Source organism: Anomalospiza imberbis, chromosome 1 (assembly GCF_031753505.1).
Source record: "Anomalospiza imberbis isolate Cuckoo-Finch-1a 21T00152 chromosome 1, ASM3175350v1, whole genome shotgun sequence".
In the NCBI taxonomy this organism is placed as follows: Eukaryota; Metazoa; Chordata; class Aves; order Passeriformes; family Viduidae; genus Anomalospiza; species Anomalospiza imberbis.
Window position 1 is genome coordinate 103022236 of NC_089681.1, and position 227877 is coordinate 103250112.

The following is a 227877-nucleotide window of genomic DNA, read 5'->3' on the forward strand; positions in this document are numbered from 1 at the left end:
CAAGGATGGGAACTCAATGAGTCTTTTCAAGGTTAGTTGTTCCTCTTACATGTCTCTGTAACGACAGACTTGTAACAAGCATCCTCACAGATGTAAAGGGCTGCACGTGTCCCACTGATTGCTGTTGTATATTTTTAATAATTATTTTTATTTCAGTGACTGTAGGAAAATAATATATATCCTGGTATCCAGTTTGCTCCATAAACCAGTAAAACTGTAAAATAATTGACTCTGTCTTTAGCCCTAGATTTTGGTAAAGGAGTTAAATGCATGCAGACCATCTATTTGGAAGCTCCATTTCCATCTGCACTGATTATTCTCAAGAAGAGAACTACACATCCCACAAAACACTTTCACAACCTTTCCTTGGGGTTTACATGAGCTTCCCATATGGAGGGCAGCCATGTTTTGTTCTGTGATTTGTGTTTCTGTCAAATGGAAAGGGTAATACCACAGATTCCCTTTCACTCGAAGAACTCTACCACAAAATGGCTCTCACCTCTCTATGCATATCCCACAGAGCTCACGTGGCTTTAAATTGCCCAACACTTTCCCCCCGCCCCAAACCAGCCTGTTGCTTTTGACAGATACTCATTTGTCAGAATGCAAATGAGAAGGAACACTGCAGTTTTGATGAGTCTTTTTTTGTGAAGTCCAAGGAGAACTTGGGAGAAAAAGTATTTGAGATCTGTTTTTTATCTTTAGCATAGACTTGGTTCCTAGCCCTTTTACAATTAATTTTGATATTTTAAGGTAACATAAACACCATATATCAGGGTTGCAGATTTGTTCTTAATATCAAGACACACAATTTGCTGTCACTGATAATAACCACCCCAGGGGAGCCCAGGCAAGCAGCCCATTTAGCTACTGGTCTGGGATCAGCCCATGTATTCTGAATGCAGATAATGAGCAAGAGCTTTAGTTATTTGATTTCAGTTCTCTGTCATTAGCTTGCCCAGCTGTTACCAGAGCTTTGACTCTCCTGACCACAACAGAAGACTGTAATGAAACACAGGAGTATCACAGCAAATGTGCCCATTCAGTCTCTTAACTTCATTTGATTCTTCAAATACTACCTTTATATGGACAAGTGAGTCATTGACAATATCAAAAAAACTACTGCCTCGAAGAGATGGGGTGTTTGTAGGGAGGGTGAAATAATGGCAGTTTTCCTGATCTAAGTACCTGTTTCTTACAAAAGGTAGAAGTCCCAAGGCCTGTGTGACAGGTGTCCCTCACAGTATGCAAACTATTTCATATTTGACAGAATGTGACCACAGAAGCTGCTGCAACAAACCATCCTATCCCACCGTGACCACTGTCCCTGATGGTGTAACAGAACCAAAGCACAACCAGGTCTTGTGGACATCTATGCGAAAGCACTGTGAAAGAGGAAGTTTTGCCTTTTTTTTCCCCTCCAAGGGTTGACAAGATGATTATCAATCAGAGATGCTTTGAGTTCCTTGTAAGGAATATAGTAGACAGAACATGTAGAAAAAAGTTATTATTCTAGCTAATTATTATGCAAAATAATCCAGTGTTTCTTTTCTTTTTCCTATTCAGAGTCTTGTGTTTTGACTGATCTCTTGTTGTGAACAGTATATAGGTACAGCTTCAAGTACACTGTAACTCGGTTTTTAAAATCAGGATAAACTTCCCAAGTTACGTCTAAATCTGCTATTTTGCCTTGTGAAACACTGTATATTCCCCACACCCACACCTGCTGCCCTTGACTAACCTCTAGACATAAAGGTATGTGGTTACATGGTCCTTCAAGTTTGGGGACAAATAAGGTGAGTTTTTTACCTTGTACTGTTTATTGTTAAGGGGCTATTTTTTATCTTGCTTTATGATCTGCCCAGTAAGCACACAGATCTCAGCAAAGGAGCACTGTATACACAAACAACAACACATTATTTATTTAAAACATCTCTTGCTCTAAGGCTTGTGTATGGCATACAAAGTCCAACCTGAAATTTAAGGTGGGGAGGCTCATGTTTTGCTAATGGGTGGATATGCACTGAAGTTAAGTACTTTAGCATATAGTACCTGATAACTTTATTGGATTTTTTTTTCCCATGAGCTGCATTCAAAATGATGAAGTCTCCTAAGGCATCACTCAACTTGCTGATCTTTTTTATAGTGATCAGACTCCTCATATAATTTTTCTGAGAACTACAAGTGACCTTAAATACTGGCATTATAACTGGTTATATATGAGCAAATGTCATCTTTGCTCTTTGCTTTCACCAAGTAAAAACTTAATCAGGCACAATATAAGACATTGTGAATTCAGTATCTATTCTGAAAATTTTGTTTAGTGGAAGTTTTTGCTGTCCAGTGATTTTTATTGTGTTTAAAATACTAGTTTTTCAGTTTAAAGTAAGAAGAAAGTTTTATATTTATGCAGAAGCAATTCCTACATATTTCATGCCCAAAACAGAGTTAAGGAAAGTATTCTTATTTTGATGCATCCTATTTGGTCTTTGGATTCTTTTTGGTTGTACAGCAGTTGTTGCCTAATGCAGCGTGACTTTGGATAACAGTGAGCTAGTTATCCATGTCTAGATGATACACCTGGCTTGGATGGGCTATGAATCTATCAGACATCTCTCTAAAAGGTGCTTATCTTTCTAGCCCCTCTATTTTTGAGTACACAACTTCTCTGTCTCTCCTATGCACCTTGTTAGTGGGAATGTAGTCCCTCCTACTGCAGTGAACTTAAAAAATGCTGGGTCACAGCCACAAGCAGGAATAACTTCTCCATGTGATCCATCACTGCAATGACCTGCAGTCTTCCACACATCTCCTGACACATTAAGGGCTGACCCAGCCCAGTCCTTTTGCTGTGTCTGGTCATCTGAAGGTGGCAGAAGTGCAGGGTTACTGCTAACAGCCTGAGAACAGCAATGCACTGTGTCCGTGGAGTGCAGCAGAGGGTGAGCAGCAATGCCCTCACACGCTCTCCATGTCCACTTGTCAAATTTAATCTGGATTCTTAGATGATTTTAGGTGTTGTAATTTGGGCCGGTTGAATGCTGAAGCACTGCAGGGACTGCTGCACTTACCAGCCCTTCTTCTATGATACAGAAGTCTTGAGAAGCAGGTCTGCCAACAAAAATAACAGGAAAGTGGGAAAACCCACAACAAAAATTTTTAGTAGACTCCTTAGTTCCAGTAGAAGTCTTAGGACACTGCCAGCATAGAGACAAGGCAACACATCACAGGATATCTGACCAGAACTCTGCTTGATGCATAACACTGCCAAGCGTGCTAAATGTTTCAACAGCTCCTTCTGATCATTTTGATCAAATATATCAGACATGTAGCAGACCTTGTGCTTGGACTTGCTTCAGTGTCTCCTTGGTATGAGTGAGGCACTTGGAGAAGTAACTTCATATGTAAAGGAGAAATATGGATTGCTTCCAATGCTCAAGTGTTGGGTTACAAAAACCATAGATTTGGCTGCTTCTGAAAAATGCAGCAGGATATGCTCCATTCCTCATGGGGTCTGTTCCCTTTTAAGAAAGTCTCGATTGCAAGGAATTCCTGGTCTGTAGTTTATTCCTCCTTAGTCATATTCCTAACACTATCTTCTTCTCAATCTCAGGGTGCAGTAAGTTGCTGAGGTATGAACTGAGGAATAAATGCCTTACTGACTTCACACCTTACAAGATGGAGCATGGCAAGTATTACCTTTGCTTTGTTCTGTTTCATCTCCCGCCTTTTAAGGAAGACCATGGCCTACAAAGAAACCTATGACATGGAGATCATTTGTAGGCACTGAGATTTCAACAGCATCACTGACCAGATAATATTTTGATTTAACCCATTACATCATACCTGAATCTAAACTTAAGCTAGCAGGTTTTTATAACGGTGGCAAAAGGTGGAGTCCATTTTACTTTTAGATGACTCAGAAGTCTGTAAAGGTGGACAAGTTCAAGTAGTTGTTATTCGGCTATTCTCTGCTTGGTAGCCTAAAAATCAGTATTTGGACTCCCAGACTGCTGTGGCAATGTAGGCTGCCTGACACAGAAAACAGAGCTTGGTTATTTCTCACTCCTAATGGACTGACTTCCTTTCACTTGAGGCTCTGAGGCAACTTTGGTACCCCAGGTCTAACATCATCTAGCAGCGGGATGGCTTGGGTTTGTAAATAAAGTCCTCCAACAACAGTATTTCCTCTCAGTTCCCAAAGCAGAAAGCAAGACATTGTGTATTCCAAGAAAATTCCCTTCCTAAAAACTTTACAAATCAAAAAGGGGCTTTAAGGTTTTTCAGAACATTAGCTGCAACATACAAGGGCTTAAATTAAGTATATACACCATGTCTTTCTCCTCTTATTTTCCAGTAACCATGCATTTTTCACCTCCTAACAGTGCAAAAATCTTACATGGCTCAAACAGTGGCCAATTAATAGATTTCTGAGAAAAGGCAGCCTCTGACAGTACCAGCTCTTCAAGTGAGGTTTTAAAAAGCTTAAGCTGGCACTTTCTGAACAATCAGGTAATATCCAATTTAGATTTCTTCCCTAGGGCAGGTATAGGCTACATAAATGGTGATGCATGAAAATTCCTTAGGGAAAGCAGGTAATTTTGTCTTGGAAAAATATTTCAATTGATTAGTTGGCCAGTATGGTTGTAGCTGTCATCACAAAGATCGAAACCAACATCAAAACCTCAGAAATTCTGTAGGTGAGATACAACCATCTGTAAAGATATTTACTATAGTGTAAAAATGTTTTATCTGCATCAGTTTAAGTTGTGCTGAAAGAACACAAAGTAGAAGGCCAGAAGTTACTATTCCCAGATTAGAGGCTTTTTGTAGTCATACACCGTTAGGTACATTTCAACTGTATTATTTCTGACTAGCATATAAATTAATTAAGGGTTTTAAAACATGCTGATCTGAAATTTTAAATGGAACACACATCCATTCCCCTACAGGCTTGCACTTGAGCTGTTTATCTAAGCTGCAATCAAGAGTTTCTTCATCTTCCCTGGTATTTTCCCTGAGCTGTATGTGCTCAGGTTAAACACACTGTGCTAAGAAACAAGTGGGTTTTCTTGTATTTCCTCCCCTACTACCGCCCCCCACACAGATGGACCCTCTCAGCCCAGGACAGACATTCGTTCATTCTCTGGCACAGGTTTGTGAGCCCTTGGTGTTGCTGGAGGACCAGTCTGAGATTATTCCAGACGAATCAGACTGGAGGACCAGTCTGAGATTATTCCAGACAAATCAGACTGGGACAAATCAGACTACAGAAGCTCCCAAAGGTATTCTGTTGGCTCTGCCACAGGCAGAGATGAATAGATGGTGAGGGAATACCTAAACCAGTCCCGCTGACTTTTGAGAATATCTGTCTACTGCATAGCTTAAATCCACATATTTATTTTTAACTGCTACAGGTGTTCCTTGGACAGACAGGCACTGCTTTTGAATTTATCCACACATAAGTTTATCAGAACCATCTCCAGTACTGGCTGTAATATGAGTTTACACAGGTCCAAAGATCAACATTGGTGGACAATATCATGACCTAGGTAAGAAAGGATACTGAAAACTTGTAAAACTGTGATGCCAAAGATCAAGTTCAGTTACCTTTTCACCTCCTATTTGATATCAATAGAAGTGGATGTCAAACATTTACATGCACATATGTTCCTTTTTCAACCAAAGAAGTATTTTCCATGTTTCACCATCCCTAAGTTTTTCCATCTTACTCCCTCAAAGTACTTCCACTAGGATCACTTATATCTATCTAAAATACATCAAAAGCGACAGTATTTTTGAATTAAACAGAAATCACATAGTATTCAGAACTGCTTGCATATTTCTTAGTAAATACACTTACTATCCTAAAATCCCATCAGCAAATGAAGAAACTTCTTTAACTGGGATAATCCAAGCTGCACAGCTTGGAAACTCTGAGCTCTTAAAGTACACTAAAACATAGAAACATAAAGAACACATAGAAAAGGAGTAAGTGAAGTTTGATTTTTTTTGTCAGACCAGCACAGTTAATTCTTCAAACTTTCCACATTTTTGAAAATCTTCTGTGTTTTAAAAAAAAAAAGAAAAAAAAGAAAACATATATAAATTATGAAGCAAATCTTTAAAGTACGTACATTTAATGATTTGGAAAACTAATGTGGGGGAGAATTTAAAGATGTTTTCTTAAGTGAGCTCAATGTAAGTATTGACTTTTATCTTACCTGGAAGCAGACTGTAATTGCAAAACTTATCAGTTTAGTCTTTTAATTGGGAGAAAACATATTTTGTTCTCCAGATAATCCTCCAGTTCCAAACTGCTTACACCTCCCCATCACATTTATGTTTATTGTTTCTCTGTGTTTGTGAAGTCCCAACCTAACACAGTGCAAGTTACCACAGCCAGTGGAACCATTCTCACTTGCCTCCCATGGGGAGTAACTGTAGCGTAATTCAATAGATTTATTTCTCAAAATTATTTTCTCTTTTAAGATTGTTTTCAAAGGGACAATGGCACATTCAGCATTTGAATTCCTTTGCCGAAAATTCAAACTGTGCGCAGTTTAGGCCTGCATTCTCAATAGAATTTTGTTTGTGACTTTAATGTTTATACACTGGTAGAAACCATTAAGAATATGTAAGTGTTTCAGGATCCAGATGTTTGTTCCTTTTGCTCTGTGACTCAGACCGCAAAGAATAAACACAACTCAATCTGTTCCAACCTTTATCTTCAAAAACAAACAAGCAAGCCAACTCAGGAAAATTTACATGACCAGCTCTCCTTTCAATTTACATTTATTATCCCAACTTCCTTGCTAAGACTTCATCTGAACATAATGTGTTACTCAAATTTCTTTAAAGCAAATGACATCCAAGTCTGAGACATCCACAATATTCAATTCCCATCCTGATTCTGCATGTAGCTTTTCTTCTCCTTCCTCTTTTTTAAAGCCCAAACCCAAACTTAACAATTACATTTCAGTATTCAAATGACTGCAATGACCTATCTTCACAGGATATTAAAAGGAACATACAGAAACTCTGTCTGAAAGAACAGCAACTTATAACTGTCCTATTCTTGCTATCTTTATGCTAATCCATTAAAGAAACCACCTCCAGCAGGAACATAAGGCATGACTAATCATTGCTTGAATTTAACTGAGCTATTATCTACTTATAATATAGGATATGAAGGCAAAAAGCAATGCAGTGAATCTGATCAACTGGCTGCTGTGGAAATAATTTTCTTTTGAAATTCTTACATTCTGATGGGTTCATGTAATATAAATAGATTCTACCTGTTTACAAAGATAGCAAACCAATCTCTGCTAGAAACAAAACTAGTCATAAGTAAAATATTCATTTAAATATATTGCATTGAGATTTTTAATACATGGGATATCTTCACTTAAAACTTTTAAAGACTGCTTAAAAGCAAAACTGATGAACAAACTTTGGGAAAATCTCTTCCTCCCCCCTACCTGGAGCAAAATTTTTCAGTCATATAGGGGATAAAAACCGTATCTTTTGTTTACATTTAAAAAAACTAGGTTCCATCCAGAATATACACTGTATGTTTCAATAACTTATATTTTCAGTATGAAATAGCATCTTCAAAAAGATGACAAGTAACAGCCATCTTGCAATGGTTCTCTGAAAATAAATATTACCTATACAAAATGCAGGAATAACATACAGGGCTATTAGGCTTAGAATTCATGCAATTTTTTTGAAGTGACCTTTTGTATAATTAAAATGTAAAAACTACAAGACTGAAGACTGAAAAATATTTTTAAATATTAAAAAAATAAAATGTAAATTATGTATAATGTACAAATAAATGAAATAATAAGCAAAAAATCTGCCTAGATGAAGGAAACTGTGTTCATAAAGATTCTATTCATTTTTTTAAAAATTTATCTAATATACCTATATTCACAGCATGTTCTCAGATGCCAAGTCAGATTTAGTAACAAAACTATATAAAGAAACATCATTTGGAGGCACAAAACATAAAGATTAAGATAAATCTTTTTAAACCAATGTTGTATGAATCACATTTATATTTTTTCTTATAGCATGTGATCAAATAAAACAGAAAAACCAGAATGTATACATTGCTAATCTTTTAAGTAATGTTATGTACATTTTATTGCCAGTATATGCACAATGGTAAGCATAGAACTATAAATACACAATGTAATTAAACAGTAGAAAACAACAAGGATGTTACACGTAACAAAGAAAGAAGGAGGAGATACTATTTTCTTCATGTAGCTGCTAAAAAGGGCTAGCAACGAGTTATGACAGATTTGGGTTTAAGTCTTTACATATATTTCTACAACTTTTCCTCCAAATAAATCTCTGCAATGACATTGCTTCTTTAATAACCACATCTTAGCTCTTTCTATTGTATTCACTTCAAACTAAAGTAAAAACAACCTTTCATGTTAACTACAAGCATCTGACTTAATAGTTTATTCAGTTTTGTTTTCCAGGGTTCTTAGCAGGTAAAGTGTGTAAGTAGTTTCTTATGATATTTGGCTGCAATGCTGAAGAATAGAGTTTTGAATACACATTAAGTGATAATTTGGAAAAAAAATAAAGATTTTTCTCTAGATAGTTCTTCTAATGGGTGCTATATGCAGCAGCTCAGTCAAAAACATTAGTCACCCTGAAGAGGTAGAGAGAACTTCAGCCTAGCACAGATCATCATCCTTGGCACCACTATTTTCTCTCTTATCAGGATACACTTCCTACAACTAGACAAAATCACAGTCAAAAGGAAAATAACATCAGGAAAAGAAAAGTTCCACTATTCCTGGGAAGGGCACTGCTTCATCCCATTTCTCAATTAGCTTGCTGCTTATATATATTAAAAAAAAAAAAGATAAAAAAGGAAAAAAAGGAAAAAACAACATTTAGGGACACATTTACTTATCTTTGTTCTCTTTCCATTATCAACTTCATAAATACAAAGAACCATTTATTCACAATATACTAACTCTTTTTCAAAAATGGAAAAACAAACCCTTGAAACATTTCCACACCTTAATCCAGATGGGTCTTGAGGATGCTATTAAAGAAAACCATGCAAATAATTTGGTGCAGCTTTTCCTACTCATCCAAAATATATATTTTTCTTTAAATTAAAAGGTGGCGAGATCCATAGCATTTGTGACTATTCCCCCCTCCCCCCATTTAAATTCAATGCAGAAAATCTTGGTGCTTTTCAGAAGGTAAGGAATAAACAGTTTTCTGCACTGTTGTCTTAAGATCCCATGTGAGTTACAATACAAGACTACTTGTTCCAGCAATTAGGTTGAGAGGAAACATTCTAGTGATAAAGATAAATACATACTGAGCATGCTTGGGCAGAGCACTCCATTCTGAAGCATCCTGCTTGAAGAACGAAAGGTGACAAGGATGGTTCACGTCCATCAAGTGACCATGAACTCTGCTGCTCACCAGCAGGCTGCCACACTGTCACCAGCTCGGCAGTGCTGCCCTGGCAGGGCTGTCTCCCACATTAAGAGGTACTGGTTGTACCAGTCCTCTGCTGCGCACACTAAATTCTTATTTATGCAACAAACATACAACCAATGAACAATATCACTGTGACAGAACTGGATCAATCCAGCTTTCTTTTTATAGGCATATTTCTGAATCTCCAGAATATCCCAAACAAGCTGTAAATAAGATGATGAACCACCAGCACAGTGAACGAGTCTCACTGCAGTTCAGACTAGTTCAGCCTTGTTTCACATCACTTCTTGTTTCTAGCGAAGGACATGATATTCAAACTAAACAGCAATAAAAAAGTAATGTTATCTGCAGCTGAAGAAAAGCAACAGAATTTATATTTTAACTTCTGAAGCTTAAAGCATACCTTTTTAATTAGCATTAAAAAATATTTTTTTTAATACAGTAACACTGGCAAAAGTTAATGGGAAGACACAGAGGATTATGAACAGGGTAACTGATGGATAAGATTATTTTAAAATTTTATTCTGCTTTGATCAACTGATGTTAATACTGTTTTTCCTTAGATTTGGAGTAATTCTATTGCAACAGTCTCATGCAGGCTGAGGACAGCCATTGGTTAAAGAAAAAAAACATAAACAAAACCCCAAACAAAAGAAAAATAACAAAAGAAAGGGAAAAAAAAAAAAAACAAAACAAGAAAAAAGTTCCAGAAGTTGCATGTAAGGATTTTCCTTTCACTGAAGAGGCCTTGCCCTTGCTTAGGAGACCTGTTTAACTCTTGTCAGCTTCATTAGCTTTGTCCAGACATATCTGCTGCTGTATCCCCTGCTCCAGAGCCTGTTTGTGCACGTTTGATGTAAAGGTTCAATAATTTCATCTGCAAATTTAAGCCAGAAATTAATTCTGATTAGTATTTGCAAACTTTACAGTCTGACTACAGGAATGGTACAATGAAATAGACATTAATCCTTTTTTCTTTTCCCTAAAAGCAAAATTGTACTTTACACATTTATTCAAAAGGAACATACATGCCAATGAAAACATCAAACACAAGTAAAATTTGTCAGTAAAAACTGCCCAAGCTTCTCTAAGGATGCAAAGAATATGATATAAAGTAGCTAGATTAAGATAGATGGAATATTTTCCTCCAAAGATAATGCTTTTCTAAATATAGTAGTGGTTTGGGTTTCTTTATCTTTCAAGTTACTGCTGAGGTTTAAGCCTTTAGTCAGAGTTGCTGATGCTGGTATTTACTGAAGATTCCAATATTGTCTAGAGTCACTTTAAATACAATCACTCCCAGAGACTATTTTAAAGATAGACCTGTCTTATTCACAGGCACAAAATTAATTGTCCTGTTTTACTCCCAAAGACAAAGATATTCACAACTAACATATAGCTGTTTACATGCAAAAAGCTGCATGAAAAAGATGTGAATGAAGTCATCAATATCCTGAAACAAAAAGGACCACAGATTGCTTCTGATTATTTCAAATTAGAGGTACCGGAAAGACTGGTGAAAGCAAAATAACAAGGAGGAAGAATAAATGAAACTGCTGTATGTAACATGGACATACTATGTTCCTTGTTTATCAATCAGGACTTGCATGAAAACAAAGACAAGAAACAATGATAGGAAAACCCTGCTGAATACAGCCATTATCACTGCTACCAGCATACAAGGAACTGACTGCATTAAAAAGTTGTAAGAAACATAGTTTAGTAATTATGTTTATGAAAAAGTTTGCACACTTCCATAAAAAAGACCTGTGGACTCTCAGTTTTGAGTATTTTACAGCAAAGCTGTGTTAATACAACTGACAGTCTCTTTCAAGCATACACTTCTTTGAAACTTTCTGGCAACAGCAACCAAAATGCAAACTCATAGATGCAATTATGAGCCAAGATTTCTTTAAACGTTATCTTCTACTTACTTTACTGCCAGTGAGTTGACTGAGATGTGGTTTTAGTTCATCACCAATTACTGCATGAATGGCTACAAGGCAGAAAACACATGCCTTACGAACGCTGCTCTCTGAATTATCATAACCCTAGAAAGCAATAAAATTAACCTTAATACCTTATCAGTTAATGATTAAAAGCCCCTGAAAGCTATTTACTGTAATAAATACATCGAAGTCTATGGTAAATCAATGCCAATGTAGCCCAACAAAGCATTCCAACAAAAAACCAAACACACAAATACAGAGCATGAAGTTAAAAAGCAGGCTGCGTATTAATAACCATTGATAATCATTTTCCAGGTTGAATTTAAAACCCACACAGTCCTGTTCATAAGTTACACTGAAAACAGAGCTGCTGCCATGCAACAGGTGAGCACATCAGAGAACTTTTCCAGATTATACAGGTATTTACTTAAAGCAAAAGACCCTTCATAATTTAGAGCTTTCTGACTCTGAATGAAGAACTCTCTTAACAGCTAAAGACACTTTTGTAAACCCCCATCTCATTCTTCAATGAGTTTTGGGTTTTTTGCCATTTTTCTATCACTCCATGCCTGGCTGTCTCAGTCAGAGTCCCTTCCCAGAGGGCCCCTTCTCTGCTTCTATTTTCCTGCAGATGTTTGACTGGATCACACACATTAAAGACAGAAATCTGCAGACTGCAGCTGCCAACTCTAAAGAGTCTTGATCAATGAAGGAAATCAATGTATTTTGGCTCTTGATATGATAAAAACATGGTAAAAATTTCAGTTTTAAAGACAAAGGAAGAGAAAACTTGGGATACTCTTCTCATTTTATTTAACTTTAAAAAACGGCTTCTTTCTTCTTGCCTTCCAAAAGCCCCAGCTGATAAAACCCTAGAATTATACACAAATAAAACACGGACAATTTCACATCAAGTTATGTAACTTGGAAAAAGGTACAAACATCAAAGAACTATCTTAGAACTGAAGTATCTACCAAGCTTACCGATAACCAGGACTTTATAGACTACTGAGGTTTCCTGAGACCTAATAATGGTTATAATTTAGCTCCCTGCTAATCAAAGAGATTGTTCCCACTATTGAAAGTATTTTGGGTAAAGACAGCCATCAACTATCAGACAAGTGAAATCCTTCATATGAACCAAGTGGTACTATTTTTATAAAGTCTCTGCAATTCCTATGTATACAGTTTCTTTTTATTAGTCCGTTTTGTTTTTTCTTTCTTCTCTCCTTACCTGTATTAAACCTGGCACAATCTCTGGTAAAAGCTGAGTAAGGGTTTCTTTAGATACTCTTTCTATAACTTTTGTCTGCATTTTGATTGCAGCCAAATTAATGGGGTAATCTGCAGTTTGGATAATTGGACAGAGAACTTTGATGCACTGATCTGGGCTAATGGAAGTGGCGAGCATGGAAGCAGCTTCTTCAGCAGATCTTACCACCTATTGAAAGAAAAAGACACAGAAAAGTGATTTATATTAGACTCTTACTCTGTGGTCTGCTTTCTGGCAGTAATGGTCTTGAGCATAAGAATTTTTTATTTCAAGACCTCTGCAATATTATAGAAATATGTAAAAAGCCCAGCTGTTGGACATTATTTCCTGAAAACACAATTCTTCCCTATATTCTGTGGCTACTATGCCCTTGGCAATACATGTATCAGTTTTTCAAACCTGCTTGTTTAATAGGATCTGAAATTTCTGTATTCTGCATACCCTCCAACTACATATTGAAATATCACCACCTTTGTAAACCTGTAATTTCTTGCATTGTCATTTGTTATTGCTTGTTAGGTCAGAGATCACTGATAAAACATGCTTTCACATTAATTTCAAAGGTGTGTTTAATGACATGCCTAGATTGCTAATTGTAGAAGCCAATCAAGCTGTTTTTCTTCCCCTATAATTTTGAAAGAATCTGCAAGAAGAGAGTGCTTTAATCCTGAAGAATATGCAGAACAAGCAGAATAAGAATAATTAGGTAGGACTTCAACATGCACACAAGCCCAAAACACAATGGCACCACAGAGAAAATTAACATCTGATCTTCACATTGATGCTGTGGTGGCATCTGCCATCTAAGAAGGGGAGCCACTCTACAGAATGAATGGTACACAGTGATGTACAAAAACCTCCAAAATTTTCTCTCCATCCTTTACTCTCTCACTCCTAACACATGAAATGATAAGAGGGAAAAAAACACAATAAAAGAAAAATGGGGAAATGACACTGTAATAAATACAGTGTATGAAACAAATCCACAGAGCACAGGGAAAAGAGAAATGACTATCAAATGAATGATAAAGTCATGGGATGGGAGGATTTGCAGTCGACTTCAAAGCCTGAAACTCCACAGTAAATTCCACAAAGTGTCCTTGCGTGGGCAAGATGTACTCATTTAGTAATAAACATGGATTCCTTCCACATCATCAGTGACACTGATGTCAGAAACTGAATATTGGGTTTGTTATTGTATCTGTGTTTCCTATATTTACATGCATTGTCCTTTATTGTGTATACAGGCATAAAAATAAGTCTGAGCAAGGTTACATTTACCGTTCTCCTGAATCCTCTCACTACCCCTTGCACAAGCACCTCCCCCCACTGACATATTCCTGTGCATTTTCTCTTAACATCATTCAAAGCCACGCTCTCAAATGGAGCAGAATGGAAAGGGTTGACAATTCCTTGTCTTGTTTAGTCTCATCTCTCAACCATAAATCTCACTGAAATCCAAAAGCTTGTTTTAGATCTCTAGGAGACTTAGCTAGGAGACTTTGGCTTAAGATGCCAAACAAAGAAAATGCACCTTTCAGTTATTCCTTGAAGAGCCATGATGACACACTGTTGGTTACACGGTTCTGTGGGATGGCACCCAAGGCAATTGTTGTTAGGGATGATATTAGCCATTCAAGAGCTTTTAGAACTGCGGGTTTTTTTTTTCTTGCATATCCATGTTAACTAATAACATTATTGTTATTGAGCATATAATAGTATGCTCGTTACTAAAAAAAAAACTTCCTCAGCAAGAACTGATTATTTCACATTTTCTGGACAGCTCTTTCATTTTGTAATAATTTTATAATAACCGAACCTTAAACAAAATAACGTATTACTGACCTCCTTATGAGGATCCTTATGTGCTTCTAAAGTCTTCATGATTGTGAGCTCTGCATAATTCTTAAACCTTGCTGGCTGGTTTCTTAGAATTTCTCTTAGAACTTTCAGTGCCAAAGCTCTAATTGCATGCTAAAAATTCAATATTAAAATAAATTAGTTATGCATCTTTAAACAGACATATGCTTTTAACATTTGTTCAGCTGCTGGAAAAGTCTTTAATAATGGAAAAAATATCTGATTATGCTTTGCACACATATACAGTCTCAATCTAGTGTTAACAAATAAAAGTAAGAAAAAAATCTCTTCAATCTCTCTTTTTGCAGAAAATTCAGGTGACGTATCATAAGCACAATACTGAATTATTTTGACTTATGTACGCTACCCAGAAGTTAAGTTGCAAACACAAGGGCTGATAAAACCATCATGGAAATACAATTTTACTTTTTCTTTATACAATTCTTTTAAAAATCAAACACAAGTTCTAGTGTCTTTTTGATCCTCAGTAATTTCAGAAACATGGCCTTTGTAGAGAACTATTACATAGAATTCAGTCTCCTCACAACAACCATTACTGTATTTTAGAAATAAATTTTTAAATGCTTTGCCACACATGATGTTTTGATATTACAGATTCATTCGGGAGCTATAAACAAATAAGCTTTGAATCTCAGTGCAAAAATGTTTCATTCAATCTAACATGTCAGAATCCACAAATAGGAATCCTGGAGAAGTTAAGTATCACTGATGCTCTTTTCACCATCAGAGGAATTGGACTTCATGGCATTTTTGTATTTCCATGTTTCTTTTGATTTTCCACCGCTAACTGGAATTTGTGCCCTTTCTACAACTCATACAAATGTCAAAGGTACTGAAATTAAGCCATGTACTTTGTTAGCATTCTTAACTGGATGTTTCTGAATTTACCTCTTTATCTCCAAGCGTTTCAAGCAGCAGAAGTAGTATTGTTTTGAAGTGCTCATCCCAAACACCAAAAGACTCTTCCTGAGTTAACTTCATGAGCTCATACAGGGCAGCCTTTCTTTCTTCAACTCTCTCATTGTGGTTTGATAACTCTTTCAGCAGCTCTGCAACCAGATCAGAATGGTCCATGGGAGGCTCTGTCAAAAGGGAATACACAAACACAGTTACTGCAAATAATAACAGTGACTTTTGTACAACTGAAGGATATTTTCTAGTATGACTTGCTCATTTTTTAGCATGCTTGTGCTTTTTCCCCCACATTTACCTGCAAGAATTGCAGTTTGGCTACTACACTTTCAGTGCAGTCAACATTGCTGAACAAACTTACAATCCCTCCCAAACCCCTACAATGACACAGCAAAAGCTCCCTTGCAGGCTAGTCTACTGTAGGAGCTTTTAGGCTTGCATTACCCACTAAGTACTGTGCATCCTTTTAAATCTCATCTATACAAGAAGGGCCATCTTTCCCATATGACCCTTCCATTCAAGATGAAAAAATTTCTTTTCTCTGTTAGTATTGTTTAGACTTTTGTACGCCATGATTTCACAATAGCTAGGTTGCTAAAACAAACAGGGAAAAAAAAGTAAAACAATAGCTCTTGGTACAAAAGAGCTGAAATAAAGGCAAACCAGGGCTATTAGTCCCATAGATCCCAAATCAATTCATTAAGAGATGGCTCTGGATTTTAGTTTTGATTAGAGATGACTCCATGATAATGGAAAAATACATTATTAATATAACCTGTATTTGTAAACACTGGACTACAAACAGATTCATCTGCAAACAGTCAAGAAACCAAATTATGGTCTTAATGGAAACTTGAGTATCTTTATTCCATTATCAAGACCCATTTAGCCTTTAAGAAAGGGATGTATATAGCTTCCATCTTTGCACTGAAATATTTGGATAAATTATCAGAAATATGCCTTTTCCTAAGGCAAAAATTTGGAAGTTCTGGCATACAATGCAAATGCTTTGCACTTTTCCTGAAATGATTGCATGTATTAACTAACACATTAAATACATCCTCCATAACAAATTAATTATACCATACACTAAGAAACCACAGCCCTTGAACATCTTGTATTACTATATTCAATACTGTAACTTACAAATGCTGTACAAAGCACTTGTACAAAGAAAACAGTAAAAGCTGAACACCACAGAATTAAATAACTTAATATCACACATCAGCTACTGTAAAAATCATGCTGGTTTTGAAACCCACATTCCTATTTGCATTCTGTTTTGCATGAAGAAACAGGAGCAGCAGCACCTGAAAGCAAACTACAAACACTTCTGCTGCCTCTGTATTAATGGATGATTAATGTTTGATTAAAGGGCAGACTGAAATTGCATTAGGTGAGTTATTATGTAAAGCAGATGAGCAGAAAGGACAGTCATTTTTATAGAAACAAGATTATTACTTTTACTGACAGCACTATTATACTTGTTCTACCAAACTGTAAGGATTATAGCTATAGCAAATCCAATTTCAGGGCATGCATATTGGCACTTCATTAGCAAAACTACTCATATCTGTTTAAATTGCAGTGTCATCTTAAATGTATGGACAGAAGGGTTAAAGATAGGGGAAGGTGACAGCTATGTCCATGCAGGAATAAAGGGAGGAAAGAAGCTCCAGTAGTGCACTACATAACTGAAAAACATGAAGGTAACCAAGAGGGATGTGCCTTTTCAGCTTGCCTTTTCCATTCCTTTGTATGACTTAGCACTCAGTATTTAATTTCCAAACATTCTCCAGATAAGACTTCAGAAGCATAAAAGAAGTCATGTTTGAAGTCTAATCTCAAAATTTCTTTTTCAGAAAGGAAAGAAAACAAAAATGAAGAGGAGCAGACACAACTCCTTCATCTGAATGAATTAAAATATGCATTAGAGAGATAAATAATTGATTAAGAATAGCTCTTCTCAAACCAATCAAATAATACCCTTTTGACAGGATAAAGAGTGTAGGGGTTAAAAGGGAACATGTAGTTATGTCCTGAATTTAGGAAAGATTTTCCTACTGCCAGTCACAGCATCTTAACATAAAAGCTATGCAAACGTGATGGCCAAAAAAGCAAACAAAGCAAGTGCAAAACTTAATGAATCACTTGCAGGGTGACTGGATTATAAATGGCTTTCTATTAATCCAGGAGGATATGAGTGATGTCCTTGCTTGGATGTGTGTAGAGCCTGGCTCTGCTGGATGGATTTGTTAGTGCTAGCAAAGGAACGTGGAGCCGATTTAGAAAATCTGAAGATGACATCACTTTAGGAGCAATTACAAACATTCTGAAGAACAGGGTAAGAACTGAAAATTATATTACATCAAAGGAGTGGTCTGAAAGAAAAAAGATGCCAAATGTAAGGTGAAACACAGAAGCAGAAATCTTAAACCCATATACAAAGTGGGAGGTAAAAAGGAAGATGTTTGGAAAGTGCAATCCATGGAAGTAAGTTGAAATAAATAAGCTGCTTTGGAGAAGAACACTATTTTTCAAACAGAGACTGTGATACTTTTATGTCTGGAAGTGACTTGGAAAGCCAGGTTTCCCTATGTTTCAGATAAAGAGCATTTCCCTTGGGGAAAAAAACAAAGTGCAAGTGTGGTTGGAAGATTTAGGCTGTTACTCTGAAAACCTTTTTACGTAAGAAAAGCAAAACACTCAAATATGAGTCATGCAATGCACACTGTGGCATCTCCTCCACTGAAAATTTTTAACTTGACAGACAACCAGACAAACCATCTGTAGAATACACATTCCTGCCCCAGTGATGTTGACAGGAATGTATGAGCAGCTAAGGTTTTCCCAGGCAGCCTTGTATTTCCACATCTTTCTATCAGTAATGCATGACAGGACAGCTGGGAATCCAGTACTAAAGTAATTTTGTGTCAGGAACAAGCAGCAATTCTGTGGAGCTTCTAAAAACTGGTAACTAACGTCAAACTAGCCCTTCAGGTTTAAGGAAAAGCATGTAACTCGTAACAGAGGAGTTGTAGGCACAAGGTATTTTGCCAAGTGTATCTTTTCTCTTGCAGAGTTTTTGTATATAATTCAAGATGAGATTCTAAAAGTAACACACAAATGACAGAATGTACATGATACAACTAAATACTAATGGCAAACAACACAGGAATGAAAGCAAGTACTTCATCAAGACCCATTAAAGAGCTGAGCTAAATAATGCATTGCACTACTATTCCAACCAGGACAGACTTATACTGGATAGGGATGCCTCACTTCAGCCAGTCATGAGCTGTTACAAAACTGGATCATGCTGGCACAGCACAGTCTGCATCTGGTTTAATGCAATACCCAAAAATCAGTTGTCAGAAGGCAGGAGGCTTCAACCCATGTAAAACAAGATCCCCTAATATAGAATCTCGAATATAACCTGGCTCTGTATGTGGATGGCAAAGCTATTTAATTATTAATATGTACATGACATGATTTGTAAAACTGTCCTTTCCCCTCCATCATCTTCAGAAGACAGTATTTGGCTACATTATATGCTTCTTCAGGATATGTAACAAAAACAAAGAAAAATGCACCATACTTGGATTTGGTTTTGATTTAATGCAAACTTAAAGCCAACTTATAGAATAGGTGAATGAAACACCATGTCAAAAAAAAACTTTGTTTTTCAACAGTTTCTATAATACATCTTTTGCAGAATGACAAAAGCAAAACAGGCAGAAGGGAGGTAATTAGTTTGTCCCTTGTTATTAAAAAGTGTGTACTTAAAAACTTGATCTATAGCTGAACGACAGTGAATAGGAGACTATGAGAACCACTGACTTTATTAAAATAATGGTAGTAGTGGTACTTTGGAACCTTCTTAACATAGAGATATAAAAATTACCTAAAGGTATATGGAGAAATTTCATAAATAAGCTCTGGAAGCCTACAAAACAGCAACCCATGTTCATACATTTACATGGGCTAGATGAACCACCTTCCCGGTAAAAAGTTGGTTTGTTTTCTTACACTTAAAAATGTTTAGTCAATAGAAAATGCCAATGCCATGTTTCAAATACAAATATATTACCAACAAATACTTAATCTTTCACCTAATTCCCAAACCCGTTTGATCCAGTTTTACTTCCTTTGCTGTAAATCTTTTCTCCACCCTCCTGGCTTCAAATTTCTATCATAAAACAATCTGATAAGTAAATTTATACTGGCAATACTGATAGAGGATGTGCTACCAGAAGTATACAACATAGTTCAGCATTTCCTTCATTTTTACCCTTAGTCTCTACAAATACCAGGTAATCCAACAATGTAACTCAAAGAGACGACTAACAAATAAACTAATTCAAAATACAGCATTTGTAAAAACCTCTCAAAGAAATTATACATATATTCCTAAAAATAACTTCAGAAACTGAGCTCCAAGATAGAAAATCTCATAATTTTTCTTCTAGCACAGAATGTAATCTGGATCTTACCATCAGGAAACTGCTCTGCATCATCATCAAACATGGCTTCTTTCAAAGCAGATTTATTAAATGCACTGATACCATCAGAATAATTGTATGGGTTGTAATCTCGTGAGCGTGGTGAGGAGTGGGGAGGCATTGTGTTGAGTAATGAAGTTTTGTTATCCAGAGCTGTCCGACCTGTATCGCTCACACCACTTCCTGCTCGCATGTCCACTATTCCCGAAGCACTGCAAATCTGCAGGAGAGGAAGTGTCACGTGATCATGCGAAATACACTCTTACACCTTTCCATTAACTACACCACTAATTCATTTATGTAGCAAAAACTTACAAATTTCAAAATGCTTGGAATTTCCAAACTAGCCTTCAAATAAGAAGTCTTAGCTCCCTAAATGTTGCTTTCCTCAAAAAATCCCAAAACAAACAAGCAAAAAAAAAAGCCAGAAAAAAAGGAAAAGTGTATGTTGTCCAAAAAAAATCATAAACCAGAAATAGTTGTATTTTATCTTACACGTCTGATGCAGAGTAATTAAAGATGTGTTTAAGCATATATATGTGTGTCAAGTTCAACAAATGTTACAGCCAAAGTTCCACAGAAGCAGAAACCTTAAATACCGCATCTTAACAGCCCACAGGTTGTGTACAAAATAAAACAAAACATTCAGAAACACATGTATTAGGATACAAACTTCTCAAAAAAATAATTTCAGCTGTTTTGCAAGATCACTGATTTCCAAACTGCTAACACATTAAGCACAGTCATTGCTATGTAAAATCAGCATTTATGTTTTCAAAATGCGGTTCAAGACTAGGAAGATATTTTTCTAAAGCTCTTAAGTAATTCAGGAAAAATGTCCAATTTAAGAAGAATATAAACCTCCTGAAACAGATGCTTTCTTATCTGTAATCAATCAGACACTAGCTTAGTTTGCCGATACCAGCATGGACTAAGTTTAAATACTCACTGAATCACCATCATCTTTTTTAGCATCTCGTTTTACAGGCTCATTCATATCTTCCTGACTACGAAAACTGAAATTCTGAATGGCTTCAGTGACTCCACGAAGAGAGCTGTAAATATCTTCAGAATTCATGTTTTCAGTGTCGTAGTCAAATGCACTGTGGGCCACGGAGAAGGACATAGGAAATAAGATGGATTTATTTTGTGATCTGTACTTTTAAGTCACATTAGCAGGCAACTACAGAGACTCAGGAAATATTACTAAAATTATTTCTTTCCTTGAAATACATTAGGAAAATTGTCTCTTCACAATACAAAATTGTATTATGGTATGCCTTAGTAAGTGTACTACCACTGACACAGAAAGCACTGAAAGTAGATAAGGGAAAGGCTACATTAGGTAACAGCATCTGCCTGAAGAAAAACTTATTTTGTTCTGTTTTACTCTGCTGAATGTGAAACAACTGGAATTTTTACACCATCCTCTTACTCTGAAAAAAGTCCTAAAGTAAGGAGCACTGATAAAACTCAACAGCAAGTTGATCGGTAAAAGCAAAATTACAAAGTCCACTTTGCTGAACACATCATTACTATAAAAAACTTGTAAACTATACTTCTTTAGTGTCCCCAGTATTAAATCTGGTTTGATGAACCAGTGTGTTGGTTTTGGCTGGGACAGACTTAACTTTCCTCACAGTAGCTGGCTGGGGGTCTATGCTTTGGATTTGTGCTGGAAAAGGGGTTGTTAACATAGGGCTGTTCTTGTAACAGCTGAGCAGTGCTTACACAGAGCCAAGGCCTATTCTGCTCCTCACACAGCAGTGAGTGGCCATGGGGTACACAAGGAGCTGGAAGGGGACATGGCTGGGACAGCTGACCCCACTGACCAAATGGATATTCCACACCATATGGCATCACAATCTAAGCATGTATTGCTGAGGAAGGAGGAAGGGAGGGATGTTTAGAGTCATGGCACTTGAGTTCCCAGGTCACTCCCACAAGTGATAGGGCCCTGCTCTCCTGGGGACAGCTGAACACCTGACCCCGACACAAGAAGTAGCAAATTCGCTGTCTGTTGCTTGCACATGCAGCTTTTGCTCTACCTAATTAATTGTCTTTATCTCAGTTTTCTCTTTTATATTCTGATTGTCCCCATATCCCACCGCGGGGATACTGAGTGGATGTATGATGCTTAGTTGTTAACTAGGGTTAAACTATGACATCAGATGACATATTTTAACACCTATTAGAGAAGCACACTTTGATTTGTTTTCTTGCTAATCTATTTGCATTCCAGGATGGACAGCCCTTTCCCACCTCAGGCCAGCATGTCAGACCCCTCTGGGAGGCTGAGCAGTTTCATTCTATGGAGCAAGAGGGATTATTTCTGAGCATCTGTCATTTTGTGCAAAATTTTGCCCATGCTTTCATTGCTGGGGTTACATCTTTGGACAATGTATTTTAAGCCTTAGATGTGGAATTGTAACACCACCAGCCTAGCTTACCTTGGTGACAAAGTGTTCTGTGATGTATTGGTTGGGGAAGTGAGAGGACTTGACCAACTTGCTGGGGAGCGTGGAGTAGGTCTTGTCAAAGGACTTCCCATGGATCCCTGGAGGAGAAGAGGTGAGAAAAGATAATCTGGTAAGACTAAAAGCTTCCCTTTTAACTTATTATATTTATTATTATATTTATTTTTCTGGTGTCCAGAAACATTTAAAGAGCTTCAGCTAAATTCCTGTAGTGTCCAACCCATTACTAGTAATTTCCATCCTGTGTAACGCTAAAATTAGAAAGTATAAGACAAATTACTCTTAAGAAGCACATCCAAACCTATCAAGTCCCTTGGAAGTGACATGGACTTAGAAACTGTAACTGTAGACAGAAAAGAAGACATTACATAGAGAGCTACAAAGTAGGCTTCTACATAGTAACTTCAGAAAGAAGAGTAACAGAAGTGGATACCTGACCACTGTTGCCTGTATTCCGGAGATGATTATGGAGCAGCTTTGTGGCTCCATCCTGAAATGTTTTTGGTAAAGCACCCAACAGCATTGTAAACTCTGGAGTGTTGAGTTCAAAAAGGGAAATCAGCACTGACTGTGCAGCCTACAAGAAGAAAACACAAACTGAAGACATTAGAGTTTCTAAGTAATTTTATCAGCAAAAGATGCTATAATGAGTGGTAATCACAAAATGTGATATAAGTCTTGATCAAGCTTGAATAAAAATGTTAATAGATGTGAACAAAAGCAATTCATATTTGCTGGCAAGCTGGAAGTTCTGATTTTGATAAATTCAGGCACACAACTAATCATTGTAAAAAGCAGTCTCTCAGAAATATGCTTTTCAACCCCCCTACCCCCACATCCTTACTGAGGTAAAAAAAAAAAAAAAAAAAAAAGAAAGATTTTGCAAAATGGGTTTCAGAGTTTGGGAAGCTGAAAAAATTTAGGGAGAGAAATGAAAACACTTCAGGCAGGAGCAAGCATGTAATCCTTTCTACTGAGTTCTGCAAGTGGTAATTAGAGATGGTAACACACTTGCCTAAAAAGGAACAGTTAGCATTGTAGAAATTATAATAAACCCAACCAAACAAGATACCCTAATGTGGAATGCGACAGTAGTGATCACAGCACTTGATACTCCTCCTCATAACTTACCAAGCTAGTTATTTAACCTTGCCTCTGCTTCCTTTAACCTTTCTAAGAGGTAGGCAAATATAATGGGCAATGAAATTTAACTGACTAAATATTCTGAAGATGAAAACTGTGGAGTAGTTTGTACTGGATGTCACCTCCCATACTCTCAGTTTCATCAATTCATCTTTACCATCACATTCATCCTACAGCACGTTTTACATATGCTAGCTGGGTTTTTTTGACTTGAATAAAAAAATCAGCACTCTCTACTGACGAAGCAACACAGTAAATTACACAACAGTTGGATTCCCTCTAGTACAGGAACTGTTGACTGAAAGAATTAAGAAATGTTTGTACAGTTTGATTAAGATTCATTGGATAGTATAACAAACCTGTCTACATAGTAACTAAACTAACAAGTGCAAAGGACAGGTGGAGGAAGCTGTCAAGAATTACTTCTTTGTAGCAGAAGACTGTGGTTGTAAGATTAACCAACTATGTGCAGTTTATACAGCTCACCATCAAGATCTGCCATGCACTGGAGAGAACCAGTGCCTTATGCTAGACAGACTGATAGGTAGCTTGCTTAACTACCAATATACTCCAAGCAAGTAGTTTAGACAATTATTTTAGACATTTATTTGCCTCCTTTTGCTTCCAGAGCAATGAACTGTAGCATTTTTTAATTAAAAGCAGAGAGCCAAAGAATGAGCACACATACCTGCACACATCTCAGTATTAAGTTAAACAACAAAAATCCCAGCATGTCAGATTGCCACAAATTATCTTTGCATACTCGTGACTGGTTGTTTTCTTTAACATTTATTTCCTTGTCCCTTTGATAGCCTTCCCTTCAAATGATCACCCTGAATGTCCTCTGCAATCTGTCTGATGTTTCTCTTGCTCTTGTCCTTGTCATTTTTAATGGTCAGTTTTTTAATCAAAATTGATACAGAGCAAAACCAAGACAAATTCAGCAGCTGAGCAGAGGTTTGGGAATCACCACTTTCAGTTTTCTGTCTAGTAAAGCCAGTCTCTGCTCCTTAATACTGCATCTATTTAAGCTGCTATTAAGAGAACACAATAGCCAGTCCAGGATTGTATCAGGATAGAAACTGATACCACCAAGTCTGCCCAAAATGAAGCTCGGCCTATAATATCAAAATTGATACTGACTTGCAGAAGGTTTTCAATAAAATTATGTATTTTCTCTCTTTCTTCCTTGCCAAAGAAACCCTGCATTTTAGAGTATTTAGAGGTTTCTCTTCTCCCCAGCATTAGGTCTCTGCTGAGATTTAAATTCACTCACACAGAGATCATCTTTAAAGAGTGAAATAAGGATTAGAAATATTTCTTTGGTTTTGCTTTCTTCTTAGAAGATTTCTAAAAATAGATTCAAACTCTTTCCAGAAGCATCCTAATCTTAGAAGAAATCTAAGTTCTGAAACAGAATTTTACCTTCCAGAAAGAAGTCCCATGTCACCAAACTATACTAAGAGTGCCCAATGTGAGACTAATAAACTAAGATTTTTCATAATACTTCGCACTGGAACTGTTTTTGCTAAGGAAAAAACCAAACCCATTAATTACACAGAAATTACTTAGAAAAGGCTTTTAAATTAAAGAAATTACACTAAGTTCTATAAAGCTTATTAAATGAAATGAAATAAAAAAGCCTGTGATAGCAGGTTGAGAAGACTGTTAAGAGAATTAAGCATTTTATACTATCAGAATAACTCTTTCGACTTCTTACTGGTAAAATTTTATTTTCCAGAGTTAAAGGATTTTTGCAGTTTGTTGCCTCAAAGAGCTGTGTTATGGAAAGAAAAAATGAAATCTGGAAACTTACATAATTAAGTTGCTTCAAATGATTAAACTCACTGGTAATTCTTTCCATGATTCAGTTACTTATTGACATAAAAATGCTTATTAGAGTTACGAACCATCAGATAAGACAGCTCGCCACGTGTCTCAGTACTAAAACTTCACTGATTCAGAAGATAGTGCTGCTTCAATTCTCCTCCTGTTTTATGATCTTTTATATGTTACTAGAACATGATACCGAGGCAAGAAAAGTCAATTGCATGTAATCTATTACTGTTTTCTCAAACTCATGAAGTTATACAAGAAGTGAATGACTAAAACATTACCTCCAATATAAAAACTCTCTGGTGGTTTTCTATTATGTATTACAAACATTCTAGAAATCAAAAAGTCTTATAAGTTATTTTTATTTTTGTTTTCTTCACATTACAGTTTGTAAGCTCCTACTGTTCTTTCCTACATCCCTCCTAAGCAAAGGAAGTTGCTCTTTTCAGAAAAGATGAAGCTGCCAAAACTCAATTGTAAGTAGCAAAACAAATCTCAACAAATTTTCAAACTGCAGAAATAGACAGAAAAAGAGAGAGAAGAGTTAGCTCTCTGTGTCATAGACACTTGCACTGAGGAACCATAAAAGGTACAACATTTTTGTAATGTTGACATGTTAGAAATGGCAGCCACACAGCATGACCTGTAACCATCAGAACAACAAAACTATTCCATCAAACCGCAAATAAAATTAAAAGATTTTTTGCTTTCTACAAATTGAAGTACTGTTTAGAAACCCTTTCCAAAGACAGCACTAGTACATTTCTTACGGTTATTTAGTATCCCTGCTGTATCTATGTAGCTTACAAATGTTAATTTTCCCTTCACATCAGTATGTGGAAAAGGAAGGTTTGCACTGGAAGCGCAGCATTACAGGAATAAGCCTATGACAATAAGCCTATAACCTTACCAAAGCACTTTCTTTGTCCAAGGTTCAACAGCTATCTACCTACTTTGTTGTTAAAAATAAAAGACTCTAGAAAATCCAACAGAGATTAGACTGACTTTGCTACCAAATTTACCACTCACTCCCATTACAAATGTGTTACTTAGTATCACAGGAGGTGGTCTCTGAAGTAATATTAAAACTGTACAAAAAATGGCCACTAAAGAGATTTTAGTACTAGATAGTACTTGCAATGAAGAATGATAAATTATAAACAGAATCTCAACATACTAACTTATATAAAAATACAACCGTAACGGAGAGTTTCAAGATGTTAATTTAAATTTTTTACTTAAATATTTTTTAATTACCTGGAATGCTTTGCAATTCTAAGGACAGGTTAACAAACATACCTTCCTAACATCTGAGCTTTTAGGTTCCGTGGTCCAGGTGATGATTCGAGACACTGCTAATCTAGTTTCACTTGAATTTACAAAATCTCCTGGATCCATCTGTTGCGCAAGAGTTTCTATGTATTTCAGGATTGCAACTTTGACCTGCAAGGAGAAACAGAGTCAGGTGGATAATAAAAATGGTGGGCTGCAAAAACAACTGAGCTTACAGAGTGTTCATTCCCTAAAATAAAGATTTTTTTTTCTAATTAAACTACATGTTTTCAGCATTAATATAATTTTTTTGCAATAAAACAATCTACAAATGGATTTAACTTTGAAGAAGAAAGTTATTCCACAGACATTCAAATACTCATAGAAAGCTTACATTTCACTGATAGCAACTAGAAGACATAAATCATTGCATATGCAGAAGCTTACATTTGAAAAAAGGAAACGAAGAAAAGATTCACTCAGAATTTTAAAGAAAGTTTTTCAAGTGGTAAAATGAAAAATGAACATCATCTGACGAACCAGTGATCACTTCTTACTAGCTCCTACCTGGTAGTTAACACTCATTTTGTTTCACAAAACATCAGGTTGAACATTCATAGTCTCTAGAAACAAGCCACAGGAATCTTCCCACTAAATACTAAAAATGTATGGAATAGAATTTCTAGGAAAGACTTAAGATGGGTCACATGCACACTCTGAATATATTCAGATGATGGAGACATGGATTTACCAGGAGGACAGAAAACCTCCTGAGCTCCCTCATTTATCTGATCATTTTCTTACTCCGCAAACTTGTTTTACTCCTGTTTTGTACATCCCAGACTACAGCCCCTCTTTGCTTTCTCCAATACTGCACCACTGTACAGTTTTGGGCAAAGGTCTATTACGCCTGTGTATGTCTAAAATATTTACTTCCACAGCTCTTTCTACCTCAGAAATTTGTCACCCAATCCGTCAATGAAAGTTGTGGACATTTATTTAGATCATCTATCAGGTTTAGCTGCTTTTATTTCCACTAGTAATGACAGTGAACCAAAAATACCTACCAGGAGAGAGACCTATGTCCATCATAACCAGAGAGAAAAAGTTCTGGGTGTATTTCTGGTTGCTCATGGCTTGTAGCACAACTGTTCTGAGCAAAGCTATTTAGAAATTTCTCTTGATCATGAAACTTGCAAGTGATTAAAAACTCAAGATACACTGGCACACACAAATGAGGATTACTAATGAATACTTCATTTTCAAAGCAGCTGTTAAAGCTCAACTTCTCTGAAGTTATACCAAGCAGCAGCTGAAGGCTTTCATCTTATGCAGATCAATATCTACAAATGCACACTATTTGCTAGCGATTTTCCAAGGAAAAAAACAAACCATGAACATCTCTGCAGCAAAAAACCTTAGGCCACATGGCTTTCCAAATTCAAAGCAATAGCTGACACTTCTAGATTACATAGGGAAACCATTGTGACACCACTACATTCGACTGTTGAGGATTTAAATAAATCTAATGTAAGACTTGATAAGGTTGCTATTAAGGACTGTAACACTTAGAACACCCCGAGGTATTTCTCCCAATGTAGAGACTCTGAAGTACTGCATCTGAGAGAGCAGGATTATTTAGTGTTTGAACTGCTTCCTGAGGAACTTGCACAGATTTATGGGGGCTCTCAGACAGAACAGCACCGAACAGAAAATGAATGCAGGGAGTTCTTACCAATAGAGCTTTTTACAGTGAGACAGACTCCCAAAGCTAAATTTGATAGCTGTTTTGAAAAAAGGCAATTTTTACTAATTGCTTTTGAGATAATAAATTCTTGAAGAACTACACCTTTCTGTGGTCAGATATAATGAGCCAGTATTATTGCAGATTAAAAACCCCAGGCTGAAGTAAAACTCCATAAAAGCAGCAAATCTACTTTAGAAGTATCTTTGCCAATATTTCCAGTAACTATGTACAGAGATGAAATGTAGAAATAAAAAGGCTAACATCTTCAACAATCCATTTAATCCTTCTGAGAGAAAAATTTCTGGACTGCAATTAAAGCATCTCCAGAATTCTGAGAATGAATATTTGCTGTTAAATTGAAACCACTCTCTATGAAGCTGTTCAATACTGTAACTTTCAGACTGCAACATCCCAGGTCTCTGTCTCTAACTCACTGAATACTTAGGATTGATTGCCCGTGCCATTATATAACGAGATTACTAAAATACACACTAAAGATAAATTGCTGTGAATCTGTGTTACTCAGGGTTTTTTTAATCCAGAAATATTAATGCTGACTTAAGGTTAAAAAAAAATAAATCTTCTGATCAACTGTGGCAAAAACCTTTGTCAACAAATCAGCATTTTCAAAGTAAAGAAGGATTCAGAAACTTGAACTTTGGTCACAATGCTTAAATCAACTCCTCACTGAGGCTGAGATGATATGAAACCCAAGAAAAATGAAGTGGTGATTGGAAGTGTATTTCAGGACAATATCCATCCTTTGGAAACTGTATGTTTTGCACCTGCAAAAATAAGCTAAATAGGTTATACCCCACCTAGGACATTTGATTCCTATACCCACCCAAACATATGACCAACACAGACACATACATCTGGCACCTCTAAACTCTGTTTCAGTAATTCACCACACCTAAGTGTAAAATGACTGCAGAAGTATGATAGATACAGCACAGTACACTAAGGTGCATCCTTCATGGATTAGGTCAATAGAATTCTATCTTCTCTATGGTTCATCTTTTTATTGCCCAGCTATCCAAATCCACCTCTATGGCCCCTCTAAAAGCTCAAGTTTTGCTGTCTGAGACTTAGCTGTCTTTCTAAGTGTAAGAATGACAGTGACAGTTTACTCCAAAGGATGATGATTATTTACTAGTATCACGTGAAAACCAGACAATAAAGTAATTTGTAGAAGGGAATTGTTACACGGCTCAAATTTCTGATCTACCATCCCCTCTTTCTATCTGACCATCTTTAGGGATGCTGAAAATCCCCTTCTCTGACTCTCTGACAGCAAATGCTGTTTCTCAATATTCCTAGAAGAAATACAATGAGATAATCATTTATCAAAGAACAAAAGCTCAAGACTTCAAGAACTGGAGTACTGCTCTAGGATTATTAATTATTTTGTGGGTTTTCATCACATCAATTCTTTAATTGATTATATCAATTATTCTATCTGGGTGCACTGAAGATGGGATTTAGGCAAAATACTCAATAATATGGATATTAAATAGATTCTTCTGATCTGTGGGGAATAAATAACTTTACTGTCTGAATCCTGAAGTAGTAGTTACCACATAAAAAGGAAGTAGGGGGCAGATTCCACTTTTTTCTGGGAAGAAAGCTTACCTTCTCTAAAATAGTTATATAGTTTACTGTCCTAAAAATTCATTCTAAATATTCTTGATTTTGCTTCAAACTATACTATAGTATAGTATAGAACTATAGGTGTTCTTCTATGGAGGTAACTTTTATCGGCATCTTGATTACAGAACTCTCTCTCAAAATTAGTTTCAGAATGTCTTCCCATCAAGTGTTGTATATTTCCGAATTCCTTCCGGGCCATTTAGGGAATAATCTTGAACTCAGTCCCAAATCAACCTAGTAGGAGTCCATGTCTCGTTCCAAATCTACACTCTCAGCTTTGAAATGTGCTTTATACACCTTTAACAGCTATACACTACTGTATGGATAAAGGAACATCTCAACCATCAAATTCACCTTCCTGGGGAGGAAAACCAAGCAAAATAAAACCAATCTCAATTTGTTCCAAGGATTCATTTAAACAACAAACTGATTTTTACTACCTCATTTGCTGTCTTCAATAAATGACAGCAGTCCCTTTTTAACACAGCTCTACGAAGCAACAGTGGTCAACGTATCAACTGTCCTCAAAAGCTTAAAAATGTAAGCTTTACTGTATTGTAGACAAAAAAGGCATATTCATGTGACTTTAGGTTCAACATAACTCCAGAAAAGTCATACTCTTGTGCAGTATCAAACTGAGTAAAAATATTTCGTGCAGGATAGAGCAGAAGATGCCAGTTATCATATGCTTGTTATTTCCCCATTCCCATCACTTATAAATCTTCTTTGGATTTGATGCATTTGTTCTAAAATCAACACTCTTTCCAACTGCAAATGTACTACAGAATACATTTTTACTTTTCAGATATGCTGTCAGGTCTGTGGACTACAGATTCTTAGGTAAAAATGTGCATAATTATAATGCTACACACCACTTTCAGAAAAGTAGAGTGTACCACAGAAGTAGCTGATTTTTAATATAGTAACTAAAGTTAACATTAATATTAGAATAATTTAAAATAACTCAAGGCCTATCAGGCTGAACACAGGAAAATATATATATGAACTAGGGAAAAAAGTACGGGAAATCACAAACATAAAATTAGAAAAGACTTGATAGAGTGAGTTTGCATAACCAGCTTGATGTTAGGCAGCCATATTTTTGTTGCTCATTTTTACTGTACTGTGTTTTTATTAGATCTCTCTTGCAGCAAACATTTTCATACCAGTGTCATGTTTAAAACTGAGCATCTGCATGCTTAAAGTTTCTCACAAAGGTTAGTAGCAGCATACAATGCATTCAAATAAAAATTATTGGTAACACTGTAAGAGTTTCACGTAGGGTTAAGAATAAAAACAGTAATTCAGACAAAAACCTTTGAGCTCCAAAAAGAGCGAAGCTGGTCCTGCAGTGCTGGCTTGACTGTCTGAAAGTTTATAAAAACAAAATCCACTAATTGAAAACCTTTCCTTTTTCTTTGTTTTTACACAAAGCAAAAATAACAATCCAAATTCAAAAATTAAGATGAGTACATTTCTATTAATGATGATTTCTGCTTGCAAAGCAAGCCTAAAAAGTCTTACCTTCAGACTAGGTGTCTGGGTCTGGTCAACAGTAAATCTCATTAAAATACTGAACTGGAGGTCATTTGGAAAAGATTCCCTGTAAACAAACAAAATAATGTTAAGTTACGTTAGATTTTCTTTTACTAACTGTTGAGAGGTACCAAATAAGCCCTCACCTTCTCAGTAAAGCTGAAACTGCTACCACTTGCTACTATGTTTGACCTTTCAGAAACATTTACCCAGCATGTTAAGGACAAGATTTAAGCAATTCCTGCTATGAAGCAATTATAGCTAGAACAGATAATACAAGTAATGTGGAATGATATAATTATGATATGCTAAGAATTCTGATTCTAAATCAGGCTATTAGTGAAGTCTGGGGAGAAGGAAGGGAAGAAAGAAAGCAAATCCATTACTACCATAACTTCTTAAAAGTTAATGCTGATACAGAGATGAATACTCTAGTGAAACTTTCACAGCAAAATAAAGAAGTGTAAACACAATTTCTGCATCACTGAATACAAGGTGAGACAACAAACATAAACGGCTCAAATGCACATTCTGGAATCAAGTAAGTAGTATCATATTAATTGTTCAGAACTGAGGACTCAAACCCTTACTATCAAGAGTCATTTCATGAAACCAAAATGCTGAAGCAACAAGTTTTACTAAAGTTTCAAGATCTGCCATGAGCTGTGCATTTTTCCAGAAATCAAACAGCACAAAAAAAAAAAAAAACAACCAAAAAAACCAAAAAAAAACCCCAAAAAATCCAAATCAAAACAAAACAAAAAAAACCCCTTGAAAATAGCTAACAGCTATTTTATTATTACTTTTTAAAGGGCTCATTACACATTACCTTGTGACATCAAGTGCCTTCTGAACTTTTGCTTGTACAGACCCAAGCAAATCAGCACCCATTTTTTTCAATAGCTGTGTCAGCAATACAAACAGCCAGTCCTGCAGATCTTCTTTATGGACCTGGATGAAGTCGACCAGTGTCTCCAAAAACATACTGAACACCTAAAGGGCAGAAGAAGATGGAAAGAGGGTAGGATGGGGCAAAAGAGGAAACGACACTGACGTATGCCGAACTTACAAACGAAGAAAGCAGTAAGGGAATCAGAGGCAGAGAAAGGCAGTGTTTTGCAGCCAAGCGGGAAAAAAAGAAAAAAAGAAAGGAAAAGAAAGAAATCTGCCTTGTTTTTTCATTGGATTTTGATATAATAGTACATTGGAAATGTTAGCCGACTTCTGTAGAAGTTTGACAATTAGGTATTCCATGCAGTTTCGTCAAGGAAAGGAATGCTTACTGTGATGGCTGGCGCAACCTCAATTTTTCCAGTAAAACTTAAGTTTTTACCCTCTCAAGCTCTATCATTAAGTTGATTTTGTCATATTCCTCAGAGACTACAAAAACACTTTCTCTTTAAAACCAAAAAAGCTGCTAGAATTCTTTAGCAAAATATTAATTGTAAATATCTGCATTATTAAATACTGCAAAATCATGACAGCTGGCCAATTCCTTTACAGAAAATACTTGTCGAACAGAACAAGCTGCTTCTACTATTGCAGGTATCCCAACACAAAATTATTAACCACAGTAGGGAAGAAAAGCCACAATAGATTTCATATTGGCAGGTGTTTAAAATACAGAAGTACTTTCATTTTTTTTAAAACATAATATCCATTGTCTTCTTTTCAACAAATAATGTTGAAAAGACTGCATTAGGTAAAAAAAAAACAAAACCAAAACAACAAAAGCGTAAGAACCAAAACCATGTATTTTTTTATTGGACTCACATCAGGAAGAAGGACTTTTTTTGGAGGGAAGGGGTCAAGGAGGGCGTGACATATAGGTAACTTTGTTTAAAGTGCTCTTTTAATATATCTCACTCGTATTAAGTTTTTTCCAGATCGAAAAGTGAAATCAGGATGTATATACTCTCGACCTGCGTGGCCCATGGGTTTCCTGTTTCTCTGACAAAAAAAATGGGTGTTTGAGCTGAAAAGGTTCCTTCACAACACACGCTCCAGCACAGAGCTGGGTACAGAAGCATTGCTGTGGTGCAAAGAGGGTTGGGCAGATATTGCCTCCTGAGTATTTATGACATGGGTGCAAGGCTAGAAGTGGCGGGGGCAGAGCAAGGGCTGGAACCCCACATCCTCCTGCAGCTGACCTGCCTTGTCATTAGGCCAAATTCAGCTGCTTCTGTGAGAGTGGAAAACCCCAAATTGTGATCACACCTCACACAGCTGCACACACTAGGCCATGGAAGCAGACTTTCTTCTACAGCACTGATGCAAGTAAGGAGGAGCTGGCATATGCTGCTGCATGCCTTCTTCATTGAGGAAATTCGATTGCTTTTCATGTTGATCATCAAGTCAGGGAAAACAAATTCACGTCATAAAGTGGAAAAAAATCCATACAAGTATCTCTTAAAGAAGTGCCTCCAAATTTACACTAGAAATAAAAAATAAATTCAGATTCATTTTATCAGGAAAGGTTGGACCAGACCATCCTTGAGGTTCTCTTTCAACTAGGTATTTTATGACTCTTTCAGGATCTACTGGAGACTTGGGGAAATTTTTTAATAGATATCCTAAATACTGAAAATACAAAACAATACAAATCCCTACTCAATATAAAGCCCATCAGGAATAGATACTTTAATTATTTCCCTTTTGGGACAAATTGCATTAAAAATTGAGAAAATTGCCAACTTCTGGGCTGTCTATGTAGATGTATTTTCAAGTCTGAGGTTTCAAAATTATCCTGCCAGTAGTGGGACAAGACTTTTATGTGCAGGACTGGAAACAACCTGTCTCAGGCTAACTTGAAACAATACATCATTCTGTGGATTCACAAGCAGTAGCCACAGTTATAAGACAGAGGCAAAACCAAACCAATATGTATTTTCTCTATTGTAGTATGAAGTCTTTGGCTTTCACAGCCCTAAAGCAAGGGGAAAATATACTTAGGCAAACAAACAAATTCTGGTGCTATAAAGATTACATTTTATGTGTGTGGGGGGGGTGTCTCATAAAATCCTTCAAATTGAACTACACAGCTCAGCAGAATTTAAACCTGCACCTGCTTCTTTGAGTTTGCAGACACTGACACACATGGCTTTTCCATTAAAACATGGTAGGCCAAACAAACTGGTTACAAGCTCTGACTTGATGGAGTAATATGGACTTCTTATGACACTTCAAACATGTAAAGTGGCTTAAACTGAAATCATTATAAAGTGAATTATGATTCACTATGGCAAAAGTACTCTGAAGATCCTGTGCTGATGTTTTAGCTGTTAATAATACACATAATTGAGGACTCAGCTTTGTTTTCAAGCTTTGTTTCATTTTAGATTTACCACAGAGAATGTCTAGAGAAAAATAAGTCAAGTAATTTTGTTGCATTTAAAAAAATACTTAACATATCACTTTGTCTCAGCATGAAGAATTTAAGAAGGCTGAAAGAGCATTTAAGGTAAAGTATGAATTTGGAATGGAAAATGGAACTCAACCACCTATATGTTGAAGAATGTATGTGGATACTGCAAAAATCGCAGTTTACGTTTTTATGATGCAAACTGAAATTCTGAAATCAACCATCTAAAGTTGAAATTCATATTAATTTGACAGTGGAAAAAAACAAACAGATATGGAAATAATTACAAGTAATCTACCTCTAAAGTGAATTATTTCAGATGTGCCAACCACCACAATATAAAGCAGGAATGCATAACCAAACGATGTCAGTTAATTAGTAGATAAAGCACATCTCGAAAATTTACCACACATTTGACTACTTATTTATAGCATTTTATGATTGCAAAAGGCTTGACACTGCATGAACTCTTTGGGGAAGAAAAATAGAGAAAAGGGGTTAATTGCACATTCATGCAAGTAAGGTTAGGCTTCCAACAAATATTGAACCAACTTACTCTCTAAAGAGAGTTCCAACACAGGGGACAGCATGCAAAACGAAACAAAAACAGAACAGAACAAAACAAAACAACAAAAAAGGGAAAAAGATAAAAACACACAAATTAGTGGCCATCAATACGAAGTTCCTGTAGGGAATATAAACCAAAATAAAACAAAAAAGGTACTTCAAAACTTTTATGACAAATTTAAGTAATTTTATTGGGATACCCAATGTAATTTTAAAATAAGCACTTGGCATGTTCTTTAAGTCATTCTCCCATTTTCTCCTCCAAATATTATTACTCTCTAATTCTATGCAATTCCCTCCATCCAGATATCATGTTAAAGTAAACCTTATAAAATCCCACAAAAGTGATGACAGAATAATTCCTACAGACACTTGAGTAGAGTCTAAGATGAGATTTATGTAGGCGTATGTGTGTGATTAAAAAAAAAAATCACTGCTCATGAACTCTTAATACTTAAAGGGTTCTCCTGACAACATATTGATAACTTATAATAGTTTTGCAACATCAAAAAGCAGGCAAGGTTTCAGTGACTAGAACAGCTGTACCACAGGTTACAACACAGGCCAAAGTTTCTTGAAGCTACATTATTTCATATCACAATGGCCAGTAAACAGAACAATCAACTAGAATAAGTCAATATAACATTTTAAAAGGCTTATTTAAAAGGTAAAATGCTCTTCTGACATATACAACTAAAGCTTGGAACATTTTCATTATCCTTCCCTGGCTCCCATGCTACACAAAAATCTCCACAGTAGCTCTGACATATGCATTGCTGAAATATTAATTACCACAGAACAAGCAGAATTAAACCAAGCTGCTATTAACAACTTGGTCATTACTTCATTTAAAAAGTAAATATTCCAGCAATATTTAATATTCTTTCCTCTGCTTTGACTTTTTAATGTAATGTTTCCTTCTTTTTAACTGCTTGGTTTAGTTTTTTCTTCTGGATTACTGCAGTATGTGATCAACTTTAATACCTCGTTGCTGTTATTTCCAAAGTTATTTCCAAGTGCAAGTTATTTCCAAAATACATCGTGTCAGAGATAGCAGCTGTCGCATTTTCCAACAGGAAAAATAAAGAGGACAGATGAACACTAAAGTTAACCTGTCAAGACCTCTCATCACTCTGAATTTAATTTTCCATTGCAGCAATAAGGACGACTTAAAAATATGTAAAATGTGTTGCATAATCAAAGTAGTTTTTCAGGATTCTTCTGGGAAAAGTCAATACTTCTGAAGTAATACCCTATTACGCTTTTATTGTTATAATTGTATCAATTCCAAAATACGGATACAAAGTGGGACATGTTATACTCAACATAAAAGATACCACTTCTTCCAAACAAGCCTATAATTAAAATATAAAGTTATGTGTTTTTTTTTACATTACTACATTTATTAAGCTCCTTCCTTACCTGCATTCCTTCTGCCATAAGAAACTGCAATGTTTAATCAAGCTGTACTAGTAGCCCACCTCCCACAAAAACTAAAAATACTATCATGCAAAGTAACTCACTTTAAGAGATTTTAAAGGTCTTAGAAAACAGAAGCATTATTTTCCTTGTTACATCATCCGTACTGAGTCATTACCTAAGTAAAACTGAATAAAACATCACATTTTCTTTTATAATAAAGTATAGTCTCCTTACGGAATATTAAAAAATGATGTAAATATTATTCACCAGTCTCAACTGCCAGCCCTGTCTATGAAATTCATAGAAGACATAATAAGCTATGATAATACAAAATGTCCTGGAAAATAAATAAGTACACATTTGGCATAGGTTATCTGATTATGCATGATTTAGTCAGACAACTTTATTTGTAACTTAAATTACTGCAGAGCCGTTTGTTCTAACTGAGAGAAAATCTATACTTGTGTTGAAGTGGCCTCTGTAAACAACAACTTCCTAAAAACACAGATTTTGATCACAAAACGCTGAACTACTTCAATGCATTTTGTATGACATTAACCTTCACTTTAGTTCCATGATCCTGCGGAAACAGGGGGAAAATGATCTTGTTCAAAACTCTAAATTAAATTGAAATCTGATACCAGTAACTGCTTTTGCTTGTGAAATTTCACATATACAAATATCACTGATGTAATTTACCATAACTTTCTTTTAATTTATGTTTTCAGACACTTATTGAAAATAAGAAAAACCTACACATACCTTACTGTGAGGATCAGCAAACATTCTTGTGAAGATCTCACACAATCTTTTCAACTCAACACGACTGTCAAAACGACAACAATACATTAGTCAACTCCCTTGCTAGTTCTGCTAGAACACTAATGCATAGCAATCAGTGAAATCAAGGGTAAATATTGAATCAAATAATCTAGTAAATTAAGTAGAAGAAACCATTTTGTTCGAGACATGGGTAAAAATGTAATCGCTTTCATCTAAAAGACACACCCTTGCCTTCCCTCCCCCCTGCCTCCCACCAACATTGAAACAAGATGTTTCTCTACTGAGATGTCATCCTACCTTAGAGTTCTCTGGTTCTTCAGTAGGTTCTGCAGGCCTAGAAGGCCTTCTTTCCTCTCTGACCAGTTGGTGCTGGCACAGCGGTTCAGGACTTCAGCCACGTCTTCTGTCTGCCTCATGTAGGTCGGTATGCTCCCGTTTCTGGAGCTATAGGACCTTTCCGAACAGGCACTTGATGCATCGCTGTTGGCATCATCATCTGAGTACATCCCGTATGATTCGTATCTTCTTCGCACGGGCTTCTTCTGTTGTACAGAGACACCCCAGATGAGCACTTGTTCTCAAAGGGGTAATACAACATACCCATAATGGGTCGAGAGACCAACAGTTTCAATAACTGGGGTGACCCCTACTCCCTGCAGTGCCAAATGGCTCCAACCATTCAGCAGGTCAAACCAAGTTAATGAAAATATTTTGAAGTATGGCTTATGTAGTATTCCAAACATAAACCCAAAGCAAATGGAGAGAAGACATATGTTTGATGAAACATTTAACTTTAGGTCTTTTTCAAGAACCCATAGAATTTCATAATAGGGTGACAGAAGACTGTTGCAAGTTAGTTATTTCATTTCATTTCTTATCTTTATATGTATTACAGAATTTAAGAATCAGAGGTCTACACATATTTTGATATTTTAACTCATTTTGTATCAAACATGTTAATAGCAAAATATTAAACTATTAAAGAAGAAAAATAGTTTCTATACCTTAGTCCGTATGTCTCCTAAGAGCTGTTAGCAGTAAATTATTGAAAAGAAACAGAAATTGAGAACAGGAAGGTAAGGCATAGCAGCACTGTGAGTAATAAACTTCCTGCCACTGGACAACATACAGTCTTACTGTAAATTTTGTTCTTAGCTCTCTGTGTCTGATTAGCGTATCACACATAGTCAAGAAGTAGTTTGCTAAGCTTCCATTTCCAGTAAAATATTACATATCATGGGTGGGTTGGTCACAAAGACTTCTCTGTCAAAATCTTTGTGTCTTATGCAGTGATATTTGAGCAGGAACACATTAACACATGCAGTCAATTGTTACTTAAGTACAAAACCTTGATTTGAACTATTTGTTTAACTTTAATATCTAAATTTTGTCATTGCAATAATTACAGTCAATGTTCTACAAAAAAACTGATTACATAATGCAAAATTCTAAATCTCCTAAAACAAAAAACAAGCCAACAAAACAAAACACAACATACCAAAGGTCAGAGGAGAATAAAAAAGCTATTTATCCTAAAATGAGAAAAAAGCCACACACCTCTGCAAAGCAGCTCTTGCCATTCAAACTTTGGAGGTGAAGTTAGCATTTAAAAACTCAGTTCCGTTACATACTAAAAGAAGTGGCAGTAAAAGTGATCACTTTCCCCGTTTTTAACCATGGAATAACTTAAAGGATATCACAATATTAATCACAAACTAATCAATACAACAGGTAACAAGGAGGCTTACTGTCAACAGAATGAGCATACATACATACATACATGTGTAAGAGAATAACTGAAGGGAAAAACCACAGAGATATTAAGTGTTTTGGAAAAGAGACACCATAAGGAAAAAAAGGATTTTTCAGTAAATGAATCTGAAATGCCAAGGATGGTACTAAAGTAAAAGACAAAAAAACGGAAAGATTTCCATTATTGCTGCATTTTATACAGCAATATTCAAGACAGATCTTAGGCAGAAGACTGACACCTCTTTGGCTTCACCACCACTAAAACTGGCAAAGTGTTTTTCATAAAATAAAAAAAAAGTAACACAATCTGGAATATTTTTGTATTTTTATTAGGTAAGTCAGGACTCTACAATCTACCTTTTAAAAATACCATTATGAATGTGGATCTTCAGTCTATCAGAAAACAATAAGGGTGTTTATCACCAGATTTCCATCTACATGGAGCCATTTGTACAGGACAACCTGTACCATTTAGAGCAAGGCAAAGAATGAGGCAAGTACTATAATAATAAAATGTTGCAGTTCTTGATCCTTCTGTGTAATGTCAGACTCTAGTTAAAATATACAAACCAATTTTCCTCTAACATTTCTAGCAGCATCATGGTATTTTGGATCCAGGTAATGCAATCCAGTTTCTCTGAAGAAGCTTCAATTGCTTCAACAAAGCAGGACATCTTTAAGCCTCAAGAGCAGTCATTAGAAACAAGACTTTCGCCTCAACTTCTATTCTTATTACATAATTTGCCCAGGAAATTTGAAAACTAAGAGGCTGCTAAAAGTACTGAAGATACTCTTTGTGATGCATCTGTGTGGAGAGTACCACAGCACAGGCTTCCCAGCTATAGCCAGAAAATTTCCATGTCACATGGACTGTTTTTCTATTGTTCCCTATTCAAAAATCCAGACTGACTTCCAGTTTACAAACCAGCATTAACCATTAATGCTGAAAACTTTCAGCAAGTTTGTAATAAGAGAAAGGGGAAAATGCACGTAACTTCACCATGACCTCTTATTGAAGATTTCCCAGATATTCTGATCTCTATGCCAGTGAAGGCACACAAATTTTAAACTAATATGTCAAGAAGAAAGTATTAACCAAGAAATCAATAAATAGTCATACTAAGAATATGACAGAGTTCTTCAGATTTTGAAATTTTGTTTCTCTCTATTCAGTTATATCTGACTGTAATTTAGCGTCTAATTTGTAGCTTTTTACTAACTTTCGAAATAACTTTTTCTTAAACCACAGAAATAACCATTTCTTTAAAGCATTCTGGTAACTAGAAAACAGATACTTACATGTATTTAATGATATGCAAGTAGCATATAATAATTGATAAAAATGTACCTGATTCACAGCATCAGTATTTTAAATTAACCTAGGATTTCAGCTTGCTGATGTAAATTTCAGAAAGCAAAATACATCATGTGTTCAGTTTGGCTTACAGGGGCAGGAAGGCAGAGGAGCCAAACCTACCCTTTTAAAGAACAGTATAGCTTAAGAAGGAGAACAACCAGTTTTAACTTAGTGTAACATTTTGAAAATAAAGGAAAACAAAAACTAAAGTTATGAGATGTTACCTGCTGTGCTGGTTTTGACTGAGCTAGAATTAATTTTCCTCACAGTGACTGGCGTGGGGCTGTGTTTTGGATTTGGGCTGAACAGAATTGATAACATAGAGAGGTTTTGTTATTGCTGAGCAGGGCTCACACAGAGCTGAGATCTTTTCTGATTTTCCTACTGCCACGTTGGACAGGAAGCTGGGGGTGCATGGGAGAGTGGGAGGAGACACAGCCAGGACAGGTGACCCAAACTGACCAAAGGGACATTCCAGACCATGTGACATGCTCAGTATATACAGTGGAGGGAAGAAGGAGGAAGAGGGGAATGTGTGGAGTGGTGGTGTTTGTCTTCTCAAGTCACTTCTGTGTGTGATGGGGCCCTGCTCTGCTGGAGATGGCTGAACACCTGCCTGTCCATGGGAAGCACTGAATCAATTCCTTGTTTGGCTCTGCCTGGGTGCATGGCTTTTGCTTTCCATATTAAACTATCTTTACCTCAACCCACAAGTTTTCTGGCTTTTACCCTCCTGATTCTCTCTCTCAGTGGTGGGGGAGAGAGAGTGGCTGTGTGGGGCTTGGCTGCCCAGCCAGCATTTTCTCTCTTCACATTGATCTCACCTGCTGTCAGACAGAAAAACTTTAAATGGCACCCAAACTTCTGGTAAGCAAATGTCTTTAGCTGTCATCATTCTCAGCTGTAACAAGCCTTCAGCCTATCCTGAAGTTGTTCTGGCTGTTGTGAGACACTGCTGGTTAGTTCTACCTGCCCAAGTGGCTCCTTGGGCCACTCCAACACAACAGTCCAAGACTGTTTCCTGTCTGCCATTAAAAAAAGCATGCTTCTCAAAAGTTAAAACTCTTGTGGGAAATGAAAATTCCAATATTGCAGCCCCACCAACTCAGTTTCTTTTCTTTTTTTTTTCTGAGAAGCCAATAAAACAATAGATGACAAGTTCTTCTGCATGCTATCGTACAGGAACCAAACACTTAAAAGAGTCTATAACCTACACAAGGTAAGTGTGTGATTCTTACCAAAGCATCTGCTACTGCTTCTTCCACATCAGAACCTGTGTTCAGAACTCGCATAGCACTGACTGATGATGACAATCTACTCGACTGACTAATTCCAAAGCCAGTACCTGTTACAACAACAAAAATAAATACACAGAATTCAATCAGAATAAAAAGATGGGATGTAAATATCACACTCACTTATAAAAACCCAAGTAGAAGAAAAGCATTTGCTTAGCATTTTTAATAAATTATGCAGTGGATAACTGTTTTCATTCTGAAGTCTTTAGTGGTACAGACAAAAGTAAGAATTCAAGTAAAAAGCCAGTCACCTACAAATGTTCGGTTCCAACATCCCATGGAAAAATCCCTATAGAACAATGGCTTTATTTGAAAGAAGTTTTGCTTTTTAAAAAAATTCATGTCTTCTTCATTTTGGGTTTTTGTTTTCATTTAGAAACATACAATAGGAAGGCTATTGAGACTGTGGATTAGAAAACTACATGCATAAAGAATGCTCTACAAATACTAAAAAAAATGGAAAACTAAAAATAGTTCTTCTGCAAGTAAAAAAATGTTGTTAAGGAAAAAAAAAGGATTAACACTGGAGGATGAGGGTGGAGACAAAATCTAGCAACATAAACACATCTATCTGGATTATTAAAACCACAAAATTCAAATTAATATAAATAATGCCTTCTAAAACTGAACTATGAGAATAACCAAGTGGTGGGGAAAAAAAATCCAGGATGACTGCACAGATGACAGCAAAGGGTACTCATCCTTCACCTGCGGCCCCATAAGCATCAGGAGCGTAGAGGGCACCAGTAGATCTGGAGTGATGTCTGGAAGCTGCAATAACAGGATTAAATAAACCCTATCTATGACCATGGAATCAAAGTGCTGCAATAGCTGCTCAGACAAACAAGAGACTATTTATCAAAAAGATTCAGCTTAAGCACAAGAAACTGAGTATTAAACAGAAGCAAAAATCTTCAGAGTAGTTCTTTGATTATACCAAATATGATTATATAGGTTTATGTACACTGGACATTTCATGCATAATTTTTTTTTAAATTTACAAGATTAAGAGCAGGGTAAAAGCAAGTATGTTTCAGTTCAAAGAAGAAAAGGTGCACAGACACACATGCACACACTCACACACAAACAGAATGATCAGAAATATCTAAAAAGTTATCAGTCCACAGACACTGGTCTTGCATTATGGACTTAACTAATTTCTGCGTGCTCCAGTCAGAGCCAGAGCTCACATATCAAACATTATCTGCAAAAAGTGCTTCCTGCATGGACTTGCTGTGTTGACAGCTGACAATTTGTACACACTTGAATTCTTGCCTATGTTGCAGACAAATCAACCTCAGTAAAAACTCACCACTACATAAATGAAGTTAAAATTATCCAATTATAATTAAAAGTTAACATAAGCCAGCTAATGCAATTAATAATTCACATACTTACTATTTTATTTAAATAAATAAAATGTGAAGTTGAAACACATGCTAGTTACTACAGCTCATTAAGATTCTTTAAAGTTATGGAAACTGGAAACTGGAGATCCTTAAGGATTTCTGAATAAAACTGAGTACCCCACTCCTTCTGGCACTTGTATGAAACTGTTTTTTTAGTGGTTCTGAAGAAGTTGACTCACCATTTATAGTATTTTCTGTCTTAAAACAAACAATTTTTAAATTAAATGTGTTTTTAAACAATTCAACTTTTTTCTTCACTTCACTTAAGTTAGAAATTTATCACCACATAAATGACAATTTAAACTGGAACCCAAATGTCCACCCACAGTGGCGAAACCCCCAGATAAAATCTTACGATTTAACAAGTAACTGTAAATGCAAGTATTTTACTCCTTCTGGTTATATAAAGTAGCATGAAAACAAATCAAATTAATCATCCTTTTCTTTGATCAACAAAGACAATTCAAGAGTCTGATCTGAATCATGTACAGGTGAACCATGGACCAAATGACATCTTGGGAAAAACCTCTTCATCTGAATGCACTTCCACAATGATCCTAAGTCCTGTAAAGATCCCAGAAAAAACACTATGTCTTTCCACATTAAGTTCTCCACTCCTTATATAAGGTACTTTATTTCTAACTAATCCTACATGAAGATGTTTGGCTAGGTCATTTTAGTTTGGAATTAATGCTACATGGAATGCTTGGTTCTTTAGAAAGTGTGTCTCAGCATGGAAAAGGAGACAGGACTGAGCATGTCACAACACAGACATCACAGCTGACAGCTCTTTAAATACAATCAATAATGGGATAAACCTTCCCCTTACTTTCCATCAATGAGTCCTGAAAATTAAAGTTTCAACTGAAAACTAAAAATTCAAACTTTAGGCAAGCAACTTGAAATGACTCCTGCCCCTACATACATTTAAAATATGCTGGAAAAGTTTTTAAGACAGTGAGAAAAAGCACTATATATTGGGTGAAACATACCTCATTCCAAGACATATTTTAAAGAATATTCTTTGTACCCCTCAAACTGCAGAAATTGTCAAGTATTTATTTTTGCTGTTGCATTTTTTAAAGGATTAATCAAAATAAGACTTTAAATGGACTCACACCAAGATGATTTCTTAGCTAAAATATGGACATTATACTAGTCTGATATCTAATACTGACTATATTTAACGAAAGTAGACATTTCCATATAAATTCCAAATCACTTGCTTCTTAATGGCTCTTATCTCCCAGTTTATAACACTATACTGAGACATGAAATTACATAAACACTTCATACCAATGTATGCAGTGAAGTAATTATGTAGCATTTAGGTATAAAATAAATTTTCATTTGTGTTCAAAAGTAAAAATTTCTGTGCTGACAATGAGAGGCAATACAAGTTACATTCCCCTATTCATCCCAATGTCAAACTGCCTCTAGCTACACAAAGCTGCATTTGCCTTATTTCATCTTTCACTTGTACCAACATATTACTGAATGACATTTTAAATAATCCAAACAAAAAGTCACACTAAATGGAATCTTCATTTATTCTCAGTATAATTTCCTTTTTTTTTCTTTTAAACCAACGCTGGATTCTTATACATGTTACTTTGCATTCTCTGTGCTACCAGACAATTCCACCTATTTCACTAGTATGGGTACTTGTTTTGGTATCTGAATTACAAAACTGAACTACATAAATAAGAATAAAACCTCCTGTGGCATCTATCCCAGCAACACATCTCATGGTATTGCCTAAAACAGACTTAAGATAGCAAGCATTCAACCAATTACAAAAATGTAAATCTGATCTTGGATGCTTGTAATTCAAATCAAGCTGTAATGCAGCAAAAGAAGCACAAAGAGTTCTGCAAAACACCCTTGTTTTTGAAAGAACAGAAGGTACATGCCTACTTCAACACAATCTCCCAGCTATGTTTGAGAAAAAAAGATACAGGTTTCCTAATGGATCCTGCGTAACATCTACTTTTAGTATCATTCCCCAATTAAACAGCACCTGGGCAAACTAGCCTTAGCTACTGAAACAGCTTTCATTCAATTACTCTGTACTCTCCCAATAAAGCCATGGCTGGCAGCAAGCCCTAGCAGGCCAAAACATATGTCCAGTGCTAATTAGAGATACAGCAGGGTGCCGCAATTTGAGATAGAAACCAGAGATTTACTATTTTGAGACAAACAGCTTTTCAGTTTAACTGCTAGTATTATGAAGTCCTTGACTGTAAGCTACACTGAACAAAGCAATTAAGAATGATACACACTGAATACTATTTGAGACAAAGGTAACACCAAAAAGAGATCCGTTTCAGATTCAATTGCACAGAGTTTAGTATTACCAAACAAGCAAAACAAAAACCCTAATCCACAAACCCAACATGTAAAAGCACTTTAAGCAAAATTTACTATTAATTTTGTAGGAACCTTGACAAAGATATGTAGAGATGAAAATCTTCCCTAATCCTTAACCAACATGTTAAGGTAATTATAAAGTAATATCCTTATGCCTCATTGACATCTCAGAAACAGACCGATAATCTTGCAAAACCTTGCCATTTGTGTCAGACCAAAAAGCTGTTGACCATATAGCTAAGGGGACATAATAAAGTGTATTTTCTTTTTACACACTAAAATAATTCATTGACTAGGTAAAAATTTTGAACACCACCTGATCCTGCACTCAAGTACCCAAGCAATGAGTGCTGCAATGGAAAGAGAAACACATGATTTCAAAAAATATCAAAACACAGGAGTGCCTTTTCAAAATGGCATCTAGACACTGCGCGTCACACACCTTTCTAGACTTGGCACTTCAGACTAAACCTAGCAAAGCCTGTATTTTTCCTGTGTGCAGCCCATTCACACATTGGTCAATCCTCCACAGGGGTAAGTGGGGGGAAAGCCAAAGGAAGGGAGAACACGGTGGCCAGCTACAAGCTAAATGAAGGAGGCATGGATTCGTTAGGCGCACGTAAGGAAGGGCAGGGACAGCCATGCACGACAAGGCTCCGAGTACTTACCCAGGGGCGGGAAAGAGCGGACAGGGCTCGTGTCCCTGCTACTTTCACGGCTGGCCTCCCTGCTGCAGCCCTGACTCACACTAGGCCGAGGAATGCGGCTGCCTCGCGCTAGTATGATTCAGGGTGCAGACAAACAGCGGCACAAAGGGAGAAGACATAAGAAAAGTTGCAGTTTTAATGCAATTCTGTTCCGCAGTAAGATCAAAGACGCATTTCTAAGAAAAGACATTGATGATTATGTAGCATTTAAAGTCATAGCCTTCTTTACAGACTTTCTTGATTGTGCTGGATTAGTCTAAGTGTAGGCAGTTCAATGAAATTATTTTTTTTGCACAGCTTAAAATGGAAATTTAACTCTTTACAGAATGGTTGAAAGACCCTTTGGAAAGGATGGAGAAAAAAAACAAGCAACATTGAGTAATGATTCAGAATTTGTGCTCAAGACCAAGTTAATCAACAGCAGCACCAATGGAAAACCCCAGAGCTTAATAAAGAAGGAAAATAAAATTATGTGGCTAAGATAAAAATCAGAAATACAAAGGAAGAACAGCATCAATACCATTAAAATCAACAGATGTTTTTCAGTAACATTGTTTGTAATAAAGTGTAATCAAATTATACTGTGAGGCTGAAGACATGTAACCTTCATTTCAGCATCATAGCATTTACACATATGCGCACACATACATGGAAGACATGAAGTAATGAAGAACATATTTTCAAAATGGTATCACACTTTCATTCAAAGGATATAGGTATTTTGGGTGTGAAGTGGAAAAAAGAGAAGGAAGAAAGGGAGATGAGGAAAAGAACAACTACAACATTCTGACAAGAAAACCCTCAAATTTCAGCTTCAGTTTAAAACTGTCTTGTGTATCAAAAACTAGTCTCACAAAACAGCTACGTTCCAGGATGTATTCAATTTTTCCATCCACCTATAACTAAATAGCAGCTGTAGATATCCAGCACTTAAAGTAAGAAGGGCTATAAAGAAACCAAGTTATTTGGTGACTCTTACCTACTGATAACCTAGAAGGACTAGCTTCTCTACTGCATCCCTGACTTCGTGGGATTTTGCTCCGTTTTTGTGCAGTTGCAGGATTCACCAACACTCTCTGAACTCCTGTGTTCATAGTGGAAAGTGTGGTTGTTGTCAAAACTCTTCCAGGAGACCCAGATCTACTGCCAGCTGAAGGTAGAATGAATAAATATTAGCAGCAGCACAGTGGACAAACAATCATGGTTAAAAAGAAAATAATACCTGAAGTTATTAGGAAGGTGGTGGCAGACTGAAATGATCAGGAAAAACTTACACGGTAAAAACATGAAATAGAATGCCTTGGTACAAGTTCTTACAGTACTGCATACCAGGTAGTTAAAATTATCGATGCAAGGAAGCACTTGACATGGTATTTAGCACTACATAAGCTCAAAAAACCACAATTATTATTTCTGGACTTTGTCAAGAGTTCCACGGACTCTAAAATAAACATGTCCTTTTTTTTTTAAGCTATATGGTCTCACTAACCACATTTTCAACTAATAAAGAAAAGCAAACAAACAAACCTGTTAGAAAGCTAAAGGGAGAAATTTTAAACAAGGACTTCATAATGATCCCAGCTCTTCCATTGCAACCAGTGTTAGAATTAATTAATGTGATTTTCCTAACATTTGAAATCTTTTCCCTTGCTTTTAAATGCATGGGGTCTTCAAGGACTATTCTGACATTAAATAAAATGTGACAGAAGACAGAGTACTCATGTACATTTCTGTGGATATTACCCCACAAATTACAGAAAATATTCAATTAGTTTTAAACAAGCTAAAAAATTCACTAGGATATATTTAAGTGTCTTAAATTTCTTTTAATTAAAACTATATAGTACAAAGTACTACATATGTTCAAGGTACAGTATCACTACCAGAAACTGTGGTCACTTATCTTTAATTTTGATATTTCAGTTACAGAATATTTAAGTTCTAAGGTCTTAACAAAGAATTCATTCTTCTCTAGCTGTAACTAATTTATATCACCAGCTGATATTAACATATTGTTTCTAGCTGTACAATTCAAGAAATATGACCAAATAAAAAGCAAAACTGAATTTAAAACAAAGACTAATTACATACAGATCTGAACCCTTCAATAATCTTTAAAATGCAATCAGGTAACTGTATGACCACAGTGATGCTATCAGATTTACAGACAACATGCAACTTTTCAAGTGAATTTCATGGGTTACTTCTTATGAGACATGTTGAAAAAAAGATACAAGTTGACTAAAGCTTGACTATATGGGAAAAGAAACAAAATCCCAAACAAAGTAAAACATATGCTGGGTGGAAGAGAGAAATCTAAAAAAATGTACCATGCATATTCTTTCAGATTCATTGTTTGAATTCAAACTTGAAATGATTATTTAGCAAAATCCCTTTTCCAAACAATGGGCCTATTCAGCAGAAATGATAAATAAAGTATTATGCAGCCTGGAAAAAAACAAGCACAACTTCTATAGCAACAGAAGAATAAGCAAACCTATAAAACTGCTGTTATGTGCAAAAATTAAGGTTTTGACAGTTTCTTCATATCAGGGTATTTCAACTTAGACCTGATATTACTACGCTTTCTTCCTGTTTTGTATCTCTTTAAAACAGTAAAAATATTGTTGCAGGTTTCACTATGCTGCAGACTTGTACATTTTCTTCAATAGGTCAGAAATCTAAAAAAACTTACTCTTCTCAGAATATTCAGAAGAAATGCAACCTCTTGTTCTAATACTTTATTTAATCTTTCTATAGTCTGACCTGCAAAGTGCACCACTGCAGCATAAATTAACGGAATGCATCTACATAGCCTGAAAATACTATGCTAGTAACAGCATTGGCATACTCTTGTCAGTATCACCACTACCAGCAAATCTAAGTGAGCTGAATGATGGAAGAAAGATTACTAAGACGCTACTCCAAAATGACAAACCCTTCCCATCTCTCCTGCTTTCTGCATAAGGACTGCACCCAATTAAATTACATGCAGCATGTGGAAAAAAGCCAGCCAGAATTTCTGCTGAATAGGTTCCTTAAATGAGGTATGTCAAACAGGTGATCAAACAATGATGTGTACACAAATTCTGTAGACTCTTACCACCAATGGGGTTAGCAGACTGTGATCCTGAACAAGTGTAAAGGCAGGATTAGGGTAGGGATTTATAATCCATGAAGAGGGAGGGAGCAGAGCAGATTAAAAAATGAATGGCAAATGGAAATAAGAAAGCTTTAGTCATTTCACACAGGAAAAAAAGCCACAAGGGGGTTATGCTAAAGCAGTGCTATTAAGTAGCTTCCACAACTGAAGAAGTAAACTCAGATGCTATGTACAAAGCAGATGAAGCAAAGCTGCACAAGCAAATTACAATTCTTCAGCTTTCTAATCAACAACTCAACACTGAAGAATTAAATATCAATTAAGCATGAAACTGTAGCCTGGATATTACTTGAAAAGAATATTACATTGCCAAAAGGCTCAAGAAGTTCAACAGCTGAACAAAAATTACACACAAGATCAAAACTTTGTTTTTTGAGACACAACAGAAAAGGAACTGAGCTGCAGGTGTGGTGGATGACCAAAACAAAAAAACCAAATTCACAATGGCATAACTGAAAAGACTTGCATAGAATTGTTCATTTTCCTCTTTAAAAGTAATCTTGAGTATAAAAGGAAGAACTTGTTTCCATTCAGAAATTCTCTGAATGTTGACTCCAATGAAATTTTAGCAGACCCTGTCGTATTACCTGACAACCAAACTAGAAAGAAGTGGAAAAAAATGAAACCATTTTTTTCCATAGGTAAGAATAAAATAATGAGGCATTTACTTTGTTAATTTAAAAACAGAAGAATAAAGGGCTTTTAAAACCCTAAAAAAAATCTTTTTTGTAAAAGCATTCAAATTTGCAAGTCTTTCATAAAATGATTTTTGAACAAAAGATAGCTGTAACCCAAAAATTAACAAAAGCATCTGTGCTAGAGTGGTTTCTAAAAAAAATTAGCTTAAATGTAATATGAAGCTATTCTCTCATTATATGAGCCGGGGAACTAAAACAATCCCTTGTATGGAAACATTAAGCATCACGCTTCACACAATGCTGTGAAAATTTTCAGTCACATAAAGAAGCATCACCCAAATAGCTGGCATACAGTGCCTGAGAATTCTCCTTCACCTGTCCATTTGTATTTGCTCTGTTTATCTGCCTTAAAACATCTCAGAATTCTTGTTCTCCCCCACTGACAGGTTATAATGAGCTATTTGAAGCAATCAATTCTGAACAGAAGTAGTAATAAAAGGCTGTAAAGATGCATCCATGCATTTAATTTTCACACATCATCACATGTAGTCAGATCTAGTTATCTCAATATCAACTTATCTCTTTAGACATTAGTACTGTGTAAAAATTAAAAAAAATATCCCTGTCATTATTAGTAAAAAAGCTGGAAAGGCTTAATTTTGCTTCTCTGGATATACAGTTATTTAATGTTATACAACAGTGATCATCACTAAAGTATTATATTGCTACCTAAATTTACCCCCTCCCCCAGACATTTATCAAACATCTTCACTTTCTAAGAGTTTACCAAAACTATTCAAAGTACAAAAGTATTTTCAAAAAGCTTAATTCCAAACTTTCCTAATACTAATGAAAAAATTGTTACAGACACTGCTTATAGCTTTTCATAGAAGGGAAAAAGGGATTAGAAGGAACTTTACCTTCCCTCCCTCTCAAATTATTCACATATTCTTTGCTTATGGTACAGTGCAGCAATCTGTAAAACAAGTTTTCCAGAACTTTTGTCCCAGCCAGTAACGACTCATGTTCAGGCTCTCTTTCACAAGCACTTCTGGGATTAGAGCATTGTCTAAGCCCTTAAGGGAACTTCTACTGAATTTTAGTATGCTACATTTATCTGTTCACATTGTTTGAAAGCTGTATTTCAGAAAACCTGCAAAGACTAGATCAGGTTTGATCCAACTGTACTTGTTGGGAAATTGTATTATGCAAAGCTGAACAGCAAATACTCTAACAGGAAAAAAACAGCTACTACCTGCTTTTTTAACTTCTAAAATCATTCTATTTACAACAGATGCAGTCATTGCTATGAAGTCAAATGCTTCTGCCATTAAACACATTATTAAGGGGTTTTATTAAAGAAAGTGGATATGGTTAGTGATAGAAAAAGAACTGTACTGAAAATTTTAAACCTGGTAAAATTTACTGGTTTAGAACATTAGATCTGACAATTTATACAGGTGGGAAGTTATTTTAAATTTTATTGTGCATTTGTCTTCTTTTCATTAATTTAGTTGCATTTCACTTAATTAGACAAAGATAAGAATCTGAAAATGTTACAGAGCTTAGTCAGAAAATGTCTGTTGGAGACATCAGATGTGTGGACGATCTGCTGTAGGTCAGCCAGTGCCAACAGTATGAGGTAATCAGGTCTTTTTAATTAATGACTGAGTGCTTGGCTAGATCTGCTTTGGTTACTAAACACACACAAAAAATTACTGTGGATTAGCTGACACACATTAAATTGCTTGTTTTAACCCTTTGACTCAACACCAGTTCAGTAACTGATTATAAAGTGAGGGGTTAGTATTTTTCAATTGAAGCTTGAAGTGAAAATGAGTATTTCTGGCTAAAAGAAGACTTTTTTAAAAATGGAAAATTAGGTCTCCGGTAACAATGAGGACACCATTCAGCCTACCCATTCTTCTCTATTACTAGCCCATGTTTACTGGCCTTTCATGTTGGGGAAGTCAGAAAAGGGGGGAAAAGAATGTTGAGAAGTTATAATTGAAAACAGAATTTAACTACAGATTTCACTCCCTGCTACATTATCTAATTTAATTGGCAAACTAAGACCTAACCTAGTATTTTGTCCAGAGAAAAACAACATGAATCAGAAAAGCATGCAAATACCACTGACCCAAAACACTGAAAAAAATACCTTCATTTTGGTCTGGCGATGATGAACCTAAGGCACAGAACAACAACTCAGTATGTAGCTTTTTTTAAAAAAAATAACTTTGACTGTAGCCATTGGTCAATGAATATATGCTTAAGCATTTGGCCTCTTTATCAGGTATAACTGATAAACAGAAATACATACGCTGAGATTGTGACACCACTTTGGTTCTACTCCGTCCTCTGGAATCTGTTTTAGAATTTCCAATACCAACAGAAGGGGTCGATAGCTTTGATCGTATACGGCCTAGAAAAGAAAAATGGTATTAAATCAATTTTTAACAGTCAGGTAGGAAGCAGAGCATCAGTAGTTTTTACTAATATTTTCTAAAGTTTCTGCATATAAAAGAAGTGCAATGTAACTCAACTGGTGACAATTTGCTTGGGATAATTAGTAGAAATTTGAACACATTGAGGAATTCAATAGCTGAGGAAGAAAGATACTTCTCCTCTGATACTACATGTTTCAGCAAACAATTTGCACATTACACCTTCAACACCCTGGACTGGCTAGCTAGTTCTTCCTTCCAAGATAAATATATCTACTACATTACAAAAAGGAGACATTTACTCAATACAATGCAATGCAAACACTATTGCTGCTGTATCAGGTACAGTCTTCTCATGATTACTTGAGCTTGTAATTCTACTTTTGCTGTCATAGAACTACAGAATAGGATTCTGAGCTTTCTTCTTAACTTCACTCCTCTTTTTAGAAATCTAAATACTAGCTTTTTTATTACTGAAGGTTCTACTGTTTTCCTGGCCCTAGTCATACAGGTTTCTACAGGATTTCCCAAACCTTATAGAGCATTTTGCCAATATTAAATACATTTAAGCACTTCTCATGATAACGTGATATAAAGAAATACTACTCTCCCCCATAGACAGAAAAGCCAAGCAAGAGGCAAATTCAACTAAGTATCTACAAATAAAACAAGAGATTCACTTTTCTCTAGAATGCCAAATGGCAAATTCTCTTGGGTTTGGTCAAACCTTTCTGCATTTCTAGCCATGTTCCTTGTAACATCCAGCATATACACAGAAATTACAAAAGAAAGGAACACCCCAGTTGTCTGAATTATAGCTAACTGAAAGATCATTCATAAAACAAAACAGTGGTGTTGTATACTGAATTTCCGAAGTCAACCTCTCAAACAACAGAAAAACGAAATCAAAACCAAACTCATGCTAACCATAATTCTTCTAAGTTGCAAGAACAAACCCCAGAAAGTCTGTACAGTGGGATCTAGGGTGGATCTAGCTCAACAAGCTCAACACTTTCAAACACAGCATAATTAAAATATTTTCTAGACATGCTGAGTCAATATTTGACCTAAAAGAATTAGGTACACAGACTGTTATTTAGTTCTAGCCTCTTTAGGCTTTCCACAGCAGGATCTGGAGATCAACCAAGTTAATATTATTCATCCAAGTAGGGGGAATAGCCATAGATGAGAGTCTATAAGAAGAGATCAGGATAAAGGAGGTTATTCACTAAACTATTAGAAAACAATAGGCTTAGCAAGAATGGTTAGATTAACTAGTCCAAACTCTACTAGTTATCCCCGTGCAATGGCAACTGAGAGCTGTGAGACTGCAAGGCACGTAACTGCATTCAGAATTTGGCCCAAAACCTAGGAATACAGAGTGCCACTATTTCAATACTACATTAAAGTATCACCTGGAACCTGTTTCAGTTTTATCAATGTAAAATTAACCAGTTTGTGTCTGTGAGTTAAATCAACTGTTAACTCATTTGGAGCCTCTTCATCCATTCACTAATGGCAGGTTTAAATGTTAATAACAGATCGAAAATTAGCTTCCAAGTCTCACAGAGATGAGTAATAGTAGCACCTGCTTCCCAGAGCACGAACACATTTGATGAAATATTCTGTGACAAGATTTGCTCCAAAAAATGAACGCAAAATTATAAAGCTCCTGTATTTTCACAGTAGAAATGTTAAGCAATGGTACTTAAGACTGCAGATGAGTAACTAAGAATTAAAATAAAAGAAAAAGAATTTTAAAAATAGCACATGACAACCAAGTATTAAGATGCATAAGCTGTTAGCCCATAAGCCCATATCTGTTATGAACCTCCACAAAGCCCGAGAAACACCAAGTTCTACTTTTAAAGCTTCATTTGTATCAATGAAAATACAAAGCTGAAAATATTAGCTAGTCTAACGAAGTAGTTTCTTACCATCTTCAGAAGCTGTTCCTAAACAGAAAAAATAATAAAATACATGATATTCCAAACAATACTATGTCTTTCAAATTTCTTTTTGAGATTAATCTTTGGAATCTTGACTAGTTTTATCAAGTCAAGAGAGCTAAAGCTTTTATGGTCCAACTCCATATCTGAACTGAAGTAAAATAATCAGGAAAATATCCATACTATACTGAGAGCAATTTATAAGAAGAAAATGTACATCCTTTCAAACCACAAAAAGTTCAATAAAAGAAAATTACAGCTATGAGATCAGTCAAAAAATTACATATACAGATCAAAACAGACAATAAAAATACTGTAATGCAAGCTCTTCTGGAAATATGACACATACTGTTATACATAACCTCAGAGAAAAACACAGAGACAGTGTTTCCCACACTGGACAGTGATAATTTGATAGGAACTGCCAGCAAGGAGGATTTCTCTGAATTAAGCCTGTGATTACTCTGAAGATACACATGCACAAGACCAAGTCTTGCTCAGAGACATGGAAGGAATATGAGCTTGCTGAAATCAGATCACACTTGGACAAGTATGCTGAGCTTAACAAGGCTTGATTTTTGATAACGTGAGAGTCAGACAAGCCTTTCTTCCATCAGTATCAAGGAACTGATGGGACCCTGCTTCATCAGCAGTCTTTCCTCTTAAGTTTCTCTGAAACAGATCTTATTACAGAATAAAATGCATACTAGTAATGATAAAAATGTTAAATGCCCCTAAAAAAACAAAAACAAAAACAAAGGGTACTTCCATTTTATTTTCACCCTCTACCATTTCTGCCTTGCAAGAGAACTACAATGATGAAAACATCTATTAGTGTCTTTGGCTAGCCTGAACTTGTTCAGTGTGTATTTCAATGCTTCTTCACAAAAATTGGTTACAGTAATATGTGTGTGGCAGTGCCTTGAAGTTTTTCAGATCAAATTTGCCAGTTTGCAAAAACTGAAAACCAAACAAAAAAACACCCCCCACCTCACCACTAAACCCTGAGCTACCTCTCCAAATCCAACAGTCTTGCAGGAATGGATCTTGGAAAGCAGATTCTATGCAACACATAAGACAGGCTAACAGACTCCTAAAAGCTCCTAAGAGGGGTGGTTCTGTTTCTCGTTCCTCTCAGGCTTGTGCTATCACCTGGTCTGGACGGGTAAAGGCTCAATGGCATCTCCAAAAGCTAAATAACAGGGTATTAGTCACTTCTATGAAATCAGTTTTATGGAGGTTGTTCACCTACAGTAATCAATAATGGAATATCACAAGGTGCTAACAAAAGAAGAGATAAAAAATATGTGGACGAGGTTAGTGGGCAAAGGAAAAATTACTAGTTCCTCCTGGTGGTGGTTAGATCAGAACAGCTGTATCATAGAACTACAGCTGGACAGCTAATTTGTTTTCATCCCATCTTGCAGATCATATCTAGAGATAGCTTCTAGAACAAAACCCCACCCTGTTGTTCTGATCAGTTGTATAGTACTTCTCTTGCTGTTTTAAACAGAAATGTGCTACATATCATCAGTTGTGACTTCTCGACAGAACAAAGAAAAAGCCTACATGGCTCTAAGAACCTTTATTTCTGGTGACAATATCCAAAACTCAAGACTTGCTATAAATAACAGCTATAAACAAAAAGCTATAAATAAAGCCTACTACATGTAGCCTAAGGAAATGTAACGTGGAAATAAGCAATACTATCTACTATCCTATAAAAACACTCCTCATTTTATTAAACTACTCTTGACATCTTCAGTGCTCAAAACCAGCTCCAATTCTTTCAAGAAGCATCTGTGTTTTGAAATTATTCAGGATTCTGGTTTAGAGATCTACCTTAGTCTTTTCATTTCTATGAGATACATTTGCTTCCAGTAAGCTACTAATTCTTCCAAACATGCACAGTTAATAAATATGTGACACAAAATATTAAGTAAGCAGCAAACTTGTTAAGTGCTTGTTAAGTACTCTCAAGCAATAAATTAGAACTACAATCACCAAGCAGCAGGCTGAGACTGTCACTTTATTATAGGTGAAGCATTATTTGCACACACCTGAAACAGAGAATTGCTAGGAGAAGCCTGATGCTCAACTGCTTTGCAGTCCCTCAGTGTGTTTGTAACAGAGTGAATTAAGAAAAAGAGCTAAAACTTCGGTGGAATACTTGATAAGCTATTTTAACAGGTAGGTCTTCTTCACAAATGATTCTTTAATAGAATTACATTTTACTACAGAATTTACAGGCACTTAAAATTATGTAGTAAGCCTAGATTTTGTATGAGGTGATTTTTTTGGTTTTTGCTTTTTTTCATACTTAAGTGGTCAAGCATGTTCTGCTCTACCACTGCTGTTCTGCTAAGTCAAAAAAATTGACTTCACATGTAAAACTATGGAATCAACTGGAACTAGATTAATTTCAAAAGCATGTATTTAACTAGTTACAATCAGCATGTAATGATTACAAACTGCCCTGTAATTAACAGAGCTTCTTTTAAAAAAGAGGGGTAATGTCAGATTTCTGATAATGTTTCTGTTGTTGATACAGACATTCACGAAATTGACAAATACAGTAATAACACATAAGACATCAAGATTACACAGGAGGTAAAGGAAACAGCATAGTAATTTGTTAATGAAAAGACAAAATATATTAAACATCAATACTTTTACATAAAAGACACTTTATTAGATATTTAATAGAATTAGAGGACAGACTAAATAATTTCTTACCATCCATCTTGTCAGAAGTATCCTCTTTGTTGAAAAAGCAGGCAAAGAAACATGGAAAACTTAGTGTGTTAGAATAAAGGTGTTCACAGCAGAGTCATAAAACATTAACTGAGGAAAATACATTAATATTAAATACAGCAGACATGTTTATCTAATTAATGCATGTATAAGCTACCTTAAGCAAAGTTGGTTTTGCTCAGTGCAAGGTACAAAATTACAAAAAAGAGTACAAGTGCCCTGCACAGGGATATTGATTTCCCAAATTTGAGAAAACCCTTACAGTAAAACAATTATAAATAGTTTCATTCTTGGTGTAAACAGTTACTGAAGCATCAGTACATATTGATATCATTACTGAACCCCGTATTTATATTTCTTATGAAATTTGCTTCTGAGCATGAAGCCCCACCCGGGGTAAGGGACAGGAGGGAAACAAAGAGCACAATTAAGACAGAGGACAAATGAGAAAAAGTTTCACTCTTTTTTAAAAGCATTAAATATTTACCAGTTCAGCTGGAAGGTAGTGCATAAATATTCTGACAGTAACAATCAAAATTAAAATATTTAGCACAAGACATATATAATTACAGGTCAAGCCTCCTCAACAAGGACATTAATACTTCAGGATGTCAAAGATAGTCAACATTTAAAATAACTAGAGAGTATCCTCCTGCTTCTAGCATAGTTTTTAATAAATCATAAATAAGCAAGATTTCTTGTATTAATAATGAAATGGAAAGAGATGGGTGAACACAATTATGGATTACTATGCTTAGAAGCTTCTGGTCTTCTGGTTTTAAATTTGGTAGCTATGTAAGCAAAAGGTGGATGTTTCTCTGCAAGCCAGGCTGAAAATAAATTCAAGCTCCAGGACACAATGTCATTTAGTTTGGTATTGACTGCAACACCTAAAGGAAGTGGAAAGCATTACGGAAATAAAGTAACATTGCCTAGGCCTTTTCAGACCATGGTCAGCATTAGTTTGATAGTTCTGTCATTTAAATGTTCATATTTGGGTTACTATAAATAAATCCCTTAAAATGAACAGAAGAAAGAACTTCACAAATCAACTCATTTTCTGAAACATGGCACTTGCTTGGATTTGCACTCATTTCAAGGTTACCTTTTGAAAATGAAGAGTAAACATTATTTTGAGGCTTATCCACAACAAACAACAGTCACACTGTCTACATGGTATGTATCCTTCAAATTACCTTACCACAGTCAAAAAACAATTAGAAGACTGAGCCAAGATCAGTCAAGCAGTACTGTGTTTATGTGACTGCAAACAAACCTTGGTCTCCTTGACTATCACTGCCCTTTCACTGTCTGCACTAGGATTTGATTTTCACGGTACTTTGCCAGTATTGTTATTTTGCCATTTCAAATGACCATCACACTGTTCTCCACAAGTGACTGAATCTGCTAGCAAGGTAAAGCTCTCCAGAAACTCAAATCCTTCAAACGAACAGGACATGGATTTATTGCCTTTTATTCGTCTCCCCCAATCCTTACTCATTCAATCAATAAATTACAAAGAGAACAAGCTATTTCTGTTACTTTCCTGCTAAATCCACCACTGTTTACTTCACTGGAAACCTCTGTGCCCTTCTCAACTCCTGCTTACAAAATTCTTGGCATGAATCAGATATTGCTTTAAAAGCTGTAAAAACAAACCAATACTCCAACCAAGAGATAATTTTCTGTGAAAGTCGTAAGACAATATAGTCTCATCACTTGAGCAGCATAAAGAAGACATTAACAGAGCAGGATCTCTCCCTTTGTTTTCCATTTAACTTTTCCCTCTGTCACCATACTCTGCACCACTTTTACTTCTCTGAATGCCAGCTTTGTCAGAGGTTCAAAATATGTTTTGTTGCACATCAAAACACACCAGGCAAGACTCTCATCTTGGAAAATAATCATCCCACATATTTCAGGCTTTTAGGCATTAAGTTAGGAGGAACTGACAGTTCCAGAATTATAGAACAGTTTGAGTTGGAAGGGACCTTAAAGATCACCAAGTTCCAACCCCCTTACTGTGGACAGGAACACCTTCCACTGGAGTGGCTTGCTCCAAGCCTAGTGTTGAACACTGTCAGGGATGGGGCATCCATAATTTCCCTGAGGAACCACTGGTGTATCCCCTCCACCAAGCAGCCTCATGTCAGTTTCCACCTGCCACCCAGCAGTTCTGCTGCCCCCTCTGTGGGCACCAGAGGGAGCCCACATCCAAAACTGCTATTCCAAGTACCAAGTATTCCTTTTAGTTCTGGATTGCTCACTCTTTAAAATAACACTAAAATCAATACTGTTCACAGCACTTCAAGCAGGCCCGGATGACAAAAAGAATCAACTAATTTTAGATGGCTTTTAACTTAAGTTTTGATTTTAAAAAGCCCAACCAAAACCTTCGCAACCACAGCCTACGTGTATCCTAACATCTATGCAAACACAATGCAAATCAGAAGAACTATACAGTTTCTTTGTCTCCTGTGATCACCTACGGCCATACTAACATTAGAACATGTCTCTCCTTAGTGGTCTACCTGGTACAGAAGCTGAGAAGAAAAAATCAGTTTTGTGTACACTGTACTCTCTTTCCCCACTGTTATTCCTACAGCACAGATAAGCTAAAAATTTAGAACAAAAATATGTTCACAGTCCTTTACCATTGCCACTAAGTGGATGTTCTAGCACATACACCACCATCACCACTATCAAATACTTTTCTGCACTCTTACCACTTGTAGCACTTTCTATCTCTAACAGCAAATAGCAATGGAGACCATCAGCTAGGTAAAGCATACCCTTAGGAATAAATTATAAACTCAATGTAGTAAGTCATTGTGTAAAATACTTCTCTATTTCATTAAGAAGACACCTCTTACTGCCAGGGTATCTCTTTAGCATTCTTGTAAAATACCTGAAGAGCTGAGAAAAATGGAAAATCAAGAGCTCTCACACTCATTTCCCTGTTACTTTTATAAACAAAAAAAGGCATGATCACCACTGTTAAGTAAAGGTACCACTCCTTCCAACACTTAATATTAATTCTAGATTAACACATTCAGAGAGCATAGGATGGACATACTCTTTGCATTGGCATTCTTCCAGCACAAGAAAAATAAAGCAGGTAGGAAAGTTTGCGACTTACTTCAGAACACCTGCTCTTCTGCCACACTCCAGTGTTACTAACAATGCTGGCTGCTTTTCAAATACAGGAGCATTGCACTGTAACTTTTTGAGCAAGAAAATCACAAAGACCTCTCAGAGCAGCGCAGAGGTGCTCCCCTTACCTAGGGAGGCGTAGGACCCCGGGGGCAGCCCGGCTGCCGAGAGGCGCCCAGCTCCAGCTGTCTGTCCAGCAGCATGGCGGGCCTTGGCACCTGCCGCAGCGTTCACGTCGATGTCACTGCGAGACCTCTGCAGGGTGCCTGGGCTTGGGACACCCTTGCTGCTGCCTGGAACTACCAGAAAAGGGAAAAAAAAAAAAAAAAAGAAAGGAATTGATATTTAATAAAATGAATTATATTTAAGAGGGTAAAATCTTCTACTACTGCACCATGCTTGTAAGAAAGCACGAAAAACTATGTAAAAAAGGTTAAACCAGTATTAAACCAAGAATTACTGAGATTAAAAAGCCAACTAGACCTGGTGTTGCCATGAATTGCATATAGAAACAGTTTTTGTAACAGTAGTATTTATCTTCATTCAGCATGAAATTTTAGCATTATTTAATGCAAACTGTCTGTTCCCACCCTAGCACAAATGACATAATTCTGAACCTTCACGTGATTTATTACATTATTGAATAATTCGCAAATGTAAGAAAATTCACATCCTTCCTTGAGATACTGAAGGAAGAATATTCCCACACTTCAGCTAAGGTGAGATGAAAGTGTACTCTGAAATGTTTTAGGGTCTAATCCTTAGTATTTTTGTATTCACTTCCTATTATTAACTGAGTTTTAACTATTTGCTTAATTATAACCAGTTTTAGGTCTTCTAAACTTGACTCCCCTTATCAGTTTCAGTATCCATTCTTAATTACAGTCCATTTGTAAAAAGCAGCTCAATGATTTATTCTCAAAAGTTACAAAGACATTATGAGAAAAGACATTGAAGTTATTAAATTCCAAAAACTAAACACGTAATTAAACTCTTTGAATTACAAATATGCCGTCTGGCTGTTGTTCTTTATTTATTTAGAAAGAGCAACAGCTACATGGGAACAGATGAAAGAGACAGTGAGTCTTTAATTTCTAATTGCCATAAGCCTAACCATGAACAGACCAAAGAATAATGTTTTGTTTCTTTGAGAGTGACTGTTCCACGACAAAACTCCAGAACAGATGATCAATTCATACTGAATTATGTCTTATACTTGAAATAACTTAAACTACATAAAATGTGAAGTGAGTGTGAGGCAATCTGAGCTCCAGGTACAATTTGTAGTGACACATACAATTATTTATCTTGGAAACAGGGTAAATGCTGATACAGTCAATTTTTAAGCTGCATTTAGAACTTTTAATTCAAAGAACATGAAGAACAATAACTATGCACTGCACTACATGACTACCACCTTACCTCTGCCTGCAAGACTTGCTGGGCTGGCTGCAGACCATTTAGATGACAGAGGCCGACTGAAAAATGTCAATAAATCCAGTAAGTCTCATGTATCAGTTGCAAAAGTCAAACATAAAAGAGAGGAAAAAAAAAATTCTGTTCTTTTCTCCCCTTCAACCTTCTCAGCATATTTTATAGAGAAATACTTTAAATAGAAAATGGTAAGAAAACCAGAATTATCTTATCCCTTGTATTTTATAAAATTACATCCTTATCACAAAACACTAATCCTCCAGCTACTGACAGGCATACTTTGCTAACAAAGTTCAGGCATTCTAGACTAGGTCACAGAAACATTTAAGGTGGTCAGTACAAGGTTTAACCACAGGCTGATCTCATATATCAGCCATCAAACAAGAGCAGTGGGAGCTACCCAAAAAGCTTTATTTGTGAAAAACATTATGTGAAGTGGTGTCTGCAGTAACAAGAAAAACAGGTGTCCAACTCATAAGCCTCCTCCAGTCCCAGATGTCTCAAGAATTAAGTTATAAATTAAAAAAGGAAATGCTGATGCTTCCAAGCAGCTAAACTCCATTTCCCCTGTTGGAACGTAGAGGCTCCCACAACTTATAAGAGGAGAAAAGTCCCATGTCTTTATGCTTTGTCTTCATTTCCTTCCCACTGCAAAAACAAGTAGTTACTGAAACACAATCTTTCAGTCTAGTGAAGTTTAACTGTGAGCCCATCCTTTGGCCTGGTTTGGAAGGGTAAAATGCAGGCAGAGAGACCAGGGAAATGAAAGGACTGGTCAAAGAAAACATACTAGCATATTCAGTGTTTAAATACCTGACAGGGAAAGTTTGTATTTGATTAAATAGTTGAGTATTTAATCAAAAGTCAAATTTCAAGCCGAGTCAGTGTCTCAGCTTTAGTAAAAATAATTCCTTTCATTTTAGACCTAAAAGCAGAGAGAAAAGAGAAGCCTTATACTGTGTATTTACCCCAGTTATTAGTTCAGGCACTCAGCAGTAATATAGAGGTAAGCACCATTACCTAAATCCTCACAAAAGAATACTTTTGCAGCTTGTTCTGAATAAACCTGGTTTTCTGACATGACTAACTAGTGTTTTGAAGGTACTGTGCCTCAAGTAAGGTGAGGAGGCTGAGGTAGAGTTCCTGACCTTACAACTTGCTCCAAACAGAAGTCCCAGATGACTGCCACAATCTATTGCAATTGACATTTTATGTAAGCAGTTTCATACAGGTAAGCAGAAATCACTACATTTCTCTCTCATTCCTCCACCTTCTCTAAAACAATTTTTGATTAATGATCTGTATGAGATTTAAGTTCAGAAGGTCAAAAACCACAGAGGATCTGACTTCTAGGAAATCAAACCCATATTTCCTGATTTAGCCTATACAAGGGGAATTCAGCACCTATATTAAAAGCCAGAAATAAAATTTTGGGTAACAAACATCCATCTGAATGCAAAGTTAGTAAGAAATTAATTAAAATCTCATTGATTTCCAATATCTTCACCTCTTCTGTTCATTTCTTATTTTACCCCTCACTTTCTGTACTGCAGCACTTATGCATCTTGCAACATGGAAGCAACATTTGAAGATTTAAGAGAATTTTAAGATTCTAATTTCCCTGTAATTTAGTTTTTAACAGTATATTACCAGTAACTCATTAACAGCACTTTTATTTTCAGATGGGGAACACAGATTAATTTAAACAAGAATATTTATCTTTGAATAAACATTTGTGGAAAATGAAGTGTTGGCAATTACTTGCATCACAGACAATTATTTTTTAAACAATTTTTTATAATTGCAAGTATCATAGGAAATATAAGGTAAACCTCTGGTATTTAAGGCGTTAGCCAAAAAAAAAAAAAAAAGGGAATTCCAATATGTGAGAAGCAGTCTTTGCTTTCAAGTAACAAGTGAGGAGACAAGCTCTCTGGTTTTGATAATGAAGATCTGAAATATTAAAATGCTGAAATACTTTGAGGAAGCTTTTTAGCATTTAAAGGCACAAATCACCACATACTACTCTTACTATTACTTCACATTTCTGCTAAAAAGCCAGTAGATTTCTTTTACTATTGGTATCTAAGAAAACTTTGATTTATTAAGCTCAAGATTGTCTATGCATTTTAATACATCACTGACTGCAGCACAGACCCATCGTACAGTAAGTGGCAGAGCTATGAAATACGGCTAATACATATTCAGTACGGTGAAGACAGGGAAAAAATCCCCAAACCAATCTCCAATGAATCGCATTGCTGATGTTCCTTTTTCATGCTTGCCAGTGAAAAGAGATGAAAAAGGAATTACACCACTATAGTTTCCTAGACCTATTCAGCACATCAGAATGCTGGACATCAATATGAACCTTGAAGATATTTTGGTGTTTAAAGCAGCTGTTGAGGAATGAATGTATGAATACAGCATCCTAAAATCCAGTTAAAGATTGCCCGTACTTTTCACTTTGCTGGTATAACACTGTCATATAGCAAAACACCACAGAAGAAATTTTTATTTAAAAAATTAGAAGTCACAAAATAAAACTGCAGCGTTTCTGTACTCAACAGTAATCTGGATAATTTGCTTTTGAGAAACTGCATTTGTTTCTTGGCTCAGAAACAGTGAAGTGACCCTTACTTGAGGCTCTCCTGTGAGCTTGAGGATGACCTGTCTGATTGAGGGAGAGATGCTATACTGCCAGAATTCTTCAAGTAGGTCTGAAGGCTTCTTTGATAGGGTGGCTCCAGAGAATTGTACAGAGTCTCAGCTTCACTAGGAAAGTGATTTCTAAGACCCAGATAAGCCCTGCAAAAAAATAATAACCACATGTAAATGCTCAGTATTTTCTTTAAAGGGTGGAGTCAGGAAGTAAAGATTACAGAATTAACCACGGATGGGAGTGAAAGGAACTGAGAGTATGCAAAGCACACAGCAATGCTCATCAAGTCAGCTACATGGACTGAATTAATCCTTTCAAAAAAACTTAAATCTATCCTCTGAATGTCCCACATTCACTTACCAGTTGTGCAGAGAAGCAAAAGGAATTGTTTTCTGGCCTTCTCACTAGTCAAAATGCTGCAGTTGTTCAAAGACTTAATTAAGGGGAGCAGAATGATTATGCAGCAATTTCAACCATTCTAACTCTTCCTTCAGTGGAATCATCAAATGCTGCACAACTGCATTGACTGACTCGGCTTTGAGAACCTCTTTTGCAAAAGAAACGCATGTAGCAATTCAGGACAAAAACATCAGTTTTCAAGCAAATTTGTTTGTCTCCTCTTCAGCCATGGAGAGCAGCTCACCTTGGATTAGAGCCTTCTATCACTCATTTAGCTCATGCAATTTTTCAGAGCAAAATTAATCAAAACTCACTTTCTTGCCTCCACTCTTGCTTCTGCATCAGCATCGTGAATGCCCTTCTTGATTGTTTCAACCAAGACAGCTGCATGCCTAGAAGAAAGACATTCTTCATGCTATTTCGCTACTCTAAATTCTAAGCAGTAGCTTTACACTTTAATTAACTTTTCACCAAGTAAAAAACAGCTGCAATGCCAGTTCTTTCCAAAATATGCAGTAAACAAACTTAAGCATGCTGATGACATAACTGTACCTTCCGTAAAGGTTTAGGTCAGCTTACTCCTTCAATCTAAAAGGATTTTAATCTACTTTTCTGACATACGCCCACCTATCACACTTAAAAAGTTACTTAGAAATATCTTTTTTAAGACACCTGCCTTTCTGAAATGAAAAAACTATTTCCACTGTTATATTAATAGTAAGAAAAGGGGAAAAATTAAGACCATGAGTTTTCTTTCAGCTCTGAAAGCTTTCAGCATACAAGTTCTAAAACCTGAATACAAGTTCAACAAACAGCAAAGTACCCATGAGAACACAAACTTGTGAAGATAAACAAGTTTTAAGTAAAGGAAAGTTTTCGGTGGGAGGCTTGTTATTTGGGGGGTGGGGGATAGGTGGTAAGTTTTGTGGGTTTTTTTAGACACTTTGGCATAAATGATTTCCCCATTACTCCCTTTCACAGGAGTACCCTGTGAGGACAGAAATGTGACTGGAATGAGCTGGATAAATTCTTCAGAGCCTTTTCTAGATGCCCTTTAGTCTCTGTGCTCTTACCCCGTGTTCACAGTGACCATCCTGCAGAACTGATGCCATGTACTGTTTTCCCATCTATCTGGAGAAGCCACAATGTGCCCTTACTAATCAGCACATAAAGTTCTCCAGCCTAAGCCCACTTGCCCTCTTTCATAGCAAACACACAGATTTCCTCCTGCCAGGAGAAAAGACATAGGCTTACCTGTATATGCATTGCTCACATGCAGGATAGCAGAGGCAGAGGGTAAGGAGAGGAGGCCACAGGAAGCCAAGGCTGGAACATACAGCTCTCCTTCCCTCTGGCACCTGAATGAGCCACATGACCTGCTGTGCTACAAAGGCTGTCTATGCCAGAAAGGCTGGCCAACACTGAACAACATAATCCAATTAAAGGATTCAACGGCAATATTTCTGTCCTAAAATTACATTAGTAGTTTATTTTAGGGGAAAATGTGTACTGGCCCATACCTTTCCAGTGAATGTGTTTGCCACTCTTGTAATAACAGGTCTAAAAATTCAAAGGAGCGCCTAAAAACACAGAACCAAAGTCATAATTAAATACTCATTTCTCTAATGTGCTTGTGGAATAAACACTAACTTAACCCTTTCCCCCTGAGGGAAATAAATGAAATAAAAGTACCTTTATCTGCCAAATAAGGGCACTGGTCACCCTATTGGAAAGTTAAAACATTCTTTATATTAAGCAAACATGCAGGGCTAACTAATCTTAAACTTCAAAATAATAGATGCAGTTCAATTAACAATGTGCTGTTCAAGTCATGTTATTACACATACCCTATGTAAACTGTATTAGTCCCAAAATAACAGACATAAATTAATGAAGTTGAAAAAACTGTATGGAGTGTAAAATCCTAATATAAAAAATAAATGTTAAAGACACAATATAGGATTTTTATGGCAGTATATTTATGTCCCAAACACTATTTCCATCCTTCCATCTGTCACTACTGATTATGTAGCATAAAGGAAAACATGAGACCATTAGCAGAGGGCTCTGCATATAAAAAGCACTACAGAACATTTTCTTGTACTGTACTAATGAAGATATGTAACTATATTCATTATTAATTTGGGAATCTTGACAATTTAGCAAACTGCCATTATCAAAAGGCATAGTTTTAAAAACTATGTCTGAAGCTAGATCCTGATGAAAAATCAAACTGACACAGATTAGGGAAGTGTAGATAACAGTTTTCAAATATGTAGTAAAACTGACAGCCTGAAACTCTCTCTTTTTCTGGTTATTCAGCATTTTTGACCTGTTTTGAAGGAACACATTTGGCTTTTTTTCCTGCCCAAATCCTTTGGACATCAGCAAGGCATGGCAAGAAACTCTGAAACACTTTTACTATTACAACTGATCTAGTGTTTTGTTGTCTTTTTGAGAGAATGAAAGCAGTATGGAAACAATGCCTTCACTGATGCTCATGGGATTGTGAACTGCAGTACCAAAGCCACACAGAGTCCAATGTTCCTGAGTAAAGGCACAGCATGTGGAGGCACTGAAGCCCTGAGAATTGTTTAGCAGTCAAACTGGAAGCTGTGGCAGGTCAGTACAATCTGGGTTGAGGTAACACTTGCTTTGGATGCAAATGCAGCTTAGGCTCCAAGAAAGTAATTCACATGCTCAAGTTGTCTCCTGCGTACACACAGTGACATCACTTTTAGGACTAGAGTCGGTCCAGAAACAGCATTAACTGCTTTTGTGTGATTCGGTGCAGGAAATGACACTCTGTCAAATACCAATTAATTTTCTCAAGAGTTAATCCAAGTGTTCAAGCATCATGTTCTCAAGAGAAAACAACATGCTGGAGATGCAGCTGAGCTGTTGAACACCACAACACATGGATGGCTCTATGTCCTAGCACAGCTGCCACTGTCTGAAGGTTGAAATTTATTTTTGTATTTCACAGTTTAGCGGGTAACAGTTTTGTGTGTTCAGAGTTTATGGCCACTAATCTTCTAATTTGTTAATTTTCAACATATGATAATCATATTTTAAAAAGCAACAGCTTTGATAATTTTAATTCATAATGTACTCACCTTCTAACTGCAACTGATTTTGAGGTACAGTTGCTTGTTATTAAAGGTATGAGTCGTGGCACATGAGTATGCTGACAAAAAAAGGACAAAACAGTTAATGAGAAAAGCATTCCTGAATCCTGAATTTGTACTGTACTTATTAATTCCAACAGAATTAACAGCACAATAAAAACTGCAATAATTTAAAATGCTTACCAAAACTATATCACAGAATACCATTAAATGAAAGAACACTGTTAGCATGTCAATTGATTAAAGCTATTTTCTTCCAAAAGGTCAAGCAAAAACCACTTCCAGTGACATCAACAATCACATCATGATATGCAATACTTTGCTGTCAAAAGTAATATAAGAAGTTCAAATGTAGCTGTCTCCTCAAAGGAGTTGAAAGCTGATGCTATTTTAGTTTTGCCACAGGAAAAAAAAAATTAATAGACACAGCTGTCTTAAAAGTCAGGGCTATAGAGCAAAAAGTGAATTAATGAATATGAAAATATGGGCATTCTTACAAGGATCAGTATGATTACTGCAACAAGGATCAAATTTCCTGTAATGCAAAATATGTCAATAAAGTAATAAAAGCACTGACATATAAGCAAGCTTATATATATATAAAATCTATATGGAAAAACCTGATGGGAGAAGAAAACTAATAAACTACATTAAATCCAAAGGCATTACAGAATTCAGAATTAAAGCTGCCTTACTTCAGCTTTTCTAAACTAATTGTAGACACTTTAATTTCAAGTAGGAGTAATGTGGTTCAACAAATCTTTCAGTTAACTTCTTTAGTCCTTTCCTGGTTAAACACCTACAGTAAACAGTCTCCAATACAGTGTGAAACCAAGATCTTAAGAAGTACAATACTGAAGAATTCTTACTCTCTCATGTATCACAGCTGCAGGATATAAACATACAAATCACAGAAAAAGCAGAGATAATCATCAGCTCACAGAGTACTGCCAATTTCAGGATTCGGAACGAATTAATCAAAAATTCTGGAAGAGCCTAACAGTTACATTTGTTTGTCCTGATATACTTTCAAACACAGTTTTAGGGGGTCCGTTTATATTTTGTATAGGTTGCAAATTGAAAAGAGGCATATGACTTCCAGAAAGGGACAACAGGTAAATCAGGGATAAAAATAAATTTTTTTACATATGGAGAAACCTGTACATTCAAAGTCTTTGAAGCTATCGATGTTGTAATTTCTAGACAGTACTTTGCAAAGGAATCAAAGCCTCAGGCTTGCTTTCGTTCAGTTTTTAACATGTCATACTTCATCTGCTCCTCCTTTGAGGATGTAATGGTATGTGCTTCCTTGCAAACCACCTTGAAGATCAGCTGACTATTGGTTTCTGGGCCCCACATTGGGCCCCTCCCTAGCGGTTCCCCACTTGCGGGGAAACCCTCTTGGAGTGGTTCTGTGTCAGGAAAAGGAGACGCACAGGACTTTTTCAGTCTTCAGCTGCTTGTTTATTGTTATCTTATCTAAAGTTTCGCACGCTGTCCACTACAGGCTCAGTGTGCTGGAAAAGCACTGCAAAACGGCTAACAATCTCTTGTTAAAGGGTCTTTTAAGACTAAACTATCCAATTAAGAAACGACACCTAGATTATTTTCCCTTTTAACCCAGTAACTGATCCCTTGAAACCTACAATGCAGACTTTTCTGTCCAATTACAAGACATCACCCAAACCCATGAAGAAGATGAGGGAAGAAGCAGCTCGGGACAATACTCTATGCCCTCCATCTTGTTCCCATCTACAGCATACTAAAAATTCCAGAACCTAAATTTGTCACCCAAGTTACAAGCTATACTACTCTCTATAATCTATTTCACACCTTTGTGGATTCTAGTCTATCTTGAAGTCTTGGAAGCTTTTCTCCATGAATGAGGGTCAAAGTCAGTGCTTCTCTGGGGGTCAGTACCCCTCAGAGCAGACAGAGAAATATTCCCTGTGCCCTGGGTTCCCACAATTGACAAACCCGAATCCCACCTCCTTCTGAAAGAGATTTCTGCCACCATGCCATCTCTCCATGATTCCCTCCCTGCCCTCCTACTTTTTTTTTTAATTGGCTTCCTGATGTACTAAGAGTCAAGAAAGAGAAATCAGACTGCAGTGTAAGAACTTCCCGGAGAAGAAATATAAAACCCAATGAAGGCACAAAGATGAGATGAAGGTCTTCAAGATCACTGGTATAATACAGCCTCTCCCTGTTTTTATGCAAACTCACTCTACAGCAATTACACAGTAAGGCACCAGGAACTGAACTGGCTGTCACTGGATGCTGCTGGGAGTTTTTGAGTAAAACACTGACTCCAAAAACTGCAGCAGTTTGGGTTCTAAATATTCAATTGATCAAAGACACCCTGACCAATACTCATCTAGTCCATAGGACAGAAGTCCAAAGGGGCATGGGGCTGAACTTCTTTTTGATATTTAACCCTGAAATCTGAATTTTCTGCTTAAAAACCTCACATATGCCATTTACTGGTTGGGTATTTGAACATTGTGGATAGGATTTTCTTGTTTTCAAGCTTCAAATCCACTATGTTAAGTCATAGCTAAGAAGAAAAGAAATTTACACAAAATCAGGGCAACTACAGCTGATGTGCAAGACTGTCTTCAAATCAACGGAACCAATAAAGCCAATTTAATATAATTGGTGAATGCTTATCATTTTTTACATGCCTGAGCTTGTCTTACACTACTGCAAATGGTATTGTTCTCTAACAACTTTAATTAGCCTGTATAACCTTCCCTCACTCTCAAGTCTGTGCCATCCCACAGTGGACTGTAAGAGTGTGGGGAAAAACTACCAAGGGATTTTGTCTTAGCCCAAGTGCTGATGCAAAGATCATGCATGCAGAGGTCTCAGAGCACATTCTCAGAGACAAACAGAGCAAGCATACATTCCAAACCATACTGAAGATGGCAACAAAAGGTGTAAGTGATGAAACCTCTGAGGTTTTCCAACAACTTACAAAATTAAAACCACTGATGAGATCATAGTAAAATACAGTAAGTGCCTGGCATTAAGAACACCACAACTTCTAATGTAGAAACTACAGGCAATCTCCTACTTTATATGAAACACAAAAGCAGCAGTACAAGTCCCAAACTCTAAATATGTTGCCTGAGACACCAGTCAGTACATGCTTAAAGAACATTCAATAGAAAACAGCTAGGATAGAACACTCCTCTGTTCCATATGATATAGCTTTGGGGATTCAGCTTATAAAGTTCTTGAATTTAAAAATTCAAGTTTCTATTGGACTTTTCCTTCATGAACCTGTGTTTTCTGAACTGATCCAGATATGTGTAGCCTCTTCAACATTTTATCATTACCTCCATGGTTCCAAATTTTTTTTGGGGGGGAGTGTATATGTAAAAAGAAATACCTTTGTTTTGTTGTTTGCACTATTTAAATTCTTGCTAGTTTCTTAGCTACTAGCTTGACTTTGTCTTTTCCAAGAAGGCAGTTAAAAAGCAGTTACCCTTTGAAACACACTTGGTCTTTTTTCAATTAATACATTAAAAAAAACCCAAACATAAAACCATGAAAACAGACTTACTTTTCATACCTGTTCTTCCATCTTTACTATGACAATGCTGCCAACTGGTTTCAATGATATGTAGTACTTGTCCACCCATGAGAAACACTACTCCTTCGTTGTTAAAGAATGATTTAAAAACCCGTATTTCAGTATAGTTGTTATCTCTGCCAAGAGCCACTACCTGAAAATTCCTAGCAGGCAAAGTGAGATTGGAACACCTACCCGAATGATGAACCTGATGGCTGCGCACCCAGAGGTGGCCATCACTTTGGCGCTGTTGGGAACCAGGTTAAAAAGAGTAGGCACAATTGCTTCAGCGCCGTGGTCAAACTTGTTTCCCAGAACAGTTGAAAGGTGGCTGTTTAGAGAAAACATAAAGTAATTTCTTAGTCTTAAAATAACAAAGTTTACTGTGGGTTTTAAAGATTCATCTTTCAAACGAAAGATTTTCTCAATTTCACGATTTCCAGGCACACTGAGAAACCAAATGCAAATTACTTTATTTCATAATGAAACACAAATACTACAATTGGAAAGCTGAAATTTTCATGTCCACATAAGTATCACTGTATTTCTGCTTTTTAACACACTTTGAGATGTATAAATCTAAAATTTGTAATAAATTATTGAGGTTTTTTTTCCTTTTGAATGCAGGCAAAACTACTGAACTCACCACAATCAGCCAACCATAAAATTTGACTCCCTGGCCTGTTAAAGGTTACATTTTCAGTTTTAACAAATATAAAAACACATGCTACACACAGTAATTTAACTGTCCATTGGTGACAACAAATGCTTTTTTCATACAGAAAGACCATATAAAAAGAATTTGTAGCCAGCAGCAAATGACACATCAGATATATCAAAGTTTTAGGGATCAAGGAAAATTCCAGGTTGTTAGGCCTGGATGAGAACACTTGCAGAGTACTTTTACACTCCTCCTGACTTCATGTTAGGAAACGTTACTATTATTTTCTCAAAGTCTCTATTTCCTGGGAAAGGGCAGTTGTATGCTTCAACATTTCACCTCAGTCTGTTCAAACAGGAGACCAGAAAAGCAAGGATGAACTCTGTGGTGTTCCTGTTTCAGATGGCCACTGAAAACCGGTGGTTACACAAATGTCTTTCCAGAGGATAAAAAAAGTCATGGAAAACACAGAAATGGAAAGTCTACTCTGGTTTTCCCCTCTGTCCTTGAATTTAAAGGAGTCCACGAGATGCTAATGGTGAAAACTTTATTTTACTTTAGCCACAACTTCTAAAATTATCATGGTAATCTGTCTCTTGCCCAGAGAGACAACCCTTGAAGTGTTCAAGGCTAGGCTGGATGGAGATTTGAACAATCTGGTCCTGTGCAAGGTGTCCCTGCATTGCCAGCGGGGTTGGAACTAGATGATCTTTAAGGTCCCTCCAACCCAAACCCACTCCATGATTCCACGAGAGGTATTACTTCAGAAAACCACTCTATGTTCAAACCACTACAGTGCTATTCACGTTGTCTTTGCAAGCAGTGCCAGTGAAGTACTGTGCCAACCACCCAAGCATAAACGATCCTAAAATAAGTCCCCAGTATCATTCACAGCAGTTTGTATTAACCTGCACTAATGATGACTTGGCAATGATGGTAACTGGTTATTCACATACAATTTGTTACAGGATTATCAACTATGTGTATCCCCGCAGAGGACAATTTCCTTTAAGCATTTCTTTTCCTCTGTGGCTTCAGATCCAGACTTGACCCTTTATCAGTCACAGTGTACAGCAGTCCAACAAGAGACTCTCTCCTTGGACACTGAGAAAGCACCCCTAAGCCAACCCCACAGTAACATCTAGCAAGGTGCACAAAGGCACACGAACTGTACTTACGCTACAGTAATGCAGGCTTCTCTAACCACCTGGGATCTGAGATCCTTGGCTGACAGCTTGAAAGCACCATCCAACAGCCGTAAATGCTGGAAAAACCCATCGTACTGTGCAGCTCCAGCAACGAGCAAGGACCGAACTTTCTTCAGCTGAAAAAACCAATGCGTTTGGGTTAGGACACTGCCAATATGCATTTCAAAACAGAAGAAAAAGGAACCGCTTCACTATGCAAAAACACATGTTGGCATGTCCTTAAAGCAAAACTTTCAAAATATATAGCAGTAATTTAAAAAAACTGTCAAAAATTTATATTAAGCACTACAGCTAAAAAAAAAAAAAATCTGAGTCCAGAATATAAATACATGACAAACCCATAATTCTGTTCACATACCTGTTTATAAAAAATTAAGATGCCATAAACCTGATTAAAAAATATAAATGGTACATACACACAAACATTTTAACATTTCAAGTGTAACTTTTCATGGCTGTACACAAGAGATATTAATGCTAGCAGTTAACCTGTAGAACGTGTAACTTTGCATAAATGCCAAACTTAAACATATATGACAGCTTCTAGAAAAGCTTCCCTTTAAATGTCAGCAAAAATGCATTTTAGACTTAAAAAATACTCAAACATAATTGGTATACAAAAATTCAAGGTGCAAAAATTAAAATGAAAATTTCTTTCATTACCTGGAGTGTAATGACTTAAAGAAAAAAAACCACTTTAAAATATATGGGTCTCTCTGCTTTATGAAATACACCCACCCAAGCCTGAAATCAGATGAAAAGTTTACCGCATTAGTTCGCTGATCCCAGTCATGTTTGTCATCTGAGAGAATTTCCCTGATTTTGTTCAACGTTTCTTCAAGTTCTCGACTAGAATAGATCTGAAGAATTAAAAATAAAAAAAAACAAACCAGAAGTTTGTATTGTTAATATCCCAGGTAATGTGATGAAGAAAAATATCTTGAGAAGAGTGAAAATACAATTCTAATCCCACAAATCTTACTCCCAAAGTTCCAGAGACCTGTGAAGGAGTTATAAATGGGCATTTTAACACCCAATCTGTAAGGATATCACTGAATAATGAATATTCACGAAAAAAAATGGCTGAAGAAGCAACATTTTCCTTCCAGAATTTTCCTTTCCTTTAAACTCAAAGATTTTACCGTTCACCTTTGTGATGAGCTAACCATACCCACAATTTCATTAACTCCACTTAAAAAAATAAATAATTCAATAGGAGCAGAGATTTTAGATAATGTGCTGCAGTACTACTGAAACTCAATTTCAATTTTCATACTCTTAGAATGAAACTCAACCAACATTTTAACTCATTGCAACTCTTTTGGAACTGGGACTCTGAGGAACTAACTGGGCTGTGAGAACACTAAAATTAGAATTTGTCTCAACAATTAAATTAAAAGGATTCCATAGCTTTTCTATGTATTGCTACTTGAAGACTATCATTTATTAACTTATACAATCAGTAAATAAATATAAGGAGCCACCTCTAGACAGAATTCTTACTATACAGGAAGACCACCAATACTGAAGCCTGAACAATCTAATCATGCAAGTCACTATTTGTTTATAAATTAACTATAGAATGAATTATACAGTCTTTATTGAACTGTATGTGTATAAGAACAGATTTTTAAAGAAGAAAGTAATAAAAAGCCTACTCATGAAAAAATATTATTTTCAAATTAATTTATTTCCCTTCTGTTTTCCTGGACATAACTCAAAGGATGCTTTTTTCTGCTTCCACTGCATACACAAAATTTAAAGATTTTTTTCCCTTCAGACTGAGAAAAACTTAAAGAGAATATGAAGCAGATTAGTAAGCAGAAACTTAATCTGGCCAGGGTTTTGTTTTGTTTGCTTTTTTTAAAGTATTTTCAGCTAAACATTTCCAGTTCTTTGGATCAGAAGTTTTTTTACGTAATCACATTGGGCAAAACTCACCGGCCCGTACACAAGCACCTGACGACACCTGAGACACCATTTAATGTATTTGTGTATACTGGTAGCCTATTAATAGTTGTTAAACAGCCCTAGTTTATTCTAACACTAATTCTGTAAGTATAAGTATTGTGTGTGTCTCAGTAAGCTTTTTTATCAAAATTAATTTCCATTCTGAAAGAAAATTTGTATTTTTCTTTGAAAGTGTAAAGGACTAGTCACTGGTTAACTCAAGATGCAGTTTTATATTACAGTTGCACTTCATGACATCGGAATTCACGGCATGATTCAACCTCAGAATCTCCCTTTACCATAACCCCCTTAGACCTGTCTCCTGCTCAGTTCAAACCTTTAATACACAGAAGGCTCATCCTACAAGAGAACAGGTGAAAATTTCTTTGCAAACTCAGCATTTCTCTGTGCATTTATCATAAGCAAGGTGCAAGAAGAAGGGAAGCAGGATGATGCCTTTTGCTGGTGTCTAACTGAGGACTGTTCAATGCACACTCAAATCTCGGAAGTCCTGGTCAAGGCACAAAAACTTTTTGCAAGCTGTTTCATTAAGTCCTAAAAATATAACTTTTTTGTTGTCAGCCTCTGTGTCATAAGAGACCATGTTGTACAGTATAGTTACTGCTGCAAGACTAAAACAAGCTGAGCACCAGGCAAACACAGAAGCAACCTCTACAACGGGTTAATGTCTACCTTATTAGCATTTCCAGGCAAATAACTGATATTTTTCTTTAATTACTTCTCACAAATAGAACTGGACTTAGGAATATTCAAATTGGCATTGCAGTGTAGAATTTAATAAATGGTATAATTTTATTTTGTCATGAAATGAAAACCATAATTCCACTGAAAAATCCTGTATTTTCAAGACTGTACATACCTGCCTTAATTTCACAGGACGAAAAGGCAGAATTTTAATAATTTCTTTTCTCCCTGGCCTCAGTTAATTATACTTTTAGCAGGCCAAGATGAAATTATATGTTCAGCCAATGACATAATGCATTTTTTGCTCACAAGTTCCCACATCAGACTTTATAAAAGACCTGAACTTGTTTTCAAACAAATTTTAGGTATTAATGGGAGTTACTCCTAATAACCCAAACACAGATTTTTCTTCTGTTTCAGCAAAGGTTTAAGTTGTAAAAACAGTATGGTTGTAATTTTGAATATGAAGGTACAATCCTGTTACTACGGTACTTTTTGGCACACATATCCATCAGACTACATCTAAAAATCAGCCATCTTCTTCATAAACTGCTGCTATCCATTAGAGGGCAACATAAACACACCTCATTAAAGGCAACTGTAACATCAAAGACAGAAAAATTAAAAGTTCCAACACAAGTAAGGATAATAACCATACTGATGGCAAGTATTTTCAGTATGGGGATTAAAAACTGGGTACAAGTACACAATATGACATTCCTAAAAAAATACGAGCAGTCATATGAACAACTTACCGGAAAGTCAGATCTACCACTGGAGACTTTTAAGGATGACTTAAAACATATCCACACTGTAAGTAATCTCAATTTATTTGATTAATTCAAAAGCAGTTAATCTTGATCCAGAATTGAATCTGGTTTTCCATATAGTTTCCTTTCTTAATTTCATTGAAGCCACTACTCAAACCCATAAATGCAGTGAAAACAGAAGAGACACAGGAATGGGCCCAGTAACAAACAACTCTCTCTCCTCATGCTGTCCTTTGCTTTTAGGGTAATTTGTTAAACTACAGTTCATAAACATTCTTTCTTCTCAAGTCTAACAGAGAAATATCCCACTTCCTTAGTAATTAACATGGTCACAGAATGTGAAATCTGCTTTGGTTTTCTTTTTCTGAAAGATCAGAGACTGTCCACAACCAGAAGCATGAAGTTGGCCAGGAAGTTATTATTCCTAAGGACATGGAAAAAACATAATGTTTTTATCTTGCATGCTCATCCATGAGCCAAATAAGTAATTTTGGAGTCAGCTACACTTTTCTCTCCTGCCTACTCACCTCAGCTTGAGGGAGATTAGTAAAGACAAATGTCTTTCTCCTCTATCTCCTGCAGCTTAGAGAATGGCCTACCTTCCTAGGCCATTCAACAGTCAGACAGAAAATAACATGTGTTGGTCCATGTCCTGTGGTCACCCCAGCTTTGTTCCTGCAGTGTTACCAACCAGCTTGAATAATTAGAGAACTCTGTGTGGGACTGTGCTTGAGACTGCACACACTAAGGCACTGAACTACAGTGAACTACACTGAACTATTCTCTCTTCTGTGGAACATGGCTCTGTTCAACATACCAGGAATAAACAATATTAAGAGTTGCATGTTTTTATCCTCCAAAGAATTCTTAACACAGTCTGAAGAGGCAAAGATACATAAAGCTCTTACAGTGTTAGACAAAGACTTCCTTGATGTGACAGGGATCATGGAGATTGAGTACTCCTTCATGAAAACAGACAGTATCGCTGCCTGCAGAAGCAGATCTAACAAGTAACTATGCTTGGGAAATAGAAATAGAACAAAAGTACATATCAAGACAGGGAAGTCTTACAAAATCCTTCTGTCATTTGGGAACTATGGTTTACTGAGATTTTGGTTGTGTTCCACACCACGGCTGCTCAAGGAAAACTCATTCAAAATAGCCCTCGTACGCTACACGCATATTAAATGACTCAACTATGTGAAAGTATCAAATACATGCAATTCCCACACTAAAAGAATAGAAATTCAAATCTGATCTTTTAATTAAGAACTCAGAACCCAACAACTTCATTAGTATGAAAATAAGGCAGTAGATTAAATTTTTTTAAGCATTACTAGAATAAGGACAGGTATACCAGACACACATCATTATAATTCAGGCAAATTTGAAAATACCATTCTTGCTGTTTAAATTATTTGCCTGTATTATTATTACTTGATTATGCCTTGAAATTGTAGCCCTAAACTTCCCCAACATCATATTAATCTTTTTCTTATTAAAACATCCAATTATTTTCACTAGTTCCCTGAAAAAGTTTGAGAAAAGCAATAAGGCATTTTAGCCAAAACACAATGTGGTAATAATTAGCAGGACAGTAAAGAAAAGGTGGCACTTTTTTTGGTAACTCCTGGGAAAATATAAAGAGCTCTCCATGGAGACTCTAAGGTCAGAAAGAGGGAAAAGTAATGATGCTTGCTTAAAACAATGTAAAATTATGTAAATTTTAAAAGCAGTTTAACCCATTATTACAAATAACATATTTCTGAAGACAAACATGAATATACACAGCATCTCACCTGTACAGTAGGAACATCTGTAAATGCCTTAATAAAATCATCCTCATCCACAGCTCCAGCTCCTCCTTCTTTAGAGGAACCTAAATAAACATAAAATACTGCTAAAAAGGATCTAACATACATCAAGGTTTCTAATCTCTTACAACCATCTTTCACCATACCCACTTTCAAACATTTAATATATCTTACAAAAATGCTGCATTTTTGTGTAGAATTGTACATAATGTGTAGAATCACAAGACCTTGAACTCTGACTTCACCATAAGAAAAAAAAATTACCGTTTTTTTAACCCAAAATTAACAATTCCAAGCAATTTTCAATTTGACAAACTTAATGGTGTCATAATTTTTATTTTTGTGTCTAATTGGAAACATGTTTCATATAACAATCCTCTAGCAGCTGTTTGCATTCAATTCTGAGACCTGCACCCTGACAACAAAAATGTTCTAAAATAAAGCCCCAAATTTAAAATTATTTACCAGAGCAAGAGCTATTCATCACTAAACTGAATTCCTCAGGATGAATTTTCGTCTTAACATATGTGCCTTAATAATCAACCCTGAAAGTCTGGGGGTTGATTTTTGTGTTTTCCAGTATTCTCACATGAATCTAAGAAGCGTGAGGTACATTTCTTAGTCTTAAAGTTACAAGAACTTCAACAACAAAAGAAAAGACATAGTGAGGAGAATTTGCACTGGAGCAAAATCTGAACTTCAGTGACCTTGTTTTCTGACCACTCACGATGGAACTGTTCTCACATGACAGCCAAAGATGCCCAGCAGAAGGACCAGGGAAGAACACTGACAGGTAACCACTTGCTGGTTTCACACTGGTATACCTTGCAAATTTCATTAACATCTTGTCTTAGAAGCTAAGACAACTCTAAGCAAGAAAACTATTTGAAAACAATGTCTGGATTTTGCTTTCCTGCAAAAACTTAGGTTATCAAGAAAGACCCCTTTTTAAAAGAAATCAGCTCAAGTCTACTATCAAATCAAAGAACAAGGTCATCAAGTCCAGGCTATGCTACAAGTCTAGAACTCCAAGCACAAGGTGAAGCTTGGCAGAATCCTTAATTATCTTCAATAATTGCATCAGGAAGGTAATACGACAAAACATATTAACCACATGGAATCAGTCCAGTTGAACATTTCCCTTTTGAAAGGAAAAATATAATCTGTCATAGCAAATGAGTATTTGGGAACAAATGCCTCTTTCAGAGTGAGGCCTACAGGATAGATGGAAGAATGTCCTCCCTAACTTGCAGAATGAAATGGAGGCATCACACAGAGAAGACACATATTTTACTAACTACAGAACAAATGAAAAACATCAAGAAAAAGCATTTAAGAGGCTGAGTGGTCAACCAGAACAAAAAGCTAGGAATTCTTGATGAATCATATTTTTGGTGGCTGCACTCTAAGAATCATGTTTTACAGTCCCTGATCTCTTAATTATAGTGAAGGAAATTATGTCTGCTATGTTTGTATACACGTGCAGTTTGGAAGTACGAGGGTGCACTACTACAAATTTGGTGGCAAACTTACTAGATCTCAACACTGCTGTGCAGAACAAGATCTCTCACATACCTTTGTGGCTCATTAGTGTAAAACCACAGAATCTGGACACAGTACCTGCAGTATGATATAGGAACATGTAATACATTTTGAGGCCTTAGCTCTCAAAGGATGCTGTAAAGAGATGCTGTACACAACACATTTCAACATGTGTATCTCCAACACCATCTGTTACAATTGCCAGTGGCAGCCAGAAGAGAAAAAAGATATTTTAACCACCTATTTCTTCTCCTTCCAGAGAGTAGAGGGAACAAACTCTTCCATAAAGTTAATGACTATTTGAGCAGCTAAAAAAAATGAAGAGGGAAAGAACACATCCTTCTGTACACAAACTTGTACAGCTCTTCAAAGGGAGAACACGCTTGTCAGAGCAGAATTTTGTGGAAAGACATCTAGAAAGAAGTAATTTGGCCCAGTGTAAAAGTAGGTGGTACAAACACATTAAAGTGGGTGGTACAAACAGCTACGTACATGCTCAGATCATAACCTCATTTGTTTGTTCACAAATACTCTGACAGTTAAGAAAGTCTCATAGAAACAAAACAATCAGAGTCAATATACAATACCTACTCAGGAAAAGTAAATAGAAAAGTAAGGTTACAAAAGCTTTGTATTATTATTCAGTTACATAAATACACAAATACCTATGCTAACACAGGGAAAAAAGTACTTTGAATTTCCATCCTTTACTTATGAATTTTTTTAGGGAATAAACTACAGAAACGTTACACACTGACACATATAGGCCACGAACACAAAAATATAGAAAAATGTTTGGATTTCAAGTATTTCTAGTTCACTGCTATACATCATAAAGAAAAAAGATTAAAAGGAGATGAAGTTGCCCTTGCTAAGTAAGCAGATGCTGTCACCTTCAGTCTGCCCTAAAGTATCACTTTTAAAATTAGGAAACAGCAAGCGTTACATGACAGATATTTCTAGCACCTAAACATCATCTAGTAATGAATCCTGAGCAGTAAGGGAAAATCCTTTATCCAAGGAATGACAATTTTTTACTTCAAAAAGAGAAAGAGGAGGGACAGACTACTATTTAAAATTCATTTGACATAGTCCCGACACAGAGAACTTTCCATCTTCCTGAGTTTCAACAACTAGCTCACATCTACAAAACAATTTTCTTTTAAATTAATACTCTCCAAAAGTTGTTTTATTAGCTGGTAAAAAAAAAAAATTATGTGGTTCAAAGTAATCTGTAAACCACACTTCACTTCTATTTCACTGATCTTTCTCCTCAACTGCACGATGGCATATGCATACCAGAACAAAGTATGAAGTAACTTCTCTTCATATAGTATAGAAGTCAGAAGTCCACACTTCCTAAAGAGGAAACATACTGTTAAATTTTTCCCTTCCCTTTCCAATCTCTAAGTATTTTTACCAATTCTGTTTACCAAGTCACTGTTTCTGTAGAGACAATAAAAAAATGACAGAACTCCACCTGCTGTTTCCCAATTTAGGAGAAAGTATTTTACTGTGCTAACAAGGTACATAACAGTCATGCACATACAGATGCCTTCAAAGGATCTCTCAGGCTTTTGTAAGGCTTGACTCTCCTCCACAAAAGCAACACCAGAGTTTTACTAAATTCTCAATTCAGACAGTGCTGCCTCCAGACCCCAAACTGATGTATCTGACAGAGCACATATATAAGCTGTTTCACCGCTTACCTTCTCAGACCAAGCTTGTGATTACTCATTTCTTATATCTCTCTCTAGTATTAATTCCTTCCACTGAAAAGTGCATGTTCAAGGCTCCTCATGGAACACACAGTCCTTTGACCAATTACGGACAAGTTCAGCTACTGCATTCCTAAAGGCAAGAACACTATAAACAATTCTAGGGGGCTTTAACCCCACTGCATTTTTAACATCTTTAAGTGCTCAGCACACAGCTAAAATCCAGAGCCTCATCAGCTGGATAATTATATTACCCTGTCTTTGGACTTGAATCCAACTGAGCTTTTATTCAGCTGAGACCCAGAAGAAAAAATTCTCTCATGGAGAGGAATAAAAATTCATTCAAGACATTTATGCACACTGTTTGTTAGTTTTCATTCCTAACCTTTACTTTTTCTTATCCTTCAAGCCTTCTAGTTTGACAGACTCTCAGAGAGCCCTGGAAGCCTCAGCTCCACTTCAAGAAGCTGGTGAAAATACATCAAACATAACAGACAGACTTGAAATGGAAGCATATCATGATAGCTGAAGCCTCTCTCAGTTTTACAGTGGAGTGGTGGGGGGTTTTGATAGGTTTCTCTTTTTTGTGTGTGCGTCTTCAGGTTTGTTTTCTTTTTTAAACTGAAGCTCAGTGAGTTTGGAAAGAGAGGCAAAAAAAAATCCCTCACTTCCTGCAGACTGCTGACAGAGATGACACTTTCATGAGTTAAACATAAAGGTTTCTAACACTTTGAAAGGCCCTAGGAGTCTTTTTTTGGAAGAAGGTTTATTCCAGTCATAAAGCTGAGTTCAGCACTCAGAATAACTCAACACCAGAAAGGGTACTGTATGCAAGCAAGGGAATTACCCAGCCTTTTGTGACATCATTTTTTTCACCCAGGAGTTAATTCCTGTGGTTGAGTTCTTCCCCTCTTCAGACTAAAACACTTGAAATACTTCCAATATATCACAACTTTGGAATGTTCACTTGCTCTACTGCCTTGATGCTCTCCCCAGTATTAATGGCAAACTTGTACATCATGGGATGAGTAAACAATGGGACAACACTATATGGATAAAGAAAGATGCTGAATGTGATTTTGGACTTGTATTACTGTTTTGAAAAAGAGAATGCTTATTCAAAGCATGCCTAACTGTTAAATAAAGTACACAAGTGCTGGCCTAAAAGTACAAAAAATTTGCTCAATTTGGTAGCAGGCCTTTACTAGTCAAATTCATTTTTTTTCTACTTTCATATGTCTTTTGACAAAAATTTCACAACAAAAAATTTCACTGTGAAAAAAGGGAATTTCAGGGTATAGAAACTTAGGAGTCTAACAAATACTCAAAAACTCTGTTTCACTTTTTGTTCCTAAATACTTTTCTCAAAATGTTTCCCTAAAAAAATTTAACTATTTTCTGATACAACATGCATCACAATTTAACATTAGTAAACTCTGAAAGGGAGACTGTTTCTCAGATGTCTTTTATCCTTCAGAAATCTCTAACTGTAGGCAATAACTATCTTACTTAAGAACACACCTACAGTAAAATCATGGGGACTACAATTTTTTTTTTGGAAAGACAACAAAATGTTACACCTTTGTCTCAGCTAATTCAAAAGCTTCATTTCTTATCTATCAGAGACTGAAGCAAAACATGCAGTTCATTCTGGACTGAAAGAAAAAAACTACTGTTACACTTTTGGCTTTGTAGGTTAATAAACAATCAGCTGTAAATTAGGAACAGACAGCAGCTTCAGCTTCAGCTCCGCGTGGGATAAAAGGCAGGATAAGCTCAAGTACTTACTCAGCTTTTCATATAATAGGTTAACTGGCAACTCCCACTCACTCCTACTGACCTCTTTCATTCTAGCACTGGTACAGATGAGCACTAAGTCACAAAGGGAGGGGCTATACCGAGAATAAACTAAACTGGCCAAGATGAATAGTTTCACTGAGCAAGTTCCCTAGTCTGCCTCACTGTGGTGCCATACAAACACCAAGGCAGCACAATCCAGTGGCTGACTCAGGATACAGATGATTTAGAGAAAACAGGGAAGGAAATTAGCCCAGACAGCTTAAAAAAGTACAGCTGCTGAAAGACTAAGTATAGGCTATGGGGAATAGAGCAATACTTAAACAAAATGCACTCAAGGAAGGATAAGTGCAGAAGCTACATGGTGAAATGGACAGCCTCTCTCACAAGACCCGAGTGGAGTGGATCTAAGGAAAGTGCTGATACCAAACAAAACCAACCAAAGAAACAAGCCAATGCACACACAACCTATAAATAATAGATCACAACAATCCTATCAATGATGAAGACACAAAACCTAATTGTTTCTTCAGCATGGTACTTGCAATAATAACCACATTCTGTTCCCAGCCATAGTGGGCAGATGTTGCAAAGGTCATATTTAATTCTTTGAATGTACATTCTGCTGTCTGTTAGTCTCTGTAACTGGGATTTTTCCTGAATCTTCTGTAGCTCTCAGTCTTTGCAAAATCTACTTGTTCATCCTTGGGTCAGGCCTCATTATTTACTATTAAAGTGGATCTGTTGGGGGCCAGGGAAGGAAATTTCCAGTGCTTAATGATCTGAATTACAACCCCTGAGAAGGAAAGGGTGACTTAAGGCAAATTACTCTGATACTACCCTCCTGTACAGACTGATCTCAATCTCAGTAAGGACTCTATTTATCTTTCCAGGTATCATGGGATTACAAAAATAGTCTAGAATAGCATCTTTTCCTAAGTCTGGTTCTGTAAAACAGGAACCAAATGTTTGGAAATTGGCTGGAGACTGAGAAGTTTTGATAATTCCCTTCAGGTTTTAAACTACTGAGTTATCTGAAGCTATTTGATATACTATGCATAGAAACCTTGATGTATTAACAGATTTTAACATTCTAAATGTTCTTATTCCCATGTTTGAAAAACTGATCCATTAACTTCAACTGACGTACTTGAATAAAACCTCCCATAAAACTAGCAAATAAGTATTCTTCAGTCTCAGGTATCTGTATGAAGCACAAAGGCGTTCTTTCATCTTTGGGTGATTGAGAATCACTCGGTATAGATGCTTTCAACTTGCCTGCTTAAGTTAGGAAAACATTTAAGAGCAACAAAGAAGCAGCAGTTGCTCAAGTAAAAACCACTTGGATTAACATTAGACAAGATTTTTTTTAGACAAGACCCATAGTTTCAGATAATTACACCGGTAAATCCTATAGGATGGATATAATTAGACCAACTTAGATAAAATTAAGTAGTAAGATAAAATTAAGTAACTTGTACTGTCAGCATCACTTACTGGCTTTGCTATACAAGTTAAGAAACAGATCATGCTGCTAACTGACACAACTCCGCCAATAAAACTGTGAGGAAGACCAAACCATTAAGAACTGCAGAGATTCTAGCTTAGATAAGTTTTCATCAACTGAATTTCAGCTGCCTTGTGTCCATTTCCTGAGAAAACAGCAACTGCATCTGCAAACAAGTAACTCCCCATTCTCCAAAGCCTCTCTGTCATCATAGACTTTTGCAAGCACACACCTTGTCTACCAGAGAAACCTCACAAACAGAAGTTCATTGGGAGATTAACTTATTGGGTTGCTCAACACATTTGTCTTATGGTAGTTATTACCTGCATATAGGGAAACAGGAGAGAGAGAGAACAACAAAAGGAACCTGTACCAGTCTCATGGGCCACTGTAGTTGCATTTGACAAAGACACCCAAGACAGGCAACTAGTATCAGCAAACCTGTTCAGTTGTTCCAACACAAGTCAGCAGAGTTTTCGAAATGAATTTCAGAAAAATGTTTTTAATACTAAACCCAAATGAACCTTTTTTTTATCCTCCCCAGCATCTCCACTGGCAAAGCCTTCCTGTTGTTTTTAACCAGCTTAGAAAACAATTCAAGTGACCAAGCAGAATAGAAAAGCATTCACCAGAAAGCCCACTTTAAGGAAACTGACAGATGAATTCTGTCATGTTCAGCCCCAGTGACTGACATTCACTCTGAACTGACTTGTCCACCCCACTTCTTCCAATGCCAAAAGTCATCATCCCTGCGGCACCCAGAAAGTCATTCAAACTGAAACAGCAGCATAAACTGAACAAAACAGCACAGTATCTTGAAATACCCTTACAATACCTTGTATCCCTTACTTTATCTGCCTATTTTAGAAATTTGGCAGACACAGTTAGAGAACTTCCCAAGACAGCCCACCTGTACTGCGCCTGTTCCATTAAAACATTCCTCCTACATGCCAGGGATATTGCTCATGAACAGAAGTTTCCACCCAACAAGTGAGTGTGCTGTCTCTGAGGGCTGAGATGCTAAGCAGGTCTCTCCGTACAATTATACAGCCCATGAGAGAACAGGAGCAGGAGGGACAAGCAGAAATTAGGAGTGAGTGCACTTACACGGAAGAAAGTGGTGCCAGGTTTTCAACTATTAGGATAGCACATCTCAAGCCTTGAGGTGTAACATGTTTATCAGTTACAAATAAAGGACTCCTGTACTAAGAGGAAGCACAAAATAATTCTTAGGTGGACTGAAGATGACAGCACCAGCACACATGTAGTAAAAATTCGAAGCTGCTCTTGAGCATGCAAATTCCTTTGGAATTATGTATTGAATATTACATGCTTCAAGAAATGTAGGCAGTAATGTCTGAAGCTGATTCTTAACACTGAATGCATAGTTTCAGCAAGTTTAGCCTCAATTCCTTTGTACACAGTTTCACAGGTATAAAAGATTAATAATACTAGCTCTTCACGACATGCTGTGGTGATCAATTCAATTAATAAACATTTACCAAACACACAGTAAATAAGAAAATTACAAATCAAGGAAAATAACAATGTTATTCTTAGTACAATGTTTGGATAGCATACATTAGGTAGTACCAAAGCCTGGATGTGGAAGAAGCCAAGCAGTTCCACAAGCAGCGAGAACAGAGATGCCTGATTTTTTAGGCTTATCTCAAATTGATTAATGTTGGTTTCTACTCAACTGGAAGCTCATGCAGTCATCTTTCAACTCATGCACAATGTTCACGCTCCCATGGTAATCTTTCAAAGCACTCATGTATTACTTTTCTCTCCTGGCACTCAGTTTTCATAAATAATTAAAAGGACATACATTTGCGACTCTGGCCCATTTGTTCAGTTTCAACAGGTGAGTTTGGAAGTTACGCTAATTTTATGAACATGATAGCATTAGTCTTATTTTCAGTTTTTAATTATAACTTCCTAATAGCCTATTTACATTTTACTTTAATTTGATCCTAGTTTTAACACTTGAAGGGGGAAAATTGCACTAATTATTTTACATTACAGAAATTACTGAGAACAAGCAGGAACACAAACAATTGATTTGTACCATCTGTAATTCTGATGCCAAAACAGAATGATTTGAGATACTGTGACGTAATAGTTTCAGTAATATAGAATTTTCATTACTGTTGTCACTGCCCATTTGTGTATTCCATTTTGGAACAATTTAAACAGACACTTTACTAACAACAATTCACACCACCTGTCACCACAAACTACACAATTAGCATTTCTACATCTTCTAGATAATACATTTTTATCTTTTACTTCTAGAAGTTCAGTAGGGTAAGACAGCAGGTCGAAGTAGCTTGACTTTGAAATGTTGTTTTTTCTATTTTAAAAAACATTTAATTTATACATTCCAAAAAATAACTTCCAACACAGGTACAAATACTTATATTACAAAAATAATTTCCATTCCCTGTTTCTCTGTCTGAAAGCATATACCATTGTCAAAAGAAATGAAACAGGTTTATTACGATTCTTCTCCCACACACCAACACACCACCCTATGAAGAGGAATCACACCTGCTACTCCACAAAGCAGCAATGCGGGAACATTTTGGAATGGTTGTCTTTGCTTACTCTTCAACACAGTCACAGTCCATAAGGACTCCAAGTGGCAGGGTCAGCTGATTTTAGTCCATCTTCCTTCTCCCTCCTCCGTCTTTTTCCTTCTAGTTTAACCCCCATGAAAATACAAACAAATTGCTTCCCCTTCCTACTGCTTCAAATAATCAGTACTCAGTGTCAGCAGCTAAACAAGGGCTGGGTTGTCTTCCTTATTCTCTTCACTGTCTGGTACTCCCACGGTTGCCAGTAAGATGTCTGGGACCAGAACCCCAGGCAGAAATGTCACAAGCAGGCTGGGCTACATCTTGCGGTGTGCTTTTATCTCCAGACCTCTTCATTTGTGCTCCACTGGTACTCTCTCCTTGTTTTATCCATTTATAAACTAACTTCCAGACTATCAGCCTTTTGAGAAAAGACTATCTGATATAATATCATGCTTATAGCAACATAATGAATCCTACAATTTAACTGAAACTTCTAGAAATTTAGTGAAAAACAGGGTAGGATGAACTATCACCTGGGTGACATATAGACAACACAGAGACCAATGAACAGTGTTAGGGACACATACACATATTTTCTGAAGGTATATGTATAGGTGTAAAAATATAGATATACATATATATATATATATATTCAAAATTTATCATGTATGTTTGTTTTCATTCAGATTCCTTATTAAGGTGGATTTTTCAATCCCTCTGCTGAATAGAGTTGCAAAGGAAGGTATTTACTACACAAATAGAAACCCCAGTGATTGCACAACCCTTTATAATGGTGCTAGGAGAACAGAGCACTGATTGTACGGAAGGGAACCCTAACATCAAGTGTCATTCAGGGGAATAAACAACAACAAAATCCAGTAACTCTCAGAGGACACGGAAAGTTGAAAGTCCTTCTACCTCCCTGAACTCTGGATTAGACTAAAACAGCTGCAAGTTCATGACAACAGGATTGCAACCCAGCAATATCATGGGCAAGGATCTTTTGGGATGGAAGTGAATTGACATTAACTGTGGGGAAAAGGAAGCAAACAGGCATTCTGCAACAAATTCTCTGATTCAGACTCTGATACCCAAGGCTAATCTCTAAGGCTGCTCAAAATGACTTTTGAGCTGGGAGGGTGAAGAAAAATCCTTGAATTTCACCGCCACCTTTTTGATTTTTTTGAAAATCAAAAAGGAAACTAAGTGCCACAGAATGTCAGGGGTGCTTTGCTGACTAATATTACCTCAGTGCAAGTATACATCATACCAAGGACCAGGGTAGAATAAAGAAAACCAAAAAATCCTGGTTTATTTTACACAACAAATCTTTGGAAATCACTTAATGAGGGATAACAAGAATAATAAGAATAACAGAGAAGACATTAATGAACTTACTTTCTGCAGAATTCAAATTTTTTTTAAAAAAACCTTGTGGGCATTAATTGTTATGAATTCTTTTTTCTTTTTTGTACAAGTGAACATAGAACTCTCTTGAGTCTGGAGACAATCGATACAGTGAGCATGAATCTATCTTGTTTCAAGTCCATTCACTAACCATGTGTGTTTACAGTTCCACAATTACTGAAGCCCTTTTAACACTAATGTTTTTTAACTACAGCACGTAGTTTTAATGAGGTTGACTTCAACTAGCTGAGGATTCACCTATCTTTCAGTCTCAAATTTGTTTTACACAGGGCCTTTTCATTTAAATTTTGTCCTACTAAAGCCTCTAAAGGCTTCCAAATGTCTTCTGCTAGGAAATCGAGCCAAATAAAGCAAATATGCACCATTTTAATACTTTTTAACAAAGACCTGTATGTGTTATTGAGAAGGGGAAAAAAAGCATAATGACACATACAAAAACCTAACTTCAAATTTGCTAAAGCTGGGAACAGCTTCCTACAGTTCCTTCATGTGTGGTGTAACTATAGTTCTCACAGCCTTCTACTGCTAAACTGTTCACCTGGTTCAACCAGGTCTTCCAGTTAACTGATTTCTACAGATACATTAGATACTTCAAAAAGTGTAACAATATTGCCAGTGTAAAACAATAACCAATACATAATATTGCCAGCCCGCCAATGTACTAAAGAGTAAAAAAAACTCCAATGAAATACAGATAAAAATACACAATGCAGTATCTTCCTGCTGAAAATGCTGCAAAAAGTATGAAGTTCACCTTGTTTCAAATTACAACACTAAGACTAATGCTCCAGCCCCACAGAGGTTTCTGTAAAAAAATTCAAAAGCAAGTTAACAGAAACTTCTGTCATGACTGTATTTCATCAGCAAGCATTTCTTCCAAATGCCACATGGCTCTCTTGAAGAATCACCATTTCTACATTCAATCCATTTTGAAGACTATACTGACCTAAACTGACATTTTGGGAAAAGAGAGGATGCCAGACTTCTTGTTAAGGCAGCCTGAGGTTTCCTACTAACACTTAGATTACATAAAGCTTCCAAATGGTATACAAGCAGGCAATTCCCTAGAAGACTTGGAACAGGGCTTTCACATTTGCAAGAGAACTTGCCAAAGACCTATAAGAGATCTTGAACAGCACAGGGACAGGAATACAGCTCATTTGGCTGACATACTCAAGTCCTTTTCTACTGTAAATTATGGTGTCCCTTACGATTAAAAAGCTGTTTGAGCCATACTGCCAAAAGAAAGCCCCTGAGTATCCATTTCTGCAAGGGCAGAAAACTGAGTGCACACCCTCAGTGAGAAGACTTTAGAGCAAAGAGGTATTTCCAGAGGCTCCACCACCTGAATGAAGAGCTGAGATCAAGTGTATCAGAAGTAAGTAGATCAGCTGTGTGCTTGCTGGCAAAGGTCTAACTTGGCAAAGTGTATTGACCATGGAATAAGAAATATGCCAAACAAAGCACTGTCCCATTAAGTGGAAGACCTGTCACTTCTCATTCATCACTAACAAGAAGCTCAGTGTCTGAACATCTCCAAGCAGAAAAGCCAGAGGAGTAACAGCCTGCTGGATTCTTTACTCCCAGGGCAGGAAACCACTGTGGCTGCCTGATGTGGTACGTTTTTGGCAAGCTGTCTTCAGTAGGCTTGATCATGCCTGTCAGCAAATCCACAAGTTCCACAAGCCTTCCCATCCTGACTGCCAATAGGAAAATATCTGGCACAGTCATTCCAGCACAAGGAGAGAGAATTTCAGGCTGAGCAGGACATTGCTATTGCTCATATAAATACTGTTTCACCTGCCTTCCTGGATGATGATGTTGCACTTCCAAAGCCACCAAAGCACATTTCCTACATTTAATGGAAAATGCTCAAAACTGAGAAATTCTTTTTCTGAGTATCAGATGAGTCCTTTCACTTGAATAGCATATCTGGGCAGTGGCACAATTACCCATTTCATCCTTAAGAACCATCTCCATGACATATATAATGAAAAGCTAAACACACAGGCATCTGAGCTATAGTTCAGCAGGTGTCAGCAGGTAAGAAAGCCAGCAGCATGGCTAAGGAGTTCAATTTTCTTGGATCAAGACAGAGAAGCCTCAAATCCTTTCTGGACCCAGGAAAAAACCTGTACTTTGCCACCTATAGCTAATAGGAAAATACACCTTTGTCAAGCAACATTCTATGAAAAGGATCTCTGGGATCCTTTAAAACATAAAAGGCAGTTTAAGTGAGTGGAACTTGCAGTAATCTCAGACTTTGCACAACACAATTTCTATCTGCACTAAATTCTGCCTGGTCACAGAAGACTGAAGAGGAGAAACTGCAGTAAAAACTTGCTTCAAATGCAGGTCACTTACATGACTTTGGAGATTTTTGTGGAAGGGAAATAAAAAGCAACACAGTTAAAGGAACTGCTGCTAGCTCTTCCTCCAAGGCTGAACTGCAACTTCTGAATATGGATTAATGGATATTTGAGAGTCAGAGAAAAGGGACAAGCAGGACCAACAAGTGGCAGAAGCACGAGGTGAGCAGTGAAAGCCTGAAATACCCATCCAGTGCTTATGAGGAAAAGGCAAGAAATGGCACGCCTACTGACTACTGACTTGGAATGCAGTGGTGAGCACAAGGATTTGGGACTGTAGGCTACAGCAGATTCTTACTACATCAGCAAGAGCAAACAACTTCCAGAACTATAAATTTACTCCATGGAGATGGCAATTTTGAGGCTGGAAAAAAAATCTCAGATGTCTTTTAGGCATCTGCAAAGTAGATCCTACAGAAACTGGATGTGAAAGAGCATCAAGGTTTTGTTGTAGTCATAAAGATCCAGGAAGTCTCTAGGATAAACAGAATAGGATGCCCTAACCAAAGACCATGGTTGTCTGTGGAATAAAGCTTTCTAAAACCAGCATTCTGTCCCATAATGACAGTGTGCCTCTAGACACTTTTCCTGTTCTTGAACGTGTCTCTAGCAGTTGTTTCTGACCACTGTCAGATGGGACAGTGGACTGCCCAGGCCTCTTGACTAACCTAGTGTCATTGTTCATATAAAGATTATTACAGGAAATTCCTCACTTCTGGAAGAGGCTATGACCTTATTGTTTAAGAATTGCATTTGGCATCTACACTAATGTTCTTGATTTGGCTAGGAGATGCAGGATTTGTAAATACTGTATTAAAATACTGACTACAGACACCCTACAGAATAAAAAAAGAAGAGAAATAGACAGGTATGTAAACACACCCCAATATTTTCCACAGTTGAAAGGAGATGGTATAAAGCAAGGAATGACTGAAGTACTCTGGTTTTGGCATGCTTAATTTTAATTAAGTTTGGCAATATAGGAAAAAGAGAAAAAACAATGTACTAATTTTTGGGGTTTTAATCTGCTTTACTACTGTATTTTTAGATAGACTGAAAAATCAGGAAGTGGTTATTTTGTTCTTATCTCCCTTCACTTTGTATCTCCATGTTTTTACTGCGGAGCATGTAAAGTGAAAGCCTACATATAAAAAAAATTACATTAAAACCTATCTATATTTAGTAAAATATTATTAAAAGCCCATATTGAAAGCCCATCCTAAGCATTCAGTTCTGGTACTATGTATGTTAGTCTTGCATGCAAAAACCACCATGCTTCAGGTTAAAGAAGATTACATTATAATTAGTTATTTATATTTACTTATTTATAACACTTTCTATGTGCAATAATAACAACAATAATAAATATCAATGAGATAATTTCCTTTATGGAGTCTTTTAGGTGGTATTTTCTGACACTATTCTGATATATATTCCTATCAATTCTCAGTTACACTATGACAGTGCTGATCCAGCCCTATGGAAATCTTTTCAATTTATTAGGAATTCTTAAGATCATTACTGAAAACCAATAAATTTTCAAAACACTAGCAGTATCTTACTAATATAAAAATATTTAAGGTTTGCCATGTATATCTTCTTCCAAATTTTCTATTTGCTTTGCAGATCACATATGAGATTGCATGAATAGGAACATGGAAAAATGACTCTTACAAAAACCCCTTACTAAAAGAATTACTTATCCATAAAAACCCTGTACCTGAAGTATGGTGTATTTCCACAGAATTATGTATTTTTTTTCTGAATGTGTACGTGAACCATCAAAAAAGCAGCCACTTCTTTAACAGTAAACAGTTGCTTTTGTTAGACGACCCCCGCCCTAAAAAAATGCGGATTTCCCTGTTCTAAGATCATAATTACTAAGCATTCCTCATTACACTGCTTTAAAGCCATACCATGCAGAAAAATCCTGCCAAGGCTTTTGGCCTTAATTTTTTATCTTTCACAACCAATTTCACAATACTGACAGTTAGAATAATAATAATAAAAGTCATCCAGATGTATCATACACCTCTGATGAGGGCTCTGGGTGATGGCTAACCCTTTCGAGCCACTTGAAACAGTGCAGACCTACAGTAAAAATTTAATCTACACAGACCTTGTCCAGAATTTCACAGGATATTTATATATACAATAAATGCAGTGTGGGTTCCAGCAGAGACACACACACACACACACACACATATATATATATATACATACATATATATTTATTTCACCAACATAAATGCTATCTCCAGACATTAATTTTATTTGTGAGAGACCTTTATAAGCTCAGTGTACACTCACAAAAACAGACAGACATTCATACACCTTTACAGATGAATAATTACATAAAACAGGGTCCCTTAATGTTCTCAGCTCTGCAAAAATACTGCAGTCATGAATTAAACATCACCTTCCAAAGTTCTCTGTTTTGTGCCTGCTCTGCCAAGGTTTCTGGGAACACTGATTAGAATCTGAATAGCTTTACATTACCTCCAACCTTAGGCCCACCAGCTGATCCTGGCTTTCTTGCACTGTTTGAAGGATTTCCTGGCTTTTTAGGTGCTGGAACCTTGAAGGCTGAAGCAGCTGATGATGGCCTATTTCCATCCACTGACTCTTCATCATCAAAGCTTTTGTCTAGAAAAAGATATGTTAAATAAAAATAGAGCTATTAGAATGGGTGTATTTTCATTTCCTAACAAACTATTTTCCTTCACATTGCACAGAAACTCACAAAATGCATAAATAAAAACAAGTATTTACCAGTTTGTCCTGTCTCTGATGTAGGAATAAAATGACAATGGGAGATAAAGAGCATTTTCCACATTTCAAGTTCTTATAAAATAGTATTTTGCCTTCATAATTAACCACAGTAGAACTGAGCATAAAAAACGGATCCTACACATCCACTCCCACAAAGGAAAAATATCTTTGCACAGACTGAATTTTTTTAACAATTTCTTAATATTTTCCCAAAATGAAAGCCCTTAATATAATTTTTATCATTCCAGTCTACCGAGGAAAAATGCTTCTCCTTTTCCTTCTTTCACTCATGCATGCATTTTCTGCTACACATCCTCCCACAATGTGTCTAACTAGCACTCCCTGTCTCCTTCCTTCCACCCAGATTTTTCAACTTACAATCACAGATCCTCTTGCAGATCAGTCGCCTCATTCCTCTGATAGCTCTTCAATCCCCTCACCCTAGGACGCACCCAGCACCTCACATGGCCACATGCAGTAAATTCTTAATACTAATCAAAGATTCTATCAAAATCTGCTCGCAAACACCCTAGATCCACCACTGAGATTTGTGCCGGCATCTTTCTCTCCCTTCCCTGCACTAGGTGCTGCACAACCAATGAGCTGCAAGGTGACATCATCTTCTGGGAGCCAACGCCAGAGGAAAAGGTGAAAATTCTCCATGCAAATAAATTCATTCCCACACATGGTATTTGCCACTATTCCAATCCTTCGTTTAAAAAATTAGACAGGCAGACAATATTCCAGGGCTTGCACTCCTCTTTCCTATAATTTCAGGTTTGTGTATTTTTAATCATGCAAGAAATTCATGTCTAGTGACTAAACAGTCTCAATTCAAAATATTATGCCTTAAAAGAACCCCAACATATTCCAACAGTAGAACATAATGCTTTCCACACCCACTTAGGAAAGAAGGATTTATCTATAAGCTTGAGCACAGAAAACATCCAGCCTATGGTTCCTATAATAAATAAAATGGGCGAGGCTGAGACACAGCTGCACTACAGCAATGAAAGACCAATTTAGCATATTACCTGCTTTAAAACCTGCCATCTATAAAAAAAAAAAAATTAATTGCAAAACTTCATCATCTCAGGAATGGTTAACTGTTTACCCTTTGCTTATTCAGAACTTGCTCCCAGGGAAATGTCAACTATATTTATCAATGTAGCTTCCACGAGGAAGGCAGCTTGCATTAAAGGGTATAGCAAGGTTTTTGTCCAGCAGCACTGGCAGCACCATTGAACGTCAAAACACCCTGCATTTAACGTGTCCAAGATCACTGCTGCTATAGTTAGCACATTTTTCTAGCATTTGTCAAAAGCTGTGTTTTGCACTAATGAATCTCTATGATCAAAGAAATAAACCACCATCACAAAAAAAATACGGATGCATATTAACAATTTTCATTATTTCCTCCTCTCTTATAAATACTGATTTTTAAGTGAATCTTGGTAAGAGTAATTGTTTGGATCTGTTAACTCTCTGAATCGGAGGAAAAAGCATCAGCCTTCCCCCTCACTGTCCTGTGTGTTGCCATGGAAACAGCACTCCCGCTCAGCATACGGGCTGAGCCAGAATACATTTTGATTCCTGATGCTTTTACTCTCACTATCTTGAACAGACCCAGACATTAAGATTTCGAGCAAGGAAAACCACTAATACAAAGGCCAGATTAAGTGAAATGACTTAAACACTGTCATAGAAGGGTAAATGGCAAGGGTTAATACCTAGGATATCTGCAGCATTACAGGTAATTTTAAATTAGAAATATCTTGCAGATTTTTGAACAGCATGATCAGATCAACACTGACACGTGAGTATTAAATCATGAAAACAGACTAAAAGTGAAAACAGGCTTTGCAAGTAAAAATGGTTCTGTTGCTGCACTTTCAAATCTGATGAAGTAACAGGCATGACTTTCATGCTACTACCCAACAGCTCTACAATGCTGCACTGATATGCAAATATTACACAAACCTTTGAAACAATAAAGTTATTTGCAATACAATCTTAAAAACAGAAAGTGAGCATTTGCTCACTTATGCAAAATCTCCTAATCAAGAAAAATCTAGACAACCCCAAACAACTGTGTCCTTTGGGAACCAGTGACTCAGATAAAAGAATTTTATTTTTATCAAACAATTCATTAAGAAGGAATACCAAAGACGGGTAATTTTACAAGTTATTGCTCAACCCCAAAATGTGCAAATAGAATTTCAGAAAAAAACGCAAAGGCAAATGTTTTGACCTATTGATGTGCTGTGTATATTAGAGGATACATTAAATAATGTTCTTGGTAATACTGTCAAATTCCTTTGCCTAGTTAAAGAATATTTTTCATACATTTAGAAGATTGCTAACACTGGATTAAAAATCTACACTATGAAATAGTTTTATGCAGTCTTTCAGTCCCCATAAAATTCATCTTTTTAAAATAAATGCTTTTTTTAAAGATACACAGAACTGATTTAAACCACTGATATATGGGTATTCTTAACCAGACTTTTCATAGTTTATGTTAAAATAAATTTAAAATTGCTGTTCATTTACTTGAAGTGTTCCAAAATAACAGCACAGTACCATAAGCATGTAAAATTAATGGCTGAAAAGGATCTGTTTGAATTCTATTATGCAAAAGTGATAATGCATCTGAGTCTCTTTTGTTCTGGATTTGTTTGTTTTTTAAATAAACATAAGGAGGAAAATTTAATACTGTATTTTAAAGAAACCAGAGGTTTTCCCCATCCTTTTAGGCCTTTACACTTTTATTTCCCTAAGATTTACCATCAAAATCCCAAATGAACTTTAGGGACATTCCTTTTTCAGAAATATGACTTACACTGTGAAGATCCAAAACCTGAAGTCTGTATTTATAGCACTTCATGAAAAGAGAGCATTATATTTGCTTCCCCTACAATGTGCCTTCCATGCACTCTCACTCATCTGCAATGATCCACTTGCTGGTAGCTCCTGTAAAAGCATTTCCATGTACTTCAGCATAGAGAAGCCCAGCTCCAGTTGTAAGTGTTGCTCCCCAGGGCATAATCAAGGAGCAGTTCTGCTCAATCTGGCTTTACTACCATGCCTTTGGCTGGCCAAGGGAGCAGGGATGGAGCTCCAGACAGCCAACACAGAGAGCATGGGGATTGATGTATTTCAGTATCAAACTGTGCCTCTAATGTTAGTTTCACGTAGTTTACAAACAAAATATATCTCTACAACAGAAGTCATAAAAGCCTAAATGTAACTGGCATTTCAAAACAAAGCCATCTGATAGAGGCAAACTTTTTTCTTTCTAAAATGGCTGGATAATTTTCATTCTAGGTAATTTTAACACTTTCAGAGTATCAAGTTTTATGTATGCAAATATACCTGACAGCCGAGAAAGCGTTATCCAAATAGTGTTTTAAAACAAAGCTCCAAAGTACTAAAAAGTTTTATGAATTGCTATCAACCCATAGAACATTTTAAAGGGAAAACAATAAATTAAAGACACTAAGCCTCAGTTAAATGTCACAACATTGTTCTTGTACTTGATATCTAGTATTTTACACCATAGTGGATAAAGAGTTTTGGAGGTAAGCATGCCATACAGAGAAGAGCCCGGAATGTTGTACTGCCAAAAGCTCCTGAAGAAACCTGATGAGCAACAAATGCTCTCATTCTGGGTACCAGCTCTCTTCCCGATGAGCAACTTCGAAGCAGGGGAAGAAAAAATTAAAGAAAAGCTAGGGACTCAGGATTCAAAATCCAAGCATTAGAAGTTTTTTCTTCTAATGGAGGGCAAAGATCTGCAGCATAGAGGATGTTCTGCAGGTACAGGGCACCAAGTGAACTGCTATCAATAAACTGCTGTGCATTTCTACAAAATCTTTGAAGAGTTGTCTAAGAAATCTTTCCAGTAAAAGACCCTCCAAACCAACCTGCAGGACACATCAGAACTCAAAGTCCACCACACTTTCAGAACTTACGATTTACCAAAGATTAAATCCATGCAGACAGACCAAAACTTGAACTATCACAAAGCATTAAACACTAAAATTCTTAAGAAACAAACTATGCCATTTGAACTAAAAACAAACAAGATATATGTGCTATCTTCCTGCCTTGTAGCATTACTCTTGGGGGCCAGATAACAAATATGTAGTGTATGTTTTCTGAAGTATTAAGAGAGATCAAAGCATAAACATTTATAATGAGACTTGATATTCAAAGAACACTCTAGTACTCCCAATATTTTAAACTTCAGAACAATCTACTTACTGTGATTTGCCTATACAGCAGTAAAGGTAATTATGTATCCAATAAATGTAAAGATATATCCAGTGACAAGGAGAATCTAGAGAGAAATCTAAAGTTTTTAATATCCAGAGATAAAAAAATATTTTATTTTCAAAGAAGATTAAATTAGAATACGTTTATTGTTACTGCAACTCAAGCCTCCACCTCAGCTGGTTTGAAGATTTGTATAACTAATGTGACATTCTGGTATCTAACATTTTGTTAGTCAAAGTCAGTAACAGAAAAATGAAACACAGCGTCACCTACACAGCAGTACAAATACAAGATCCGTATTCTACCTGTGCTACTAAGCAGTAGGAAATCAGAAGTTAATTGACTTAAAGCAGATCCTCAAGTGACACCATGAGGGCGAAAAAACTAGATCCCCTGCAGTAATACTTAACTAAATTTGGCAATGAAGGCAAATCTAGATACTGTTTTCATTAGCAACATCTTATATATCTAACACAACTAGGCTTGTAAATACCAACTTGCAGTATTTTACTGTAGAGTGACTAGAGTCAAACTAGAGAACACAGTATATTTAATATTTACATCTATAATAAATTGCTTTTAAAGTGACTTCTGTTCAAAATAGTTCAATTTTACTTCAATAACTGATCATGATAAGCTTTGCTAACAAATACTAGTTTTACCTACTGTTGACACTTCCTCTTTCACACTACAAAATATTTATGAGACAACTGCAAATTCCTGCCTAAGCAAAAAAACTTCAAGTAGATGAACTCTTTAAAAGTCACTCTCCCTTTTCTGTGCCTACCAAGATACCCACTGCCAGTCTCCCTTCAGTGACTTACAAACACAGACTGCATCAATTACTTGGAACATCTGGGACTGGATCATTAGCTCAATTCCAGATGAACTGGTGCAGCCTACAACAACTTCTGTCAAGCATGAAAATGAAGCCGCAAGCACTACACATGCATCAAGTTAGCTGATCCCTCTAATCCATACTTCAAGCCAATGTCCCACATCATTTAGTGAGAACTTTTATCCCTTACACATCAGGCATTCCATACAGTCCAAATCTGTTTGTCCTGACACAAAGGACAGGATTCATTTGCCTAAGCACAGTCATCTAAAACCAGTTTAAACAGTCCTGGGCATCCTGTCTGGTGGCCAGCTGACATTCCAGAAGGCCACAGATCTCTTGCAGTTCTTGTGTCACGCCCACTCGCTCCTGTGGCTACTGTGGATACTTCAAGGCACCTTGAGTAGCACCAGACACCTATGGCTGGACAGATGAATTGCACCTAAGAAGTTTCACATCTATCATCAAGGCATCATTCCTTGGCATTTTCCCTGTGCCACAGCAGGTCTTGGGATCCTAAACCATTAGGAGACAAATTCTCATGCCCTAACAAAAGCCTGCTTCCCACAGTGATGGAGCATGGCTCTTCCTGGGACCATAGGGGAGGCACAGAAGTAATGTGAAGCCACTTGCTGATGGATTTAACTTTACTTCATGTTACCTCCTTTGCTTCTCTTTGCCTTCCTGAAGGAAGCAACTGTACCGATGACAGTGCTGGCAAATGGTTCTCTTCTGTGCAATACACGCTGATGCTCATCAAAAAAACCTCAAACTCCTACCAGAAGAGATTCCCTTTTCTGCAGTAACATCATAGGGGATGGATGAGATAAAAACAAAAAAAACCCCAATGAGAACAGTGTTTGAAGAACAACAAAACTTGGCTCAAAAATCCCCCAGACTTCTTAAACCAAACCTATTCTTTCACATGCTATTTTTTCAGGCAGTTCCAGTGAACTAGTGTCTTCAAAAAAAAAAAAAAAAATCAAAACGGCAGCAAGTAAGGGAAGCAAGAGTCAGTAACAGGAGTAAGGCAAATATTTATCAGTTAAATTTTGCTGTTGATCTGATCTCAAATTTTAATAAAGTTCCCCTAAGTTTTTCAATAAGCAAAGCAAAATACAGCTCTCTACATTCCATCGATCAGTAACAGCACAGAAAGAGGCTCACATCTCTTTTGGGTTTTTTTTTTTGTTCTGCTGTATGCATTTGGTCATTTTTAAAACATGAATGACACTCGATGAATAGGATAAAAGAAAAGAAGAAAAATGAGGAAGAAAATACTAGACCTAACAGACCTTTTAAAAAATAAATATTTAGGAGTGGCAATGGCACATGCCACAATAATTATCCACATTTTATACAGGCCTGTTCTAATGACATTAGTAGTATATCCATTCTGCTCCAGAGTTTCATGAAGGACTATGTTAAAAAAAGATAATTTAAAAAATTTTAATGTATCCCCAGTGTTATTTTCCTAACCCCAAAGAAAAGACAGTCTTACAGTTTATCTTACTACTGTCTGGGTGAAAGTTAATACTTAACTACAGGTTTCAAATAAAGCTGCAATAAGCTCAAATAAGCAACTGAATTATTTCTGCTCCCAATTAAAACTTCATTCCCATTTCTAGCTCTAAAATATATCCTGTAAACCCAAGTACTTTTCGAATTTTTACCTATTAAAATTTAAGATAGCTTCTACAAATCTTGCCATACTTTACATTTTTACAATATCTGTAAAATTACCATAGTCCACGTGTTTAAATTACTTAATAAATCATTTAGTCCTTTCTAAATTCTTGCAATTGGACTTTCTTTTGTTACAAATGTGTAACATTTCCCAAATGTTACTGAACATTTCCCAGCAAACTTACTGAAAACTGAAGATGCAGTCACTATCACTGTACTTTAAAAATCATCAATTTCACTTTTTTTACATCCTTCCTGAGGCACGTTCAATAGCCTTCTGAATCAACACTTAACAGTCTACAACCTACTAGCAAATGAAGCACCATTTTCTCAGTAAAAAGGGAAGAGAAAGATAATGAAGTTCTCCAGAATTCATGACAAGGTCAACATCTAAAACAGGATTCAAGACTAAACAGCAAGGCTTAAAATAAAACTACATAACGTTATTGTTCTTCAACATCTGTACTATGTTACTGCTTTAGGCCGTGCTATTTGGACCACACTATGTCCAGCACTGAAATGTTAACAAGACAGGTGCCTTTTAGGCAGGGGGAAGGCAAAAAGGTGTAGAAAGGACACAGAGCTGCCTTGCATAAGAAATCAAAGACTGGAAGTTTTTGACATTTTGAACACAGAAGTTGATTCACTAGTTTTAACACAGAAACTGATGGAAAACTACACTATTTTAGCACAAAGTAAATCATACCTACCATAGCACAAATGTTTTGCTCTCTTATGAAATACCAGAATTAAAGCTGAGAACGACAGTAACTTCTGAAGCAGTCAAGATTTCTGCTAAATGAGTGAGTACTCCCTCAGAGACTTTCCCTATCCAGACACTGATTAAAATGAAAGCAGGGAATTCACTTTAAAACTTGTTAAAAAAAGAGAGAAAAAAAAAAAGCTCTAACAGAACTTTTAGTCGATGCCCGGTAAATTTTTTTGAGTCACTTTACACCTAAAAGACTCATAATTTCTATCAAAAGTGATGGTTTAACTGTTGTAGCCTGTCTGAATTCAGACCTTACTTGTGGCCAAACCCTTCACCCTGTTGCTTAAGCTGCCCTCTAAAAAAGCTGCCACTTCAAGTATCTTCTTGCTGTATAAACTCCACTATTTGCATTTAAAATATCCTGTAAGCCAACAGCCCAGTCTTTGCTCAGTAGGCTTGGTTTAATTACTGTCTTTATTATTTCATCTCTAGAAGTAATTTTCTTTCTTCACAAATTTCTTTTGCTTATACATCAAGTATCCAACTCTCAATAGCACCAGCATTTTCTTTAGTCAATTTAATGACCTATTTTAAAACCAATATATTTATCACAAAAGTAAGCTTTATCTAGAAACCACTATCCATAAAATGCAATAATATGGCTAGCATTATTGATGTATGTAAGTTCAGAAAAGTAGCAAAAAGAACCACCATATCTACCCAACTGCAGCTAAGTCAATCAAACAATTGATACCCACTGAGAAATTATTCAATTCAGGACATTTCCAGTACTTAATTCAGTGACACAGAAGCACCTGGGCTTAATGACTTGAATTTTCAAACTATCAATTACATCACAGCAAGGGTAAGAGAGGCACTCATATGTACCATGTTCATTCATCTTTAATGTATATCACAAGTGTGTGTGATAGGGAAAGGGCACTGGATATATGTAACATCAATGAGAAGGTTTACAAACAGGGAGCTTAAATTAGGATTTACTATTAGAGCCTGACAGTAATTCTACCATCAGAGAGATCCTGATAGCAGTTAACATTTGCATTAGTTTTTAGTGTGGCCAGTTTTTGTATCTTCAACTCAACTTGCATGTTCATGTAATGTAAATGTAAAACAGCAAGGAAGAATGACAAATAAAACATAGATCCTAGAAGCAGAAAGTGCAATATGAGTACACAGCAGATAAAATGTTGAGAGATTTAGTTTTCTGCATTTTAGATCCATGTAGTTTAGGAATTAAAAGTTAGTATCTGCACATGAAAACATGCACATCACAGCACAGAATGAAAGGGGTTGTTAAAGGCCTTTCAGCTCACTGACCCACCAGATCTCTGCCTCAAATAGTCATAAGTGAGATTAAGAAAATATGGCAAATTACTTTACTCTCAGTGCTGCCATTTCACTTGTGGGTAATAAAACCAGTACCTTTAAGAGGCCCAAGTCTCCTCAAACTGGACCTCTTAACATAGAATCACAGAATGGTTTGGGGTTTAAGAGACCTTAAAGACTGTCTAGTTCCAACCCTTCTGCTATGGGCAGAGACACCTTTCACTAATCCAGGCTGCTCAGAGCTCCACCCAACCTGGCATTAAATTCCTCCAGGGATGGTGCATTCACAACTTCTCTGGGCAGCCTGCTCCAGTGCCGCACCACCTCAAATGAAGAATTTGAGTTTTTAGCTCAAAGAAGAATTTTTAGCTTTTTTTTTTTTTTTTTTTTTTTTTAGAAGAATTCTTAGCTTTTCAGCTAAAGCCATGCCTTTGTAAAACACCCCTCTCCAGCTTTCCCTTTAGGTACAGGAAGGTGCTGTGAGGTCTCCCTGGAGCCTCCTCTGCTCAGGGCTGAACAATCCCAATTCTCTCAGCCTGTCTTCACAGTAGGGCTGCCCCAGTCCTCTGATCACCTCCGTGGCCTCCTGTGAACTCACTGAAGAGATGACCTCCCCTGCCCTGCTAACCACACTGCTTTTGATGCAGCCCAGGACAGAATTGGGTTTTTGGGCTGCAAGCCCACAATGCCAACTCATGTCCAGCCTCTCATCCACCAGCACCCTGGAAGCTAAAAAACTAACACCATATCTGGAAAATCTGAAGTGCTTGGTATGTGGATAGGCAGCTTTAGTAGCTGCCATTTCTCTAATTTTGTGGGAGCATGATCCAACCCCCAAATAATATACAGAGACTGTTTCTCATAGTGTTTCTAATGAGTTTGTAAAAATCGACTTGACAATGCAAAGAAATTTTAAACAAAAACAACCTACACAGAAATGTAGAAAGTTTGACTTTTATGTTCAATAGCAAACCTCACACTGTGTAAGTTCATTGACCAAAGGACTTTTATCAGGTCAACAAACAAAACAATCCACAATGATAAAAGGATTTTTTGTCAAATAGAAATGTACTCATGCTCATTGCTTAGGCAATCATGGAACACTATGGAACTCTTGACATCTGATGAAAGCAAAAATACCTAATTTGAAGAAAGTAATGTTTCTCTGTTACGAGCTTTGTTCTACAACTTCAACCCTTCTCACCTTTCCTCAGGCTCCATAACTTTGAGGGCTTTTAAGTGTTTCTCAATTTGAACAGAGGAATTTTCACATCAATTAAATATACATGAAGAGGTACCAGAAAAATTCTGGTACCATGAAAATCTTGTTGTCTACACTCCATATAGCTGGGAAATTCCTGTGAGTTGTAAATTGTAGTTACTTCTTGTCAGAGTCTACATACATAGCTGGTTTTCAAAAGGCACTTTCAAGTTATCGACTGCTCTTTCCAGTTGTTGCTATGTAAGTGTATTTTGATGAACAAGCTGGGCAAAGAAAGCAGACACAAAATCCAAAACACAAGTCTTTAAAACTAACATGCTTTTATAAATACAATATTACAGAAGGGAATTTCTCATTCAGGTCAATACTACAAGAGACCCTTCACCTCAGAAGGCATTTCAGACACTGAAATGATCCAAATGTAGCTTACTTGCTACATTTACCACAGGAAGACTTTATTAAAAATAACATGTAACAGTAAGGAAATACTCCTGGTATTTCATAGATAACAAAGATGAAAATAAACCCTGCAAGGCAACTATCCAATCAGTCAAGTGGAAGATTCTTGCAACATCTATCAAAGGAAACCCTTAGTAGGCATTAAATTTCGTCTGTGTCTGTTCACAATTCAAATTGGGGTTTTTTTGGTTTAGTGTTTTTTTTGTTTGGTTGTTTTTTTATGATATACCTTAAAAAATAATAATAATAACCCCCCCCCCAAAAAAAAAGTGTAATATTACCAGTAGTCCCGAATAATCAAAAACATGCAGATAGAACAGAAAACACAAAAGTATTTTATTATATAACTAGTTCTTAAAAGCTAATAAAAACTGACTCCAGCACTCCAGACAACCAATACTTTTGGATGATAGATTAAACATATTTGGAAATCTTTTTAGTGAACTCATGTTTCATGTTTAATGAAAACAACAACAACCACCACCACCCAAAAAATTTCTTGACATTTTGAAAATGTCATTTCAAAACAGGAAGACAAAACTTGCAGTTATAATCCTAGAACATATAAAAAAATCAGGTGCACTTATCATTCTAGAAGCTATGCTGGTTTTGAGAAAACAACTGTCATATGTTTGCAGCTGTTTTTTAAAAATGCTCTGAGTTGCACCTTGAATTCTTCTGGAATTATTTTTTCTATTCACATCAGTCTTGAACATTGCTGTATTAATCTGTTCTCTCAGTATATATTTTCATATAGCCCTTGGCTTGTTTACACATTCCCTCCCTCTCCCACTCAGCTGCTTCATTTTCCCACTGTTCTTTTACTGCTATTAGCAACAGTACTTGCACTCTATAGACAAAACACAACTCAGAATCTATGTTAATCACCGGGAGTAGCATATGACCTTACTGTGAAAAGTAGCTTTGCACTGGTTTGGTTCGGAACAGGAATCACATTCCAGCTCACATTATCTGTCCTTGCTCTCTCAGGCACAGCCACGTCCCAAACCAGTGTGTCCACCAACTGCTAATAACAGGAGTGGTGGGGAGCAACTAAAGTAAAAAGAGCCAGTGCAGGTGCAGTCAGCTTGGTAAAGAAAGCACAGGCCCAAACAAGAACAGAGAAGGGAACAAGTGATATGCTTCTATCCCACACAAAAAACTTCTGCTATTCTTTATATTCCCACACCCAGGAGACAGCTCTGAATGGTACAAAGCACCACAGTTACAGCCTAACCAATTTCTAGGCCAGTGTAGCAACTGCTTTATCATCATCATTCACAGGACTCTGTTGGTTTAAAAAGTCTCCTTCCAGAGGATAAGAAAAATCAGAAATAAACCTCAGAAATCCACACACACTAAAATAACACATATATTTTAAATCAAGCTAATGTCTCAAACATCACTTTAGCTTCTGTACTGTTAATATGTCCAATCCCTTTTTCAGTCAAAAGTAAAATATTAAAGCTGTACAGCACCCACACTTGACAGAAACTAGTTAATCAGATTAAAGACTTAGGAAGACAGCCTTCCCTCAGAAGAACATCAGGGAATAGAAGATTAATTGTTGTCATGCTTTAGGACCATGCATACATTAATCAAGTATTTTGAAAGAAGACAAAACACAGAATTTGATATGCATATACAGTAAGACAGAAGGATAATTTCTATCAATAAATCAGTCACATATGCTTTATCATCTAAAATCTGACAAGTGCTTAAGGTCATGAAACATCTTTACACTGTATGCCATTTACATAAAAATACACTAATAAATAAAGAAGTGCTTATTCATTATATGACACAAAACAGTATACTTAGTATACACTAGTGCAACAAATGTGTGTACCAAATATGTCCTCTTACAAAGCTGATTATATGCTTTTAGATAGCACTCAAAATACCTTATGTCTGGTACTGCAATATGTTTAGTACATCTTAAGAAAACCTATGTCTGATCTTCCCCATAAGGCCATTTGTAGTTTTAGACAGATAATTTTGTCCTTAACCTAATTACCTTGTTCAAATGGGATCAAGGCAGTCCTTTACCCGCGAAATCACAGGGTAACATAGCACAGACTGCCAAAAAGGTGAGGAAACGCCAGTGGAAGCTGCTGAATTACAAACCCTGGAGAGAATGTGCAACACTATGTGCACACTGCGATTCTGTTCACCAGCTCCTCAGCAGCCTAATCTGGTTACCAATGGATAATGGCAGAGATGCATTACCTTCCCCAAGGAACAAGGAAATCAGAGCATGGAACCCTTCCTGGCTGGTTTTCCTCAGCAGCCTCCACAACTTGCAGGGCAATCACAGACCTCCACTCACACAAGTATGTGAAATGCCTTTAAGGTTGAGGCAGCGCATGCTTTCCCACTGGCATGCATTCACTACAGTAGAAGTTATGGTCCATTTGTTTGCTGGGCCACGAGCACAGGATTGTTTTTTCCCCCCTCCACATTCTCCCAAGAATAGCTTGGAGAGCTTGAGACAGTTAACATGGAGGCAAACAGAAAATCTGGTTCTTCCCTTTAATCTTCACTTGAGAAATGAGATTAAGATTCAACTGCTAAGCATCACGTTTTATTTACATTTCTGCTTGTGCTCATGAAAACCGGAATAAAAAAATCCAGAAAGTTCCAATAAGCCAATGTTTTGCATTCAAGAGAAATTTGGCATTACCACTTCTAAAAAGCATTTCCAAACATACTCTACAATTCTGTAACACATCCAGGCTGATTAAGTGAGCAAACCAAATAAGACAAGTAAAAAAAATCTGTTCTATGAAGTATCTGCACAATGCCTTCAGCATTGTCTCACAAATATTAAGTTAAACATACATACTGGCCACAACAAAATGACATTTTGCCGAGAAAAGACATTTCTCAAAGGCTGCAGAATCACTGACCTTAAAACATTTTCTTCTATGTTGCATATATTAGGAGGATATACAGAATATTTGCAAAACAAAAGACCACAGCCAAACCATCGTTAAATTTAGAAAAAAAAGATTAAGAACTTTTCTTAACAGTAATTAAGGTTTTGTTTTCCCTTGCAGTTTCATAACACAACATCAGAAGACTGAATTCCTTGTAAATGTGGTAAGCAGTAGTTTTAAGACAGACCAACAGCTACATAATCATCCTACACACTGTTAATTGTATCTGGCATTATTGCTCAAAGCTCCTACACAGAATGTCAGCTGACTGCCTGAACAGTACTTGGTTCTTAGTGCCTTTGTTAGTGACGAATTAAATTATACAGAAGAGAGCTCCACAACCACCCTCACTTTATAAACCTCAACCATTACAGAAGCACAAAAATCCTACAGCTTTGCCTAGAGAACACAGTTATTTCTTAACATGCTACAACTTGTATTCTTAATCCGCAAGTTACCACAATTGATGTTTACACCATGGAGAACTGTGTTGCTTGACAGGAAGGAAACAAAGATGATGAAAAACATTTCCCCCAAAAAAAAAATCTCAGCAAGAGTGAGCTTGGTACATATTCAGTTCTACAAAGACCATGACTTTCCTTGCACCTTGCAAATGACAAAAATACAAACATCAGAGAACTGCCCATATTTTTTTTTAGACTGCACAGTCCAGACATAATTTCACTGCTCTGGTCACACTCATTACCTCTTTCAGTCTCTGACATATGAAAGAACTAAATGAAAAACACACATTTCAGGTCACCTCAATAAAGGGTCTCTCTCAGGACTCTTACAACTACTGTTTCAGCAAATTCAGATAAAAGATTTAATCTTAATCTGTGATCTTTATAAACCATCTTATTTATGCAAATCTGCATATGCAGTCACTTATAAAAGTACAGCTATCCTACCTCATCCCTAAACTTGCTGCAAGTCCAATGAATGTATCTCAAGTCTCTCTAAAAATAATAATGCATACATAGAAAGTCATCAAGGTATTAAGCTCAGAGAACCTGGCTGACATGCAAACCCAAGTGGTGACATGAAGATAAAAATACATCTAGTTTTTAACGAAAACACAACCATATAGTCTGTATTGCTTTACTGACCTACTTTCCATTGGTTTGTGTAACAATACACTGTAGAGTGAAGGAAACGTAGTAACATCCCATGTCTTTATTAAATATACATCCCCACCTCTAGCAGCAAGGCTCTTCTTTTATGGGCATGCCGAATAAGTATGAATTTCTTCACACAACAGGTCAGGTTAACATCCGCTTGTTTACAAAGCAATATAGTAAATTCCGCCTTATCTTGCAGAGGTGGCCAACACAAGTAACACCGAAGCGAGAGGGGTAAACACAACGCCAACATAAAAACGCACAGCGGAATCTGCCAGAGTAGTAAATAATTGAGATCACGGGCCATCCTAGAAACCCAGGCACGGTTAAAACTCCAAGAAGGGCAGAAGCTGCCACGCTCGGTGCCCCGGTAACCCTCCGGCTGCTGCACGTAGCATCCATCTCCCAGCGCCCGGCTCGGGCGGAAGCCAAGCCCGTCAGCCCAAGATACCAACCTGCCACACCAACCTCCCCGGCCCGCCCGGGCTGCCGAGAAGCCCCGCAGCCCCGCGCGGGTCCCAAAGGGCACGGCGGTCCCCACTCACCGTCCCCCACAGCCATCATGCCCGGCGGTGCCGCGGGAGGGAGGACGCGGCGGGTCCGGGCCGGATCCCCGCCGGATCCCCGCCGGCCCCCTGCCGCTACGGCCGCCGCCTCGCTTCAAAATAGCAGTCCCGCCTTGCGAGGGAGCCTCCGCGCCGGCTCGGCCCCGGCCCGGCCCCCCGGGCGCTCCGCCCCCGCCGTCATGCGCCCGCCGGGTCCCCCCGCCGCCCGGCCAGCGCCGGCCCCGCCACGGGGGGACAGCCCACACTCCCCGGGGAAACCTTGCCCCCCATCACCACCCGGAAAACGAAGTGAGAGGAGAAGAAGGAGCCTCGGTTAAGGACGAGCGCTCTGCAGAACAGGGATCAACCGAAACGTAACATAAAACGAAATGAAACAAAACAATAAAGATACAGGAAGTAGGAAATGGCTCCGTTGAAGAAAGCTGCTGCCTCTCTGAATTTTCGGAAGACTTGTTTGGAAACCCCTCCCGCAACTTTAAAAGAAAAACTGCTTCCAAAGCATGCGTGCAACACACGCCGGGGACCATCACTGACAGCCTGCCCAGAGCCTGAGCTGCTGATCAGAGTTTGTACCCGAATGTACCTTTTGGGTGACACGGTGAGAATACAGAGTGCAATCCAACAGTGATCAAAATAAAAAAGAGTAGCAAGTAAGTACTACCGACTTACTTAGTTTTGCCAATAGAAAAGTTTAAAACTCAGGCAGACTGCAACATATGCTGTTGCACAGAGCACGAGAACCACGCATTTGCAAGGAGCCAGACACAGTTCCCTGTACTAATAATCCAAAAACTCAGTCAAATTCCTTAAAACCAGTGGAAGCATCAGCCTGATGAGGCCCTTTTCTTCCAAATGGGCTTGAACTGACCAGTACACTTCATTGGTCAGTAAATTTTCCTATTTAAAATGCTAAGCCATCAGGAAGAGCAGCTGAAATTGAAAATTATGTGGCTACATTTTGACCACTTGCATTGAGCATGCCAAAGGAATACATGCGGCTCAAAACCTCTATAAAATAATCACGGCAGCTATCACCAGTATTCCCAAATGATATATATTCATGTTGTGCTGCACTGGTGAGCTCTATTAAGAGTATGTCGTCACTGTCTCCATAGTAACTATATTTCCAAATAGAAAACAGCAAAGGGAAATAAAAAACAATCGTGTAATGTGGAAAAACAGATACACACTAGTGCTATGGATTTTTATTTGCCCCTTTTTTTTCCAGAACACGTATTTCAGCTGCATCTCTATCACCCATAACACAACTCCCCTACACCATGATACCAACATTACATATCCTACCTGACATATTTTGTGTTTGTAAAGCCAGTCCTTTGAGCCATTAAATATTAAAATGGAAAAAGTGCACGGGTTGAATAGAGATGTACAATTTATCTTCAGCCCAATCATTCTGCTGAGTGCAGCAGGCAGCTCAGTATTAATAGTTTCCCTACTTTTGTTTTAATTCCCTGTCTCAATAATGATACCACTATCCGATATAGGAGTCTGCTTGAATTCTCTTAAAGAAAACAGTATTTACAAATCTCAGGCAGCAGAAACAAGTGCTTTTGTAGTGCTGGGATTGGCTGCCAGTTCTGTTTCCATAGAAATGAACATTCACTTGCTGAAAAATGGGCGGGGGGGGGGGGGAAAGGGGGGAATGCTTTAAAGAATCTTCTCCAGTTTGTAAGGCTACGTATAGTTCTGGTTGAATGAAAGGGCAAAACTAGCAGCACGCATAAGATATTGCTTAACAGGCAAACATCCTGATATGATTCTTTTAATACGCATCAATATGACTGTAAACAAATCCCAAGGTTTTCATAGCAGCTCATTCATTCACATGATTCACATTAAAGAAATTATCTCTGATTTTACTATACTCATCTTAAGAGTAAAAAATAAAAAATCAAGGGTCAGCTGGAGAGGCAAGCTAGCAGTGGGATATTATTTAAGGCTGTAAGCCACTCTCATCAAGCAAAACCACTAAGATTCCTACCCAGTTCCCTTGTTAGACATGGTACCTCCTCATATGTTGGCTTTTGAAAGTCCTTGTTACATCCCACCCAAATTATTCCATCCATAAGTGTTTGAATGTGCCTTCCACCTCCTACCCTCCAAGAGGATCTGTCAGGCCCTAATGGTAACTCGTTCTCCCCCTCTTTACCATTCCATCACAGACCAGATTCAATAAAGGAAAGAGGTAACATAAGACTAAAGGGACTGTTCTCACTAGATCCCCTCTAGCCCACTGAAAAGGAGGATATTAAATCTAACAGTGTGCTAAGATGGCAGGAAGGAGACTTTTTCCTGTATTTCTCCCACATACCTAAGCATACCAACATGATGTTTTTTAAAACTCTCAAGTGTTAGATCATATTAGTACAAACATATTTTTTTAAATATGTATTTGTTTTGACTATCAATCTAGTATGGAAAACACTTTTGTATTCAGGTTGTTAAAAGCTGCAAGCTTTGACTCTTTATTCATTTTTTTTTTCCTATGTACATGCTGCATAAAAAGACTGAACAACTGACGTTAGTATTATTTGATGAGAGAATCCTAAGTCACATCTCTGGATTCTCAGAAACTAGGTCAACACACCAAATATTCACTACCACAGCAGTGCAACTCAGGGCTATGAAGAAGATGGAATCCTCCGAGGTTGCATTAACAAGTTCCTCCCTATCCATCACACACTGAACAGGACCCCTATCAGTACAGACACCCTACTTGGGACAGTAACTCCACCTGGCAAAAAGCCATTCCTTTTGCTGTTAAGAAGGCCCACTATGGAGTTTAATGATATTAAAGCCAGTTGAAGTGTTTTTGTGCTTTCCACTCTGTCTCTGCCTCCCCCTCCCCCACCTTGGGAAAGATAACCCTATTCCCCCCCTACCATCCCAAACCCTACAAAATATACAAAGCACAAAAAAAAAAATCCTCAACACTGTAACAGATGTATTTAGCCACTAAAATTTGGCCTTTATCAAGAGATATTTGATAAAGCTCCTGAAAGAAAAGTTGGAACCAAGGCTACAGGAATTCAACAGTGACTTTAAATCGACACGTGCAAGCAGTAAATACAAATTGTCCTTCAGAGAATAACGAAGCACAAAGCCAAGATAAAGCACTAACAATGGAAGAATACCTTTTCAAAAACATTGAAAAACTGCCTAGATGGAAGCAACAGATGAACAGATGAAGCAAATGCAGCATAAAAACTCTTGCTATGTCAAAGGTTACAAAAACACTTTCCTTTGAACCTACAGTCACTTCTGTTTTCACACTAACAAGAAAAGGGTGAGAAAATTTAAAATGGAAAAGGTATATTTGAGGACATTAAGGAATTATATGCATTTCTCAAAATATTTCTACTCTTGAACAGTTATACTTTTTAGATACAGCAGACCATAATCAATATAGTTACTTTGAAAGACAAATTAACATGCAGAAACTCTTCCTAATAAAACAAGATCTATTGATTCCTTGCAGAAGACAACGACGCTTCCAAAACTGACTATGCTAAAGCCACTGCCACAGCACCTCCTTTGTTTTGCTGTTATGTAACACTTTTTTCATAATTTACAATTTTAAATTAAATTTTCCTACTAAAAAATACTGTAGCAAAAAAGCGGTAAGAAGCAACAGGGATTTTCTGCATAACTGGTTGTCTTTTCTTGAAATACACGAATTAAGGAGCTCAAGGTCAATGAAGTCTTAACTTCAACAATTGTCTTTGAATGCTGCAGTCTCTTATTTCTGTAATTTAAAACTCCATGTGTTATAACCATGAAGCATCATTTTAACAGAGAAAGCATCAAACACATCATCAGCAAAGTACATTTTTCTCTTAGAAACATACTAATGATAAAGGTTCATCTGATCTTTTTTCCCATACATGAACACTTTGCAGCATTCTTCTATCCTCTAGTGAGCACATCTGTAACTCGTTAAATATTCACTGCTTGTTTCCATGCAGTTTCAACACCTTTTCCAATTGTATTCTGACCACAATCCAGCAAATAGTTCCAGTAAAGTGCACAACCTTGTTTCACAAAGTGTCTCATTTTCTTAGCATTTACATGTTGCTATTCATCCATCTCACATTGATAACGCTGGTATTTAAATACTTATCTTGCATTAATCTAAAGCTGATTATAAATATACGGTCTTTCATACTCACCACTGACGTTACTTAAAATCATATTGTCAGAGTTTCTTATTTCATCAAATTTTGCAAAGATTGTTTGCAACCTATAAAGAACAAAAACAACAAAGGATTTTTACATCTCTGAAATCCCATTGGCTACTGGTAAAAACAGAAATCAGTTTATTAGCATATATGAAGCAGCAATTCAAAATATACAAGGGGTTAAGTGTATGAAGAAACAATTCCTAAAGGATTCCTCTTTGGCTGAGCATCTTCACAGAAATGCACAGAAAACAAAGTATACTTAGCAAAGAACAAAAATTGAGTATTGTTATTAGCATGATTAAAAATAACCTTCTATAGTTCAGGTTCAGTAATAGCACATATTGGCTACATATTGTGTATATATATGTATTTATTCATGCTCAATAATAAAAGGTTACAATTTGAACTATGGAATGTTCACTTAGAAGAAAAAAAAGGATTGCTATTTAATTTGTTCCAAGACTATTAATAATTTTTTTCAAAGTTTTTGTTCCACAAAATTTCCTCAGTTTGGCTATGAAAAGAGCTCTGTGCTTGTTAGCACTTTCACAGGGAACAAAAACCCCAAACATCAAAACTTTCTTCTAAACTTAAGATACACTGAACACTTAAATGTGTCCAACCTGCACACCACTAATTTTAACTGTCACAATAGAGAATACACTGCAAATGCTTTGCGACATGTAAACAGCAACAGACAAACAAAACTCAGAATAAACCAAACTCCACAATCCTACATTTGCAATCTAGTCCCACAAGGCAAGAAAATGGTGTTCAGTCAAGAAAGCTGGCAAAACACTTCAACAGCCCTTTCTCATCACTTCTGCAGGAAACTCAATAAAAGCAGTGGAAGTATCTCCCAGAAAAATGTGACCCATGCATTAACAACAGATTTGTACTGACACTGTTCAGCTGCAAACAATTGAGAATATTTTCTTGTATTTCTCCAAAGACTTCTCTGAATTTTAGACTACTTGGAATATGGTAATATGTAACATGCACATGGGATTTTTAGCTCCAGGACTATCAGGACTGAATCCTGATTTTAAATGAACAAAGTTATGAACTGCAAATCACACGACAGTCTGCACATCTCCGAACAGGTTCAGCTACATCAGAAGAACCAGAGACTATACTACCCAATTTAAAATTTGTGCTGCTAGGCTGTCTTTACAATTCACAATCCAAACTGTTTTATGACAAAACAAGAAAAATGGGTAAGAACTACACCTGGGTATGAAAATTCTCACCAGGAGAAAAGTCAAGGACACACAGAGATTTCTCTTCAACATTTCATTACATACACACCACTTTCATGCAATGATCTGTGTAGAGAGGCAGTGCACTTTCACTCCATAGTCTACGTTCTCTGAGACATGCATATCCCTTTCACTCAATGGGACCCCATTTATCTAATAAACCTCATTTACCTATTAATGAAGAGAGTGATAAAATAATGAAAGACAGACAACAGCATATGAAATTTGAGCCTTCCCCCCAACCTTTCCAACAATTTAGGACTCTCATGATGTATTACTTTTACTTTCCAAATACTTCAAAGCAATATACTACAGAGCAAATTTGTTCCGGACTTAGTAGGCTGACAACAAGAACTATACGGATCTCCACAAAAACGCCTACCCTACTGCAAGGATCTAAAACAACACAACCAAAAACCTTCTTAATCATTTAAGTCAATAACCCCTCACACAAACCAGCAGTTATTCTACCATCTCAACTTATCTCAAAACTATATGTAGCTCAGTAGTAGTTTGCCTAATCTTTTCCTAGCACACTTGCCAGCTTGTCTCTGGGACCTATTATCCCCTCTCCCTTTTGCAGTGCCATTGCATTTCCAACCACTGCAGCCATTGCAAAATGTCTTAAATAGCAGCAATTCACAAATGTCACTGCTTTACTATTAAACCTCAAGTTTTGACAAGATCAGTTTTCCAAATCAAAGGCAGTATATATTGAAATGGGGTTTTCTGCACTTCAACTTGAAAAAGTAAAACTTTTGAAATTAAATGTTTTTGGGGTACTGGAATTTACTAATGACACATGAAATCCTATTAACATGCTATGTGCTTTCAACCGTACGAAGCGAGAAGTTCACATGAGAATCAATATCTATAATAATGCATTAGGGCATCTTGCTTTCATAACAAGAAGTAAATGTGTTTGCCTCATATGTTTGTGTTTATCAGGGATTGTTGTGAGTTCCCCTCAAAAGTACTGGATTCCATAGTAAACACTGCATTAACAGTTCACCTAGTTAATGAGGAAGATTTAACAGTGTATCAGCAAGGCTAAAACTGTCATCCCAAGAGAAACTAAATATGATTAGAGAGATTAACATATTTGCCTTAAAATTTCACTTTGATTTTTATATCCTGTAAAGCTGATGTTATCCACCTGGCACAAATATTTTAGAGAATTCAGAAGAAAAAAATATACTTCCTGCTCTTTTGAACTTTGTTTTCAAAAATGTTTCCCTGAGTGTTTTAAACAGAAGCAAAAAGCAAAACACTTCCTTATATGTTATAATAATACACATGTTTCCTCTCACTCTGGGCAAAATATTTTATAAAGTATTAACTAGAAACAACCAAAAAAAAAGTATTTTTTAGCACTGGATGCTGCACTGTCAATGGTTCAGGCTGGAGAACAACACACAGTACTGCCACTCCTCAAACTTCCAAAGCATGTCGTTATGACCAGAGACACCCTCTACAGTATTTGTCATAATTGCAACAACAACAGAAGAGTTAATTATAACACAGCTGTCAATGTGGTAAAGCACTACTGTAGAACCAACCCTCTCTTTAGAAGAGCTTACAGGATCAGTAATTACTACTTTGCAAAGTCTCTCACAACAAGTTTCTCCCTCCCTCTCCTCCCACCCTGCTCATCTTAGTACCTTCTCTTCTTGTTTCTTCACACGGTGACAGGCAGCAAGGCGGTATGGGCGAGAGTCTCTAAAATTATTGCAACCACCTTCAATTTAAGAATATTTACAGGAGGTTCAGCTCCTGGTAAAAGAGAGCCTGACAAGAGGAATCCAAGAAATTCTACAGGGCTGGATGAAGACCAGTTTTACCAGCAATAAGGAACGTTCTTTGAGAAGGGAAACATTATTACTCCTACATCTCATATCTGCAAGCCCAACTCAATGTGGCAATCATAATCAATTTAAAGTCACTGAAGTCACTACATGTCACTGGTGGACAGAAATATTATCTCCTTTTCCAAAACAGGCATAGACAGGTCTACCGCAACTTCTCATATAGACGGGAAAATCCCCACTGACAAAAACTACACGTTTGGGACAGCAGGTACTTCTGGATGGGCTGTCAGTAAATGAATGAATGCATGAATTTGTAGCACTTTAAATGGGGGCTCCTGGCAACCTGCCAAACCCTCTCGTCCTGCAGGTGACAGGTCTCAATCAAAATATTAACATACTGTGGTGAGGATGGGCAATAAGAGGAATATGTACGTACACTGCTAGGAGACAGCTGACAGGCACACCCATGGAAACATGGATGCTTCCACAGAATGTGCACACTTCACACTGAAAAGCTATTATTCATGACCATGCTTGATGGAGCTCAACTGTTCATATGAAAGGCAGAGCTGGGCACATAAAAGTGTGGACCTTGTGGTGAAGAGGCAAAAGAGCACCACTCCCCTATCAACAGCTGAAAGATAAAGAAGAACGGGTGGTAACGAGTCTGTTGTTCATGTCGAAACTGAGTCTGAAGCAGGAATGGCACATGTGAAACTTTGCAGTTTTTTCTATGTATTTCCCCCTTCCAAGGGAAAAAACAATATCTTTAAGACATGTGTCCACATCTGGACACACAGATGGACCTCATCTACAACTTGAACTAGACAGATAAGTAGAATGTGCATACCACATAAAATGTGGTATTCAGAAATGCATATGCTTCAACATTTTAGGAAATGAAGTTTTGGCCCTAGACATAGGAACTAAACAAATGACTGTTTTTTTCACATTTCTGTTTCTCAAGCAACAGTGGGGAAATTTGTCAGATGAATTCCTCAATGATAAAAGCTTTCAACACTAAGGCTAAGTAACTGCCATCCAGAGCCACTTATACTATTTCTATTCATGTAAGATCAGCCACACAGATTCCATACTGTAAAACATTCAGTTTGGCCCATAGAGATCAAAACTGCTTCAGTATTTTTGGCTCACTGAACAATAAACATAATATCAATTTTCAGTGTTCACAAATATATTAGCACTACTACTTTCAAGTCTGACACCAAAGACTGTCAAACCTCTCTGGCAGAAATCATAACAAAAGGGAAAACAACATCCAAATTTCCAACCACTGACTTGATACTGATCATTTTGGAAAAGGTACATGCTTCAAGCAAAAAGCCTAATAATAATCCCAGATTTCTAAGTTAAAATATAACAAATAGAAAGAGGAACTCACTGATTTTATTTATAAACAAACTCACCAATTAATCTCAGTAAAGAAGAGAAATGCACTGAAGAAAAAGAAATTGTAAATAAGTCAAATTGAACTACAAAAGTAAGATCCCATGTTTTATTCATTACTTAGCTTCTGACAGGTCCAGTAAAGCCCTGTAGAAAACCCAGTATTTTCCACAAAGGCAAACCCTACCAGGTGCAGATTAGAAAACCTTTTAAGCCTACTGTTATTAAAGTAGTGACTGTATTTGGCTTTATACAGACACAACATGTACATACCATTTGCATATTTAAGGAAGTTGAACAATTTCTCAAAACAATGCTTGATTAACTTTCCTGCCTTCCTTTCAGCAGACAGGAGCTCTTATTTTCAGTGCTCTAGGATGGAGTGCATTCAAGCAGCAACACACAGCTCTGTAATGTGTAATTTCTTATGCAAACTAAACATGCCTACATTCTATTGATTCATGTGTGCACCAAACACTAAAGTAATATATTTTTCTGCTAATATTTATGTTTACATGTAATTTTTAATGCACTGACTTACAGCAAAGGAGCTGCAATGCAGTTCTTTAATGCTGAACTCAACAACTGAAAGCAGCCGTGTCTGAACTACAGATTATCTGTAATACTTCAAACCCTTAAAACCTACCCAGACACACACAAACACAGATTCCCCTCAAAATAATGATGATACTCTACATCAAAGGTTTTTTTTTTTCCACAGATCGTAGCTCCTGCATAACCACCTGAAAAGTTTACTGCATCTAAGCAAAGGGAAAACCTCTGACAGGCACAGGGGAAGAAACATCCTAAATGAGGTCTGCCTCTGAAGAACAACAGTCTGAGCTACCACAGAGCTAATGTGTCTTTCCTGAGCTTTATCAAACGCTGCCGTAGTTGCATTAAGGAGTAAGAAGGGACTACAGGAATTCTGCTTTCTGTCAGGGATGGAAAGGATAGAGAGTGGCAGTCTCATGTTTAACTCAAGCAAATCTTAACTCCCCCCTTTATTCCAGCCTGAAACCTACTGAAGATGACACAGCATTGACACTCAGCTCATGTACTATTTAACACTAGTCCTGACTGTCAGGTGCAAAACTGTTGGAGATATAGTGGCAACAACCCATTTAACATGCACCAAGTAGAGTCTTGCTTCTTTATGTAAATGCAAATTATACAACCATGCTTGCTTTCAGATCAGGGGGAATTTTGTATTCAGCTGATTCAGACAGGAGAAACAACTTGGCACCTACTGCAACTAAATCAGAAGCTGTTGATTGTCCTTAGGATACAAAGCACCTGTGATGTTTAATCCTATTTGGATCCCAAGATGTACTCAGCTTGTACCACATGGTGAGCACTGAACTTAAAGTTACAGTCAGACGCAACATTCATTGCAAAAAGGTTGTGATATCTGCACTCTTTTACTCCCTGTTCCAAAAGATGTCCAAGGCCCTATCTTAATGCAAGGAAGATCTTCTCGGATATGTTCCACTTATTTGCTAGGAAACTTAATTTTTTGAATTGTAGTAATAATATGGCCTAAATTTCTGTGGTAACCATATAATCCATTACTAGTCTAAAAACAAGACTATAATTAAATAGAGGAGAATATGTGCAACTTCTCATTCTCATAGGGTAAACTTGTGTCTCAACAGGCTGAACTCTGCCTGGAATGAGAAACAATAAATTCAACACCTTCCTCCCAGGGCGCTTTTACAGAACCGTAGAATGGTTTTGGATCATTCAGTTCCAACCCCTCTGTCATGGGCTGGGCTATCTTTCCCTAGACCAGGCTACTCAAAGCCCCATCCAATCTCACCTTGAACAGGGACAGGGTATTCACAGCTTCTCTGGGCAACCAGTTCCAGTGTCTCACCATCCTCACGGTAAAGAATTGCTTCCTAATATTGAACCTAAACATATCCTCTTCCCGTTTAAAGCCCTTGACACTGGTCCTATCACGTCCTTGTAAGAAGTCCCTCTCCAGCTCTCCTGTATGCCCTCTTTAGGGTATTGGAAGGTGCTCTGAAGTCTCCCAAAAGCCTTCTCTTCTCCAGGCTGAACAATCAGCCTGATTTCATAGCAGATGTGCTCCAGCACCCTATTCAATTTAGTAGCTCTCCCCTGAACTAACAGGTCAATGTCCTCTTCATGTTGGGGCCCCAGAGGTGAATACATATTTTGATATACTATCAAGCTGTATTTGACTATCCCACAAATGACCATTAAAAACTAGGGCTCCTAGTATTTTAGATGGGCCTGATGAGGCAGTCATCTGATATTCTCTCTGACACCAAGCAGTAGACATATTCAGCTTTATCAAAATCAAGAAGTGAGATGAAGGTGATGGTAAAGTGGTATGCCAATATATAAGGGGTTAACACACTTTAAAAAGTATAAATTGTTTTAGCAAGGAATTTAAAAGATTTTATGGAATAAACAGTCTTTCTCACAAAGTACAATTTCAAGCTCTGTCTAGCTTTCTTAATTAGTCAAAGATAGAAACAATGGCTAATTTTCTTTCATATCAACTAAACATACAACACAGTCAGGAACTCTAGTAACATTATACTGAAAGGCAAAACTAACTAGAATACAAAATAAAAATTACAATAAGTTTAAAACAGAGTTTGAAGTGAGTTTAAAGTTCAGATAAAGAACAGTAAAACATAAATGGCTTAGAATTACAAAATCAGAACAGCTAGCTCACCTTCCAGGAGGAATTCCTCTTTTTGTAAGATCTATTCGTACTTTCTCTCCCACATGTCTATAAACCTCTACAATGGCTAGTATGGCAGCATCTCTCACCTGTGAACAGTTTAAATTGTTAATTTCAGGGTTACAGAAGTCAAAACAACATTTGTTGACAGGCCACTAATCTTACAGTTTCTGTATCCCTGTATGCCAATTCAGTTGAAACAATGAGGGTGAAAAGGAAAGGAAATACAACTGTTATATCAAGATGGCATTTGTTCCAAGTTAGAGCATCCCCAGATGGTAAAAAATCCTAGAAATAACAGCTTTAGAAGGAATTTCTGGATCTGACGTAAGAATGGCATTTGTGGAAAAAATGTGCTTTATCTAGGACTTGCTCACAGCAGGCAATACTTTCAAAAGTTAGCTCATGCACTCAGTCTTGTCATTTCACCTTGCTTTCATCTGTTTTGACACACAGCAATGCCCTTCTGGAAGACTAAGAGTGCCCACAAGAGTGGACCAAAGTGATTAGCATTTTCTTTATTTCAACTGGAATCACGTGGCATGACATCAGCACAGCAAAGGGAATAGGGCAAGACAGTGGAAGGGGAAAGAACAGGGGAAAGACAGGAGATAGAGTGCCTCTTCAAAAATTTTAAATCATGGTCATCACAATGAAAACTGCCAAAAAATGCATTTTAGTAAATGCCATTATTCTCTATAACAAATGTCTGGAATGAATTTAGTATTGTTCTTCGCAGCAGTTCAAACTAAACATACAATTCCTCTAGCTAGATGTGAATTACATCTTTACTAATGATCAGCAAACAGGACAAATTCTCAACAGAATTTTTCTGGAATAGAACAGTGCTATGCAGCACAGAGGAGACAAGAATTTTTCTGCATTCAGAAATTAGGCATAAAGACCAATCCTGTTTATAAGCCCATCTCCTACCAATGTTATCTTTTCCGTTACTCTACTCATAGATTTTCCCTCAAACACAACTTCAGATAAATGAAGATATTTTAACCATTTCCACTGGCAGATTTTCTGAGGTTCAGATGCCACCATTAGGAACTACTTCCTGACTTTCACTGCAGATGTTTTTGCTTATGTTAATGATTTTAATGACAGTCCTTGCATGTTCTCAAATGCCATTTGGGTTCCAAATGGAAAATAATTACACATAATGTTAACTTCAGCAAATTTGGCAAACTATTGCAGGTTTCACATAAGGGCTGCTTCTGGAGGTAATTTTTTGTGTCAAAAACTTTTTTATTTCCTTTCAGCATGATCTGTAAGAAACAACTGCTTTCAGCAATTACTAGTTTTAACTTCTGAAGACAAAACTAAAGGGACCAGTATATCGTGATACGGCTGCCTTTGCAACTCTACTTTCATCTTCCAGTGGATGGACTGATTAAGAAGAAATTTGGTTTACTTTTTCTCATGGCAGAAAATAATGATCTGCTGCACACAAGCACTCCTATCAGCTTTTGTTTGAATGCTTATATTTATTTTGCTTTCACTGCTCTGTCAAAGTATAATTGTTCAAGGCCCAGTACGTACTGAAATCCTTACCTGACTATTGGAGTCACCAAATGCTATACATAGATGTGGTACCAACTTGCTGAGGATTAATGGTTGTGCACCGTAACTAAAAAAGAGAAGAGTATTTTTTCAGAAAAAAACAGAAAATAATTTTTGCTGAAGTGAACTTTTGGTTTAGATTTTATAGAATACAAACTGACATTAACCAAGCTCTGTCTCTCTCTTATTACCCCTTTGTCTACTTTTAAATAAAATAAAATTTCTGTAACTTTAGTCTTTCAGAAAGCCCACTACTTAAGTTGCTTGATTTTTCCCATGTATTAATTTAATTGAACCAGACTCCCTAAAGGATTACTTTCAGAGAAAAATGACATTCAGAAGAAGGATAGAACCATTACATCTCCATAGAAACAAAAAGCTTACATGTTTAAGGTAGCAACAAGACACAAACACACTCCTTCTCGGGATCGGTAATTCTTGTGTTTAAAACCAACAGCAAGGCGTTCCCAAATGTACTATAAAAGCAGAAATAATGGTCTTTAATTACCAGGTGCACAATACAACGTAATTCCATTCCATATAATTACATTCATAATAGTTGCAAAAAAATAACAGAAGGAAGGTCCACTGGAAAAGTGATAACATAAACTTATGAAATGCATAATATGGAACACAACACAGATTAATTCTAGACCCAGACCAATTCCTAAAAATGTCCTTCAGCGGAGTATTTGCCTTGTTTGAGAAACAGCTATTAAAACATACAGAATTGTTACAGTTAATGCACACAAAACAAACATTAACATCACAAACTACTGATTCAAGCAGAAGTTCCTATATTCTTTTTGCTTCACGGTCTGTTTCCCTGCCAAAATTTCCTCACATCCATTTTAGCGTGTCCTTATCCATACTCCTGCTGTCCCACTTCTCCCTTACTTTTGCTTTAGATCTATTTCTTCATTTTTTGATTATTTCTTGACCCCTCGTTCTAATTCCTGTGCTTCAGTTCTTGTTCTGCTTTCAGTTCTCCTCTTCGTGCTGGTGCCGCTTCCTGTGGTACGATCCCCTGGCTCGCTAAACCCTCCTTCACCTCCTTGCGCACTCGTTTTTCACTGCCTGCCCTGGCTCTCTGCCTGCTGGGTTTATCCCGTTACCTTTCCATCTCCTTGTCGTGCTCTAGCTGTGTATCAGGGCGTTGGAAGCACAAATGTGGAGCTGAGGAGCTCAGGGATTCTCCTTGGGAGCAGATGCACGGGCTCAGCCTGCAACTCGCCCCAGCTGCAGCGCTGCCATTGCAGCCCGGCCAGCATCCGGGCAGCGTTGCCTAGCAATGGATGGCTGCACACTGCCAGGAGCTGCACACTTTGCAGCCCAGGCACCTCCCTCCTGCCAACTGCACCCCTGGGTGCTGCAACTGCAACCTAGAATGACGCCACAGAAAGCTGCTAAAATGTATTACATACTAATTATTGCAATCGGCTTTCTGAGAAAAAAAAACATATAAAGCCCTCACAAACAGCTGCTGATCAACAAAAACAGAGCATAACAACAGGGAATATGCATCCTCTTTATTAATGAGGTAGCACGCTTCAGAGCAGACATAAAATTTTCCAATTAGTGTCCTGCTTGATAATTTTGTCCCATCTGTGGTTTTTTGTTTGTTTGTTTTATACTTCACTGCATTTAGAGAAAACAAACCTTAGACAAGCAGGACATGGCTTGCCAAAACTGCATAGCTTTAACAACAAAGAACAGGATTTTACGGAAGTAAACATCCTTCCAATTAATCCACTGTCACTGACAAACATGGGAAAAAGGAAATCTCCTTGCTAGATGTATAAAAATACAGGTAGAGAGGGAACTGCAGACTACTTAAATAAACAAAGCATACCAAAGAGAAATTTATTCTTTCACTGAATTATCCCTTAAGAACTAAATTTTTTTAAGCAGAGAAATTCACGTGGCTGCTTACAAATTTTAACTCTCCAAAGTTCCTAGCAAGAGCTGATGTCAACCTCTTTGTCCCTTTCATACACATTTATATCACCTATATTTTTATGCCTTCCTGCCCATAAACAGCTACATCTAATTCTTGCTCATAAAAGGAACAAAAAATCCCCAAACATCTAAAACAACTAAAGGGATTTAATGACAGGACAAATTAAATATTATTCAACAACATGCTAGAAGAGGCAAGGTGAGTTGACTAGAAAGAAATTTACAGGACTTAACCTCAAAAAATTTTTCCATTCAGCTCTTCTAAAGGGATACTTCACTGCAGCAGAGAGCCTAAAGCTCTGTTTTTCAGTGTTGGAGGCACAGGAAAGACTCCTCTGTTTTGGTCCCTGCTGTGAGGATGACTGATGCTTTTCATCCAAAGTTGTAATGACTTTAAAATGTCTGCTTCTCCTGAGAGCAGACACCCAAATCCAGGCTTCTCCCACCCTGGGGGAGTTAGCAGGAGAGCCATACCTTGGTCTTACACACACATGCTCTTCCTTGGACCCCACAAACCTTGTACGCTTTCTGACACAGAGTCATCTTCAACAGGGGACGGAAACTTCCTTCCATCACCTCTATGTACAGCCTAACAACTCTGCACAAACAAAGATGGACCAACAATGTAAAACTTTCCTGACAAAGGGCTTAGCACAAAGCAACTACCATCAATTTCTTTATCAGCAACTGTTCAAATGAAGGTATCTCCAAGGTGCTCTGCTGTGCACTTGTCCAAATGCTGTTGTTGTAGAGGTTTTGGTCTGTATACCAGGTATTTGGGAGCATCTTGGGCACAGTAACATGTCATTTATGAACTACTAGCACTTTGATACAAAAAAATACTGCCATGTCTCTTGGTCAATGAATATGACCGACGCTGCAGCTTGTGAATAGATAAAGGCACGTCTCTGTGGATGATATTACTAGACCCCAATGACTAAATCCCAGCCTGTAGCCAAAGGGAGATAAACATGTTCTATAATAGCCTAGCATGCTACATGTTTTATCAGGCAAACAAAGCAACTGACAATTTTCTCACTCCAAATATAGTCCACAACAGCTTATTCACGGCACACAAACATTCAAACTTCTATCTATGAATAAACAAAGCCAGGAATTATTAGCACATGCAAAAACCCATTTTTTCCCTATTAACCTCTAGAATTAGAACTCAGAAAGAGATTTTCTTCAGGAACTCAAAACTCAAATAATAAGTTCTTACTCACGTCCAGGGTCTCCATACTTCCAAATAACATCACTATTCAAGAATATAATCTTGTTAAACAGACTTCCATTTTTCAGACTCACAGAGTCAAGATATAAGATTAAGCACTCAGAAGCCACATAATGCTTCGAACTCAATCTTGAGTTAAGAAAGCCTCCTTACAACCAAAAACGACAAGCCAAAGGGCAACTTATTCCCACCTCAGTTTGTCCATGGTTTACAGAGCATCGTTGTCATACAGCTAGAAGGCCAGATTCTCTTAAGTTAGAATACGTGCACCTTAACTGTAGGACTAGTCCTACATGTTCAAGTACAAATCTAATTTTAAATTAATTTGGAGCTAATTAAACTTATTTATTCCCATTGTCCAAACCCAGAAGATGATTCACACATGCTTTAATTAACAAAGCCTTGTCTTGTGGCATAAAAACATCTACTCAGAATTAAGCTATGATGTGCAAAATATGCAGTATCACATTGTGCCAAGATTTTTATCTTTAGCTGAACAATACATCAGTGTCAATCCATTAAGAGTATCTTTAACATTTACACCATTAACAATTGCAATAATGTTGTGACATGTTCAAAGTTCATACAAAAGTCATAAGCTCACTGGAGGCCTCCATCTGAATCTGCATTAAGCAATCATACCATGGGTGGTGCTGCTTCACACATCAATTTCAATATAAGATTCTGTGCTTGCTCTCGAACTTGGTCTTTGGCATCTCCCATACGATCTATCAAAGCCAGGAGAACTACAAGACAGGGGAAAAAAAGAGAAAGTAAAAAAGATTAAACACCCAATGGAGATTTTCTAATGTTTAAAGATATTTTTTAAACAGATGTTAGATACGTGTCATTAAAAAATAAAAGCTGAATCTAAGTAGGCCACAATATTTTAAAGTCTCAAGTGCATTTCTGAGTATTTTATAAGACTAACAACAAATGCACAAGGCTGAAATGGAAGAAAACAGTAACTTTCAACAGGTTAAAAAGAAAGCAAGCTTCCCATCTTCAAAAAGTGTGTGAATGATTTTGATTTAATCTTCAAAAAGTGTTCCAGTTAGCTTCAGAATATCTGGCTTTTCTAAAAATAATGCTAGGCATGGTGAGTGGCCAACAATTGTAATAGAAATATATGACTGTTTTAAAATCAGTGTGACTTTGCTGTTTATTGTAAGAAAATTGAAAGTTTTAAATCCTTTCATTCACATCTTCAGGAAACCCAGCCTTACTTCAGTAAGAGCATTGCTAAAAATTACTATGTTAAAACAAGCATCCTCAAACAATATTTAAGTAAAATTGCATGGCAGCTGATGATTTCACACCCTAAAAATCAGTAAAAATCAAAATCAAAGGACCTGACAATTCATTTTGCTTGCTTTTCCAGACAGACGTTTATAATTACATCAGATAAATTCATGCTATGACATAAGGAAAGGTAGCCCAATGAATACATAGCCAGCTTCATGCTGTGCAAGACACGCTGCTGTACTGGTTCCCAGTCCTCCATCTGGGACCCACCCTTTGTGAGAGTCTTCCCCCCAGTGCTTTCAGTACCACTTCTTCCAAATGAGGGGTGATGACACAGAGCGTGCTGCCTTCCTTCAGGAAGCACAACTGATGGAGTTGGTGGAATTGGTGATGTCATCCCTCACAGGACAGTGACTGAAGGTATTCCAAGTGAAAAATACATCTTCACAGCTAAGATATTTTTTGCTACATTTGGTACTACATTACCGAACACCTGAGAGTATTTTACAGTTGTTGCCTGACCTCAGCCTGACTGCTAAAGAATTTCTACTCACTACAGAACTGCATTTGGCTATTGTTTGCAAGGCAGATCTGAGGTAATTTTATCAGTACCTAATGATTTTATAGTAATAACTAAACAACAGATTTGCCAGCAAAATAAAGGGAGCAGAATCATACATTCTGAGTAGTTTTCCTGAGTCTCCTGTTCTTAAAAACAGCAGCCATTTCTGTACCATGATTCTTACTGACAAATACACTGCTGAAGTTGGAATTTCCCCTCATGTGGCTCCTGACGGCTTTCTTAAGTGTCCTATTCGGAGTAGTTAATTCTACTAGCTCTGGACAGTCCACTGACATCTTCAGTTACCATTATCAAGGTTTTGTGTTTTTCATCTATCTTCTCTACCCTTTCTCCTCTGAAGAAATTAGTACAGCTACTTTCATTTTACAGTTTGAAAAGAAGGGTATGGATTTTTTTTTTGTTTGCATTGGATTGCTGTTGTTTTGATAGTGTGGGACTTTGTCTTTATGGTTTGGGTTTTTAAAGGGTGTTTCTGTTTTGTTTGGTGGTTGGGTTTGGTTTTAGGTTTTTTTTTTCCATTTTGTAAACAGAGAAAAAAAATCCAGAACTTGAAAAGTTATATTTGGGAGCACACAGCTGATCATTCCCATGAACTTCCAATCACTCATATACTTACTGATTACACTTTTCTTGCCAACAGTACTTTTCATGACCATTTTCAGCACTTCTGAACTGACCTTGTCCCCATGCTTTACACTACTAGTGATGCCTCCACACTGACCTGACTGCTGGGCAGCTGAAGGCAATTCTAGCTTTACAGAGAAGGAAACAAACACAGCTAGTGCCAGTTCTGTGGGAACACGGCTCCTTTGTGACTAATTAGCACTCTGAGTCATTTGACGGAGCTGCAGATACCAGGGCTCTGCTCAAATCACCAAGGCAAGCACAGAGAACAGCTACTAGAAGCTGCTGAACAGAGATGAGGTCACCGAGTTAAACTAAGCTATGACACAGCCCGCAGATTTCAGCTACTGAACACACCAGCCTTTGCCACTCCTGGAACTCTGACAGAGGGACAACACGCTGTGGGACCTGTTAAAGGGCCCAAATGACTGCAGGCTTGGCTTTTTTCCTCTAAAACTCAAGTTTCTGTAAGACCCCATATAAGGCATGATACATTCTATTTGCACAAGACAAAAGAAATTAGGCTGTTGAATGCTGGCAACCAAACCACAGGCTGGTTTCCAGTGTGCCTGTTCATCTTTTCTGTCAGAATAAGCTCCAACAGGAAATCAGTGAAAGTTGGGTTTCCTATTGATCAAGTTTCAAAACAGAACATCATTTGGGCTGTTACTTTTCCTTTAAGATAGACAAGTTTTCTCACCGGTATTACTGAATTAGTGTCTCTCTTTATACTGCAATGCAAATACATGCATTTGGTTGTTCCTGGCATTAGCCGGCAAACTCAATCTCAAATAGATGTCAGATTAAAAGAAGAGTGACAAAGAAGAAGTAGGACCATACATGAAGGCTGTATTCAATGTGGTAGCCTCCTAATAAATTTTTTCAGTGAGGTATATAATTTGTCACATGCAGTCTGAACTGAACAATCCTACTGTTTTATATTAACCTTATCCATATTTTATCTTCTGTTGCCCAGATTCTTAAATTATTTCAAATGGATTCTGGAAAATCTAGTAACATATAACATCTTTCTGATATTTATTTCTGCTGATATGCTGAGAAAAAAAGCACACTAAATTTAGGAGACAGTAATTCCTTTTGCAGCTGTTGTTTATTTTTTGTGAAGCACTGTACTTCTTTCAACTTGCCTTTTCGCCACGTTTTAGCATGTTGTCAAAGTTTCTTATCACTTCCAGCCACTCCTGAGGTTTTCCTGTTAAGATTTCTACATCACAATTTTGCAGGTTTTGATTACTGAAGAAAAGCTGAAGGGTTAGTAAAAATATTCCATAGCAGACATTATTTCTACCAGATCTACCTCAAACTGACCTGCTATTTCATAGACTCATAGAATATTCTGAGTTGGAAGGGATCCATCAGGATCACTGAGTCTGACTCGTGGCCCTGCACAGGACACCCCAAGAGTCAGACCAGGTGCCTGAGTGCATTGTCCAAACGCTTCTTGAGCTCTGTCAGGCTTGGCGCTGTGACCACTTCCCTGGGGAGCTTGTTCCAGTGCCCAGCCACCCTCTGGGTGAAGAACGTTTTCATGATATCCAACCTAAACTGCTCCTAGCTCCATTTCAGGCCATTCCCTCAGGTCCTGTCGCTGTGCACCACAGAGCAGAGATCAGCGCCCTCCCCTCCTCTTCCCCTCAGAAGGAAGTTGCAGACTGCAATGAGGTGTCTCCTCAGTCTCCTCTTCTCCAGGCTGAAGAGATCAAGTGACCTCAGCCACTCCTCATACGGCTTCCGCCCCAGACCCTTCACCATCCTTGCTGGCCTCCTTTGGACACTCTCTAATGACTTAATGTCTATGTTCTGGTGCCCCAAACTGCACTCAGTGCTTGAGGCGAGGCCAGCCCAGTGCAGAGCAGAGCAGGACAATCACCCCCTTCAACTGGCTGACAATGCTGTGCACTTACATCTGCTATTTATGCCTTTCTGCTATATCTAAAGCAGAGCTTATTTTCCCATCAGTTTCTTTTTCCATTTCCTTCCTTCTCTTATCTCAGTAAATCTGAATACATTTTCCTTTATCCAAATTCATCAAATTATTTTATCACCACTAGTTGGGACAGTAGATGCATGACTTAAGGCCAAAACCAGACTTCAGAGTCAGAGTACAGCCTGAGAGATTAAATATTTATTTCCTCTACTAGGACTGAAGATGATAAAACAAGTAAATCACAGAAATTACCTGGAACAGCACACAACGTACATTTAAAAACCTGAGCAGTTTAACTATATGACCTCTGCAGCAAAGAATGCCATAGGTAGCACAAACAATTTCCTTCTGTTAAACTTTAACAAGAGTTCCTTCTGGAGCTTTTCAGTTTGTATTGTTGCTTTTTCTTCTCTTCTGACCACTTACACCTACTGCTCTTTGTATACCTGTGCTCATTTTAAGTCTCAGGTCTACTTATTTCTATGAATCAACTTTAGATAGTCCATTACTGCAGGCTTAGAAAAAAGCATTAAGCAAAAAAGAATCTTCACTGAAATAATGTTATCAGTGTTGGCAAAAATTCTGTTACTAAAAAGAAAAGTCTTTGAGGACAGAAAGAGATTAAACCTAGGCATATCTTCCTCGTTCCCCCAAAAACATTGCCAGCTCAGGCAGCAGCATTGAACAGCTGTCATTAGAAGGGAGGCAAAGTGCTGTCTCTGCAATTAGGGCAGTCTCTGTTCTGGGCAGGATAGACAGGAGAGAAAGGCATCCCACAGAGGTTCCTACAGGGCCAGCCTGACAGATCCATGTGGTCAAGGGGCTACTTCTAAGCAAAGAATCCTAAGCAGTCTCTCAGAGAGGGCCTCAGTGCTCCCCACCTCAACATAAAGTCCTGGCCAGTTTCATCAATAGCAATTTCAGACACTAATGTGCTTCTTGGGGTCTCACCAGGAGCTAATTAAGAAAAGCATTAGTGGGATTAATGACACATACTGTTCATCATCAGTAGCAGGGAAGAAGAAACAAAAGCTTTTTTTATATGATCTAACCATGTGCCTATCAAGGTGTTAGTCTCAGGAGAATAGTCTTAAAGGCCAAAGAGTTTCAAGAGGTGTATTAAACCTGAAAGAAAACTAGAAGATTGAGAACAAATATTCATGGCATCTTCTGAAATTTTTAAGCTCTAAGCTAGGTTTTTTACATAACTAGAATTAATTAGAATCAAGCAGAAACCAAAGAAGGCTAGGATTTCTCTACTCTGAGTTGAAAGCACTGCATTTCTAGGTGTCATACAGTGAAATGCCCACAAACAGCAAGCAGATGGTATTCTAAATCACAGCCTATCACTCAGGCACGGATCACTTCAGGTAAAATGAATTCCCACTACTAATAAACTCCAGGACTAGCTAGCCAGGACAAAAAAACCAAACAAACAAAAAACAAACAAACAAAAACCAAACAAAAATATAAAAACCCCAAAACAAACAAACAAAAAACCAAACAAACAAAAAAAAAAACCAACCCAAAACACCAAAAAGCCTGCATAGATATTTAGTTTTTTCTTTTTTAACTGAAACTTCAGAGAATCTAATCACAAAGCTGAAAAAAGTTGTGGCTTTTTGACTGAAAAAATCAGTTATGACCTTCAGCTGTGACAATTAACTATAGAGGAAATCAAAGAAAATTTAAGGATTTTCTGAGGTGTTGCAGGAAGTTAGTATTTTTGTTACATTTAAAAATACAAAAGCAGCTATTATGGAGGAAAAATACAAATAATGGATTGTCCTCTAAATGCCTTTTCCAAAAAAGAAAAAAACATTAAACAGTCAGCATTTCATTGTTTAAAAAAATCCTACAACAATCCAACACAGCATTTCCTGAGGTCAGTAAGCTATAAAATGAAAAGGCAATATCAGACAAAACACCTGACTTGCATTTAGATGCAACAAGGCATCCTTGAGACAAAACATCTTTGATATAAATAGAAAAGCCTGTTTTACTTTATCTGAACAACTCAGTGTCTTGAGTTAGTTAATTTCCAAGTTTTCTCTAATACCATAGCTCGGCCATTTTTTAAGTAAAGACATGGAACAGATAATTTTGAAGGACCCTTCCAACCTAATTATTCCACATTTTATGTTTAGTTGTTCTGTAAGCATTTTTAATCTTGAATCCTCAGCAGAACGTGCCCTTATTCTCAATATTTTAATTGAATTAATGAAAATGAAAAATGAGAATAAAATTCAGTTGGCCACTAACACCTGAAGATCCAGTATGTTTCTACATGTTATATATCCATGATAGTTCATGCTAATACAGCTCTTGGTCTTTATGGATTTTCAAAGCATTTCTCCATACCACATTGAAACCACTTAGAGAGTCACAGCTTGAATAAACTGCACACTTGAGTCTTTTCCACCCAAAAATTCAATAATTAAAAACAAAAAACTTGTAATATGGGTGTCACTTACTAATTCCTGATTTCCTCAAACAAATATTTCCAAATTCTTGGACCAACTGTTTCAATCCAAATTAACTGAAAAAGTTAAGGCATGTTGCAAGCCCTTACAACTGCTTTGAAACACATCAGGTAACACAGAATCATTTAGGTCAGAAAAATTCTTTTAAGACCATCATGGCCAACACTAACCCAACACTGTCTAGACCACCGCTAAACCATGTCCCTCTATTTCACATCTATAATAGACTTTCAAATACCTCCAGGGATGGTGGCTCACCCTCTTCTCTGGCCAGTAACAGTGCTTGACAAGGTTTTTCCTAATATCCTATCTAAATCTCCCCTGGCACAACTTGAGGCCATTTCCTTTTGTCCTATCACTTGTTTCTTGGATGAAGAGACTGACCTCTACCTTGCTACAAACTCCTTGCAGGTAGCTACAGAGAGCAATAAGGTCACCCCTGAGCCTCCTTTTCTCCAGGCTACATAATCCACAGCTGTTCCTCATCAGGGTGCTCCAGACCTTCCCCAGCTCCGTCGCCCTTCTCTGGACATGCTCCAGCACCTCAATGTCCTTCTAGCAGTGAGGGGCCCAAAACTGGACACAGGATTTGAGGTGTGACCTCAACAGTACCAAGCAGAAGGGACAGTCACTGCCCTGGTCCAGCTGGTCACACTATCCCTGATACAGGCCAGGAGATCGCTGGCCTTCTAGGCCACCTGGGCACACACTGGCTCATGTTCAGCCACTGTCAAGCAACACTCCCAGGTGTTTTTCCTGTAGCACTGCCTGGGGTTGTTGTGACCCGAGGGCAGGACCGGGCATTTGGCCTTGCTGACCCTCATACCACTGGCTTCAACCCTGCTCCAGCCTGTCCTGATCCCTCTGCAGAGCGTTCCTACCCTCCTGCAGATCAACACTCCTGGCCAGCTTGGTCTGATCTTCAAACTGTCTGAGTGTGCCTTCCATTCCCTTGTCCAAATACTGGATAAAAATATTAAACAGAACCAGCTCCAGTGCTGAGTCCTGGGGAATACCACTTGCCACCAGTCACCAATTGGATTTAACTCCACTGACCATCAACCTCCTGGGCTCAGCCATCCAGCCAGTTTTTAAGTCACTGAAGGACATCCAGGATATGAGCAGCCACACTTGCAGTCTTCATTATAACAATAAATTTGTTGGAAGAGCATTTAAATTAGTGTCCTCAGACTAATTTAAATGCTCTTCCAACACTTCTTGAAGCTACTTGGTAAAAAATTTAAACACTTCAAATTTCTTTCTCATGTTAATATACGGCACTACAACTATCTTCCAAAACTGTTTTTGCCCAGTGGTTTCTTTTCATAGTAAGATGAATTTGAAACTACCATTCAACATAATAACACCTTTACGTATGAAGTTTTGTGTGTAAAATGTGTATCCCTGTTGAGACTTACACATACAGGTACATATACAAATATAACCTATTTGTGTTTCATCATTTTAACTGTCAATTACATTTCCTTTAATTTTCGGGTAAGTACAATATTTTGCAACATTTTGTACGGTTGTATGTAAAAACTAATGTCAATATAGTTATGTAACAGATTAATGGACAGTTCAATATATGCAGAAAAATATGTCATCATATAATACTGCACAGTAAAACTGAAACAGATTCTGTATACCTTTACTGTATTCTTTCTTTTCCTTTTGACAATAAGGAGAAGGCCAAGTCATATTCACTTGTTTTAGAAAACAGAACTGAAAGTATGAGTAGACACTTTTCCCAGAAATCATCCAGACACATGCCCATAATTCTAATAGTCTCTCTTATTTTGGATATATACGATTATTTTAATAATTAATGTGACCACCTGGGAAAAGAGACTGTGATACAGTAATTATGTACTCTTATATAACATATCTTTTAATCACAGAACAAGCAGTAGTTTTAAATACCAAAAGATATAACACTCAAACACTGTTTTATGTTTCCCAGAATACAGACACACAGTCTTATGAAAGAACACATACCCTGGTATTTATTGCTTCCAAAGTATTTTCAAGGATCTTAAGTGGAAGTACTAAAAGAAAGATTCCAAATTTGTGTGTCTAGACTCCCAGAACACTGATGCAAGCTGCAGAGCACACTCAATGTGGTTAATCATAAAAGGATAACACCTTATAAGAAATTTAGTGCAACATTAGATGGTTGCCTAGGAAACTGAATTAAGTCTCTTATCAGGCATTATACTTCAATACAATGATCACTAACATTCTCTTTGAAATGCTAGAAAATATCTGCCCTACAACTGTTGTATTGATTTTGCCCAAATGTAATATACGGCATATATGTAGGTTGCAAAGACTGAAGTAATAGTAAAGCATTCATGTTTTTCACTTCATAGCAGAAGCCTGTAATGCTTAAGGGGGTGAATATTCAGTGACATTAGCTGTTCTCTGCACTTAAGGAAATCTACCCCATCAAAACAGAACAGGAAATTAAATGGGGATGGGGTGTAAAAGGTGGAATATGTTTTCCCATATTGCAGTTGGATAATATATTATTGTACTTCCATCATTTACTGAGGTCTGAATCACAAATAAAAGCATCTCAGGGTCACCAAAATGTAACACTCTTTATTAAAAGAAAAATCCATTTAAGGTTGCAGGTATGTTATAAGTGAAAACAGCTATAAAAATGAAACTTCACCTAGAAAAATGGATGCATTGTGTTTTAAAAAAGGCAGAGAACAAAGCAGGCAGTTATTTTAGATCTATCCTTTGCTATAGTCATGGTGCAATCCCTTTTTTTTTTTTTGAGAATGCAAGTACCTACAATAGCTTAGTGCAATAAATGAGAAGTTAACTATACTATGAATATTCCAAAGTAATCATTGAATTCCCTGCAAAAATTCTGTTATGTTTGCCTTCAAAAATAATATGCTCACATTTATTTTACCAAAATAGATAAAGTAAGAGCCTACCATATAAATTACTACTAAGATGGTCTATGGGGCCCAGAGAACTTGTTACTTAGCTGCACTACTTTGCTTACAAATTTCCCAACATTTTCAAGCTTGATTCCATTATTTTTGTTTTCTCCTCATATCACCTAAACCACTGCACATCTGCAATACAAGATTATATACCTCATTAACAATATTCAGATCAAAGAATCACTTAACTGGACATAACCAAGCTACCAAAAAAAATAAACTAAACCAAACCAACAAACAAAAAAAAAAAACCCTAAAATGGCAGTTGGCATAGAATACTTGGTTCTTGTCAAATGCATAACTATGGATACGGATTGTATGAAGTTCAACAAGACCAAATACTGGGTGCTGCATTTGGGTCACAACCACCCCATGTAGTGCTACAGGCTGGAGAAGTGTCTGGGATGTCAAATATAAAAAGGAAGTGGTACCTCGCAAGCCTGTAAAAGCTCTCTGCAAACAGCAGAAGGTAACTCAGCTAACAGAGTGCATTTGGACTTTCTGACAGCTCTCAAGAAGGGGATTGCCCTTCATTGCCCTAATGATAAAGGCATGGAGCAAAGACACTGCCCTTGAGAGTGGGCCCCAAATCCACCATCACTGCACAGGAAACAGGTTGTTGTAGTAGATAGTCTCATGTATGTATTAGGTCAATTTTCAGGGAGCAGCTAGGCAACAAAGAAATCTATAATCAATAATTACAAAAGCAACAGACAACAAATAAAAACAAATACAATTAGGCCACTATGAACATATGCCGCCTCTTTGGTATGGCATGACAGATATGGCTTCCTCAACTCAAATGCACCACAACAGAAAGGCACTGAAAGGGTAAACAGTTGCATACAAGAAACAGCTCCATTGTGTCTCTGAGCAGGGGCAGAGGGAGGGATAGCAGAGGACAGGCATGGAAGAGATCCATAAATAGAAACTGGCAGTCAGGAAGGTAAGAAATGTTAGCTCACCTCTCTAACACAAGATCTAGCAAGCACCAAGTTTTTCAGGCAATCAGTCCAAACGAGTTTTGCATATTTAAGTACTTCTACAGAACACTGCAAATGCCAAAGATCTATGCGGGCCAGAAACTAAACAGATAAAGCTGTAGGACAACAAAGTGACACGGCAACACTGAAGATACCATGTGCCTCAGCTGGACCTAACCTGCAAGACTGCTGACAACTCCTACAGATGAAGGAGTTATCACTGCCTGTCTCTCCTGTCTTTACTTTCTTCTCAGGGATCTGCAAACCAATCACTGTCAAATACAAGCCTTTGGTCTGACTTACTGGAGTCAGATTACACTGGAAGACAAATCTGCAGAGACAACAGAACATGATTTAGGAAACTCCTGGTTCTTTATGTTTTCTTGAAGGAAGCAGTTTTCTAGTTCACCAATGTGCTTTTAGTTACTCTTATAAGCCCCGGACTACACCAAGCCCAGACACTTACAATAATGTTTTTATATGACTGCTTCACTGACAAAAACTGAGTAATATTCCAATCTTGTTATGAAACCTGGAGAGAGAACTACACACTGAGGAGAATTCCTATCACTCTTTTTAAAAGTAACCTAAAACACTGTTTTCTGCCTTTACTGAGACCAAGATTACAGCAACTGTTAGGTTTGTTTATAGAGAAGTTGATCATGAACAACAGTAACTTGCATATTCTAGAGGTCTTGATTCTAGAGATGCTCTGAGGACTGATTTCAGCTGAAGGTCCTACTACTTAAGTTAAAAATACTTTGAGAATATACAGCTTCAGATGTTACATGTGTTCGATGATCACCCAGTGCCAGTATTCTCTCTTGACTGTTTTAAATACAACTGAAATTTAAATCTTCTATTTGTGCATAATCTCTAACTACTCAACTACTGTGACAAGAAAAGCCCAAACCAACAAGAGGATTTTCACACTATTCTCAGATAGTTCATACTTTAAAAAACAGAGACAAATTGAATAAGCTTCCCAACCTTCCTTTAATAATTTTACTGTAATTTTAGGTTTTACAGAGTCTTAAAATAAAAATCAAAACTTAGCCAAACTCTTGAGCAAAACAGTGTTTGTAGCTACAAATGGAGACTATTCAAAAATCAATACTGCACATAGCACAATACGCCTTCAGTTCCCTTACACTGCTCCAATACAAAATTAACCAGCCAAAGAAAAGCTCTCCAAAACAAAACAGATTTAAATTCTGTAGCACTCTACTGCAGTATTTCCACAGAATATTGAAATGTGCTTTCAATTAATTTAGTTAGCAGCTTGTCATAAATTATACTTTGTATTCCTGAACTTTGAAGTTTTATTTCAAAGCTCTTAATTACAAAACTAGGTATGTAAAGAACAGGAAAGTTGAAATTTTGGCAGACAGTTTGAGATAGCTGGGGATCAGGGAACATGATGTAACTTATGCAAATTTTGAAAAAGGAGATTCACTAGAAACTTCTGTCAAAAACAGTCAGTGCTATAAAACCAACGTTAATGTCCTAATATCACTATCACTTTTCAAAGCCAGCAGCAAAATGAGTTGATTAGTGTAGTTTGCTTGTACCTCCCAGAAAAAAAGGTCTCATACTCCAGCACATGTAGCTCCATTAATCTGAAATTCATTTGAGTAAACATTTCACACGGAATAACAGTCAGTACTTTTTTTTTAATCCCATAAAAACTTTAGACTACTAAAAGCTACAGTCAAGTTATCTAACAGGAGGTGGACCACATAATCCTCTGAGACTATAGGCTTCAGCAGACATAAAGCTCTGATTACAAAGTGATCTGCATATAAAACCTTCCATCTTTAACACAAGTTAAAGATAATACTTGTGTTTCAATGTAAATTTTAGATGACTGTCTCAGGGAGTGGTAAGCAACCATATAGCACGGAACTAATTACTGGAAAGACACTCCTGGAACCTTTGAAAAAATCCCAACCACTACCTCAGAAATCAGTGACAAATGAAAACTGACATGCTACTATACAATTATTTCAATTCCAACACCAGTAAAATGCCTGTCAGTACATTATAATTAGCTCAAGAAGTTTTCATCATGTTCCACTTCAGCTGCTAAGTGGTGAGGAGGGGGTGGGGAGGGGGCAGGAAGTGTCCTTTACTGTTTGGTCTTAAGAAAAAAAGTGGTATTTCACTTACCAGCTCCTATATAGGGTTTAAAGCGCCCTGACAGTCTGTCAACAAAGGCACCTAAAACATCTAATCCCAGTAGTGCTACCTGTTGAAACAAAAGCATTAGATATTATAAACCAGATCAATGAGGAATTTTTTAGAATATACTGCAAATAACTTATAGACATAGAAATGCAAGTATGCTGAAAAGCTATCTTAAAGTTTCAGATGAAGAGCTAATAATTCCTTCAAAGTTTCTATCAAGACAAAGTTATCAGAATATGTTTGAAATGGATCAAGTTTATTTACATATACCAGAGCAATTCCGATTTTTCAATTCTTGTCTTAAAACAGAGGAAAATAAATATTAGAAATCCACTGTTTTCATATTTTCAAATACAAAACCCAAACAAAGACATGGTTTAAAGGCTTCCCAGATGCTAAGAGCATACTCCAAGAGCTTACTTCTGGCCACTTAGCTCATCCACTAAGGTCATTACATCATTTTCCCAATTCCTCCCCAAAAATAACTGAGAAGCTAATTCTGCTTTCCCTAGTGGTCCAGACTAGACCATTTTTCCACCTGCTTGTTAAGCCAGGGAAGCTTAACTTTCCATTTGCTCATCAAAAAAATCATAAAGAACCCCCCTCAAACCAAACAAAAACAACAAGAAAAACTAAACCAAAATAAAAACTGACTCAACCCACAACAGAAAAAAAAAAAAAAAACAAACAAAACTAAACCAAAAGAGAAAAAAAAAAAAGGAAATGCAAAATACTACTTGACTTTTGAGGAATTTCCCATCCATGCACAGAAACCAGATGAGACAACAATACCCATTAATATAGAAACAAAACCACAGAATTCCAGTTCGAAGAAATTATTTTTAAGAAGTCGGGACACTTTTGCTGTTTACTCTCCTGCATATTATTCCAAGACTTCCTTCTGTATTTCCTACAATAGCTCATAAGGAACACCAGTACCTGCATTGTCACAACTTGTAGTTACCTCAATTTGCTGCTGCCCATGAAGGTGCAAATGGAATAACCATTTGTCAAAAGAACAACCTCCTCAAGCTTAGGCATTGCTTACAGCTTTTCCTCCTCTTTATTTTCTAGTAAGTCATGCACTGCACATTTTTCCCAATGAACTCATGACTAGAATCCCTCTCCTTTATTAGCTGTTTATTTTCTTAATATTTGGATCTGTATTTTTTGGACCCCTCTGTTTCTTTAAGAAACTGTTTCACAATTGTCCACACTAGGCAGAAGGCCAGAAGAAAAAATTTGACTGAATATGCATGTGATACACATGGCCCACTCACACAGCATCATACGAGCCTTATTTCCATAGGAAACTAGAAAAATAAGGTCCACAAAAAATCTAGGATTAGAAACAACTGCACAATGAAGCTGGTTTTAATAAATTCAGTATTGGTACAACAGATGTTCTTTTAAAAAGGAGATATAAAACTTAGCTCGCAGTTAGTACAACTTACCTGGACACAATTCTATTACATACTAAAACACAGGATAGCATATATTAGTGGATGGCATCACCAGCTTAAATTAATATATGGCCAGCACGTAACTCTATCTACTGATTAGGGAAACAGAAAACTATAACTAGTAACTTACTTAGACAAAAAAACAAAAAAACAAAAAAAAAATTAGCTCTTTTGATAATGTCAAGGCTTTCCACAAGGTTTTTCCTTTAATGTTTTTTTTCCAGCTTATCAAGCAATATGAAACCATAGTCAAAAGCTCCATCTAAAAACCAGTGTCTGAAAGAAATAAATTCCTTCTGGATCCACGGTTTTCCTATGCTTCTGTTTCCTGACTACAAACCCCACCTGAGACTTGCACTGGCAATTTTAAAGTACCTTTCCAGGCAAGTGTTTTGCACAAACAGAAGCCTTTTCATCTGCAAAGATACATTTTTAAAAGTCTCTCTCTTCTCCACACATTTCATTATCTTTTCAAAATCTGTCTTGAAGACTTCTACCCTCGTGAGGAACAGCAACTCAGAAACTTAGAGTAAAGCACACATGCATGAACTTTACCTCATGGAAAGTTCTCTGTGGTCTGCAACTTTGAAAAGGTAACAGGTATGAAAAGTCACGATAACTGGAGAGTTACAATGTTCAGTCACTAGCTGAAGTAATGGGAAACTGCTCTAGGTACAAAATTTGCTTTCATTCCACATCACAAAATAAGTCAGCTAAACCACAGAACTACAGAGGATAGCAAGTGAACTACCACCTGCTGGTTTTGTAAATCAGTTTTAGTATTTCTCTCTTCTGATACACAATGCTCTAAGCTTCAGCATCTCCTGGTAGGTATAATCTGTGGAGTATTCAAGCAGCCCTTCAGAAAGAGTCCTTCATTTATACGGGCTCACATAAACAGCATTCCAAAAAAAAAAAAAATTAATTGTAAGTTGAGGCAGAACTTGGAGGTTCTGCAGAAGACCTGCAACAAAGATGTTCCAAGCTCTGAAGCACTGTGTGGGACCATTTACCAACAAAGGCCCTCCACTAGCAACAGAAAAACCTTTCAACAGCATCACTGCTCTTTCCCCAACAGCTCCAATGAAGGATGAATGCATTCTGGGATTAAAATAAATGGATTTGTTTCTTACACTGCATTCATTAAGCCTTTTGCTCGCTGTCTAGAAAGAGCCTTTGTATGTTGAGACTGATTCATCAGCTCACCATTGTTTGAAGCGTTTAAACAGTGCTTTTAAAGTTCATAAGGAAAAAGAAATTTAGGCTCATTTGAACTGGAGTTGGTTATTTGCTATTCTTTAACAAGCCAATATTAAGCCCATCCTTGACTTCTCAGATCACAACAAAGTTGCCAAACCAACTGAGAAATAGTTTATCTGTTCTGGATAAAAAAAGACCAGACTCTTTAGTGAAATCAAGATGTTCTAACCAAAAAACCGATTATGAATAGAACCAGTGATTAGTAATTGAGCCTATTCTTGCTCTGCAAGCTTGTTCCTTTTCCAGCTCTCCTTCTGCACACACTTTCCAGCACTTCTGCCATTCTGTGGACAATTTCCAGGCACCTAAGTTTTCTGCTAGAAAAAGAAACACTGTTCTTCAAACCATACCTGGATAACCATGCATGCTTACTGTTATTTTCATTGTGATTCTGTAATTGCCCATCCCTGTGGGGGACAGCTAGGAGCAGGACAAATTCCCTTGGATTTGGTTGTAGGATCTCTGAACTGTACATGGAAATATAGATTCTGTAGAACAGGATCTGTGAACTAGTCATAGAATCTAATGGGGGAATTATGGAGGTCCCTATCTGGAACTCCAAAGAATGAAGTTAAGGCATTGGACTTCCTGTCACCATGGGGACAGCTGTGGTATCACTAAAAATTACTGACGAACACGACACAGCATGCCAAACAACTACGCCCTGCAAGAGCAAGCATTGTTCCAGTGCTGCACTGTTGGAACAAGATATATGCAAAACTTCATGGGATGTTTTTTTTAAAGTATTGTCAGCCAAGACACAAGGTATACTTCCTTAATTCTCATACTCTCAAGAACCCTGCAAGCAGCTCAACGCGAAAAAAAATATTTCTGTTCATGCAGTATCTTGTACTTCACTTCTTGAAGTTTCATGTTCTTAGTTCTCTCTACTCATCCTCATCTTTCAGGACACACTTCTGCTCCCCTCTTCCACACTTCTTACTCCCTTTACTGTTTCCCACTCCAATTCTACGCACTTCAACCATTCTGCAGAGATCTACCCATAGTCCATTCCCTCCCTTAACTCAAAAGCTTGCAGATACTTAAGCATGCCCTTGGCCCCATGAGCAGAAGGACGCTTCCATTTTTCTGGGTCATTTCTTCAACCTGTGTGGTTCATCAGTCCCAACCATGACATCTTTAAGACTCCATTCTCCCTGCCACTCAGCAGCAGCTGGACAGCTGCCTCTGCCGACAGAAGCCCAAACTGCAGTCCCAGCTGCTGAAGCTACCACACACATCATCTGTACTGTAGATATTTTAGCTGAAAGAAAGCATTATCTCCATTCTCTTGCTTCTTTCACCTTCAAGAGCACTACTGACACACTTCCAATTCCAATAATATGATTTTTTTAACACATCACATTGCAAGGAGAGAGCAGAGTTGCTGGTATCTACCAAAGTCTTCAAGCTCAACAATTGGAGTCCAAGTGCATTAGCAAATGCAGAGCCCCCTCTACCTAAAAGCACAAGGCTACTGCCTTCAAAATGATATTTTGCAACTATACTTTGGGCTACAAGGTAAGATTCTAAGTATCCCATCTTTGCTATTGCTAAAACTACCTGTCAGCTGCAGCCTCATTGTCTCAAAAGCGGTATAGACTACCTAACTTCTGAAAACCTTCCCCTCACAGTTCTCCTGTGATGGCCAACCACAAAACATTTCAGTGACACAGTGCGAGCAACCACACTACCAGAGGATTGCTGACTGAATCACCCGTATTTATCTAGAAAGTGACAAGTGTGTTTCTGCACTGAAAGGCTTGGTTTCTTCAGGGGACCTCCCAACAGGCACAATTCTGGGATGTCTTTGTTATGTTGACCTCTCCTGCACTGCAGCCAGAACTAGCAAGCAAAGTGCTCTCATAAAAATTTTAGAGGTTATTAAAAAAAAAAGGAAATATGCTTTAATACCCTTTCCCCCAGTTGGGAACTTTAGCTTCCTATCTTGTCTGCCCACATTAATTAAGAAACATTTAGCCAATTCTGAATAACACATTGATGTAACACTCAAAATGATCACTGGGGAAAAAAAAAAAAAAAAAGACGTTTACAACCTTCTGTTATTCCAAAATCTCTGATCATCTTCAAACTGAATTCAGACTGCAAATGTGATCTCCAAACTGTTCTGTATTATGTGGACAATACAGTATTCTAAAATTTGGGTACTGCCTCCATCTTCATCCATTACAGGAGCATCTCCAGTTTACTTCACATGAGCATTAAACATTCTTCCCTTATCTATTGTAAGAAATTTTTCATAAATATTGTTCCAAGGACTGTGAGCAAAACCCAAAAGTATATGATGCAGCCACACTTGACATTGTAAGCCTCTTTTTTGTTTGTTTTTTGAGATTGTCTAGCTAAAACTTTATGTGCTGCAATGGATAAAGTTTCCAAACAGAGTCTCTTTAAAAGCAAGGTTCAGTGGGAAGACAATGAGATGTATGGTATTTCTCTTTTGAATAAATAATTAATTAAAAAACATCAACTTTTTCTTCCCCAAAGAAAATTGCAGTTGAAAGCCATTCTAAGGACATTGATGGTGCAAAACAAAGAAGCACTTAATTTTAGGACTTAGTTCTTTCAAAATAAATTAATTATTTTTGTGCCTAAGGTCTCTTATTTCCTTTCCCATTTCCTCTTATTTAAATTGTATCAAACATACAGTGACCCCCATTCTCTGCTACTTACTCCCACCTCTGCACCAGCTCCTCCGCTGTGGGAAGAGAAGAATTGATGCAGCTGAACAGCAGCCCACTTTAGGGAACCAGCCCAACACACGAACAAGAGAAGGCATCTTCTGAGCTGTGTCTCCTCCCCAAGCCTGCTAGCTGTGCAGCCTCACAAGCATTCCCATCAGAGCAATGCAGGCACGATGCACCAGCACCACTCCTCAGCCAGGGACAGAAACTGCTTGGATCAGCAGTGCTGCTAAAATCGCTTGGCGCACACACGCTGACTGCTGCCAGCTCTGCTCTGAAGGATGCAGCTCTCCTCTTACACACTGCATAGAGCTTGGAAAGGCTCTCTACCCACACCCAAGTCAATCAAACTGCAGGCTAAAAGTGTTGGTCCCGTTATCGCTCTTGACCTGCAGACATATTCGATCTCATGCACTGAAATTGCCTGTAACATGAGTCAATTCAGTTTGCCTAAACACTGGAAAATTAATTGAACATTGACAAAACGTATATTGCCTCAAGAGCAACAGTGAGAACAGAACACCTGGCCCCATGAGCAGCAGAGCTGCCGTTTGAACAGTGAGTACAGTTAGGCTGGATAGCACAAATGGAAGCTGCAAAACAACTGAGAACTGTCAATTCCACCTCTGGAGGAGATGCCTGAGACTTTGTGACTATATATTCCCCATTCCCAACAAAAGACCAGGCGAAATTAGTTTTAATTAAAATAATTAAAACTTCTTGGAAGTGCCCCTTGTCTTCAGGAGATCTGCTTGATTATTTGGCTAATATTCCATTACACTTAATGTATCATGAAGAGAACATAAATATTACATTTAAAAAATAGTAATTATTACTCAAGAAGGAATCAAATCATTGAGTTTGAAAAATAAAATTGGATTCATACATGGACAGGTAAAACCACGTTCTCATTACACAGAAAAAAGAAAGTAGCTCCCACATAGCCAAGATCAAACAAAAAATTGAAGAAAAAATGAATGAAATTCAGCAAAGAGCTCAAAGTCAAACATTTCTTCTTCAACAAAGACATTTAAATTACCAGCATCTGCTAACAAAGACTAAGGAAATACTGGGATCTACACAGTAACTGAAAATAAAGGCTTAGCTGGGTCCTCTTTGATTCCATTTCTCTGTCCTGCATCTTACAGTCCTACAACTCACTATGGCATTTGCCTTTTGTGTAGCATATGTTGGCTTGTGTTCAACTTCAGATCCTAAACAACCCACACATTTTCTTCCTAAGGTCTGCTATACACACACCCCACATCCTGCACTTGTGCCTTCAGTCATTTGTAATTAAATGTCCAACCCCACATGTTTTATCTCTGAACTCTCTTTTTTCAGATCTCACTATCTCCATTTTATTCAGATAATTTTAAATCGTAGGTTCCACCTCGCACACATACATGTGGTCAACCAAGCTTTAACTGCTGCTATCTCTTTGCAATACTTCAGACAAGCATCCTAACCACTTGTCTTTACCTATTTGCAAAATTACAGTTCAAATTTTCCCTTCCCTTGTGGAAATTGAAAGCTCCTCCTGCTGGCCTTTTGCTGAACTAAAGACAAACCAAAATAAATACTTTGTTTTTTGTTAGTTCTGATCAAGTGTGATTTCTTTAAAGAACCAAAAGGTGTCTTTATTGCTCAAAAATAATGTTAATGAGGGTAATTGTTCCATTTTGGTGTTTTTAAAAGACTACACAACATACTAACAGCCAAAAGTAGATTTGCAAAGCTCTACATTAAAAGCAGTATTTCCCCATCCCACATCTCTTCAGCAGGAGTTCAAAGCTGATTTCCAGATTACTTGAGTCAGACATAGAACAGTTTGAGTCACCAGACTGCACAGTTAGATAATCTGGTAATTATTTCAAGTGACTACTGAGCATGAGAGAGAACTAACAGATGTGTTAAACAAAACTCATGTACACATAGATGAAGATCCAGACTAATCCAGTAACACCAGCAAATATCTATCAGTAGTACTACCCTCAGAATGGGTACTTCATTCACTGTTTGAAGTTCACCTGAGAGTCCAAACAGAAAAAATAGCATTGTTCCCATTTCCTGAGATTGCTAAATATTTCAGTTTGAGACCAAATACCAGCAGAATAATTCTATCACTCAAGTCTTAATACTTTGCATTCAACTTGCCTACTCTTATTCCTCACAGCCTTGGGAAAACAGTTGAGGGAGGGGGTAAAGGGACTGGCATACACCCAAAAATCCAAATCTCTGCATTGTAGGAGAGAGATTACACCCAACCAATACAAAATAAACCAGATCACCAAGCAAACAATTTTCAGTTCAGTGAAGAATTCTTTCATTCTAGCGAGATACAAAATAGAAGTTTAAATTATGCACATCTTCTGTGTACTCCCTGGCGTTGCAAAGCTTTTGAGAGTCTTTATAAGCCATCACTGCATAGACATCGTAACTGAAGTCCTCGTAATTCAACACTGACTCATCTCTCTCTAGGTCATTCCCTGTGTTCTGCAACCAACTTTCACTACAACTCTGAACCACCTGCAGATGAGTCAACACATTCTTAATCCCACCTTTTTGTTTTACCAGTAAGTCAAGCTAGTAATTGTGTTTTCCACTTCAATGAGCTAGATGAACTCAGAAGTTTTCCTATCTGCTCTCTCAGTTTGGAATTGCCAGGTTGTTTATTAAATAACTATAAAGAGCTGCAAACTTCAGAACAGCAAAAGCACTGTCTGTTTTATGTGGCCAAAACCTTTTGGAGATGAGTTAATTCAACCTTGCTGATAACCAGCCCACATTTAGATATAGAATGGTTTAGGAAAAGGCTTTTACATTGATTGAGTCCAGCTTGTTTACTGAATGGTTATTCTCTTTTCCCCCACTCATTATCAAGTCTGCCAAGCCAACCCTCCTATTACTCCTCCAGAGTCTCTACCTTCTGTTTACATGCACCAAAAACTTTCTAGAGTGGCATATCATAGGAAGTTTTCTCTTCATAGGCACAGCTTAAGAGTTGAGACCAGAGCTCTCAGATCATGCATCTCCTCTTTCAATATAGTCAGCAGAGTAAACTGCATGCAAGAACTGAGCTTTCAGTGGGAATAAAAAATATGACATGTTCAGGGCAAGTCACATCAGTTATCCCCTTATTATCCATACTCATCACCACGAGCAGAAATAATGCTCTCCAGCATTCCCCACTTGTATCTCCAATTCATCTAGCTCAGCAGTTCTGAGTCTCCAGCCATTATCACTGCTTGTGATATCACCAGTCATGTCAGCTGGGAGGGATTCATTACTTTAGGACTCTGGAGACCTGCAAGACCTTTAGCAAGATACAAAAGAAAGATGATAAGCAGAATTGTTTAAGTGCTGTATGTATCCATTTCTCAGTAAAGGGTGACCAACAACATGTTAAATAATACAGAAATCAAAAATCACTAGGTTTTTTTGAGAAGACACATAAGTCTGTGGCATTCATTACTTTCTATTGTTCATGGAGTGAGTGTAATAACAAAAGAGAATGCAACATTTAAATGTGTAACATCTATGCTGGCATGAGACAAAATACCCAAGTAAAACACACGCCATTTTTCTAGAATATTAATCTTCATTTTGAAGCAGCACATACTGGCAGCCACTACCACAGCCAGGAACGCTGGTACTGATTGTGAGCAAAACACCCTACATCTTGTGCTGTTGCCATTAATATAATCACAGAATCTTCCGAGCTGGAAGGGACTCACAAGAATCATCAAGCCCAGCTCTGAAGTGATGGGCCCTACAGGGATCAAACCTGTGATTAACACCATGCTCTAACATATGTGATGTGCTTTGAAACACAATAAAGAGCCACCAATAAGTGGACATAGAGAAGATGTAAAAATACTTTAATGATTTTGCAAGCTATCTTGAAAATTCATAGAATTTGTAATACTCTTACTCTGCATCACTCTTTTCAGTGGTACTTAGCCATGTAATAAGGGCAACAGGCTCAAACTGAAACACAAAAGTTCCATCTGAGTTGAGGGAAAAATCTCCTCTACTTTGAGGGTGACAGAGGACTTGAACAAGCTGCCCAGAGAGGTTGTGGAGTCCCCTCTGGAGATACTCAAAACCCACCCAGATACGATTCTGTGCAACCTGCTCTAGATTAACCTGCTTTAAGCAGAGAGGCTGGACTAGGGGAATCTCACTTTTGTAACTGATGCTTGTGGAGCACTGCATAGTTCTCATTCATCCTACAGTTCAAAGCACTCAGGAGTTCTGTCACCTTACATCAAAAGCAAACAAAATGTCTTGCACTATGAAAAAAACCCCTGAAACTTGAATTTCCAGTCTTAATGCCTAATTCTGTTATTTTACAAGTGCAGAAGGAAACTTGTACATTACCCTATTAAATAAGTAGCTAGCCCTCATAATGAAAAAGAGTATTTTTAAAGACCTGTCTAGGTTTTGCACTAATCAATTTTATCACCAACAGCTGCTCACAGATGACTTTAAAGGCAAATAAACTCTATTTGTCCAGCACACGCTACTTCCTCAAGCTAACCCGACCTTTACTGACAAAGATGCTTCCAAAATAAATAAATCCTATGCGCAAACGGAGTTAAGCCTCTATTATTTTCAGACCTCAAAGTTGCTACACGCAAACGCTGGCGGATTAGAGTCAATGGAGGGCGGGAAAAAAATATATCCATTTCAGGAACGTACTGCCCTTCCAGGTTACTCTGCGCTCTCCTCCTGTGTCTCAAAAAATACTAAAAAAAAAAAGCGAGAACAAGCTCACTGCAGCGAGTTTAAAGGTCCAAAGTGCGAGCCGATCACGTCAGGAGGGCAGGGCGGAGCTGGCCCGGCCGGGAGCCCCGGGCGCGCAGCGCGGCCCGGCAGCGCCTCCCGGCGGCGGCAGCGCGGGCCCGCCGCGCACACGCACCGCGGGGAGGGGAAAATTCAAAATAAATAAATAAATTTTTTTAAATCGCCAATGCGAACACGATTGTCCTTGGCACTAAAACTGCGCTGTCAATCGCCTTATCGGCTGATCGACGTCAGAACAACTCGCAAGTGTTAACGCTGTGTGAGGGAGCGACCGCTCTTTTCCCGTGGCTCCATCTAAAAGACACACGCACACAGGAAAAAGCGAAACGTGAGTCATCATCGGGCCGCCGTGAGGATACTGTATAACTTCCCAGGTACGGAAAGTCACCTAAAGACGATATAAACAACTTTAAACTTACGGTGGGAACCCCAAGAAGCCAATTATTCCTTAAATCGTCTAAAATACACAGAGCGTGATACAAACCCGGTGGAGAAGCACTCTTTAAGGCCTGCAGAAAACGATGGCAACCCCATGAAACATTACACCCAAGTACAGAGACCATGGAATGGGAGTGGTAGCGAGAAAAAAATAAGAAAAAGCATCATCAGCTCTCTTGTTTATGAGCAAGAAACACAATCCGAGTGTGTAATATAGTTGCGGGGGAGGGGTGAGGGGGCTTAACATTATGCCGTAAAAAACCCCTCAAATCTAAACCAAAACCAAACCAAAACACCACCCAGCCAACGACAAAGGCAAAACCAAAACCCCTATTACTGCTTCTTTAAGGACAGACGGAGAGAAATAATAAAACATTAACCACCCTTCCAAAATTTCGGAATTTCCCTTTGTGCGGGGAGGGATAAAACTGGCACAAATATAGTTTTACTTCTGCTCTTACCTGGTTAAAAAAAGTAACCTGGGGCTCCCTACCTCCCTACCATGATGAATCATGGTCTTCCCGTACCGAGCCCCGCCGAGCAGCCTTACCTTAAAATTACTGGAGTTGACCCACGCTGTTAATTCGTCGATCACTTTGTCAAGGCGCTGCTGGTCCTGCTCCAGATCGGGGGACCTCGCTGGGTCTCCCAGGTACTCCAGCAGCTCTTGGCCGACCTGCATCCTGCGGCCCACGTCCTTCTGCTGTACCTGCTCGCAGAAATAATCCATGCCGGCAGGCTCCATCTTCGGACGCTGCGGAAAAGTTTCTTCGTAGGCGAGCCGAGGGCCTCAGGGTCGGAAGCGCGGGCAGGGCAGGGCGGGCGGCGGGGGCGCGGACAGGCCTGCCGTCCTCATGGAGCCGCTCCCGGCGCTCCCCGCCCCGGCTCCGCGCCCGCCGCCCCCATGCGCACTCACACCCCCGCAGGGGGAAGCCCCCGGCGGGAAGGAAACGCGGCGCTGCGGTGGGAGCCGCTTACTCCTGCTCAGGGCTTTCCAGCCGCCTCCGCGCCGTCCCGAGGGATCCCGACAAGGCTCCCCGCCGCCGCCCCTCCTCTTCCCCCGTCGGGGAACGGGAAATAGAGCTCGAGAACAGGAGCTGCGGCTGGAGGGGCTCGCAGCACCCCGGCCACGGGCTCGGGGGGTGCCCCGGGAAGGTTCTGCCGCCCTCGTTCGATTTGCCTTCTCTCCTCCCGCCCGAGGAGAGATCTGCGGGCCGCCTCTCACAGGCACCGGCGAGGCCGCAGCGGATCTCTCATGCTCCTGACGCCGCGGCCTCCGGCCTCTCCTGCTCGCGCCCGGGGCGGCTCCCAAACTTTCGTCCCGGCGGGTCTCAGCGCCGCCCGCTCCCCTCCACCGTGAGCCGGGCCGGCAGAGTCCCCCAGAGAGCCGCTCACGCTTCGCCGCGCCTTCCCCCGCCGGGCTCTGCGGCGGCAGCGCCGCCTCCGTCCCGTGGAAGTTGCGCCTCCCGCCGCTGCCGCCCCGGCCGGCGCCAGGCGGACACACCGGGCGTGGCCCGCGCGGCCCCGCCTCCCGCCGCGGCTCCCGCTTCCCCCGGGAGAGCGCGCGCCCGCCTCCCGCCCTGCGCTGCGGCGGGACGGACAGATGGAGGGACGGACGGATGGATGGATGGATGGACGGACGGACGGATGGATGGATGGATGGACGGACGGACGGACGGATGGATGGATGGATGGATGTACGGGAGGGCAGGCAGGCAGAGGACGGGCAGTGCGCGCTCCCGCCGGGCGCTCCCCTGGGACCCCTGCGGGTCGTGTCCGGCGGCAGTGGGAGGCGCATGCGCCCTCCACCCCGCTGATCGCCGCGGTGCCGGTCCGGCGCCCTTGGGGAGAAGGAGAAACTGCTGGAAGAACGGGGGAGGAGGTATGACAGGTGCTGGGATGCTTGGGTGCTCTCCCTTCCTCCCTCCCCCTTCCGAGCTTTGCCCAGCGATGCCCTGTAACCCCTCTCGCCTTGCTCAGTGCCCAGGTGTAAGCTGGGGAGATCACCGTAGAGCCATCCCCGTACTCCCGGTGTGTTTGGCTCTGCAGAGTTGCTGTTCGCAAAATCGGGTTCCTTATCCGGAGTGCGACAGCACTCCAGAGAGACACGGATTATTAAATTCAGAGTTGCGCAAGCCTGGGTGCTCAGTGCTATTCCATAAATCCAGCACAACCGATCGGACTTTCTGCGCTGTTACTTACACAGAATTAGTGAAACGCAGTTAGGGTTGAATGGGACCTCTGGAGATCATCTAGTCCAACCCCATGCCAAGGCAGGATCACCTAAAGCGGGTAACACAGGCATGCGTCCAGATGGGTTTTGAATGTTTCCAGAGAGGGAGACTCCATGAATTCCCTGGGCAGCCTGGTACAGGGCTCCACCACCTTCAGCATAAACAAGTTCTTCTTCATGCTGAGGTGAAACTTCTTGTGTTTATTTTATGGCCATTGTTTTAATTTATGGCCCTTGCTCCTCCTCCTGTTGCTGGGCACCACCGAAAAAGAGTCCAGCACCATTCTCTTGGAACCTGCCTTAGAGATATTTATCTGCATTAATGAGATCCTTGTTCAGTCTTCTCTTCTCTAGACTAAACAAGCCCAGCTCCTGCAGTCACTCCTCTTAAGAGAGATGCTCCAGACCCCTAATCATCTTTGTGGCCCTCTGCTGGATTTCTCCAGTAGCTCCTTGTCTTTCTTGTGCTGAGATCTCAGAACTGCACATAGAAGTTCATGGATGGCAATTTCCCAAGTAAAGCCCCAGCATGGTTTACCCACATGCAGACTGCCAGGAATCCACTTGATTTAAAACAGAGACCCTTAAGTGAGGGGCTGTGACTTTAGGTGTTGTTTCAGGGCCAGTTTAAACTGGTCCAAGTCCCCTTGATGGTGGGAGAGGCAGTCGTGTCCTCTCCATCCCTCTACATTGTCCTCTGAGGCTTCTGAAGTATGATTATGGCTTTCACATGCAGGGAAAGAAAAGCACAGGAGGTCACTCTTCCCCTTCTCCCACCCTAGCTGCTCCACTTGGCCCCCGTCTTGTCCCCCATGCCCAGACCCTGCACACGGACCACTTGGGTTGATTTAATGGGCTAAATGACAGAGCTGGGCTGGCTCACAAGTCCTACAGGCAGAAGCAAGGGACTCAGAAGATGGGAAGCTTAACAACCTCCATCAGTGGCAGTGGACAGTGACACTGGCCTCCTGCCCCTCTGATATTGGGAGGGTTCACCTTATGCTAAACTGGAGGCCACTGCTGATACAGGCAGCCCTTTTCTTCCCTGCTGTCGTGTATACAAATCTTCCCTTCCTTACACCAGAGCTGTTTTTTATTTATCTTCACTTAAACAGTTCAGAAAGATAATATTTTTATTTGTTTTTCTTCCTTTTTTAAAATCACATAACTAGCTTTTTGCTGATTCAGATTCCTACGTTTTCTCACTCTGGGGTTAAGCAAGTACCAGAGTTGGAGCAGGTAAAGTGGAAGCAGAGAGCTAGAAGATAGATGGGCAGGAGAGCCTTTGTGTTGTGAAAGCTCAGCTTAGTTTCAAGACAGCAGCGTCTGGCTGTCTCGCTTGCCTTGTTAGTCCTTACACTGGGGGAAAGTGAATCTGCAGGAAAGCGAGATACTCCCTTCATTTGGCTGCTGGATTTACACTGAGGAACCACACCTGCAAATTGCTGCTTCACAGCAGTGTAAACCAAACTAAATTGGTGCTACAGTGTTCCTACTTGTCTGATTCTCACAAATCCCTTTCTCAGGAATTCTCCACTTTCCTTCTGTCCCATTGATCTAGGAAAAAAAAAAGACTCTCCATCCACAGGTGTGGCAGGAGGCAAGATGACAAGCAGCCTTTTGTTGATTTTGGTGAGATGCAGCAAATTGAGGATCCCATGTTTCATCAATCCCTAGGCATTACAATAATGAATATGGTTAAAAAGGTTAAAGATGCCTTTAAAGCAGAAATGTATGAATTTATTATGAGCTTATTATCATAATTTACAAGAAAATTATGAACTGCTCATCATGTTTTCACAATGGATTTCCCTGTGCACTTATTAAAAAAAAATAGAATTTTTGATGGAGCTGAATAGTTCTTGTCTTGTGTGTACACTGCCACTTATGAAGATATGGAATTACAGGTTGCTTTTCTAGGAAAATGGGACCCAGGAAGCTTCTGGAAGTGAAAGAATAAATTTCAGAGAAACTTGATTGCAGTATTTTTTATCAGTGCACTAGAATCTGATTCACTGCTGTTGTACGTTTAAAAAGCAAATATCTTTCTATGAAAGTTTTAAAAGTAATTGTTGACCTAATAATACTGGCTATATAGAAAAGAACTAAGTAGACAGTACTGGACTCTTGGAGTATTAACAACTGTAAACAATTTCTGTCCTTGTCCAAACTATCTGAAAAAAAAAAAAACCCAAGTGATATAAAATTCACTTTTCATTGCAGTCCAAGTTAAGCTCAATGTCTGAAGAAAGAAAATCCTAAGCAAAAAGAGGGGGTTAAGCTCATGGCACTACGTTTTTGAAATTCTCTCAATTCAAAAAAATACACTGATTAGGTAATCCAGTTGCCGTTGACTCGCATTGAAACTGAGGGGAAGGGTAAAGTATAATAAGACACGCACTTGAAATATCAAAACTATTTTGTCAACTCAAAGACGGCATTGCAAAGCTATGCTAAGGGCAGAAAGTCATGCTGGGCTATGCAGCCTTTCCTTTTTTTCCATTTCACGTAATAAGTGTTTTCTTAAAAACCACAGCAGAAAATAATTACCTTGCTGTAAAATAAGAGGATTAAAATCAGAGGAAAAAATCACTGTATTTCATCCTGTGATCCTGTGACTACCTGCCATGACTAGTGCCTTTATACAGTATTGATTATACATACAGTTTTGATGTACTGTTATTGATATAACAGCAGAAAATGGGTAGCCTTTTTATTCCTGAGGTGTTTTGCTAAGACTAAGGCAATTTGATTTAAAAGCTAGCATTGAGAGGAATGTGTGTGTGTGGGGGGGGTTGTTTGGGTTTTTTCTTTCTTTTTTTTTTTTCTTTGGTGGTATAATAAATGTTGGTTGACATTTTTCTCTGCAAACAAATAGCTATTGGATTTGGCAAATAGAATTTCTGGATGTTAATTTCCTTTTTTAGCAAGGCAGGAGTAGCACTCCAACACTGAATCCAGAGTAGTCCCTCAGATTGGGCAAAAGACATGGTTTCGTTGTAGATATTCTCACAGAGTCCTAGTGGACTTTATACCTAGGGATGTGGGCTGGGCTCCAAAAAGAAGGCATTTTCATTCAAGCCAAAGATCTTTTAAAGCTTCTTATTCTCAGTTAAGGAGATTGTTTCCTTTGGAATGCAATCTTCTTTTTGATATGCAAGCATGTGATCATAAATCCACTACTCTTGTGTATTCATACAATGCATAATATTTTGTAGAGCCATTAAGCCCCGTAATTGAATGCAAAATCAAAATTTCCTTCAGTCTTCTCAATGTGACTTGCTAGCAACCACAGCAATTACAGCAGGAGCCGAGGTAAATGACACTAATCCAGTGAGGCGCATTTCCAACCTGAATTGCACACCAAACCTGTTTCTACGCCCCCAGCCCGTCTGAGAGTGCTGCACAATTCTCGCACGTATTATCCTGTTCTGAGAAAGGCGAGAATTGTACTAGTGGGCTGGGGAGGGAGGATGTCATGTTCTTTGTTCCTTTGGCTGATAAGAAAGCATGTAGCATGCTTTAGGCTCTGCTCTACCCTCCTTCCTTTGCTAGCAGTAAGCCTTAAGAGGCTCAGAACTCATGCAACCTGGTTATCGATCTCCTGTAGCAGGCCTGTCAGTCACTGCTGCAGAAAAGCTACTTCCACAGATTGACTTCCCCTTCTGAGAAACCCTTCCCACACAGAGGATATGATCCCATTGCTGAAAGAACCATAAAAATCCCCTAAAAAGCCTCTGATAAAAAGTTCTCTTCATCACAAATAGCGAACATGGGCCATAATAATAAAAATAGAGTGAATTTAAACATGAGTCACTCAGAAAATTCCTGTAAATTACACTTGATGTAGTCTAGATGGACACTGAAGAAATCTATGAGAAAGTCGTCCTTCCTGTTGGATTCCCCAGGAGCTGGGTCAGCACTTCTACAACATGTTCAACCCTGGGTGACTTGAATCAAATGTTAAGATTGCGTCTTGGATGTAGTGTCCTTCAGTCATGTACCACCTTTTAATGTCTTCTGGAAGAACCGTGGGCTTTTATGTTTTTATAAGTTGGAGATCAGTACACTGAGAGTCTTCTTAATATTGTCAAGAGGTAAAAGACTGTGCTATTTTAAGCAGAAATGTGGCAGACTTTGTTATCTATGTTGCATAGGTATTTATTTTGCATCCTTTCTGTCATTCATTGCAAAAGGATGATATGTATCCTTTCAAGCTGAATTTATCACTGTTGATAACTTTAAAGTATTATTTGAATTCCTCCCTTTGAGATTAACAGTATCAGAATAATGAAGTAATAAATATCTTTTAAATATAGATAAATAATTAATGAAGGAATGTTCTGATGATGATATTGCAATATATGTACCAAGCTAGTTGAAGATTTGCCCTTTTTTTTTTTTCTCACAAGTCTTAAAAGATGAAATCAGATGTGACTGTATTAAAAATGTACGTGGTGAACTCAGCTACATTTAGGCTTGTGCCATGAACGTTCTTAAAATGACATATTTAATAGAGATTGCTTTCATATGCTTATTTATAAAACAGTCAGGAGTTGAAACTAGTAGTATGGTATTTTTCCTGTACATAAAAAGTTAATTTGATCACAAAAATGGGGTATGAGGGGAGATCAGTCTGATGCCTGATTACTGGATTACTCCAAGGCATTAATTTGTTCCTTATTGTCAAATATGTTTTAACATGTAGACACTGCAATTAGATACTTCACCATGATAAATATTTTATGAGTAATTTGCTTGTCGGGGTCGGGTTGGCAAGACCCTAACATTGTGAAAGTCCTTTTTCCCTAGCCTGGCAGCCAAAGAAGACGTCTGAAAGGCGTGAAGCTGAGTTTTCAAGGTTGTTTATTTCTTCTTATCTAAAATATTTTCTTTCTGACCCACCGAGGTCCAGCTAGTACAGAAGCCATGGCAGTCTGCCCCGAGCCCCGGGTGTCTCCCACATTATATACTCAAAATTATGTGTGCCATGTTTACAGTTCCCATACCAATACCTAAAATCTATGTGGGACAGTGTGTCCCTATCCTAGATCAATAGAAAAGTGTCACTATCACACAGAGGCATGGAGGACAGGAAGAAGGAAAGAAAGGCTAGGGCACGCCCAGATTCCTCCATATTGTATCCCTGAATTACATTCTAAAAAACCCCAAAATTCTACTTTTTCATCCTGTGTCAATTCCCTTATTACACTACTCCAGCCCTTTTGGCTTGTAATTCCTCATATAAGGTTGGCAGCCTCTCCCATGGGCTAAAATCAAAGCCACAGGTGTTTTTGATTTGCTGCCAAGGTCCCTGAGCCCCCTTCCAGGGTCTCAAGGCATCCAGAGCAGCCAAAATGATGTTCTGGACTCCGACATTAGCTAATTTTCTTGAATCATGTGATACAGAGAAAGAAGAACAAATTAAAACTACAGGTAATAAAAAAATAGTGTCAGAGTTAACATGTAAGTGACAACTTCTCTTTCATTATGTTAGTCTACTATGCCTTATATAGTTATTCAAAGCACTGGTGCATAACTTAGCATCCTTTATGCCCTTTTTGCACAGCAACAGAAATACTTGTCTTTAGAAGATTTTGAATAGAAGAATCTGATAGAAGAATTTGACTGGTTTGCCAAGCAAAGGTTTGTTTCTGTTTTGTGCAGCAGGTTATTTGCTAGACTTTTATCAATTAGGATTTTCTATCTTTAAATTTCTATGGAGGAATATAGTATGCCAGTAGTCTGTGTAAGACCTTAATTGCTGTATAATGATTTCATGTCATGTTGGAAAAAATCTGGAATGCAATTGTCCATTGATATAAAATTTTCTGAATTTTTAAACTTAATAAATTACACTAATAGTTAAAATACCTGTGAGAACTATTTCAATATAGATGCAATGACCTTTGTATTGTAATGCTACATCTTTGTAACAGCAGCATGAAAGAACCAGAAAAGGATCCAAACTACTTGTGTCATTTAACCTGAAAAGTAAAAGTTGGTGAGCACACAGTGTACTGCAGAGCAGTATCAAGGGACATGTAGCTGGGTGCATTTTGGCCTTGGAATGGCAAAACCTCTGTTCTTGCAAAACAAATCGTGGCATTTTCATTATCTGCAGGAAGATTGCAAGACAGTGAATGCACTGAAGAATATGAAAAAACAGGCAGAATGGAATCTTTCTCTTTACATGGAAACAACTCTCCAAACCAGGCAGAACAGCAATACTCATCGTAGTAACACTAGTGCAGTGCCAGACTCTGCCCCCATTTACACAAAGCAACCCACTTCTCACTGCATGGGAATGAGAAGGGGAAGAGAAAAACACGTATATTTGATTTGTTGGTCTCTAGTTGGCCTTGGTTTTGTTTCTGTAATGCAAGTCCTTCTATAAATAGGACAGACTCAGCAGGAATTTACTACTCATGGAACTCCTACATCAGCAGTATTGATCCTTGCAAGGAAGGTTTTCCCAGGTAAGAAATGGCATGGTTCTTCCTGTAACAGGGAGAACATTTTCTAAACATATATGTGGATTAACACATACAGACTCATTTACATACATATAGTTTAAAATTACTTATTTTCCATAAAGAATTGTACGCATTTGCATGTTGGGATTAGGCTGACAGAATTTTTTTGGCTGTTGCCTGATTCTGGCGTGTTTTTCCTCTGGAGTTTGCTGAAGTTGTCTGGCTGATTGAGAGCTCCCTCTCGTGGTGGACTCTCCTCTGAGGAGATTCCCGGCCAGGAATTCCCGACCGAAGGCATGAGGTTGGAACTTTACCTACCCTATCTGTTACTGATAACGCTGTGCAGCAAAAGAAAGAAGCCAAGCTTGCATTTGTTGCAGATCTTCTGGGTTTTTTTTGCTTAGCTGTTCGCCCTTCTCACATTGAAACCTACTGGTTTGTATGAATGCAAATATCAATTTTTTTATTTTGGGGGGGAATTTCTGTAAATGAAATAAGTATTTATCTGTATTCTAGGGGAAAAAATTGTCATGATTTTTTTTTCCCCTGAAAAGAGTAAATGACTGTCCTTCTCTAGAATAGTTGAATAGTTTAGGGTCTCTTGTATCTGGTGCTGCCGAACCTGCTGTCTAAAACAGACTGTACTTACTACGGCCATCAGCAGCTTTGACCAAATACCCACTATTATGGATCTGTGTACAAGGGTGTGTTTTTATTAAATTCATTTTCAGCTCAGAACTGTCACCCATTCTGCAGTGTGACGGGCTAAAGCAGCAGTCACAAACCCTGCAAACCCCTCGCACACCGCGCTGGGGCCGCTGCAGCCGGCTCTTGGTGTCTGCTGTGAGAGATGCTGAGTCTCAGCTTTTTGGTGTCTGCTGTGAGAGATGCCGAGTCACAGCTTTTTGGTGTCTGCTGTGAGAGATGCCGAGTCTCAGCTTTTTGGTGTCTGCTGTGAGAGATGCCGAGTCTCAGCTTTTTGGTGTCTGCTGTGAGAGATGCCGAGTCTCAGCTTTTCGGTGTCTGCTGTGAGAGATGCCGAGTCTCAGCTTTTTGGTGTCTGCAGCGGCCGACACACGGCCCTGTGAGGGCTGCTGCTAAGGATGCACAGAGTGCACCAATTCTCCCTGTTTTCCTACGGCTAAAGTGATAGCCTGTACAAATCTCCCAAGCCAGGTGGGAGAAAAAATTATAAAAATAAAATTATATTATATGTAAAATTATACACTTTAGAACGAATATTTGAATGAGATAAATAGCTATAAATGCAGCTCTGAAAATAATAGCAATGTAAGTTGAGTAAAATAGTGGGAAAAGTGAGGCAGATTAAGGGGGAAGACAGGAGGATTGCTTTTGTGTATGTGGGTTCTGAATTGGACTGTTTAAATTACAAGCAGTTGAATTCATGGTGTATTAATGATCAATAAATAGATCGCGCTGTCAAGAAAATACAGCTTTTAGTAGTCGCGTCTAAAGGTTATCTAACTGGAACCCAAGTAACAAAACCCCATGAATCCAAGCAGCTCAAAACCACAATTTTTGAAAACTAAGACTGGATTCAGATCCTATGACTGACCAGTATCGGGGATTGGGCTTGTTATTTTGGGGGTTTTTTTGTTTATTTGCAGAAAGAGGATGAGGTACTGATGTGATGTGTAGGGGTGGGATCTCTTAAAGAAAGCATGTGGAAATAAGGAATAATTACTTAAAGTCATAGAAAATTTTCTTAAAATTAAAATGTAGTGTAATTGTTAAAATGTAATATAATTGTTAGAACATAAAATAGAAATTGTTATATAAACTTATATGCACAAATTTAATTAAAAATAATTAAATAATTATTCAGAACAGCCTCCAAAATTTTCTTTGGCATTTATTGAACCTATGTAGATTTTCAGTTTACTTCCAAATAAATCCTATAGTCACTAATTTTAGTAGTGAATTTGACAGTGCTGGGTTAATGATTGGACTTGATAATCTTAAAATTCTTTTCCATCCTAAATGATGCTATGATTTTAAATTACTTGCTGTTAGCAGATACCTTTCTACAAACTCATATAAGGAATTTGATATTCATTTGCCCTAATCCATTAAGTTGCAGTTAGAACTTCCATAAGCCAATGCTTAGGTGTCAGTTTATTGATATTTTATTTAAAAATTAAGTACTTTACCATTTCTACATTCTAGAAGGGAAATGGTTAGAGAAGTGAATGTACAGATTAAAAACACAGGCACTTTGAAGAGACAAAATTTCTTAGAGTCAGATTATGAATAGGGGTTTTGTTCCCATTTTAGAGGCTCTATTTTTCCACTGAGAGAACTCAGCTATCCACACTGCATAGGTCTCGGGGACTATTTCACTAAAGATGAATCAATAAAAATATGTCACAATATAGGAAGCACTATAGCTTTTTTAAAATATAAAATCCCAAGTAATATCATGCAAATTTTTGGCAGCAACAGTGGAATCTTTTTAATCTGCGTTTGACTGAGTAGTGATGATGTCTGTGATGTTTCAATTATGAATTCCCTTTTTTTTTTCAATATTGCATGAGTCACCGCAGAGACATTCTTGTATTCATTGCCAGCATTTAAAGACAATAACTAGCCTATTTAGAAGTAAATTCCTATTGAAATCAAAATTTCTGCCTACGAGTGTTTCTGCACACAAACGTACCCTGTGCTATGGATTTTCCAGAACATACACCCTGTGCATAAGTGGGCACGCATGTGACAGCAGAGGGAAAGCCCTACCACCCCCAGCATGGTACACACCTATCTTTGCAGTAGATGTCTGAACCATCCCCTGTGTTGACTCTAATAGTTGTCATACCAGACACTCATAGCAAATCAAGAATGTATAGAAGTGAGGGTGACTAGTTAAAAAAGTCATCTATAACCAGACTTTTAGTTTGTTCAGTTTAGATACCTGCTTACATTAAACATTTTGGCTTGTTTTAAACTAGTTTAAATGACAATCTACAGCCTGATCCTTTTGGAAGGAAAAGACTCTGCAGACTCTGCTAAAATAATATCAATTTAGTGACCAGTTTAGTAGCTTGTGGTTTTTTTTTTTTTTTAATAAAACAATGTTCTTTGTTCTTAGGTCTTTACAATGTAACTTTTATTCAAGGATCTTGGTATCAGGCAGATGGATTCTCTTGCAGGTTCATGTCCAGTCCTGTGAATGGCACAGGGATCACTGCAGCAAGGACTGCAGCCAGAGCAGGCTGCTTTGTAAGGGAAGGAAAGCCACCAGCTGGGCAAGTTGAAGTAGGGGTCCCACTGAGCCCTGTGCTGGAGCAAGGTGAGCAGAGCTGTCCCCTGGCAGTGCCAGGGTCAGCCAGCAGCTGGGGGCTGCCACACTGGTCACAAAGCAGGTTCCAGGTCAAGACAGGTGTCTGACGTGGGCACACCATGTACCTCTGCTGAGGGCAACAGATGGAGCTTAAGCAGTGCTTCCAAGTGAAGCACAGAGGCCTCCAAAGGGGGTTCTCACAGCTCCTTCTCACCCATCAGCTTTTCACAGCCAAGTCATCCAAGCTTGTGCAGCTATACCACACCAGTGCTGGCTTCCAGCACAGGCACTCAGTCAGGCCTCTGCTGCGGGAATACACTCAAGGATCCTCATACTGTGGATTTAATGGCATTTTTGTGGTCTCTGACTTCTTGCTTGCAATTAAAATAGACTAGTTTCTTAGCTCTGTATATACTCTCTTGTTTTCTGAAGTGTAAAATACACGTTTCTTTATGTGTATGAAAATGGCAGTGTTCTTTTGCCTTAAATGCTTTAAACATTTGGATGTAGATCTTCTATCCCATTTCTGTCACAAAGCTACATGGCAAAGGAGGAGTAAGAGCAGTAGAACCAGTCCATCCAAACTGTGGATTTGAGATGGACCTGAATGACAACGTCTAAAATTTCAACATAAAATCTGATTTTCCACCCACAGTTCACTTTTATTCATCTCTGTGGCTTTGCTGTAGAACTGTAGGAAGTCTAAGGACTAGTTTCAAAACTTTAGCTGCAGACTTTCATTGAGATTCAGAAATCCAGAAAATCCTGTTATGATGAGGCTTGATGTCAGTTCTTACCTAAGCACAACATCCCTTGAATGCAGTGAGTTGCTCAAGTATGAACTTCTGAAGTATGCCCAAAAATAGGAATGAAGCACATCTTGGCAATGCCTACAATTCCTCATATTTATGAAAGCAATCCTGAGGAATGCTGACATTTTCAAAACTAGCATCCAGTTATATGTATATTTGGAAAAAAAATGAGGCAGACTTAAACAGAAAATGTTTTCTTTTCCCAACCTTATTTTTTGAAGCATATGGTTAAAGTGCTTTCCAATTATCCACCTTACTTCTTCAAGCAAACACTTTAATCAATCAGATTTTGCTAACTGAAAAGACTTCTAGAAAACTTTAGAAATTTCTCACATTTCGTAGCACTACTTTCTTTTCCCTGGGATCCTGGATGTTCCATGATGACTGTGCTCTCTGGGTTTCACAGGGTCAGATTAGACCAGCAACATTCTCCTTCTTTGATGCAATGTAATAGATATCTTGATGCTGCTTCAAGAAGTGCTAACTTGAGCCTAGGGAATGAAGCAGATATGCTGGCTATGTTTATACTCTATTTGAGGTTACTCTATCCATGTTCACGCTGCTGACTGCTATGTGCTTCCAGGGATGTCCATACAAAGGGATATGCTATGTATATGCTTGTATCAGAAAGAGAAATCAGACCGTTTGGCTTTGAAAGCATTTTTGAGTGCACATTTGTGCAACCTGATGTGTTTCAAGATGCATGTTTGTGCAGACCAAAAGCTGCCTTCAAGGCAGTGTTGCAGGAAGAACAGTATTTGTATGGTTATGTGACCATATTCCTGGCCAGGCCAGGAGCTTTATTCAAGGGGTGTTATTCAATACAAAATGCTTTTCCTGTTCTCATTAGCATAAGTTGTAGCCAGAGCCTGTCACAGTCAGCTTCAGAGAGTCTTGCTAGGCAGGGCTTGGCATCCCAGGGTCTGGTGTTCAGCTGGCATTGCTGGAGGAAGGTGTGCAGCTGCAGGTAAAAGCCAAAGTGAAAACATGTATAGCTGCTGTGGCTGTGTTTGTCTACTACCAACACTGCTTTGTGCTGATCACTGTAGGTGCGGGGCAGACTCTGGCTCCAACAGTCACCAAGCACTTGGACCTTCTGGAGCTGGATGGTGACCTGCTCTCCTGTGCCTTCTCGCTGTGTAGTCAGCCTAGCAAACAGGACAGCTGAATAGCCCACCTGTGCTGCAAGGATACTGGAGAAACACGTGGCAGGTGAAGGTGGGTGCTGGTGGTGCAGGCTGTGGTGTGGCCCTGTCGCTGTCCTTGCAGAAGGGCCCAGACCTCCCCCTCGCACACAATGGTGAACCTGTGGGGAGCATCCTCTGCTGCCTTGCTGAGGTTGCCCTCTCTGCTTCAGGGTGTGTATAAATAATTGATGATGTACAGTCAGGGGTTCTGGCCTCAGGCAGCGTACAGTCTAGTATGGAAATACACTGAGATCAAAAAACTTCTGTCAGAAATCTTAGTTTTAAATATACTCTACCTTCCATGCTGAGACATGGCCATTACATGAAAAGCCAAGAACACAATTATCACAAAAAGTTTCCCTGAGCCATAACTGTGTCCAGTAGCCCATGTGAATGGCTAATCCAAACAATATTTTTCTGCAAAGAGGAAAGATAATTCAAATTATATTTCACAGAACAGGGCAATAGCTATATAATTGTTGATTGAATCCAATCTTTATCAGCTTTAAAATGTGTCTGTAATCTCTCCTTATACGCATATAGATCTCAGCAGGTGTTTTGCCTGAAGGGCTGTACAGCAACAGGCCTTCTGAGAGCAATCAAGCCAAAGCACATCATATAGTTTCAGTATAAATCTGTTCCAGCTATTTTAAATATTTCCAGCTGTAATTAACTAAGTTCAGCTACCATTACTCACTCCTATTTAATGTACCACCAGTATAGTTTAATTGCAGATTTACTTTCTTTCCATAGCCACTAACTAGCTGTTGGTTTTATGAACTCTGTTTTTCTCCCACTCTGATAAACGTCCATTATATGATAAAATCTGACTTAATTTTAGAAGTGTTCTGGTCACTGTTCTTTATTTTATGTGTCAGTAATCATACAAAGAGAGCTAATCCTGCAACAAGGAGAAAATCCAATATTAAATTACATAGCAGCTTTGTACAGTGTAATCTTTTCACTCTGAGAGATTAATTTTATCAGCATGGCATTTGCAGCTGGTAGTAGATTCAAGAGATACACTACTCCTCTCGGGAAATAAGTCAAAACCATGGCATGAATATTATTACTTTTAGCATTATCTTGTGGCTAGAAGAAAATGAGCTCCCTATCATTTTTATCAGTATCCCCTAATTTATTTAGGCAAAGCTGAGGGTAATAGTAGAAACATGACTCCCATGGTAATTATTTTTAAAACTTTTTTCATTCCTTCCTAAAAGTGAGTTTTTAAGTTAGAAGGAGAAAAGAAAAGTGCATTCTTCCCTTTGATGGTGACAACATTGTGTGTTGTACAGTGGCAAAGGTGTTGCAGCTGCCTCTGTGCTGTGATGCAGAGCTAACTGGCTTGCAGCAGTGCTTCTAGAGGCTTTTGCTCTGAGAAATACTTCTGCTGGGGCTGCCTCAGGAGTCTCTGCATTGCACATTAAATAAGTGATATTTTTGTACATTTCCACCTATTTTCATCTGTTAGCTCTTTACAGTTATATGGTGCTTCAGACAGAATTTAGTTTTTTTTTTTGTTTGTGCACTATTTCATGCACTTATGTTCTTCCTCTGCAGCACAGTAATATTGAGAACACTGCAAAAGTGAGGCAGTGTCAGACAGCTTAGTTCCCTTCAGGTGTAGTATAGAGCAGAAAGGAAATGGAAAGAATAGCTATTTATCTCCATTCCAAAGTTCCCACAGGCCACTTTGGTTCCTGGAAAAATTCCAGCTACCCTAAGAGTTGTCCTAACTTGTAACATAATTGCTGTGTTTCCCATAGGACTTCTCAGCTCTCTGCATGACAGGTACTGAGGAACATTCTGGCCACACCCCAGACAGCTCAAACATGGAAAGATCTTTAGCAAATATTACCAGTCTTGCAATTTTTTTTTTTTTTTTAATGGAAGATCTCTTCTAGCACAGGTAGAATGTGAAGAAAACTAGAAGAGGAATGTCAGGGACAGCTAATGTCCACAATATGGTAATAAATTCTACTGCAAAAGAAATCCCTGGCTCTCTAGCTGGTTCTAGCATTTGCTTATCTTCTGGAAAATAACTTCTCTGGTATATTTATGATAGGTCTATTAATATATAATTGCTTCAATTGTTGTCTAACTTAACAAAGTGCTCTTAATCTTTGCAAAGACCCTTGCATGCATCTATGCTTATTTATTAGGTATTTTGGCAAGTAAAACCATGCTCCTTATGTCCCTCATTGAACATCCAAAAGCCCTAAAAATTTTACACTCACCCTACTCAGGACACCCTAAGCTTGCTGCTTTTTCGCAAGTATTGTGTCATCAGCTCAGCTTCCAAGAATTGCCTACAGTCCTCCATTTTTTACAGTATTCCCTTTTCCATTTCCTATAGAGTTGCCATTCTTAATTCCTACATTTCCATGCATATAATCATCTTAATATGCCATTCTTAAATATGGTTTATTGTTCCATGTGAGCAAGGGAGGGCACAGGAAAGGAAATGAGCTGAAGCAACCTTTTTGTTTGTCAGTGATGAAATATGGTGTCAGCAAACCGTCACAACCCAAGAGTGGAGATGACTGGGTACAACAATAGCACTCCTGAAAAAAATGCTGGTGAGCCTTAAGTTTTCATCTTTAATTTTTACCTTTGCTCTTCACAAATAATACATCTCAAGTAAAATTTCTCATCTCTTACTGAGCTGTTTTTTTTGGCATTTACTTTGATGTGCATGTATTTAGATCTTATATATGATTTTTTTACAGAAGGAGAGAGCTACCATTGAATCACTGCATAGATTTCTGGCCAATAAAATCTAACATTTAAAGAATTAGCATATAAACACTATGTGTATTGAATGAAAAGTCATATTGAGTCATCTGCATGGTAGAGCAAAAATTCTTTAGCTGCTTCATCCCTGCAAACAGGCACTGATAAAAGTATTACCATGCCAAGCAGGTAATACTGGTAAGATCAAAATGGAAAAAGTGACATGCATGAGGTGGAACAAAACACACCACGGGAAAATGAATTGACCTGCTATGATACCTCACATCCAGCTAACCAATCCAAAGTACATTCTTTGAAGCCTGTGAAAAGTGGAGGAAGCAGATGCTATAAGTGCATGTAGACACAGAAGTACAGAAAGGATACACAAGACCAGAAGCCTGAAAGTGGACAGACACATGCACATCTGGTGTTATCAGAGTTACAGAACCATGAAGGATTGTACCCATAGAGAAGTGGTTAGCCTTTGATTATAACTTTGTGAAATTCACTTGCTATACTAGAGTGCTTCTAAGGGCAATTTAATATCACTTCTGCCTAGTCATAGTCGAATTCCTAGCTAAGTAGGTTGGAGGTTATGCCAGCTGATTGTGAAAATGACTGCTGATAAGCCTGTCAATGCTTGCAAGAGAGTGGATAGTAATTCAGCATTCATTTAAACAGAATATTGGAAGTAGGAGTAATCTATCTCATATTCCTTGAATTATCTTATTTGTGTATGTCACCACCTCTGTATCTGAGAGGAGAAGAGACAGTGCTAAGTACCTAGGCCTACCAACACACCCGTTTGAAAGGAATGCAACACTGTAGTTTATACATCAGCCTGAATGAAAATTGCATGTACAAATCAGCTGAATGTTGGATTCTACAGAAGGAAATACCACTTAAGGAACTCATTACAAAAATTTCAGTTTGTGTTTGTGACACCAAGAACTTTCTGGACCTGCAGAGGGAATCCATGAAGTAAGTATTAGCGATAAACTCATGAGCTTCTAAAATATAATTTGCATTATATATTCCTTAGTGTAAGGTTTACATACTAGCATTAGTGAAACCCTGTCCAGCTACTTTATCCCAGGATGAATCATATATGGTACACTGAAATCTGCCCTAATTTATGTAACTTTTACAAAGGTGTTGACTGAAGTGCGGTGTCATACCACAAACTGGCTCATCCAGTGTCTCTCAAACTCTCCTCTTTAATGTCTGAGTCAGACAATGGGAGGTCCTGCGGATGTCCTACAACAATGAGAAACAATGTGAGCCACAGTTATCTCCCCTGATGGAAAAAAAAATAGAAAAAGATCAAGTATTGTAAAAATTTCCTTCATCAACTCATTCTTTCCTTCCATTTTTTGTTCAAAATCACACTACTAATGCTGTGTTTTGTTGCCTGCTTGTACCACATACTTTTTTATACAGTCAGGAGAGCAATGAAATAGAAGACTAAACAACATTTTTTGCATCTTATTTTTTTGCAGATTGCACTAGTACGAGTCTGTCTATAATTTCTCCTTTGATCATTGCAAAGCAAGGATTTTTAGGAGGAATCCTCTGGCAGTGTGGTCAGCAAATCCTGTTGCCATTTCTTTATCCCCAGATTTTTGTGGTCAAACCAAACTTTTCAAAAGAGCTGCCTGTACTGGCATTTGTTACATTATTTAACAGAGGAACTTTGTTCCTATTCATTATATTTGGCATGTGTAAGATAAAAACCTCATATTATGGACAGGTTTAACAGCAGGACATGAGGATCTTCACAGCTTTCAGAAGTTATTAGAGGTGGCTCTTTGTAAAGCCATCAATATGTATGTTAAGGAGATGTCTTAAAATGGGAAAAGTCATAAACTCCTCCCTGTATGGACCATGGAACAACACTGAGCTCAGAGTCTTCCATTCTTTGTTTGATCTTCCAATTTTTTGTAAGGTCTCAGAGTGTTTAGCACTGGAGTGTGTTGTTTCCAGAGAACAAGGACCACAGGTGTGCTTCCTGGACTATGCTCCTGGGGAACAATTCATTCAATTCTCACATTAGAAGGAGAAATCTTGAATTGACAGCTTTTAAATAACATCCTTGCTTTCCTTCTTACATGCTCGCCATCCCCCTTAAACCTAAAATTAGGCCTTAGCCCATGTTGTCATCTCCTAGAACCTTCCAGCAGAATGATTCTGTTCTGCCCAGAGCAGAGTGGCAAATTCCTTCTCCTGACTGCAAGGTGCTTTCACAGAATAGATTCCATGTGCGCAGTGACAGCAGCAATATGCGCAGATGTGGATATACGGAGGATCGGCCCACACAAGTGTGCTCAAAAGTATGTCTGGCTTTCCATTCACCTTGGTTCAAAACCCCTCACACCCTTTACTGAGTGGGAAGAGCACATTCTGAATCTGAATTAGTGAGTAGGTGGCCTCTCAGAGAGGATTACTTAGTGGTGTGAACCTCTCTTGGTATACAAGGCATCAGTTAAATGACAGAACTGAATTTCAGCAGTATTTTTTAGGGAAATTTACCAAGTGGAGGTACTTCTGTTGGGATCTTTTTTATTGTCCTGCTTGTTCCATATAGCAAGAAGTGATGTCTCTGTACTAGCAAGCATTATTCTGCATAATGACTGACTACCTAATTCCCTACCTCCATCCAGACATCTTGCAAACTAAGTAAAATTGTTTCTATTTGAATATTTTATAAGCTATTTCAGAATAGAAAATACAGTTGAAGTATCTGCTACATCAATAATGACGTAGAAAGTATCTTCCAAAATTAAACCAAATTTAATTTCTTCCATATCTTCAGCGTAGTATACCTAGTAGTCTTCAAATTATACAAGTTTTCAAGCATACAATACTGTATACAACTGTACAGTTTTCAAGCCAAGCCTTGTAATTGTAGTGTAATAAACGGGGAAAGGTATTTTTCTTGCATTGAATATACACACAAAGCTAATAAAAATTTAATTATATATTGTAAAATACCAACAAAGGACAAATATTAATTTCTGCATCTTTGAAGGCTACTCTGTCCTTTGGTTCAAAAAGTATTTGGATTGAATGGATGACATAGTTGAACAAAATTATTTATAAAATATGAAATACAATGCTTTAAATAAAGCAAGAAATGTTTTAAAGTGAATAAACTGAAGCTGTTAATTTAGGTATACCCTAATATGCAATAATTAAGAGATTCAAAATTACCCAAGTATTTTTCATCTGTTTTGCTATTTTCCACTATTGATGTTTGCATTTTTCCACTATTGATGTTTGCATTATTTATATATATTCTAATACAGAATTTAAGTGAAAACTTTGTGACTTTCAGCTCTTAAGGGCTAGCTTAATCAAAGCTTGTAGGGGCAATTTGTAAAATAAAAAAAATCCTTCTCTCTTCCAGAAGGAATAAAGAATCACATACTTAGGTTCAGTTGTTTATTATTTTAAAATTAGAAGAAATAAAACACAGCATAGTTAGGGGAAGGCTATATTGCAAAACTCTTCTGTTTCAAGGGCATTAATCCTTTCTTCTTTAAACATTTAATTAAAGATGTGGTAACATTAGAACACTACCCATCTCCTGTTGGGGCTTCTGAAATCCTATGACACTTCAAGGAAATGTTCATAGCAAGAATAAGTGCAGAGTAATGGAAAATTTAGTCCATTATCACAAAAAGCAGATGTTTGATTTTTTATCTGCTTTTAATGCAATATGGCAGGTCCTTTGTTTTCCATTCCTAAGGGTAAAAATTGTTTAAAACTCCATAATTTACATATGTAAAGTAGAATTAATGATTTAGTAAGTAATAACAGTGGTTCAACGCTGAACAAAAGTAGAGCAAAACTTTTTTCATTTCAACAAACTCAGAATTATAGAATCCTAGAATGGTTTGGGTTGGAAGAGACCTTAAAGATCATCTTGTTCCAAGACCCCTGCCATGGGCAGGGACACCTTCCACTAGAACTGGTTGCTCAAAGCCCCAGCCAACCAGGAAGGCTCTGAAATTTTTTCTAGCAGCCCACCACAAAACTTGCAATTAAATCTGTTGATTACAGATTTTTCAGGCCAAAATATAAGTTAAACATTCATGCATGACTTTGGATTTTTCAGAAACTTATACACAATGTTTCAGTAAATAGTTGTAATCTGTATAATCTGCCCAGGATTCAATTACACTGATACTCTGTATTACATCCACTTCTTCTTATGCATAGCTGTCCCATTACCAATAGATGGGAAACGGGGTATAAACTTATATCCTCACAAATGCTCTCATTCAGAGTCCAAGTGGCCATTTTGGGGCCTTCTACTCACCTGACTTCTATCAGTAAATCTATAGCACTGCACATTTATGGTTTGCTTTCTTTCAGGACAATTGCCTCTGTAATCATTGTCTCTTGTGTATCTGGAGGTAGAGCATGACCACATGCTAACATACAGTACTACAGCTAATTAAAAACAATTTTATGCAATACCTTGTGAAAAAGCATTTCATATTTGTATTCACATATCTTGAACTAATTCTGATCTTCAGCTTTTGGGAAATATGTTTTAGCAGCATCTCAGCTATTTCCTGCTGAACTAGAAGCTGCTATTGTGTATTGTGTTCCACAAGCTCTTCTGCTTTGTAAATATTCTAGAACTACATTGATATGAATAATCTACGCAGTAAAAATAATAAAATTTTAATAGGATATACAAAAACATGCTAGCAATGCCATGGTTCTTAATATGAAGACCCACTACTACAAACCATGATGTGAGAAAGTGAAGAGCTGTTTGTTCTTGTTTCTGTGGTATATGATTAAAAAGCACAGGCTCTATCATTATGTGATAAGTAATATGGAATATTTCTAAAGCCTGCTGAGACTTGAGGAAAATTCTAGGCTGTGCTGTAGTTGACTTAATATTCTTGTAAGCATTTATGGAAAGTGTTGCAAATGCTGGTTGGATTCCCTGTTTGCTTGGCTCTAGTTCATCTGCAATCATCATGGAATCATAGAACAGTTTGGGTTAGAAGGGACCTTAAAACTGATCTAGTTCTAGCCCCCTGTCATGGGCTGGGACACGTTCCACAAGACCAGGCTGCTCAAAGCCCTGTTCAACCTGACCTTGAACACTGCCAGGGATGGGGCATTCACAGCTTCTCTGGGCAACCTGTTCTAGTGTCTCACCACACATAGAGTAAACAATTTTTTCCTAATATTTAATCTAAACCTCCTCTCTGTCAGTTTAAAGCCATTACCCCTTGTACTGTCACTGTATGCCCTTGTTGAATGTCCTTCTCCATCTCTCTTGTAGCCCCCTTTAGGTACCGAGAGCGCTCTGAGGTCTCTGTGAAGCCTTTTCTTCTCCTGGATGAATAAACCAACTCTCTCAGCCTGTCTTCATAGGAAAGGTGCTTCAGCTCCTCTAATCATCTTTGTGGTCACCTCTGGATTTGCTCCAACAGGTACATGACTTTCTTATTTTGGGAGCCCCAGAACTGGATGCAGCACTCCAGGCAGGGTCTCACCAGAGAAGAGTAGGGGGTCAGAATCCCCTCCCTTGCTCTGCTGGCTTGAGGCTGGTTTTGATGCAGCTCAAGATGAGGTTGGCTTTCTTTGTACATCACCAGCTCATGCTGAGTAATGCAGCAGGTAAAATTATTTGCCTAGGTCAACAGTTTCCAGGTCTGCAAAATATCTTCCTATAAACATCATCAATGTTCTTTTCTGAGGCATTAAGAATGTGATGCTCTTCTCATTCTAGACCCTTCTGCCAGCACCCTCTCCTCAAGCAAAAATCAGACATAGTCACCATCTTTAGCTTGTGGCTGAAAGGCAACTTGGTTGTAATTGCTACAATATACTCTAAGTGTTCCAACAGTATTGACTTTGACATGTTTCCCCACTTCTCCAGCCTCTCACTTCTTTATCCTGACTTGTATCACTTCTGGAATGTAGACTGAAGATGTGTTTTTCTTATTTAGCATTGGAACAGGGGTAGGATGACATACTTAGCATTCTTGAGATTGCAGCTCTACAAGCACACAGATAAGCATGGCCCTGTCCACCTGAGCCCGCTATCAATCTATCTCCTGGTGCAAGTCCATCCTCACATATAAGAAAGACAAAACTTTCATAAGCACAAATTTAAAATGAGGAAATTAGGATTAATAATGCCTCTAAATTTTGAAACAAAGATTAAAGGTGTGTCAAATTTGAAGGCAATAGTAGGAAGTTTTCCTCATGCTTTTGATTATGGGATGCTAAGGAGAAAATTCATTCATAGGTCATAAGAATTTTACAATTTCTTCTAAATGGATAGTAGAACTATATGGGTTATCCAGATCAAATCAGATAGATACCTTTTTTTCTGCATTCTCTCATTTTGGTACATGATGATAACCACTCCTGAAACTCATGGTCATAAGATAACAGTGATAAAATACTTAGTCCTTACCCTATCTCACCAAAAGATGATGCTAGGAGTATTAAAATGGGATTGGATCTGAGTGATAAAATAAAACTTTAGGCAAGAGGACCATCAGATTTAATGCAATGAACAACTTATCACTTTCTCTTCTGATTTTTGATTTGTTTGCTATAGCATCTCTTTGCCAATTAGTGCAATTGCTACAGGGCAATTCTTACACTATGAATAAAGCAGCATGATCAAACTCTACAGAATAAAAATGGTTATTTAGGAAAAAGAGAAAAGCTGGGGACATCTAATGCCCACACTAAAATGAAATCAATGACCATGGTAAGGCTTACATGTGGCTATAATGTGTTTATGCTGCATGACTTCAAACATTTTAATGGAACCTGTGTTAAAGTGGTTCCCTTAGATATTATCATAAATCTGTTGAAGAAGGAAGTGTGGTCTGTTGTTTAAAGCACAGGACTCTGAGTCAGAGGATGTAGATTATGCCCCCTCTACTGATAACTACTGACTGTGGCTTCCTCATCTTTAAATTGGGAAATAGTACTTAGCTAGACATAGGTAACAAGGAGACAAATCATTACTAGTTATAACATTGTAATTGTAATAATCATTATAAAGCCTTCAGGAGTACTGATTTATTAAGAGATCTGTGGGAAAGAAGCAAATCACTTATTTGAAGTTCTGGAAACTTGTTTTAAGACAAAGTAAAAAAATTCCTCTGCTGTGTTGATGGACATTCAGGAATGCTAAGTACCAGTCATTCTCTTCATTAAGCAACAGCCATCTAAAGGTCACTGGGGTTCTAAAGTAGAACTATGATCTCATAGCTGCAGTTTTTGCCCTTCCCTGTTCACACCCTTTCTGTGTTTATGAGTGTTACGCTGGAAGGTATTGATGGCTTCCATCTTCCATATATAAGCAGCCATGTATCTTGTAATGATATGTAGGCTAACTATACTCCAGAAGGTCTTGATATTGGAAACTGCCCAGAGTTAGGAGTATATCTTAAGACTGATCAGAATGCGAGCTTACGAAGGAGGAGATTTTCCCTGAACAGGAAATGTGCCCAGTGCAAGGCTAACTCAAGCTAAGAGACCAAAATGCTTGCAAGTGTACGTGGGCAATAAAGCCTTGAGGTAAAACAAGCACTGAGGAACTCATGCACCCAGATATGAATTTGTCATGACTGCCTAATTTTTGTGTTCATTGTAGGATAAAAAATACCTTTTTTAAATGTAAAATTAAGTCAATTACAACTTGGTTTTGATTGAGCTGGGGGTTTACTCAGTGCAGGGGTGCTAGAAACTGTTAACATATAGTTGTATGACCATATATATAAACTATAGACTATATAATGTATAGTCACATTTTTTGACTACAGCAAAGTTTGTAGCAGAAGCAATCCGGCAGAGCTCCAAAGGATACCCACTTGGGACCCACTGAAGGTGACTGAATGCAGCAGAATGAGGACAACTCCATCACCCCCTTCCCTATGCCTGTGAAGGCCTGGCTGCTGTTGCCACAGCATCTTTGGATCGCATTCAGGAACGTTTAATACTGGACAAGCTGCCCCTCCCAGTGGTGACAGGAGTGGTTAAGACTGATTTCCCAGGCTCTACCCTTTTCCTTTTATGCCACACCACTTTAGACATTCACGAGATGACAAAGACACCTCTACTTAGTAGAGAATACTTTCAGTATGGAGTGATCTGCTTTACAGCAAAACTCGTGATCTGCTACAACATGAGAACAAATATGTAATTTTAAAAGCACTTTTACCATTCCTTTTATGGTGTCACCACCTGGTGGCTTATGAAAATATCAGGCTTGGAGACTTAGCTGTCTGGAACAAGGGGCAGAAGAAAGGGGGAGATGAGCGCAAGGGCTGAATATTCCCTTTGGTCCCCAGACCAGCCAGCCTGGCAGGCTGAGTGCCTGTTTCACTTGTCTGAGCCATGCTGGGCTGAGTCAGCAGAAAGCAGGTGTGATGTGAACAGCTGATCCATGATTACACAACACGAGAATATGTTCCTTTTGCTGCCAATAGAGACATTTTCAACTTTTGCTACAGAGAAACCACTTTTCACTTTAAGGCAGCAACCCTTAGGGTGTGTTGAGAACAGGACCCTGTGAGGCATTACATGCCTGACTGCTGCACCACCTTTCTCAAGGCCACCACTGTCACTGCCATGTCACAGCTTGTATTCCCAGCTGCTGAGGTTTTCCCTTGCCACAGCCAAGTTCTGCAATCACATGTCGAGTGCTCGAGGTCACTGCCTTCCTGGGGTCCCACTGGATGTGCTGACCCTCTGACAGCCAGGGGTTTATCTGGGGAGGGAGCATTGTGCCCTTCTCCCCTCAGGCAGCTGTCCCAGGGATACTGAACCCCGCATCTCATAGTCTTAGATAGTCTTAGAGGGGGGAATGATACTGAGCCCATCAAGATTTGAGTCCCCCAAGGTTTGAATTAAATTTTGCACCTTTTTTGAAATTGTTAAGTCAGTAGCTGTAGTGGGACAGGTATGATTAAGTAATTGCATTGTGAGCATCATATGCCGCCAAGCTCTTTTTGGTGGTGCCCAGCAACAGGGTGAGAAGAAACGGCTATAAACTAAAACACAAGAAGCTTCACATCAACAGGAGGAAGATTTTCACACTCAGGGTGGCAGAGTGCTGGAACAGGCTGCCCAGGACAGTCATGGTGTCCCCTCTGGAGACATTCCAAACCCACCTGGACCTGTTCCTAACTCACCCACTGTAAGTGACCCTGCCTTGGCAGGAGTGTTGGACTAGATGATTTCCTTCCAACCCTAACCATCCTGTCGTTCTGTTTGCACTCTAGGCTAACCTTTCCTTTTGAGAATAAGAGAAGATAATCCCAAAACGGTCTGTCCGGACAAGAGGCACCACGAGTGAAGACGGCAGAACTCAGCAGGTCCCAGACTCAAATGGAGGGAAGAACTGCGCTGTGGGTTAATTAGTACCACAAGCGACAGATATAACCAGCAAATAGTAACTTGAGTACTAATTAATAAAAGAGTTATCAATTTAGAACCAGTAAACGCTGATGCCTTTGTTTGTTAATATGTGTAAATAGCGTGAAGTTTTGACGACCGGTGAGCCCGCCTTTCGCGGGTCACCACCCGCCCCCTCGCTTGGCGCAGATCACAGCAGGGCGCTGCCCTCAGGAGCGTGTCCCCCCTCAGGAGCCGCTCGCTCCGGGGGCGGCACCGGGAGAGCGGCGCGGGAGGCGGGACGGGGCGCGCGCGTGCGCGGCGCTCCCGGAAGCGCAGCGGCGGCGGCGGCGGCGGACCGGGAAGGGGAGCCCGAGGCTGCGGCGAGGAGCGGCGGCGGCTCTGTCCGCCCGGCGTCGGCCATGACGAACTTCATCTCAGTGCAGCTGAAGAAGGCTTCGGAGGTGGACCTGGCCAAGCCGCTGTGCAAGTTCATTCAGCAGAGCTACCCGGGCGCCGAGGCGCAGGCCGAGCACTGCCGCGCCGCCGAGGAGCTCAGCAGGCTCCGCAAGAGCGCGCTCGGCCGCCCGCTCGACAAGCACGAGAGCGCGCTGGAGACCCTCCTCAGGTAGGGGCCCCCCACCCCCATCCTCTCCCCCTTCCTCCATCTCCCCCAGCCCCGCGGGGCCTCGGCGGCAGCTCCGGGCCCTGGGCGTGGCGGAGCTGGAGTCAGGTGCGGGCGGGGCCAGGTGTGGGCGGCCTCTCCTGCCGGGAGGAAGCGGCCGGGGCTGCCGGGCCGGCTCCGGCGGCCTGTGGGATGCCGGCGCTCCGGTGTCCTGCAGCATCCCGGGGTCCCTGGCCCTCGCCGCGCCGCTCGGGTGTCGTGGGGGTGTCACATGATGGCAGCGCAGGGACGGGGAGGCCTTGTCCCCATCAACATCCCCTTCCCAGTGTTTGTGTCGTGCCAGTAGCTCTTAGATGTAGGTAGAAATTGTAAAACCAGAGAACATTAAGGGTTTGGAAGAGAGCTTAAAGATCATCTAGTCCCAACCCCCCTCACCCCCGCCATGGGCAGGGACGCGTCCCCCTAGACTAGGTTGCTCAAGGCCTAATATCCAGCTTGGCCTTGAACAATGTCAGGGTTGGGGCATCCACAGCCTCGCTGGAGAAGTCCCTGTGCCAGTGCCTCACCTCCCTCACAGGAAGAAGTTTCTTTGAATGTAAATTTCCCCTCTTCCAATTTGAACCTATTGTTTATGGTTGATAGAAATTCATAGTGGGTTGGTGTTTCTTTCTCTTTAGTGTTACATTTTGCTATTACAGCTTTGTTTTCGCTTCCTTTCAGTTCTGTGTGTGGATTTGTTTTTGTATTTTGTTAGCAGCGTGATTTCATTTTGTTTTCTATATTTAGCAGCTTCCTAATGTATTTGCAAAGTCACATCCTTTCTTTTTTTCTGCTTAACACAGTTAGTTTGCTATCAGACAGTTTAATGGAGTCTCTGTAGTCCTGGAGTTACTATAGGTTAGATGAGCAAAAGATTAATCTGTGCCTTCTGCCTGGTGAAGTGCATAAAGCCTGCAGTAGGACTAACAGCTCTATTGTCATATCTCCCTAAAACACTTAGGGATTGCAGTGTTGAGGAGAAAGAGAAGGAGCTGCTGGAGAGGGTCCAGAGGAGGGCCACAATGATGATACGGCTCTGGAGTATCTCTCTTACAAGGAGCTGGGCCTGTTTAATCTGGAGAAGACTGGAAAGGATTGTATTAGTGCACATATATACCTCAAAGGCGAGTTTTAAGAGGATGGTGCAGGTCCCTTCACAGTGGTGCCCAGTGACAGGATGAGGAGCAATGGCCGTAAGTTAAAACACAGAAAGTTGTACCTCAGCATGAGGAAGAAATTGTTTATGTGGAAGGTGACAGAGCATGATTGTCCAGGGAGGATGTGGAGTCTCCGTTTCTGGAGACGTTCAAAACCCACTTAACAAATGCCTTGCCAAAAAGAAGGCAAATTCTGTGAAATAAGTTACTGATGATTGTCAGCCCTTCACATGGGTATTTGGGCTGTAAAAGCTCTGACTATGCTGATTGTGTTTTACAGTAGCTTTGTAGTTCCCTGTTCTATTTCTGTCTACTGCTGTGTACGCTTTTGAAGGTACTTGTGTTTATGCCTTTCAAGGTCGGAGAAACTGTGAGCATCTGTGAACTGAAAGAGGGACTTTGCTAGCCAAATTGAAAAGCATACTATTATGTTCCCTTGCATGCTGGAATTGAGCTTCCTTTTCTGAAGGTGGCAGTCAGGTTTGTTGTTAGTCTGTCTGAAATCCCTGTTTGGCCCAGCCACATTGTGCAACTTCACCCTAACACTTGCTCTGCAGCACCAAAAGAAGGCAGCCCACTTTTCAATTCTGATCCTTACACCTTTTCCGGAAGGTAGAATGTATGCATGGCATTCTGAGCGACTTGAATGAGTTCATTGGAGGGTCAGATATACATTACAGATGGTGCAAAAATAAATAAAAGTAGTATTTCAAAAAGCCAAGAGGCTGAACAGGACCTCCCTCTTACAGAGCCAGCAGATTATCCATAATATGCAACTTCACCTTAGATTTTCCCTCTGAATAATCAAGGGAAACCGCTTACAATTGCATAATTACCAGCTTTGAGTCAATTCCATGTGCAGTGATCTGTTCTCTCTGCTGGTGATTGGTGATCAGCAGATGAATTTAGCTGGCCCAGATGCTGTTTCGGTAGACTGGAGCTGTTGAATGTAGCTCTGAACTGATGTAAACATGAAATGATATCCCTCCCGTGCAGAAGTTCCTCTCTTAAAACATCTGCCTTTTTAATTGTATTGCTTGAGAATATTTGTTCCTTTTATGGTGGAAGTGAGATAAGATGAAGGTCTGAATTAACTGTAAGTTAATAAGAGAAGATAAAACAATCAGATGTATCTTTTCCCTTATTTCTAACAGGTTATGAATGTTTGGTCCATGTCTGACCATTTATATTTGTTACAGTTGCTAGAAAATGATTTTGCTCTTACTCTGTAAAAGTATTCTGACATATATTCTCTTAATTATTCTGTAAGGCACAGTTATTTTAAACTGTCTTCACATCCAGAAATTTGAAGTGTCCAGCTGAGATACACAAGTGCCTAAATACCTTGTGTTTCCTCTGAAAATCTTCTTGCCTCTCCAACTTCCAATGTTTTCTTATTGGTATTTAAGAGCAATACTCAGTCTTAAGGTTTAATTTCACTGACGTTGGAATTTAAAACTTTGTTGGTGAAGGCAGGTTAGAGGAATTAATTAGAACGTGGCTACTACTACATAGTTTTACTTCCTTGTGGCTTTTTATAGACCGTAATACCTAGTAGAGCATTGTAGACCATTTAACTGTTAAGAAATGAGGGCTTAGTCTTCTGCCAACTAATCTAGGATTTGGCCACGGTTTTGTAATTTCTAGAAGCCTTATTTTGCTGAATAGTCACTACAAACCTTTTTTGTCTTTTATGGAAGAAATTAACAGCCACATTTCCTAGACAAGCATTGACCAATAAAGTTTGAAAGCATGTGGTGTGCTGCTGTTCAGCTGCTGAATGCAAATGCTTCTCTTGGCGAAGCATTTGACCGTGCCCCTTTTCACTGAGTAACTGGGAAAGACCTCAGCCTGGCTCCTAGCTTTCTTTGTTTTGTGAGAATCTGAGTGCTCTGAAGGTGATGTAGGTGAGCTTGGTACAGATGTTTCCCCTTAAATTCTGTCACAGCAGATTTGATTTAGTGGTGTTTTGTTTTTTTTCAGTTCTGAGTATAATTATAGCTTCAAGGGATTCCTTGCTTCCTCCAATATTAAAGATAGCCTGGATTTTATTTCCTTTTTCTGGAGACGTGGAATATTGGTGCAAGTTTAATTGGTTTAATTTTGCTAACAACTCCTGCAGTTGTTGTAAAAAAAGAAAATTGGGAAAAAGATGGGGGGTGGGAGGAGTGCATGGTTTTATCTTGAATGCTCAAATTCCCTTAGGGCTGAAAGTTGCAGTTGTGGTTTCCAGCTGTGAGTTCAGGACTCTGGTTCTTATCTTGAAGAGCAAAGACAGATCTTGGGTCTTTTTGATGTTCTTTTGAGATTTTTATTTCTGATTCCTTGGAGGAGGCACAGTATTTGAGTTTAATGCAGTACATATATTTTAGTTAAATTCTAATTTAAACCTTGACTTCCTACTCATTTGATGGCTGTTTTCTACTAGCATTTAGGAGAGTATAATGCCAGTTTTGATGAGAGATTGCTGCATTTTGAGCACTAGATCTATGTTGCTGACATGTGCTCCTCCTTTCTCTGCTGCAGTTGAAGTTCCTCACTGGCACAGCTAAACATAAAACTTGTCTGTTGTGCTCTGTACCTGTATCTTGATAGTTTAAATTACTGTAAATTTACTTTTAAATTACACATTTGTATTTAGTGTCATCTTTTGTATGTAATTGACTTGTGCATCGATTGTGCCTTTTCCTTCTGTAGTTACTTTCTGGTTTTGTGCTGCTCTGTGGTTAACATCTTCATTTACCATTTTTATATGTTTAGTTTTATGCATACTGTTATATTTATATCCTTTATATTTATAAAACTAAAAAACTTTACATGGTTGTGTTCTGGGATGGTTTTTTGTCTGCAGAGTTTTAAAAGAGCTCTTAAATTTTGAGTAGATTTTCAAGTTCTCCAATAAGAAGAAATAACATCACATGCTTAAAATAGTAAAGAAAACAGTAACATAAATTCTGAGCTTGTTTAAAACCAACCAAACAAAAAGCCCTTTTTAGGAGGATTATACACCTCTCTGGCTTATTTTGTCTGTGGTTATGTTGACACAAAGAATAGTCTGTTTGCAGAGAGCCAAGGCTTGGGCACACCCGGCTTCACAAGGACATTTGACAAGCTTTGCTTCTTTACTCCATCCTCATGGCAGATGAGGACAGTGTAATCGTGGAATGTGGGAAGACAGCTTGGCTTTAGTGGCGGCTTTTGGTTAACAAATTAAATTGAGTCAAGAGGAGACAGCGTGCAAAGTCTCCTTTTCCTTGTGATACTGTGTTAAAACAAGTGTGTTGAGACCAGACGAAGGCAATGGAGGAAGCATATTTAAATACATAGGCTGCAGTAATCTTCAGAACTAGTTATTATTTTTAACTCTACCTTTCACAAAGTTGATAAGTTGTTTAATCTTGATGAAATTGCCATCACAGTAAATATTTGCAGAATTTTTTTTTTAACCTTACAGGCAATTTATTTTAATTCAGTTATTGCTGGAAGTCCTGTTGCTGTTGCAGCTTATTGTAGCTTTTGACATGGCTTGGTATATTATGTCTTAATTTGCAGTGGCTCATTTGAAGTTAGAAACCTGTAGTTTGATATACTTTGGCAGATGATACAATTAACTGAAGAATACACTATCACTGTTTTTACTGTATATGAGTTTTGAAAAATTTTCTTGAATTTTTAAACAAATATTTATTGTCTGTACAACACAGGTCTTGTACATGCATCTCATGCCTGTATCTGTTGTGATCAGTATTTAATAGTGAAAGGCAATGGGAACAACATTAGTCCTGTTTCGCAGTGTGAAAACCATTACTGCAAGGTGTTTTGTATATTGAGAATATAATTTTTTAATAAAACAATTTGACCAATATAATGTTGAGTATATAGCTGTATGGCCAGTGCTGCAGGAAGAATATAGAAAACAGGCTTCAAATGTTATATATTCTTAGCAATTTAAGGGTTTCATGTTCTGCATCCAGCCTGTCATGTTTAACAGATGGTACAGGTGTAGGGCACCACTCAGGAAAACTTGGAATTACTTACTGTAGCCTGAATAGATTGTGTGAGGGACTGTGCTTTACTCAGTATATTATCTTTCTGGCATCCTTTCCTAAGCATCTTCCACTGTGACTAGACAAAATACTGGCACAGATAAACTGTGGGTTTAATTCACTGTGACTACTAGAATATATTCCAATGAAAATTAAGTTTACAATTAAAGAATTTTATCAGTGATTGGTATCTCCAGCTGGTACTGTGCAGGCAAATGGCATTTATTTCAAATACATTGAAATTGGGTTATAATGGTAAGATAAGGCGAGTACAGTTTAGCATGTTAATATTATGTTAAATGCTGTACTTAATTTACTTTTGCAGCATGACTTAATGTACTTGTTCTCTGCCTGTATGTATACAGGGACTCCATTGCATGGTACTCTTGTCTAATCCACCGTCCATCAGGTAGTGATATCTGGATCAGCTTTGTCTGTGATACTGTTTTACTTCTGACTGAGACAGGGTTCCCATGTTATCTGTGAAAAACTACCTCCTGCTGAACTTGTTCCTCTACTGAAAAAATCCCTTTAGATAGAAATTGTCCATCCTGCAAATCCTCCATTTCTGCAAATGAGCTTCTTAAGTTACTTGTGTGTAGGATTTTCGTGCCTTTCTCCCTACCTTATATGCCAGTTTAATAAACCAAAACTATTAATTTAATTTATCTAATAGCTGTGTGTTCCTTTTCTTCTTTTTTTTTTTTTCAGATACTATGATCAGCTGTGTTCAATTGAACCAAAGTTTCCATTCTCTGAAAATCAGGTAAGAAGACTACCAAACCAGTTACTGAATCATGGCACCTATGATGTGTGACTTCCAAGCCTGTACCTAATCCTCTAATGAGTACTTACATTGAACAAGACAGCTAATGTCTTTGAGCCTTATTTTCCTAAATTCTGTTTATTTTCTAGTCAGTGCTCACATACAGTCTATGCTGAAACTTCACCTCTAGTGGCCATAATTGCCTTTGTTTTGCAGACAGAGAAACATTTTGGCCTTGGGTAGGTGGTCACTGTGGTCTAAGGCAGAAAAGGTTGGGCTCTTCAACTCTGCTTTCCAAGAAGTCTATTTCATGCTATGTTCTAAGGGATTTCAAATTTGTAATTTCTGTGGGAAAACCTATAGAAGTGGATGGAATATGATCGTTGTTTTTTGAAGCAGGAGAGATGTTTTCTTCACAACAGAATAATCCATTTAAGAGCTTACCACTGTATTCCTGCCTCTGCATGACATAGTTTTTATATAGGCATGGTGTTCATTAGAGTATGGGTTTTTTTTCCTGACATATTTCTTTAGAATCATGTCTCTAGAGAGAAATTCAGCTGAACTTCTCCCTACTGAAGGCTTCTTCAAGGAGGAAGGAAACTGGAATAGATCTGTAGGCTCCTGTATTTTGTTGGAGAAAGGTGTGGGTTTTCTTTCAATGTGTTTAAAATTATGGCAGAGTTTATATTTCTTCATCAAAGCAACAAATCATACTTAAATGGTAATATTATGATTAAAAGGAGAAGTTTCTTTCAGTCTTACAGGTTATAAGTAATGTTAATCTGTTTCTAATTTTTACGTGAGTTTTGCATGTAGCTGCATTTGCTTGTAGCTAAGAACTGCACATTGGTTTTCAGTGAGCAAATCCTTTGCTATGGTAATCTACAAACCCTGAGACAAGGAAAACTGGAAAACTTAGCAAGATCTGCATGTCTGTAAACTGTTCCACCTAAAGGGAGAAGTAGTCATTGGAAGCAGCAGTGCAGCTGGGGACCAGAACATCCTGCACTAGCACTGCTGCTAGAGGAAAATACATCACCAAGTAGTACTGTTGTCCTTTCTGAAGTGATTCTCCCCAAGCACTTTAAACTGAGGAAGTTTGACATCTTTTCTGGCTTGATACCAGTTGCCTACAATTACTTGAATAAGGAATTGTGGAATGTGAAAGCAGATTCAATGAAGTATTGCATTGCCTCTGAATTATCTGCTGGAAGTATAAATAAAACACACTGTTTCTACCTCCATTCTCTTTCCTCAGGACATTTCCTGATAATGCTGCTATTGAATTCACTCATAATAATGAGTGGATTTTGGTATTGCACAACAGATCCAAATACACCGGTAATTTGGCACACTGGAAACTGCCTGGTGGGGTGATTTCCTTAAACTGTGATTATACCAACCCATCAGACTTACAGGGAGAGGAGTATCTTGTTCAGAAACAAATTTATCTGTTGCTCAGAATATGAACAGAGCTGAAAAATGATTCTGACAATTTCTATTTTGTCTACTTGAAATGTTTTGAGCAAACTAAAAGGAAGGAAAAAACGTAGCATAGTTTTGTTTTGAATATTTCTTGATGATTTCCTGAAACTTCCAGAATGTTTGTAATGTTCCAAGAAATAAGTAAAAAGTTTTATGCAATTAGAATATAAGGGCTGAATACATAGATTTGGGGTATTTTAAGATTATATTTGATTTTAGAGGTAAAGATCTTTGTTTTTCACAACTTCCAGGTCTGTGTAACATTTACGTGGAAAGATGCTTTTGATAAAGGATCACTTTTTGGAGGATCTGCCAAGTTGGGTATGTGAATGTACCAAAAAAACAAGTATTAATAATACTATACTTGGAGAATATTTTTATGTAGTCGAATTAATGTCTTTCTAGCATTCTCAACATAGCTTTCAAATGAATTAAACTGTATTGGTAATGGATTAATCACTTCAAGATTGATAATGAACAAATAAGCACCATGCAAAGAACTTTTACAAAATTGAGATTTCATATTAGATTTCCAGAGGCACAAATGGATGTGGAGTCTGATAGTAGTTGTACTGTCTGTTTCTCAGGTGTTTTCTGGGAACAACTCCAATTGATACTAATCAAAATTGTTCATGTTAACATTGAGATCCAGTAGATTTTGGGTAATGCAGCTCTTCCTGTTCTAAATGAGTAAGGTGAAGAGTGCTTATGAGTGAGTGAATCCGCTCCAGAAGGGGAGTGATGGTAGCTGGCTTCAGTAACCTAGTCTTGATACCACATTTTCAAGAGAATAGAATTATTTGCTTGTGCTCCAAAATTACTCTTCTATCACTTCTTTTTGAAATATTTCCATACAGATTTAAACACTTGGAAAGAAAAAAAATTGTAATTTTTCCCAGGAACATAATGAGTTTGAGTCTGATTTATTTAGTCATAGAGGGACAATTCTGCACACAAATTCAGGGTCATGAAGTGGATTTGCAATGCTTGCCAATACAGAAGTAAGACTAAATCCTTTGAGTAAGTGAGGAGTGGTTCAGTTGTGTGTCATCATTCTTTAGTATTTCTATTTATACCGAAGTGTTCATCATGTTCAGCATTGCAAGATGAGCATTGCAATTTTGAAGTTCCAGACAAAGCCCAAAAAAGATGTTTGAACATCACTCTGGTTTTATTTTCATTGAAGTTTTTGCTGGCTTTATACAGCTCTCTCTTAGCAACTACTGGAAGTCTTTGCAGTTTTCTATGTTCTGAATACACATGCTAACAGTTGTGCTCATGTGAACTACATCTGTAACAATATACCTATGATGATCCTTGCTTTCTGTTCCAACTATTCTAAGAAGTCCTGGATAATTGGAAACCTTCCTGAAAATGCTTTGTTTCTTTTTCTCAGGATTTGGCTTGTTCTTTCTTCTTTTGGCCTAACATTTAATGAGGATTGAATCTCTAAAGTTTAGAATGTTTAGTATGATGTAAAGATAGTCTGTGAATCACTAGAGACCTGTAGTAATTGTGAGGAAAAAAAATCAGTAACCATAACAATGATGATTACCGTAAGAATTTGAATAAATGTGATGTTATTGCAGCTTGAGGAAGCTTGCTTGTCTGCAGGTTAATTATATACTAGTCTAAATAATCTGTGAGGTAGATGGCCAGAGATTCATGCAGCATTCTGTGTCAAATATCAAAGAAGTTTTTAACTGAGATGTGAGTAATGCTCAGTTAACAAGCAATGGATGGGATAAGGGTAATTTTCAAACTTTAGAGCAGATCTTGGTGGAAAGAAATTAACAAAAGGAGATCAGAATTGGTGGTGAGGTTTCTCAGTGTAAAGCTATCAGTAATCAAGGAAGCAAACTTTCTCTTGACTTCTAAGAGGAGTTTCCAGATAGAAATTCAGCATAAAACTCCTGATATTTCCGTGGCAACAAGATGAAGGGATGCAACTTGAGAGTTCTGGCTCTTGCTGTGGTGCCGAACTTTTTGCTTCCCACCTTCCCCTGGATCCCAAGTCTGTATCACAGTGGTGGCTAACAGGTGACTGCTTGAAAAGTGACTGAGTTCACAGCATCACACGTAATCTGAAATATATTGACTAAGTTAATAGGTAATGCTGTAAATAGATGAGGAAAATTTGCATTGCTATAGTAAATCACACTTGAGGGGTGGTCCAGAGTATAAAGTAATTCTGCACTTCAGAAACTTTCAAGCCATATTTTCTGTCCTGTCTTGAGTTTTAGTGTTTTCCAAGTCTAAACAACTTTTGTCTGAGTTCAAGACCTTATTATTGGAAAAATTCTGGAAAACTTAGAGAAGGGAGATTATCTAGGTAAAATAGTGACTGTGACAGTGTAACTCACTTGGAAACAAGTGGGAAAAATGGCATGTCAGATTTAGGCTTGCTGAAAACTTGGTGCAGATTAGTGAGCACTAACATAGAAGCTTTGGAGGGGTGTTAGATAAATATGTAGCTGTTTAAGGAGGCTGGATGTCAGTGAAATGAAACAAATGTACATCTAGAGTACCATCATGTTTTAAGGATAACTGTACCTGGGTTTGTGAAACTGAAAATTCACTAGTTATCACTCCTGTATTCTCCAAGAGGACTGTATAGATACTTTTTGACACTGCTAGGAACTAATATCTACTGCATTTGTTTCTTTTCAAGCACTTGCATAGGACAGCTAACCTTTTGAAAGGAATTAATATTCAAAATGGTTCCTGTTGAGGTATTTCTAGTTCTAGAAATGTGGGCTCCATCCTCTGGGCCTATGAAGTACTGCAGGAGTCACTTCTGGACAGCCTATACTGCTGTCTAGTGAGATCAGGTTTTAACTAGGTAAATCCTGAACTGTTTCAGAACATGTATAAAGAAGATATTTTTCAGCATTTTCAGCCTGAAACAGTAGCTTTAAAAGTGAAAAATTCCCTGCATTTCAGTAGATAGAAAACAGAACATATGAATGTCTTCATAATTGGTCAGTTATTGCAAAGGGATTAATGTGTGGAAGTTCATATTTCAGGTGACCACTCAGTAATGCTTCAAGACGCAAAAAGCTGCACTCTATTTAGAAAGACTTTGAAATTATTTTGTATACATTTTCATGCTACTGCTTTATGCTTTGTGCTGCTTTCTGTAGTTGCTCACATGGAAACATTTCGTGGTAGTACTAAATTAGACTTTGTAAAGCCTTCAGATTGAAGATGACTTCAACTTGAAAAGTTCAATAAGATTGGGATTTTGTTTTATTCTTTTTACTTGAAACTGTTGATACCTTTACTGATAATAGTAGTGTTGGCCTCATCTGTAGGATGCTAGAGAACTGAAGTTTATTTTCTTAACACTCTGGCTAACTGTCTGTCTTACCTGCAGCTCTGGCAAGTTTGGGATACGAGAAGACCTGTGTTTTGTTCAACTGTGGAGCATTGGCAAGCCAGATTGCAGCAGAACAGAATCTGGATAACGATGAAGGACTAAAAGCTGCAGCTAAGCACTATCAGGTACAGAGGCTCCCTGCTTCTGCTTATGAATTCAGAATTCATATTGTTAAAACATCAAACAAGTATCTCTCAATTTTAAAACTATATACACATGTAAAAAAATATATATGTACATATTTTCCTGCTCTTAATTGCAAAGATAGATTGGCTGTGTACCTGGTCTTATTTGTTTATCAGATTTGGAGGATATAATTCTATACAGTTCCCCATACTCCGTCCTTCAAGTGAGTTGGTAACTAAACCTTCAGCTTAAGATTTAATAATTTTAGCTAGTATAAATTTTAGTTTTCAGAAGTATTAGAATAATAATCTCTTACGTCTTTCTGGAATGCGTTAAAATGCTGTTAGGTGTAACCAATATACCATTATTCATAGTCTGTCATGATAAGGGTCTCATTTGTAAGTGGCTACAAGAGGTCACAACGAGTTGTTTTTAGTGATTAAACAATAAATGGGAGACCATGCAACAAAGAAACTTTTAAAAAATTTTTATATGTATTATATATGTTGGTGAGAAAATGTATATGGAAAGAATGGATGATAATACATTATTTTGTTTTACTTAGTTTGCTAGTGGTGCTTTTCAACACATTAAGGACACAGTTTTGTCAGCCTTGAATCGAGAACCTACAGTGGACATCTCTCCAGACACAGTTGGGACTCTCAGTCTTATTATGCTGGCTCAAGCCCAAGAAGTCTTTTTTTTGAAAGCAACAAGAGGTATATTTTAGTTTTTGGCTTGTATATTTAAGTGCATGTTACAACTTCCCCAAAAACTTAGAAGTGTTTTAAGTTACTAAAAGCCTGTCAAGGGTGTTTCAGAGATTTTTATGTTTGCCTTTTCTGATCCTCCCCATGCTCCTTTGCAGGTCATGAAACACAAAATACAGATGTCCCTTAAGAATTTGTCTAAGGTTTACCTGACACTGCAGGTCGCCTACCTGTTTTTTTATGTCCAAAACCATTAGTCTTCATCTTTACAAATGATATTACTGAACTATATTTTTTCCTTTCCCCCCTTGAAGACAAAAGACTCTCTGAAATAACGGAGAGTACTAAAAATGGTGCATAAGGGATTTTGCAAGTACTCCCGTACTCCTCTGTCTAGGGAGTGATTTCACGAGCATTTAGAAAGAAATGTCTGTGCTAGAAACAAAGGAGATTTTCTAAGAGTTGAAGGGAAACATTCTGTTTGGTTGCTCCTGCTTTTAACAGAGAAACTCTTTGACCAATTCTTTTTGAATACCCATTTCATCTCGGAAAGGGAAATTCTGCAGGTAGAACAGAAAGTCATTTCCCTGGATGTTAAGCGTTGATTGTGAAGTACACATTCAAAGTCTAGCCATCTTAATACAACTATTAGAGAACTTAGGCTTCAAAGAAATTTTCCATGGAATGATTCGATCTTTGATACAAAATTTCCTAGTCTTCTGCTCTTCTCTCTTTGTTCAGAAAAAGTTGTTGATCTAGAAGTTAGATTCTTAAAAGTAGAACTAAGGACACAGAGGTCAAATATGATTGCCCACAAATGGCTCTCTCTCTCCTGACATAATTTGGAGGAAGACATGGGTTTTATCTGAACTGCGATGTTTCTTGTCTTCACAGGGGAGATAACTGAAAAGTCTTGTAGCCTTTCTGCCTTTAGAAGAATCTCAACAAGAAACTGTCATCCTTCAGCCAGCTGATAAATTATATTTGTTCTTTGTCATGCTGGTAGTAGTATTTTAGTCTCTAGCTGTTTGGAATTGCTTTGAAATAGATTTGTACAACAAATGCCTGAAATGTTTCCTTCAGGAATGGAGCAGATGCAACCTTCATTTTGTGACAAATAGATTGTCATCGTCTCGATTTCTTCTTTTCCAAAACATGAAAAAGACAAAACAAGGCTAATCCAAACCCTAGGTGTGCACAGCGACCTGAAGATTTTTGTGATTACTCCTGAGACCACGAGTCTGACAGTGTTTTAAAGACAGCAAGGTTAATATTCATATGATTATGAAGGCTGTAGATTTTGCTGGATTTACGTTCTTTTCTCTGGGGGGAAAGACATTTTGCGAAGAATCACGTTTGACAACATGATTAACTTCAAAAACCTGTTTTTCAAGCGCAAATCCTTCAAAGTTAGATCTCAAAACAGAAATTAAGCTTCTTGCTGCATTGACTATTTACCTTACTTGGAATTTTCTGGGTTTTGTGTCATGTGGGATAGTCCATTTATCGGCTTACCAGCTACAATGGTATTTCTGATAGAACTGAGTTTAATTAGAAGTTGAAAAAAAGCAGAAGTGTTTGGCAAAAGCCAAATTGGTCAGTCATAATTAACTTCATTACATAACTACAGGCCAGTTATTTTAATTTCTGAGCCTTTCCTAATGTTTTCTTTAAGCGTCTTTAAGTCTGAACATGTTTGCTGTTCTGAATCAAGGCTTACATTTGTAGCTGCAATATTTTAAAGATATAAAACTAAAAAACTAAAACTAAAAACTGAGTAAAAACTAAAGCTTCTGATGGTGAAAGGTATGTTCTGAATTGTCTCCCAATTCCCATTGTCCCAAATGGGACAAATGAGTCTCCCATAACATTTTCTTTGTAAATGGAAATGTAGTTAGTATGACAGTATTTTTTCCTTTCTTAGTGGTCCAACTATAGGACCATTATATAGGGAGGTGCAACTTCTGCACATTTGGTGGGGCTGGAAAGAAAAGTTATTTGGGTTTTTTGTGTGGTTTGGTTTTATTAAATATGTACTGCACCAGACAAGAACATTCTAGCAAAGAAGAAAGGTGATATATTTCATAAGCTACTTTCTCCCAGTTTTTTCTTTAAATCCTGTTCCATAGTGGAAAGATCTTTCGGCATACCTTAAACCTGTTTACCTCATAGAAGCTGAATATAGTATATCACAGCTCATGTCTGAAATGTTGTAGATAGATGTGTGAATATGCTGGTATGAGCAGACCACTTGGGAATTCTTTTGATTGAATTTTGGCAGATAAACACACTGCAGAATTATTTATCTCCCCACAGTCCACAGTCATGCTTATGAGTATGTCAGTACCTAAGGGTCACTGGAGTCAGGGGGTGCTTGTTTCTAAGGGTAGCTATTTAGAGTGGACAGCCAATGTTTGCATTGATTACCTGCCTTCTCTTGGAAGGCTGTATTGCTAGTGCAGGCTGGAGGTTATCTTTATCTCCTTTATAAAAGGAGATAACCTCCAGCCTGCACTACCAATAGTGTATATTTCCTTTATAAAAGGAGATAGAGAGTTGCAGACTGTTCCTATTCTAGCGGTTTTCGCTTCAGGAGCAGGACGAGGATGTGAGGCAGGGGATGCCACTGCAGACAGGCACATGCACTGGTAGGAAGTAGTGGATATGACTTTGAGGAGCTATGATTATTTATGTCTAGGAGTGATGTTTCTGTATTTGCTGTAAGCTGACAGTGGTGTAGACTGCAATGGAAATGACCAGTCCCTTCTTCTCCATTGCAGTTTTTCAGAATCCTGACATGGAACTGGTTAGGTTAGGAACAGATCTTGCTGAAAATAAAACATTTTGCTAACTAAATTTCAGCTGAATTCTTTGACTATGCCTGCACAAGTGCTTGTGCTGGAACAAGGAAGGGCTGGGAGCAAGCTGCCAGAGTTATGAGTGGGACTGTTGCGGCTTTTATTGGCAGCTTGCCATTGGTTTGAGGTAAAGCATCACTCTTAATCCTGCATAAATGCTTGCAGCTGCCAAAAGATTTCTTGTACAACTGACTAAACCTTGGGTGTCATTATTGAAGTAGAAATTCTGGAAACTGCTGCTGGATGTCAAGAGGGAAGAATGGGATCCCACCTTTGAGATGTAATGTAAAGCTGTACACTTTAAATGCAGTTATTGCTGTTTGAAGATGAAATAATCACCTGTTTATTTGTAAAAATTGATGATTATCTTAATTGTTATCTATTTTTTCTCCTTCTCCCCACAGATAAAATGAAAGACGGTATCATAGCTAAACTAGCAAATCAAGCTGCAGATTACTATGGTGATGCTTACAAACAGTGTCAATATAAAGATACTTTGCCCAAGGTTAGTAACCCATGGAAATAATGTGGGATATGTTGTTATTGTGAATAACTGTTATTGTTTACTATGTATTTAATGAAAGACACAATATATATTCTCAACTTGACATATTGCTGTGTTTAAGGGAAATGAACCTATAATTTGAAAAACAGTGAAGAATTGAGGGGGCAAAAGAGTGGGGTTTTTTTAACAAGTAAGATCATATTACATGAAGTGCATTTATTTATAATGCATTTCATTAAAGTGAACTTGAAATGGTTATGGTGTTATTTAGGGATGCTTTCTTAGAACTTAATGCCTTACTAAATCTGTTTTCAAACTAACACTTTCTATTTGGGCTTAATTGGCTTCTTAGTCTCAGTGTTTCCATGTGAAATTTGCGCTCATGTTGAGTACAGCATGAATACAGAGGTACTGTTCACTCACCTGTTAGTGAAAAACATGATTGGAAGTCAGTGTGTGTCTTCTGCCTGCCTTCTCTTGCACTATCCCAAAGCAATCTTGATACTTGTAAAATATCCCAATATAATCTTGACTGGTGATTTGAATGCTGTTGGTTTTAGAAGAGATAGAAAGATCTTTCTCATGTTCCTTGAATGTTTCTCACATAGGTGTTACATTGTTCATGATGATTTTGGACAGGCAGTGAGCTATAATAAAGCCATTGCTTTATCTTTTGTTGTTGTGTACCTTTCTAAGCTGTAGATCTGCTCCTCATTCCAGTTGCAAAGTAATCTGTCTAGTGAGATTATTTGAAAGAACAGAAGATTTGCTGGTTAACACCAGCTCTGATAACAGTTACATATTTAGGAGTGTAACACGAAGGTTGATTGGATATGTCGGACTCCAGTTGCAAGGCCTTCCAGACAGCTTTGTCTTCCAAATATACCCTTTTTTAAATGTTATTTTTCCATCTCTGGGGGAGCAGCAAATTTGCAGATATGTGAAGAAGCAGGTCTTTGTATACTGAGGTCTTTAAAACATCACTCTGGTTTTTCAGTGCTCCTTGATTTAAGAAATAAAACAGTAAGGCCAAATCCTTGATCTAAGACCATGTCTGTACTGTGTGCTGCAGCGTAATATTTTCTTCATGTCTTGGTTGGTACTCCTGCAAAGATAAGTGCACTTATATAAAGTCTAAAAATGACTTTTAAGTTGCTTTCCATGTCAATAGTCACTGGTCTTCTTTATTTGTTCTTTCATAATTGTAGTTGCTTCCTTAATAGGCCTGCTGCTTTAAATGTAATTAGTTTGTTTAATTAAAAAACAATCAAACAAACAAAAAAAAAACCTTGAAGACCTATCTTTCCACCCACCTCCATTTCTTAAAAACACTGTCTTGGCTTTGTCTGGGGGTATTTGGGTGTATTCTTGCAACTGTCCTTTCTACTACATGCATGCATTTCTTATCTTTGAAGTAAATGTTGTGACTTCATGGCTTGGATTTAAATCATAGTTCTTTAAAATAATGAACACCAAGAATTTTGCAACAGCAGATTAAAAAAAAAAATTAAATCCATGCAAAGCCACATGATCTCTGACATTTACCTCTAATGTTTTAACCTATCTAAACCATTAATTGGGTGATTCTAATTTCCTTTTCTTCTTCCTTTTTCTTCCTGCATCCCATGTTGTCTGTGGTGGTTATTGTGGTTGGACTTTCCCCTGGTCAGTATTTTTATTTCCAGGAGGTGTTTCCTGTTCTGGCTGCAAAGCACTGCATTATGCAGGCCAATGCAGAATATCATCAATCTATCCTGGCAAAACAACAGAAGAAATTTGGTGAAGAAATTGGGAGGTTACAGGTCAGTAACTTTCTTCTCTGAAAAATATGGAAAAACTTTTAATCCTGGAAAGCTGGGTTGGAGTTCTGAAATCCAAATAACTAAGAATGAAATGTATTCAGAAGTTGTTCAGCATGCTTATCACATGAATTGAATTATTATCAACTGCAAAGATGAAAGGCACCTCTCTAACTTTTGTAAAGATGTGCTTTAGTGATTTTTGGGCAATTTGATACTGCTTGACATGTTAAATCTTTATCTTTGTGTTTGCATAAGCTTCATATCTAAGTACAGCTAATATGGCAGATTTGTTGATACATTTTCCTATGTAATGTTAATAAAAATCCCCCAAAGGTTAAAATTCGACCTGATCTATACCTAATTCTTTTGCTGATATCCTGCTTTTAATCTGAGTAATTTTTTAAAATTGTGCAAACAGTTCTCTTTTTAGTCTTGATAGTTTTTTCCCCATGTATCTGGTTTCTAGGGGGACTTAGATGTTGTAATGAAGAAGGTTGTCTCATATTTTAAATACAGTAGAGGAAAAAAAATGGCTGAAATGAACTACTTCCTTCAAGTCCCCTGATCTTTTGGAAAATAGATATGTGAAATGCTGCTTCAACTGATAGTGAGGATCCATGTGCACTGTCTATATACTGATATGCAGGAAATTTGACAGGCTTACATAAGATGATCATGTTGACATCTTGAAAGTTACCATTATGCATTTATCAACTTTGTGCAGGATGGCGCTTGAAACTTCTTTTTTGTATGCTCATCTGTTTTCTTAAGAATATATGAAAGGGAGAAAGAAAATTTATTATTTTAACTGTATTTTAAATTTTTTTTAGCATGCAGCAGATTTGGTGAAAACAGTGGCATCTCGCTATGATGAATATATAAACGTTAAAGATCTGGTTGACAAAATCAACCGTGCACTTGCAGCTGCCAAAAAAGACAACGACTTCATTTACCATGACCGGGTTCCTGACCTGAAAGATTTAGAGTCCATTGGAAAAGCCAGTCTTGTGAAATCTACTCCAGTTGTTGTTCCACTCAGTCAGAAATTCACTGGTAAGCAAAGTGTGTGGAGTGCACAGGGTAATTGTTACCTTGTGAAACATGTGGTCAACAAAGTTCATTTGTACCATGCAAAAATAAACATTTACTTTTTGCATTCTATTAAGGGTACAGCTGTCTTTTTGAAACTGCTGTTTTTCTTCTCCAGTTTGTTGTTGTTCTTGATGATAAGTGTAATAAAGCACAGGTTGAAAATTCTTAACTGAAATGTACAATTCTCTTAAAGATCTTTCTAAGATTTTTCTCAGCAATTGTATTTTCTATATTAAACCAATATTTTTAATTTCAGAAGGAAAAGTTCTGTAGGGGACAGTACCAAGTTATACAATATTAACTAACCTTGTTGCTGGTCTCCTGTAAAGTTGAAAAATTTCAGTTTGTTGGCTCTACAGATGAGTTGTGAAAAAATTCTCTTAACTTTCTCATATTTTTTTTTTAATGAAACGAAATTAGAAATGAAGCCGTAAGGCAAATCTAATTTGTAACTCTACAATTGGTGTAAATATGTTGTCTTTAAATTATTTCAAACTCAATTTGGCCTTAAAAACCTGAAATCTAAAGGCCTTTAAAAATAGATTTTTGTTTTTAAGGCATCTTGGGGAGTAGGAGGAAAGTATCTTAACTGTTTAGGTCAGTCTCTGTAGTACAACATGTACAAAAAAGCTGTGAAGATGTTTGTGCTTTTACTTTCATAATGCACCTTGTGTAATTTATACTACTCTAATTGCAGACCTGTTTGAGAAGATGGTTCCATTGCAAGTGCAACAATCTGTGAGTGTTTATAACCAGAGGAAGGCAGATCTAGTGAACAGGTCAATAGCCCAGATGAGAGAAGCCACAAATCTGGCAAATGGGTAAATATGGCTTCTTGTTTAGTTTCTCAAGGGAGGTTGTACACGGCTTGTAAGCCCTGGTGTCTTGCAGCCTGCAGATATCCAGATTATAGCAGTGATTTTTCATTACTGTATGGTAGGCTGGCAAATTTAAACCATAACAGGGGGATTTAGAACTACTTTTCTGTAGGTGTTAAATCTGAAAGCTTATTAGAAGCAAGTAGTATTTATTTTTCTGCCATCTTTCCTCATTTTTAGGAGTCCAGCACTTACTCAGAAAACGTTCCAGTACCATTAATCTAGAAGAATTTTCATATTCCAATGATTTTTAAAAATAAATAGTTCTTTAAAATAAGTAATTATAAAAAAAAATTGTACCAAGCTGAGAGAAAGCAATGTAACTTAAAGCAGTTGTTTCTTTTGTCTACCAGTCACTACCTAAAATGCTTGCCATGTTTTGTAAGTGCTAAAAGGCTAGGATTTCTTTATGCTTTTAACAACTTTGAAATGTATTTTTAGTGAGTTGTATGTTTGAAATTTCAGCCCAAGCATACATTACTCTCCATTTCCATTATAATTTACTGTTTGATTGATTGTTTGTTTGTTAGAGTTATTTTCAGGATAAAAGTTGTTTATTTAACATGTTGACTTTTTCAGTGTGTTGGCTTCCCTCAATCTTCCTGCTGCTATTGAAGACGTGTCTGGTGATACTGTTCCTCAGTCTATTTTGAACAAGTCTAAGTCTGTGATTGAGCAGGGGGGAATTCAGACTGTTGATCAGCTGATCAAAGATCTGCCCGAACTGCTGCAAAGGAACAAAGAAATTCTAGATGAAGTAAGCCCAAAACCACTACACTAAAATGTTCTTAAAATACATCTCCACTGAATGCTTCACTTTAAATGACAATAGAGAAAGTACACAATTATTAAAATGCTTGTAACTTTAATAACACTTTCAAAATATGCTATTTAAATGTTCAGCCCATACAAAAACTGTGCTGTCACATATCCATCTTTCCTTACAAATATTTTCTTTTTAAAAATCTTGGTGGAGTGGGGGAAGCATTGGGAAAACATTCTAAAGAAATTTGAGTGATTTGTCCCTTTCATGCCTGTTTTTTATTTGTCAAATTATATTGTTAAAGAATGTATAGGCACTTTTTGTTTTCTACACTAGCTGCATATTTTGAAGCTATTTTATGTTTAAAACAGCTCATAATGCATGTAATACTTTACTCTTGCAGTCTCTGAGATTATTAGATGAAGAAGAAGCTACGGACAATGACCTGCGAACAAAATTCAAAGAACGCTGGCAGAGAACACCGTCCAATGAACTCTATAAGCCTCTGAGAGCAGGTACAGTCCATGTTTCATGTTTTGGGTTCTAAAGATGTCCATAGTGTAAATTACAGTAGTTTTCAGTGCTCTGATATTATCTATAAATACACCGATTTCAGTTTGAGGCAGGTTATGCCAAAATATCCTGATTACACTCTGCACTGTTACTTGGAGCTGAAAGAGGATGTGACAGGGAATTTGCTGCTGCTTTTGCACTCTTGGTGTGCATGTGCATGTTGCATATAGGTGAAGTCTTATGAAATAAGGGCCTTGATACCCTTGTAAAATCATGGCTCAGGCTACTTAGGTTAAGTAGAAGGGAACTCTGGGAGAGTGACTCAGCTGGAATAGGGGTAGAAAGACATGAGAGATGTTCTGCATGACGGCCACATGTCCACATCGTGGTGTATGGGGGTTGATTGACTTGAACTTGTTGTGCCTTAAAGTATATAAACTGGTAACTGGCCAACTGCTTTAAAAGGCCTGGTTTTTACAATAAAACAGCTCTCCTTTACATTGCCTGGGGACTCTGAGTCACTTTGCTGCATACATGTGCGCGCTAAAGTTTCAGAAAGCAAGTTAAATGAAAAATGTCTGCCCTCCTAAGGATCTAGTTTCAATTGCCTCTTAAATACTTCAATGTATTTTTCTGTCAATATATTTTTTTCCATCAGTGTGCTGTCTCTTTAATTTGATTTTTTTTTCCCAGCAGTTAGAACAAACTACTTAAAACCATCACTATATCAGGCTTTCTGTGTGCCTAATATGTGTTGTCTTTTGAAGTTAAGAAGGGACTGATACCACTGACTTGGTCTTGCAATGTTACAGAGGTTTAAATCTGCAGAGTAGCTCAAACCAGTGTTCATTCATATACCTTTGTATGCTTCACGGGAGAATTAATATAAGTGCCTAGTTCATACACATTTTAAAACATAATTTGGAAGTTTAAGTTTATATAAAAGTCTTACATATTGTGCTGGCTTGTAAAAATATATGATGGCTTGCTCAAATTTTGAAATGATAAAAACTCTCTCTTTTTCCTCCTGCCCCCAGAGGGAGCCAATTACCATAATATTTTGAATAAAGCTATGCAAGCAGATGGGCAGGTGAAGGAGCGCTATCAGACTCACCGGGATACGATTGCACTTCTGTGTAAGCCAGAGGCAGAACTCAACGCAGCCATACCTTCTGCCAACCCAGCAAAAACACTACAGGGAAATGAGGTAAAGCAGTGAAATTTGTCTCTATTTTGAATAGAAGTGCTATTTGTCTAACAAAGTAAATGTGCATGAATTGGTTATTTAATTTGTTTCTGTCTCAGTTGATACATGAGGTAACTAACATTTGGAAAAGAAGTTGTCTTAATATTTAAAATCTTCTTGAGCATAGTTTGTTACATTTAATGTGAGCAAAGTGAATCACCGTGGACAGCAAGACTGGTTGACTGTTATAAAAGGAGCAATGAATATTTTTGTTATGTAGGGGAGTGGGATGTAGTGCTTGGGTTCTTGGAACAATATAAGACATGGGTCAGTATTTTAAAGTATTAGGCAATTACACCAATTTATTTTCCAAGAAGTTAATGGCTCATATACAGCAATATTACTATTTTTCTCATAGTAATGATTTTATGTCAGTGGTTTTTGCTGCCATCTTAGAATAGGAAGGTATCTGATCAACTTAAAAAAAAAAAAACCCAACATTTTGCAGTAATTCAGCAAAAGCAAACCTGTAGAAGAGAATATAGATTGAGAAATGCTTGAAGATCTTTTGTTTGGTCATATTTTGTCCTGGTTTCTCACCTTTAAATACAGTCATAAACAAATACTCATGCAGAAATATTGCCAACATCAGTAAGGAGTGCAGGATGGAAACAAGTTATTAACAGGCTATGCTTCCCCAGTAGTTCCTCTAAACCTGCTAACTTTAGGACATTTATATTGTCTAGGTTGTTAATATCTTAAGAACTTTGCTGGCCAGTCTGGATGAAGTTAAGAAGGAGAGAGAACAACTGGAAAATGACCTGAAATCTGTAAATTTTGACATGACAAGCAAATTCCTGACTGCACTTGCGCAGGATGGTGCTATAAATGAGGAGGCTATCTCTGTGACTGAGTTGGACAGAATTTATGGAAGTTACACACAGAAAGTGCAGGAGTCCTTAAAAAAGCAGGAAGAACTTCTCAAAAACATTCAGGTACAACACTTTGCATGTTTTCCTTTCTCCTAAATTAAGAGCAATGATACTTCTACCTGTCTAGTACTTCAGAAATCTCACTTTGCTTTCTAGTCTGTTTTGCTTTTTATTCTGTCATATGTCAGTTGATACTTCTTTATGCCTCAATCACTGAAAAATACAGCGATGTCTTTGTGTTCACTAGAAAGAAATGGCAATGTTTAGCAGACTCTCCCTACAGCTCCAGTGTAAATTCTCTTGGACCTTTTCTTGGCACAATTCTGCAGATGGTTTTGTCCTTGAAAGAAGTTTTAAGTGGTGTTTTTGTTTTTTTTTCCATTCACTCCATTTTAATTCTTCCTAGGATAACAGGAGATGTGTCCTTACTGTTTAGTAGAAGACATTTTGAGTCTCTGAAGTACAGCTTGGTTTATTCCTAATTGCTCTTTACAATATGTGCTTGACTTCCAGTATGTGCAGAGCTCTTTGAAGTAAAACTTAATAGCATTTCTCTTATTTATAAATTCAGTCTTAATTTATCAGAGACTGGTGCCTGGAACATCTGGCAAAAGAGGAGGTCTTAGTGCTCGGAGAAAAGATAATGGCAGCTTAAATAATGATGGAGACTTTTTCCAATAGGGAAAAACAAAATTAAATTACCATATACACCATGTTTAGCAAGGTTTTTATATTTGGATATTTTTTAGCACAACATAGTTAAAAATCTTCATGGATATTACTTTAATGTTTGAATGTTCTGGAGTTCAAGTGTGTTGGCTTCTGGCAGTTGAAACAGTCTTTTTATGTTTGCTTCTTTATTTTCCTGAAAGAAATTAGATGTAAATAGGTGATCCTTCTGTAAGTTTTCCTCTTCCCTGTCCTTTTAATAGTTTGCCAATGTCAACCAAATTTGAAGTAATGCTTTTTAAAAATACTGACTTTTCAGCATGATTTTATGAATATCAATGGAAGTTAGTACAGGAGAAAGCCTAATTTAGTATAGCCTTGGAAAGAGCGTCTGCAGGATGAGCTTGAGAATTATTAAAGGCAGCCCACAACAGAACAGGTAATTAAGTGGGGATACCTACTGCCAGTGAGTTAACATATGTAGTTCTGAAATATACATTATAATAGTCACTGTGCTTGGCAGGTAGCAAGTATGGAAGTCCAGTGTGGATGGGAGATGAGGAAAAGCAGGTATTGGGGAAAACAGAAGTAATGACTAAGAGGGGAAAAGAAAGCAAAACATACAGAATCTTATATGGAACTAGCTTGCATTATTTGCACTGTTTATTCTCTTCTTTTAAGAATGCGCATCAGGATTTTTCAAAGATGAAACAATCAAACAACGAATCTAATTTAAGAGAAGAAGTCTTGAAGAACTTAGCTGTAGCAAATGACAACTTTGTGGAACTTGTAGCCAATTTAAAAGAAGGCACAAAGGTATGGTAATGCTTAAGGGATTGAAAGGACTTTTTTATGTGTACAATGAGATGTGAATCAAAAATCATAATAAACTTTAGAGACATGGTAGCTGACAAGTGCATTTTTGAGAATTTTACTACTGAAGTGAGGACAGTGAGTTGCTTGAATTTTGATTGTTTCAAGAGCTATGAAATGCTTCTTTGTTCCTATCTGAAAATTAAGCTTTTCTGAGCAATAGGACAACTTGTTAATTATAGTTGAGTAAATGATGCTGAAGCACCCAGATGAGCCATTTTATCTGAGAAATTCTTTCATCTGTTCTCCCATGGTATTTAATCACCTTATAAAATTGGTGGTTTAAATGTTGTTACTGCATACATAAGAAATAATGAGGAGAGCTGTATTTAGCTTGCTTTTTTGATCTGGGCATCTGGAATGTGTCTTACGGCTTCTGTACTAAGTATTTTTTTGCTGGTTTATTGATAGCTCATTAGACAGAAAAAACGCAACCTCTGAGATATCTGTACGAATGAAATGCATGGAATTGAGAGAAATAAAATTAAAAATAAACAATTATCCTTTACAACAATAATAAATAGTTAATCACCAGAAGTAATCCAGTTTTGCTCTGGTTTCAGTACATTTTTTTAGTTATTGCAAACTATTTTTGTATTTATACACCCACACCCACAAACATACCCCCACAAAATTCTGTATTATTACAGTGATGGGCAACAGCAGCTGACTAATTTTGGTTTTGAAAAGTACAATAGAATGTACTAGCAAACCTTACTGGAATGACAGGTTCTGGGCACTGTAATAGTACAACACCTATAACTGGATCAATATGTAGAAATATGCCAGCATGGAGTCTGAAAGTATTGATTGAGCATATTCTGTTTTTATTTTTCTTTACTAGTTTTACAATGAGCTGACAGAAATCCTGCTGAAATTCCAGAACAAGTGCAGTGACATTATCTTTGCTCGCAAGACTGAAAGAGATGAACTGCTCAAGTAAGATTTCAATGTTTTGTTAAAGCATTGCAGAAATGTTAAAATATTTATCAGAAATTTATCTTTGGGGACATGTTTATTGTGATGAAATGAGAAAGGATGAATAGGTATGATAAGCCTATCACTTCTTTACTTCACTCCTTGTCCTACTCTCCTCTCTTCTAGGAAAGTGATAGGAGAAATAAATGGAAAAATCTACTTTGAAATTTGCTCTGTTGTTCCTGTGTGCAGTTCAACACAAATCTGTTTCATGTTATGATTTCACTCTCTATTCTTTTTGGCATGCATTTATTAGTTATTTTATTTTATTCTTTCCTTTGAGGAACTTCTGATTTCCACACCCTGCTTCTGCTGTCAATTTAGTTTGAGAAATTAGATGCTTCATCATATGATTTCCTTCCATGTCTTCAGTGTGGTGGGGGAAAAGCATCAGTATTCTACTTGCTCTGCAGTCTGCTCTAGTCTAATACTTTATCATTGCTTAGATATGTGCATTGCTTACAATGCTGGGGAGAGAAGCACATATTGTCCTTCATGTGAGGAAGAGTGTTTGATGTCATTGTCCCCTGTATGAGATCAGACCTAGTATAGTATGTTTCAGATGTGATTTTTAGGCTCTTCTCTTAAGAGGAAAGCATAATTGAAAAGGTTTTTCATTTAATCAGTGTTCTTCAGCAAAGCACGTAGCTTTTTATAAGAAAAGACTTGTTACTAAAATTTTGGTTGGTGAAGCTGCAGTTATTCTGTGTACTTGCCATCTTAGAAATGAGTTGCTCAACCCTTAATTTTTACCTTTCCAAACTTGATCCTTTGTAGAATTGTTATTTTTCATTTGGGCTCTGTACTTGTAAACAAAGTCTGAGTTACAACCCCTTCTGCCTTTATTTGGCCTCCCACATTCATGTAGTTTGGAAGCTGTTAGGCTGCCTAACTGAGGCAGAGGTCTGAATATCTCACATCTCTACAATGTTTATGTTCAGTGTCAAGGCTGCAAGGGTTAGTGTTAATAGAACATTCTGCTGAGTCTTGCTGTGCTCTTTTACTGTTTTGGCTAATGTTATGATCTATACCCAGTACTGAGTTAGAACATCAAGACATTATTAGAAAATAAATGTAACAGTTAATCAGAGAGTTGGCTAGAGGATGGTTTCCTTGGAAGTGATTTGGACTCCAAATTTAGTTTGAGTTAGCTTAGTGATCATGCTTTAAATATTTGACTTACTCTACTGCATCCTTTTGGCCTAACTGGCTGCAGTGTATAACAAACCATTCTTAAACTAAGCTGCATGTTTGCTCTTTTGTTTTTAATAGAGATTTGCAGCAAAGCATTGCTAGGGAGCCCAGCGCTCCCTCCATTCCACTGCCTACGTATCAGACCACGCCAGCAGCAGGAAGTAAGCCAGCAGCATCACCCGCTCCCACTCCAGCCCCAAGAACCATGGTGGTAAATACATGCTGCAGAATTAGTGGGTTGAAAATACTGGGTCTGTACTTGAGAACTCTAGACTGATCTGTAATTCATGTGTATCACTCCTTAAGTATACTGGTGTGGTTGGAAATGTGTTGAAGTGAAATAGAGGGCAAAATCTTAAGGCTTTGCAGAGAGGTGTGTTATGTACTATTCACATTCATCATTTCTAGATTTGAAATTAAAAGCTTACTGCCATTTAGATGCTTTGCTTAGATGCTTTTGTCTTACCTGTATAGAGGAAATACAGAATGTCTGTTTAAAATGAAAGTAAAAATGAATTAATCATATAACCACAGCTTTTGATTCCAAGTCTTCGATAAAGAAGCTCCAGCTTAATTTACTTTCTCTTGTTAGGGGACTAAACCACAGCCACCAGCAAGGCCACCACCACCAGTGATTTCTGCAGCAAGCAGTTCCTCTTCTGCATTAGCACCCTCTGGAACAGCTGCAGCTCCTCCTGCTGCTCCAGCGCCTACTCCAGGAGCCAGTGCACCTGCAGCAAGCACTGCACCTTCACAGGCACAGGGACCACCTTACCCAACTTATCCCGGTTACCCAGGGTAGGTTACGGGAGCACTTAAGCAGATTTTGTGTTACCCTGTTACTTAAAAGCACTTTTTCTTGTGTATAACATTTTAACATTAGTCATTGTTAAAGTAGAAGGTTTGTTCACTGTTTGAGGGAAGGAATTTTTCGGTTGGTTGGGGTTTTTTGTTTGTTTGGATTGGGGTTTTTTTTTTTTGTCTTTTGTTTTAGTCATGTAACTCTTGTAGGAATCATTTGCTTGTACCTTTTGTGGGAAGGTACATTTTAAGTGTTTACAGTTCATCTTCTTTAAAGGAGAAGGAAAATAGGGCTGCATTTCCTTAACTGTGGTTTGTTGATTATTGCCAACACTTGCATAATCATTTGGTGGTGGTGATCTCAAAACCTTTGGCATATCGTATTATTCAAGTCTTTAGTATGATACTAAGATACTAAAAAATACAGAGAAAATTCCAGTAGAGTAGTGCTTTCTTCTGATGCTTTTTCCCATCTTCCTTGTATCGTCACAAGGAAATGAAGGTAGCTGTGCTCTCCTTTGGTAGCAGGCTCAGCAAATGTTGAAATATGCACAATGTTATTAAACATTTGAGAATTAATTTAGATCAGTTCTAGTTCCAGCCAGTTGCTTTTACTCCACCTTCTGTCTCCATTTCTGTTCCATGCACTCTAATAGTTTTCATGTTCGCTCCTTGAAAGTTACCACATTCCCTGCTGCACTCAAAGCAAAATGAAAGGAAAGCATTTGTGGATATTGCATGTCTGTTTGTATCTCTTAATGAGTTGTTCTTGCAAATTACCATCATCAGTTTTTTTCAACTCAGGTATGCTGTTTTTTTCCCCCCACACAGGTATTGCCAGATGCCAATGCCAATGGGCTATAATCCATACATGTATGGTCAGTATAATCTGCCATATGCACCCTCACCTGTGTATCAAACTCCTGGACAGCCACCATATCCACCACCTCAACAGCCTGGATACCCTTTTCCTCAACAGCCTTATTACCAGCAATAATGTCTCTGCAAAGAAGCTCTGCTTGTTAAAATTTGGGAGAAATTGGCAATAAGTGTACTAAAACTTCTAGCTTCCGTTAGTGTACCATACTGAACTGTATGCAGCTATAACTCCTGTCTCTTGTTAACTGCTCCAAAATGTCTAGATCAGTTTTTATGACACTAAACTCTTTGAAGGATCTACTGCAGTGGTTTAGACCATAGACTAATGCCAGAATTCGAGCCTAATTCAGCAGTCTGAAGCAGTACAGTACATTTTGGTTAGACCAAAATATTTGTTTGCAAAAATCCTCTAAGTAACAAATAGATTCAGATGAGAAAAACAAAGCAGTGTGTGCACTGGGTGTGATTTATTCTACAGAACCATATAGCATTTCCTTCTATACTCTATTAGTTTGTAATTTTTTTAGTTTAGTTAAAATATGCTATTTTGTCTAACAATCAAGCCCTTGTAAATCATCAGTAAAAAGAAATAAATTACTTAAGAACGGTTTAAACACTTGGCTTTCTCATTACCATAAAAATGTGTTTTGTGTGTCTGTAGATTGTTTCATTTGTCCCTTGACTTTCATAACACAAAGAAGTTCTCAAGGGTTTAGCCTTACAAGTGAATTTCCACCTCTTTTCCATGATTCTGTATTTTTGTGACAGAATCTATAATTAACCCTTTAAGTGTTGGTAGATGAAGTCTTACAGGTAGAGTTTTCCTATAAGTTTGAAGTGCATTGGACTGAAATACATGTATTATCATTTTTGAAGAATGGTTGCTGTCATCTGCAGGATACTGTGTAAAAGAAGGGAGGTCCGGGTCCTCTTACAGGACCAGTGAGTAGTTGTTCTAACTTGTGTTTTCCAAAGAAATGGTGGTGGAAAATGTGTTATGGCTCAAAATAGAGCAACTATTGATTGCAGGAGCTTTGCAGTTTGCTTTTTAAGTGTTTGCTTTTTTTGCCCTTGAAAAAACAGATGTATTCCCTCAGGGAGCTTGTTTTCAGTGGAAAACTTTTTTTTTGGGGGGGGGGGGAAAGAAAATCTTATTAATTAAAGCACATTGAATGTTTACTTTTAGATCCATCATCTCAAGGGATAAATAACCTTGCACTGCATTTTACATAAGATAGTGAAGAATCTTAAGTTTGGGGTTAATGGCTTCTACCAAATATTTGCTAACCATTTTTCAGCCTTTTCTCTTTCTAACAGGCTTGTCTAATGAGGGATTCTCCTTTCATTTAGCCCTTGATAAGAGTTGGTTCTGTGGGACAGTAAATTTTATGAATGCTTCATAGAAGATGTTCTGGCCTTACAGAATAACTATAACAGTACCTGTGTTATAAAAAGTTAGTCCTTTGTTTTTCTATTAAAGTGCCTGATTAAGATATGGAGGTATATTTTAATGTAGGTGTTTAGAGGTGCCAGTTATTGTAGCATCTGGGTGGAAACCTCACTGCATCATGAATATTCTTCCTCATAAAGAAAGCAGCATTTGTATTCATATGAGCTCCTTTCTTTCTGTCTCAAGTTCCTCTTGCTGTGTGATCATCCCAATTACTGTGTGAAGACTCCTTGTCTTTAATACTCGCTAACCCCTGTAGAAAATGTGGATTAAAAGGTAGAAATGAGCACCCCTTATAGAACTTATTGAATACCTAATTCTCAACAAATTTGTTAATCTGTAGAAGCTCAGTGATGTGGGTAACATGATGGGGTAAGGGAATACAGCACCGTAGATGAAACCGCTGCACAAAGACAGGTGCTTTGCATTTCTTCATAAACATTGCTGAATGGGGTGGCACAGAAACCTCTCTGTAGTTTTTTTTTTTTTCCCTGATGAGAAAACATGAGGCAAGCGAGGACAATGAGAAAAAGCTAGGAAGATAACTGTTTGGAAACAGCAATCAGAACCTGATTTTATTCTAACAGGAAAAACAGTAGTTTTCCACTAATTTCACTGTGTCAATGTGCAAGTGCAAGTCTAATGCAACCTTTTAAATTCTAAATTTTTAGTATGCCATGGGCTGTAGGTTTTTCAGTTCACAGATTAGATGCATTTGAGCTATTGTGTAAATTTGGTTTTAGTGCCTCAATTGATAAAACTTATTTTCATGCTGTATAAAAAAAAAGTCATTTGTTCCAGCATAAAGATTTTTAGAACTGAAATTTACTTTTTAAAATTTCATAGGTCTGGAATTACTGTCAAAACATTTTTTCCAGTTGTGTTTCTGCTTGCTTTAGTCTGTTATTTGAATATGTGTAGAAATCTATGCATTATGTTCAGTTTTTCTCCTTTTTTTTTCCCTAAAGAGAACAGAAAAATCCAGACGTGTTATGTATCTGCTTTTAAGCATGCAGTTGTCATGGCTTTGGTTGAAATGTTACTTTGTTCTTCTATAGTTTATTAAAAAAATCAGTTAGAAAACCTGATTTCATGGTGTTTCTCTCAACTCCTTTGGGTTCAGTCAAGTGTTATTTTGGAGAGGATGGAAACAAGTTATGGACTCCCAAGAATGTTTGTGCTGTGGTGAAGGCATATCAGCTACAGCTGCTTGGTAATAACAGCCACGTTCAGATCCTGGTAGTTGTGTTTATTTCCAAAGCTAATGGAGTATATTTCCTTCTGTTTATATGAGGAGGAAATGACTAAGATAGATTTAATGGTTCTGGGCCTTCTAAAACTTGGAATACACGTTTCTTTTTGAGAACTCGTGTTCAGGCTGGGTTACACAAGACTCCCAGCATCATGGGCATTAAAGCATGGGTTGCAAGAAAAGGGATTGTAAGGACAGCTAATAACAGCAGATAAACAGTTCCCATGGGCACTCCAAGAAGTCAATTTATTTTAAATTTTTTTTTTGTTTTGTTTTAAAGGCTTTATAATGCCAAGCATGTTTCAGTTGCTGTGTGGAGAGAAAAGTTTACAACCATGTCCTTTCAGAGACTTTGAAGTCAAGCATTTATTTCATCTTGCATAAAAGCTTTCAATGCAATTAGTAAGAAAAGCAAGTTTTAGGAAGCAAGCTAATAGCAGATCATCAGTGAAATACCAAACTGTTGCAGGGCTGGCAGGTCTTTCCACAATTTTTTTTCTTTATTAACAAGGTTTCAGCCCATATGATAAAAGTGTCTTCTTTCCTGACCACTAATATGACACTGCCAGCTAATGGTGGGTCTTTTACTATTATCCCACTGTTTTGAGTGCTTTTGGAACTGATTGTGAAATTTAGTTTGAATTAGACTGAATGAAGTCCTTTGCTATTTCCAAGTACCTTGAGGCAATATTTGAACCTTGACATACTGTAACAACCTCACCCATTGTCAGGTAGCTGAAAATCACAAGAAAATGCTTTGGAAAACACTTCTTTTACCTGAGAGTTGTGCTTGCTTGTTGCTAAAAAGTGTTCAGTTCTGAAATGACTTGCATCTCAGAAGCTGTTTTCTGGCATGCATTTATCCTGGCAGAACATTAAAATAGACTAAGTTGAGCAATTATGCGTTTGAGTTTTGGTTCTATACTATTAAGTAAAACTGCCTGAATTTTCAAGAGTTCACTATGTATAGTTTAAAAGAAGCTATTTGGAAAGTTTCAGTGCCTGAAAAGATGAGCTATTACAGCAGAGCAAAACTCAAAATTGCTTTTTTGTATTGTTTTTGGGGAAAGATTTGAGATTCTTGCTGCTTTTGACTAACATTACCCAATGTGCTAACTTTGTAGGTTTACTATGACTTTTGAAAGGTATATTTGAAATGGTCAGTGTTTCCCTTTTTAAAAAATAAGTGACTTCTTGTTCATCATGATAGTTAAGTACGGCTAGATTAAAAAATATATATTTTTTAAATTGCACTGCTCTAAGTACTTTCCCTTTCGCTTTTGTGTTCTGACAGTCAAAAACTTTATACTCAAGTTGAGATTTTTCTGATTTGGACTCAAATTTGGAACTCTGGTAACTTACTGGCAAGCATAGAGTTACTGCTAATCTCAAGTTATGACTTTATAATTCCCCTCATTGAGTATAATAGTCCCTGGTGCCAACAACTGTATCTCAGTTATTATACCGTACTTATTTTTTCCCAGTTGTTTTTTTTTTTAATGTTTCTAAATCCTTGTGAGAGGCTGGCCACCAATTTTTTTTTAACCAGGTTGTGAAGAAAAACCTTTTTTTCTTTACTATCAAGCATGAAAAGGAAGAGGCAATGGCCATTACAAAATCAGCACCAAGGCTTCACCACAAAATACTACTTTTGGTCCCTTCAGTCCTTTCACCTTTAATCCATTCAGCAATTCTGTATGGCACCACCTGTTTGCATTTGCACTTCCAAGTTCAAGCACTCCTGGGTGCTGGAATGCTGTTCTTGGTGCTGGTAAGCTGCTGGAGTGTTTGCTGGTGTGAACGTAGCCTGTTGCTAGCAGCACGTTTTCCAGCCAGGTGCGGTGTGTTGCTGGGAAGGCAGATCAGTGGAAGGGCTATTCCCAGTGGACAGCTTGCCTGCAGTCCCTTTCCTTGGTGGCTGAGTTGGTGAGCAACCACATGGATATGGACCTGGCAACTCAGCTGGTCTTGGACTGTGCTCCTGGGACACGCACACAACAGCTGACAGCATCCAGGTGACAAAAACGTGCTGAGACTTGGCTCTGGTGTCATTTTGGGCACTGATGAGATTTCTACCAAAACCAGATTTGACCTCAAGTGACCTTTCACCTAGAGTAACCTGTCCTGTGACCTGAACTAACCTTTATCCTAGAGTAACTTTTGTCCTTTGATTGTGAGGAACCTTTGCCATTGAGGAGCATCTGTCCTTGGACCTCAAGTAACCTTTGAATTTGAGGATCCTGTCTTGTGTCCTCAATTAACACTTGACCTTGAGGAATGTGTCACCTCAGTTAACTTTTTACTGGAAGTAAGCTTTGACCTCATGTAAGCTCTGTCCACTGGCCTTGAGTAACATTTGAAATAAATTAATCTTGGCCCTGTAACATGCAGAACCTTGTACCTTGAGTAATCTTTGTTCTAAAAGAACTTTTGACCCAGCATAACCTCTGTATTCTGGCCTCATGCAGCCTATGAGCTCCAGTAACCTTTCTCCGTGAGCAACCCACCCTGTGATCTCAATTAACTGCTGTGCTGTGACAAAGGCTGGACTAGCCTCAACTGGAAATCTGCCTTAGAAAGTAACCTTTGACATTCTGATCTCTGACCTGAACCTTTGATCTCAAGTAATCTTTGTCCCATGACACAGCCTGGCCCGGGCTCTCTCTGGAGGGATGCCTTTGAAATTGTTGTGGGCAAGCAGCATTTTGTGTTCTGGGCAGAAAGCTCTGGGCTGTTATACAAACAGTATGAGGGGAAATGGCTTCATCTGCCATGGCTAAGCTCCAGCTTCTCCTGCCCCACCTCAGGCATTCTGCTAGCAGTGGGAGACCCTTCTGGCTTCAATGTTGGCAGTGATCCCTCTGTGGACCTACAACCCTGGTGCCAAAGCAGACCACAGGAGGACTTGCTTATGGCGTGTGAGTTGAGTGTCCAGTATTTGCTAGTGATCACTTCCACTGGAACAGAGAGGCTGCCTGAGGTGGATAACAGCCCTGTGTTTTGGCTGGTACAATATTTACAGGTTACTTCATCTATCAGATTTGCCATTGGTCTGCCTGCTTTTGAATGTGTGACAGCAAGAGTGTACATGGCGTGTAAGGTGGGAGGCCAAGGTGTAAGTGCCAACTACTTTACACCTGGGAAGTTCACTGTAGTGCTGTCTGCCTGAGGGTGGGCCTACCTGGCTCTTGTTTCTCTGCTATTTCCTACTAAAGGTTTTTAAATCTCCCCAAAGCCACATCTGGTGGCACCTCTTACTTTTTGCTAGCTTAAACTTTTCTGAGTAGGATATACATTTGTGTACACACACACACACTATCTGATTTATTAGACAGATCCAGCCTGTGCTGTTTACATTCTCAGAAGATGAGCAGCATCACAGAGCTGCCTGCTGAGCCTGCAGCAGAGGGCAGACTGAAACCGTGTAACCAACAGATCTTTTTGTTGTGAATATATGCGGAAAGAGATTTGAAGTTTATGCTGGTTGGAAAGACAGGCAAATCATTTTTTAATTAAGCGTCATCAAATTTAACTTTGTGTAGATACCATGAGTGCTCCTTGGTTGATGACCTGGAGCCTGAACTGTAAAATCAGCCAAATGCAGGGACAATTATGTCAGCTGCCTGCATCCATCCTCCTGACCAGCTGCACACTGAACTCGGAGCACTGTGCTGCCAAGGTGAAGGGATAGCTAAGATTTCAGGTCATCCTAAACTGCTTTATTTGCCTCCTGGTCTTATGTAGCTTTTGGGAATTTTCTACTTTTAGTTTGCATACTTGGACAGTGTCTTTCTGTATATACCCAGTGTGATTTAAGCTCATCTGGCATGATAAGATGTCTGCTTACCTGGAGCAATGCAAAACTAACTGATTAGGTTTAAGCAGCTGCAGCAATGGACAGTGGAACAAAGTGGAATGTGTCATCATGACCCATTCTAAGAGGAGGAGCAGGAAAAAGGGTCCCATGCTGCTGGCAGGAGGGAAGTGTGTTGGCAATAACAACTTTGTCACCATGGGGGCAGCTACAATGCTAACAGCAGATGTTGTACCAGGGGGATGAAAAACACTTAGAAGATGTCAAAGTGGTCAGAGAGGAGAAGGAGCCAGGAGAAAATGGAAGGAAAGCTGAGGGAGGGATAGCTAATGGTTGAGGAAACAGAAGGTAAATCAAATGAGTTTAGGAAGAGGAGGAAGCATGCAAGAAAGGCCCCAAGACTTTGACAGCATGAATCATAGCATTTTAGGTCGTGCTAGGAAAGCAGAATTCAAGCTGAAAGGACTGAAATATTAACTGAAACGGAAGAAAAATCAATGGTGATAAAGGGAGGGGGGAAAAGAGCTTTAACTGTACAGAGAGAGATAATTCAGAAAAGAAATTTAAAGGTGAAGGAAACTAATTCTTTTGCAGTGAGTCTGAAGAGCTGGATGGAAGCTGGGGGTTGATGGTGGGCAGAGAAGGTCTTTAGAAGGGAAGACGGAAGATGCAGCAGATCATGTGCATTTGACAATGTTGGTCCAGGCTGGCTGTAACAAGGATTTAGATCTCAGAAATGAGTAGGATAATCCATGAAGTGACCAATCTGGGTAGGGGAATCAAGGTAAGTGTTTACATGCCAGTGTCCAGTGTTGGAGTCAAAAAGGGGTGATGTGAAACTGCAGCCTGTAAAGCAGAGGAGAGACAGCAGATCAAGATGCAAGAGCCTAAGTCCTGGTGGTAAACAGGAGTATCCCAAAGCAAATGGAGTTTCTTATTTAAGAAAGCTGAATTTCTTCTCTAATCAGCCTCTTGCAGTCACTAGTTACATTTCATTAGTGAAGGAGCATTTCATATTCTATTAGTAAATTTTTCATTAGCCAGCGGCTTCCAGCAAGTATTAGTTTCCATAAGCAGGAAAGGAGTATGTGATCTATCACAGAAACAGATGTAGATCCAGATTAAAAAAAAAAAAAAAAAAAACAAAAAACTTCTCTGGTGCCTTGCTGTTTCCCAGTGTTGTTATATGGCCACATTGAAACACTTTTTCATTTTGCTTTGAAGTAAACAAAACTTTGCAGGGCATTTCCAATCCCCAAATGTAGAAGGAATACCTAACCAAGTGTGCCTGTCAGTTCCTTGGCGCTAGGTGGCATTATATGGAAAGACATAACACAAGCCCCTATCATCCACCGCACGCTGCACTGCTGTTAAATCTCTGCATCTCACCAGCATCATCAGCTTTGTGTGGAAAATTTTGAGCTGCATCATTAAGAGTCAAGACAAAATTGATGCAAGCTGATGGGAGAGAAAGTTTTGCTCTGCAACAGAAAAAGATTGTTCTGAAAATATTAGAGAAATCAGAATGCTACCTGTAAGTCTCTAGAAGAAAAATGCTTTCTGGTTTTTGCCATTCCCCACATACACACACATGCTTTGGCTATGTTAAGCATGTGGCATTTCACCACAGGGTTGTCGGTAGGGCTTAACAATGGACCCCCTCTACCCCACCCTAGTTTTCTGTGAAATAACACCCTGTGCCTTTTATTTTTAGTTAAGAGACAGAAAGGCAGTGGGTTGTGTGAAATACTGATAGCAATGACCCACACTATCATTTAATAACCTTGCTAGTATAAAACACTTTTCTTAATCTCTGAAGAGGAGGTAATAGCATACATGGGAGTCTTCCTCGTCCACAACTTTGGCTAGCTGTTTATGCAGTTGGGTAAGGAAAAGTGTCCTAAAGATGATTATTGAAATTGTGCTGGTTTCTGCCACAATACAGAGCTTACAGCAGGGCCTTGAATATGATACATGCTCTAAGAAGTTGGTTATGGTACAGTTTATGCCCAGGGAGACTTTACCTGGACTATTTGCCTCCTGTTGCTCCATGGTGGCTGTGTTTTGTGTGGCCTCTCACCCACTAGGGAGAGGAGTGGGAGGGGGTGGGCTGGATTTGGGGTAATACAAGTAGAAACTTCTTGTGCCTTGGTGTACTTCCCTTAAGCTGTGCTTACTGTCTTTTGAGGTGGTCTGAGGAGATCTGCTCCCTGCACAGCTGCAGTAATATTCATATCACACGGCACAGAAAATGAGCAGGCATTTGGACCACACTCAGTTGATTTTTCTGTTACTGAATGTCACCTGCATGCAGGTTACTGAAACAATCTGTGTATAGCAGGAGTTACAGAGCCTCTCTTGTGAAAAGCATAATCCTCAAATATTGCTCAACAGTCATACAGGTCACTTTGAAAATGACTGTAGGTGTAAATAGAGTTTTCATCTCCTAGAATGCTGATTAATACAAGTTGCAGTGATTTTATACAGCTAGTCTTAAGCATGGATGATTTCTTAAAGCCTGTTCAAGATGAGGCTGATGAAGCTTTGTCACAAATAACTTACATGGTAAACTAGTCCCTAAAGCTTTAGAATAAATGCAAAGGCTCCAGCTTGCAGGTGTCTCCTTCAAGCAGATCCTTCTGCCTCCATATGTGCTCTGAGCAATACCTGTTGTGGCAGGTTTGCTTTGCATTCTGTGAGTTAACGCTGTGCACGGGGAAGACCAAATACAAACCAAAATTTGCAATTGGAATGACCTTGACTTCTGATTAAGAGCTGCAAAGTAAGGGCAAGAGCAAAATTGGGCTCTGTGGGAAAGCATCTGGTGTGTGTCTCTGCTGACAGCATCTACCGCAGTGAGCAGAGAAATGGCTGGCAATGCTTGTGGAGAGCGGATTAGAGATTGGGAAGTGTAGGAAAAGAAGACAAAGGTATGGGTTGTACGCTTGCATGCTCTTGCAGCCTACTAGGGTACAGTCTCGTGTAACTTAGTTCTTGTAATTGGATTACCAACTGTGACAGGGGAGCATAAAAATCATGAATACAAAGGTATGCTAAAGGATTTCATGTCTTCTTGAAATGATCAATGTACTGATGGATGCTCAGCTTTTCCCCTAAATTTACCTTGATAGTCTGACCTGTCCTTTTTCTTGTGCACATGGCTGTGAAACACAGCATGGTAGCTCATTTTGGAGGAAAGGAGAGATGGGCCAAACTTAGTTGCCTGCTTCATTTTCTTTGGGTACAGGTGACAGGGCAAGGCACTGCAAGGGATGGACAAAGACAGAGGTTATTCTGTGGGCCTTATAAAGCTTCATGCAGGTTGTCTTGCATTTTGACAGTTTCTAAGCAGGAGCCCTGAGTTCCAAACTCAAGAACAGATTTCCCACAGATCTGTGCCTTGTGGCAGGCAGTGTGAGAGGGTGTTGAATGTCCAAGAAAGTTATGGGCTTTCCCACTGAAGCACCTTCTGGAGATGTAGCAGTTACAGACAGGAGTGGCCTTGTTCTCCTCCTGTTCAAATTCTCTATTATCTAGTGAGACTTCTTTGGCTGGAAAACTTACAAGATCACTTTCCCCTTGCCTGAATGCTTTCACAAAACTCCTTCCATCTAAGTATCCTCAGAACCTCGAACCTCAGCTTTACTGATAAGTTTGTTCAAAGCTGCTGGAGGCCAGGAGAAGAATTCACAGAGGTACAGAAGTATGCATGCATCCACTCACTCCCTTGCCGGACAGCATCATCGCACAAGTGCTGTTTCCATGGAAACAAGGATAAAAATACTGAATAATAGAAATTAGAGACTTGTCTAACAAGTATTTTCTATCCTGGACAAGGTTATTCTCATCTGTATTCTCTGTTTGCATATGTTTTCAGGATTTTATTTTGTTTTGTTGGTACTCTTCTCCTCTTACATGCAAAGAAGAACCCTCAGCAATAGCCTGTGTTGTTATTCTTTGTGAAGAAAAATGCTGCATTGCATCACTATGTGCTGCTGAAGCACCTCGATGAGATCAGAAATTCATGTTAAGGATTTTTCCCTGTGTTGGTTGCTCTGCAACCACATCCTGCAGAAAGCAGCCTCTGGGGCACCGCAGTAGGTAGCCCAAAGCAAGCTGTGCCTTCTTGGTCTTTGAATCAGGGACAAGAACTTGCTTCATGCCAGTACTGGGAGTGTCAAAAAGGCACATTAGACACTGATTTATCCTTGTCCTGCAGCTCTCCAAAACGGGTGTTCAGGACAGCTGGGCTCTGAGCCAGTGGTCTAATGCACACAGCAACTGGCTGTAAGTGCCCTGTGCCCTGCCCCAAGCAAGCTGACATGGCCAAACAAAGCCTGCAGAAGCTGAGAAAGTGCTCCTGCAACTTGCATATAAGCAAGGCTCTGCACTTTAGAAAAATCTTACATTTTATTTCATAAACATAGGCATCTGCTGCTAATTAAAGTAGCAGCATATAATTATACTCTTTCTTATTAGTAGAGATAGAGTCTGACAGTTGCTTAGATACAAAATAAGCAACTACAGATTGTCTTCTGCACTTTAACAACCACAGCGAGCTGGAACAATAGAATTGTAAACTTATTCTGTATTCTCTTTGGTAAATGTGCCTGGGAAAAATATGTTTAATCTCACTACTTGCTCGTAATGTCAGCTATAAAGTTCTTTAGCTACCTCTTGCTTTCCTCCACAAAGTACCAACCAAACACTTTCTGTGGAAAGGGCAGGATACCTCCTTGGGGAAAGCATTAGACTGAAGGAGCAACAGTGCAGTTAACAGCCACCATTTTGCTGAGACCACCTTTCCTAGCTTTTTATATCCAATGAAAGTAAGTTTCTTCTTTATGATTAAAAAACCTAGTTGCTAGTGCAGTTATGCTGTGGTTTAACCTTAGCTGGCATCTAAGCAGCACACAGGCACTCACTCCCACCACGGTGGGTCTGGGGAGAAAACCTGAATGGTAAAACTGGGAAAGTTTGTGGGTTGAGATAAAGACAGTTCAATGGTTAAAGTAAAAAATGCACATGCAAGCAAAGCAAGGAATCCATTCACCATTTCCCATTGGGGTCCAGGTCTTCAGTCATCTCTAGGAGAGCACCATAAGTAACAGTAACATGGGAAGATAAATGCCATCACTCTGAATGTCCCCACTTCCTCCTTCTTCCCCCCAGCTTTATATACTGGAATGCTGCCATAGGTTATGGATCCCTTTGGTCAGCTGGGGTTCCCTTCCAACTACCTGAGCACCCCTGGCCTGCCTCAATGTCAGGGCAATATGAAAAGTAGAAAGGGACTTGACCCCTCTGTAAGCCCTGCTAAGCAGTTACTAAAACACTGCTGAACTATCAACTATCACTGTGCTGTTTTTGAAAGCACAAATCCAAAACTTAGCCCCATAGGAGCTATTGTGAAAAAATTAATTCTGTCCCAGCCAAAACCAGCAGATAAATAGGAACATGAAGAGTGCACATACTGCAGCTACTATCTTTAAAAGGCAGGTGTTACAAAATGTGGTTGCCTTCTTTTTTATGGGTTAAGATCACAGCCAAAGCCCTCTGGATGTGACAAGATGGATCTACAGCTTTGCTAACAAAGTCCCTATTGCTTCTTATCAGAAAACTCATGATGCTTTATTGAGAAATCACTTCTCTTGCCCCACAGATTGTCAGCTGTATCCTCAGAGGCATATTTGAGTGTGTGACCTTTTCTTTTCTCACATTCTGCTAATAACCCCCAACTTTCTTGGCTCACAAATCCAAAACTCTGTTGATACACCTATAGTCTCACTGCTCTTGTTATTAAACTGTAGGGAATGTAATCAGAGCAGCTAATGCCACAATAATCCTCCTGATCCATGCGGTTACCTCTGAAGATATCAGGAACGATGCTGTCTGCAAGAGAGGTGATGTATTTTGGTTAATTCTGCACCTGCAAACCTTTGGAGGAATACACTGAGCTTCCAGATGCTAAAACACTTGAAGCTGCAATGAGATTTCAAATGCCTTTGTTATTGACTATCAAAACTGTTCAGTATTTCTCGATGGATGGAGCTGGCTCATTCCTGAAAAAAGAAAGTTAATTTTTGACAAGGTCTTTCATCCCTCTGCAGCACTATTGTAAGAGACCTAACAAACAGATTGCTGGGCTTGCAGGGATGCTGTAGGGCTTGGGCTGCAGGGGGTGCCTGGTGAATGTCACAGCCTTCCTTACCCCTTGAAGAGTCAAACTGCAGCATTCCTTCTGGTGGCCTGTTTGAGGGATTAGGGGTTGAACAAAAATCTCAAGTCTTTTCTACACTTACATATAGCAGCTTTGCCAGAATTCAGGGCACCATTCTGTGGCAACCTGCAGAGAGAGGTAATATGCAGAGAAGCAGCTGAAGCTTGCTGCTCAGCAGAGCAGGTTCAGGCAGTGCTCTGTTCTGCTGCTGAATTACCTCTCGGATCACCGGTACATCAGCCTGCTTGCACAAGGAGATGATAGGATTTTTCCAGCCACCTGCATAATTTCTAAGGTCTATAAGTTCTGCTAACGGTGACTATTTGCCACCCTATGTCAGATGTGAAATGACTCTCCCACATAAGAATATTTATTTTGGATTTTCTTCCTCCTTCCCAAATGCATGATAAGAGTTGCCATCTGTCCTAGCAAGTACTAAATACTTAGGCCAGCAGTGTGTCAGACAGGAGTCTGAGGTCAACATGAAGGTGGTGGTGTGGTTTGTTGGTTATAGCTCACAAGTAACACATCTCCCAGCAGACCTTCCTGGTGCACACAAGTCTGGGAAACAGGTTACTGGTGGAGAGAGAAGGATGGTTTGCATATCATTGCCTATGCAGCCTACTGGGCCTGACAGATTGGCACAGGTTAAACAGGTCCAGAGAGGCTGTGCAGCTGGAATTGCTTTTGTATGAGTGTTATTGTCCAAGATTAAAAAATAAAAAGGGGAAGAGGAAAAAAGTGACAGGAAAAAAGAAAAAGAAAAATAGAAAGAAAAAACCCACATAAAGAAGAAAAAAAATGTATTTCTGAGCCCGATGCAGTCATTGGATGCAAAATATGGTCTAAGTGCCCTGTGATGGCTAAGTATTGGTGGGTTTGGAGCACCGCTGTCTTTCTCCAGATTGTCTTTTAGTGTTGGTGGGTTGTTGCTGTTGCTTTCTCCTCTGAAACATGACCAGTTTTAGATTCTGTCTTACTCTTTTGGCAAATGCGCCTTTCAGTTGCTGGCATGAATATCTAAGCAGTCTAGTTGGTGCTTTCAAGTTGGGCAGATCAATAGCACAGGCATTCCTGAAATGCAGATGAAAATGCTTTTAGGTTCAAAGTTTTTGAGCTACAAACAGCCTCAGGGTGCTAGTGGGTAAAAGCCAAGGCACCTTTTACACTTGCTGTGTCAGCCCCTGGAGCCTGAATCCTCATCTTCTTCCAGTCTGTATGTGGGCTGGATGGTTTGCTCTGCTCTGCATGTTGCCTTACAGCCCACTGTGAACTGACATAGGGAGGACACAGATCAAAAGACACAAGTACATTGAGATGTGGGCAAAACATTACAAGAAGGTAAAGTGCTGCAGTGAAGAGCTCTTAACATCTTTTTCTCTTCCCAGATTTTGCTACTGGGTTATTTCCCTTTCCTTCCCAGTGTGATATGGGTTTTATCATCCCAGTAACATTAATTTGCCAGATCTTTTTCTAAAAGTTTCCTAAAAGAAAGCTGCACTGTGACTTCTTGTGCTCTTTCCCTCCCCATCAGATTTTTCAAATATTTTGATGTGGGTTCAGAAGCTTCTTTCTTCTCCTGTTTTTCCTTTCTCAGCATGAACTTCATGGTCTCAAGGGGTATATTGAGAGTACAAATGCAAGCAAAATGCAGTGTCACTGGATATGCTTCAGGCTCTTCTACATGAAACAAAGAAACATAACAATCCCTTCACCTCTTCCAAATGTAAGGATCGTCCTACTTCCCGTCAGACAAAGTCATGCAAAAGTCAGTAAAATCCTCAGCCAGCTGAGTTGACTGCTCATCCTTTTGATTTGTGGACAGTTGACAGTTGTGTGAGATGGTTTTTAGCAACTTTCCAGAGAAGCTGTTTGTAAATTCTGCCCCCTTCAGAGCACCACAGACCCTTTTCAGGAAACCAAATTTCAAAACAAAGTAATCTGAGAGGGAGGTTGCCTACTGTAGTCCTGCTTGACATTTTGGCTTCAGGCAAGACATGCCAAGTGCATTGGTGTGTTGTGCCAAAAAAGGTATTTCTCTTTTGTTTTCTTTTCTTGATACAAAACATCTTCTAAGCCAAGCTCGATTTACCTGGTGGCTCTACAGATGAGTTGTGGCAGTTTGCTTTGTGCTTGGATGATGATACAGGTTATATTGACAAAACATACATGAAAGGCTCATGTATGAACAGAAAACCAACCTCCAGTGAGCTGTCACAGACCTCAAATTATACCTCTTTTTCTGTACTCTGCAGTTCCCTCATCTCTTCTTTTATTCTTTTTAAATTTTTTTCTTTAAATAAGAGATCCTTCTCAGCTGATGTGCCTCTTTCCAGACAATACCTCAGGAATCTGGCACAACATACCTCTGAGAGGCTGTGGATATCCTCTCCAGTGGTTCAATGTCTGTTTGCCTGTCACCCTATTGGGGGTTTTGCTACTTCAGCACCAGAGCAACAATTAAACCTCATCTTTCTTAGAAAGGGCTTCACAACACAAGAGGAGAGGCTGTTCTCAACCGTCTGTAGCTGCCAGACTGCAGGAGAAGGCACTTCACATAAGCACATGATTGCCATGGACTAGTTGGGGTGGAAATACTCCCACAGCAGACTCCTAGATAAGCTGGCAGCCTGTGGCTTGGACAGGAGCACTCTGTGCTGGGTTAGGAACTGGCTGCATGGCTGGGCCCAGAGAGTGGTCGTGAATGGTGCTGCATCCAGCTGGTGGCCAGTCACCAGTGGTGTCCCTCAGGGGTCTGTGCTAGGGCCAGTTCTGTTTAATGTTTTTATTGATGATATGGATGAGGGTTTAGAGTCTTTCATTAGCAAATTTGCAGATGACACTAAGCTGGGAGCGTGTGTCGATCTGTTAGAGGGACGGAGGGCTTTGCAGAAGGACTTGGAACAGTTGGATGATGGGCAGAATCTAATGGGATGAAGTTCAATAAGTCCAAGTGCCGAGTCCTGCACTTTGGCCACAATAACCCCCTGCAACATTATAGGCTGGGGACGGTGTGGCTGGACAGTGCTCAGGTGGAAAGGGACCTGGGGGTGCTGGTTGACAGTCAGCTGAACATGAGCCACCAGTGTGCTCAGGTGGCCAAGAAGGCCAATGGCATCCTGGCCTGCATTAGGAATAGTGTGTCCAGCAGGAGCAGGGAGGTCATTCTTCCCCTGTACTCGGTACTGGTGAGGCCACACCTTGAGTGCTGTGTCCAGTTCTGGGCCCCTCAGTTTAGGAGGGACGTTGAGATGCTTGAGCGTGTCCAAAGGAGAGCAACGAGGCTGGTGAGGGGCTTGGAACACAAGCCGTATGAAGAACGACTGAGGGAGCTGGGATTGTTTAGCCTGGAGAAAAGGAGACTCAGAGGTGACCTTATCGCTCTCTTCAACTTCCTGAAGGGTGGCTGTGGTGAGCTGGGGGTCGGTCTCTTTCTCTGGGCAACAACAGATAGAACAAGTGGACACAGTCTCAAGCTGCGCCAAGGGAGATACAGGCTAGACTTAAGGAAGAAGTTTTTCACAGAAAGAGTGGTCAAATACTGGAATCATCTGCCCAGGGAGGTGGTGGAGTCACCATCCCTGGATGTGTTTAAAAAAAGACTGGGTGTGGCGCTTGGTGCCATGATCTAGTTGAGGTGTTAGAACATGGGTTGGACTCGATGATCTTAAAGGTCTCTTCCAACCTAGAAAAATTCTGTGAAATTCTGTGAAATGTTTCTTCCAAGGCTCAGGCCTGTGGACCTTCAGTGCAGGCAGTTATCTGAGCATGGATAAGGAGGTAGGGGCTGGGTGGGTGAGGCTGTAGTAGAGAGGGGTATGGGGATATGGAAAAAGAATTGGATGGGAGAGCAAGAAACATCCTTTTTTGTTCCATCAAAGGGACACACATGGTCTGGCATAGGACTGGTACCGTTTTGTCCCATGATCACTGTGGAGAGACCACTGCAGGGAGGCCTACACAGGTTTCATCCGAGAGAGCTCCCAGAGCAGATATTTTATGCAAGTTACAAATTGCTACAGATCCAGAAGTGAGTTCCTAGTGCAATACGTGTGATATAGGAAAGAAGATATCTGAGAGGTGGAGAGGTGGTCTTCCAGCTGGAGTGGGTGTAAAACACTAAATGCCCTCTTATATCCCCTCATGGGCAGAAGTGGTATTTAATTTGAGCCCTCACAAACGCACAGACACCACCAGAGCTGTAAATGTAGTAAAAAAGGAGGAAAACTGGGCACCCAGGAGCTGCTTTGAAGCTTTGACATGTCACATTGAGAAACTGAAGGTATCACAGTTTGAGGGAGAGCTAAAGCAGGGTCCCCTTTGTCAGACTGCTCTCTTCAGGCAGGCCAGTCCTTATCCCTTGCAGGTAAAGGATGTCTGAAAGGTACAGCTAATTGGAATAACTTCCTCTATCTTGATGCATCTTACACCTCTGGTATTTGAAGAACCTTTGCTAAAAGGAGTTTCTGAGAAACTTAAAATAATTCCTTGGCAGCAAATTAGATTCCAAGCACAGCTCAAGTCTGTCTTTACTTATGCCATGCTTTTCTTTTGTGACTTTACTTCCAAGATGTTGCTTAAGAACTTGCCTCATTGCTTTGCCAGGGAGGAAAAAAAAAGAAAAAAAAGAAAGAAAAAGAAAGAAAGAAAGAAGAAAAGTTTTGCTTTTTTCCAAGGTTTATTGGCTGTTCAGCAGGAATTTCAATGAATCTGACAAATTTGTGATGCTTTTGCGTCAGTGAACTATAAGATACCCAAATAAATGCTGTTACACTGAGAACTGTCTGGTGCCTGCAGTCCAAGCAAAATGAGGCAACATCTATATTTGTCACAACGGGGTCATGTTGTTCCCTCCATTAAAAACAAAAGGTTTTTTTCAGAGTATAGGTTTCAACAGTTTGTTAGTCACTGTGTTTTTGAAAAAGAACTTCCAATTTTCCAGTTTGTTAGTGTTCTTCCTGTGCTGTAAACAGTGATGCTCAATCAAATACCCTGACACCATTATAATGAGCTGTACCTAATACCTTAATGAAAACATCTGTGTGTAGGCTCCAGGGGAGATGAGAAGCAAGAGAGACTATTTTTCCGACTGTATCAGCATGTTCACAACTCTGTAGTTTGTATAGCCCATCTACGTTCCCTCTGCTTATACCCATTGGCTTTCTTCCTTTTCTGAATCTGCTCTGGGTATCCAGCATTGAGTATCCAAGCCCCATATCACCAACTGAGGTGGCAGTTCTGCTGCTTGGGCTGTACTGGCAATTTTGGGGAAATCCAGCAACGAGGAAAGACTGTGGTGACACTCTGTGGTTTCCCTGCAATGAGATTCCACATGGCATGTTGCTCTGTTTTCTAATCCCCTTGAGCAAACATTTTGACTCCTGCTCCATACATTTCTGACTCAGACCACATTTATATTCACCTCCAACAGTTAGAATATCCTTCTCACATTGTCTATGCATCCCTCAAAGTCACTACAGCGCACGAGGGCATTGTTCTGCACACAGTACCTCATTCATAAATTTTCACAGGCATTCTTCTAGACCCAGCCAACAAGGGCATTTGTTAACTGAAAAGGGATTTCAACCTGTCTGATACAGTAACTGTGGGGTTGACTGAACCTGCAGAAAGCTGACAAGAGATGATTTCTTACAACTGTGAAGCCTTGAAGCGTGAAGTTTGCAGCATTTCTCATCCTTTCAGAAGGCTGTCATAATTTGATGGATTAATCAGGGTTACTTAGCAGGGATGCTTACCTGGCAGGACAACATTTGTGCCTCTCCGGTACAAAACTCAAGGCCAGTGAGCAGCTGCATCTGGCTCAAACAGTACTGTTAAACTTTAGTACCAAGACCTGTGTGAGTTTTATGTTTTCAATGTTAGATTTTCCACTGTTGAAGGTGCTTTGTCTTAGCTGAGGTGCACACATTTTTGTAACCTGCATCATTTCATATGATGACATGCATAGAGCATTTTGCCCCAGCAGTGTTGAGGAGGCAAGTATTTTCTCTCTCTGGTGTATATTTGTTACTAACAGTCCAGTGCAAGTCAGCATGACTGTGTAAAGGACAATGTGCTTCACATCCTCTGGTGCAAGTTCTGTTGTTAGCTTTTAAATCAAACTTTCTGCCTTTCACCAGTAAGTCTTCAAGTTTCCTAAAGCCTGCCCTGGGAGATGATCAGCTCTCTGACACAAGATCATGCAAAATTGGGTGTGCTGGTGTCCTTTGGCTCAAATGTTTTTTGCCCTGAGGAAAAGTTGTGAAATGCCTTTAACTAGTGAAGCTGGGGCCTCATTAGGCTTGGCTGTGAGATGGCAAAGACAGGACCCTTGGTCTTACCTGTGTGCAACCTTTTCAGGTTGGAGTTTGTGGCTTGTGATTCCTCCTGTCCCCCTTTGTGCTGCAGCCTGACCTTCATGTTTCCTTCTTCTCCTACCTGATGGAAGTCAAAGCAAGCCAGCTTACTGCTTTCCCTCCTGCCTGCGCTGCTCTGTGCACCACGCTCTGTGCTTGTGGCACCTGCCTGGGCAGCTAGTATTAGTATTTTGATTTTAGTTTTCAGCCTTTGATCTGCTCTCCTTGAGCTATTAGTCATCTTGTCTCATTCATCAATGAGACTGCTTTTCCCCTGGGAGGAGATGGTCTCTTTCTCTTCCATGTTTCCCCTGCTATTAGAGCTACACCTTGATCGCAGTGCCTGAACTTAGCTGTGTCATGTGTTTTTCTCTAATGCACTTTGCACAGCAGAATGCAGCTTCTCAAATGACATCTCACCTGCAAATATATCTTCCTTTAAGAAGTTTTGAAAAGACTATTTAAAGTAAATTTCTAAGTTTTTCCTTACCACCATGCCTAACTTGTGTCAGGACCAACAGGAGGACTATGTTTATCAGAATGGGAGGGCTGTATTTCAGATTGGAAAGCAAGCGTGAAGCAAATGACACTTCTGCCTCGGATCAAATGCTCAGACTAGAAAATACTGATCTCTCTCTTCTGTGACTCACCTGGGGCTGCAAGTTCAGCTTAACATAGCCTTATTCTTGGTAGCAAAAATCTTTGGAAGCTCTGCAGTGTTGAAAGGCTTGGATCACCTTTTTCCCCCAAAGAACTCCAGCAGATCAGGAGTGAGCAATAAGGTCTGATTAGGGCTTACAGACTAGACCTCATGACTGTTTTGTTAAACCCAAAAGCAGAAGCTTACTCTTTTTCCTAGGCATCTCCCTACAAATTGCATTCTGTTAATTGAAAGTCCTTTTAATTAAGATTTTCAGAGTACCCTTCTTGAATAGCTACTAATTAATGTTGGCTCTATTTTGGTATAGAACCCAGTAAAAAATCTCTTTTTAAGTGTTTTTTTTTTAACCATTGCATTGTGAAGTGTTTTACACATTCTGAGTGGTTTGTTTTTCATTGTTTAGTTAGCTTAACTACATGTATTTTTAATGCTTTTGTTTTTTCCTTTTTCTTTTTTCCTGCAGTTCTGCTGTAGTCTGTCCTAGAAATATCCTGAACCGTGGAGTTCTTCTCCATGCTAATTCTCTAAATGCCACAAAGTCTTCCTGCATCCACATGAAGACTTTTCCAACCTTTTCTTACCTAGAAAACAATGTCTGGCTGCTGCAGAGAAATTCAGCCTGCTCTTAGCCCTGCTGTTTCAATACAGCCACATCATATCTCACTAAATATTCCTCCTCTAAATGAGAAGCAGTTTTAAAAGTAAAATTTTGGCAAATCGAGCATTTCCTCCCTTTTTCACAAGAAAATAAAGCCCCTTTGATCCCTAGACACACACAGCTTGTTGCAGCCTCACCACTGCTGAGCCTCAGCAGCGTGGTGCAGCAGAGCTTTGTTTTTCTGAGTTACAGAAGGTGTCCCTCACTCGTGCCCTGCAGGATGTCCTCCCGCTCTCTCTCTGTGCCTGTCTGTGCCGCTGCATGTGGGAAGCCCCAGTCTTCCAGCAGCTGACCCTGCTCCAAAGCTGAGGCAGCTTCTGAGCTGGAAGAAGTATGCTGTGACAGCATGATGCCTGATGGCTGATTCACTGCAGGGCTTGTGCTGTGATCTGCCAGGTTCCTGAGGGTGCCAGCCTGCCACCTTCCACTGGCAGAGAGCATCTGGAGTCAGAGCCAGTTTGGAAGCAAGGGTGGGCAACTATTGAGTGCTCCCAGATGACCCCAGACAAGGTGTTTTTCCTATCTAACATTTTTCCCATGCAGACACCCATTTTTCAAGCCTGGCTGGTGTACCTTGCTCTGAGTAAAAGTGTGTCTGTCTGCTCCTAGGTGAATGGATTTTACTGTTCTGAGCTCCTCTGACTTAGGGTCAGTCCTCCTTGAACCTTGCTAGATCCTCACCTGCTCTCAGATCTTCAGGTAAGAAGACACCCAGATGTTCTTTCATTCCTAGTAGTCAAAAAGATTGCAAGAACATTTTTTCTACAGATGGATGTGAACTTGCCCTAACCATCCAAGCATTTTTCATCTTAATATTAGATTACTTCAGCATATTTCTACATGAGGCTATGCCAAGTGCAGCATACAGCAAAGTTAATAATGGAAGAGCATAGAAGTTAAAAGTAAATCTGGTGGTTTAAAATTCATTCATGTTAATAATGCAAACTGCTACTTTTTAAAATTCCTTGCTATGTTTTTGCAGTGCTACTTCAAAAATCTCTCTATAAAGAAGGCTAAAAATCAAATACAACTCATAACTTTTTAATTCACTTATGATCTTAATGGAGGCTGGTGTCCTTTCCTTCAATGATTCTCCTGAAGACCTTAGAAGTGTGGGATGAAATCGAGGGAAGTTAATGTATTTGCTTTTGTCTTTCTGTTGCTTGTGCCAGCTCTACAACACATTGTAACCCTTGGTGAGGGTTCTCTGCTGATGGCTTGTGAGAGGGCTGGCAGCTCCAAATGATGCCCTGGTATGAGGTTTGAAAGAGATCAAGTACATTGGTTCTTTTTAACCTTTGCTTTGAGATTTCTGGTGTATGTGGGAATATTTTCTAAGGCCTGAAAAGCTGGATGTTTTCTCTGTTTCTTTCTAAAAGGTGGTTAAATTTCCCATGGGACTACCTGAAATAAAAAGCTTAAAGAGACAAAAGTCTTTTGTCTCTGGCATGTCTTTCATACCAGTAAGTCCTGGCATGGTGTTGGATGCTCAGGTGGGTGGGTAGTACTATAGTCACACATAGGCTTCTCTTCATGTGTTTGCACACTGCTAGCAGTGCTTAAAAGCTGTTCTTTATTTTGTGATACTTAATGGACCCATAGAACCTTTGATATGGGGCATTTTGGCAGATTAACATGGACTTAGAGCAGTTTAGCTGTTCTTAGGTGCAGTATGTTCACTGAGCAGGAAATACTTTGCTGGAAAAGTATATATGGAAGAAAGGAAAACATTCTTAATATCTTTAAGTTACATGTGATTTAAAAGAGGGTGAAAAGGCTTGGCAAACAGAATTTGCACCTTCTATGCACCAGAACAGGTAGAAGTACCAGGTGAAGTTCTGGGAGCTTGAATTTTAATTCCCAAAGAATGCAGGTTGGAGGGGTGCAGCTGCAAACAACCCAGCTTAGTGATTCCCAATCAGTGCCTACAGGAAATACCTCTGTAACGGGAGAGCTGTGGACAGATCAGGAAGGTGGCCTTTTTCCTTATGTCCAACTCTAAGAAGAATTGAGCTCCATTTTGTTTGGGATCGTTCTAGAAACCACTGGCAACAAACAAGAAGCACCAGGTGGAGGCAATGCCTCCACCACCAAGGACCACACCAACCCCTCAGCACTTGCCTTCACCCGGGGTCCCCCACCCCTGACCATGCTCCAGGAGCCTGTGTGTGGGGCAGGTACATGGTAATTTGAGTCTTGCTGGGGTTTGCACAGCTCTGGCTGCACAGCTGGTGCTAGCCTGCTTGCCCTGTTAGACCCTGGCTTCCCCTGTTAGAGCTGGGTGTGCAGAGTGATGGATTCTCAGGAGCTGTCTGTCCCTCTGAAAGCCATCTGCTGCCTGCTTGCTGAAATGGCAAGTGTTGCAGTCCAGACTAATTGAGATCACAAGCTCTCCCAAGGAATTCTTTGTGGATGAAGGCTAACAGGGTAAATGAAATCCCCCTCTGAGAAGAGATCCCTGAGAAGGAGGTGGGAATAAGTGCTGCCTGTCTCCTACCTACAGAATGTCAGTGACTCTAACTCTGGCTGCTTGTAAAGGGTCTGTAAGCCACCAGTCCCCTTTGCATTTGCTTTACAATGCAAAGAATTCTTAACTTCGTGCCTTACTTTTCCCTAGTGACCAAATTGTTTTGGCCCTAGAGCTGGCTGCTCTCAGGCAGTCCATATCCTGGTCATGGAAGCAGTGCAGGATTTGTCTCTAGTTCAGTGTCTGTTTTTCACAGTGTTAACTGTGTGACCTGAAGAATTTAGAAGGAAAAGGGCTAGTTTCTTCATTTATGGTCATTGATGACTGTGGGAGCCTTTCCAGTCTTGTATTTGCCATCTACTTCCCCAGTGTGAAGCCAGAAGGGAGCAAGAGGAATCTATTTCCCACTGTTTAGCTGTATTTATTTTCCCACTGCCTGCCTCTCTGCCTGCAGTACTGCTGATGTTCCCAAAGCACCTGAAGTCATTTATTTCTACCTCTGCCTGTGGCAGTGGTATTGCACCCTAGAAGGTTTTGCTTGAGGCCTTCTGGGCTTGCTCTAGGCATGTGAGAAAATAAATAGACTTAGGAGCAGCATGTGTTAAATCCATGGTGGGTGTCTAGACTGCCAAGGTTTGTATACGTTTTCACTTTTAATAAGTGTACATAGATATATTGCCAAATATCTGGTAGACAAACATACTCTAGATGCTGCAAACTTGCTGCTGGTATGGTCCTCTCAGGAGCCATTTGAACAGCATCAGCTTCCCTTTATAAA

General features: G+C 38.3%; 2 protein-coding genes across 52 annotated transcripts; one reads left to right on the top strand and one right to left on the bottom strand.

Moving 5' to 3' along the window:
- Positions 1–8121: 8121 nt before the first annotated feature.
- Positions 8122–150848, bottom strand: CLASP2 (cytoplasmic linker associated protein 2). Of its 50 annotated transcripts, none has more exons than XM_068202605.1 (43): positions 150381–150848; positions 139138–139216; positions 126782–126885; positions 123331–123422; positions 122938–123013; positions 121369–121466; positions 114173–114243; positions 94542–94688; positions 79088–79167; positions 74631–74723; positions 73834–73979; positions 72190–72325; positions 68406–68476; positions 66810–66869; positions 65604–65681; positions 64869–65036; positions 62217–62272; positions 60923–61093; positions 57624–57647; positions 54876–54893; positions 52815–52916; positions 52653–52679; positions 49794–49820; positions 47670–47840; positions 46652–46759; positions 42913–42975; positions 42145–42251; positions 38802–38825; positions 38095–38336; positions 37777–37840; positions 32494–32657; positions 31653–31731; positions 31445–31495; positions 26759–26902; positions 22914–23057; positions 22454–22560; positions 20953–21106; positions 19995–20223; positions 15478–15671; positions 14554–14682; positions 12670–12876; positions 11421–11537; positions 8122–10363 (listed from the first exon to the last, which is right to left on the bottom strand). In XM_068202605.1, exons 1-43 carry the CDS (start codon positions 150573–150575, stop codon positions 10277–10279), a joined length of 4704 nt encoding a protein of 1567 aa, XP_068058706.1. In that variant the 5' UTR covers positions 150576–150848; the 3' UTR covers positions 8122–10276. The 50 variants fall into 50 exon arrangements, with proteins under 50 accessions (XP_068058706.1, XP_068058700.1, XP_068058738.1 ...); XM_068202599.1 differs by having other exon boundaries at positions 38095–38339; XM_068202637.1 differs by lacking the exon at positions 57624–57647 and having other exon boundaries at positions 38095–38339.
- A 25408-nt stretch (positions 150849–176256) lies between these two features.
- Positions 176257–204835, top strand: PDCD6IP (programmed cell death 6 interacting protein). 2 transcript variants are annotated; one of them, XM_068203225.1, is made up of 18 exons: positions 176257–176590; positions 182541–182595; positions 184335–184404; positions 187460–187587; positions 188154–188307; positions 191561–191661; positions 193332–193463; positions 194294–194516; positions 195253–195376; positions 196013–196190; positions 196600–196711; positions 197747–197916; positions 198642–198890; positions 200178–200312; positions 201214–201308; positions 202620–202752; positions 203134–203339; positions 204174–204835. In XM_068203225.1, the coding sequence occupies exons 1-18, from the start codon at positions 176385–176387 to the stop codon at positions 204337–204339; spliced, it is 2637 nt and encodes an 878-aa protein (XP_068059326.1). In that variant the 5' UTR covers positions 176257–176384; the 3' UTR covers positions 204340–204835. The 2 variants fall into 2 exon arrangements, with proteins under 2 accessions (XP_068059326.1, XP_068059335.1); XM_068203234.1 differs by having other exon boundaries at positions 193347–193463.
- Positions 204836–227877: the final 23042 nt, after the last annotated feature.

Bases quoted from the DNA above. Each gene is read 5' to 3' on its own strand.
- CLASP2 (XM_068202599.1), bottom strand. From the start codon at position 150,575: ATGGAGCCTGCCGGCATGGATTATTTCTGCGAGCAGGTACAGCAGAAG. The intron at 114,244-121,368 runs GTGAGCTAGCTG...TGTTCTTTATAG, and splicing joins AGAGGAATTCCTCCTGGAAG to GTTGCAAACAATCTTTGCAA. The intron at 57,648-60,922 runs GTAAGGGGAGCA...TTTTCAACAAAG, and splicing joins GGGGTCCTACGCCTCCCTAG to AGGATACTTCTGACAAGATG.
- PDCD6IP (XM_068203225.1), top strand. From the start codon at position 176,385: ATGACGAACTTCATCTCAGTGCAGCTGAAGAAGGCTTCGGAGGTGGAC. The intron at 195,377-196,012 runs GTAAATATGGCT...TGACTTTTTCAG, and splicing joins GCCACAAATCTGGCAAATGG to TGTGTTGGCTTCCCTCAATC. The intron at 200,313-201,213 runs GTATGGTAATGC...TTTCTTTACTAG, and splicing joins ATTTAAAAGAAGGCACAAAG to TTTTACAATGAGCTGACAGA.